General features: G+C 39.1%; 1 protein-coding gene across 3 annotated transcripts; it reads right to left on the reverse strand.

Annotated features, from left to right (window-relative positions):
- Positions 1 to 11,634: 11,634 nt before the first annotated feature.
- LOC136864311 (mucolipin-3) lies at positions 11,635 to 238,357 on the reverse strand. 3 transcript variants are annotated; one of them, XR_010859294.2, is made up of 14 exons: positions 238,112 to 238,357; positions 225,981 to 226,192; positions 204,159 to 204,350; positions 170,408 to 170,558; positions 152,414 to 152,601; positions 120,230 to 120,326; positions 95,109 to 95,227; positions 94,318 to 94,467; positions 67,554 to 67,661; positions 65,499 to 65,621; positions 65,162 to 65,368; positions 60,583 to 60,734; positions 17,864 to 17,940; positions 11,635 to 12,049 (listed from the first exon to the last, which is right to left on the reverse strand). XR_010859294.2 is itself a non-coding variant. In XM_067141128.2 (13 exons), exons 1-13 carry the CDS (start codon positions 238,206 to 238,208, stop codon positions 11,962 to 11,964), a joined length of 1,884 nt encoding a protein of 627 aa, XP_066997229.2. In that variant the 5' UTR covers positions 238,209 to 238,357; the 3' UTR covers positions 11,635 to 11,961. The 3 variants fall into 3 exon arrangements, 1 of the variants encoding a protein (XP_066997229.2); XR_010859293.2 differs by lacking the exon at positions 17,864 to 17,940 and adding an exon at positions 42,679 to 42,737; XM_067141128.2 differs by lacking the exon at positions 17,864 to 17,940.
- Between the last annotated feature and the right edge of the window lie 50,001 nt (positions 238,358 to 288,358).

The following is a 288,358-nucleotide window of genomic DNA, read 5'->3' on the forward strand; positions in this document are numbered from 1 at the left end:
TCTTTGAATTTTTCATACAGTGTTGATTGCCATTTTATTGTTTTGTCTTTGCTACCTATAAATGGGAATGAGCTCGCAAGCTTGCAGAAGGGGAGTGAGCTTCTGTGCTTGTCTAATTGAAATATGGAATCGCGTCCATATCTAGAAGCTCTGAATTTTGGGGATATTTATAGCAATCCTGGACAAGTGTTATTGTGTTTTAAATATTAGGGAATGTAACTGCAAACCTAGTTAGTCTTTTCTCATGCTAAATAGACGTTTATCTGAGCGTAAATCTCCATCTGTTCAGAGTAAAAAGATAATATTTAAATGAACAAGAAGCTATCTCATGCATCCACAAAATAAAGATGTAATTAATATGGGCCGTGGCTCCATCACTCAAATAATTACGTATTATTATGTATTTTTGTACATCTTTTCGTGGGAGTTTATTCCCGATTTTATGTTTGTATCATTAAATTTGCCCAACCTTCTTTCGTTGAGTTCTCATTCACAATTACATTATGTACTTTGATCCTTGTCCTGCTAATTATAATTTAGAAACTCATTTTTATTATCGAACAGACTGCGGACTCACCGTTGAGTAGCCGGAGCCTACAGCAGGCAGGATAAGGTACAGTAAGAAGGATACATGAGATAATTAGAGTGGTTTGGGAAACAAAAATGTAGAAGAGCAGAAAGAGGGCTAGGGGAGTTGGTTTCAGGTCTGAAAGATACACTGTTGATCATATCTTCATGGTACATACGATATTAGAGAAGACCTATGGACATAATGTACAAATGAGCTGAGGCATTTCTTCATAGACTTCAAACAGGCCTATGACAGAATATGTAAGTCAGCACTCTGGGAAACAATGCAGAGTTTCGATGTCGCACAGAAGCTAATAAAATTAAGTAAAATGACCCTGGAGAACAGCAGAAGTCAGGTTAAAACGCAAGGGTGTCTCTCAAGGTCATTTTCAATGGAAGAAGGTCTAAGGCAGGGGGACAGTCTCTCCAGTTTTCTTTAACCTAGCACTGGAGCGCGCGGTAAGAGCAATAACCACAAACCCATGAGGCAATATATACTGCACAGTAGAATTGTACATATCCTCGCCTAAGCACATGGCGTTATGATCAGTGCTAGAAGTGCAGGAGCATTAAAATCAGCATTCAGAGAGTTTAAAACAGCTGCCAAAGTCCTTGGCTTAGAAATCAATGAACCTAAGTCTAAGTACATGTTAACCGAAAGGACAAGAAGAAACAGAGTCAGTCTCCATGTTGGAGAGTACACCTTTGAAGCAGCAGACAGCTTCATATATCATAACTTGGTTGTAGCATCAGAAAACAAAGTGGAGGCAGATATAACGAATCACATTAGCGCTGCCAATAGAGCATACAGATCATTGTAGTCTCTCCTGGGCAGTAAAAGTCTACGCTGAAAATTAAAATAGACTGTCTATAAAACAGTAATCAAACTAGTCCTAATGTACGGCAATGAGGCATGGGTACTGAGGCTATGGACAACAAACTGAATATCTGGAGAAGGAAAGTGTTGAGGAAGGTATCTGGCTCAGTGAAAGATGGAGAGATATCAGTGGCGGTTTCTGGTATAGCGCAATGGAGCAATGCACCTCCAGTTTATATCAAATTGTACTCAGCTACTTAATTTTCACGATTCCCTTGTCATTCTCAAAGCTCGTGCTAAGCCCATCTGTCCGTAATATACTCGTACTGGCTCTTAATTCATGTGAGCTGCGCATAGTCTGTGGCTGGAGACTCGTCTGGAATGAACCCCCATACAAGGCTGCATCTCCGTCCGTACTTAGGCGAAGGGACCAGTGAGGTGCGGGGGGAAGTCTGTCAGCATTAAAGCAAGACCTGGATATCGCAGAAAAGAATATCCGTGGTGTAGGCATGCGCAGTATGCTACTCTCTCTCAAGTCTGTCGCAAGTCGTGTTGTTGGGGTAAGAAAACTGTAATAGTATGTGCCTGCCATCTGTTGCCCTTACAGGAATTTAACCAGGCAGCAGAGAATAGTGCACATAATTAGCGCTAGTGTTGAACAGCATCATTACTACCAAAAGTCATATTAAATTGCCAAATTCCAATTGATACCTTGTCCCAAATATATCAATACTTACTAAACATCTATTCATTTGCCTTCTTTGGAATAATTACTTTTTTGGAGAGAAACATAGCTTAAAAATCATTGAGGCAAAGAGTAGCGGGAAGGTAATACCAATGAAAACGCTAATTGACCAGCTCACACTAGTTCTTAAAATTAAGTTACCAACATTGTGAAAAGTGCGAACATTCATTCCTATAGTTTCCTCGTGTTTTTCAAGTGTGAAACTAGTGTTTGTAAACGTTTGTACTTAGCAATTATCATAATTCGTAACATTATTGTACGCTGTGCAAGCGTGTGAGTGTTTTTTTGCACCGTTGTGCCGTTCTGAAACTTAATTTTTAGGATATAAAGAAGTTACAATCTTTTGTCCGTGTGCGTGTGTGTGTTTTTGTGCGTTGTAGTTACGTCCACAATCTTTGTGCCCCGGAAAGGTAAGGAGCTACATAATGAGTTTGAACAGTGTCCAGATACTTAAGAAGACAAACTTTTCTTGTCTCTCTCTTGAGCGAAAACTTGAGATTAAGAATGCCGGGCGCCCAATGCCTGATCTTGTTATAACGAAGCAGACTAAAAGTAAAAGTAAAGAAATCGTGCGTAAATTCAGAATGGATATATACAAAAGAACCGAGTGGATCTGTGGGTGCGAAGTTACTAACAGGTTGTTTTGTTTTCCGTGTTTATGCTTCGTGAGTGATGAAAGCGAAGGGACTTGGACCAAAGTCGGAGTAGTAGATTTAGGACATTTGTCCCAAAAAATAAAGAAACACGAAAGTTCTAAATCTCATATGCTTGCCCAGTTAGAATTCGATCTTCTGGGAAAACACGATATCCGGCAGCAACTTGATTGTGCTTACAGGCAGTCTGTCGAAAGACACAACGATCAAGTACGGAAAAATCGTTATGTGCTGTCAAAAATTATCGACTGTGTAAAGTTCTGTGGCGCGTTTGAGTTGGCATTGCGCGGGCATGACGAAACAAGTGAATCCTCGAATCCTGGCATATTCCGAGGCCTCGTTAATTTTAGTTCTGAAATTGACGTTGCATTAAAGGACCATCTGTCCAAAGCTACTGTTTTCAAAGGCACCTCGAAAGACATTCAGAATGAACTGCTTTCGTGCATGTTTGAAATCTGTCGCGAGAAAATAAAGAAAGAAATCACAACTGCGCCCTTCATTTCGGTAATCGCAGACGAGACCACCGATATATCAACTACAGCACAATTAGTTATTGTACTGCGCTACGTTCTTCCCAACGGTAAGCCAGTTGAAAGATTTTGGGGTTTCCTCTCACCCGCTAGTCATGATGCTAAGACAATAGCAGAGTGTTTAAAATCTTCTTTGAGCGATGTTGTTGATAGCCCAGATAAGTTAGTTTCACAAAGTTACGATGGGGCGAATGTAATGAGTGGTCGCCATTCAGGAGTGCAAGCTCTCATCAGGGAAGATTTTAAGCATGCACATTATGTTCACTGTTACGCCCATTCTTTGAACTTAGTCATGGCACAAGCGACAAGCCAGAATACGGATGTCCGTATATTTTTTGCAGATTTAAGTGAAATCCCCAGCTTCTTTAATAACTCCCCGCAGCGATCAGGTGTATTGACCGAAATAGTTGGTAGAAGAGTACCTCATGCTTCAAACACAAGGTGGAATTTTAAATCAAGGACCGTTGAAGTAGTTTACGAGAACAGAGATGCCCTCATCGAATGCCTTGATCAACTGGAAACTACCTCTCGACAGCCTAACACCATATCGCAAGCAAGAGGTTTGCGTTTAAAATTGGAGCACCCGTTATTTCAGTTCTGGTTGGCTGTTTTCCATCAGATAATGCCTCATGTGGACATTTTATACAGTCAGCTACAAAAGCGAAATTCAGATCCGTTGGAAGTCAAAGGCGCACTTTCAGGTTTCGAGGCTGCTATAAAAATGGTTCGGGAAAATAAAATTGACCACATCGCTGACGAACATGATATACTGCCCCCGCCAGTGAAGGTATCACGAGGGCCGCTGCGTACCTCGAAACGAGTTGCGGCAAAAGAAGTTTGTGACACAGTCATTCTTCAAGCAAAGGAACGGTTTCAATTCACAAACCACCTTCTTGCAGCAAACTTGTTTCAAGCTGAAAATTTCGGCAGCTTTGAGAAGCAGTTTCCCCACTCACTTCTGTACAAAGCGTGTGAGGCCTACCCATTTCTCGACAAACCGAAACTGAGAACCGAACTTGAAATATTATACATGAGAAATGATTTTCGAACTGTTTCTGGGGCTACGACTTTGTTGCAGTTTCTTTTAGAAAATAAGTTGCAGAGTGTCTTTGGTGAAAGCATAAAACTTTTAAATATAGTTATTACTATTCCCATGACGACATCTGAAGCAGAAAGGTGCTTCTCAACCCTGAAAAGAATAAAGACTTTCTTGCGCAGCACAATGACCGAGGATAGACTTAATGCTCTTGCTATGCTGTCAATTGAAAAGGACTTGGTTCGAGACTCTGTGGACTTCAACGAAGCAGTTATAGATAAATTTGCATCCCTCAAGGAGCGCAGGATGGATTTTTTGTATAAGCTGTCTACATAGGGTAAGTCGATTGTGAAACATTTCTAATTTTGCATGTGGTAAATATCGGCATGTATTGTCTGCTTCTCTCGTATTCGATCACATTTTCAAAACTTCTATCATCTTATTTTGGGAGGTTACGGCCCACGACGGGAGAGGTGGAGGGGGGGGGGTGCAATTTTTTTTTCTTCTGTTGAACCCCCAGTGACGAAAGTCACGCGCCGCCACTGAGAGATATGGAAGATTATAACTACCGGTAAGGTTCAGAAGTTAAGGAAAAGTTATGTTTCTTTCCTGAGCTCATTTTACCTGTAATCTATATATATAAAATAACTTGTCCTGACTGACTGACTGACTGACTGACCGATTCATCATCGCCGAGCCAAAACTACTGGACATAAAGAAATGAAATTTTGCGCATAGATTCATATTAAGATGTAGGTGCTCGCTAAAAGAGGATTTTTGGATATTCCTTTGCTAAGGGGGTGAAAAGGGGGTTGGAATTTTAAAATGAGTGTATCTATATCTCAAAACTTTGAAAGTTTACAGATGTAAAAATTGGTATTTAGAATCTCCTTTAAAATAAGGAAAAACGTATTTTTTTGTTTTCAGAAAATCCCAATAGGAGGGGTGAAAAACGGTAAGAAAAGGGGTTGAATGCCTTTAATCAGAATACCGGTACTTATATCTCAGAAACTGAAGATATTACAGACCTGAAAATTGGTACTTTTGATCTCTTTTTAAAAATAAAGAAGCACGTATTTTTTTGTTTCTGGAAAATCCAATTAATGGGGGGGGGGGGTGAAAAGAGGGTGAATTTTGAAAATGAGTATATCTATATCTCAAAACTTTTAAAGTTTATAGATGTAAAAATTGGTATTTAGAATCTCCTTTAAAAATAAAGAAACGCGTATTTTTTGGTTTTCGGAAAATCCCAATGGGAAGGGTGGAAAAGGGGGGGAAAAGGGTTTGAATGCCTTTAATGAGGCTACTTATATTTCAGAACCTGAAGGTATTACAGACTTGAAAATTGGTATTTGGGATCTACTTTAAAAATAAAGAAGCAGGTATTTTTTCGTTTATGGAAAATCCAAATAATGGGGGTGGAAAAGGGGTATTTTGTTTTTGGAAAATCCAATTAATGGCGGTTAAACTGGAGTGACAAATTGGGGTGAATTTTTTGAAAGACTATATCTACAGAATATCCGAGAAACTTAAAATGTTACAGACGTAAAAAGTGGGTATTTGTAATTTTCTGTAAATGTAAAGAAACACAGGTGATTTGTTTTTTGAAACTCCCCTTAAGGGGAAATAAAAAGGGGTGAAATTTTAAAATGAGAATTTCTACAGTAAATATCAAAAAACTTACCATGTTACAGAAGTGAAAATGGTATTTTTATCTCTATTAAAAACAAAGAAACGTGTATTTTTAGTTTTCGGAAATACCGCTTGGGTGGAAGGGTGTGTGTGTGTGTAAAAATGTTGTCGATTCCTTTTGATTAGGCTACCGATATCTCAAAAATGATGTTACAGACGTGAAATTTGGTATCTGGAATCTGCTTTAAAAGCAAAGAAACACGTATTTTCGGAAAATCCAATGAAGGGGGGGGGGGGGTGAAAGAATTGAAAAATTGACTTAATTGTATGAGAATACATACATCTAATAAAAACTAAAGTTGTTACAGACGTGAAAATTGGCATTTGGCTCTCCTTTAAAAATAAAGAAAAACGCGTTTTGAAGGGGAAACCATCTTGGGCGGCGGGAGTGAAAAGGAGTTTAATTCCTTTCATGAGGACACACAAATCAAAAACTGAAGGAGTTAAGAGTTGTGATAACTGGTATTTAGAAGATCATTTACTATTAAAGAAACAAGTATTTATTGCCGGAAAATTCACCTGCGGGGGGGGGGGGGGGGGTGACAGGAAGTGAAAAAAGGTGGATCATTTTTATGGGGATACAGATATCTCAAAACTGAAGGTAATAGACGTGAACATTGGTGATCAGAATCTCCTTTAAACATAAAGAAACACGCCTTCTTTTAATTTTTCTTTGGGGGGGGGGGTAAATAAACTTAACGGCGGTGGTGTGTAAAAGGAGGTGAGACCAGTTGATTTTACTGTTCATAATGTACTTATAAGGAGCCTCCGTTGCTCACTCGGCAGCGCGCCGGCCTCTCACAGCTGAGTTCCGTGGTTCAAATCCCGATCACTCCATGTGATATTCGTGCTGGACAAATCGGAGATGGGACAGGTTTTTCTGCGTATACTCCGGTTTTCCCTGTCATCATTCATTCCAGCAACATTGTCGAATATTTAATTTAATTTGTCATTCATCGCTCATTGCCCCAGAGGAGTGCTTCGGCAGCCGGCACAATTCCTATTGTTGCCGCTAGATGGGGCTTTATTCATTCCATTCCTGACCCTGTCGAATGACTGGAATCAGGCTCTAGATTTTCGATGTACGTATTCTGATCATAAACCGATCATTTTTAATCTTTCCTGGGTTCGATTTCAACAGCCATCTTTTCCTTCGAGAACATTCTTAGATTACAGTAGACTTTCCTGGCATATAAATAAATTTTTTAACACATTTGAAATAAACGACAGGAATGAGATTGACAGTCAAATTATTCACCTCTATAATAAGATCAATAATGCACGGAAGTATGTCATTCGTATCGCCAGAAATCCCGCACACTTGCCTACGCGCGACAATGGTGCTGGTCACATTGTCAACAATGACAATGGTAGCAGATGTAATTTACTGCCAAGTAGCGGTCTTGCATCTTGCTGTGGGGTCCAGAACATCTAATAATAATAATAATAATAATAATAATAATAATAACTATGTTCTGCACCGTCGTCAAATTGTGCGGACCACGCTGGAAACGGGTCCTGGCCTGGTAATGACCACGAATACAGTCAAGCCGCGGGTTCAGTACCGCCAAGGCACCCAAGACGACACCACGCCGGACCTCCTTCAGGATTTGATCCATACTAAAATTGCTTATAGGAAAAGATGGCAAAGATTTAGGGACCGAACTGACCGCGTGGAATACCTGGAACTACCTCGGGAAGTACGAAATCGATTGCTGGAAAGAAAGATTGAAAAATGTGAGGAACTTTGCCGTAATCTCTCAGAAAACGAGTCAGATCGCGAATTTTGGCGGATTCTCTCAGAAAACGAGTCAGATCGCGAATTTCGGAGGATTATATATAAAACGTTAAGCATTTGATTATAATTTTCAGTATAATACCGTAGCGAAGCACGGGTATCTTGCTAGTATGAAATATAAATGTGAATGACCGGTCCCTGGCCCCATTTAAAGCGATTTGATGTTACATAGAAATGCAAATTTTGGCCATTTTTATTGTTTTGGTCATATTTTACTCATTTTAGTGATATAAGGTCATCCCTCTCTTCCCTAGTGTTTATCCGAATATGGGGTCCGCTGTTTTGCTACATCTCTTCCATTTCGTCCTATTGCTGACATCTTCAGGTTTTAAACCAACGTCACACATGTCTGCCGTGATACTGTCAGTCCACCACTTTAAAGGCCTTCTGCATGGTAGTATTCCTCCTGGATCAACTTGGAGAGCTGTTTTAGCAACTGAACCGTCCTGCCTTCTCATAACGTGATATAAGGTCATATTTGGTTATAATTTCAGCATTTATGTTTAAATTGAAGAGTCGTTAACAAGGTACGTGTTATCTACGTCGCATTTCAAACACAGGATTTTCAAATAATGTAGTAGATATATATTTTCATTCTTTTCAACAAACATATAGGCAGCAGATTTAGAAGACCTGATTCCAAGGAGCTGCTGCTATACAAACATCTTGTAGCACATCTTTCTGTACAGGGTGAGCTCACGGAACGTGATGAGAGTATGTTTCCACCTTTGAATAGGCTGTCACTCCAGAAGCTATATTTAGCTCAGAAGCAATTAGCAAACAAGTAAATTCCATGTTATCTCTCGCCCAGTTCTTCCCTGAAGGGTCCCGTTACAGCTCCCTTCCCCTTTCAGTACCAACGAATTTCAACAGATTGACCTCAAACTTCCTGTTAGGCAGTGTCTTCTAACTTATGATGATAGGTACCACAAAGCATGGTAATACTTAATTTTTTGGATTTAGTTAGGAAAACCTTGCAAGAACGACACCTCAAGATTATGATACCGAATAAATGTTGAAAGTATTAACATACTGTGGCTCTCTGTCAGTTTGTATGATTAAATGTGTCTGGTGTATTATCGCTGATCATGTTTTGTTACTTAAGACGTTTAATGTTGATAATACTCTCATACTTGCTACATATCCCTAAAATTCATGTCATATTTTATCGTTTTAAGGTCATATTTAGCTAGTTTTTAGGGCATATGTGCTTGTATATTTTGTACTTCCTTAGCTTCCAAACCCTAATTGTATCCAATGAAGAAGAACGTGACATAGTGCCTCAGTCAAAATGAAGAATAAGATGGTTAGGGCATGTACAATGGACGGAGGTAGACAGATACACAAAGAATGCCTGGTGGTAGACCCCGTGTGAGATGGCTGGATTAGGTGGACGATGACTTGAGAGTTACTGGGGTGAGGAGATGGCATAGATGTGTAGAGGATCGAGTCTATTGGAAGTCTGTAATCAAGGAGGCCTAGGTTCTCAGAGAACCATAGTGCACTTAAGTACCATAGTAGGCTAGTTTATGAAATCGAGTAGCATATTTTTTTTAATTGTAGAAATCACTAACAATAGTGCCAATTCGATATTTGGGGGTGAACTGTAATTGTTGGGAACAGTGCCTGGCATTAAATGCATTGCCAACCTTCTATAAACTTAACCAATGGAGATCAAACAAAATTACCTTATATCCAAGTGTAATAAAATAAACACAGTTGCTGAAGGTGTGGGACAAGAAAAAAACATTCTACACCGAATTATTTAAAATGTTCCTAAATCTACTGCAACTACCAATATGCTCTCATAGTTTGCTAAATTGCACGCTCCTAGCATCAGCAGACTCGCAAGTCTGATCATAAGCACGCTGCTGTGAGCTTGACAAACTCTGCCCTTTTCAGGAGTTCATGATAACTTGTACCTCTGCAGGATCACATACAATCTGATTCGAATTCCCATACAAGCAGCATTTGCCCCTACACATTCCAGTTATGCAAGCTGCCAAACTTCATAATCTTCACTCGCTTGTGATCGTTTAGCAGGAGCGCTACGTTTGAATACTTGCACAGAGTAACTAGGCTATGAAGATTTGATCGACGAATTTGCGACAAAGAAAGCACGCCGCAAACCACTCGTGTGATTTGAGCTTGGCTAGTTCTACTACATACATTTATTATTATTATTATTATTATTATTATTATTATTCAGCTACAAACAGATAATTACTTGGTACTCCATTAATGTTGAAGTAAGGGGCAGAATTAATTTTGGCTGTAGCTAAATTTGTGCCCGACTATACTGCTGTCCCCCAAAAATGTTGACATGTAAGAATTTTGAACCATGTTGAAATTCACAATCATTCTGAAGCCTATCCCCGCTAATTTTTCAATTTATTTTTTGAAAGCTCTCTGTCAAACCACGGAGAATTCAATGTGCTCCACGCATAGCAGAATTTTAATACCAATTGTGGATCTTCTGAAACCTCAAATATATATCTGTCAGTGGCGGCTCATGCTGCATTATGATGGTGATTCTGCACTGTAACGTGCAGGCCATTGCAGTAAATGTAGTGGCCCTAATTTGCATTGCATAAGGGAAGTGTCAACAGAGCTCGTGTGCACCTGTCCTCCAACCTCGTGGAAATGCCTTACTCCATGTCCTATTGGCTTTTGAAGTTCCCAAAAATTCACAGAAAAAAAAAAAACACAGGTACACATACATCTCATTTCGTAAGACCTCGATTTCGAGGGCTTCGATATAAATGACCAACTTGTACAAAAAGAAACAGTTAGACTTACAAAAAAAGCCTTTCTTCCGCTTATCGAAAAAATGTTGATCGAGTATCGACACACTCATTTACAAAAGTTCCGAGACCAGCATGCAAATTTGGGAGCCAGCTTTCTTAATGGAGTGGGAACATCATCTCATAATACTAACATTGCTGTTTTCGTTTTCGTGACTACCTAACTTAGAAAAAAATACTCCCATTACGGAGAAACATTTTCATGATTAATTGTAGAATGTTCATTCAGGTATTGACATAATTAATTATACAGCTTGTCTCATCTTGCCAGCTGTATTACCAATTAAAACTTTTGTCAAACAGTCAGTTTAAACCCTTGAAATAATTCTCTGCCATAGTATTGTTTAGTAGCAAGGTGCAAGAGCAGGGACATTTCAATATCAAGGCGTACAAACTGTGGCCTCTAACCAACAGGCTCGCTGAAGGATTATTATTAGAAAGTACTGTATACCATTTGAAACAGTCCATGGAAAACAGCTGACTAAAGTACATATTTCTGTTTCACTACAACAATGCATGCCACATGTAAACCTACAAACATACGGATATCAAAAATCTGTTTGTTCGTACAGAGTATGATTGTGTCTTAAGATATACATAATCAAAATGGAAAGGAAAGGAGATCAAGAGGGTATGAAACAGAAATTTGCACAATATATGTGAAGCATATACACAGTGATGAAAGCAAAGGCAAACTACCTCACTTATCTTGACTAATATGCCTCATTTTAGCAATGCTATCAGTTTTTGCCGTTTCCTGTAACCATATAGCCTCCAGCAGTACTACTTGAAGATTCAACCAGCCTCTGGGCTGTTAGACATTAAGAAAGGCTGACATATTTATGCTTTTGGAGGAAAAGAAATGCTGTAAGATTGAAGGAAAACAACAAAGTTTTATACTGTGTATAAGAATTATCTTAATATATAGGCACATTACTTACAGGAAAAAGCTGGCAGGAAATTAAAAGGAAAGGAAAATAAAAACAAACTGATACTTAATGTTCATTTTACTGTGATTCATATCATTGGCATGCAAATATAATCTCAAATACAATATTTAATTCTTTGAAAAATAAAGGAAACTAACAATGTCAATATGACTAGCTTATTTTGCACAATAACCTGGCAATTTGTTTTATCACATTATTTCATAATGTAGAAGAGTATGAACTGGTAGCTTCAACAGGAAATATAATATCTATAAAAATTATCACTAAATACATTTTGTACGCAATCATTCATATACAAAAAATAACAAAGGTATTAATTTTATGAAGTATAAGGTACACAGTGTAAAGGGCAATCAAATATATGCTCTAAACACAAATGGCACTCATAGTATTTGAAGACTGAGATTTATATTTTGGCTGTCCATTGTATTCAAATGAGGCATATTTCTTCTTCCTGAAAACAAAGTTTTACTTTTAACTAATAACATTAAAACAGAGATAGATTTGGAAAGGCACAGACTAGATCATAAAAATGTCATACAATCATGAAACAATGTTCAGTAAACTCTACTTCTTCAGAACAAGATCAATATTTTCTAGTTTACACATTCAACTTTATGTTGCAGTTCTTACAAGATACAGGCCAACCTTATTAGTTACACACTTATGTTCGTTACAACTGCACAGTGAATTATGAACTCTGATGCTATCTGAGGTTATGTTTAAATGTTTGCAACAAAAGGGATTGGAACATAACACAAAAATTTACAGACTATCACCTAATTGTATTAGCCTTCAGCACAAAAAGAAACAGAGTGCATTATATTAGCCAAGGTTGGTTTAAACTGGCAGCAATGACCTATATCTAAGCTTGAAAGAGATACTTTGCTAACCATTTGTGCATACAGAAAACACACTAATACACCCCGTTATCAGAAGTACTGTAGGTCTACTCATACAATAAGCAATATTGTAAAATAACAATACTAGAAGATGCTAAACAATAACAGACATATTAGGTAGGAAAATAAGTTCATTTTGTCCAACCATGGAAAGCTGCACACACCTGCTATACAGCGGAAGCAGAGAAGTTGCCGAGATAACCACAATCCAGGGTAAAGCAATGCAGTTGTTCATTTGGTTAAGTGTGATATTGCAAGCATCTATTACACTCCAGCTATTTCACCATTCACCAACACAAAGTTAAAAGCAGCATTTTTGCCACCATATACTCTATCACAAAGGAAAAACCATTGGACAACCCCAGAGGAAGATTTCTGCTATTTATAGCAAAGGTACTGTAATTAGTCGGATAAACCAGAAGCAGTTCAAGATTTTGGTCTGAAATATTTTCTTAAAAAAAAAAAAAATCTTGTACTGGCAGATCTAGGAATACTGATGGAGAAAGACTGAAGGAGTTACTTCAATACTATACACAATTCTAATGATTTTATCTGTGGCATCTGTCAAACTACTCAGTACACATATTCTTGGTCACGTTTTTGTTTTTCCCCCTGTTCCACTAATCTAACTCCAGTTGTCACAAACTCATCTCCACTCAGTCTAGCCGTTTTAAAGTCTTTATGTTCCCACCCATCCTCTTCTTCCTAACTGGACTGTCACACTCACATGTAAACATTATCTAGGCATTTACCACACTATACTACAATCTTAACCGACAAAATGGTAACATGACAACAAACAACGTCTTCTGTGGAATGAAACTACTACGATTATAGCAGTGTTCGGCAGAGATAACGGTGTGACAGATCTAAGAGGAAAACTTTCCTGGGATGTTTTTCTTCTTCACCTCTATGAAATTTTGCACTGGTTACTTCTTTGTACTTACAGGAGGAAAGTTTCCCTTCTCTGCACCAATGGACAAGGCTTAATCTAAGCTACAAATTGGCTCCGAGATTAAAATGACCAAAATATGGAATTTTTTTTAACTTCTTAATCTCGCCGATTCAATTAACTTTTGTCAATGATGGAGGCATTGGAAAGACTGAGCAAGACATAGTAACAATGAAGTTTCTTACAGCAGACTGCAACTGTAATTGAACACTGTACTGCGACGGAGATAGAGAAGAATTTATACTGCTGATTGGTATACGGTTTCTAATTTTCTTCAGACCTAACTTGCTGAGCTGGACTTTTAGTGCAAAGATTTACCTGCCTACCACTGTCAAGAAGTGGCTGGCAGACACCTTGACAAAAGAAGTGGACAACTGAACCCCTAGAGGATCTCTTGTATTGCTGTGTGTGTGTGTGTGTGTGTGTGCGCGCGCGCGCGCGCGCGCGCGACTAGTTGGATGCGCTATACCTTCCTCTCTACCCGATGGATTATAGAATGAGGTGCAATGCTTCCTACTACATAATTTACTACAGCCACGCGATTTTCACTGTTTAGTAGAATGCTCTGTACGCAAACAGTTAAAGCACAAGTCCATTTCCTTAACTTTCCTAGTTTCTCTTCCACAATGAAAGCCACAAACCCTTTACATTTAAATATAGGGTGGTTACCATGACAGCAGGGGCACCTGATATGACTAGTGGTGGTAAAAGTGTAGCATGTTCTAGTACCTCCTTGGGATTTAGATTTATTCCTATCAGCTTGTCGTCTGTGTAATGGTGTAGTGTGTTGCGAGATAGGGAATTTCTCCAGTGCTTGCTGTTTGTCCTCAGCAAATGACAGAGTCATCAAGTGATGGAACCTAAGTACCAGCCTGTGATAATTCCTAGTCTTGCCTAGTGCAAACATCCAAGTCCCCGAACATACAGTTGAGTTAATGTAACTTCATGCAGTGAGATGTTAAGTTCTAAGGCCCCAAGTGTATTCAAATGATTAATGAATGTGTGAAGAGTACCATAATTCTGTAGCTGTTTCATTGGAGACCGATTTTAGAGTTAAGAGCTCTTTAATGTGTGCTATTAGCTTTTTTTGTTTTCAAATCCGTCCTTAAACATTTTCCATGCTACCTTGTAATTAGCCTCTGTGATGGGAGGATTTTAAATTAACTGGTTGGCTGGGCCCTTGAGAACAGATGCTCAGTAGTGAAATTTCTGGATACCTGGTAGATTATTGTTGTTGTGGATCATAACCTGAAAACTGTCCGTGAATGAGAACCAGTTTTCGTATTTCCTGTCAAAATGAGGAAAGTTAATAGCTGGCTACTTCAAACTTGCAATGCTGCTAACCTGGGTTCTACCCGAACCTACCTACTGGCATTATGCCTCTTCAAAGCCGACTATTATTCTACTCATTTCATCCTTTATTTTGCAGTATTTAGTTTCAAACTCTGCACATGTCTGATCATGCACTAGTTCGTCTTATCATCTAGTTTTAATTCTGAATGCACGCTATCAAACCTCGACATTAGCGTACCCTTATCTTCATACCATAATTTAATTTCAAACAAATTATAATGTTGTTGAGTAATGAAATTCTCTACAAAGGTTTCTGAGCGAGTACACTGTGCTTAAAACCGTGATCTTTGAGCTTTTGCCTCTGAGGTTTCCACACTGGAGGGGATAACACAAAGACAAGAGGATAAGGACAGCCTTAGAATATAAGGTACTGACCTGCCTTCTCAGCTTTTGTTTACCTCTGGTGACGGAACATCAATCGTGGCACTGACAGACGATGTCAACAAAGTGGACTTCCAAGTATTTCCATGTGAGTGTTGAAACTAGGCATCCTTGATTACATTCCACACTATTTTCACAAGGTCCTCGCGGTGAAAATCCAGCTTGGTAATTGGACCATATTATTAGCCATAATCCATTAACTCAAATATTACAATTATACACTTAAATTACTACATAATTAACACAAAAACATTAACCACAGTGGGCCGATGCACAAGATAAGAATAAAATTGTCACATAGCATCCCACATTATCACCTTGCTCGGAGGCATTCAAGCTTACAGTCTCTCGCCTCCCCCCAGCTACCTGAACTTCCAGGTGGGTGGCCTTCAATTCACTGTACTGAAGGGTACTGCCATCTGAGCACTTCATATTAGTAGCAAGCAACTAGGGGAGGACTACAGTCCGAATATTAAAGAAGCAGTCTGACAGCTAGCGGCAGGGAGGGTCTGTTTACTATCTACCGGGCTGGACAGAAGGGAGTAGGGGTATGGTCGCCATGCAAACGAGGGCAGACCCACTGCAGTCGCCATGGAGATGAGCCTGCTGTCCACTTGGAGTTACCAAACCTTTCATTTCTCAGCAACGGCACTCCAGTAGCCCCTCCCTCCTGCGCCAGCTGTCAGAACGCTTTGTTTAATGTTACGACTATAGTAAACGCTAGGCTGGAACAGTAATATTCTCTCTGTGATATTTGTTGAGATGGAATCAACATGATCCTTTTCTGAAATGACTGGTGACGGGAAATGGATTATGCAATAATAACTAAACTTATGTCATAATGGTTCACCTTTTCAATACTATGTTATACAATATTTACATTACATTTTAAATCTCTGAACTAGTTTCAGCCTTGACTGGCCATCAGCCATATCCTATGAGAACTGGATTATGTACAATAGTAAACTTCTGTCCTCGTCCCAAGATGATGCAGCTCTTTTTAGGCACATCACCAATGGAGGCGAGCTGGGTGCACCATTTTAACAACATACCAGCCCTCTCGCCAACCTTAAATGCCTTGCAGCACCGGTACCGGAAATTAACCGGGCCTCCGAGGACGGCAGCTAATAGCGTTAACCATTATGCTACAGACACACTGTGAAAAAGAAATCATGGTGGAAAACAAAGGTGAACCTCCAGGAACAGTTCCTAAACAAGGTCTGCAACTCAGGAGAGTACTGCTCTGCATTTGGGAGAGACTGGAAAGGCATTCCATACTGCGAATTGTTTCCTAATGGTGAGACCATCAATTCAGAGAAATACTGCAGACGATTGCGATATATCAAACGAGTTCGTACCCTCGGTTCTGGTGATCTCAACAACTCCCCTACCTCAGCTGTATAACAGGTGTGCATTTATTATAAGCTATAAATTTCATTTTTGGTCCGTATTGAAGTGCAATTATAAGAAATAAATTGACAAGAGGGTCCACATTTTCAATACAATATATCAAGTAAGTGATATTACATCAGTGTTGGGACTAGTTTCAGCCACTTAGTGGCCATCTTCAGCCAAATAAAAATTAAACACATAATGTGATAACTAAAACATATGTATAACAGTCAAAGACAATGTTGCAGGAATAATTACAACATTAAATTACATATAATAACAAAGTTTATGGTTATGATCATCTTGTCATGATATTGGCTAAGAAGTAAATCTGCAATGTCTGATGTAGAACAAGCAATGACTTGCTGGAAGAAGCAGGCAGGCCATGTAACAAAGGAGTGAGTAGGGAACAAGCACTGACTTCTTGTACAAAGCAGGCAATGCCAATGTTTGATGTTAGTAGATGGAATAATAATAATAATAATAATAATAATAATAATAATAATAATAATAACCGACAATAATCGACAATCACCACTTTGAAGACAAACCCAACACCAGAGCTACTATAACTTGGACAGAAGAACGAAGGAAGAAGCTCAGCGAGAAGATGAAGAGATTTTGGGAGGAAAAGAAGGCCAACACATCAGCTAAGCAAGTTCAACCGTGCTCCTGAGTAGGGCATAACGATGTAAAAAAAAAAAAAAAAAAAAAAAAAATTGGCTTTACATCCCACTAAGTACTTTTATGGTTTTCGGAGACACTGGGGTGCTGGAATTTAGTCCCACAGGAGTTCTTTAACGTGCCAGTAAATCTATTGACACAAAGCTGATGTATTTGAGCACCTTCAAATAATACTGTACCACTGTGCCTGCTTCCTACAACAAATCAGTGCTTGTTCCCTACCCACTCCATTGTTACATGGCCTGCCTGCTTCTTCCAGCAAGTCGGTGCTTGTTCTACATCGACATTGCAGATTTACTTCTTTGCCAATATGACAAGAAGATCATAACCATAAATTTTGTTATTATATGTAATTTAATGTTATAATTATTTCTGCAATATTGTCTTTGTCTGTTATACGTATGTTTTAGTTATCTCATAATCTGTTTAATTTTTATTTGGCTGAAGATGGCCACTAAGTGGTTGAAACTAGTCCCAACACTGATGTAATATCACCTGATATATTGCGCTGAAAAGGTGGACCCTCTTGTCAATTTATTTCCTGTAACAGGTGTGCAGGCAGCTTCAACATGCAAATATTCATGGTTACATGGAATGAACTTACTTCACCACCTAATAGACGCACGTTTCCAGTAACTACCAACATGAGGCTCGGGACAGCAGATAGTCAAGACTTCTCATCTGTGAGAATAACAACAGTAGAAATGTTATTACCCGCCAAAAACTGTAAATGAATGCACAACAGATCAGCAATAACCTTGAAGGTTATGTAGGGTAGAGTGGGCTAATTTGGTGGTACATGTTTGTAATCGTAAGTTGCTCACATTGTTAAGGGGTCAAGATATAACTAATTGGAAGTACTTGTTGTCAAGTACACACACTAGAAGCACAATATTTTTAATGCCAATTTTGGATGTTAATAGATGGAATAATGTTATTGGCTTTACGTCTCACTAAGTACTTTTACGGTGACAGCGAGGTGCCAGAATTTAGTCCCACAGGAGTTCTTTAATGTGCCAGTAAATCTACTGACATGAGGCTGACGTATTTGAGCACCTTCGAATACCACCGTACTGTGCCAGGATCAAACCTGCCAAGTTGGGTGCTGGTAGATGGAATGTTCAGATGCAGTGGGAAATATCCTAATTACCCTACCACGGGATAATCTGGTGATGTATGATTATTTGCTTGCAGTTCCAATTTTTACTGCCTTTGGGGTAAATGTTTAGTAGGGGAGACGCTGTATCTAGAACTGTATTAAAAAAGAAAAAAAAAAGCTGCAAGTTCTTTATTTTTCAATAAAATTAATTTGTTTTCCAATAATACACTCATTTACCTACAATAAAGCAGAGAACTTGCTTGACATTTTAAATCAAATTATATCACTGTAGCATACAATACAAAAAAGTATCACGTGTCAAGTACGAACATTCTTTTGTACCTTTTGCCACCAGATATAAAGTGTGTTTAGTTTATAAATAATTTCTGCTTAATTGCGATCATACCGAAACATGTAATAAATAAATAATAATAATTTTGTTTTTACGTCCCACTAACTACTTTGATGGTTTTCGGAGACGCCGAGGTGCAGGAATTTAATCCCGTAGGAGTTCTTTTATGTGCCATTAAATCTACCGACACGACTCTGACGTATGTGAGCACCTTCAAATACCACCCGACTGAGCCAGGATCGAACCTGCCAATATAAGGTGAGAAGGCCAGCGCCTCAACCGTCTGAGCCACTCAGCCCAGCACATGTAATTAAGAACAAAGCACCGTCATGAAATACTTTTCACAATAAAATTGTAAAGTAATTAAAATTTACATTCAAAGATGGTACATCTGACACCACCACCAAGTTATCTCACATCCAGATTACCCCACTCTACCCAACTACCACAAGCTAAATAAATCATTTTATGAACTTCTGGTGAAGACAACAGCTACAAAAAGGTAATAACATTTTTTATATGTAATGAAAGGGATAAAGAACAAGGGTTTATATCATGGAAACAAATGAAATTTACAGCGTGGTTATAATTAAACTTTCACTACCTGCAAGAGCCCCCATGAAAAAAAGAGTGATTGGAGGACAACAAAACTCGGTGGAAAAAATTGTAAGGATATGCGGAAGAGAAATAACAAGCAAACAATTGAAGGAAGCATATTTTAATTTTCATATGACAGGGTAACATTTGTTAATTGCGTACCATGTTAACATTCCAGGGTACAAACGTTGCTCAATGTGACGACCATGTACATCCACGACAGCCTGGAACCGCACTAGAGATTACTCTACTGCTGCCCAAAACATTTTGGGTGGGATGATGGCTACCTCCCTCGCTATGCTCATTTTCAACCTCCAACGTGTGTTAGTGCCCTTGTTAATAAACCCTGTCCTTCAGATAACCCCCACAGACAGAAATCACATGGGTTCAAATCTGGTGATCTTAATGGCCATGCACTTTGGAATGATCGGCCAATGATTCAGTCTTCTCCAAATGTGTTAGAGTAACTGAGCAACCTCAAGAGCAATGTGAGGTGGAGCTCAGTGCATCAAAACAGTCTAGTCCAAAGCACCTCTCTCCCATAGAGCAGGGATCGCATGTTGGCGAAGCAGATCACAGTAACACATTCCGTTCACATTGCTCAATGCGACGACCATCTGCATCCACAACAGCCAGCCAGCCAGCCAGGAACTGCACCAGAGATTGCTCTACTGCAGCCCAAAACATCTCAGGTGGGATGTTGGCTACCTCCCTCGCTATGCTCATCTTCGACCTCCAACGTGTGTTAGTGTCCTGTTGATAAAACCTGTCCTTCAGGTAACCTAATAGTCAGAAATCACACTGATTCAAATCTGGTGATCTTGGGTCCTTGGTGTCCAAGTTCCTGAAAGAAAAATGGACCAATTATGAACTGTGCCATAAAGCTACACCACACAGTGATGCGTTCACTATGCAGGGTCACTTCATGAAAGTTCGTTGGCCGTGATGATCCCCAAATGCGACAGTTGTGTGTATTCACTGCCTCAGAGAGTGTAAAGTATGCTTCATTACTCTACAAAATGTTCCATGACCACATGTCAATTTGAACCCTTGCAAGAAACATAAGAACAAAGTCCACTCGAATGTCTGCATCACGTGGCAACAGTTGGCGAGTACGGTGAAGTTTGAACGGACAAAATTTCATAACTGTTTGCAGCATTTTTCGAATGGTGGACCACGGACTGTTCAGCAGTTGTGACAGCTCGTGCACTGTTTGAAGATCGCACAATGCGTCAAGCATTTCCAGCCATGGCAACAATAGCTTCAATAATCTGTTGCGCAATTGACCATCGGCCTCTCCCGGTTAATTCGAACTTCCGAATTATGTTCAACCCTGGTGCGGAAAGAGGACCTCTCCATATTCCCTTATTGCGTCTATACCTGCGAAGAGCAGCAGCACTATTGCTGTTATTTTGATAAAACAGCTTTACGAGTAAAGCCCTGCTCACCTTGTCCAGAGCCGTGTTGACTGTCTGCAACTATAATGCTTGTGTTTCAACCCTACGTCACCCTACCAGTACCAGCGCGTAACAGCAAGTCATGACACTAAAATACTGACAACGCAAATCCTGCAGCACACAGTCTGAACATCATTCCTACAAAGTTGGGTACCAATATGGTACATAGTTTTCTGTCTACACTAGTTCAAGTAACGAAAGTTTAATTATAACCAACCTGTATTCAAGTTATTTTGATTACAGAAATTATAAGAGTTGAACTATCTTCCTATTGTTCACTGTCGTATTACTGTCTATTTTCACCTAAAATACATTCATAGCCATATACAGTTAAGGCTTGGGTTTCAGTTTCAGCTAAGGGTCTTTACAGTCATCCCCATAATCTTGTTAACAGGAAACATCGAAAGAAACAGTGAATAGAGTTTTCTCCCCATTTATTTCAACTGCCCTATAATAATTATTACACTTATCTCCACTGCAGGATTATGATGGTATAATAAATTATAAACTCGTTTGCTCAAATAAAATTCAGTTTTTTTTTTTTTTACAGCAAAAGTTGACTTGCATATCTGTACCCTTATAAAGGATGTCACTAGCTATAGAATTCATGTTCAAAGAGTTTGACTTCTCACAATGAATGTTCAGGATTGCAAGATGGTTTAGACAATTGGAAGTTATTTTTGACCTTGAATAGTTTTTAAGTCGTCTTAGATTCAAAAATGACCTATCTGCAGTGGAAATTGATAAAGGAATTGTTCCTAGGAGTCAAACTTCAACAACTCTGGGAGCATGGACCTGGCCCTCCTAAATATTTTTTGGGTTGGGACCCCCTTGAAGTTGGTTAATACAAAGATGTATTTTGATCAATATTAAATAATCAGGTCTACAGACTACTTTGGTTACTCTTGCATCCATATTAATAAAATACTGAATGTATGTAAAACAGCACACAATTAAACCTGCACTTATTAGCTGCCATTGGTTGCTTGGATAGATTTTAAAAAACAAACAGAATATTTGGTCACCATACTTCCAACACATGGATGTCAGTGAGAATGATGCAACGAGTCTTGTGATTTTTTAATGTAAATGCATGTGGTTTGTTCTTGAAGTTAATCCTAGACAAAGGATACATTTTTGAAGAGAGAAAGTGTTATAGGGACAAACTAAGGAAAGAGAAACTTGCACCTTTTTCAGGAAATTCTGACATCTTCAAAAAATCTGGCCTTAGCTGTTTTAAAGATGTCTACTTAATTAACTAGCTGAGTAGGAAAGTAGATTAGGAACTACCTTTCCATGTTCATGATAGCAAACTCAAATCCTAGAACAGTTGATTGGCATTTAAGGTTGATTAAATGGAGATATGAATGAATAACAATTTACTGCACATTAAAGAACCCCTTCCCAGAGCTCAATTCTGGTATTTTGGCATCTTCAATATGACACTTCATGAAGGAATGTGAAACCACCACCACCACCATCCCCCCTGTGCAGACTATTTGGATACTTATAGCCAACTTGTTCCATTCACTCTAAAATATGGCCAACAAAAGCAAGAAGCTTGGCTTTACTCCAAGTATGACTGGCATGATTCAACCCACAAACCAGAAGCTGAAGCATTTTTATAAAAAGAAAAAGCCAGAAATCTTCTGGTATCTGAAAGAGTTTGACAGTGTGGAGTTTCTTTGCGAACCATTACCAACTGCTTTAAATTGCTATCTGCAATAAGATAAACAACTAACTCTATTCAAGTGGATCTCATGTCCCCCACTCTCATACTTCCTATATCTATTTGTTTCAGTTTGTAAGGGTTCAGCCAGCAATTTTCAGCCAACAATTGGGTTGCTGTGTGTGTAAAGTTGAAGAACTCCATTCGAAGAATTCTATGTCAGTCGACATCTAGATAACGACTTTGGAAATTCTTCATGGACATGGCAGCATCATGTTCAACATTGTGGTTATATAAAAAATAAAAAAAAAATAAAGAATGAAGAACAGGCAGATAAATCAGAATCCACATTAAATTAGCCTTCTTAGCCATTAGCTGACAGAATGTCAGTTAATGTGAATTCATGTTTAATGGTTTGTAGAAAATATGTCTAATTTGCCAAAGCTCATGATTTGGTCATCCTGAATACATGCTACAAGCAACAACCTCAACATCTGGTGACTTACAATAGTGGTGGAAATAACAGTCAGATTGATTACTACCTGTATTCACAAGAGATCAAGGGCACTATAAAGGTCTGTAAAGTTTTTTTTCTTTTTTCGTGTGGCTATTTCTAGCAGAGTGCAGCCCTTGTAAGGTAGACCCTCCGATGAGGGCGGGCGGCATCTGCCATGTGTAGGTAACTGCGTGTTATTGTGGTGCAGGATAGTGTTATGTGTGATGTGTGAAGTGCAGGGATATTGGGGATAGCACAAGCACTCAGCCTCCGGGCCATTGGAATTAACCAATGAAGGTTAAAATCCCCAACCCGGCCGGGAATTGAACCCGGGACCCTCTGAACCGAAGGCCAGTACGCTGACCATTCAGCCAACGAGTCGGACCAAAGAAAGAAAAATAGAAAGAAGGAAAGAAAGAACGAACGTTGTAGGAAATGTATGAAATAATACTTTGTATTAAAAAAAAAAAAAAAAAAGCCAAACATGGCATCAAATTTTTAAGGAAAACATAGGATTGCACAGTGTTAGAACATCCTAGCAGTTGGGAGATATTTTCAACTGCAGGAATCGGCTGCAACTCAACATAGACTCCTGCAGACTGAAATCCGCATTAAACATTGCAAAAAGCAGACAGACAGGTCAGTAACAGTGTCATCTTCTGCTATGCTCTACACACATCTCCACACTTTCTGTGCTTTCGAGCAAATATGTGACTGTTACTGTATTTCCCGCAGGAGCGCTAGTATGATGTCATCTCACTGCGTACGCAAGATATAGGGAATCTGTTGCTAAACGCTGAGACCGTGGTTTTAAGTTGTAATTAGCTGGTATTTTATACTGTAATAGTATGTATTGCGTGTGGTTTGGTGTGAAATACTACAGTTGTCTTCAGAAGTGTGTATGAGAATTTAACACAATTCCAGAAATAGTGAAAGGTGTCTGTACATATAGTAGTCTATACATATGTAAATTTAAAATATTATATTTTTGCTAGTGGCTTTACGTCACGCCGACACAGATAGATCTTATGGCGACAATGGGATAGGAAAGGCCTAGGAGTTGGAAGGAAGCGGCTGTGGCCTTAATTAATTACCTGGTGTGAAAATGGGAAACCATGGAAAACCATCTTCAGGGCTGCCGACAGTGGGATTCGAACCCGGTATCTCCCGGATCCAAGCTCACAGCAGTCCGCCCCTAACCGCACGGCCAACTCGCCCAGTAAAATGTTATAATATTCATGTGCATCTTCAACTGCACGCCCACCTTAGGTCATAATTAATTCACACCACTATTACTTTAACTGAATTAAGACCAGGCCACCTAGTAGAATATTTTGTATTCAGTTAATATAATGAGTGGCCTACTTATAAAATGAAAGCTGCCAATCATCTAATTAAAGTATATGCTTTTCATTTGTAGGTACCAGTATCGGCATATTATTTACACAATGGTTTATTGCTGTGTGCGGTATTGCAAAAGCCAGAGCAGGAAAAGTAAAGGCATTTAGTTTCACGAATTCCCACGTGATGCAGACCTAAGACAGAAATGGCCAGAAAACCAGTCACGGAACAATTTTTTTCCAATTTTTGAATCCAGAACATCTGTATAGTCTGCATTTTTCTGAAGCAGATTATCATCCTGGACTAAAAATAAGGAAATTGAAAGAAAATGTTGTTCCTTCCGTATTTAAAGATTATCCCGAGAATACGATGCCAAAATCAACACTAGAAAGGAGACTGGTAAGGAAATATGAACTAAGGCAAAACACTGGAAAGAAGAGGAAGAGAGACGGGAATGTTGATGATGAATCAAGTTTACGATAACAATGCTTAAAGTGGGTCAGCTGGCAGATAGTGCCAGTAAGTCTATTGGAGTACAGACAAGCAATACAGGTTTTGATGCCAACAACGAAGGAAACCGTTTGAGGGTGAAATTGTGGCATGCCAATCAGAAAATAAAGAAGCTGGAACCTGATTTGGAAATAGAGAAAGCCAAGATGGACAAGTTCAGAAATCAGTCGTACTAATTTAAAAGGAACAATGGACTCCAATAAGCGCAATCCTGAAGACTGTAAGACCTCATTCATACTGGATCAGATTTTGAATTATAACAAGTTGTCACACCATTGGACAGAAAATTACATACATCAATGCATTGTCTGGCAATTTATTTCTCCGAAGGGTTATGCTTACGCACAAAGTTATTTATTCAAGTTGCCTTCTAGGAGCACACCGAGTCATTACACAGGACACTCATCGTGCCAAACAGGAGTCACAGATCTCGTCAAAGAGACTTCTTGTACAAACTGAAAGAATGAATGAGGCCGAAAAAGTGTGCTCCCTGATTACTGATGAAATTGCAATAAAGCAGCAATTGTTATATGACAAGAAGTTGGACACATTTTTTGGTCATAAGGATATATCAACTCGTGCCGAAGCTAGGAAATGTATAGAGTCTGGCAGTACGTCCATTTCAATAGAGAGCAGTGGAAAACAGCCAGCTCTTGCCAGCAGTTTATTATGCTTTCTTATATGTGGTATATCGATCTCCTACGAACTCCCCATTGCCTATTTCTCTTCGACGAGGCTGTCTGGCGTTGAACTGTACAATCTCACATTGTCAGTCATCAAACAGGTTGAAACTATTGTTTTGCAATTTTAAGATAGGTCACAGATAACCAGAAGACAATGTGAATGTGATGAAAAGACTATCAAATGGAAAAATATTGAAGTCTCAGATTTCTCACCCTACCAATCAAGTCTGACCTCTATTCCCAGCCTTTGACTAGTGTCAACATTCTTAAAAACATCAGGACATCACTTTTAGGGAAGACCATGTACAATGAGGAAGAAGAAATTAGTGGCAACTATATAAAAAATTAATGCCACATGCAGTCCAAAGAAGTAATTAAATCAGTTCCTTTCTTAACTGGAAAACACATGGCACCAACAAATTTTGAAAAAATGAATGTAAAACAGGATATATTTTCATCGGAGACCATTACTGGTTTTCAATATCTGAAAGACAACAGTATCCACTTTCAACGATGGGCTTTTCAGAGTAATGGTGCAACAAATGCATTCCTAAAAATGGTAAAGAAATGGTTTGAAATCAATGATGTAAGTAGCACTAATTTGCAGCACTTATAGCCAGAGAACATGCACCGTTTCAATATAAGTGACAAGAGATTGGAATAGTTAAAAGGATTTCCTGGCAAACCTTGAAAGGGTAAAAGAGTCGAGTAATATGCACGGAATGACATTCTTGAGCAAAGAAACATTTGAAGCTATTCTTCTGACATCATCTCCCACTTCCATTTTGTCCTTAATAGGTCATTTAACAGTGACCCAGCAGAGCATTTCTTCAGCAAGCTGGGAAGCATATCTGGAAGCAATGACATGTTGGATTGCAGAGCAGGGATATTCAGTATGCATAGGATTTAGAAAACTGGGTTATTTTCAGGTGCATTCAAGAAAATACAGATCGTGAATTACTCCCTACGAAAAGACGCACGGTCTCAGGAGGTCGAATCAGTTGCGGACAATGTCAGGTTTACACTAAACAAACTTCATCAGTCTCCCAGTAAGTGGAGTAATTGTGTTTTCTCACAAAATTGTATTTCACTTTAATAGTTGAGGTAACCATTTGTTAATGTTTCTGTTCATGTATTTCCGGGTCATGGATATGTAACAATGGAACTGGCAACATTGGCATATATTGGAGCACAATAATGCTGCAGGTACAGAAGGAAATCAACTGCAAGTTCTGCTGTCAGTTGATTGGAAAACAAAAATGTACCTCCCTTTTGATGGACTTAAATTACAATGGGATATTTCTGATAAGCTGCATTATCCCACTGAACTATTACAGTAGTGTGGATACCTTTAAAGTTTGTTGTTGAAGCTACAAAGTTCAAATTTGCTACAATGTGTGAAACTGTAACACAATGCATTCTTCCTGAACTCGAATTATGTCCTCCCTTTAATTGTCTCGTCTCTTCGGACAACAGCCATGTGAAAAAGTTGAACCTAAGTTATTTGTAAATATGCTATACTCATTTTTATAGAACACATTGCTTCAGAAGTAACCGAATGGTTTCAGCGTGTTTAAGTTCTCAACGCAAAGCCTACGAGTAGGAAAATTCTGCATGTGTAAACTGCCTGCCAGTGAGTTAACATCCTAGTAGCGCTGGTAGAGAAATTGTACACTACTTCAATGTATGCACTCTCAGCAGAGTGGAAAGGCATGCAGTGCATAGCAGAAGGCGATGGTTACAGTGGACAAGATCAAGTGGTTCAAGGTGAGAAAGCCAGAAGGAGTGTACTTCATGGACACTGTGGTGACATATTTGAACTGCTGTATTGAGGTCGCCGACGAATTGACTGCGGGTTATCCATGGGACACTTTCAAGGCTCGCTGAATGCCAGAGAACAGCTTGGTATTTCCAAGGGAATCTAAACATCAGAAAAGAGGCATGATTCTGGAACGACACTGTTTAGGAAGGGGGGGAAAAAAAAAAAAAAAAAAGAAAAAGAAAGGGAGTTTCAGGCATGGACAATGTGTGACCCAAGCCTGGAGGAGGAAAAGAACAGGCTTAAAAAAGAGGCAGCAGCAAAAGCAGTGGCGCAAGCGAATGCAGAGGCGTGAGAGTCTGTATGACAATTTGGAAAGTCCAGAGGGTCAGAAAAGGCTCTACAAGATTGCAGCTCGAAAACACAACAACATGAAGGACATCTTGGCACCAGAGTTCATGAATGATGATAAAGGAGGACTCCTCATGAAGGATGATGCCAAGGAAGGCTGAGGAAACTATTTGAGAAACTACTAAATGAAGGTTAATTTTTATGGTACCTCTTTATCAGAAAAATACACACACTAATTCAAGAACTTTGATGAACATGGGAAAAATAGTCATAAGTTTGCCTCTAAAGCAGAGTTAGATCTGGTAAAGTGAAGTTGTAAAGTTTGTTACATACGTGTGATTTTATCAACTAACAGTCCACTAAATTCAATTATTTTATAGACAGCAAGGCTTAGTTTTTTATGTAGCTAACACTCTTGTGTTCATGAACTACCGAATTCTTTTACAATTTGGTTTACATCACACTAAGACACATGTTTTATGGTGATGATGGGATAGGAAAGGGCCAGGAGTGGGAAGGAAGTGACAGTGGCCTTAATTAAGGTGTGAAAATGGGAAACCACGGAAAACAATTTTCAGAGTAGCCAATAGTGGGGTTCGAACCCACTATCTCACAAATGCAACCATGCACCACTTGCTCAGTGATCTTCAGTTTTATAAGGACACCAACATCCTTATTCTGGAATGAACAACAGTCTCTTGGTAACCCAAGGCCCACTTAGGGCTGTAGCACCATGGGGTTTAGTTAGTTTATGATTACCACAGTCCACCCCTGAGCACTTAAAGACAATGGTTTTATAACTACCATCTCACTGTGCTATTTTCAAGATCATTGATGCCTATTGCCAGCAAGTTGAATACAGATTAACACAAGGAATAACCATGTTACATGCGATTGAATTTCTCGTAACATGTTTCTAGTTTCTATATTTACTTTGGAATATTTGATACTATGCATTTCATATTAATTACATTTAAATGATAATCATCCTGCCATTATGATGCTTGGAAAGATACCAAGGACCTCTTTCTTGAAGGTGTGTCTGCCACATCAACAGCAGTGGATCTCCCTACACATTGTTGTATCAGTCATTATCAGGGCCCAGATATTGATGACTTGTCATCTTTTAACTGGTGCATCATACACATTACTAACTTATACATATAAATTCAGATCATGGTTCCCCCCGATGATTACAGAACTGCACTGTAAATCACTTAATATTTTGTCTTTTTTTTTTTTTTTTTTTTTGCATTTTTAACTTGTCTTTTTTTTTTTCTTTTCAATTTCACCGTATTATTTTGTCAGTTTCAGTAATTTGTTACATTTTTCATTGTTTTGCATTATTATTTAGTCACTTTCATGCATTTACATTGGGTAATCAACGTAACTGAATATCGTCCAAGTTTTCAATAAACATTAACATCTAAAGGTTCAGTATTCAGGTAAAAAACTGCAATAAAATAACCTCCTACAACCCTTATCCATACTCATCGGAAATCTGCATCCCTATAGAGCAACAAGACATTGCTACTTATTTGGATGGGCTTGCAGTAACAGTGGGAGGTATTATCCCTGTAGTAGATACAAATTCACATTTCAGTCATTTGTTGAACTGCCTGAGTAGTAGTGCTTGTTAGTTTCGTTTTACACAGTGCGAGTTTTATTCATTCGTGTGTGATTCACTTCAAGTGCCAGAATGCAAAGACAAAGCTTTAGCTGTCAATTGATGGAAAATTATTTTATAACTCTTGAGTTTTACATATGGTCAATTACCTTTCTGAGAAATATATGAACTGAAAGGAGCATCAGATAAGATTTACCATTCAGTAACTTGTGGGTCACAACGAACAAGTGGTATCCCGAAAATCAGTGGATTGCAGGGATTGTATAATATCCTAACAAAGGTGACATATAGATGATCATTTATTTTGACTGATTTAAAAGACAAATATTCTCTCAAATGTTTCTGCATCTTTTATTATATCTGACGACACTTAAGTTAATTGTATTCACTCCATTAGGAGTCAAGGATAATGTATACTGCACATATTTACTATTTTAGGTAAATATAGATATTCCTTCACGTTTTAGGGTCATTTTTGCCCATTTTAAGCACTTTCTTTCAAGATTTTTAAGGTCATTTTTGGCATTTATTAGGTGATCATAATCTGGGCCCTGGTCATTATGATAATTTTACTGCAGTCAGCATTATAAGAAGCTTCTTTTTCTGGATCAACAGATGTCATCATTCTATATCTACCCTCAAAGGCTCAACCTTAACCCATTCACATACCATTTAACTGAACTTATTTATGCCTTGGTGTACCATTTATTTTCATTACTTTACATGATATTATCACCGACACTGAAAAAGCATGCTTTACAACAACTTGATGAGAGTAAATATCCAAACTACTGTCAGATGTACTTTGTGAAGTCTTAATGTGTATGGTAGATCATAAAACAGTCAAATACGTGCAGCACCACCTTGCACCGGTGGCATTCAAATGAAGATTCCTTCCTCAGACACCGTGTCACACGGACTTTGCATCTGCGTGATGGGATAACCTCCTTCGTTGTTGGGGGTATTTTGGTTGGAAAATGTCCCCAGTGCTTCCCTGAAGTCTCAGTGGTGTATCCCTAAGGCTTGGGTGTCTTCATTTTGGATAGTCAGGTAAGGTCACACTTGCCAACAGCTCATCGGCCAAATTGATCCAGAAGCTGGTAAAGCCTACTCGCTTCTTGTCAGGGTTGAGGAGGCGATGAATGATGTTGGAATTCGGAAGTGTCATGTCTAGCATGTAGAAGTATATTTTTTGTGTCCTTTTACGTACTTCATCAAGGGGAATGATGGGAGTCTCTGGTCATGGGAATGAACACCACCCATTCCACAGCTGTAGTCAACAACAAGATTGGGTCTGAACTACTTTTTTTCCATCATACTTTACACTTCAAGGTAATCTTCATTTCATCCACAGATACAGGAAACCAGTGTTCCTTTTCATATGACATTACCCTATTTATATCCTCAGCAGCTCATACAAGACATTTACTTGCATAAGCATTTGTCTCATTGGTTAGATGTTCTGAAAAGTCTGCTGTTAGAAATTCGTTCACAACTTGCAGTTCGTTCGGGCATTGTCCTAGGTGCCTTTGACAACACTATTTCACCAGTTGCAATGCGTGAATGATATTCTGGAGTATTACTTACGTGCTCCCAGTTCCATTCCCTATCGTGTAAAATATGATTAGAAGCTGCTGGTGAGGCATCAGTTGTAGAAAATTCAGTGACATATTTGAAGGCAAAACAGCACTTTGTTCACCCCTACCAGCGCTCATGTCACTATCACACCAACTACTTTCACTACTTTAATTTTAACTACATTCTTCGTCACTTATTTCTACATCAATGTCACTCACTTCTAAAAATTCCCTTATAATCGCTTCCTCACTGAACTTGGAGGCAGCCATGATTTTGCTTACTATGAGGTTGCTAAGATACAGGTTATTCTTTCCACAGAATAACTGCACAGAAGTGTTTATCGAATACATAAACGGAATGCTTCCATCTGTCAAGAGGTTACCTTGCTAATATCAAATCCTTTCACAAAGGAATGCAGCTTGGAGCAGGTCCAGAAATAAACACTACGCGCGGACGGAGAGATCTGTCTCTGTACCGGAGTGCAGTCGAGTCAGGATGGAGAGATCCGTCAAAGCACGTCAAGTGGTTAAGAACTGGTATTTGAAACAATTTTGTAGTGTAATCTCAGTATAGGAAATATGTAGTTGTTCTGGTTACAGCATAATGCAATTAAAACCCACTTGAAGAAGAATTCTGATTAGCTTTACATGTACTTCAATTGATGCCAGGGCTCATCCACTAAAATCTGACCCATCTGTATAACGTCTATGAAATAAAAGTTTCTAGTAGTGCAGTAACCATAGGAAACTTCTTCAACCTGACTGTCAGATGGCGTTATGAGCCGAGCAAGCACATAGTTGTGAAACACTTAACCATACTGGTACCTCAAAGAAAATTAAGTCAATTAGCCAATCAGTGATATTTATTTGTTGGAGGTCCATATGTTGGCTTTCCAGGTGGCTCTAGTCAACTTGACTATCAGTAAAAATAAGGGCTGAAGGGACGAGATCCACTGACAGACTTCCTTCAGGGGAGTTGGTTGGTTGAGCTGTATGCTTGTCTCATGAAACAGATAGACTAGAAACTGTACAGCTTTACTCACTAAGTCAGAAGGGACATTTTACCAATTACCTTGGAAAGAGAAAGGAATATGAAGTGAATTAAAAGAATGCTTGCATTTGTGTTAGTGTTCCTGAGAGATTGTTTTTCCATGTGCAGAGCAATGAACCAAAAATAAATTTTCAATTTGGGTACATAATGCATCCATTCCCACAGATCAGAATAGGGCTTCTTGAGGAGCAGAATTTCTAAGATTAGGTCTTAATTGCAACTTTCATATTCTGTTTTGAATGCTTTATACATGCAACTTCTTTCAGATAATTTATATGGTTAATAATAATTTAAACTTACAATAGAACCAAAGGTACATCTGAGAGCGTAATAAGCATACAACAGCAGAAAGACATTCAAGATACAGGGGGGTGCATGAAATGAATCTCCACTTGATTCTTACATAACTTATCAGTCGCACTATATATCCCATTGAGCATCTCAACAACCGGGCGAGATGGCCATGTGGTTAGGGGCGCGCAGCTGAGAGCTTGCATCTGGGAGGTAGTGGGTTCGAGCCCCACTGCAGGCAGCCAAGAAGATGGTTTTCTGTGGTTTCTTATTTTCACACCAGGCAAATGGTGTACCTCAACTCTTTGAGCACCAAGTGATATTTTTTTATTCCTCTGTGAACTCGCCGAAAGTGCCAGGAATGACATTTCATTCCTCGTGCAGACTTTTAGAAACCTTCCTATCAAGGAAGGTGCATAGTCTCCGAATTTACCACTAAGAGCTGCATAAAATTATTTGTTTCTGTGTGACGAGTATTTCAAAACGTGAACGTCGTGTCCGCATATGTCAACAATGATGGCGGACTTATGCAACAACGTATTTGCAAACGATGATCTAGCTGATTACATACAGTTTAGGGAATGTTGAGTCAGAAAGTGAACCAGACTTCATAATAGTGTTGAAAACTATTCTAATGAGTTTATAGTCAGTGAGAATGATTCTGAAAACAATTTTGTAAGTGGAACAAAGCCAAGTGCCGTGGTTAGAGATAATTCGGAAAGTAACAAAGATTTCCAAGGTAATATCAATACTGGTATTAATAATATCACACATTGTCATTATTCACTGAAGTTACCCCTGACTGTTATTTACTATCACAAAATTAAATTCTTTTCAAGGTCCACCTATTCAATACAATGACGTTTTATTGTGATTTAATCACATGTCAAATAGTCAAATGGTACCAGTTTCGGCATCTATGTGCCATCATCAGCCTTTGGTACAAATTAAAACAAGATATACATTCCTAAAACATCTAAAACACATTTTAACACATTATAAAATAACATACAATTAATGTGGTGATACATGAAATACGATAAAATTATGATACAATTGGTATGATATAAAATTCTTAAAATTCCGGCTGTTCGTTACATAATTCAGTCTGTGTGCATCCGGGTGAATTTTTACAGTTGTATGCTGTCTATGTGAATGACATTTGTTCCTTTAGATATTAGGTGGTTCCAGGGAAGTTTACTTTGATCATGTAAGATCATGATGTATTTAGAGATGACTTCCCACTTCAATTTGAACCTGAAGAAGAAATTAGCTAAGTTAGATGTTGGAAGCAATGTATGGAAGTTACTGGAAACATTAGAATCGTTAAATGATGATTGACTCACCTTGAGCAGCATGTGAACGTGTTGTTACACAGACAGAGCCGGACGAAGTGTGTGAGCAACGGTAAAGGAGGCTAGGGGAAGGCGAGGGGAAGGAAGGAGGCGGAGCGCTTGCGGGGGAATGGAACTAAGGCGGGGCGGAAGGATGGGGTAGTGGGGGTAATTGACGGGAGTGTGTATTCCGGATTACTTGGAAAATCGAACTGTTTTTCGATAGTTTGGTATTTTTAAGCCAATCGATTAAAAGATCAAAAAGAATATTGGGTTTCTCGTAAATCTCATTTAAATTATAATTGGGGTTAAAATATTGGTCGCAGTTGATGTAACAACTTTCAATGATATTCATTGTGGGTCCCTTGTTTACTGTTTGAAGAACTTCCATATCTTGTTCAATGTCGGTAAATTTGTGATTAGTGTCGTGCATATGTACACCCATGGCGGAGAACTTATTGTGTCTCATCGCGTTGACGTGTTCCGAATATCTAATCATAAAATTGCGTCCTGTTTGACCTATGTAGGAGCTGCTGCATTTATTGCATTTTAGTCTATATATTCCAGATTTGGAGTAGATACTGGGGGTATTGATTGATGCAGAGTTGTGTAAAATTTCGGAAGTTCTATTGTTAGTTTTGAATAAAATTCTTACGTTATGTTTTCTGAAAAGGTTGGTGATTTTGTGGACGTCATTATTATAAGTGAAGGTGGTCGAAATATGAGTTTTTTCTTTTTCTTTTATGAGTTTATGTAAAAATTCACCCGGATGCACACAGACTGAATTATGTAACGAACAGCCGGAATTTTAAGAATTTTATATCATACCAATTGTATCATAATTTTATCGTATTTCATGTATCACCACATTAATTGTATGTTATTTTATAATGTGTTAAAATGTGTTTTAGATGTTTTAGGAATGTATATCTTGTTTTAATTTGTACCCAAGGCTGATGATGGCACATAGATGCCGAAACTGGTACCATTTGACTATTTGACATGTGATTAAATCACAATAAAACGTCATTGTATTGAATAGGTGGACCTTGAAAAGAATTTAATTTTGTTGTAATCCCACTTCAATACGGAACCAATGAAATTCATAACTATAAGTTATTTACTATACCAACCATCTCACCCTTACCTCGAGTTACTTTCACTGAAACATGCCCGTCCTCATGATGCTGAATCTTTAGCTTTTATTTCAGTTTTTATTACCTATTATCACTCCAAATAATTTTATCCAAAACACAATCAAGAGGGTGTACTGCAAGAAGTACCAACAGTTAGTGTGTCATACTGACATTTTGAACTACATATTTGCCTTAAAATGTAGATTTTCATTAACTGAATTTAAAATTTTTAAATTCATGATTTATTTTAATTTCAACTACAAATGATTTTTGACATAAAGCATCATTTATTGAAAGGGACATTTCTTTTATATAAATGAAAAAAATTCACTGAAATGGGTATAAATTGAGACAGTAATGATTTTTGTTCCTAGAGGATTGCAAATCGGACAAAAAGTGGGTGGCACTCTTGGTTAGTACCTAACAAATACGTGCAGCACAGAGGGTTAAGACTACCACTGCTTCCTTCCTACTCCTAGGCCTTTCCCATCCCATCATCACCATAAGACCTACCTGTATTGGTGTGATGTAAAACAAATTGGGGAAAAAAGGAAACATCTCAACAGCAGTAGCAGTAAAGCATGGAGAAACAAATGAGTTATGAAATGATGCATAATTTACAATACCCTCCCTAGGATACTAGTGTTTACAACAACGGCCGATAAGGGAAGACTGATAATACCAATACAGCAGCAGCGATCAGCAGTGGTGTTACTCTTTCATGAAACGAAAAGCCTTGTTGTGACTAAGAAGCATATATGACAAGTTAAACATGCGATGGGCCCCTCAAACATAACCATTCACGGGATGTAAGAGAAATTTGTACAGGAGAGAACAATATTGGAACCACAGTGACCTTCGACCGAAGCTTGTTTGTTTGCCGAAGAATATTGAAGCAGTACGAGTTGCTATAAAAAGAAGCCCAGGAGAATCGTGTAGAAAGGCAGCAGTACAACTGGGAATATCCAGACGCTCTGTTCAACGGATACTTAAAAGTGACCTTCATATGCTCCTGTACAAGGTGATCTCTGTGCAGCAGTTCAGTGGGTGGAAAATTGGCAACAAACTCTTAACAATATTTAGTTTTCTGACAAGGCACATTTTCATCTGGACGTTGAGATTAATAAACAAAACATACACTTTTGTACTATTGAAAATGCACAAGTGCTTCCTAAACGACTACATCAAGCTCCGAGAATTACAGCGTGGGATGCAATTTCCAGTCATGGCTTATTGGACCCTTTTTGTTTAAAGAAACTGAACAGTGTGCGTGATTTGAGCATGCTCTGCAGTAACTTCGTTTTACAGCTTCTTGGTACTGCATTGCCCTTCAACACGCAGTGGTTCAAGCAAGATGGAGAAAGACTGCAAACATTGTGTGATTCACTACATGAGCATTTTGACAAGTGGGTCATTTCACTCAGGTTTCCAAGTCATTTCAATGATGGACAATTTTGGCCTCACAATACTCCAGACCTCAAAACAATGTGACTTCCTTGTTTGGGGGTACCTAAATGAAAATACTTTTCCAGAACATCCACATGATTTATTGGAGCTAAGATGACTTATTCTTCAAGCATGCAGTGAAATCATGGAAGGCATGTTCTGTTGATAATTGTTAACATCAGTGTTCATTTGAAGGAAGTTAGAAATCAAAATGGTGGCCATATGGAGCATGTGCCGAGTTAGAAAAATTCTCTGTACTGTTATATATTGTAGTATATGTTTCTTTGAGTTTATATACCCGAAGTTTTTAGTGAACAACAAAATGATAACTCATTCATGCGCCACTCTGTATGATGTTGGTTAGAGAACTAATGATCCAACAACCCCACGTCCACAAGCAAAAGAACTTAGTACCTTATTGCAACCATTGGGACAATGACCTTAAAAATTATGCCCCTTTAAACACCAAGCATCATTCTAAACATTTATTGAAATGTTCCTCTTCAAAAAAAGAGCTCAAATCTCTACACAGTTTGTTTTAAAAACAAAGTATTCTTCCAAACAATCCACAAAATGTCAAATTATTTTATATAGATTAAATAATTCATTTGTCTGAAGTGTTAATGACTTTAATGGAAAGAACTTTATTGATGTACATTTACTTTCAAGGAGCCACACTACCCCAGAAGTTAAACCAATGCTGTCCTTTCTAAAAAAAAAAAAAAAGTACTAAAGTTCTGCATTTACAGAAGTATCTTAAAATATTTTGATGCTATGATTTACAAACAAAATAAATAATGCATGCATGCTACACAGAATTCACAACTGAACTAAGACATACTACAGAGTTCAATATTGTTTATCTGCAATACATTTGAACTGTGCAAGAAATGTATGTACCATAATCATTTACATGACGGATTCATGTGCAATCATTATATCCTTACATCAATACTAACGGTAGTCAGGTTTTCCGTAAACAGTCAGTACTCTACCAAGACAAAATGAGGGACACAGTAAAGCTGTAAGAAGCAGTAATTCCAACATTGAAAACAGGACATAACCCAGAAGAAGGCTCTTGCCTCATCAGAAAAATAATGTTAACGATAGAGTTCACTACAGAAGAGAAACTTGAGAATATCTAGATCTGGTTAATCAACAAACAGCCACACCTTTCCAAAAGAAACCTTTTGCTGTATTCAAATGTATAAAAGGTGATCAGCTGTACTCATGCTACAATATTATGTTAATAAAACGAGACAATACTAACAATGCTTGAGGCAAAATACTTCTGGGCTGGGCTGCACATTACAAAGAACAGATTGTTTTCTGGCAATTATCTCCTCTCACATTTCATGGGCTTTATATTACAATATTCCATTTTATTACAATCACTTTGAAGCAACACAACATTTGCAGGGAAAATAAAATATATTATGCCTTAACTTCAAGCAATTATATTCAGTTATCCATTCCACTACAACATTTTAGTGACAGTTACTACACTATTCAACTACAGTTTCAATCTGCCAATACATGAACATGGGAAGTTAAAACATCTGAATTTTGTAATAAAATTTTCAATTCTTGAACCCAACACCAATATTTAGCAAATTAGTGTCACTATATTTCATAACAAGAGGTATGATTTTTTGGCCGTTGTTTCTTACTTCAGTCCACAATTTTTATATACATCATGAATATTTATTTAGAACACAAACCTTAAATTATCTCCTCTCAGAATAAGAAAATAAAACAAAAAGAACAGAATTTTAGAACTTTGCTATTTCAAAATCATTCTGTACAGAATAGACATCTCTATCCAAGGACTCATGATGGGAGCTCCAGGTGCAGTCCCTATATTTCTTGTACAGCTATGGGATTCTCTCGGTCTCAATCGGACACTAATTTCTGACATCGCTATCATCGCAATGTGAGGTTCAATAACCATACTCTGCAATCATCTATATAGCATTTGATGAACCATACATCATGCCGTATTCCAAATTTATTTCTGAGCCTTTCTATCTGGCAAATCACCGTGCTAATTGGCTGTGTGGTTAGGAGTCATCGGCTGCGAGCTTGCACCCGGGAGATGGTGGGTTCGAATCCCACTGTCGGCAGCTCTGAAGATGGTTTTCCGTGGTTTGCCATTTTCACACCAGGCAAATGCTGCGGCTGTACCTTAATTAAGGCCATGGCCGCTTCCTTCCAACTCCAAGGCCTTTCCTATCCCATCGTCGCCATAAGACCTATCTGTGTCGGTGCAACATAAAGCCACTAGAAAAAAAAAAAAATCTGGCAAATCCACCAATGGCTTGGAAGACATAATACTGTGTAGTCTATATACTTTGTCCTTGTGACAGCCTCCTCATGGAGGAAGTTTTATATTAATTATTATTTATTATTTCTTTTTATAGCTCTGCATCAGTCGTGTATAGTACTCCGAGAGGAAATTTATCCCTGGGAAAAAAAAAGCAATGTTTCACAGCCGAGACTGATACGATGCAAGTGCTGCAACATCACAGCTCAAGGTTGTCCCTACTACTGCAGTTGTCAGGAAGTATGCAGTGCTTCATTTCAAAGCCACAAGCACAAATAATGTCAAAATAAGAGTCTAATTTGTATAACAACCCTGCATGGGAGAATGACTACCTGGTCCCAGAGATGAGAAATGCAGCAGTCTCACAGGTGATACAATCATATTCTATTTTGAATGACATAATTATTACCAGTTCTCCCAATCAGTTTTCTGTTGAAGCAAAGTTACTCACCACTGAATTATTTCAATAGTACCTTAATTATAACCAGGCGAGTTGGTCATGTGGTTAGGGCCGTGCAGCTCTGAGCTTGCATCTCAGAGAGAGTGGGTTCGAACCCCACTGCCGGCAGCCCTGAAGGTGGTTTCCTGTGGTTTCCCATTTTCACACTAGGCAAATTCCGGGGCTGTACCTTAATTAAGACCACGGCCGCTTCCTTCCCACTCCTAGGCCTTTCTTATCCCTTCGTCGCCATAAGACCTATCTGTGTCGGTGCGACGTAAAGCAACTAGCAAAAAAGCCAGGTCTGCGTTTTTATGTAGTGCTTGAAAATAAATCTTGAGTGGGTTTTATGAAGGACGATTCTGTAGAATCAAAAGACTTCACGATCTTCTCCACGACATCTAAGTTGTTGCAATAGTAGTGCCAGCCAGATATTAGTTTTAAAAAATTGTTTTCTCAAAAGAGATCTGAAGGCCTGTCTTTGCTGCTTGTGTTTTAAGCTGAAAAACCTGTTCCATGGCTCCATTAAAGGTATCGGACAAAAGTGCAAGATCATCTGCAAAGGATAGGCAATCAACAACAACATTTTGGCTTTTGCACCATAGTCCGACTCCGACTTCAACTCCTTGATTACACAGTTCTTTGCGCCACTCCTGGATGACCTTTTCAAGGACACAGTTGAAGAGTAGAGGTGAAAGTCCATCTCCTTGCCTAATTCCTGTCTTGATTTCAAACGCATCTGAAATCTCTTCCCTAAACTTCACCTTCGAAGTGGTGTTGGTCAATATTTGTAGGATGATTGTTCTGATTTTGTTGCCTAGGCCAAATTCATTCAAAATTCTGATCAGAGTGGTACGATCTATTGAGTCATATGCCTTCTTGAAATCTATGAAAGTCACCACAAATTCTTTATTTCTGAGCTTCAAATATGAAAGGATGGATTTGAGGTTCACAATTTGTTTGCTGCAAGCACGCCCTTTTCTGAAACCTCCCTGATATTCACTGATTTGTGGGTCTAATTATTGTTCTGCCCTCGTTTGATGGGCTTTTGACAGAATCTTCTATGTTATCAGCAGGAGAGAGATGCCATGGTAGTTATTCATGTCTGTTTTATCACTCTTCTTATGAAGGGGGTGAATCAAAGCTGAAATCCAGGCATTTTTGGAAGAATGTGTTTCCCAAATCTCGCAGATCTAGGGGCCGATGACCTTCAATGTTAGGCCCCTTTAAACAACAAGCATTATCATCAATCTCGCAGATAATTTGTTAGTTTATCCAGACTTTTGTCTCTGCATATTTCCAAAGTTCAGCAATTATAGCGTCCTTGCCTGGTGCCTCGTTATCTTTATTTTTTTGCTAGTTGTTTTTACGTCGCACCGACACAGATAGGTCTTGATATAGATGTTCATTCCCATAGGGAATCTGAAATATTTGTCCTGAATGAGCAAATTTATAATACCAATATAAATGGTCCGTTATTGGACATTATAAATTTTCCAGCTAGCTCATTCTTGGTTGCCAGCGTTTCGCCCTCGTGTGCTAGGGTGGGCTCATCAGTTGGTACCTAGCACACCTACCAATACGCTGGCTAGTGCATACTGTGGAGGCCACTGCGTAGGCTAACTGGAGCCACCGGCAGTGCCAATGCACTAAGAGACTTTGTCTCATCACTAAAAATTTGCTCATTCAGGACAAATATTTCAGATTCCCTATGGGAATCAACATCTATATCATCTGATGGCCAAGCAGGCATCAATTTTTAGTGATGAGACAAAGTCTCTTAGTGCATTGGCACTGCCGGTGGCTCCAGTTAGCCTACGCAGTGGCCTCCACGGTATGCACTAGCCAGCGTATTGGTAGGTGTGCTAGGTACCAACTGATGAGCCCACCCTAGCACACGAGGGCGAAACGCTGGCAACCAAGAATGAGCTAGCTGGAAAATTTATAATGTCCAATAACGGACCATTTATATTGGTATTATAAATTTGCTCATTCAGGACAAATATTTCAGATTCCCTATGGGAATCAACATCTATATCATCTGATGGCCAAGCAGGCATCAATTTTTAGTGATGAGACAAAGTCTCTTAGTGCATTGGCACTGCCAGTGGCTCCAGTTAGCCTACGCAGTGGCCTCCACGGTATGCACTAGCCAGCGTATTGGTAGGTGTGCTAGGTACCAACTGATGAGCCACCCTAGCACACGAGGGCGAAATGCTGGCAACCAAGAATGAGCTAGCTGGAAAATTTATAATGTCCAATAACGGACCATTTATATTGGTATTACAGATAGGTCTTACGGCGACGATGGGACAGGAAAGGGCTAGGAGTGGGAAGGAAGCGACCATGGCCTTAATTAAGGTACAGCCCCAGCATTTGCCTGGTGTGAAAATGGGAAACCATGGAAAACCATTTTCAGGGCTGCTGACAGTGGGGTTCGAACCTACTATCTCCCGAACACTGGATACTGGCCACACTTAAGCGACTGCAGCTATCGAGCTCGGTCGTTATCTTTAAGTGACTGAATAATTTGAGTTGTTCTTTCATTTGTGGGAATGAACTGGGATGAATACGCACAGCATTTTCAAAAGGGAATGAGGAATTTGGAGCTTCACAGTTCAAAAGGGGTGCAATATAATTTGCCAGAATCTGGCAATTGTTCTTATCATTGTGAGCCATTTTACTCTTGGGGCTTCTGAACTGTAGGCTTGGAGGATTGAATTTGCAGAGATTGGTCTTAAAGGTTCTATAGAAGTTTCATGTATTGGTCTTCTGGAAGTTTTGTTCAATTTTTTTAAAATAATAATAATAATAATAATAATAATAATAATAATAATAATAATTATTATTATTATTATTATTATAATGTAGTGCAGGTTCCTCTTTATAATATGGGGCAAATGTGTAGTGAGTCTGGTTGCACATCTACCATAATAAATTATTGTTCAAATAAGGAAGGGGCCATCTCAACATTTGCATTTCCTAGCGATAAGGAGAAGCAAAATAAATGAACTCGTGCTATACACTGATGATGATGATGATGATGCTTGTTTAAAGGGGCCTAACATCGAAGGTCATCGGCCCCATGTGCTATACACTGAGCTGATTTTCAACCCAGTAAATATACATGTATCTGTATTAGAAATTTTTCTGAGAATCATATCACTGCAAAAAGACCAGACAGTTTTATTTTAATTGTGCCCAGGTGATACCCAAAATTAACTGACGATGCTATGCCAACATTCCTGGGCAGCCCTCATGTGTGTCACAACCAACCCTTCAAAACAAAAACTGTCAAAAGAAAGGAGAGAGGATATATCGCAGAATGATGAACTAAACTTCAAGACATGGTGTGAAGGGGACAAGACATCACATGACGACAAATTTACTTGAATTTTCAAGTAAAATTGATGTTGATAAGGTTTTATTATACAAACTTCAAAGCAACATTCCAACTATCAAAGTATCTATAATATTTTTTGAAGGTTTAAGTGTGCAAGTAGGCCTATGCTTAAATTGTTGCAAGATACCTTCTAAAATATATAGCTGGAATTTAGGACATATTATACCATATATTGAGCATTCGAGTGTTTACAATGTCATTTGAAAGCTTTCAGTAACACTTTTACACCACTGGATATAGTTAACAAGATAAATAATACGTGCTTAGCTCAAGGCAACTGTGTTAATGACTCACTAAACCTAGACTGTGAGGACCCATTGCCACTCATTCAAAACTCACATTTTTAAATGAACAACTTGAGGTCAGCATGTCTCAAGAAATATTTCTGTGGGCATCTGCAATATTTATTTCATTCCAGGTGCAAACATCCCACTGAAACATTTAAGTGTTTTGACATCACCTCACACTTTTTACTTACGATGATTAAGTGCCGACATGAAGAGTGAAGTAGGTTTGAAGAATTCTCAAGCAAATTATCTAAAATAAAAACGTTTAAAACCACATTAAAAAATTATCAAGGTTCTTTCCGATGAAATTCACATAAGGAAAAGAGTGACAGAGGGGGTTGTTTAGAAGGCTTTTCAGAAAAACAATGGCATTGCCATTAAAATTCAAGCATTCATTTAGACTTTCTTATTTTCTGCAATTGAGGATATTATAGCCTTACATCCTGTAAAGATTTTACATACAGAAGAATGAAGGAAATAACACTCCAGGTACTAAAAGCATTACATGAATGTGGGTTTGCCGTTTTGTCACCGATATGCGGTAACAGAATGAATCGTAACACATTTGTGATGAAGCCATTACACTATATATTGCCAATCCTTTTAGTCCAAGACATTTTTAAAATTGGCTTTACGTCGCACCGACACAGATAGGTCTTATGGTGACAATGGGAAAGGAATGAGCTAGGAGTGGGAAGGAAGCAACTGTGGCCTTAATTATGGTAAAGCCCCAGCATTTGCCTGGTATTAAAATGGGAAGCCATGGAAAAATATCTTAAGGGGTGCCGACAGTGAGGTTCGAACCCACTTCTCCGAAATGTAAGTTCACAGCTGCGCGCCCCTAACCGCATGGCCAACTAACTCAGTACAATATTTCTATTATTTTGATACGGTGCACCTATTCAAAGATGTTAGGGAAATAATTATCTGAAGCAAAGCAATGAATTCACAAATAGGAAAAGTCCTCTCAGTTTTAATTACTGCGTTGATGGGGTGAAAGACCTTTTGGGGATCATTGTAAGTATCTAGGTGTTAATATAAGGAAAAATCTTCATTGGGGTAATCACATAAATGGGATTGTAAATAAAGGGTACAGATCTCTGCACATGGTTATGAGGGAGATTAAGGGTTGCAGTAAGGATGTAAAGTAGAGGGCATATAAGTCTCTGGTAAGACCCCAACTAGAGTATGGCTCCAGTGTATGGGACCCTCACCAGGATTACCTGATTCAAGAACTGGAAAAAATCCCAAGAAAAGCAGCTTGATTTGTTCTGGGCGATTTCTGATGAAAGAGTAGTGTTACAAAAATGTTGCAAAGTTTGGGCTGGGAAGAATTGGGAGCAAGAAGACGAACTGCTCGACTAAGTGGTATGAAATACCAGTATAAATGGTCCGTTATTGGACATTATAAATTTTCAAGCTAATTCATTCCAGGTTGCCAGCGTTTCGCCCCCATGTGCTAGGTTGGGCTGATCAGTTGGTACCTAGCACACCCACCAAGACACACCCACCTAGCACACGGGAGCGAAACGCTGGCAACCAGGAACGAATTATCTGGAAAATTTATTATGTCCAATAACGGACCATTTACATTGGTATTATAAATGTACTCATTCAGGACAAATATTTCAGATTCCCTAGGGGAATCGCCATCTATATCATAAGTGGTATGTTCCGAGCTGTCAGAGGAGGGAACGCATGGAATGACATTAGTAGACGAATAAGTTTGAGTGGCGTCTTTAACATTAGGAAAGATCACAATTTACATATATAAGAGTTTTGCCTGTACATTGCTCAGAATTTGGAAAGAATGGTATTTCTGTATCGGTCATGTCCATAGTAACAAGGAAATGCGCTTTTTACTTTTCCGTAATTTCTGTCTTTATGTGTGTACACGCATCACGAGAAAACGGATGAAGAGAATTTAATGAAAATTGGTATGTGAAGTCAGGGAATGAGCCACTACAATCTAGGCTATAAATCATTTTACTCATGCTGAGTGAAATGGTAGTTTAGGGGAAGGCCTAAAATTGAATTATCAAATATTTACATTACTAGTGGTCCTATAGGTAAACTCTACGTAACTAAAGTTATATAGAATTAAATTTATGATCATTTATGTCACTGTTACCGTACCAGCTTTGATAACTCAGATATTCATGATTTTTTTTGCCAAGTCCATATCAACGTGGAGCCACGAGAAAATGGATTAACAGAATTTAATGAAAGTTGGTATTTAGAGTAGGGGAATAAGAAACTACAGTCTAAGTTATAAACAATTTTATTTGCCCTGTATGAAATTGTAGTTTAGGGGAAGACGCCTAAAATTTAATTTTTAAATACCTATGTTATTGGTCCTATTGGAAAGTACTACATATCAAAAGTTATAGAGAACACAATTTCTGACCATTTATGTTGTATTCAATTTTATCGTACCGACTATGATAAGAGTGGTATTTCAGAGTCGGAAGAAAACCAAACGTGAAGACCTATAATACTGAAAGCGCATAACATTGATTAACAATAACATTACACTGACCATTGTTTGTGGTGATGTTCTTTGTCTCTTATGCTGCCGCTCAACTCCGATAGATGGGATTACTGCTGCGTACCAAGTATAACAGCCTGACTGAATACTGGTGGGAAATAGCTGGGGAGTTAGAAAACTTTCTTCTTTAGGATGTCATTCATCTGGTTCAAACATTTTCTGATACCGTACTGCTGGTACGAAAGTCAATGATTCATTATAGTATTCCAGCTATTCCATCCCTACTCTGATGCACTGTTTTGAATGAGTAGTGTGCACTCTTAAGGCAGAGGCTCATGTAGTATGACCTGGTCTAGAATTACAATTTAGGCATATTCCAAATTATAGCACCACAATTCACTAAATAACTCAAAATTCAACCCTGAAAAGAGCCATTTCTTAAAAAGAGCTTCTTCCTCTTCACTTTTATTAAATTCTATATTCATTTTATTCAAAATTAGCAGCGCAGAGCGGGGTTTCTCCTCTGGCTTGGAGGAAAATTTGCCTACAAATCAGATAGATTTTTCCACTGTCAGTGTAGTGAATTGAGATTTTCCGACTCATCGGGTACTCCTAGGAAACATTAGTAAAATGGCATAGTTTTTGCCCTGGAACTCTCCACTATTTGACCCCGCCCCCCAAAAAAAGGCAGTGTTCACGGATCACGGCTGTCTGCGGCCTGGTCATTGCAGCTCTGGAACTTCGGACTGTTAGATAGGCAGCGTAGTACTGTTCGTTAAAATTGAGGAAATGTGTGGTTTTTAATTTGATCGAGTATTTCATGTGAAATCATTGCTTTTACTTGCGCCATTCCTACTGACGTCATTGTACTGACCTATGTTCACTTCAGTTCGGAAAACCACTAAGACAGTCTTTCTGAGGATGTAAAAAGGCAGGTGGAGAGTGAGTGTGTGCCATTATAATGCAATTCACCAACCTGACTGTGACTGATGGTAGGCAGGCAGGCCTACCATTACAATGAAAATTCCCATAACGCAGTCTTCATATTGAAAAGACGTTTGGTGATTTCTCCATTGCGTTTCCAGGATAACGTTAAGAGCTATGCAATTTAATACAGTCTTGCTCACAACGTGTACTCTACCTAACCTACAATTCTGTATACAATGTAGAATTCCGTAGTGAAGCACGGATACATCAGCTAGTATGAAGTTGGAATTCAAGAGGACAAATTGGGGCAAATATTTATAGGAAGGGGAGTTAGGGATTGGAATAACTTACCAAGGGAGATGTTCAATAAATTTCCAATTTCTTTTAAATCATTGAAGAAATGGCTAGGAAAACAACAGATAGGGAATCTGCCACCTGGCCAACTGCCCTAAATGCAGATCAGTATTGACTGATTGATTGATTTATATGGAAAAATGAAGACACAAAAATAAGTTTAATGTGGTTATCTAAGGATTTTAAAGGTCTTCAATACTGAAGAAAGTATGTTAGTGAATTTAGCACTATATTTGTCAAAGGTCTCGCATCCCTCAACTATCTAAAATCAGAATGTCTCATTGACAGTCCTTTTGATGAGAAAAATATTGTGACTTAGCAGACATTTAAGGATCAGTGCATACTGCAGAATACAAAAAGGCTATCCTTTCATGGTGGAAAGTTGTCAATATAAAAATCCTAAACACTGCACATCAACTTAAGGTTCCATTACAAAGGCCAATTCAAAGTGCTGAAGATGAAAGAGTATTATTTTAAGAAGTTTTTAGAATTTCTGCAGTCATGACAAAGCTTTAATATACAGACACCTAAGCATACTGAGAAAGTAACCCAGGACACATTTTTCTCACAATAGAATCTCCCTATTATGAATATGTATTTGCAACATTTAAAGATTGCAAATATTTGCTGTTAAGAGAATTTCAGACTGACCCACTTGACAGCCAGATTGGTTGATACAGACAAATGTGTGGCCCCTGTTACGTGTGTTTCTCAAGTGTTTTATTGGAAAAAAAGAAAAACATTAGAAGAGTCAATGTTCAAGTCATCATATGGAGAATTCTCACTGAAAGACTTTTCCTTGGATAGAGGCCTAAATGAATCTGTGAAGGAATTTTCAAACAATAATGATATAAATCTGGACAATCACTGAATCAAGGGACTTGTGTGGTATACAGATTATGAGTTGTATCAAAGGTTTGTCATATTTTCGGAAATATTTTGGGCAATAGTTCTGAAAACATGATTACCACCACCATGTCCTCAACTAAGTGTAAAATAATGACATTTGAGTGACAACAGTTCACCTAGTGGCCAACATAATATTTTTTAATTGTTGTGTAGGACTGTGTGTTAAATCAGACCTAATCTAATTCAAAGACATAATTTTTAAAAATAAGTGAGAGAGAGAGAGAGAGAGAGAGAGAGAGAGAGAGAGAGAGGCATGAGGAGAAGACCTGACCTAGGAGCTGGACAAGATGAAAAAGGGAAGCCTGACATACAAGTGGCTGAGGAATCAATAAATAAGGTTGGATTATCTATTAAAATATGCATATGCAAATGTATTTACTCTTTTGGGTTGAGAAACAACAAACATGACAATGTTTGGTAGCCTTTAAAACATTTTCAGTCATCAGAACAATTCATTGGAATCAATCATAAGAATTAAGCAATGAATCTATCTTAACCAATATGCATTGTATTTGACAACTCATAAGAATTACTTAATGCACAGAAATTCATGCCTCAGAACTAGGTTGGAAGGGAGATACTTAAAAGAAATGGAGATTACATTTGCAAAGTTAAAGAGTAAACTCTGGTCACAAATTCTTAAAGATCCTCAACCAACCTTTTGTAAGCCCTTCCTGAGGCCAAATCTACTGTATCCACAAAGATCACAGCAACAGTGACTCGATTTTTTTTTTTTTTTTTTGCCATTTGCTTTATGTCGCACCGACACAGATAGGTCTTATGATGATGATGGGACAGGAAAGGCCTAGGAATAGAAAGGAAGCAGCCATGGCCTTAATTAAGGTACAGCCCCAGCATTTGCCTGGTGTGAAAATGGGAAACCACGGAAAACCATCTTCAGGGCTGCCGACAGTGGGATTCGAACCCACTATCTCCCAGATGTGAGCTCACAGCTGTGCGCTCCTGAACAGTGACTTGAGATCCCATAGGAATTCCCTAGTATAAATTCAAGTACAGGAATGACAAGCCACTTTGTATAGAGAATACTATAATATTTACACAAATATACAAGACCTGTGAAAAAGACAAAGATGCTAACAGACCAGACCTTTGTTCTAGTTCAGATCTTGTTCAGATCTTATACAGATCTTGAACTACACTGCATGTGATGAATAGGGCTCGGATGTTTAAGACCTAAAAATGGCCAAAATAAGCAATATGACCTCAAAAGTGATGAAATATGACGTAAAAATAACAAAATATGACCCCAAAATGATTAATCTAAATATGGTCATTTTAAAATAAGTTATAAATCGAAACGGCAAATCCTTTGATACGTGTTTGTTAACTAAATTCTTTATTCTTACTTTCATATTAATTTTCTTAATATACATGTTTAGCAGTTATTCACAGTCTATTCTCCTCGATTCACTTATCAAACATTTGTGAATACATACCTATAAAGTAGGCCCTACAAATTTTGCTAAGATTATCAGGCCATACAACATTTTAAATGTCAAAACATGTTTGCACACTTCACTGGCGGTTTGAAATATGAGTAAACTAGAAATCAATCTATTTTTAAAAATATTTTGGAACGTTTGAGCTCAGATTACATTAATATTATTCAAGTGCCTTAAAGTTTAAACTGAGCACCACGAAACAAATTAAGTAGATGTCTTTCGATATACTATGGTAGGGCGGCAGGGCAAACAGTGCAAACTCACAACTTTTTTCATTCTTCTCCATGGGTGGTATTGAAGTGTATGACAAGATTCATCTTCCAAGCATCAGGCGCGAAAGACCTCTGATTATCACTTAACACATTCTTGTAAGAAGAGAAGCTCCTTTCTACGTCACAAGACGTTATTGGTGCATATTTAAATAATATGCAATCACTGCTATCGAGTATGCACTCATCTTGAAATGCACTGGTACCTTATCCTCTAAGAACATCATTTCTCTTGCACACACAGCGAAAACCATCACTTCGATCGAGCACATTTTGAAGTTTTATTTTTACACTGACGCCAAGTATTTTATGCGATTGTTGTGCTGAATGTTCAAAACTTCTCATAATTTCAATACTTGCATGAATTTCTAAGCTAGCAGCTTCTAAACGAGTAAATGCACCCGATATAATTCCAAAGTTCGACGTAATATATGCCAGACATTCTGACAAACTGTTGGAAAACAATCTTGATTGAAGAGGCAGAGTATTCCACCTGTATTAACTACAGATGTGATATGGAAAAGCAGTTTTATGAATACTAGTTCTCATTCAGAAAGTTGAGGATGATTTTGCACAGCTACAGCTGTCGCCAAACCGCCGAAATATGAAGTTTCTACGAAAATAGCTCAAAATATGACCTTATAACAAAAAATAGCCAAAATATGCATTTATATGACAAGTAAAAATCACTTAATTGAGACAATAACCACCTGATTTCCACCAAAATCCAATCAGGCAAGAAAACAGAGACAAAGAAAAAATACAACTTTTCCTAAACATCCGAGCCCTAGTGATGAATATCATATTGGATCCATATTGACATTCAATTATCACTCTTTCAGTGATTTATAATTCCATCTTTTTAATACAAATCACTAAAAATACAAGATCATTAACTTTTTTTTTTTTTTTTTTTTTTTTTTTTTTTTTTTTTTTTTTGTAGGACAGGTTTCGTCCCTATTTGAGACAACTTCAGCTACACTGAATTTGCTATGTAAATTTCAATGTTGAAAATGTGCACATAAAAAAGTACAGTATGTTGCATTAAAATTAGATTTTTAAAATTGTCATAATCCACTATTGTCTAAATGAAATTGTGTATCTGTGTGTGTGTGAACATAATATAGAAATTGAACTGGCTATGTCATCTGACAATACACATTAAAAAGGAAGAGAAACACTCCGTATTCTTTCTATATGCCTTAGACTACCTTTCTACCTTAGGATCTAATGACACCTGTCAATGAATGAATACTACCAGTATGAGGGTGAGTCAATAAATAAGTTGCAAACATGTGGGTGCCTTATACCATTTGAAATTATGCGCGTAAGTTTTGCCAGCAGATGGCAGCATATGTATGCTTGTTGTACGACATCTCGCAGGCAGTCAGTCAGAGACTGTTAGTGCACGATGGCACATGTGTTGCATGACTGTAAACGAGAAGAACAGTCTGCAGTTGTGCGTTTTTTTGCGGGCCAAAGGACTGTCCACAGAAGAAGTGCATCGTGAAATGCATCCCGTCTATGGTGAAAGCTGTGTTCAATTGGATCCAGAAGTTTAACCATGGAAGGAAAAGCATCAGAGACGGGGAGCGTCCTGGTCGTCCTGCGGAGGTGGTGGTTGTTTGAGTCATCAGTCCATAGACTGGTTTGATGCAGTTTTCCATGCCACCCTATCCTGTGCTAACCTTTTCATTTCTACGTAACTATTGTATCCTACATCTGCTCTAATCTGCTTGTCATATTTATACCTTAGTCTACCCCTACCGTTCTTACCACCTACACTTCCTTCAAAAACCAACTGAACAAGTCCTGGGTGCCTTAAGATGTGTCCTACCATTCTATCCCTTCTTCTCATCAAATTTAGCCAAATCGATCTCCTCTCACCAATTCGACTCAGTATCTCTTCATTCGTGATTCGATCTATCCATCTCACCCACAGCATTCTTCTGTAACACCACATTTCAAAAGCTTCTATTCTCTTTCTTTCTGAGCTAGTTATCGTCCATGTTTCACTTCCATACAATGCCACGCTCCACACGAAAGTCTGCGGAGGTGTCAACTGGAATGCTTGGAACATCCACCGTACAGTCCTCACTTAGCCCCCCAGTGATTTTCATCTGTTTGAGCCCCTAAAAAAAAAAAATCATTTGGGTGGCTGTCATTTTGATACAGATGATGCCGTAATCTATGAGGACTTCTTTGCTGCTGGCTTTCAAGGACTTGTAAAGAGATGGGATAAGTGCCTGAATGTACAGGGGGAATATGTGGAAAAGTGAAATAAATGTCAGAAAGTTACTTTGATTATTTTTGCCTCAATTCAGTTCTGCAGATTATTTATTGATTCGCCCTCATATGTGCAGAATGAATTTTTTTTTTAATGCCCTTGGAATGATCTTAACGGACTTCAGACTGCCACAATTTTAATGATAACTTTATCTATATAATGTCTGATCCAACTCCTAACAAATGCCAGGATGTCAGAATTTTGTCCGGCAAGAATGATTTACTATCTATGAAGCCTATTACACAGAGCTGCCACATTTAAGCAATCTAAAATGCCACGACCTCAGTTCAGATTGAACCTGTTGGGAACACAAGACCGACGATTAACTACCTGCCCACTGGAAATGGCAGTCAAATTTGTGTCATGAAAGTGATCCCTTAATAGTCAGTGAATTTACCAGCAGATAGTTCAGATTTAAGCTATCTCTAATACTCATTAGTAAAATGTCCGACTCGTTGGCTGAATGGTCAGCGTACTGGCCTTCGGTTCAGAGGGTCCCGGGTTCGATTCCCAGCCGGGCCGGGGATTTTAACCTTAATTGGTTAATTCCAATGGCTTGGGGGCTGGGTGTGTGTGGCGTATTCAACATTAGAAATCATCCTAGGTAGGGCCCTCATCTTCATCGATATGCAGGTCGCCTAATAGGACGTCTACTAGAAAAAGACCTGCACCAGGCCTCTCCGTAGGCCATACACCATTATTATCATCATTAAAATGCTGGAATTCACTTGTGCAACCTCAAGCTTAGAAGGAAAGCAACTAAACTAACCAGCTGCTCCATTTAAAATGTCAAGAAACATTTACCCACACCCACCCACACTCTCTCTCTCTCTCTCTCTCTCTCTCTCTCTCTCTCTCTCCTTGCAGTCAATATGTAATCTGCAAAACTTTTGTAGTACTTGTCAGATGAACTACTGAGAGGAGAGAGCTATTCCAGTAGTTACCTTACATTTACTATGAATTTATTGACAGTATTACAAATTCATTATGAAGTGAAATTTCATAATTATACATGATTATAATAATAAGAACCCTGCAGTATATGACAAGAGTACCTGTAAGTAAAATCACTGTCAGAACTGCTCAAAAGAGACTGATAAAAGTAGTTTAACATTAGTACTAGTTGTCCTCACAATTCATAGGCATGCCAATATATTACATTAATATTACATTCATTTCAATATCTTCCATATTTTCAATATTATACTTCTACTGAACAACAATATTTTTATGATCAAATATCTATGCTGCAAATAAACATTGTTTGGAGAACAGTCTACACCCACACCTTCATCCTAAATTATTAAAGTTGCAGTATTTACTTCCAACAATGGAGGATCCATAAATAAAATGTTAAGTTACCTTCCCTAATAAATGTATCCTGAGACAGCACTTATTTGCAGTAATATGCGATACCCAGTGCTGCTACATATTCAACAAACAGTACTACAATGATATATATCGCAAAAATAGTATTACAATCAAGAAATTACGAAGGAAAACGAGGAGAGACAGACAGGCTTCAATGTGCAGCAATAGTAAGTTACTAAATCAACAATAAAAACTTGTATCCTTCACCAGCAACAAATGAGAAGACTAATAATATTGCATTACACTAACTATTGTAAAACTTCAAAATACAAGTACACCTAACTAATGACTATAAGGAAATGCATCTCTCAAAAATACTAAAGATGAACAAAAAACCCTTCCGCTCCCGGTCTACTGGAGAGTACAGCGAACTTGTACATACAGTCAATCTCGGCGCAGATGAGTCCCATTCACACAACCAACCCACACGCAACTTTATTGCGGGACATGGAGCATGACAGTCTCACTCGCACAGTGATTATATCCACGTAAAACAGGAATGACTAGACAGTGAAGAATAGAAAATCTTACGAGCATAGTCCGAGAGGAATATGCTGTATATTGGCTTATGTTGAAAACAAATAGTGGCAAATGTTTCTTTCATGAAGGAGTAAACAGTGTTTCATACAGGAAACAAGGGTATGGCAATATACAGAGTGAGCTTTAATAAAACCGACAAACTGCAGGGACTTATTCCTGACTGGAAATGGAGGGAAAAATGTCCCATGAACATGTGTCTGGAAATGCATCGTTGCAATGGTAGATGGCACTGACGAATGAAATTTTCCCTGACTACTTGAAGTGTGTTTCTTCTGTTGCAGATAGTGATTGAAGCAGAGTATTGTCGGAAGCAGAATGGTCCGGTATTCATGTCGGGAACAAGCCGAGATGGTGTTTGTGTACGGCCAAGCCAATGGAAACTGTCGAGAGGCAGCACGACTATACCAAAACGAGTACCCTCACAGACACCAACCACATCACACAACGCTTCAAGCCATTTTTGGGCATTTGTATGATCATGGGTCCTTTCAGACAGACGAACGTGTAGGGAGGCGGCGGACTGTGCGTACACCAGATCTGGAGGAACAGGTTCTACACGACATTGAGACGAACCCTATTACATGCTCCACGCAAGTGGCCCGCCAACATGGTGTAAGCCAGACTACGATTACAGTATGTGTATCCTGCATGACAACCACTATTATCCCCATCACCTGCAAGGAGTGCAAGGATTATCAGCAGCGGATTTCCCTCTACAGGAAGGATTTTTTCGATGGTTTTTGCACCAGGCCATCACAGTTACGGGATTTCTGTCGTCAGTCCTCTTTACCGATGAAGCAACCTTCACCAGAAATGGCATCGTCAATCTGCATAATCTTCATCTGTGGGCTACAGAAAAACCCTGGGGAATGGTTGAAGTGTCTCAACAGCATTTGTTCAGCATTAATGTTTGGGCAGGGATTCTTGGTGACCACATTCTTGGACCAGTTATTATTCCACAATGCCTCAACGGAGGAACGTACCTGGACTTCCTGCAAAATACTCTTGCTTGAGAATGTGCCTGTGGCAATAAGACATGTTATGTGGTTTCTGCATGATGGAGCACCACCCCACTTCCGCATTCCAGTTCGCCAACACCTCAACATCATCTTCCCCAGGCGCTGGATAGGACGCGGAGGCCCTGTTGCATGGCCTCCTAGATCACCGGACTTAAACCCCCTGGATTTTTACCTCTGGGGACATCTGAAAAGCATTGTGTATGCTGAACCAGTTCCTGATGTGCAGACCCTTCAACAGCATGTTCACGACGCCTGTGACGCTATTCGGTGAGAGGCCGGAATGTGCGAAGGAGTGAGGCAATCCATGATACGACATCTGAACGCGTGCACTGCAGCCCATGGAGGCCACTTTGAACATCTGCTGCGACATGGATGCGATTCAGGTATGTACTGTGTTCCGGGACTATTTGTTGTCGTTGCACGCACACCGTCCATTTTCGGACACATGTTCGTAGGACATTTTTCCTCCATTTCCAGTCAGGAATGAGTCCCTGCACTTTGTCAGTTTTATTAAAGTTCACCCTGTATTCTTAGATGACATCACTTAAGTTAACAAATACACCCAAGTAGTCTCCGTAATATAATCCAAGATTACAGCCAATAAGCTCAGAGAAAGGGCAGATGCAACTATAGGATGAACTCCATATTACAGGTCTAAGAACTGGACAATTTCTTCCAAAGAGGACCATTTAAATAAATGTAGTGCCTTTTATTTGAAATTTACAATAGAGACTTGGCCTGACTTGTGGCCATGGTCATTATGGCATCAAATCTATATGGTCTGACCCTGTGGTTAACCGGTTTGTGTCCTGTTGGTGGAAAAAAATTTCACCATCAAAATTTTGGTCGGTAGGGTAGGAGATATGATAGTATAAAATTTCTAATCACTACACCGAATGCCAAAAGCCTGCATTCAATTCCAAAGCACTCCAGAGTGTTCATATGCAGTGAGGGCATACGACGCTGTTGATGGCGATTCATCTGTCGGATGACTACATTAAGCCAGAACAGACCTCTTGGTGTCATTAATTCAACAAAAGTAGGCTATGTGCTGACACCGGGTTTCTCTTCACCCCTATCATCTCAGAACCAAACACGCACGTCGCCCATGGGCTTCAACTAGAAAGCATGCACCAGGAGAGAAAGCAATAAACAAACAGATAGATCAGATAGAATTGTTTGGATTTTTGCCATTTACCTTGTAAAGCACTACTGCAACCACTTCCAGATTCTCTTCGACTGATAGCAAATTTATCCTGAAGTGTAGAGGTAGCGTGCCTGCATCTTACCCGGAGGCCCCAGGTTCGATTCCCAGCCATGACAGGGATTTTTACCTGGATTGAGGGCATGTTCGAGGTCCACTCAGCCTACAACTGAGGAGCTATCTGATGGTGAGATGGTGGCCTTGGTCTAGAAAGCCAAGAATAAAGGCGGAGAGGATTCGTCATGCTGACCACACAACACCTCATCTGCAGGCCTTCGGGCTGAGCAACAGTCGCTTGGTAGGCCATGGCCCCTTGGGGCTGTTGCGCCATAGGGTTGGGTTTGATAGCAAATTTATAATAGTTGAATTGAAGCAAATTATCTTGGAGAAGGGAATGTCTCAAATTGATGGACAATTCCAGTGGAAAAGGATAGGTAGTTCACCTAGGAGGAAAATGGACTCTGATGTGGAGGGTAAGGGAAGTAGAGGGAGACCAAGATGATGATGGTTAGCCTCAGCTTCTAACAATTTAAAGATAAGAGGTACAGAACTAAACAAGGCCACAGAACTAGTTACTAGGATTGTGGCAGCATTTTGTAAATTGACAGAGGCTTGCAGACTAAACGCTGAAAGACATAATGGTCTATAATGAAGACTCATGTATGTATAAAATTTAATGGCACTGTTAGAAACACTGAAGTATGCAGTCTTAATGCTTCAAGTTTGAAATGTCTATATTTAAAACTGTCAAAATAATTTTACTTTTACATTTTTTTGGCAAATGCCATCGGACACTTGTGATTAGGAAAACAGTCTAGATGGAGACCCTTTTAACAATTTCTGTAGGCAGACCTACATCTTTTCCTCTTAGCATCCTTTGTAGAACATACACAACACACACTTTCCTTTGTTCCAGGAAATTTAATTACATTTCATCTAACTGGTTCCTCTTGCACGCCAGTTCTTTTCTCATTCACCAAAGTTCTTATTATTGAAGCTGTGAACTGTAATCTGGTCACTGGTTTTTTTTAGGTCTGATATTTTCTTTATATAAAATCTATAAATGTACAATCATTCGCCCAAAAAAGTTAAATGCAACTTTCTTCCAGTATCTGACAGTTTTGCGCTCATCCAGTCAGCAATACATCATATTAAATGTGTCAATCCCACCCATGCAGTTATTATATGCTGAAACTATATATATATATTTTTTTTTGCAAGTTGCTTTACGTCGCACCGACACACATAAGTCTTATGGTGACGATGGGACGGGACGGGGCTAGGACTGGGAAGGAAGCAGCCGTGGCCTTACTTAAGGTACAGCGCCAGCATTTGCGTGGTGTGAAAATGGGAAACCACGGAAAATCATCTTCAGGGCTGCCGACAGTGGGGTTCGAACCCACTATCTCCTGAATACTGGACACTGGCCGCACTTAAGCGACTGCAGCTATCGAGCTCGGTAAAAAAAAAAAAAAAAAAAAAAAAACAAAAAAAAAAAAAAAAAAAAAAAACAAAAAAAAAAACCTATTTCAGGTTTTACCACATCGTTTCTTTAATTTTTTATAATTTTATCTTCTTTTTTTGTCATCCCTGGTGCTGGAGTTTGTTGACAGTAGTATTTTTGAGTTTGCTTTTCTCTATAGCCTGCAACCAAGATAGGATCCCTTCTAAAATATTTCTTCTCACCCACTTTGAATTTTGACAGAAGATCTTTAGATATGAATTTTTGATTTTCCTAATTGTACCAATTAAAAATGTGCCATTTTGGTAGAGATATCTGGCTAGAAGCATGGAGAAATAAATAATAAACAATAAAGGCCAGACAAAAGTTCATAACAGAGTTGCAGAACATCCACAACTTTATCCCCCACTGATGTTGGTGCTTGTTAGAAAGGTACTGTTTCAGCTGGGTATGGCCCTTAATTCCAACAACTCTTATCTAGGCCTACACATACGGTAATTCTTGATGCGGCGATAAAGTGCATCTGGAAAATTTTTAGCAGGAGATGAAATCTGTTTCTTGGCAACATACACTGAAGGAAATGGAAATTGCAACACCCAGAAGGAGTGGTGCTACATTGCTGCAATTGAACATGCAGGGCAAGTGTTCGGTTGTGATTTGATGATTACACTCTCAGGTCCCTCTGACCGCAAGTTTGGAGAACAATGAATACAGGATGTGCCCACCATGAGCTGCAATACATTCATGAATTCGTCGAGGCATGGAGTCAATAAGCCCCTGGATCGCTTCCTGAGGAATTGTGGCCCATGCTTGCTGCACTGCACGGGTCAGTTGTTCCAAAGTTGTGGGTGGCTGAGGACGGTTGGCCAGTTGTCGATCCATCATGTCCCACACATGCTCAACAGGACTGAGGTCCGGGGATCTGGCGGGCCATTCTAAGGTTGTGATGTCATGGAGAGCTTCTCTGGAGATGGGTGCAGTGTGAACCCGGGCATTGCCCTGCTGAAACATCCCATTAGCAATGCTCACCATCATAGGGACAACCACTGGATTGAGTACCCTATTAACGTACTGTCGAGCAGTCATAGTGCCCTCAACAAGCACTAATTGTGATTTCACATTAAAGCCAATAGCTCCCCAGACCATAATGCTTGGTGTTGGCCCTGTGTGCCTCTCTACAATAAGATCTGGGCGGCTCCTCTCTCCAGTACGTCGGCGCACACGATTCCGGCGATCACTGCGGGCAAGACAGAAGCACGATTCATCACTAAAGACGACCCTATGCCATTCGTCGACCCAAGTCGATCTTTCTCGACACCAGGCCAGCCTTACACGTCACTGTTGTGGGGTCAATGGAACACCTTCTGCAGGGACATGGGCTCGTAAGCCAGCTGCACGCACGCGATTACCAACAGTTTGTTGTGTAATGTGGGGTGCCACAGCTGCTCGAATTTGCGCTGCTGTTGCATGGAGTTCCATCCAGGCCATCCGAATGATGCGGCGATCCTCTCTCACAGTTGTCTGTTGCGGTAGGCCTGTGACAGGTCTACGAGTGTGGGTACCTTAATTTGACTACTGCTGCCATACATATTGTACCATAGATGCCTGTCGGCCAACACGTGCAGCAATAGTCCTTAGCGATAATCCAGCCTCACACAGCCCAATTATCCGATCCCTCTCAAACGGCGACAGTTGTTGATAGCGTGCTCTTCTCTGTCATCGAGGCATGTTTGACGGGGAACACTTCACTGCACAGACTGTAAGTCAACTACGCTACACCAGAGTCCGTATACTGGAGTTGATTCCTCCGCGACCAATCACGTGGGGAGACCTGTAGCAACAATCCAATGGGTCTGAAACTTTGATCGTTTACATTTCTACACGGCATCATTCCATATCTTGAAAATCAACACAAACGACCAATGCCTTCATAGTGTCGCAATTTCCATTTTCGTAAGTGTATCATGGAACCAGGGCAAGTACTGGGATGGAGAAGAAGACCAGTAGGACTCCATTGTTGGTTTTCTAATTATTCCGATATTTAGAATGCATGCTATGAACCCTTTCATCTCTGCAGCAGTAACCTTTTTTCATTCAGCTTTTCACTCTGGATGATGGAGAGAGATTAGTGTTCTTTTCAAAAAATTGTTTGGCATATCAATTTGTTTCAGTAACACGAAGGGTTAGAAGTGAAGCTGTGAAAAATACGAAGGCATATTGTATTGGTAGGACACTGTGGTTAGGTTCACCGTAATGCTGACCTGCATCAAACCAATTCAAAGTAAGATTATCATTTTCACTTTCATCATCATCATCATCATCATCATCATCATCATCAGGAGGAGGAGGAGGGGAGGCTGAAAAAGGTTACACCATTAGGCCTAATATCTGTGCCGCATGAACTGTCACTGTCTGCCTCACTGTTTTCATACTCACTAAAAGAAATATCACACCCGATGTCAATTCCTAACAACGTAGCCTGAATGTCTTCGTCACACATCACGTAAGTATTTTGCCATCTTATCCCGCAGAAATTTGCAGTAGAATAACAAAAAATAATAAAAACAATACCTCCAGCCAAACATACACAGACCATGTGATACAAGATTTGATGCGCAACGTTCATGATGCACAACATGGCCAGTGCATGCCAACCTCGGAAAGAAACAAAATAAGAATGTCTTTTTCAGAGAGAAAATTGTGTGTACTTGTAGCTAGAGATACCATGGATCAGCCAACAAGCATACGGAAGACATCTGTTGTGTTAAATCTGAACACACTGCATTTGAAAACAGCCTTGATGGCATCAAATCTCATCGGATCATGGCAGTTTTACGATTCACAGAGCATCAGCTCACATCGGATCTTGTCAGCCGATCAGAGAATGAAAGCACCCATTTTGATTTATGAAGGTACGTGATCGATAGACTGAAAATCTTAGTGTATTTATAACTCTCGTCGTGCCATTAATGTTTAAGCACTGGGCTATATCATTTCTTTGCAGGACCAAGGGTTTGCAGTTATGGTTTTATTTTACCGGAAGACTTATTCACTAGGATGCCAACTTCAAGACGAAAGATTACACTCCCTTCACTACAAAATACAGTATCTAATGGAGAGAGCTATGAATTGCCTCACGACAAAACTAGCTGCTGTCTCATATGAAGGAGAGTGAATAAGAATTTTTTTTTTTTTTACAAGTTGCTTTACGTCGCACCAGCACAGATAGGTCTTATGGCGACGATGGGACAGGAAAGGGCTAGGAGTGAGAAGGGAGCGGCCGTGGCTTTAATTAAGGTACAACCCCAGTATTTGCCTGGTATGACAATGGGAAACCACGGAAAAACATCTTCAGGGCTGCCGACAATGGGGTTCGAACCAACTATCTCCCGAATACTGGATACTGGCCGCACTTAAGCGTCTGCAGCTATCGAGCTCGCTAAGAACATATTTGACTCCCTCTACAAACATAGTAGGATACAGTACCCAATCTGTATACTTGATTACAGTATTACACTGACCTTCAAGGCTGTAATCCACCAACTGCTCAGAAGCTTGCCAAGCAATTTAGTTTCAGAATGACCTTATGATGGCTGTAACCATGAAAGAAACTTTCACCACAAGTAACTGTTTCAGGAACAACAATGACATCTAATTGAGTGACTGGTTTTGAAACATACATGTATCCCCATTGTTACGAAGTTGTCTGCACACACACATACTCTCACTCTCTCTCTCTCTCTCTCTCTCTCTCTCTCTCTCTCTCTCTCTCTCTCTCTAGCATAATTTGGGCCACCTCTACCTTTTACAGCAGTAGCAAAACCTGTCCACCAGGTCCATGAACGACTCTGAAGCAGAAGAACTTCTACGGTAAGTTGCACAGAATGGTTGTTCAGGAACTGATGTGACAAACTGCAGCACATCACTCTTGGGGAAGCCATTTTTGTAGTACAACTGTAAGAGAAATTAATATGCAAGTTATAAATGCAATGGTAAATTATTCCATATATTTAAAAGAGTAATGTCACACTCATAAAGACAGAAACACTGAAAGGAACACACAATAGCAACATCACAGTGAAGGTCAGTGTGGGAAGAGAGAAATAAAGAAAACAAAAAGATAAGAAAAATCTCCACATATTGATGTCTTAAAATAAACTGGCTTTCCTCAATCCTAGTAGTTCTACATTCATTTCTTTTAAGTCCCAAATAAGATTATTCTTTTTATTTCCCTCTCTTCCTGTACTGACCTGTCACTGTGTATTTTATAGCATCACTCTTACGTTTTGGTGTCCCTATCTTTCTGTATATGACTTGATTTACAGTTTGCTATCATTATTTTTCCCTTTCCATTAATTATACTAATGTCACACTGGTTATCATGGATTTCTTCTTTTTGGGTAGTTATATTCCATATTTCTGGTCATTTCATGTTACCATTTTTTAAATGACGGCTTTTATGGAGCATAATGTTAAGGTCACACAGAAAAATGGAACTGTTTCTGAATTTAATTAGAAGAACTGTAAACTGCGTAGAAAAGTTTTAAACATATGCACGAGTAATTCATGAATTACAGCTCCTGTTCTCTCACTCTGAAGAATTACCAGAAGTTTATTGCTGTAAGAATCAACAGCAAGACAGAAAGACTATCATACATTTGTTTCAAACAATCTACCAGTGACAAAGAGAAACAATCTCAAAAGACCCAGGTGCATGGGTTTCTCAACTTCCTAACACTGGATAGTCAAATAATATTTTACACATGCAGTGACCTCTTGATCAGCCCAAGTCAATTAAGAACTGTAGCAAACTCTCAAATTATTTAAAAGAAGGTAATATGATCAGGTTTATGATTTCCTCAGTACACAGTGTATTAACAGAATTCACTGACCAAGGTTTGAGTCCATTTGCAGAAAGTTCACTGGGCACATTGACCATTTTATGTAAGAAAGAGTTTCATGTGGTATGCTGGTACATTTTGCTCCTGTGCAATTCCCATGATTAATGTACTATGTAGAGTTATAGAAAATGAGTTCTGTTTCCAGACATCCTCATATATGTTGTTCTTTTACATGTGGGGAATGTGTCCTGAAAGCTTCACTGTACTGTACTTTTTTGTTACACCCCATATATTTCTTGTATTTTCCTTTCTTTTTAATATTTTTTGTTCATCAGAATTACAAGAATAACTTAGGCAGCCTAACTTACCGTCTATATTTTTCATTAAAAAATGTGTATTATCTAATGTGAGTAAATATGGTAGCATGCATCATAAGGATTCACACACAAAGGTGCAGGTTTCATGACTGGGTTGTAAATAAGTTATGCGACAGTAATGTCTTTGGGTGAAGGGGGTCCCAGTGAAGAAAAGGTGCAAGTCTTATTGTAAAGTAAGGTCAGGCCAGAGAAATGTACTTTATTCCTGACTCTCTTAGAGATTAGTCCAGTTAATGTTATAAAGTACCTCACTATGACACCACTTTCCTTCTGCTGTATTTCATCTTTGATGTTCCTTCATCTACTCCCATTTTGGAGTCTGCTTACCATTCTTCCAACTTTCTGAACTGTGAAACTATTTCTTCTCACAAACTTAAAGATAAAAAGAAAATTGGAAGAGTTTCTCTTCACAGATGCTGATTTAAAATGTTCATTCCATTTAACAAGCACTTTCTTCTGAACTACTATAAACATAATTTATGCTCGACGATGCCAAAATATAAGTATTATATGCCAGAAAACAATCTTAATGAGGCCCATTATAGTTCAAGTTTGATTATGATACAGGTTCTCCACCAATCAGAGTTCAGATTTTCATTATGATACAAATGTTTGACCAATTAGGTAAGGATAGCAAAATCAAACATGTCGGACACACATATTAATATCAATGCACCTTCTACTTCCAATATTCCACTACTACACGACACATTCTGGCAAATTCTTTTTTTTTTTTGCTATGGGCTTTACGTCGCACCGACACAGATAGGTCTTATGGCGACGATCTGGCAAATTCACTTCAACAACTGTACAATAAGCAATTTGTATTTCAAATAAAGCTAGGTTATGAGAACTGTCTATCGAAGTTTTGCAAACATATGAGATTGTGAAGGTCTCTGATCCAGTCACGGAAAATCAATAACCCAGCGCCTGAGCAGTAAACTCAACTGTCAAGCGACATCTCGACAGAAATTTATGAATATTTAAAAAATAGTGTTACAATTGTGGTTGAGCATAAACAGTCATATGCAACTCACCTATAATGGTAATTAAGACACTCGTATGGAAATTATAAAACTCACTTTGCTTGTTTTATAAACATACGTCTTAATATTGCCATTACAGGCTTGTTGCATAATGTATTATTCTTTTCCAGAACACTTCAATTTCCCTTTTACCACTGATTTTGACACACATCACACTTCAAAAGGTTCCTTTTCTCTTTCACTCTGTAACATAACATTGAGTATTATCATGCTTGAAGAATCAGCTCACCCCACACTATAAAGGATATCTCAGAAGAGTTCTCTGTCTTCCACGAAGGTTGGATATTACTCTATTGTCTATCTTGTTCTGTTTAATTACATGAAGTTGCATATACTCCTTAGTTTGTTTATAATTTATTTTCTAGAATCTACTTTACACTGCATCGACACAGATAGGTCTTCTCACGACGATGGGATAGGAAAGGGCCAGGAATGGTAAGGAAGTGACCGTGGCCTTAATTAAGTTACAGCCCCAGCATTTACCTGGTGCGAAAATGGGACACTATAGAAACCATCTTTAGGGCGGCCGACACTGGGGGTTTAAACCACGATCTCCCGAATGAATGTTCACAGCTGCGCGCCCCTAACCGCACAGCCAACTCGCTCAGTCGTTTATAATTTAAACAACCCAAACATTTATTGTAGTGAGATGGGCAACTTATCACTCGAGAAATGAGTCGGTAACTTCAACATTAGCTAAAGTAATTTCAGACAAGACAGCCTCCTGGGTTTATGTAGTGTCAATGTTTACTTTCTGAAGAAGTGAAGCAAGATCTTCGTGAAATGTGAAGTTTTTCATAAGTTTAAGAAATGGAAAGGAAAAAACAAGTGTCAAAACACATTATAGAAAGAAGAGATAAGGACAAACACGAAAGGATAAGGACAATCTCTGCATCTTAAAATACACAGGTTCTATCCTGACCAACCCAGTTTTCTACATCCATACCTGTCAACCTTCAAACACAAAAAACTGGGAGATTGTGGATATATCGCTTTTCTCACCATGCGATGCCAAAAAAATCACATCAGGAGACAGTACAAAATACAACAATGTGAACCTTTCCTCAGTTAAGTAACACATAGCAACTGTTTTGAGAATTGTTTCAGAAAAAGAGAATTAACCAATATGATAAATTAAGCAAACTCTTACACGGAGAGTAGCATTATCTCTTGCTCTTTTACATGAACAAACACTTAATATAACCTTTTTTGGGAAAAAAACTACAATAACAACTGATCACAATAACTGACTATGACAAATTAAAACATGATGCTATGCAAGAGAGAACAAGAACACCAGATTTGAGCATCGCAATGTTCACTTTTCATTTTAAAGCTGCCAAACAGAATTGGATTTTTAGCCAAATAACAGCTAATAAGAGGCACCTTTATTTGCCTATAGCAACTGAAGACTTAGGGCATGCACAATAACCAATAAGAAAAGGACCTTAAGTCACCAAAGCTACATCCTGAAACAGCGGGAGTTTCAAAACATACTTTAAGTTCTACAGTTATTGCCTTAAAATTGGGAGGAACAATTAACTGGTCAGGAATTCGGGAAGCAACGCAAGGAACGCAAGAGTCTCCTCCTTAAATTGGGAGAGTTGGCACATATGTACATCCATTTCATCCCAGTCCCGAACAAGCTAGTTTCTGCTCCCCAGCTTCATCAGCAGGGTGGGTATCAACATTCATTGATGGGCTATCTTGACAAATTTCCAGTCTTGGTGCAGGAAGTGTAGGTTACTACACAAGCAAGCTAATGCAGAAAAAGTGAAGACACATAAGTTAAAAATGAACACAGATGGAAAGTGTGGAGAATGTAGTCGTTCTTTCATATTTTCGTGTTTGTCCTTGTCTCTTTCCTATTGTTCCCTTTCCCATACTGACCTGTCCTTGTGTTTGTCCTATTTTGTGTTCCTTTTCATGTTCCTACTCTCTCTCTCATAAGGATGGTTGCCTAGTTGTACTTTCTCTTAAAACAATAATCACCACCACCATCTCTCTCTCTCTCAGTATATTTTAACTTTTCTATGGCTACGTACAAGTTATGTATTCTTAAATTAGGTTTCATCTCAAAGAATATAGCTAACAACTCAAAATTTCAATTTCATTACCTTTATGGTGTCGTATGCATCGATGATGACAGATATAAAAAGGCTGAGTACTACGTATATATACAGGCTAATGAAGCAGTAGAGATATATTCGACTGTACCACCAGAGCATTGGAGATTTGTAGGACATAATGGAAAATGTTGCATACATGTCATCTCCATTGATGAGGGCAAACAGACATTCGGACGTACTGGCAAGAGAACGGAACTGTGAACATATATTTAATAGAAAATAGTTTAAAGCAAGTAATGGAAAAAAACAAAAGAGCACTAAAAACAAACCCACTAAGACTAGAGAATCATTTTTGCTTACTACCACTATTTTCATAATTTCTTACCTTCATATGATATGGACCTAAAATAAGCCAACCACAGAATGTAAATCCTGCATATATCAAGAGAGCACAGAGAAGGAACCTGGATACCTTTGGTGCAGCTTTCTTCAATGTTAGTATAACAACCTTGAAAGAAATAACAATAAAATTATATGTATACATGTCATTCTACATGATGATTTTAAATCAAAAACATATAGTATCAAGAAGCTTACTCTAGAGCAACCTTTTATATTCTTTAGAGATAACATAAAATCAGATATTGTCAACAGTATTCCAAATGATATGCACAAGGACTTTTTTAATTTAAGCAGTTAAACTGAGGTCAATTGTACAAAAATAGCTAAATGTGAAACAAAGTTGGTCACAGAAGCATCTGAAGTATCTGGAAGATATAAATAGCAGGTAAGCACAGAATTCTGAAATGAAATATTTGATATACAAGGCTGTATAGTGTGAATAAACTAAGACTAAGCATAGCTTCAGAGTGTCATATAAAATAATTCACAAAGAAGTTATCCGCACCTGCACACTAACAATCCCTGGGAGATGAGAGACTTTACCTTGAGATCAGAATTTGATAAAGAGTTGATGGATCAAAGAGCAAAGCCCTATCAGTTTACTAGGAGTTACTGGCTACTACAAAATAACCAGCAATTGAATTTCATAGGCAAGATGTTAAACTGGCAAAAAGTAATCAACTTTAAGAATATAACATAATCCCAGGCACCAAATGTGGAAACCACCACACCTTAAGCTCACTAACAAGTGTAAAATATTAATTATAATAGTTATTCAATACAAGGGAACCTTTGTGGCTCAGGTGGCAGCACACCGGCCTCTCACCACTAAGTTTCATGGTTCAAATCCTGGTCACTTCACATGAGATTTGTGCTGGCCAAAGCGGAGAGGGTACAGACTTTTCTCCGGGTGCTCCAGTTTTCCCTTGTCATCTTTCATTCCAGCAACACACTCCAATATTTCATTTCACCTGTCTGTCAATCATTGCCCCAGAGGAGTGTGAAAGGCTTCGGCAGCCGGCACAGTTCCTATCCTCGCCACTAGATGGGGGACTTCATTCATTCCCGCCCTGACCCGGTTAAAACTGGAAACATGCTGTGGATTTTAATTTTCATTTGCCACAGAGAAAAACGGAAAGAAAAACTAAAGCCGATTGGAGAAGGATCAGCTTTATTTCGAACGAAATTTACAACAATGTGAGGCAGTAGACTAACCCTGTGTCTGATCATATAAAACAATTAGGTTTACCAAGTCCATTGAGATCTGAAGACTAAACAAGAAGAGAGATAATGAAGACATTAAGGCTCCAACATATTTAATCATATTGCCATTTTATCCATGAAAAGAGGATTAGGAGCAGATGCCAGAAAATTGTAAAACTAAGGTCACTGAATCTGATCAGAAATCCTAGGACATCATACTAACACGGATATGGCTAAATAAAGCATTCCTACTGTAGTTGTACCAAATCTCAATCAGGTACGAAATTTACAATAATAATAATAATAATAATAATAATAATAATAATAATAATAATAATGTTATTTGTTTTTACGTCCCACTAACTACTCTTTTACGGTTTTTGGAGACGCCGAGGAGCCAGAATTTAGTCCCGCAGGAGTTCTTTTACGTGCCAGTAAATCTACAGACATGAGGCTGACGTATTTAAACACCTTCAAATACCACCGGACTGAGCCAGGATCGAACCTGCCAAGTTGGGGTCAGAAGGCCAGCGCCTTAACCGCCTGAGCCACTCAGCCCAGCTACGAAACTTACAGCTGAAAGGGTTTCCTTGTTAGGAAATAAAATTTTCAACAAAGTACTGTACATGAAATTAAAGACTATTTTGATAGTATTATTCAGAAGCAAGGAAAACCTGAAATTTTAAGTTCTGTATGTGAAATTGTAGGCACTTCAAATGGACACAGAAAAATTATATTAACTACACAAAAATCTTTTTAACTAAAGAGTCTTTAACAACTGTTACATCTGAATAATAATAATAATAATAATAATAATAATAATAATAATACTCACATTGTATGTTTTAAAAAATCCAAGGTATCTCAGAACTCCAAACCACACTAGAAGATTTCCTGTTCCCAGTAAAACACCACAGATGTTCCACTGATCACCACCAAAATGCTGAAACAGTTTTAAATAGTCAGCACTCATTTCAGGAACAATCACAATCGCTAATAATGTGCTTATTATAACGCTATGAGAGTAGCGACGTTGATGGATCGGGAGCTCTGCAAGACCGACCGGGTCTTTGGATGGTTTTCATTGTGCACAGTTCAGTAGTTATCAGAATACAGAAGATTTAAGTTGTGTATATCACTATCAAATTAACTCTATTCCTTTCATCAAGTTATTGACATCAGGTTACAGGAAGTTGACGAGGATGAATCTTGATACATATATCAGTCGGACAAAACAAGAAATCTAAAGTTACAGAGATTTCGACAAATCGACCCAACCTCAAAAGTCGAGACACTGTAATTGCAAGCACTCACGGATATAATCGACAGTTCATCTACATTTCCAACATGAATAACCATAACCTCAAGACCGCCACATCAATTACTGGGTAACTTCGTATTTTTTTTTCTTCTCTACATAAAGTCAACATAGGTTAGTTATAATCAATATTGATAGTTTGCAGTTCACACAGTTCATGCAAGTTCAGCAAGGTTTTTTTGAACAGTTATTAAAACTACAGTTCAAGGATAAACTGATCCAGCATAAAACGTACCAGTGGTCAGCAAGCTCTTCTACCAAATTTTTAAACCTTCGACCTGGCAAGAGAGTCATTTCATAACTATAAATCTCTGTTTGAAAATGATATTGAAATGAAAAATATCAATGAAAACAAAGAATATTGTGCAAAGTTGCTTCTCAATTCAATTGGTGCTAAATATGTTCACATGATTTCAGCTTTGTCAGCATCAAAATTACATAAAGAGAACACATACAATGAACTCATGTAACTTCTGGAAAAGCATTTGGCCCCGAAAAAATACATACTTTTAGCCCGGCATGAATTTTTATCAAAATATCAAACTGATCAACAATCGATAGCCAAATTTCTTGCTGTGCTCAGAACAGACATCGCAGATTGTGAATTCATTTCACCTTATGAATGTAAAGAATCTATTGCAGATATTTTCCTTTGAGTTCAACTGATTTGTGGAATTAGAGACAATTCAATTAGAAAACAATTGCTGCAATCCAAAGATAAAGATTTTAATAGTTTTGTATCCAAAGCTGTTGTTCTCAAAACTTCGAAAATCAACTCCAAAGAGCTCGCTCACAAACCAACACATTCGAACAGATCTTCAACTCCCAATGTATACAAGATGACATGAAATCTGGAAGAGAACTTCAAACAACAGATATATCAAAATCGAGTTACAATCATCTCAAGACAAACAAAATCGAGAATCGATTATTATAACGAATGAAGTATCAAAGGACTGTCTACAGTGTGGAAGAAACAACCATTTGGTAAATGACTGTCGAATAGACAAATCAAACCTTAAATTCTCTGGATGTAATAAGGATGGACATGTTGTCAAAGTATACATTCATAAGTTGTTAAACCGCAATTAAACATCCAAACAACAGACTAGTTTTGCTGAATAATAATAATAATAATAATAATAATAATAATACCAATGCATATGATTACGGAACTAATCAAATAACTGACATTTGTCAGAATCAAGCCAGAACTGATTTTCAACATTTTCACACTCAAGTCAATATTCAAGACAAAGCTGTTATGTTTGAAACTGATTCAGGTTCAGGATACATGTTTTTGTCTCAGAATCTGTTTGCTGAACTCAAACTCAATGGTCCTTTAGAACCAATAGACTAAGTTGCAGGTCCTACACAAAAGATGTTTTCACTCCAGATGGGAAAGTTCGAGTTAACGTAGAATATAATGCACATACAATTCAAGACAACATCTACATTGTACCAAGAGATCATGTAGCTCTGTTGGGAAGAAGTCTGATATGGCAACTGAAAATAGATTTGGGAAAAGTGGATCAAAGATACTTAACAACAGCTCCAGCAATTCACAGCATTGAAAAAGTAGGTAGGATTATTATGCAATTCCAGGATTATTTTTCAAGAGAAGAATGGTTATGTTCCCATCTTCAAGGTATCTCTTAAACTTAGAGAAAAGTCAAAACCAATTTTCCACAGAGAAAGGGAAATTCCATTTGCAGTTTACGATCGAGTAGAAAAAGAACTGGAAACAGTGAAAAAAGCTGATATTACAAAAATCAAAACCAGCGATTGGGGATCTTCTCGTGATATTACCAAAAATTGACGGAGGAGTCAACGGTGTATGGACTACAAAGTTGGGGTAAATGAGCAACTTAGGGATGCTTATTATCCAATCCGGAAAATTAGTGAAATTGTCAACAGTCTACACGATTCACGCATCTGCCGTTTGGACTTTTTTAAAAGCTTATTTACATGTACCAGTTGACCAACAATCCACAAAAATGAAAATTATCTCAATTCACCAAGGAACATTTCAAATGAATCTTCTATCTTTTGGCATAAAGACAGCACCTGCCAAGTTCAGCAGGATCGTTGATCAAATCCTACGAGATGTACCGACGACTGAGAAGTACACTGATGACATCATAATACACGAAGAGACAATCGAAGAATGCAAAGCGAACCTCATTGCCTGCCTTGAACAAATGCGGAAGTATGACCTACATCTCAATCATCGGAAACGTGCATTTTTCGAACAACACATCAAATTTTTAGGATACATTGTCGAATTCATTAAAATTTTGAAGTCACCACAGAAGATTATAGCTATTAATAAAATGAGAAGACCAATGACAGTTGGAGAAATAAAGACAATTTTGGGACCAAAGCCACTACACCATTTGTTGAAAGAGAACGTTCTTTCAAATGGAAAAGTGACTGCAAAGCTGCTTTTGAGTGAAAAAAGAAATTGTGATAGAATACCGACACCATTCAATTCTAAATTGCGGGCACAGTTTGCATGTGATACAAGTCCTACTGGCATTGGTGCTACTCTGTCACATCGATGGCCAGGAACATCTAATCGCGTTTGCTTCTTGAGCATTGATGCAACCTGAACAGAATTATTCACAGCTCGACTGCGAAGCCTTAGCAATTGTGTTTGGAGTTTATCAGTATCTATTTGGCAGACAATTTATACTTGTAACTGACAATCAACCATTATCAAGAATTTTTCATCACAATGAGAAACTGTCACAGATAACTTTAGCCAGATTACAGCACTATGCAGCTTTTTTTTTTTTTTATCAGGACTAGACTACACGGTTATCTACAAAATGCACTCTGAAAATTCAATTGTGGACTGTTTATGAAGTGCACCATTAGACAATGAAACAACTCAACACATCGATGGGTTTCTTAACGAAGAAGTTCATCTTCTATGTGAGGAAACAGTTCTTAGAATCTGTAATCAAGTTATCACATTCGAGTCGATCCAGAACGAGACATGCAAGGTTGCTAGCCTCTCAACAATTTTGAAAGATCTTCAAGAAAACAGGAACGTGGAAACAATTTTATACTGACAATGGAATTTTGTTCAGAGGAAAGGAGATAGGATTGTAGTTCCATCAATTCTGTAATCATGAAGAAAAAACACACACACACTGAAAATGAAAAAACTTGCTCACCAATATGTCTATTGGAAATACATTGATAAGGACATTGAGGCATTGGTTTATTCCTGTCCAGCATGTGCTAAAATAAGGAATAATCCACCAAAAGATCCATTGCACCCATAGGATGAAGCAGAGAAAAACTGGCAGCAAATTCACAGATTATGCAGGACCCTCCCCAGGTCATTTTTATCTGGTCATACTGGATGCAAAATCAAAATGGGCAGAGATAGAACTGACCCAATCAGCTCCATCTTCAACATCAACAACTGAATTGCTTAATTGTGTTTTCTCTTGGCATGGGTTTCCCGAGGTAATGGTTTCAGATAATGCTACCATTTTCACAGGCGGAGAATTTCAACAGTTTTGTAAGGAGGACAAAATATTTCAGCAATGAATGAGTTAGCCGAAAGGAATATTCAAATACTCAAAAAGAGATTGACAGCAATCTATGCCAATGCAGAAGAAAGTTCAAGAAATTCTCTTTCGATATAGAGCAATGCTGTTAAATTGTGGGAAATCTCCAGCAGCACTATACCTTCACAGACAAATTCGTATTCAATTTGATGCCAATGAAATTCAAACCAACCACTGCTCCCAACCAATCAGCACGACAATTAAGTGTGGTAAAATGTGTACAAGCCTGTTATTATGCAAACAGTGCGTACTAGTTATCTCTGTACCCTAATCATAAGTTTTGAGTAATTTAGTTATAGAAATCGTAATAGTTGTGTACAAATACATTAGGTATCCTCCTTAAGCATTTGTCTCCTTTAGTGTAATGGGTTTAGTATGATAAGTTAGGTAATCAGTAAATTAAAGAAAGAAAGAAATATTTTTTTTTTGCTAGGGGCTTTACGTCGCACCGACACAGATAGGTCTTATGGCGACGATGGGATGGGAAAGGCCTAGGAGTTGGAAGGAAGCGGCCGTGGCCTTAATTAAGGTACAGCCCCAGCATTTGCCTGGTGTGAAAATGGGAAACCACGGAAAACCATCTTCAGGGCTGCCGATAGTGGGATTCAAATCTACTATCTCCCGGATGCAAGCTCATTGCCGTGCGCCTCTACGCGCACGGCCAACTCGCCCAGTAAGAAAGAAAGAAAGAAAGAAAGAAAGAAAGAAAGAAAGAAAGAAAGAAAGAAAACCACCCTTGGAAACTGTCTTGTCACAAAGATCTTCTAGTCTGGTAGGGTAGCCTTGCCTCAAGTATTCCCCTGTCTGCTCCGTGTTGGTTTATGTTGCAGTGGCGGCGATGACCGACTTCATTTGACGACAAACTAACGTGTCTAGCTGAGAGGCACCCTGTATGACTTGGGCGATAACATCCGGCACCGCAGTCCAGTGGCCAAATGTCCAGATGGCAGCAGTCTTGCTAGACTGCACCTCACCTCTCTGGCTGTTACCCATTGGTTCGAGATATGGATGGGCTGTGCTGCAATTTGCCTGGTGACCAGGTTTGGACTGAAATTGTATGGAGGCTGTTGGCAAACGGCCGTGTCGGCAGCCACATCAGCAATAACCAGCGGTCAAGTTGGGTGACTTCGATCCTATGACTAATGTGAAAACTGATGCAATATCAACTTATTGCTAAGAAGGGGGCAGTGGACGCTTTCTTACAAGAAAATGAATGGGCTCTGAATTACTGATATGTTGTGGAAGCAATGAGTAATACATGCTTTTCAGTGGGCACAGTTAAAAGGTTGAAGCAATTTTGGAAGATTGTAAACATATTTTCAGACCGTTATATTTTGCTGATGAAGATTCCAATTCTTTTATGCTTAACACCTTTTGATATTTATATTGTGTTTATATGTAACCCTTAAAATACCTCAAGTTACCGAATGGACTTTTGATAAAGTGACATTTTATTTTTTTATGGGAAGTTCAACTTGTAGTAGTCATGCTTGTCAGTACAGTGACTGTCAAACTTTCTGAGAGCTATCAGTGCACTGGATACTTTAAATTCTTTTCTGAATGCCAGTATTTTGTGTGTTACAAGATATCAGTGTTATGGTGTATAATTTTTGGTGTGATCAAAACCCCTAGTCTCGAGTATATTTATATGGTAATTTGTCGAGAATGAGACCTGTGGAATATGTCTCCTTCAGAGGAACATTTATGTGGTGTAAAATACTATTGTAGAATATTTTATTTGTATTCCTTTTATCTATCTAAATTTGGAAATGGAACTACTAAATTGTAAATTATTATTATTGTTGTAGAGTGATTTTTGTAATGTTCTGGAAATTTTCGTGACGCACACTTTCGGAACAGGGTGTGTCTGCCCTTGTCAATTCTAGAAGCATGTTTTTACTAATTTTGGAAGATGGAAAGTTCGCGATTAGGGTTAGGTGATGTTCTAGAATATTGTGAAAACATCGCGACTTGGTAAGGTGTTTTGACTGGTGGATCTGGGTGGCGAGAGGGAAGCCTCTGTGGTCTGATTGGTTACTCAGTGATCGCACCGGAGCTAGCCTTGCCTTCTGAAGAGAGCGAGGCAAGTTTTCGTGGTCTTTTCGTTTCTCATCAGTCCAGTGATCAGAAGCATGTCGGGGATCCTCCCTCCCAGGATGGGCTGCCTTGGGGTAAACGCTGTTGGTTTCATTTCCACCTGAATTTATATTTAATGTTTACCCCTACTCGCCCAGACTCGCCACTCAATTATTCAGATGCCTTAGCTTTTCAGCTGGGCTTGCTTGTTTGATTTTGGAGGCATTCCCCTTTCTTTTAGTTTTGTAAACTGTGTAATTAGTAGATTTATTGTATTTCCATAGAGGTTTGCCTCCAGTAACTTTGTATCACTTGATGCACCCTAGTTTTTCCTCTGCCCTGCATCGGAAGTGTTATTGGTGTGGGAGTAAGTTGAACTGGCCACTGCATCAAGTTTAAGTATTTCTGATTACCCCTTTGTTTCCATTATGTGGCACGATTGTCTGAAAGTGTGTTAACTTTCTCTTAATTTTGTATTTGTATCATGTGATTTCTATTAGCCTTAAACATTGTATTCTGGAAGTTGCATTATGTTAAGGTATCTTTGGTTAGCCTCTTGACCTAAAAGAAAAGCCCTTGGCTAATTACATCTAATTTGTGGTTTGGAGATATCGTACTAGATTCTTGAATTGATGGATTTTGTTCCGAGTTTTCTTTGTAATGTTTATTTTGGAAAATAATATCACGGATCAAGGGATCACCATTGATTTTTTTCTACAAACCCGCAACCTACGTATCCCAATGCCGCTGGTAGGGTTTCCATGTCCGCTCCACATCCTTTTATTATAGCCGTCATGTTGCCCAACCTAGTTCTTTTGTTTAGACTTGATGCAGTGTATCTGACGTTTGGTTTGGTGCTAAGGATATTAAAGTGCCGTGTAATTTCATTTTTCTTTTTTCTTTGTTATGTATTGTGTAACCACTGAAAGCCCGTTACGCAGCTAACATTCACATCAACGTTCTCAACAACTTATAATTGAACTACCGTTCCGCTCAAAAAGGTCAAGGTGTGTCCATTTTCTCACCACTTACCAGAACAGCTTCTTACCAAAAAGACTTCTTTATTCGTTCTGCTTGGCTATGAAATCAACTCTCACCACAGACAAAAGAACTACCTACTGAAATTTTCTGTAAAGATAAAAATAATGTATATATAATGAAACTAATGTACAAAATTTCCTACTGTGCGAATGTTCACTATGCGTGGGAGGACATATGAAACTTCATGTGATCCCCAACGAGTGAGACTATATGTGGATATGAATGTGTGTGTGTGTGTGTGTGTGTGTGTGTGTGTGTGTGTGTGTGTGTGTGTGTAGAATCACTTGAATGTTGAACAGGTCCTATGAATATTATGTAAATAACACATCTATGTAAATATGGTAATTGTATATAAGCACATTCTGCAGCCTATAATTTTAAATATTTAATACCGGTATTGTAATTTTGAGTGTGGATGGAGGCATCTTTGTGTATGTGGGGCTCTGTCCCTTCTCCATTCACCATCTCTGAATGGTACATTAAATTTGTGGAAAAGAAATAATTCAGGCTGAAAAGCCTGTAAATTTACTAAACAACACCACAATCCTCTATTTGTAACACACTGTGGCCCCATTTAGTTCTGTACCTCTTATCATTAAATCATTAGAAACTGAGTCTAATCATTGCCATCCTGGTCCACCTATGCTTCTCTTACCCTCCACGACGGAATCCATCATTATCCCAGGCAACCTCTCCTCCTCCATTTACCTCACATGACCCCACCACCGAATACGGTTTATGCGTACAGCTTCTGAGTTCATACTTGGCCCTTATCTCCTCATTCAGAGTACCCTCCTGCCATCGTTCCCACCTGTTTGTTCCAGTGATAATTCTCGTTACTTTTATGTCTCTTACTTCTAACTTATGAATAAAATATCATGAGTCCATCCAGCTTTTACTTCCATAAAGCAAAGTTGGTCGGAAAAGAGACCAGTGTAAAGACAGTTTCGTCTGGGAGCTGACCTCCTTACAGAATACTGTTGATCGCAACTGTGAACTTGCTGCATTAGCTTTCTCACACCTTGATTCAATCTCGCTTACAAAACTAACATCCTGGAAGAACACACATACTAAATACTTGAAATTACATGTTCCAACTTTGTATTCCTAACTTAACATTCAACAATCTTACGTTTCTTACCTACTGCCTACTGACATCACTTTAGACTTGGAAAGGCTTACTATCATATCATACTTATTGAACCTATTTTGAAGTTCCAAGATATTACACGGCAGGCTTTCAGAGCAATCTGCCATAAAGACCAGAGTACACCAAACTACTTACTGTATTTCCACCTAACTGAATCAATCCCTGCCACTTTATAACTTTCAGTAGATGATCCATGTAAACTATAAACAACAAAGGTGAATGTTTACAGCCTTGTCTAACCCCTCTAAGTACTTTGAACCAAAAGCACATTCAACCATCAATTCTCACCACAGCCCATTGTAGACATAAATACCTTTAATTGCATTTAATAATTACCCCTAATCACACAGTCCCTCAGTACAGCAAACATCTTTTCTCCTCTGTATTCTGTCATATGCCTTCCCTGTATCTACAAAACGTAACTGCCTATACTTCTCGTAGCATTTTTTAACTGCCTGCTGCAGAATCAAAATTATGATCCTGACAGCTCCTCTGTAGTCTGAAACCACACTGATTTTCATCCAACTTACTCTCAACCATTGATCACACCCTCCCATCCAAAATGTCAGTTAACACCTTGCCTGGTATACTAAACAATGAAGTACTTTGATAGTTGTTGCAATCCTTCCTGTTCCCTTGCTTAGAGATAGGTGCAATTACTGCTTTCACCCAATCAGAAGGTACCTTACTAACATTTCATGCTAATTATATTACTCTATGGAGCCATTTCATCCCTGCCTTCCCACTATATTTCAGCATTTCAGGCCTAATATATAAGAGTTTTGTCTGCAAATTGCTCAGAATTTAAAGAGAATGATATTTTTGTATCAGTCATATCCACAGTAACAAGGAAATGCACTTTTTAATTTTCCATCATCTATCTGTGTGTCTGTACGGGCATCACAAGAAAATGGTCGAACAGAATTTAATGAAAATCTGTATGTACAGTCGGGGAATGAGCCACTACAATCTAGGTTATAAATAATTTTATTCACGCTGAGTAAAATGGTAATTTAGGGGAAGGCAAACAATTTAATTCTGAAATATCTTATTAGGAGTCCTATCGATGAATACTACATAATAAAAGTTATATAGAATTAAATTTCCTATCATTTATGCCTTATACATTTTTAATGCACTGGCTATGAAAACAGATATCCATGAATTTCAATTTTGGTTGCTAAGTCCATATCGATACTGAGCCACGAGAAAATGGGTGAACAGAATTGAATGAAAACTGGTATGTTAAGTCAAGGAATAAGGCGCTACAGTCTGGGCTATAAATCATTTTATGCAAGCTGCATGAAATGATGGTTTAAGGGAAGAGGCCTAAAATTTAATTTTTATTACCTATGTCATTGGTCCTGCTGAAAAGTATTACATGGGAAAGATTAGAGAATACAGTTTCCGATCATATGTCGTACAAGGTTTTACCGTACTGACTATGATAATAGAAATCATGAATTTAGACTTTTGTTGCTTAGTCTATATCAACGCTGGGTATTGCTAACATGGAAAGATTGTTCAATCACGTTAATTGGCGATAGTTCTTGTCATGATTGTCTTAAGGTGTAAAATCACGTGGTTATTGGTCCATACCGACAAGAAAAATTGTGAAGATGATTATAAAAATTAGAAAAGTCTTGAAGGAATGATCCCTTTAAGAATAATGATCGCTTTGAGAATAAGGCAAGGGGGAATCATGAAAGAAGGAAGTAATCTCTGTACATTAGATACCCTAACATCACTAAGTTGGAAGAAAACTAAATGTGAAGGCCTACAATATGGAAAACTCAAAGTTGGTCAACAATAACATTACAATGACCATTGTTTGTTGCTATGTGCTTTGTCTCTTTTGCTGCTACTTATCTCCAATAGATGGGATTGCTGCTGCATGCTGAGTACAACAGCCTGCCTAAATATTGGCAGGAAGTAGCTGGCGAGTTAGATTTTTTTTTTTTTTTTAGCATGCCATTCCTCTGGTTCATAAATTTTCTGATAACTATTGGTAAGTAACATACTGGTTCATCATAGTATTCCAGCTATCCGATTCCTACTCTGAGGCGCTGATTGGAATGAGCAGTGTGCTAAATTAACAGAATAAGGCAGAGGAGTGTTCATGGCTGTCTGCGGCCTGCTCATTTCGTCGTGATGCACGGGCACGTCAGCTAGTTTCATGTATACTTGCTGATCTACGGAAATTAAGTTTATTTACCATCCTTTCCAATTCCTGAAGCATCATTTCACGGACATCATTGTCCTCCTCCCCATGGGCTGGACTGTTGAAGTTATCACCAGAAAAATGTCCTTTTATGTGGAGAAGATTTTCAAAATATTCCTTCTGCCTGTCCAGTGATTCCCTGGGATCTACGAGTTCACCTGATTTACCAAAAACACTAATTTTCTTTTCCCCCTTCCTTTGTACGGTTCTTTAATACTATCCAGTATTGGGCGAGTTTGCCATGCGGTTAGCGTCGCGCAGCTGTAAGCTTGCATCCAGGAGATAGTGGGTTCGAACTCCACTGTCGGCAGCCCTGAAGATGGTTTTCCTTAGTTTCCCATTTTCACACCATCCAAATACTGGGGCTGTACCTTAATTAAGGCCACGGCCGCTTCCTTCCCACTCCTAGGCCATTCCTCTCCCATCGTCCCCATAAGACCTATCTATGTCGGTGAGACGTAAAGCAAATCGAAAAAAATTAAGTACCCAGAAAAGTTTCACCGACACTTGACCTAGCCTTTTCAGGTTATTACCAAAACCTTCTCACGACTTCTCCTTTGATTCAGCAATTATTATTTTTTACACTGTTTCTTTAGTTTACATAAAATTCATCTACATACAATTTCCAGTCTGCAACTGTTTGGAGCCATACGCCTCCTTTTTACATTTACAAGCTGCCCTCATTTCTTCATTCCACGAAGACATACATTTTTCCCCACCTTTGCACACAGTTATTCCGAAGTATTCCACTGCTGTTTCTACTACAGCATCAATATATGCAAACCCATTCTCTTTCCATATTCTGAACCTGCTTACTTGGAACTTTTACTAATCATATCCGTGTACTTCTGTCTAATTTCCTTTGATGTATCTCCAAAGACGCACACAAAATGCTATCACTTGTGTACAGTGTTTTATTTACAGGTTATATACACAAATTCACACCCATAAACTAATAAGCTGCCATCATAAAACAAAACACTACTATGAAAGAATAGGAAGAGACAGAAACAGTTGCATGTCAACTATCAATCCAACAAAACCAATTCACATACTTCAAACATTCGCTAACACGACTTCCACACAAGTCTCATCAAAACAACTCCCTCTACCATCAAGACTGCCTCTTTATATACGTCGCCTGGCCAGGCTTCTAGAAGAATATGACAACATATTTTCTCGTAAATTCGAGAGTCTCCAATAGCCTAGTTATAATGTAAAGAATTTTCTATAATTATCTAGTACCAAAGATACGTTATTCTGGATATTACAGTGTGTTGCACAATATTGTAGTGGATTATACATCATATATACAGGTAATAATAAATTATATACTATTAATTATGTGTTCTTACATATCTAAACTCATATTAGTATATATACAGCACGTTTCACGACATAACTTTACAAATAATCTGTACATAACTACGTAAATAATAATATACGTGGATGTGAACACTTCATAGCCATACCTCACAAGTCATAATAATGATCATTTAAAAAAATATCAATATTTGCATTATTTACCCATGGGTTAAAGAATATTGTGTCCAAGTTATATTAGTCTATCACACTTGCATCACCTTGCACTGGAGATTTTCTACCCTCATTAGTCTGCAGAAAGATTTCACTTTATTCATCCTAGGCCTAGATATACTTTGCTCCCTGCAGATCAGATAGTGGCCTGTAATTGCAAAAAAAATTACCAGTATACCTGAACATTCCTACATTCGTAACAGATTTCCTGACTTCGAAGTCTGTTGTTATATAGTGTATTATGGATCTGGTGCCCTTACCCTCTGAAGTGTAGTGGATAATAGCCTTATGCTTTAAGAATGTTTTTGTAACTGCTAATCCCATACTAGCACAGGAGTCCAGTAAACTTTCCCCATTCCTATTATCTTCCATATCTTCCCCACAGTTATTAATCACCATTTCGTATCCTTTAGTTCTATTTCCAACTCTTGCACTGATATCACACATTAGCACTATCCTATCCTTAATGTTGACCTTGACTACAATGTCACTTCCTTCTTCACAGAACTCTTCAACTTCATCCTCATCTGCACCCTCACATGGTGAACAGACAGACAATTCTCGTCCTAATTCCTCCAACAGCTAAATCTGCCAAATCATTCACTCATTTAGACGCAATAACATTCCTGATGAACAGTTCTATCCAAAACTCTGCCCTTCATTTTTAACACCCATCAAGAACACTTTATAGTTATCTCATCATACCTGAATGTCTTTAGCACCTAACACCTGTCTGCTGACTCAGCCAGTTCTGCTTTCTTTCATCCATAAGCCCTATTAATATTGATAGCTCCCGTCAAATTTCATTTAGTTTGCCGAGCTGTTTCCAAGGAGTACCCTGCTTGTCAAAGGGAAGCGAGACTCCGTTACTCCCATAGCTCTGAGGCTTGCTTGGAACGTTCTGAGCGTGCTCTGTAAAAATTCTGTGAAGCAGGATGCAACCCTAATTATACATAGTGCCATTGGGGATCTCTCTTGTAATGGGTTAGGGACCACCGGTGGATTGAATAGCCTAGCTGCCTGAGCACAAGGAGGGCCATGACTCAGAATATGCCCAAAATGCCCACTTCCATTCCTCAGCAACTGATATCCTGACACTCTTAGGACCACTAATTAGGACACTCAGCTGTTGCCCATGGTTCATGAACTAGGACATAACTACAGTAACCCACAACACAAACCATACACAATACCAACTCCATACAAATGATCTTTGATATGATTAAATTATGGTACTACTCAATCCCCCCCCCCTTTTTTTTTTGCTACAGGCTTTACGTCGCACCGACACAGATAGGTCTTATGGCGACGATGGGATAGGAAAGGCCTAGGAGTTGGAAGGAAGCGGCCGTGGCCTTAAGGTACAGCCCCAGCATTTGCCTGGTGTGAAAATGGGAAACCACGGAAAACCATTTTCAGGGCTGCCGATAGTGGGATTCGAACCTACTATCTCCCGGATGCAAGCTCACAGCCGCGCGCCTCTACGCGCACGGGCAACTCGCCCGGTCCCCTTTTTTTTTCTTTTTTTTTTTTTTTCCAGAAAATGAAACATATTTTCTCTACCTGTGCTACGTGACTCCAAGAAATCTCATGATGATTTATACAAGTCATAGATAATTTAACCCTGAAACTGAATCGTGGGGTCAATATATGATATTGCTGAACGACCTTGCTCTTTTAACAGAAAGCAGTTTCATATTAAATTGTTGGTATTCCCAGTCCCTTCCTGCCTTTGTGTTCTTAAATTCTGTTAGTAATACATTGTAGTATAACAGCCTAATAACAGTACAATAAAAATGAAACAAGAGTAATTTGTCTGAATATACCCGGAACCATTAATGGCCCCACAACATTGTTTATGCATGGGTGAATAAGTTTGAGAGTTAAGATCTATTGAGATTTTGTCAAGAACCTTTTTACCTCAAGAAACACTGTAATAATATTACTGATTTTACGTCCCACTAACAAATTAAATGGTTTTTTTGGAGACTCCAAGGTGCCAGAATTTTGTTCCACAGGAATTCTATCATGTGTCGGTAAATCTACTGACAAGATTGGCATATTTGAGCACCTTCAAATACCACCACTTGGAGTCAGAAGACCAGAGCTCTACCATCTGAGCTACTCAGTCCAGTCAACCAACTAAACTACTGCAAAGAATGCCATGAAGTTGAATTGCTTTGCCTGATTATTTCAAACTGAACTAACACTGTACGTCTAGTGCACCTTTTACACGCCACTGCAAGCCTCTTTGGTAGGACAATGCAGTCACTGTGCACTGGGAGAAGTATGTACATCTTGGAAAGGTGCGGCAATCCAACTGACGAGCCCACTGCCACACAGGCGAAAGTCTGAATTCCGTGACAGAAAAGGCCTAAAGAGCTTGATTGTTTTAAGATTTGCGATCCATACAATTAAATTATGGTTTCCTTCTGGAAATTTAACTTTTGATATAAAAGCCTAAGGCAGGCATTTATAGAAGTGGAGTTACATACTTCCCCAAGTGCAATGTCACTGCATTGTCCTACAAAGGATGCTTGCAAGGCTTGCTTGCTTTTACAAGCTGCTTTACGTCTAATGGCGACAATGGGAAAGGAAACGGCTACTAGTGGGAAGGAACCGGCTATGGCCTTAAGATACACCCCCAGCATTTGCCTGGTGTGAAAATGGGAAACCATGATGTAAGTGTAATAGACTGATATAACTTGAAAACAACATTCTTTAACCCATGGGTAAATAATGCAAGCACCTGAATTATTATTATTATCATCATCATCATCATCATCATCATCATCATCATCATCATCATCATCATCATCATCATCATCATCATCATCATCATCATCATCATCATCATCATCATCATCATCATCATCATTATTATTATTATTATTATTATTATTATTATTTGCGAGGTATGGCTGTGGAGTGTTTACCTATACTTATTAGTATTATAATTTATGTAGTCGGACAATGGTATTATTTGTGAGGTTATGTCATGAAACGTGCTGTATATTTAGGCCTATATATTTATATTAGTTTAGTTAATGTAAGAACCTGTATTAATGGTGATATAATTTATTATTACCTGTATATATGATATATAATCCACAGTAACATTGTGCAACACACTGTAACATCCATAATAACATACCTTTGACACTAAGATGGTTTTAGAGTGTTCTATACATTATAACTAGGCTTTAGGCACTCTAGAATTTACGAGAAGGTATGTTGTGATATCCTTCTAGAAGCCTGGCCAGGCAACATATACAGGGTTATTCACCAAACATGTTACACGGAAATAACTTCTAAACCATTTAAGGTATCGGCATTCTGTTTTCATATACGTAAATGGTACCCAGGGTGTTGTAGAATAACGTGCTACTTAGTCTCATGGGGTGATTAATGACCGAGATATTGATATTACTCCATATTTTTAAATGGAACGGCACAAATTCATACAGCTGGCCTAAAAGCTCAACTGCATACAAGTTCAAATATGTAAGTATTTTCAAAATCGGACAATTACTTTTTGAGATATAAATAAGAACAGCATGCGCGGTTTTGCATGCCGCATCAGATGGCGTGAAGTCGGGCAAGGCCATATTGACGCGCAAATAGTTTCCTGGGAGTGAGGATGGATACCAGACATGTAAGCACCTCGTACACATGTGACAGGTTTGCAAAGTGTGTATGACAGACGAACTCATGACAGGACAGGTGGGATTGATGTGTTTAAAAGGAATAAAGTAAGTACTTTGCCTTGAAAGGAACATAACGAAAGCTATCCCACTGTCGGCAGCCCAGAAGATGGTTTTCCGTGGTTTCCCATTTTCACACCTGGCAAACGCTGGGGCTGTACCTTAATTAAGACCATGGCCGCTTCCTTCCAACTCCTAGGCCTTTCCTATCCCATCGTCGCCATAAGACCTATCTGTGTCGGTGCGACGTAAAGCAACTAGCAAAAAAAGTAGTAGCGATTGCATGACAACATGCACAATTTCAAACACCAAGTTTACTCCAGAACAGTAATGCTTATACGGTCGCACTTCCAGCAATGCATCTTATTGTTCGGGTTCCTTTCCAAACGTACATGATTAAGACACTCGAAGGGGTACAGAGAATAGTTGTTTTTATTTCATTTCCGGGGCTTGGACACCGTGGTCGTGTAGCCCCATGTGCTTGGGTGTGTGCATGTCTGTTAGAATGTGTCTGATAACCTGTGTTGTTGTGGTGTCTGTAGTACTGTACTGTATTTGTAATTCCGGTGAGGAATTGGGACGGAGGTGGCCGTTGTCGTAAGTAAGCAACCATCCCAACATTTGCCTGAAGTAGCAGTGGGAAACCATGGAAACACTTCCAGGATAGCTAAGATGGGTATCGAACCCACCTCTCGCCCGTTTTGCCTTACGAGGCTGAGTGCACCCTGTTCCAGCCATCCAACCAGAACTGAATTGCTTATTAGAGCCGGGAATTGAACCCGGACCACCGCGGCGACAGCTACGAATGCTAGCCGCTACACGTGATTAAGAAACTCGACAGGCTGCGGAGAATAATGGCTGTGTGCTGTTATTTCATTTCCGGGTTTTGACAGCGTGGTCATGTAGCCCCGTTTGCTTGGGTGTATGTGTGTAGTACAAAGCGCACCTCGTTTTGTGCTGGGTTATTTCAGGCGAAGGAGCAGTGTTACCAATGCTGGATTATTCGGGCTGGGATAGGTTAGACATTAGGAGACAAACAGCTCGACTTGTTATGTGGGATGTTCAGAGCTGATCGTGGTGAGATGGCAGTAACACATTTATTTATTTATTTATTTATTTATTTATTTATTTATTTTACACGCATTAATCTCCGCGGAGCTCAAGCGCGACAGTGCTAGCATGCATTCAGGAGAGCGCAGGTTCGAGTCCTGCCTCGCCCAACCTGAAAGCGATTTTCATGGTGTCCCATGTTCAACACCAGGCAAATGCCGGATAGGTACGTTTAGGATAGGCAACGGCCAACGTCCTTTCCAAATCCTTCCCATTCCCATCCATGGGAAAAGACGTTAAACTGAGCGCAACCTATAACACATGGATGTCAAAACAAAACAAAGCAGAACAACTTTAATCCCCTCCCCATTGTGTGTTTGCCAGTCATACAATAACTTTGCACACCCAGGGTATGTTACAGAACATCAAATTATGTTTACAGTACATGCCTTGTATCTGTTCTGTGGCTGAACTCACTCCCAGGAAACTACTTGCGCGTCAATATGTCCTTGCCCGACTTCACGCCGTCAGATGTGGCATGCAAAACCGCACATACTGTTCTTATTTGTATCTCGAAAAGTAATTGTCCGATTTTAAAAATGCTTGCATATTTGAACTTGTACGCAGTTGAACTTTTAGGCCAGGTGTATGAATTTGTGCCATTCCATTTAAAAATATGGAGTTAATATCAATATCTCGGGTATTAATCACCCCATGAGACTAAGTAGCACGTTATTTTACGAGATCCTGGATGCCATTTACGAATATGAAAACAGAATGCCGATATCTTTAATGGTTTAGAAGCTATTTCCGTGTAACATGTTAGGTGAATAACCCTGTATATAAGAGGCAGTCTTGATGGTAGAGTTGAGTTATTGTTTAACAGTTGTTTTGATGAGACGTGTGTAGAAGTCTTGTTTGAAGTGCGTGAATTGGTTTTGTAGAGCTGGTAGTTGACATGCAGGGGTTGCAGTCTTCTTGTGCTTCATGATAGGCAGTTGTTAAAAATGGTGGTTTGTTGATGTGTGTGTTTAATGTGAAGTTAAATTAAATAAATTAATGTACATAACTGAGCATTGTGTGTGCATCTTTGTGAATACATCATTGATGACTGACGAGGACGTAAGAATTTACGAGTGAATACGAGTGCAAGAGTGAAATAGATCAAAACGCAAGTGATGCTAGAAAATAAGTCCGTACAACAGCTCAAAGATGAACTCGCTAAGAGAAATCTTCCGAAGAACGGCAAGAAGAAATCACTGCAGACGCGGTTAAGAGAAGATCTCTTAGAAAAAGGCAAAGATCCTGAGTCGTCAGAAGATGTAAATATAACAAAAATGTGTTCTAACTTAATGACCAGGAAGCAGGCACTCAATGACAAAATTTCAGATGAAATTTCTCAAGCTAACACAGTTTTAAGCGGACAAAATAGCACATGTGTACACACAGGTTTACAAAGTAGAACAGGGTCTAGAATAAATTTCAACCACAGATGACAAAATTTCATCCCAAATTAGCGACGTCACCAATCGATTAACGTAGCAGATATCGGGCATAAGGTCAAAACTGGGACAGGTTGAACAGATCGATAGTAGGGTAAGCCAGCTGGAAGGGGACATCTCGAAACTCAAGGAGTAGGTGGAAAACCAGGTTTCCGGCATAAAGCAACAGGCTGAGGGGAGAATTTCTACCGTCGAGGGAAATTTTGAAAGCTGTATTTCTGCCACTGAGGGAAACTTTGGGAGCCGTATTTCCGCTGTTGAAGGAAGGTTAGAAAACCGGTTTTTGACCATCAAGGGAGATGTGCAGAATATAAGATAATGCATCCTTCACGAAGTAGAAGATAGACTGACTTGAACAGGACGTATTGCCACACCCCTAACCCGCTCAAACCTAACGGGCAATACAGTACACCTAGACCCAAAGGTGATTATAGAGAGCCTCCCGGAATTCCACGGGCGACTGGAAGAGAATCCGACTAGTTTATCGAGGGATCGGTCAGTCTATTAGGAAGAACTAATTTACCAGAGGAGATCTTCATGCAACTCATCTCACCGCGATTAAAGGGGCAAGCCGCTACTTGGTGGAATAACAAAGGGCTTAAATTTAAACTGGACGGACATCAAAGGGGAATTCCCAGCCAGGTTTAATTCCAAATGGGTGAAGAGCTCCGTGAGAAGGAAGCTACTGACTGAGGCACAACCCATCAGCATGAAAGCTACTGCGTTCGTTCTACAGGAGTACCAGCTCCTCAAGTGTCTGCACCCGGAAGGAAGCGAGAACGAGATCTTGCCAGACATCCGAGAGCTACTCCAGGATAAGATTCGACCCCTAGTGAAAGTATCACAATCATGATACTTTGATGATCTATGCAGTATCATCGCCCAGTTTAAGGAGGAACACAAGAGCAGGGCTACAGAAGAGACCAGCTTGGTTAGGAAGTGCTACCAGTGTGGAAGAATGGGACACCTGAAAAACAAGTGCCCAACCTTGATGTCTGAAAACTAGGTCCGGCCCATTCTGGATTGAGGGGGAATGGGATCGGGAACAGGAATGCACCTCAAGACATGACAGACAAGCAACCCTGGTCAAGTAGGAGAGGTATTGGTCAGATTGTGAGCAGAACCGGCCAACCTCGCCCAGCTATCATCTTAAGGATAGGCAATGATAATTTTTCAACCATACTCTGCAGCCAAGCAAGCCATTCATTTGTCAACGAGACTGTTGCCAGATTACTACCACCTATGAAGCCTCACGATCTCGGAAGTGTAGTGGGAGCAGTGGCTTGGGTAACCTATTCCATCCAAGGACAGAATGACCTAACCGCTAAATGCACGAACATGCCTATTGTAATTGACATTGCAATGATTCAGAACCTGATACCTGATATCATATTAGGTCACGACTTTCTGGTGGAATAAAAGGTGATCCTAGACTATGCAGCTCATAAAGTCTTTTTGGGAAAAGACGTCTGAAGGTCGCCTGGTACGATGGAAATCGCCGGACTCGCAAGGATGCGGAAGTCGGCATAGACCTGGGAAATATCCAGTTAACGCATTTGAAGAAAGTGACGAAGAGGAGCTAAGACGTGACTTAAAGGACTTTCCGGAAGTCATCACCAATAAAATATGAAGGAATACCACTATAACGCACACCACTGAATGCAGCACTTTCACACCCATCAAGAAATGTCCATATCCAATCAACCCGGATAAGAGCAACTTTGTCATTCAGAAGGTTCAAGAAATGGAAGGGCAAGGTCTCATCGAACCCTCTACATCCTGTTTGGCTTCACCTATCGTCCTACCGAAAAAGAATGGGGAGTATCGACCGTGTGTGGACTTCCGCAGGTTGAACGAGAAGACTGATGTGGACTTCCGCAGGTTGAACGAGAAGACTGATGCCTACTCCATGCCTGAACTGAAAGACTCACTGAAACAAATAAGTGGGTCTAGGATTTTCAGCACGCTGGATCTCAATTCCAGATACTGGCAAGTGGAGGTCGAGGAAAGTTCTAGACCACTGATCACCTTCAAAACACCGGGAGGATTGTACCAGTTTACAGTAATGCCTTTTGGATTGAAGAATGTTCCTGCCAACTTCATGCGAGTGATGGATTGTCAGGATATGTAGGAGATTTTTGCCAAGTGTATCTCGACGACATTTTAATTCAAAGCAAGAATTTTCAAGAACACCTGATACATCTGGAGAAAGTGCTGGAACGACTGAAGATTCATGGACTGACTTGCCAACTAGAGAAGTGCCACTTTGCCCAGTCCTTGGCCATGTCCTAACATCTGAAGGCTTAAAAAGGCAATCAGAGAAGAATCGAGCTATTGAAGAAGCTGAACGCCCATGGACCAACCGACATGTACGTCACTTCCTTGGCTTGTGTGGATGGTATAGTAGATTCGTACTACACTTTGAAGTGAAGGCAATACCACTCACCGATCTACTCCATAACAACCGCCTGTTCCGATAGACCAGCAAGGAAGAGGCAGCATTTAAAAGGCATTAATGCTGCGATATGCAACGCTCCTGCTCTAGCCCATACCGACCCTCAACGGAAGATGTGCCTGCAGACGGATGCCTGCGACTCTGGCCTAGGAGCAGTGTTATTCCAGGAGAGGAGTGATGATGGAACGGACGAGTATGCCAGCAGAAAGCTACCTCCCACTGAACAACACTACTGCACTGCCAAGAAGGAAGCCTTAGCCGTGGTGAGGGCCATGGAAAAATTCAGAGGCTACTTGGAGGAAAGAAAGTTCCAGCTCTACACAGATAATGCCGCTCTCAAATCATTGAACTCTGTCTCTGGCTCAAAATCTAAATTGATGTGATGGGCTCTGTTAATCGCAGAATTTGATTTAAATGTGTGTCACGTCCCAGGATTGACGAACATAGGAGCAAAGAGTTTATGTAGGCACCTGGTGATGGAACCTGAATCTAGGAGCACCAGTGTCGAGAGGGAGTTCCCACGAAAACACTACTAGAGTGAACCCAAGGAACCTGTCTTTATGACCATCAAGAAGGAACTTGATCTAGAATTAATTAACCCTACAAGTGCCAATGCTATATTCTGCAGTGCCAGACGTTAATGCTGAAAATATAGGGGGTTTAGAAAATATTTTATAAAATTGGTAAATACTGTCAGAAATCAACAATACATGCACCATTTTGATCAGAAAGTGTTGTTTCACAACAAAAAATGAAATATACAAAATGTTACTTATACAGTGCTGAAAAAATCCTGTAAGTTTCAAGAAAATGTGTACACAATTAGCACTCTTAGAACACTGTCACAATAGGACAATTAAATCCCACAACTTGTAAGGGAAAAAAAGATTGAAATACGCCATCACATTAACATTATGAGGGACTTGAGCCTGTAGGCCTAATGCTCTAGCAACAAAATTTACCGAATTCCTTGGTATTTCAGTATAAGTCACCTTTTGAAACCTATCTGGTAAATGTTACACGTGCATGATCAAGTCTGGTCTGCAATGGTGTTTCGTCATCTGATAAAGTATCCACACTTCCTCCTGCCTCACCAGTATATTCAATGTCCTCAGAATCATTTTCACTATCAATTTCACCATCTTCAAAATCACTAGTCTCTACCCTCATCACAAGCTCAAAATATATATCTCGCTTAGCAATGTTTTTGATCTCAACGTTGCCATGTTTGTTTACTACAGTCACATGATAACTAGATACAAGATTTCTATAGACATGCAACTCTATCAAATACCAACAAAAGTGCCAATAGTGGTGATAAGTGTGAACTAGAAACATTTAAGTTTGATGTAGTACGAATGTTTCACCAACAGATGGCATAACATATCATAGGTTATAAACTTCATGGTTCTGATCCGTATTGAACTGCAAGTACAATATAATTATTAAATTAATGTAGTAATGGTCCACCTTTCAAATACTATAATATGCAATATTCTAAATTACATTAATTAATTAGGGACTAGTATCGGCCGGAGCTGGCCATCTTCAGCCTTAATGTAAAACATCTAATAACTAAACAAATGTACACGCATACAATTGACATAAAAGAAATATATAAAAATTGACATTAGAAAACTGGGATGAAATTATGATTACATTTGAAAATAAACTAGGTTCTAACTTCTTGAGTATGCTCATCATTGAGAGTATTTCAAGTATTAATTTATATACACATAACATTTATTCATTATAATTCAATAGTAAATGGGAACTGGTGAAAGTTGATCCCGTAGTTCATCACCAAATCTATTTCAGTGGTGTTAGTCATATGCAAGCCATTGGACACCGCTGTAAATAACCATTAGCTGACGGAGAACTGTTAGATGTTGTTTCATCATCAATCAAGGTAATAAAATGAGATGCTCTAGTGGTGCTTGTTGAATCATGCTGAAATGTTGTTGGACATTGTCAGGATGGCACATGAAGATGTGGTTAACACAGATACATTGTGTCTGGTATAAAATTTGCAATTCATTGCGGTGCCCATGAAGTTAACCTGAATAAATTAGATAAAATTAAATTAATGAATTGAATGAGAGAATGTGTTAGTTAGATGGCATCGGTTATACGAGACTTACCTCTCAATACAGCTTGAGGTGTGTGGCCTATTGTGTGTGCTTCAGACTAACTGTTGTGAGATTCAAATGAAAAGGGAGGAGAGGGGAGGGGAAGGGGGTGGGGTGGGGGAATTAAGGCAGGGCTGAAGGATGTGGGAAAAAGGATGGCTGTTAAGGAAAGGCACTGTGAATATTATGAAAAACTGAATTATGACTTGTTGGTTTGACGTTACTGAAAATGGGAATTAGGTCAAAAAGGATATTTGGCTTTTCTGAAATTTCATGAAGATTATGATTTGGGTTGAAATATTGATCTAAATGTATGCAGCAGCTTTCGGTAATATTAAGGAGGGGTCCTTTGTTGATGATTTTGAGAATTTCCATATCTTGTTTTATGTCTGAATTACTGATTATAGTCATGCATATGCTGTCCTACAGCTGAAAATTTATTGTATTTTAGGGCATTGATGTGTTCCGAGTAGAGATGGGAGTTACATATCGTATTATGATACTGTATTCTGTTCCATCGCAGTAAGCTGTTCCATAAATATTATGTTCCATCCGAGACCCTAATACAAAAGTAACTGTCTCAGCGAAACCAAGGGAGCTCCTGATTGGTTAACGGATGTTAGACTGCAAGCAAGCATGGCAGCTAGACTTAAGCGCGCACTCCTGCGCATGCGTGAGCGATACATTTGTAACCGCTTAGAGGCAGTACTGACATTCCTACACTGTTACTTGTCAGCCGGTTACAGAATTACAGATATTCATTAGTTGTCTCAAGAGCGTTGTATTAGGTTTACAAGAGGGAATACATACAGTTGTGTAGTTTCTCGAAACAGTTCCGCGTGGCCTTTCCAGTTAATATTTCGTGTTTTACATTGTGCTGTACGAGATGAGTAAACGACAGAAGACGAGTCCTCTGTGGTCTTATTTCACTGTCACAGACGATGTAAATAAATCTGCCCGATGTGATTTATGTGGGCAAAAATTTAGTTACAGGGGAACGGTTTCTAACTTGAAGAAACATATTGAAAGAAGGCACCCAACAATAAATATTTCCGTGTTAAACTCTCAAAACTCTACCAGTGCATGTGGGTCTGATAATGTTCATAGTACTCAAATATCAGGTCCTGGACAGCCATCGCAAGTGCCACCTCGTGTACCTATCCCTCCTCCTGAATCTTCATCATCACCTGCAGCCCGTGGGGCAGTGAAGCAACAGTCGCTGTCATCATTTTTGCCAGTGCAAAGGAAAATGAGTGATGTGCAGAAAAAGAAGCTGGACAAGCTACTATTACGGTTGTTTACCGTGGATTTTCAGCCTTTTTCTATAGTGGAAGATGAAGGTTTTGCAGCTTTTTGTACTGGATTAAACCCTGCCTACGTTTTGCCTGATAGGAAGACTATTTCATCATCACTTGTTCCAGCAGCATATGAACAGTGTATGACAGTTGTTCGTGAACATTTAATGTCGGCTTCCAGCGTCTGTTTAGCTACAGACTCCTGGACGTCTAGGAATTCAGAGAGCTACCTAGCTGTCACTGCACACTTCATAAATGAAGATTTCGAACTGGAGTCAGTTTTGCTGGAATGTTCAATTTTGCCTCATAGCCACACAAGTGTTAATTTAGCTGCTGAAATTAGGTGTATTTCAGACAAATTTCATTTGTCCGAAAAAATTGTAGCCGTTGTAACGGACAACGCATCTAATATGAAAAATGCTGTTGTAAATGAACTTCAATGGAAGCACTTTCCCTGTTATGCGCACACTTTAAATTTAATCGTCCAGGATGCATTGAAACAGATACAGTTATTACTGGAGAAAGTAAAACATGTAGTGGCGTATTTTAAAAGAAGCACGACGGGCATGGAGAAGCTACTGACAGCGCAAAAGAACATGGGTTCTTTTCATCCCAAGAAACTCATTCAGGAAGTCCCTACGAGGTGGAATTCCACCTACCATATGTTACAAAGGTTTTGTGAACTAGAGGACGCAATAAAAACTTCAATAGCTCTCATAAATAGAGGTATCCTGGTCCTTTCGCAAGAGGAATGGACATTTTGTAAGGAACTTTGTACTGTTCTCAAGCCATTTGAAGAGGTTACACTCATAATGAGTGGCCATAAGTATGTAACAGGCAGCCAAGTACTTATTTTGACAAATGGCCTCACAAATGTTTGCCGAAAACTGTTAATTGAGCCCTTCAGTGAAACAGTAATCGGCGTTGTAAACAAATTATATGAGGGACTCACTACAAGATTCAAAAATCTAGAGTACAACGAAGCGATTGCCTTATGTACGTTTCTGGATCCAAGATTCAAGTTACTGGCATTCACAGACAAGACTGCAGGAGAACTAGCAAAGAAGCGTGCAATCGATCTGCTATCAAAATTAAACAAACAAGAGCAGGTTATAGCTAACGCAGATGATGGTAAACAAGTTCTGGAAAGAGATGACAACAGGAGTGAATTCTCTATTTGGACTGATTTTGATAAGGTGACATCTTCGAGAAAACCCACAGGTAGGTTGATATGATGGTGATAAATAATAATAATAATAATAATAATAATAATAACAATGAACACCTATGAGACATATTATTATAATCGTTCTTTTCTTTATTAGGTACATCATTGTCAGCTGCTGCCATTGAAATTAACCGTTACTTGGATGACGAATTGCTGCACCGAAGTCGGGACGCACTACAATGGTGGAAGGAGAACTGTTACATCTATCCAACTTTATCGAACTTGGTCAGGCTGAACTTCAACATTCTTGCTACCTCTGTGCCCTGCGAAAGATTATTCTCTAAAGCAGGGCAAGTGATAAACGATCGCCGAACACGCTTAAGCTCAAAGAACTTGGGCAGGATTTTGTTTTTAAACATGAATTCCTACCTATTGCGTAGAGTATAGACTAATCTTCTCCTAAAGTATTGCAGCTCATGTTGGGTTTTATTTTGTATAGTTTTATAAATGAAATAATAATCATGAATTAATATCAATTGCTTGGGTATTCTTTGCTTGTCTATCACTATGCTGTATAAATGTAATAATGTGTATGATGTTAAAAAGTCATTTAACTGGTTCCTGTTTTGACTACGTAGTAGTATTTCTAGGAATGTAAATGGGTCACTGCAAACATTTCTTGGAATAGTAAGTGACGACCAAGTGAAAGGGATGGAGGTAGTGGAGAAAGCGAGAGGGAGATAGAGCACCGCTATTTACGTACTGGTTAGGAGCTGCAAGAGGCAGCAGGGGGTTAACGACTATTCATCCCAAAAGCTGCCCTGTACCTTGTATTAGGTTACATTTATATCCTAATACTGCAACCTAATACTACACTGTAACGGATACAGTGGAACATGATACAGGAAAGTAACCGTTTGTCCCATCCCTAGTTCCGAGTAGCTCATATTAAAATTTCTCCCGGTCTGTCCGATGTAAGAAGAATTACAACTGTTGCAAATGATCCTGTATACTCAAAATCAGGATTGCTTTTTGTTTTTTATAAGTGTACAGCAGGTGGAACTGCCAGCAAATGGCAGACAGTGTCGAGAGCAAAGTCTGACATAACAAAGTCTATTCTCTAAACCATCTCAACAAAAATAGAGTGATTTAATTAAATCATGGGCATGAGACATTTAAAAGCAAGGGGGAAAAAAAACCACACACACACACACACACACACACACACACACACACACACACACACACACACACACACACACACACACACACACACACACACACACACACACACACACACACACACACACACACACACACACACACACACACAGTGAATATTAAAACTATCTAAAAATTTGTAAAATTACCTGTCTTTCAATTTGCTCCTTTATAGCTGAGCCCATTATGATGAGAATATCATTGATTATGATCATAATATACCACATATTCAAGAATTCCAATCGCCCTTCAACGCTCAACTCCTTTCCATACACAGTTTTGAAGAACGCAGTAGTTTCCTGTAAGTGAAGAGAATAAAAAATTGAGTCAAATCTAGATTTGAAGATTTTCAAAAGAATTCTTACCAGTATTCCGAAGGATGTAATTACTGAATGGCATCATCACTCGTTTCTCACCAACGAGGCTAGATTTTGAATTCTGGCCAATGCATGCAAGAATTTTGGAATGAAAAATCACATCCCTATGGTTCAGATTCCAAACAGAACTACGTGCCCCACGGCTAAGATCACAATATCAACAGTCATGTAAAACAAGTTCTGTTTTATGTAGTTCCTTGTTATTACTATGCAAGTATTGGAAAGGAAGAAACAAATGTCCAATCGCATCATATATAGAGACAGGAACTTGAAAAGCAACACAAAATAGGATGAACACAATAACAGGCGAGTGTGGGAAGAGGGAGAAATAAAAAACCAATACGAGGACGAATGTGAAAATTCAAACAGACAAGGACTATCACCTACAAGCTACTTCCACAGCAACCAATTTAGATGCACACATAAGTTGCTGCAAAATCTAGCAGCATGGATCAGGACTAGTTAACAGAAAGGGTTGTCATATGAAGAAATTTGCATGAGGTTGGCTTGAAATGTGTTAACAAATCCATCATACCAGTACTGTATAGACAAATAATACTTACCCATTTCAGCTGCTGAGCTCTGTAGATGGCACGACTACACAACACCAGAGAAATGCTGCATATCAAAATGACTAAGGAATTCAGTATACTACGCAGCAATGTGTCCAGTCTGTTATCCGCTAGACAAAGAAAAGTAACAATGAGGAATGCAATATCTTTACGGCGGACATATGAAGCAAAGAAAAAGAAATAAACCCAGGCTACCTTACAACACACATTAAGCTCATAACCATACCTTTCAAAATGAAGTAATTAATATCCTTTTACATACAGTATTACTTTACAAGAGCTAGTCTCCCATTTCTATTACATACCTCAGAACATACCCACACCTTTCGAACATCCTTTTGTTATATTTCCTATTCTATCATTGACATCATAATCCAATGATCACACAGTGAATATACTGGATTGAAGCTGTAGTTAAAATGACAACATGTTAATGTGCTTTCTTTTTCCAGAAAAAGGTTTTTTAAATTTCTTTATAATCTACAAAGATTACTCTGAAATTTTGGGAAAAGTTAAGTTTTATTACTGTGTTATGGCAGCACTTTAAAGAAGGGAGTGTAATATTGCAATTCCATTCCTGTACACAGTTGAGTAGACACTTTCTGTCCAAGTAAAACAGTAAAAGAAAGATAAATCTAAGTTAGCAAGGCAGCCGGGAATGGTTCCAGGAACATGCAGCGGAGGTTCAACGACTGCCACGGCCACCCAGCAGCCCCGATATGAACCCTATCGAGCATATCTGGGATGTCCTGGAATGCAGACTCCGTGCCATGAATCCTGCATCCACGAACAGACCAGCATTGGCAGCCGCTCTGCAAACGATTTGGTGTCAGCTGCATCCAGAGGACTACCAGGGACTTGTCGACTCACTTCCACGGCGTCTCACTGCAGTTGGCAGGGCCAGAGCAGGCCCCACACGCTATTAGGTAACTATCCCATGACATTTGCCAAGTCAGTGTATATCCATATAGAGATTACGGGTTTTGTGCTGTGGAACTGTTGGCAATGCAGAGTATTTTAATCAAGCTGTCTTATTGAGATACGTTCTGTCATTAGTGACGTCCTCCAGGGTCCTTCCCCAATCTGCAATGTCCATCTTTACGATGTCCATCTAGTGGATTCTTTGGTCTTCCCACCATCCGTTTTCCTGTCACATGCCTCTCTCCAAGTTAACATAAGCTGTCGTCGTTGGCCCCATCTTCATTACATGCCCAAACCACCTCAATCTGGACATGCTGACCCAATCTAACAATGATGTCTCAATCCCAGCTTCCTTTCTAACCATGTCATTCCTTAACTTGTCCAGTTTTATTTTTGGAATTGTAGACCTAAGGAACCTCATCTCAGAAGCCTGCAAGTCCTTCTTAGTGCAGGTTTCAATACCACAGGTTAGGATTGGTATGAAGTACTGACTGAACATCACTGGCTTTGATTTTGTCAGTACTTTGGGATCCCAGAGGAGTGTTCGTACTTGCTGGTAGAAGTAAGAGTTTTTCTGCACTCTATTTGCCACCTCCTTTGTGGCTAGTGTAACCTGAGACATTAATCTGCCGAGGTATGTGAAGTTTTCCACACTTTCCAGTGGATGGTTTCCTAGCATTATGTTTGCTGGTTGTCCCTCTCTGTTTAATGCCATCACCACTGTTTTGGGTTTACTTATCTTGAGAATGAATTCCTGGAACTTAACCTTCCATTCACTGAGTCTCAACTGTACTTGTTCCTCACTTTCTCCCCAGATCATATCATCAGCAAAAGCCATTGCATTTAGTTCACAAGAGGTTTTCTTGATGTTGTCCATTATGTCATGCATGATGGTAATAAACAGTAATGGGGATAGTGCAGTGCCTTGCTGGGCTCCACTTTTGGTCTGGAACCAGGATGAATATCCGCCATCCAATCACACACAGCTTGTACGGTGCTCATACAGAATCTGAACTTTCCTCACCATCTCTCCAGCCCAGCACATTCCCTTTTCTCAGACATCTGTGTCAATGCTGTCATATGCCTTCTCAATATCAAGGAAAACCATAAAGAAATTTTTGCTTTTTTCCTATTATTTCTACATTAACCTATGCCCTAAGCTGGTTCCTCTTCCAACTGTGACTCTAGGATGACTCGCAATCCGCTCTCCAAGATTTTCTCAAGAACGTTAAGTCCACGAGAAAAGAGTATTATACCCGGGTTGATTTTGATTGATGATTATGATTGCTGTTTAAAGGGGCCTAACAGCCAGGTCATCGGCCCCTAATGGTACAAGGTGCAGCAAAATGAAACGATAATTAAAATTTCATGTATCCACTGACTAAAATATAAAACAAATGATGAAAAAATGACCATGAATCCAAAACAATCAGTGGATCTGATTCAAAATGCCTTCTTTGATGAGATGATGCTCGTCATAAAATGGGGTGCAAAATCCAGGTCACCAGCCTTTCATAACAGTACTAATCACTGGTAAAGCAGAACCATGGTGTTCCTCCTATAGTGGTACTAATCACAGGTAACAGACTCATGGTGCTCCTCGCATGGTGGTACTTATCACAGGTAATGCACATCCACGGTATGTCACACAAAATAGCATCACCTGCAGGCAACACAGACTCATGATGTTCCTCATATAAGGGCACCACTCGCAAGCACCGCAGACCCATGGTGTTCCTCACACAGTGAAGACTAATCACGGATGCCGGAATTCCTGTGATGTTCCTCACATGGAACTAACCGCAGGCCACGTATACCCTTGGTGCCGCTCACCTGGTGGTACTAATCATTAGCAATGCAAACCCACGGCGTATCACACATTACGATACCAACCACAGGCAATGCAGAGCCATGGTGTTCCTCACGTAGTGGTAATAATAATGGGCAAATGCCAAACCCGTGGTGTTCCCCACGTAGTCGTACTAATTAGAGGCAACGCAGACCCGTGGTGGTGTTCATATAGAGATACTACTCATAGGTAATGCAGGGGAATGGAGACATTCCAGCGCAACATACGGCGCCTTTTCTTGCATGGACATTAGGCTCCACAACCAACACTCCCCCCGCCTCAGTGGGACACAAACAATGGTACCAACCACAGGCAACGCCCAGACCTGTGGTGTTCCTCACATAAGGGTACTACTCCTAGGTAATGTAGATCCGCGGTGTTCCTCACATGGTGGTACTAATCACAAGTAGCCTCATGGTTCTAATTTCACGATACCTTGGTTGCCTATTTTAGTCGCCTCTTACGACAGGCAGGGGATACAGTGGGTGTATTCTTCATCTGCGTTCCCACCCACTGGGGGGTAAGCATTTTTGGCAATTTTCTTTCTTGCTTGAGGTCTCTGATCTTCCCCTCGTCCCTTATATGTTCTGTCTTGGATTTCTCTCTGTCTCATACTTTTTGTGCTATGTTCCTTTCCTTTATTAAGGATCTTACTCTTCCATTCCAAGAGGGTGTGTCTTTCTCCCTTACTCACGCACTTGTCTTCCTGCAAACCTCTATTGCTTCCTTTATCAAGGTGTTTTTAAATCTTGTCCACTTTATATCACCACCCTTCACTTCTTCTGTAGGCAGTTGTCCTCTTATACGGTTCTGATAGTCGGTCCTCTTTCCAATCTGTTGCAGTTCCCACCTTTAATCTTACGTAATTTCAAGGTTGTTATCTTTGGTACATTAATGTCTTTCAGATCTGCTACTAATAACTGGTGGTCTCTATTGAGGTTCTCACTTGGAATCACCGTACCATCGTGCGGCTAAATGGTTAGCGGGCTGGCCTTGGGCCCAGGGGGTTCCAGGTTCTATTCCCAGCCAGGTCCAGGATTTTCACCTTCATTAGTTAATTCTGATGGCTCGAGGGCTGGGTATGTGTGTGCTGTCTTCTTCATTAGAATTCATCATACGTAGGGCCCCATCCTCAGACACGTAGGTCGCCTATACAGCGTCAACTTGAAAGACCTGCACAAGGCATCTTCGGAGGTCACACGCCATTAATATTTTTTCTTGACAACATTCCCATATCTTCTCTCTTGCAATGCTGTCGTATGATCAGTTTCTTGCCGCGGTAAACTTGCTCGAGGTCTCTGATCTTCCCCTCGTCCCTTACCTGTGTAACTACTTGTAGTTTGGAACCACTGACATCATGAACACACCACTTAGTCGAGCCGCTTTGTCTCCTTATTCCGAAGTCTTCCCAGCCCAAAGTTTGCTACATTTTCGTAACTCTACTCTTTCGTGGGAAATCAGCAAAATTACGCTACTTTCCTTATAGCTGTCTTACTCAGTCCATCCCAGCTGTATCGGGTAATCTTCTGGGCTCTTTTGGTGAACGAAATCATTTTTATTACTGAACAGCCACCTCTGTGGATCAGTAGTAGAGTGTCGGCCTCTGGATCCCAAGATGGCAGGTTCAAACCCGGCAGAGGCAGTTGGATTTTTGAATGGCGGCAAGTAAAAGATCTCTGGTGACACATTTGGTGTTTACCTGACAAAATTAATTAAAATCTCAACCATAGACACCCAAGAGAGTTTCGGTTTACTTGGTCTGCCATCTAGTAAGCCTAGAGTAAAACAGAATGTCAAAATTCATGAGCAGACAGCTAAATGGCATCAAATCGAAATATCTGAACGCGGTAGCTGAGGCCATACGATTATCTTACTTCTTATGCATAAGTCTAAGAGAAGTTCTTCTGAAATCCTTCTCCTATGGCCATGTGGTCCTATCACCTTCTCATAGCCATTCCTGTCTGTCCCATGCTCTGCGTTGAGGTCTCCGATGATGATTGCCTTCTCTTCATTGATGGTCTCTTCTAGGTCTTCCAGAAACTACTACTTTTCATCTTGACTGCAACCCGTGTGAGGGGTATACACCTGCACTACTGTCAGCTTCTCTTTCCTTAGACGAAGTGTTACCTTTATAATCCTCTCAATGTTGTACTGGATCTCTGTAATACCATCTAATACTTTTGCCAATATCAATCCTACTCCATTCTCATCTCTATGTTGTTACCATTCCAGGAGAGGGTATAGTTCTTCCTCAACTCTTTCTTTCCTTTACCTTTCCATTTCGTTTAGCTGAGTCCTAGGATTGATATTTTCCTTCTCTCCATGACGTCCACTCTTTAGATTTCCCAGTCAAATTCAGTCCATTGATTTATGTCACTGTGCAAAGGTGTTTGAGAAGATTCTGGAGAATAGAATCAGAAAGAGGGTGGAAGAGTATTTAAGGGAACAGTATGGCTTCAGATCAGGAAGGTCCACAGTAGACCTTATATTCGCTGTAAGACAGTTACAAGAGCATCATTATGAGTGGGGTAAAGATCTACTGATGGCCTTTTTGGATTTTGAAAAAAACATATGATCATGTGTGCAGAAACAATGTATGCAAAGCTTTACAGATATAAGGTGTTGAGAAGCGGACAATAGAAAGAGTGAGGGAAATGTACCATGGGATTGTCAGTTGTGTGAAAGTAGGAAGAGAGAACAGACTGGTTCGTGCAAAAAAAGTGGATTAAGACAAGGAAGTGCTCTGTCACCTTTGCTCTTCATTGTAGTAATGGACGAGCTATTGAAAAAAGTGGCAAGGAAAATTGGGGAAGGAAAAATGGATGTGATGCTTGCAGTTAACTTGTTAAACTGGGGAGAAAAGGAAGAGGATATCCAGGAACAGTTAGATGCATGGGAAGAGGGGGTGAAACAATATGGAATGAAATTTAATGCCAAAAAGTGAAAGAGTGATCACAACTAGAAAGGAGAGACCTACGAGAGGGATAATGCTTGGAAGGGAACAGCTTAGGAAGTTAGAGGGTTTCAAGTACCGGGGAAGTACCCATACAGGAAAGTGGAAGAAATGATAAGAAAATAATAGAGCGTGGTAGACAAGCAGGAGCATTCCTAGAAAGTGTCAAAAGTCTGGTTTGGAGCAAGAATGTCCCTCAGAGAAGCAAGCAATATACAGGACGTACTATGTACCTATTCTGATGTACGCAGCAGAAAATTGGGTAATGAGGCAGAGCCATAACTAGAATATAGGCAAATGAAAAGAAATTTCTGAGAAGCAGAATAGGAGTGACAAGAATGGATGAGATGAGAAACGAGCAAGTTAGAGATATAGTACAAGAAGAGCCACTAGAGAACATGAGAGAGACACCTAGACTTATATGGTACGGACATATGAAGAGAATAACAGAGGAAAAGATACCAAAGAGGATGCATGAAATGGAGTTAACAGGAAAATGACCGAGAGGAAGATCAAGAAACAGGTAGATAAAAGGAGTGTAACAGTGTGTACAGAGAAGAGGAGAGGACTGGGTAAGAGTGACGGGGGAGAAGTGGCGGGAAGACGAGGAGATGGAGAGGCTTGTGGTCCAAGCAGACCTAGTCAACAGAAGGAAACTGCATATGATGACGACGATGATTGTTCCTATCTGAGTGTGTTGTCTTTTCCGGGAATGTTGCACAATCGTAAGACCTGGTCTATCATCAGGCTGTAAGCCATCATACCTGGCATGGGTCTGCAGGTGCTGTTATCTGCACCGAGTTCTTTGTTTGCATCCGAGGCTTGTATGTTGAAAACTATTGCAGTTACTCTCCAAATGACTTGGTAGGCCTAACATTAAATAAGATTTTCTGTCAGTCTTGCACCGTAAATGGAATAACCTCACCATGCTGGTTTCTCCTAAGGCAGTCAGTAATACTGAGTGAATGTCCATCAATTCCAGGTGCCTTGTTCCTATTTAGGTCTCTCAAAGATCTGTCAAATTCTGACCTCAAAATTGGGTGTCCCATTCCATCAGCATCAAGAGCCTCCTCTTGTTCCAGAAACATATCTTCTGTACCTTGATATGACCTTTGTGTATGTTCCAGCCATCTTGCTGCCTTGTCTTCCTTCCCTAGAAGTGGTTTTCTATCTGAGCTCTTAATATTCATATGGATAGTTTTACTTTCTCCAAAGGTTTCCTTCATTTTCTGTACGCAGCATGTACCTTTTCTAGGACCATACAACCTTTAATATCCTTGCACTTCTCTTTCAGCCATTCTTCCTTAGATGTTCTGCACTTTGTACCTACTTCATTCTTTATTCACCTGTATTCCTTCTTGCCCTCATATTCTGTATTCTTGTATTTTGTTGCTCCTCAATCAGGTCTAGTATCTCCTGAGCTATCCATTGATTCTTAACTGATCTTTCTTCCTACTGTTTCTTCAGCAGCCTTACTGATATTGTTAACAACTGCCAATCCTTCCTTTACTGTGTTTTCTTCAGCCTTTTCATTTAGTCCTTAGTATGTTCCTTCAAACACTCCTCAATCTTTTGTTTCAACTTGTCTAGATCCCATCTCCTTGCATTACTTCCTTTCTTCAATTTCTTGATCTTCAGATGGCATTTCATGACCAACAAGTTGTGGTCAGAGTCCATATCTGCTCCTGGGAGAGTCTTGCAATCCAACACCTGGTTTCTGAATCTCTGCCTAATCATACTGAGGTCTATACCTTGTAGTGTCTCTAGGTCTCGTCCATGTATAGGCCTACAGCCATTGTTTGTGGCATTTGAACCAAGTATTAAATTATGATCGGTGCAGAACTCAAACTAGCAGACTTCCTCTTTCATTCTTTTGTCCCAATCTGAATTCTCTTAATGTATTATCTACTCTTCTTTGGCCTACCACAGCATTCCAGTCTCTCATCACAGATTCTTGTCACCATTTACATATTGTATGAAATCATCCCTCTCTCTCAAAGATGATGATAATAATAATAATAATAATAATAATAATAATAATAATAATAATAATAAAAATAATAATACTGTTACTGACTTTACATTCCACTTACTACATTTACGGTTTATGGAGATGCTAAGGTGTGTTGCAATTTAGTCCTGTAGTAGGAATTTTTACATGCCAGTAAATCTAGCGACATGAGGCTGACATATTTGAGCGCCTTCAAATACCACTGGACTGAGCCAGGATCGAACCAGCCAAGTTGGTGTCAGAAGGCCAACACCTCAACCGCCTGAGCCACTCAGCCTAGCTCTCTTTTCTCTTCATATATTCTTTCAATGACTTCATTATCTGCTGAACTAGTAGCCATATAAATCTGCACTATTGTGGCGGTCATTGGCTTCGTGTCTATCTTGACGACAATAATCCTTTCACTATGCTGGTCATAATAGCTTACCTGCTGCCCTATTTTCTTATTCATTATTAAACCAATTCCTGCATTTCCCCTGTTTGATTTTGTGTTGATAATTCAGTAGATGCCTGACCAAAAATACTGCTCTTCCTGCCAACGTACTTCACTTATACAAACTAAATCTAAATTTAGTCTATCTATCTCCCCTTTCATGTTCTCTAACCTACCAAAACAATTCAAACTTCTAACATTCCACACTCTGACTCACAGAATGTCAGTAACCATCTTCCTGACAATTGCCCCCTCTCGCGTAGTCCTCACTCGGAGATCCGAATGGGGGACTATTTTACCTCGAATATTTTACCCAGGAGGAAGCCATCATCAGTACATCATTCATACTGAGAGAGCTGCATGTCCTCGGGAGTTGGTTATGGCTGTAGTTTCCTGTTGCTTTCTACCGCGTAGCAATATCAACACAGCTAAGCTACGTTAAGTATCGTTACAAGGCCATATCCCTCAATCATCTAGACTGCTGCCCTTGCAACTTCTGAAAGGCTGCTACCCCACTTTTGATGAATCATTCGTTAGCCTGGTCTCTCGACTGATACCCATCCGATATGGTTGCAGCTGCACCTTGGCTATCTGCATCACTGGGATGCAAAAGCCTCTCCACTGGGCTAAGGTCACATGATTCAAAGGGTAGGAATTTAAGGTTAAGTATTCAAAGTCTGAAGTTTCTCAACCTCCTGCACACAAACTAATGCATAGAAGCTCAAACTGTGCAATAAAGACCATACCCAGGATATGATGAACCAAAGATTGCCTGAAGATCAGCATCTAGCATGTGATTCATATTGTTGTGCCTTATCTGATTCGCTTACTAAAATTAATTGGTGCTTTAAATGATGGCAAAATAATGTCTTCAGTCGGTTCTTAAGTATATGTTGATGTAACGTATGTTCAAAATACCACTTCTCCCCTTGTCACTGTGGAAATATCTATTGAGAAAGGTATAGATTCTAATGTCTGTACTAATCCTGATCCAATTCCTTGTGTGCCTGTTAAGTAAATACAACTCCTGTTCTATCTCAAGAAGTGAATGCTATGTCTAATCAAATGTTTACTACTCCTAGTTTATTGCAAGATTATGTCAATCCCTATGTTCCTCAAGAATTTTCTACTCCTGTTGAATTGTTTTCTGTGCCTGTTCTTTGACAAACTCACAATTTTCGTGTTCAAGCCATTTCTGCTCCTGTGGTTTCACAAGTTTGTGCTCACCTGGCACATAAGTGTGACTACTATTATTCCTTCGCAAGCATCTATAGGTCTTGATCGGATGTTCAGTGCTCTTAGTTTGTCACAAGCGTATCTGACCTCTGTTCAAGGGAATACTGCTCATGTTCTTTTGCAAAATAGTACTAATCCTTCTGAAATATATTTTGCTCCTGTCTTCTCACAAGCTTGGGTTTCTTCTGACCAAGAGCTTGCTAATCCTGTCATTTCACAAGCTTGTGCTCCTGCTCAAGTTTTCACAAACCTGGCTTCATTGCAAGGTTTGCAATACTGCATAAGTGTCTCCTACTTCTTTGCTTTTGCAACCTAGTAATCCCCTTGCACAAGGCTATGTTACTCCAGTGTTTTCAGAAGTGTTCAGCTACCTACCACATCCACAGTCTTTTATGCAGAGGTCAGTATCTAAGTTTTCTGTAAACTCTATTAACAAGATGATTCCTCATTGGATTCAAAGATCATAGTACTGTGTACAATCGCAGTAATGATCAGGTTTTTCAAATCAATTCCCCCCACGTGCGTTCTGAAAGGTATTTTAAAAAAGTCGACGATCAATACATTTCACGCTCACATTCTGGAAGTCTTTATCTTCATTCATAGAACGATACAAAACCCCATCTGAGTACATTCAACTTGCTTGCCAGGGCATTCTTGGTTCAGTCAGAAGCTTGATGGTGTCGAGTATAATCTAAGGCGTAGTGTCTAATCACCGTTCCTACTTTTCCCTGTCAATACCACCATAACCTTCACACAGGTGAAGCTATGACCACCAACCGAAGACTGGTGCTATGCAGATAATACCATCATCTTCATCATCATCATCATCATCATCATCGTCATTATCATGAGGAACCAAATCCACACTTGACAAAAGAGTTTGTAAATGTCGAAGGAATAGCATCGCAGGCAACCGTCAAACTCCGCATAGCATCAACTGATGCTGTGAGCCACAATTTCTCACCAACTGTCGGTATCGCCAGTGTTCAGATTCTGCTTCTCCGCACATGGGATATTGTGGCATTCCTTCGAACACTGTAGCCACTCATTAGAACACAAACTCCAATCCCATCTTTAGCGCCAGTTCATTCATATTTCCCTTAATCCTGCCATCAATGGGGACATTGGTTCGCTCGAACATGCCGAAACCACTTGATTAATTCCAGTTCAATATCGGAGTGTTCAGCTCCTCAAATGCGCATTTGCTTTGCAGTATTTGTACCCTGCATTTCTTCAGCTTCTATGTTCTCAGGAATTTTGAAAAGTGTTGAATGGTTGGACACAGGAATTCCAAATTCTTTAGCTATTTCAGTTCTTGTTTTTTATCCTTTGTTGACCTCCCTTATAATTTGTACCTTGTCACTCAGTGTCTTGGAAAAATACCAACAGTTAACCATCTCACAACACAAAAATGAACACTTTTATCCTAAACTAAAGTAATGTAACTAAATATGAACTAAAAGTAGTAATGAAATATAGTAACTACGAAATATGTAAATGTACTAAAACTTACGTAAAATGAGTAACTGGAGGAATACAAAAGAACTACGATTTCACTCGAATTTAGCAACTCTGAAGCACACTGTAGAGACACAGATGTGTAAGTGCGAATAGCTACTTAGCCCTGTATGTTCCAGAAGACGCACTCTATCGTGACAAAGAGTATTTCATTTTGTTGTAAAATATTTTTTTAAAAATTAAAGACAATTTCGAATTAAAAGTCAATGTCGGTAACGGGACTGACAGTGTTCTTCAGTTTACGAATAATCTGTACTTCAAATTAAACAATTTCAATAATATGCAAAACCATACCAATCTCGAAATGTTTTACAAGGGGAAAGGAAATACTGGAGACCCCGATGCTTATCGGGGTATCGCTTTAGAATGCATTCCGTTCAAGACACTGACAAAGCTTATCATAAATAGATTGACTGACCTCATGGACTGTAAAATACCTGAGGAACAATTTGGGTTTCGCAAGGGAAGATCTACTCTACAAGCCGTTAAGTGTCTACAAGATGACATACAGGTAACGACGAGAAACCCAAAAGGAAAATTACATGTAGCTTTCATAGACTTTTCAAAGGCCTTTGACTTAATAGAATGTTACTGTTGGAAAGACTGGAGCATGTCTTCGAAAGTGATACATCTCTCTTAGTTCTGATACGAAATATACTCGCAGAAAACTACTTACAGATTGATGACGATCTGACAAAATCTATCCCAATAGAGCAAACGAATGGAGTGCTTCAGGGGGACCCATTCAGTCCGATCCTGTTTAACATAGCGACCATGGACGCAATAACAGTAAATTCCAGCAATGTAAAAATATATGTTTATGCGGATGACATGGAGATTGCGTCATCATCTCATGCAGATCTGCAAGCAGCCTTCAATAGATTAGTGGTATGGGCCAGCAGAAACGACCTGAATGCAAATAAGACAGTAGTTATGACATTCAGACGAGGAGAAAGAATTGCATCACATGACACAATTTATTATGAGAACGAAAGATTAATGACATTATCATCCTTTTAATACCTCGGACTGACGCTACAGACTACAGGAACCACATTCACACTTCACAGCAAGGACAAGGTCGCAACTGCGATAATAGCAATGCACGACATTTTACACATAAGGAAGCTCTCAGTGGATACAGCGATAAAGCTATTCAGAGTGATGATCTTGCCTATTGTGAGTTACGGATTACATCTAATATGGGATCATCTTTCTAAGACCAATCTTCTGGAATTGGAAAAGATCAAGACAATTTATCTAAAATGAGTACTCAGCGTATCTAAATTTACCCCGTCACGGTTGGTATATGAGCTGGTGAGAGAAAGGTTCTTTATAGAGGATCTTTGAGAATGGATGCTATTACATTCTACACGTGTATCACACTGAGTTAAAAGAACTACACAACAAGAAGAAAGAAATGTGGGGCACGTTTTACACCATGGATGCTATGACGACTCAAGACTGGCAACGTCCAAATTACGACCTGCGACATATCATGACACGATTCGCTGTGCATGGATTCCATCACCAAATATGTGACAAGACATCACGACCCTACTAATGACTATACTTGCAAATTGTGCAAGAAACAATGCGATCGGTACCATCTTCAAGAGTGTACGGAAAGAACAACGTCGTTGACCTCATTTTGTAGTGAATGAGCAATATATGATATTGTATTTATTTCTTGGCCACTGGCTGCATTAAATTCTATTATTATTACTGTATCTCCTCTAGTAGAGTCATTTTAATGAACTCCAGTTGGGGTATAATTTTATTGAAACTTTCATCGCTACTAGAACCTTCTCTAGGCAGGACACTAATTTCCTAATGCCATTTTCAAATTCAATATTTTGTATAACTTCTTCTGTGTGCCATGTATTGGAGGAATATTGCTGCTGCTCGTCTTACTGTGTTACAGCACCTGGGAGCGCTACTACCCTAATGTACAAGAAAACAGTGGTATGTGAGCAATGCTGGTGTTGAAGCATGGTGGCAGTGGTCAAGCCATCATTTTTTCTTGTCCAAACCAGCAATACTGGAGTCCACATCAACAAGGACTCCAGTAAGAACAAGTCATTAAGGGATATATGTGTCTTTTTTCCCCTTCCCCAAGTTATTTTTAAACATGCTTGTGTACAAAATTTATGCTGAGCCATGGCTCTGATTTGGGGAAGAAGAATGTGCCAAGTGCAAACAATTCACCAAATGAAAGTGTAACATTTTTGTAAGTGCGACATTTTGAGAAGACTAACTTTGGAACACAAGCTGAAGCCAAACGCTTCCTTTCCATCGGACTCTCCAGCGACAGGAAGAAGCTATTTTTAGAATTTTAAAATGTAATTGTCAGGTCCGGAATATTCCATTTTAATTTTATTGGATGCAGTCATCTGTCCAGTTTGAATTAAGAATGCTGATTGGTCACCATTGATTTTTGCTAACCTGCAAGTTTGCCTTGTGCAAACTGGGATTTCTCTTTGGATCCTCATGTAAGTGTGGTTCATTCTCTACTTGGGGTCAGGTGTGGGGCAATTGAGTTCCCATGGTGTAGTGCTTGCTCCATAGGGAGCACTGGTTCGTTCAATGTGATATGTAAGTTTCCAGGTTTTTATGTTTTAACGCTGTATAACCGTAAGTTTAATCTGAAGTATTTTGTTTGCTTGTTCTTTAGAATGGGATTAGCCTACTGCACCAGGGAATCATATATTCCAACTTAGGTTTTGCTTACAGGTGCTGCGTTATCTTCAGTTTACTGTGAAATATCTTTGCAATTTAATTTGTAAAACATGTCATAGCCACTTCATGGTAGCACCTTTAAAATCCCCTTCATGTTCAACCTTGGTTGCTAATGTTCTCTAAATTATTAACTTATTAACTTATTAAATTTAAAATTCTGTTTTGATATGTTTTTAAGCTGGATGGAGTTTTCTGTTGAGAAATAACATCACATGGGTTTTCAAAGCAAAATCACGAACTTAAGGGCCTGTGTGTACACCCACAGTTAAATCCTTCTAAATTAATGATTTTAATTTGGTAGTATGCAACTAAATTTATATTTTACCATAAACCTAAGTTTTTAATTGTAAAGCGTAGACTTGCACTTCGTAATGCTTTTTTAAAAATTAAGAAACCTTTTATTTTTCCTTCCTTTCAGTATGTTTTTGTAGTGATTAGTTTTCTTATTTAAATCAATTTCTATTTATAAACTAGCATTTGTACCCATTCTTCACACAGTCTTTTGATAGACATGTAAATTTCCGTCAGGAATTTATGCGAAGTAACATGGCTTTATTGACACATTTAATGCAACATGTTAAAATGATATTTTCCTATGAAAGCGCATGGCAGTAACGTAAAATACGATTAAGCTGAACAAAATCAAAAGGAAATGAGGAAGATTTCCAAATTTATTGTACAGTCCCTGATCTGAAGTTGTGAGAAATTCTCTGTGGTTCTCAACTTGCATATTACCATATAAACTCGAATACCACCTGCCACCGAATAAAGAAAGAACAAAATTTTAAAAAAGTTAAGTCAAAATTATTTACAATCTTTACTAACACACATCAAATGATTAGAAAATACAAATAAAAGTAAACAAACATTTCCAGAACGATATCCAACGAGTTCATCATTATCACCAACTTCGGAACTTTCATCACCATCACCTTCCCACAAAATTTCATCACTGCCATCCATAGCATTAGAAATGCTATATTTCCTGAAACTCTTCCGTATGAGGTCCCCAGGGATACGATTTCATGCCATCAAAATCCACGAACACAGCAGCTGAACTTCCGGGCACTGAATGTGACCAGTTGGCATCAGCGTGTGATTATCAGCCACCATCCATTCTGTATAGAGCTGTTTCAAGGCTGCTTTAAATGGACGGTTCATACAGACATCCAGCGGCTGTAGTATAGACATCATCCCGCCCGGAATGACTGCTAGGTCGGTTTTCCCATCCTTGATATGTTTCTTCACAGCGTCTGTTGTGTGGCCACAGTAACTGTCGAGAACAAGCAAGCTCTTTTGTCCCAATAATGCACCAGGGCGATGTTGCCAGATACACTTTACCCAGTCTTCCACGTGAACTGTCCATCCAGCTGGAGTTCTGAGATCTGGCGATAACACCAGTGGGTAGATTATTAGGAGGCGTCTTTTGCTTGAGAACAATGTAAGGCGGCAATTTGGTTCCATCAGCGAGAATACACAACATTACCGTACACTGTTGTTTTTCATTACCACCTGTTCTAATGGTAACACTTTTCGCACCCTTTACATTCACAGTCCTGTCCACTGGCATTTCAAAGTAGACTGGCGTCTTATCTCCATTGCCAATTTGGGAAAGCAAATATGCATTTTCCTTCCACAACCGAATTATGTGACGCTGAAACGACAATAACTTCTCATCGTAGGCACTAGGAAGACACTGTGAAATTGAGGTACGCCTTTGTACGCTCAACCCATTTCTTTAATAAAAATTACAAACCCATCCTCGGCTTGCCTTAAACCCTTCTGATGAAAGTTCCTTTTTGATCTCTAATGCCTTTAGCTCACACATTTCAGTTGACACACCCTATCCCAATTCCCGCCTTTGTGTCACATATTTATAATTTTTTTTTTCTTTTTTTTTTTTTTTAATTTCTGGAAACTGTACACTCAGTCCACGAAAAGCTCTACGATCACCACTACATGTTAATAGCACATTTTTCTTCTTTCTCCAATCGCAAACACACGACTCATCAATATCGTATTTCCTACCAGCGGCACGATTTCCAATAATTTTGGCTTCCCGAACTACTTTCAGTTTCTCACTCGCAGTAAAAGATCGCAAACACTTTGCAGAATTCATGTTGATACTCCAAGAACGTGCGTGAGACTGATGCCAAGTGCGGAAGTAGCGTATACTGAGAGCGGAGAGAGCATTGTTGCCAAGCCGCGCCAGCGGTGATGCTCGATTTACACACATTCGGAAAGAGAAATTTCCCAAAATTTTAAATAACACCCGCACCCAGTTTTGGAAGCAATATTTTCAAAAAAACAGTGCGGGTGGTATTCGAGATTATACGGTATACCTGACCACTGGCATGGCTATGATACATCCCTTAATATCTGCCCAATGGAAATTAGAAAAATGGTTCCTTAGTTTTTCCTATTATGCACTTTGAAGTGACAGACACGACATATCCCACTGGACTTGGACTAAAAATCCAATTTATCGTAATCATCTGTGTTATCCATCGTACAATAAATACACGGCATGCAGGAATACATATTCTTATACGATTGTTATATACAGTCTTTTGATAGACCTAATGACAAAAATATTTGAGAATAATCTTCTATAAGAGCCTCCGTGGCTCAGACGGCAGCACGTCGGCCTCTCACCGCTGGATACCATGGTTCAAATCCCAGTCACTTCATGTGAGATTTGTGATGGACAAAGTGAAGGCGGAACAGGTTTTTCTCCGGGTACTCCGGTTTTCCCTGACATCTTTCATTCCAGCAACACACTCCATTATTTTCATTTCATAGCATCTATCAGTCATTAATATATAAATCACTTGGGAGTGGTGACCCCATTGTACTAATAGCCTATAGATATGGTTCATTCATTATATTCCTGACCCGGTCAAAGACTGGAAAACAGGTTGTAGGTTTTCAATCTTCCTATAAATAACAAATCCATGTGATTACCATGATATCATATGCACCTGATAACACAATCCTGAATGAGTAGATTCCAAATACATAGTCTGGTTGAGAAGTCCAGGAGTTTTCCAATTTTAGGAACATACAGATAACCAGACACCTACAGGAAAAGTTCTGCCTCATGTTTCCTAGGTGTTCAGTTACAATAGGTGGAGTTAATTTTCAAGCCGAGTGAAATATTATGCATTCTCTGATTTTCTCCTTTTAAGGATCCTTCAAGTAACTAAAGGTCTGCAGGGGTGTCCGTAACTGACTAATGGCCGGTATTATAATAAAGGTTTAAACTGTTGGTTCAGTTTAAACTTCGGTTTATCTGTTAAGCGTGTATTATAAAACTTAATCTTAAGTTTAACTAGAGATTAATTTTACTGCCACTCATCTACCGTTTAAACTGAAGTTTAAGAATTCATAACCTTACAACATGGCAGAACGAATGGATCTCGAAGATATTTTTGAGGTGTTTGAAGAAATACTAAGCGATGAAGAAGAAGTGGATCAAATTATTGAACGACCACGGGCACTACAAGTTTTCCAAGAAAGGTGGCGTCACTTTCATATATGGAATGAAAAATAGTTTTTAAATAGGTTTAAGCTACAAAACAGACTGTCATAACTCTATTTCAGCAAATTGGTGCTAGAATAAAACATGCAACGAAAAGGTAAGAATGTAAAAAATGACTTTTCGAACTGTTTGAATGTCAGAAGTGTAAATTGTAGATTCTATTTTAGAAATCATGCTGTAGAACCCCTTAGTCAGCTACTAATAGCATTGCGGTTTTACGCCTCCCGTAGTATGTTTATTAAAATGGGAGATTTCGGAGGAATTCATAAGGCCACTGTTTCACGGACTATATAAATATTTCTGTACTAATTGCACAAGCAATTCTATTTCCTTACAAGTAAAATTAGGACAACGTTTATTGCTTTTATCCGCCATTTTACGTACAAGAAGTAAACAAAACATTATTGACAGTCATCTTTTCTCGCAAGTCACAGCTACCAAGATCATATTTCCTTCTTCACCTCAGTTTAACTTAGGCCGGCCATTATAAGACTCAACGTCGGTTTAAACTCAAGTTACAGTTTAACTCAATCTTCAGTTTAAACCACCATTATAATACCGGCCCTAAAGAGCATGAAGCCCATAGATAATAGTAATTTTCTCTGCCATTTGAAGAGTACAAGTAACAAATCTCATGTCTGTTCCGCATTGAAGATAACAATAAGTAAAATTCTTTCACGAATAAAATTTACTGTATCCACCTATTCAATACAATTTACAGTTTATAGTGATTAAATTTTACATGAATTACCTACACTTTTTAGGTACATGTTTTGCCCTTTTTGGGCATCTTCAGCCTATTGACAATCTTAAGGTCAAGTCCAAGGCCTTGTTTGAGTTATACATTTGAACTTAATGCTGTACAAAATGATCTTATTCTAACCAATTTTTTGTAAATTTTTCTTCTTTAGATGCTGTGTACATGGGTTGAAAATTAATATGTACGTTGAATAAAACCAAAATTTGTAACATGAATAACAATAAAAATGATCTGCTCCTCTAACAAAATGCTTCCTGGATTTTTTTATGCCATTCTTATTAGACTACTGTTCTCGTTGATTTGTTGTTCTACCTTGGAATGGTTTATGAATATTGTTCATCCAGTCTGACGTTAGTTGGCTCCACCTGTTCCGGTTGCGTCTGATCTTTCCACATGGGATATTCAAGCTTTGCACGATTGACAACATACCACAGTTCCGGTTTTGTTGCTGCTAAACGTACAACACAGGTGATTAAAAAGCACCTTTGGATGAACATACTTCTTACAAACAGTATTAACCTAATGATACATCCAATAATTGATGAAGATTCAATTTTTGCTTTGGACAATTTTAGATAAATGTAGATAATATTTATTGTTATTCATGTCACAAATTTTGGTTTTATTCAACGTACACATTTTAAACCTATGTACACAGCATCTAAAGAAACATTTTTTATAAAAATTTTTTTAGAATAAGATCATTTTGTATAGTAGTAAGTTCAAATGTTTAACTCAAACAAGGCCTTGGACTTGACCTTAAGATTGTCAATAGTATCAAGATGCACAAAAAGGGTGAAACATGTACCTAAAAAGTATGTAATTCATGTAGAATTTAATCACTATAAACTGTGAATTGTATTGAATAGGTGGATATAGTAAATTTTATTCTTGAAAGAATTTCTTATTTGAAGAGTAAGCGAAGTTATGTACGTAACAAAATTATTTAAAATGAAGGGGTGTTTCACATGTAGCCTACAGATTTTACATACACACAATAACCTCATTTATCCAGCCCTCATTTATCCGGATCTCCAGTTTATCCAGATCGAAAATAATTTATTTTTACTTCTACAGTATTTCTTTTAGGGGGTCAACTCTTCTTGAATGTCTTTTCTGCCAAGGATAGTTAGGGACAGGAACTGGAAGTAATTCAGCCACGGTCTATGAAAGGTACCGTCCCGGCTTTCGCTTGTAATTGAGGATGGGAAACCGTGGGGAAAAAAATTCCCAGGACGGCCAAGGTGGGATTCGAACCCATGCTCTTCTAAATGCAATGCACTACTAACGTGCCTCAGCACGCAGAGTTATGCTGCTCTGTAAACACTGTTTAGTCACTTCATGAATCACTTTTTTAATGACGAACCTACTGACATGGAGTGTATGACACTCATCCACTACTGCAGACGTTATCTCAGGTTCACATCGTTGCTCAATAATGACCCGCTGAGTGAACGCTTAAAAAGATGAAAGACGAAGGGAATGAGTAATCATATCCAGTAGTCTGTGAGAGACCACATCAGTAGCTGAAGGTTACACCACGTTGTACAGTTGCAGTATTTTTCTGTGCAGCATTGTATTGTTTGAGTGAGCGTGAAATGGCTTCAAAATGGAAGAAAGTGGTTGTTTCCATGGACAAAAAAATAGAAGCATTAAACAGGCTGGCCAAAAGAGAACTTTTGAAGAATATTGCTGCAGACTATGGCGTAGGGACTTCAACTGTGTCTGATTGGGAGAAAAACCGAAAAGAAATTGAAGACTTCTACTTTAAAATGATGAAAGATAGTTTACAGAATCGTGCCATAGTAAAGAAAGCTAGAAATGAATCTCTAGATGACGCATTATTCATGTGGTTTAGTGACAAGAGAGCATGATGATCCAATTTCAGGGCCAATTTAAAAAAAAAAATGCTTAGTTTAAATAGCAAGCTAGCAAATAGAGATCCGAACTTCACAGCTAGTCAGGGTTGGTTGGAAAGGTTGGAAGCTCGTCATGGCATATGCCAGCTTTCAGTGACAAGTGAAAATTTTTCAGGGGATAAAGTCGCTGCTGACAGTTTCATAAAGGAATTTCAGGACATTACTTGCTCTGATAACTTCATGCCAGATCAGATATATGACGACGATGAAACTGGGCTGTTTTATCGCATGCTACCAAATAAGACACTAGCGTCTAAATTAGATGAATCTGTAAGGGGTTATAAAAAGTTAAAGATCGCATTACAATTATGGCAAGCGCCAATGCATCTGGAGGATATAAATTTCCTCTCCTGTTAATAGGGAAATCAAAAAATTCCCATGCTCTTAAAAATGTGAATTGATCTGCCATGCCGGTTTCTTACACAGTGGACAATGGAACTTTCAAAAAGCGATTCCATGAAGACTTCATGTTGAATATAAGAAGGATTTTAACGAAACAAGGTTCACCACTGAAGGCCATTTTGTTCATTGACAATGCGCTGTCACATCCAGGAATAAAAGAGTTGGTCAGTGGTGATATCCAAGTAAATTTTTGCCGCCTAATGTAACAGTTGCCACAAATGGACCAGGGTGTATTGGAAAACATTAAGTGGTTATACAGGAGGCAGCTGCTCAGCAAACTGATTGAAGAAGAGGGGGAATACAGTGTAATTTTGGTATTGAAATCAATAAATATGAAGTACATTTTTTATATGATCGCATCTGCATGGGATTAAGTTAGTGAAATGACAATTAAAAAGTCTTGGAAACATCTATGGCCTTCTACCTGTGCATCTACCACTGAGGTCTGTGAAGTTGTGGACTCTTCTGAGTTCCTTGGCACATTTTCATGCATTCCCAGATGCTCGGACGTACATGAGAACGATGTAAATGGCGGGTTGAAAAATGACTTATTCAGGCTATGCCACAATGATGGATGAAGAAATTATTGAGTCCTCTTCATCAGCAGGTAATGACAAGAGTGATGGTGAATTCGAAAATGAAACCGGCGCTCCATCAGAAGAAACAATGACTCGTGGAGAGGCAACAATACAGCTGGACAAACTGATGGCCTATTCCGAATCTCACACTGAAACCATACCAGCAGAACTGATCTTAGTAAAACGTCTTCGTTCGTGCTGCACGCAAACACTATACAAATGTAAAACAGAAATAACTTACATTACTTTAGTGCAAAAAACAGTCGTAAATGTAAAAAAATGTTCTTATATCTCTTTTGTACAATTGAAAAAAGGTATTACTGCACAACTTATGTTAATAGATTATACAACATGCACTGTGTTTTTTAGTTTTTTCCGGATATTTTGGATTTTTGATAATCTGGATCAGTTCCGGTCCCACTTAATCCAGATAAACGAGGTTCTTATGTAATCAACAGTGTAAGAAAAAACTGAAGAAAGAAAAAAAAAAAGGACCGGACGAACTGGCCGTGGGGTTAGAGGCGCGGCTGTGAGCTTGCATCCGGGAGATAGTGGGTTCGAATCCCACTGTCAGCAGCCCTGAAGATGGTTTTCTGTGGTTTCCCATTTTCAGACCAGGCAAATGCTGGGGCTGTACCTTAATTAAGGACACGGCCGCTTCCTTCCAACTCCTAGGCCTTTCCTATCCCATCGTCGCCATAAGACCTATCTGTGTAGCGGTGTGACGTAAAGACAAAAAAAAAAAAAAAAAAAAAAAAAAGGAACTCCTCTGGTCTTCCCATAGACCCCCAGTCTATTCAGTGATTTTTAAATGATATGCATATCGAAACCTGCTCCTGGATGAGTAGAATCTATTCAGCCGTTTACCTGCAATGGTGGAACGAACAGACACGAAAGCTAAAAACTACTGAAAAGATCTTGAGTTGACCTAAAACTGTTAAATATATACAAATTTGGTGAAATAAATGACATTACAGACAGCAAACCTGCTACAACTTTATTTATAAGATTGTGTTTCTTACGAACTTCACTGTTTCTTGGAAGATTTCGATAACACCAATTACGATTCCCAGTAGGGTTGTCCTTGCCTTCCACGTCTACTTTTCCTGGTTTCTTCCTTTGTCATTAGTTTTCTCTGAATTTATTTCTCATTTCTTTGTTCTGATTTGTATAATGTTACCCCACGGTTACACAGATCAATGATGCCTGCATGACTGACTGACGTTAGTATACCTGGGAAACAGTATTTAGTCCACTCAGACCCACAGCATATATAACCTGAGGACCTTCTGTTACAAGATGACTAATGCCCAGTCAGATACTGGAGTGCCACAGGGTCAGTGCGACAACATCTCCAACCACACTGCTTGGCTTTCGCAATTAGGTATGCTGTCTCATATCCGACAGCTCCTAAGGATAAGTGAGCCCCATTCTAGCCCCAAGTGAATAATTAAAATCCTTGGACTGGCCAGGAATCAAACCCAGAGCCTCCACGTAAGAGACAGCCAGCCTACTCTTCCACAACAGGGCTGGCCAGCCTTACTTACAACCTCAAGAATTTGACCTGTTCAGCAACTATTACATTACAGTTCTAGCCATTGGAACAAAGAGGTCAAAATCCAGGAGTACATACAACAATATGAACTATTCCTTCGTCATCTGAACATCACAACCAACTAATAGGCCACTTGGCCACTGCCCACTGTTAAAAATCAAGACAATTCACAAATGCCAATATGAGCAAAAATGTGTATTTTGTTTTTGTAAAAGAATAAGCTTACACAATACCACACACAACAGATGAACAGTCTTCTCCTAAGTTCTATTTTTCATATTTTGATGTAAATAATAATACACCCTCAGATAAAATTTATCTCTCACCGATACTCAACAGTGAGCAAAGCTTCAATACAAACCATGTTACTGTCTTACTTCCTTAATCTTGTCATTCAGAATGGACATTTCTAAACAGCCCTTACTTCAGCCTCCCACTGGTACCATTTCCATGCAAGAAGTCAGAATTAATCTTCAAAATAACTGGTAATGAATCGGTTAAAACATTTACGAAAATGTAACTTAAAAGCTTTCCAGTCTCTCAAACACACAAGTTAAATAAAAATATTACACTATAACATACCTGTAAAAAAAAAAAGCACATTAAATAATGAATAAAAACACACTATTAAACAAAATATTCACCATAAATATAACCTCACATTTTACACAAATTAGAGCAAGTTTTGCATCACCTTGAACCGAAAACTTAAAAATCAAAGAGAGGCATACAGAGGTACCATATCGTTGTTGTTCTCCGTTTTGTCACGGGGCCTCTAAGTATTAGTTCCTAATTAGCGTTCACCTCTAAGATATTTTGCTACCATGTTTTTCCTTCATTCCCACCTAGATATACCTGCTCCCTTCACAAAGCTGCAGGTTGTTCTTACTGGGTCTTCTTGGATTTTTTCTCTCTCTTCACCTGGTAGTCCTAGAGTGGAGAGTCTGATTCTACCCAGCGCCTCACTTTCGTAAAGTATGTGTTCAGCCAATTCCTCTGCTTCATTGCATTTCCTACATATGTTGTTTCTTATTACTCCAATTCTATGTAGGTGCTTTTCAGATGGCAGTGTCCTGTCAACAGTCCTACTACCTATCATTTTCTCTGCCGAGTTTCAACAGTTCTTTAGTATGCTTCTTGTTTGGTCCTTTTATCAGTTCCTTTGCAAGCCTGTATCCTGGAGTATTTTTCCAGTTCTCCATTTGTTCCTTTTGTATCCATTTTCCTATGTAGTGTCGGGCTTGTACATAGGAAATCCCGCATACAGGTTCTGGGCCTACAAAATATGTTTCTCACCCCTTCCTGGCCAGTTTATCTGCCTTTTCATTTCCTTCTATACCTGCATGCCCTGGTACCCATATTATTTTGACAATGTTGTACATTGAGAGCTTCAGGAGAAGTGAATGGCAATACCAGACAATTCTGGATATTATCCAGACTGCTTCTAGTGCCTTAATGGCCACTTGGCTGTCAGTAAAAATGAAAATGTTCTTATTCCTATAGTTAATTTTCAGATTTTCTTCAGGACATGTTGTGATAGCTATCACTTCAGCTTGAAAGACTGTAGTGTGTTTGCCCACGCTCGTTTGGATTGATCTCTCAGGTCTTCCCCCATTGATCCCTCCTCCCGTGCCATCCCCCGTCTTGAAGCCATCAGTCCACCACACTCTATCTTCTTTTTCAGTACTCCATTTCTTGATACCCCAGTCTTCTTTTTTTAATCTCGGTCTCAAATGGTTTTTTAAAGTTGTACTTTGGTATCATATGATCAGAAGGCATGTGTAGAACTTCCTCTGTCATTACTCTGTTAATTTTACAGTGTCCTTGATAGTGTCTTTGCGCATTCCATCACTCTGATTGTGCCAATCTATATGAACTCATTCTAGCCTGTCCTTTTATGATAATGCATAGTGATGGGAGGTCTAGTGAAGTATTCAAGGCTTCTGTCGGCGTAGTTCTCATAGCCCCAGTTATGGCTATGCATGCCATTCTCTGTAAGCTATCCAATCTACTACTGACTTTTCCTTGGCTTACTTTCTGCCACCAGATGATTGCAGCATAGGCCATCAACGGTCTAATGATCATTGTATATATCCACATTACCATTGATGGTCTTAGGCCCCATGTCTTCCCGACAGCTCTGTTACATGCATACAGCAAGTTCTTGGCCCCGGTTATGTTCCTTTCTATATGTGGATTCCAGTATCAGTGTTACTTATTGCTCAACAAAACAACAAATGAGAGCCTCTACAACAATACAGCTTGCTTACTCAATCTGAGTTACTGAATACAGCACACACCAGTAACTTGAATACTGGGTAACACATTCTCCTGAATTGTTAACAGCCTTTGAGACTAACAGCAGCAAGCCCTACACTAGTCCAACAAGATTAAATGTTGACGAAGCTGAAACATGAAGCGTGTGCTTCAGCACTTCTTGCTTCCACTCTACACATTTCTTAAAGTTTTAGGTTGTACTGACATTGGTCTTAACCCACTGGGATTTGTAGTCGACTAGAAATTTTACAGACCAACTTTATTCAAAAGTGGCTTACATGAAAATGACACATTGTTACCCTGCACCACACTCATACAAATGATGATCATTTGTGGTATATTCGGCATTAATAGTTATTTACTGAAGGAGATTTAGCACAAGACTTCTGATCCTACAGTATACTATGGCAGATTACTTACTCGTGTATTCAATGTCTCCTTTACAGTACAGTCTTATGGCATCAGCATCCAATGACAGTAGCATCTGGCCATCATGATCTCGATTATCAAAAATTATCTGGAAGTAACAATGACAGTTTTTCAATGGTCATATTACATGATAATTACTCACAAAATATGGAATACTATTTTTGAGTTATTTCCTAATTTAAAACCAAAGGCACAAGACAAAGAACATTATGTTTCTCTTTGAAAGAGATAAGTACATTGTTTATCATTTAACTGAACACACGTCATTAGCACTAAAACAGTACAATTACTTTCATAATAGAAAGGCAAAGAAGAATAGTTTTACAAAAGACTTCTCTGGTAAAAAGTGTCAATCATAGAGGATATACTTAAAAGTAGTTTCTGACTCAGTATATTGAATAGTTTCCTTGCAGTTGAACAAGATTTTTGTTAATATTTAATTATTATTCTAAAGTCAAACTTTCAACAATATGACAAAATACGTGGTTTAGAATGAAGAATAGCAAATCCAGTACACGATATAGCTGGGGTAACAGAAGGATGAAGACAGTAATTGATTAGTTCACAGCGGAAAGTGCAAATCACAATATATGGATGGCTCTACTGGGAGAAGCATTTGGCGGAGATCATCCAGTAGTTGGTAGCAATAATGAGAGAGGAAAATTGAAAGGATAAAGGAAATAAGAGAGAAGAAAATAAAAGTATGGAAATTTAAAAAATGTAATTTTTTTGCGGTAGCCTAGTTAAAAATAAAAGTGAAAGAAAGGAAGGTATTCATATTACGACTATTACGCAGTACCACATGGCTGATAAAACAGGCATGAGGGAGTTCCTAAAAAGTAACTATGATTGGTAAAAAACGGTAAATAAAAATGTAAACAGACTCTGGGATGGGTTTAAAGCAATTGTTGAGGAATGTGAAAATAGTTTTTTTACCTTTAAAGGAGGCAGGAATGGTAAAGATCCACTATAACAGAAGTAAAGAGACTAAGGAGGAGGTGCAGGTTGGAAAGAAATAGTTAGAAATGGCTATGGAAGTAAGGAGAAATTGAAGGAATTTACTAGGAAATTGAATCTACCAAAGAAGCCAGCTAAGGATAACATGATGGCAAGCATAATTGGCGATCATACAAATTTTAGTGAAAAATGTAAGACTATATATAGGTACTTTAATGCAGAAACAGGTTCCAAAAAGGATATTACAGGAATCATTAATGAACAAGGCAGAAGTATTCAGTCAGCAGTATGTAAAGATTGTTGGTTACAGGGATAATGTCCAGATAGAGGAGGTGACCAATACTAAAGAAGTATTAAAATTTACCTATGACAGTAAGATACAAAAGTTGAAAACCAGAAAAGCAGCTGGAATCGATAAGGTTTCGGGGGATATCCTAAAGACAATGGGTTGGGGGTATAGTACCATATCTGAATTACTTATTTGATTATTGTTTGCATGAAGGAGCTAACCAAATGAATGGAGAGTTGCTTTAGTAGCCCCTGTGTATAAAGGAAAGGGTGATGAACATAAGGCTGAAAATTACAGGCCAGTCAGTTTGACATGCATTGCATGTAAGCTTTGGGAAAGCATTCTTTCTGATTATATTAGACACGCCTGCACTGGTGTGATAGAAGGCAGTTTGAGTTTAGAAAAGGTTATTTTTTTTTTTTGCAATTTGCTTTATGTCGCACAGATACAGATAGGTCTTATGGCGACGATGGGACAGGAAAGGCCTAGGAATGGAAAGGAAGTGGCTGTGGCCTTAAGGTACAGCCCCAGCATTTGCCTGATGTGAAAATGGGAAACCACAGAAACCATTTTCCGGGCTGCCGACAGTGAGATTCGAACCCACTATCTCCCGAATGCGAGCTCACAGCTGCGCGCTCCTAACCGCATGGCCAACTCGCCCGGTGAAAGGTTATTCAACTGAAGCTCAACTTATAGGATTTCAGCAAGATATAGCAGATATCCTGGATTCAGGAGGTCAAATGGACTGTATTGCGAATGACCTATCTAAGGCATTTGATTATTGGATTATATTAGACATGTTTGCGAAATTAATGACTGGTTTGATAGAAGGCAGTTTGGGCTTAGAAAATGTTATTCTTTCTTTTCTTCTTCTTCTTCTTATGGTGATGATGGGGCAGGAAAGGCCTAAGAATGGAAAGGAAGTGGCCGTGGTCGTGGGATATAGTACCATATCTGAAGTACTAATTTGATTATATCATAAGTGGTATCTTCCGAGCTGTCAGTGGAGAGATGGCGTGGAATAACATCAGTAGACAAATAAGTTTGAGTGGTGTCTTTAAAAGTAGGAAAGATCACAATATGAAGATAAAGTTGAAATTCAGGAGGACAAATTGGGCCAAATATTTGTTTATAGGAAGAGGAGTTGGGGACTGGAATAACTTACCAACGGAGATTTTCAATGAATTTCCAATTTCTTTGCAATCATTTAAGAAAAGGCTAGGAAAACAACAGATAGGGAATCTGTCACCTGGGTGACTGCCCTAAATGCAGATCAGTAGTGACTGATTGAAAAATGTGTAGGAGATACTCCAACAAATTCCAGCAATGGAAGTTGGAAGTGTAGAAGGGTCCAAGTATAAAGAGACATTTGAAAATTGTGCAGAGGAAAGAAGGAAGTTGTGAAGAAAAAAAGAAAAAAGGAAGGCAAGAATGGAACAGAGATAAAAAAAGAAGAATATAAAAGTATCAAAATATTAAAAAGAGATTTAAAAAATTTAGTGACTGAAGAAAAGAGGAGAGCTGGGAGAAATTCACAAGAGAGATAAAAGAGCGCGTAGAGGAAAAAAAAAAAAGGTATATGGGTTTGTAAGATGTGAAAGAAGAGTATGCACAAAGCTGAGGAAAGAAAAGTTGAAAGTTGCCAACATACCAAAAGAGAAAGAAAACATGCGAATACTATTTTGACAAATTCCTGAATGTGAGAAATAGTGTACAAGAGAGGCAACAGCGGTACAATATGAAGGCACAGAAAATTATATAATTTTAATGGTGGAATCAATAGTTTAAAGGATAAAAATGAGGAAAGTAGTAGACACTGATGAAATCCACATGGAGCTGATACCTAATGGAACAAAATTAAAGAAAAAAAAATAGTGGAAGGAGAGAGGACCTTGGAGAAGTACCATGAATGCCCCAACACAACGGATGAAGAGAAATGATAAGAATAAATGTGTTTATGAAAAGCAGCATGGCACAGTTAGTTTATCAACTGTAGACTAGTAAACTTCATGTATGTTAAGTTCTTTGTTTGCTATTTTCATGACCTGAAAGCAAAATTCAGATCTTTTTCATGACTTTCATGACCTGTAGAAACCCTGTAACCGTCCTTTTGTCTTGTGACTGTTCATGTTCTAGAACCTTCGGTTATTTGAATTCTATTGGTATTTCATTATGAGTTCTGTGACATCACCGATAGCATGTGTTATGGTTCTTTTTTTCTTTTAGGAAATTCACCTTTACAATACCGATGAATTTCTTCCTTTCAGAATATCAATGAATCATGGTACAGGTTTAGTCTTCAACCATCAAAATACAAAAATTGAAAACAAGGATAGGCCTATACTTAAATTTTAAAATCATTAGATCTTAGTGTTTAATCCTGTCTGAACTCTAGTTAGAAACTCGCTACTGAAAGCATATGATCACAGTAACATACGTGCATATCGAGTTCTGATCTATGGACTCCAGTCAAAATCACCACTATTATAAAACATACAATTCCATTAATACATATGTACACATATAAGAATACACCTGCTTGATGTTTCTAAATTAAAAATTATTATATTGACTAGTTTTTGCAGAACTGTGAAGATGATCTTATTGTCATGTGAAGTAACATATGTAAATTATATGCCTGTTTTTCTGAAAATCTTGAAATTTTTTTTTTTTTTTTTTTTTTTTTTTGTGCAGCTGCTGAAATTCTACCTTTACAATACCAATTAATTTATTCTTTTCAGAATAACATCAATGAATTATGGTATATGTCTTGTCTTTGTTAAAAGGCATCTTCAGCCATCACAATACAAAAACTGAAAATAAGGATATATTAAATTTCAAATATATTTTAAGTATAAAATATAAGTCCAACACTTTATTGAAGGGCTGTAAGCAAAGTCATCTCCATACAGGCCATGAAGGCCCTTGGAGAGGTGGAAGGTAAAGGCTTCCACTATCCGTAACATCGGCACTTGATGGGGTAGAGTGGTTAACTCTGTAATCTTAATAGTAAAAGCTGACTGGACTATTCCTGATGGGAATTTTTCTCAATATGTTTACAAGCTGAAATGCAGGGCCTGGTTTCATTAAAGATGTTAAAATGGAAGAAGACTGTAAAGGAAGAAATAGAAAAATTTATTTAAAAAGATTCAAAAAAGTATACGTGATTCTAGGTGAAATTACATGTATTGGAGTACTCACTTCCTTGCCGGTCTTACATTAGCCTGGTCAGCCTGTGTTGAACAATTGACAGCTGATAGCCTGCTTGGAGTAGCAAGCATGCAGGGGAGTGTAAAAGTGATTATGCAGATTATGCGTACTTGTTGCAGTGTTAACATAAAATATATTAAGGATCTCTTCAAAACGGATGTTTATATTTCCAGATATTTTGCTCAGATTACAATTTGGGTTATTCCTTTGATCTATACTAATAAAAATATTTTCAAAGATGTTTAAAAGAATATATTTACTAGCAATTTGAAGAATGGATAGATCTTGTTTGAGTGATGAAAATGAAGGACTGAAATCAGATATGTGGATATTCATTGCTGAGAAACAATTATTTTTGGCATTAGTATGTTACTGATACTGGGTTAAAAAACTACGATCAGTTTAAGTTATATAGCTGGCTTGACAATGAGTACACTTCAACTTGTATACCCCACATTTTGTAAATTTAGTAATACTACTATTGACACTATGAGGATTGTAGAATACAGAGGAATTAGTATTGACTGTTTTAAATGCTATATTGATCCTGTCATCTTTCATTCCAGCAACACTCTCCATTCTCGTTTCATAACATCTATCAGTCATTAATAAATCACCTTGGGAGTGGCGACCCCAATGTATTAATAGCCTATATATGGTTCATTCATTACATCCCTGACCCGGTCAAAGACTGGAAAACAGATTTTAGATTTTCACTCACTCACTCACTCATTCATTCATTATTCATAATCTGGTAAATGTTTCCATTATTATAAGTGAAAGCGACATAGTTTTCTTTTTCCAGAGTAGATGGTGGTTTATTTCTGATCTTATTAATAAACTAGCTGATGTACCCGTGCTTCGCTACGGAATTCTACATTGTATGCAGAATTGTAGGTTAGGCAGAGTACACGTTGTGGGCAAGACTGCATTAAATTGCATAGTTCTTAACATTACCCTGGAAACGCAACGGAGAAATGACCAAATGTCTTTTCTCATATGAAGACTGTTAGGGAATTTTCATTGTAATGGTAGGCCCGCTTGCCTACCATCAGTCACACTCAGGTTGGGGAATTGCATTATAATGGCACTCACTCTTCACCTGCCTTTTCACATCCTCAGAAAGACTGTCTTAGTGGTTTTCCCAACTGAAATGAACACAGGTCATTACAATGACGTCAGTAAGAATGGCGCGAGTAAAAGCAATGATTTCACATGAAATCTATCAAATGAAAAACCACCCATTTTTCTCACTTAACGAACAGTACTACGCTGGTAATACTAAATTCCCATGAAGGGAATTAGATATTTTTCCACCAATAGAGCATATCAAAAATCAGATCAAAAATTGGATGTATGGCTTTTCAGGCGTTTGCTCTATTAACCAGCATTTCGTCTTAGGTCTGACACTAGACTCGTCAGAGTGGGATGTGTCACACCCTACCCACTGATGCTGGGGTGTACGCAGGTGAACTTATCAGAAGCCTCTTATGTGGCACAGTCTGATAACTGCATACGGGAGATAAAACTCCACAATGGAATTAATGCCCGCCTAGCAATTCCAAATGGTAATACTAAATTCCCATGAAGGGAATTAGATATTTTTCCACCAATAGAGCATATAAAAAATCAGATCAAAAATTGGATTTCGTCGAAATGCTGGTTAATAGAGCAAACGCCTGAAAAGCCATACATCCAATTTTTGATCTGATATTTCAGTACTACGCTGCCAATCTAAGAGCTGGAATGACTGCTACACACAGAAAAATCTATCTGATTTGGCGGCAATTTTTTCCTCCTAGCCAATGGAGAAATCCCCCCTCTTCACTGCTAATTTTGAAAAAAAAAATGAATGTAGAATTTACTAAAAGTAAGGAGGAAGAAGCTTTTCTTAAGAAACGGCTCTTTTCAGGGTTGAATTTAGAGTTATATAATGAATTCTGGTGCTATAATTTGGAATATGACAAAATTGTAATTCTAGACCTGGTCATACTACTACTACTACTAGGTGAGCCTCTGTCTGAAGAGTGCACACTGCTCATTCAAAACAACCGGGCGAGTTGGCCGTGCGGTTAGGAGCGTGCAGCTGTGAGCTCGCATCCGGGAGATAGTGGGTTCGAACCCCACTGTCGACAGCCCTGATGATGGTTTTCTGTGGTTTCCCATTATCACACAAGGCAAATGCTGGGGCTGTACCTTAAGGCAACGGCCGCTTCCTTCCCATTCCTAGGTCTTTCCTGTCCAATCGTCGCCATAAGACCTATCTCTGTCGGTGCGACGTAAAGCAAATAGCATTCAAAACAGCACGTCAGAGTAGGGATCGAATAGCTGGAATACTATGATGAACCAGTGAGTTACATACCAGCTGTATGGTATCAGAAAATGTATGAACCAGAGGAATGACATGCTAAAGAAGAAAGTTTTCTAACTCCCCAGCTATTTCGCGCCAATAGTCAGGCTGTTATACTCGGTACACAGCAGTAAACCCATCTATCGGAGTTGAGCGGCAGCATAAGAGACAAAGAGCATCACCACAAACAATGGTCAAAGTAATGTTATTGTTGATCAATGTTATGCGCTTTCAATATTGTAGGCCTTCACATTTAGTTTTCTTCCGACTCTGAAATACCACTCTTATCATAGTCGATACGGTAAAATTGAATAAAACATAAATGGTCGAAAATTATATTCTCTATAACTTTTGTTATGTAGTATTTTTCTATAGGACCAATAACATAGGTATTTAAAAATTAAATTTTAGGCACATTCCCCTGAACTACAATTTCATACAGGGCGAATAAAATTGTTTATAACTTAGACTGTAGTTTCTTATTCCCGGACTCTATATAGCAACTTTCATTAAATTCTGTTAACCCATTTTCTCGTGGCTCAGCGTTGATATGGACTTGGCAACAAAAATACAAATTCATGAATATCTGTGTTATCAAAGCCGGCACGGTAACAATGTATGACATAAATGATCGGAAATTTAATTCTACATAACTTTAGTTACGTAGTATTTACTGATAGGACCACTAATGAAACAAATATTTGAGAATTCAATTTTAGGCCTTCCCATAAACTACCATTTACTCAGCGTGAGTAAAATGATTTATAGCCTACATTGTAATGGCTCATCCCCCCCGACTTCACATACGAAGTTTCATTAAATTCTCTTCAGCCGTTTTCTCGTGATGCGTGTACAGACAGACAGACAGACAGACAGACAGAAATTATGGAAAATTAAAAAGTGCATTTCCTTGTTACTATGGACATGACCGATACAGAAATACCATTCTTTTCAAATTCTGAGCAATGTACAGACAAAACTCTTATTTTATATATTGATGAAACTCCTTTTGAATCTGTTCTTAATAACTATTAAGTAAATCGTATTCAGTTCTTTTTGAAGGTTTTTATCAGATTAAGGAATATTAAATGCTCTATGGTATTGTAAAAGTGGAATTTCCTCAAAAAGAACCCTATTTAATTTCTTGAAGACATCATTCATAGCACGATAGCTTTATTAATTCTCTCCCTAATTATTTTAACATTTTATGACCACTGTGTCTTTATTATAATTTTCATAGTGGATAATGTACGTACATACATACATTCATTATCATTATAGACTGTTATGCCTTTCAGCGTACAGTCTGCAAGCCTCTGAGAATTTACTAAACGTCGCCACAATCCTCGATTTGCAACTCGTGTTGTGGCCTCATTTAGTTCTATACCTCTTATCTTTAAATCGTTAAAAACCGAGTCTAACCATCGTCGTCTTGGTCTCCCTCTACTTCTTTTACCCTCCATAGCAGAGTCCATTATTCTCCTAGGTACCCTATCCTCCTCCATTTGCCTCACATGACCCCACCACCAAATACGGTTTATGCGTACAGCTTCATCCATCGAGTTCATTCCTAACTTAGCCTCTATCTCCTCATTCCGAGTACCCTCCTGCCATTGTTCCCACCGGTTAGTACTAGCAATCATTCTTGCTACTTTCATGTCTGTTACTTATGAATAAGATATCCTGAGTCCACCCAGCCTTCACTCCCGTAAAGCAAAGTTGGTCTGGAAACACACCGATGTAAAGATAGCTTTCTCTGGGAGCTGACTTCCTTCTTACAGAATACTGCTGATCGCAACTGCGAGCTCACTGCATTAGTTTTATTACACCTTGATTCAATCTCACTTACTATATTACCATCCTGGGAGAACACACAACCTAAATACTTGAAATTATCGACCTGTTCTAGCTTTGTATCACCAATCTGACATTCAATTCTGTTGAATTTCTTACCTACTGACATCAATTTAGTCTTCGAGACACTAATTTTCATACCATATTCATTGCACCTATTTTCAAGTTCCAAGATATTAGACTGCAGGCTTTCAGCATAGTCTGCCATTAAGACCAAGTTGTCAGCATAGGCCATGCCTCCCGGCCATTTTATACCATTCAGCAGATGATCCATGTAAACTACGAACTGCAAAGGTGAAAGATTACAGCCTTGTCTAACCCCTGTAAGTACCCTGAACCAAGAACTCATTCTACCATCAATTTTCATTGAAGCCCAATTGTCAACATAAATGCCTTTGATTGATTTTAATAATCTACCTTTAATTCCATAGTCTAGTCTTCCACTACGGCAAACAATTTATCCCTCGGTACCCTGTCATATGCTTTCTCTAGATCTACGAAACGAATACAACTGTCTATTCCTCTCGTAGCATTTTTCAATTACCTGGCGCATACTGAAAATCTGATCCTGACAGCCTCTCTGTGGTTTGAAACCACACTGATTTTCATCCAACTTCCTCTGAATGACTGATCGCACCCTCCCTTCCAAGATGCCAGTGAATACTTTGCCTGGTATACTAATCAATGAGATACCTCGATAGTTGTTGCAATCCTTCCTGTTCCCTTGTTTATAGATAGGTGCAATTACTGCTTTTGTATAATCTGAAGGTACCTTACCAACACTCCACGCTAATTTTACTACTCTATGAAGCCATTTCATCCCTGCCTTCCCACTATACTTCACCATTTCAGGTCTAATTTCATCTATTCCTGCTGCCTTATGACAATGGAGTTTATTTACCATCCTTTCCACTTCAAGCATAATTTCACCAACATCATTTTCCTCCTCCCCATGAGCTTGGCTGTTTGCACCACCACCAGGGTGATTTCCTTTTACACTGAGAAGATGTTCAAAATATTCCCTCCACCTCTCCACTGATTCCCTGGGATCTATTATGAGTTCACCTGAATTACTCAAAACACTGCTCATTTCCTTTTTCCCTCCCTTCCTTAGATTCTTTATTAGTGTCCAGAAAGGTTTCCCTGCTGCTTGACCTAGCCTTTCCAGGTTATTACCAAAATCTTCCCATGACTTCTTTTTGGATTCAACAAGTATTTGTTTTGCTCTGTTTCTTTCATCTACGTTCAAATCCCTGTCTGCCTCGGCCCTTTTTTGGAGACACTTCTGATAAGCCTTCTTTTTACATTTACAGGCTGCTCTCACTTCGTCATTCCACCAAGATGTTCGCCTTTTCCCATCTTTACACACAGTTGTTCCTAGGCATTCCCTTGCTGTTTCAACTACAGCATCCCTGTATGCCACCCATTCACTTTCTATATCCTGAATGTGCTTACTGTCTACTGTTCGAAACTTCTCACTGATCATATCCATGTACTTCTGTCTAATTTCCTTGTCCTGGAGATTTTCTACCCTTATTCGTTTGCAGACAGATTTCACTTTCTCTACCCTAGGCCTAGAGATACTTAGTTCACTACAGATCAGATAGTGGTCTGTATCATCGAAAAATCTGCAAAAAACTCGTACATTCCTAACAGATTTCCTGAATTCAAAGTCTGTTAAGATATAGTCTATTATGGATCTGGTACCCCTAGCCTCCCATGTGTAGCAGTGAATAGCCTTATGCTTGAAGAATGTATTCGTAACAGCTAAATCCATACAAGCACAAAAGTCCGGCAAACGCTTCCCATTCCCATTAGCTTCTATATCTTCCCCACATTTACCAATCACTCTTCCGTATCCTTCAGTTCCATTCCCAACTCTCGCACTGAAATCGCCCATTAGCACTATTCTATCCTTGCTGTTGACCCTGACCACGATGTCACTCAATGCTTCATGAAACTTGTCAACTTCATCCTCATCTGCACCCTCACACGGTGAATACACGCACACAATTCTTGTCCTAATTCCTCCAACTGACAAGTCTACCCACATCATTCGCTCATTTACGTACCTAACAGAAACTATGTTGCGTGCAATGGTATTCCTGATAAAGAGCCCTACCCCAGACTCTGCCCTTCCCTTTCTAACACCCGTCAGGTACACTTTATAATCTCCTATCTCTTCCACATTATCTCCCCTTACCCGAATATCACTTACTCCTAGCACATCCAGATGCATCCTCTTTGCTTACTCAGCCAGTTCTACCTTCTTTCTTCCATAAGCCCCATTAATATTGATAGCTCCCCACTGAATTCCATTTCGTTTGCCAAGTTGTTTCCAAGGAGTCCCTCGCCTGTCAAATGGGAGTGGGACTCCATTACTCCCATAGGACCGAGGCTTGCTTAAAATGTTCTGAGCTCGGTAAATTCATGAAGCAGGATGCTACCCTACTTGCACATAGTCCAAGTGAGGACCTCTCCTCTAACGGGTTATGGACCACCGGTGAATTGTATAGTCCTAGTTGCCTGAGCACAAGGAGGGCCAGGACTCAATATGTCTGAGATGCCCACTCCCATTCCATAGCAACTGGTATCCCGACTCTCAGGACCACTTACTAGGCCACTCAGCCGTTGCCCATGGTTCACGAACTAGGATGTGACTACAGTAACCCACAAACATGAACATGATAACATAATAACATGAACATGATAATGTATCTTTGATTAATCATTATCCTGTAACTTTGTTCAAATCTTCAAAATCTTAGCCACACCCACAGGATTACCATTTAAGTACAAGCACTGAGGTTCCCTGCGTCACTTCCTCGCCGTATCACTATACATTGCAGTTGCCTGCAAGTTGGCTGCACGCTACATCACTTGGTCTTGAGGCCATGCCACAGCAGGTGGAACTTTATCCTACAAACCTGTTTGTGGAAATGTCAAACCACGATGCTTCAACTACTTTGAGGATGGCTGCATGATCTTGCTATTCAGTTGTTAGTCTACCTGGAGTGACTACAGTATTTTATTTAACCTTTAAACCAACTGCCAGATGACGATATGATCATCTCTGTTGGAATGTAGATTTTCTCATCAGGATCTTGGACCTTTATCTCTCATCCTATTTCAAGAATTATTTATTAGTTATGAAGATATGCAACTACAGATAGTCAAGTACTGTTACTTCAATAAGTTTTAATCAATCCTTTGACTTCATGTGAACTAACTTGTGGTCAATCGTTTTTACTATTATCTTCAAGATACTCCTGTAAGCCATCATGGCTAGACTCACAGCATCAAATTTTGTTTACTTAATTTGTGATTTATGCATTAACCACATTCAGACTTACCTCAAGTAAAAATCAAAATTTAACGAGTTTGTTGCATTTCTTTTTTAGTTTCAATTCTTTGCATTTGATCAAATTTTTGTGATATAAATTTCTAATTAATTTGTTTAAAATGTGTTTTCTTTCAATTAATTTGTCTTTTGGGTTAAGCAACTTTTATACACCTCCCCGCTCAACATTTTCCCTTTTTTCTTTAACTTATATTAAATATTTATATATATTGTTGAGCAAAGAAACAATTATTCAACTCCTACTCCTGATGAACTTAGGATAGTTGAGGAACTGAAGAATAACAAAGCCACCAGGGAAGAGTCAATCACAGCAGAATTGTTGAAAAGTGGAGGAGAAATGACCATTAAAGCCCTAAGTCAAGAGATGAAAAAGATCTGGGAAACTGGAATAATACCCAGTGAATGGACCACAGCACTGATTCATCGTCTATAAAAAATTGGTGCTAGAACTGACGTCAACAATTATCGTGGCATTTCTATCATATCTTATATTTACAAAGTACTCTCCAAAGCACAGCAGGCTAGGCTAGTAGAGCAAGTAGATCAACTTGGCAAATATCAAGGTGGATTCAGGAAAGGGAGGTCGTGCATTGAACAGATTTGGTGCTTGAAAAGGGTGTTAGAAAATTAGTCTCTAAGGACCTGGTAGTGGTCTTCGTTGACTATCTTATTGGGCCTGAGTCACGGAACCGTTCCGTACTCTGTCTCGGTGGACCAAATGCCGGACCACGGAACTGTTCTGTTGTCGCATTTTACTACGTAATTCAACTTTTCCTCAAGAGATGGCAGAATGAGTTGCATTTGTGATTTGTGTAGGGACTCTTTCTTTGCAATGATATATGCTCTTTGCTAATATATATCGATGGTGTGCTTTGTAAAATTAGTTTGAAGTGGACTATCTCTAGACTTTGAGATTTGCTTGTAAACAAGATGGCTGCCAGTATAGGACTGATATTAGCAATATACAACCCCTTTTAGGAAGTAATGATGATTAGGAATGTAATTTTTTCAGTGAAATTAGTAGTAATATTAGTACTAGTGAGCAATGCTCCTGAAGAACAAATAGATGTGGAAATCAAAGAGGAAGTGCAAAGAAAAGACTGTTACAGCTCAGCAGGCAGACTGAGTATGGACCCGTAATGCTAATAAAATAAAATGTTTTACTGTATTCCTTGTTCCGCAGTTTGTGGTATGAAAGACTTTTGTTTTCATGTATATTTAAATCGTCAAAAGTCTTTTACGCAAGAAATTTCTCACGATATGAAGCAACACTATATTTCCTCCAAAATAATCCCAGCGCCAATGCAGTTTCAATCCAACAAATATGCAGGGCTCAATGGGTTAAGAAAGCCTATGACTCGATCGACCAGGAAGTGATGTTTGACATCATGATATAATTTGGAGTGGACTGTAAAACAGTGGAAATTATGATGCAAACTCTAACCCAGACACGTTCAAAAGTAAAATATATGGGAGAACTATCCAAAGAATTTTTAATTAAAACTGGCATCAGAAAAGTGATGGACTGTCCCCAGTTCTCTTCAACTGCATGTTAGAAAAGGTCATTCGAGAATGGGAAAAGGAACTAGCCAGAAAAGGATTACTGAACTAAGTTCACATTGGAGGCTATAAAATGGCGTGAGAGTCAACAGCCTTGCCTTTACTGATGACCTGGCAATCTTGTCAGGAATCAGAGACAGCTGTGGAACCAATAAACATGCTGAAAGAGCAGGCAGAGAAAGCATGCCTCCAAATTTCTGTCGAGAAAAAGTACACAAGCAATATCCAAAACAGCACCTCAACACCTAACAACAGAGTACGGTAAAATAGAAAAAGTGGACAGTTTCAGATATCTTGGTGAGATAGTGTAGATGAGAACTAGTGAGAAAGAAGCTAACAACAGCAGGCAAGAGAAGATGACCGCAGCTTTTCGTAGGACGCATGTCCTGTACAAGAAAAAGGCAATCTCAAGGAAAGCTAAACTCGGGCACTGTAACACAGTGATCAAACCCGAGTGTCTGAATGCAAGTGAATGCCTCAGTATGACAGAAAGGTTGGAGTGAGAGAAGCAGAAGTAAGAGCGCAAGATCTTTTGCAAAATAATGGGTCCCAAGATAGTGGATGGACAGTATAGACTCCGAGGAAGAAAAGACTATACAGGAATAATGAACAGCTGATGGAGTCAATAAGGAAATGACGACTGAAGTTCTACGGACATCTGCTCAGGATGGATGCAACCCGACTAACGAAGCAGTGTTGGACAACAGACCTAATGTCTTGGATAAGTGGTTCAAGGAAGTAAGGAAGGACCTCAAGAGCATGGGACTGAATCACGAGGCCATCTCTTACCAATCGAAATACAGATCAGTGATCAACAACTTTAAGGGCTTCAACGATGAGCAAAAGCAGAACAATGGCTGGACAGAAGTTGCTTATGATGCAAATTTTGAGCAATATAATGAAGTTCAAACTGAATTAGAAATTCAAGCAAGCAAAGGATTGGGGCGAAGGGACACACACAGGCTATGCATAGTTTGCGTTAACTTCAAGGTACTAAAAAACAGGAGCCATTGTCCATCTCTCAAAACTCTGGACTCCGTAAAGGTAAGTCTTTTTTTTTTTTTTACCTTGCACCGACACAGATAGGTCTTATAGCGACGATGGTATAGGAAAGGGCTAGGAGTGGTAAGGATGCGGCCGTGGCCTTAATTAAGGTACAGCCCAGCATTTGCCTGGGTTAAAATGGGAAACCATGGAAAATCATCTTCAGGGCTGCCGCAGTGGGGCTCGAACCCACTATATTCCGGACGCAAACTCTCAGCTGTGTGCCCCTAACCGCATGGCCAACTCGCCCGGTGAAGTCCCTTTTAGGGCACTGCTCCCCAAAATTGAATTGCCTAATTTTAATGGCAAAGAAGAAAACCGGGAAGCCTTCTTTGAACTCTTTCAATCTCTTGTTCATCCTTACCAGATATTTAGGAATTTCATTATTTGAAAGCATATTTGCAAGGTCCTGCATTAAAACTTGTTCAACCACTGCCTCTTGCAGGTGATACAAGGCAGCTATTGAATTGTTGGTAGAATGATATGGTAATATCCAATTAAAAATTGAGTGCCATGGGTAGGCCTTATTCAATCTTCCTGTAATCCAATCCGATGAACTTCAAACTCTTAAGGGCACTTCTTGATGAAGATGAATTTCGTGTTAAGGCTTTAGCCAATTTTCAACAGGGTGTCTAATAATGGGGCACTATTCTAATCTGCCTTATTTCATCTAAATTTGATTCAGGCACATTAAAAGCACGGGAATTTGAAGTATCTAATCAAACTACTTTAACCTATAAATCAATAACATCTTTCGAATGATTGTCCTATAACTCATGCCTGTTTACACAGTGCTGCTAATTGTCATTCATTACTGCATTGTCTGAATCGAAAAAAATTCCCACCTGAAGTTAATGAGCCATCTACTAGTGCTCAAAGTTTCAACCAAACTACACCTACCTTTCAAGGTAATAGAGTTCTGCTTTCAACTGCAGTAGTACAAGTTCGAAACTCCCAAGGCTGTTGGTGCAGTGCACGCTGCTTGCTAGAGAATGCAGCTAAGTGAAAACTTAACTAGGTCTTCCTAAGAATCATACCTAGGTAGAAATTACAGATATCAACCAGAGTCATACCCAATTTTCCAGCTTTGTCAGAGTTTGCATCAGAGATTCATTTAATAAAAGCCATTTTAATTTCAATTGTGTTGTAATAGGTACTATTAATAACACCCCATATACTTCCTTTTGATATTGAGAATTGGAAAATTCCAAGCAACATTCACCTAGCTGAACCCTACTTTTTCGGGAGTTCTCCCGTGGATCTTCATTTCATTTCTTCATTGTGGAAATTTTCTGGAAGGTATTACTTTCTAAGAAAGTCAAGATTCATCCTGGTCTCTATGCCCACCAAAGTAAGTTGGGTTGGATTTTATCAGGACAAATTCCTAGATTCTCTATACAACTAAAATCCCCTTGTCACCTGGTCATGACAGTTCATTTAGACCTTGAAATATTTTGGACCATAGAAACCTTTATTTCCCCAGATTCTAAGTTTACCCATGAGCAAGAAATTTGTGAACTCCTCCTCTTACAAACTACACATGCACAGAAGATGGTCTTTTTGTACTTAAAATTGCTCAAATTTCTGAACCTCCCCCCTTACATGATTCAAGGCCCAGAGATTTAAGGGCACATTTTTTTATAGAAGTAAATATAAGGGAGATAACTCCCTCCAGGAGCAATACTGTAACTTTACTGAGGAGTATTAAGCTTTATACCATATGAAGGTAGTTACTTCTGAAGAAAATTGTGCTCAAAATCCAGTTTACTTTATTCATCACCCGGTTTGGAAGGATGAAGTTACAAGGGATAAAATGAGTGTTGTATTTAACGGGTCCGCTCCTGATTCTCAAGGTTTATCTCTGAATGATACTCTTCTTATAGCACCTACAATCCACAATGACCTTTTTACAGTTTTGTTGAATTTTCAGTTGTTCCCCATTGCTGTCATGCCTGATATTCGACAACAAATATACAGGCAAATTCTGACTGATCCAACCCAACAAGATTTACGGGGGATTTTATGGAGTCATCATCCTAAAAACCCATCAAGGAATACAGTCTTAAAACTGGCACTCATGGAACGAAATCATCATGAAATAAATTTCACTTTGGATCTGTACTGAAAATTATGTTGTACGTTGAAACTCTAGTATAATGGTTCCACCCCGTCAATACCTATAAGTTTATTTACAATTCAAAGTTGCAAAAACAGTTATTTTAATATGATTGAATTTTAATATGATGTACTTATAACTTTGAATTGTAAATAAACTCGTAGGTATTGACTAGGTGGAACCAATATACTAGTTTTCGAACTTGCATAGTGAAACCATCAGCCTTTCTTGTTATTAGGACTCTTCATCATTTAGCAGGGGCTACCTGGCCGAGGCGGTAAAGGCGTGCTCGGTTCGCCTGGAAGGACGTGGGTTTGAATCCCGATGAGGAAGTCGTAAAATTTAAGAAACGAGATTTCCACTTCCAGAGGTGCATATGGCCCTGAGGTTCACTCAGCCTACACCAAAAATGAGTACCAGGTTAATTCCTGGGGGCAAAGGCAGCCGGGCGTAGAGCTAACCGCTCTACCCCATCACGAACCGAGGTTAACAATGGTGGAAGCCTTTACCTTCCACTTCTCCAAGGGCCTTCATGGCCTGTACGGAGGTGACTGCTTTTTGCATCATTTAGCACAACCTGTTGGCCATTTACACCATCCAGAAGCTCAAAAGTCATTAACTTCATCATTCCTGTTGATTTTTTGTCCCTTTCACCGTTGGTGACCAGTAATTGCTGTAAAAGATAATATGTTATTGAAGGTTTGTGGTTTCTCTTTACATAAACGGGGTTCTAACTATTGAATTTCTAGCTAACTTTCCAACTCAAAATCAAATTGTTGACCCAGTAGAACTTTTAAGTACCAAGCTTCTGAGAAGGCATTGGAGTCAAAATCTGAATCCTTTATTTATATGCTACGATTAGGCACAAACTGTTCTACCTAAAGATAAATTCTGTCAGAAAGAGTTCATGCAGGAACTTTGGGCCCTGAAAATGGACTGGGCGAACCAGTTCCCTTAATTTCTTAAAAAGGTGAAGACATAGTGTCTCTCTCTCTGCAATTTCATCTATTTCTATGTAATGACAATTTAAAGTCCAAAATCATTCACTGACCGAATTCAAAACATGATGACAAAGAATGAATGGGTGAATATGAATTTAAATCAATCAGTGGATCTGACCCGCAATGCCCCACATTCCCAGAAACGATCGTAAAACAATAGTATTACTGACCAAGGGACTGCTTTGAAAACACAATCCTGAATCAATCATGCTTGTTGTCTAAAGGGGCCCAAAATCCACGTCATTGGCCCCTCATAATGGTACTTATCGCTAGTAGAGCCACGGTATTTGTCATGTTGTGGTGCTAATCATAAGTAATGTACTCACTGTGTTCCACACATTATGGTACGTACTACTCGCAGGTAATGTAATACGTGCATGCAACACAGACCTAGGGTGTTTCTCACATTGCGGCACCATTTACAGGCAACGCAAACCTATGGTGTTCCTCATATAGGTGTACTAATCGCAGGGGCACGTACTATCCCGTGGTGTTGCTCGCATAGGCAAAGCAGACCCACGGTGTCCCTCATACAGTGGTACTAATCACAGGCAGCGCCCACACCCATGGTGTTTCTCATATAACTGTACTAATTACAGGCAACTTAAACCTGTGGTGTTCCGCATGTAGTAGCGCTAATCGCGGGTACTGTAAATCCCACCCTGATGCTACTAATCACAAACCTATTATGTACCTAACATACAGTCCAGCCACTGGCTGTCCGGCCCTGACAGATTGTGATGAAAAGAAAAAATAAGAGTAGAGAAGAGTATTGCCAACCTGCGGCAATTTGAAACTATACATATAACCTTCAAAACACTATTATGAATTTACAATGTGCCGTATGATTTGAATATTAAATCATTGAAACCTACACCTCTCATCGATTTGATATTACTGTTTTAATTAAAGTTATTTTACCACAAAGAATACTAAGAGTTCTGCTAGTGGTAGAATAATCGTCACGGTTTGCAATGCCTGACGTCACTGGCGCGCCAGATTCAAGATTTAACAGCAAGCACCATGAATCTCTTGTACTGCTAGTGCGGTGATGCCACTTCTTTGAAGAGAAACACGTGGCCTCAGTTGCTCGCTAGCCTGCATGAAGTGCATGCATTCACTGTTTGTGTAAGCCATTGGTTTTTGTTATTTTGATATGGCCAGTGGATCATCGGAAAATACTAAGAAAAAATCAGTTGTTATCAGAGCCAAAGCCGTGAATTTATATACCGGCTACGTGAATATTTTGAGAAAGAGCACAATAACGGTGGGCCTCTTCTTCCTGTTACAAAAGTGGTGGATTGAGTTTGTGACGCTTTAAAAGTTGGTAGGACAACTGTGAAAAGTGTTACAAAAGAAAAGTGTCCAGTGGATCTTCATACAACCTCTGAAGTTCTGCGTACTCCTGAAAAACGAAGACCAAGACATTGTCCCAAGACATCACTAGATGCATTTCAAAAGGATGCGATAAGGCAACATATTTATAAATTACTTGACCCTTTGAAAGAATCTCCCTTATTTAGTGGAGGAAAGACCAGTTTAAGTAAAATACTGAGAGAACTTGGCTTTCGTTGGAAGAAATTTTCAGGGAGAAAAGCTGCGATGGAGAGAAGTGAAACTGTAGCATGGCGAGGTAGATTTTTAAGGGAAATTCTGAAGATTAGTCCTAATAAGAGTGGTGTGGTTAGATGAAACGTGGGTAAATGCCGGACATTCTAAAACTGTGGCCTGGACAGATGAAACTGTAGCAGGGACTTTCAAAGCACCTATTTTGCTTCATGCAGGTGGCGTTAATGGATTTGTTCCGGGAGCTATGCTTCTTTTCAGATCAAAGAGCACTCGTGATCATCACGAAGAAATGAATGGGATAACTTTCACAACGTGGTTTAAAAATTCTTTGCTACCAAACATAAGTCCCAATTCTGTAATTGTTATGGACAATGCCTCCTATCACTCAGTGCAACTAAACAAAGCACCGACAATGAAAGACAGAAAAGATATCCTTCTTCAGTGGTTGGTGGGAAATAATGTACCGGGGATATCTGCAGAAATGACAAAGGCAGAGCTGCTGCAAAGTGTAAAACTCCATAAGCCTAGATTTTGCACCTACAAAGTGGACTCCATCGCTACGGCTCAGGGTCATAGGGTAATTAGGATTCCTCCTTACCACTGCCACTTTAACCCCTTCAGTGGCACGCCCGAGAAATTCTCGGGTGGCGCACGCCTGCCCATAACGTCACCGCCCGAGAAATTCTCGTTTAGCTGCAGTGTTCATTTCGCGATCGCCCAATAATTTCTCGGGTGCTCTAATCGCTTTGGAAAATGTTTTCAAGCATTCTCAACAAATGGCGGGAGGATTTCCAGCTGTATTCACGAAGCGTCTGGCCTAAAATATGCCTTATCTTTTCTACTTTACATATACAACCTCTGGCCAGCTGACGAGGTAAACAGAAATGGCGAGCGCGAAACGGAAGAGAAGTTTGTCTGAAGACAAAATAAGGAACTACATCAACGATGAATCTCTAAGTGACATTAGTATTTCTGATAGTAGCTATAATGGTACTATTGATTCTTCAGATGATGACCTCAGTAATTGTAGTGAAAGTGAAGAAGGTATTACGTCAGAAGCTAAGGTGATGGTAGATGTTGAATATACATTCGTTTGGAAAATGTGTAAGCCTGGGGATAGTGCGCGACCTAATATTTCATTTACGGCAAATCCTGGTGTGAGGATTATCAGAGGTGAGTGCGATTGACTGTTCTGAACTGATTGTAACAGATGAAATTGTAAATTTGACAGTGCCCGAAAAAATTCGTTGGCCCTATTCTAAAATTGCATTGAAAAACTTGTAAATAAATCTCCGCATGGAAGGGCACAGTTTTGGAAAACATAAACTCTTACAAAATTTGGCAATTGATTGCGTTAGTGTTGCTGATGGGAATAATACAAAAGCATGAAATAAGAATGTATTGCTCACAGGACAGTATAGGTCCTACTCAAAACACCAGTGTTTTATGATTTTTATGAAACTATATCACAGGCCTACTGTAAAAAAGTGTTAATAGAGTGTAAAGTAAGATTTTATTAACCTTGAATAATATATGAATGTGTTCCCTTAATAATTGTTACTCATTCCTTGCTTCCTAAAAATAAATAATTTCCTCCAAAAAACCTCACTTTTCTGGCACAGGAGGTCTCCCAAAACCCGCCACCGAAGGGGTTAATCCAATCGAGTTAATTTGGGCACAAGTTAAAGGATATGTTGCCGAAAATAAATCCTTCCGTCTGACGTTGAACGCTTAGTGCACGAGGCAGTCAAGCTTGTTACAACGGATAAGTGGAAAAGTGTTGTGAGTCACACCTGGGAAGATCTACACAAGGCAAAGGAAGCTGATGGAATTGTTGAATGTCGAGTGGAAAAACTTATTATTTCCCTGGATGAGGATGATAGCAGTGACATTAGTGACAAGGAAGAAGACACAGATATTTTCGGAGAGTGTGGCATATTCCCTTTGGATTAGTCCCTGTGAGTACATAATTTGTTTCATTTCATTACAATATTTTATTATTTCGGCACTACTATTCTATGAGCATGTTGAAGTTTTATTGTAACAGTGACGTTTTTATTGCCACGTTGATATTATTTTCAGGTTTTCTTATCCTGACTTATTAAAATTACGGTGATACTATTCACACAGTTCGGTTTTCATGTTATTTTATATTACGTCTATAGCCTACTGTTTTTGAGTTACAGTTATTCTATTCTCTGAGTGTGCTTAATTTTGACTGTAATGTTTTGTTATTATCCTTACGCAGTTCTTGAAATATGCGTAACTTCAACTGGAATGTTTTATTATATTTATGCTGTTCTTGGAGTGCAGTTAATTTTAATTTGAACGTTTTATTATTATGATTACACTAGTGTTGGTTTTCAATATATTAGGGGTAATTTTCGCACATTTCCGTCGCATACGTGATATACGTATACGTGAAATATTTTAGGTGTGTGTGTTTGTTTATATCGTGTGGTTGAAAATCGGCAACACTGTCTGAGAAACGTCAGGGCCGGACAGCCAGCGGCTCGACTGTAGTGGTACTACTCACAAGTAAAGGCAACCCATGGTGTTCCCCACGTGATGGTACTAATTACAAGTAGTCTCATGGTACTAATTCGATCATCCCTTGGTTGCCCCTTTTAGTTGCTTCTTACGGCAGGCAGGGGAAACTGTGGGTGTATTCTACGTCTGCGTCCCCCCACCCATAGGAGGTTGTGTGTTAGGTCCGCAAGAGCTATTTTATTTCCGTCAAGTCCGTCGGCAAGCCAGTTAGGACCCCCCTATCCGCCATCTGGGACACGCCACATGGGAGTATCACCTCTCCCCCCTGCTACGCCAGTATAGCACATTCGTGGACTCCATCTTTCAGGTGATTGTTGTTCAGGTATCGTCGTTTACGAAAGTCTTTTATATATAAACTATAGTGCATTGCCCGATGTGCTGAGGTTTGGGCTTTGTGGAGACCACGGCAACGGTGCTGGAAGGTCTTGTGATCCACGTCCAATCCAGTGGTTTGGAAAAAAGTTCATTTAGCCAGTTGTGGACACCCACAGTGAAATGTGGTGGAGCACCGTCTTGTTGAAGTGTCACGATGTCAGTTATACTTTCAGCCCTTAATTCTGATGGCAACCACGTGTTAATCATGTGAAGGTAGCTGTGCTTGTTCACAGGACCATCAAAGAAATATGGTCGAAGCATATGGTCCGCCGTTAACCCTGCCCAAAGCAAAACATGCAGTGGATAGTACTCTATTTCCTCATAAAGGTGCGGTTTGCTTTTTGCCCAAATAAAGACGCTACGATTTCGTGAGCTACAGTAAATTACACACTCATCAGAGAACATAACGGGATTTTTTTAATCATCTGCAAGCGGGAAGCATGCGAGCAGCATTTCTCATGTTTACACACGTTGCTCCAAGACACGATCACTCAACTCGTTCACTAAGGATGACCAAAAACATGAAAGATTCAAGTTTTTCTGCATATGGTCTTGCTAGTTGATCACGGGATGCCTAATTCCGCAGAACACTTACAGGTTGACTTGACCGGCAATCGTTCAATCCATTCTGCCACAGCAGCGCAAGTTTCGATGCGAGTCATAGGCCTTCTGCTACGTGGTGCATCGAGAACACTTCTCATCGCAGAAGTTTTCTTCTCCCACGCGAAAAATGTTGGTCATGATGTCGGTGGTTTTCCAAACCTCATAGCAAAGTCCTTCAAAATGTCTGTCATAGTCTTCTTCGTATTCTGACATTCGCAAACAGAAACAGAAGCCATCAAACGCTCCTCAACAGTGATAGTACTTGCATCTGCCATGGTTTAACTCTTTCGACTAAAGGCAGCAAACCACGAGACACGACTTTCCCACACTAACCGAAGTGAATGTGTCGTGTGCAGGTCTCTGCTTATGGTGGGAAATTATTATGTCAAAAATATGTATCAATAATGTTAATAATAAATACTTATGAAACATGTCTATACATGATGTCTTAAAGGTGGACAATGAAGATTGGGCAAGGACACTGGAGGACGTCATTAACAACAGAATGTATCTCAATAAGACAGAACAGAAGAGGCTCGCTAAAAGTACCTGAGAAACTGGAACTGTAAAACGATTAAGATGATGAATACATATCTGTCCGATGCTATAATAAGTAAAGGGACTTCTCGGCTGCCCTGTAGTTAGTGATGTGCCTCGTACAGATTTGGAGCAAAGTACCTGTTCTAGTTCATCAAAGAGATGTTCGACAGAATTTAGGTTGGGAGTCCAGGCTTACAGAATAGTGCTGAGCAAGATGGGGTGTCATAATTGGGAGTAAATATTTTTTTTTTTAAATCACCACCACCACCACCCTGACTTATGACATGTCGCTTCAGTTCTTGCCTGTTTTCTTCTACCTAAGAAAAGTAATAAGGACTGAATAGTGCAATTTCTATCGTTCATTTAGATGCATATGTAGACCATATTTTAGTTAAAGGTCAACTATGACCAAAATAGAGCAACTTTTATAATAATTAGGCTGTTTGATATTTCCCCTGAAATGATCAATATTTTGGCTGTGGCAGATCCAGTTAACAATTCCAAATCTGGCCAGGAATCTAGCCAGGAGCCTCCCAGTATGAAGCAGGCTTGCTACCCCTAGAATGCTGGGCTGGCACGGAACTACCTGTAGTACAAAACATTAAAAACTGAGGAGTCCAGGATTGTTTACCTGCTCAAGAGTTTTCTCCACATGAGGAAGAAGTTTTAACAGATTTCCTCAGTGCAAAGGAGGAATTTCTTGTTTGCTACATCAACTTTACAATTTTACAAGTGAGCATTTATTTCTACCTTGCAGGCAAACTCTCTACGGATTGCTAGCGTATTAAAAAAATGAACAATCTTATTTTATAATTTTTCTTGTATATCAGCTGGAGTGAAGTGTCGACAATAAACAGTTGAGGTAAAACAAATACGGTAAAATGTTTGCCTCAGAGAATTCGTGTGTAAGGACATTCCTAAGATTGAAATGTGGCAGTAGCTACAGTAATCTTACAGCTTTGCATATACCAGTAGTACATAAAACATTCAAAACTCTTAACATCTTGACTGGTCCAAATAAACTAAAAATTATTAATTTTGACAAATAACTTTTTAAATAATAATGTATTACTTTTGGAATTAAACACAATCATATTTAAAAGGAAAAAATGGCGCAATTTAAGGGTTAATGGGAGATGAGATTTTTGCCAAATAAGTTTCCAAGATTGAGGGATGTTTCTGTCTCACTAAAAACTGTATGTTAAAAGAAGAGAGCATGATAATGATACCAGACATAGTTGATCTCAGAAGGGTACAGAATATAAATGAGACCATGTCATTTTTGTAAAGTCACATCGTTGTCACTGCGTCTTCTGCCTTCGGGTCATTGACCAAGATGGGTCAGTATTACGTGGCCATCTTACTGTTGTCTCACACTCCGAGCAGTATCATAATTGGATTGTTACCAATGGATTCATCTTGCCTATATTGATGCAAAATGTTGAACTAAGAATCCCACCAGAAGCAGTATTAAACAAATGTTGTAAATCTCACTCAAATTCCCCAGAAGAGACTTGTTTAATAGTGAAAATAATATTTCTCAATGGAGTGGAAATATACTCCACAGTGGAGACAAAAGACTGAGTGATATAACAAACACAGAGGAAGAACAATATGGCTTCAGACCGAACAGATCAACAATAGACTTGATATTTACAGTGCGAACGATAATGGAAAAACATCCGGAAAGGAACAAGGAAATCATATTCGTATTTTTGGATTTGGAAAAAGTTTATGATACAGTTAAGAGAAAACATGTATGGGAATGCCTACTGAAAAGGAATGTACCAAAATCATTAATTAACAAGATAAAAATGTTGTACCATGACAGTAAAAGCAGTGTACAAGTGGGGAGTGGTGACTCTGGAAAAATTTTATACAAAAAAAAAAAAAGGTCTCAAGCAAGGAAGTGCACTGTCGCCATTATTGTTTATTATGTTGATGGATGAAATCATAAAACATGTAAAACAGAGTATCAGTACTGATGAAGTGAATGCTTTGGTATTTAGAGATGATGGTGATTTGGGGAAAGGGAGGAAAGGAAGTACAAAGGAGACTGGACGTTTGGAATGGTAATTAGTAAAAATAAAACTGTAGCCATGCACTGTCGAAAAGAGAAAAAGAGAAGCCAAGTGAACATAGACTGAGAACGGTTAGAGAATGTAGAACAGTTTACATATCTGGGTAGCATTATTAATAGAAGTAATGAAATCAATCCTGAAATTAATAACAGACTAAGTAAAGGTACAACATTTTATCATTAAGTCTGAGAGCTTTTATGGGATGACGAAGTACCCAAGAGTTAAATTAACATTATATAAACAGTATTTCATACCAATTGTAACATACCGACTAGAAACGCTGGTAACTAATAAGAGACAAGATAGTAAGATCCAAGCAGTAGAAATGAAATTTTTAAGAACATCGGTTAAAAAGACAAGAAAAGACAGAATTCAAAATATTAAAATCAGAGAAATAAATATAGAACTGTTAGTGCAGAACATACAGAAAGCAAGACTAAGATGGTTTGGACATGTAAAAAGAATGGGAAAGGAACGGGTAGCAAGAAGGGAATTGGAAAGAGAAGTTAAGGGAAAAGAGACCAGTTGGAAGATTGAGAAGAAGGTGGATGGATCAGATCTGGAAGGACATTAGAGAAGCTGGATTGGATGAGGCAGAAGTAATGGAGCAGGAAAAGTGGAAGGACAGAAAGGAGTGAAGGCAGCTTGTTAACCACACCCGGGCGACTGGAGTGGGACACATGATGATGATCAGAGAAGTGATTGCAAGTGAAAGTTCTCATCTGCATAGTTTATGCACCTTCTTATCCTGCCCATAATTATTTCGAGTTCAGTTTTTTTAAATATTTTATTTTTGCAATTTGCTTTACATTGCACTGAGAAAGATAGGTGTTATGGTGATGATGGGATAGGAAAGGGCTAGGAATGGGAAGAAACCAGGCGTGGCTTTAAGGTACAGTCCCAGTATTTGCCTACTGTGAAAATGGGAAACCAAGGAAAACAATCTTCAGGGCTGCTGAAGGTGTTTAAACCCACTATTTGCCGAATGTAAGTTCACAGCTGTGCGACCCTTACCGGATAGTCTACTAACTCGGTAGGGATTCTATTACAAATGCACCATCCCTGAGGAGCCACCTACGCATGTGATTCGGTGGTACATATATATAAAAGAATCCATAACCTTTGGTGCAGACTGAACCAAATCCCAAAATCTCTGAGATTTTTCTGAGGCAGAGTGGGCTAAATATTTAATGCAGATGATTTTATTTTTTGACTGCGAGATTGCTATGAACAGGTAGCACCTCAACTCTCTTCCCATGAGAAGTATGACTTCATTGACACGTGTCGACTGTGGAGGCATACAAGAAAATTTGGTGTGGAGCTATTTCCACTGCAGTTAAGCCATTGTGACTACTAGAGGTAGAAATTTCAGACATGTCATGTTACTGCTACAAGCTCACCAGTAAATATTTATATACAAATTTTCAGAAGAAAGATTTTTGGAGATACGCACCAATCCCAACACGCTACTATGACATCGTCATGGCAGAGTAGAAATGAGTGCCATTAAAACCATGCATTTCAGGCATTAAAATTGTTTCCGAACCAGATCCGTGGTGCTCAAATTTTTTCAGGCCAGTTTGATATCCTTTGTGTGTAAAAATTTTTGAGCAAGAAAACTTATTATTACAAGTTGCCTTACATCGCACCGACACAGGTAGGTCTTATGGCGACGATGGGACAGGAAAGGGTTAGGATTGGGAAGGAAGTGACTGTGGCCTTAATTAAGGTACAGCCCCAGCATTTGACTGGTGTGAAAATGGGAAACTGAAAACCATCTTCAGGGCTGCCGACAGTGGGGTTCGAACCCACTATCTCCTGATTACTGGATACTGGCCGCACTTACGCGACTGCAGCTATCGAGCTCGGTGAGCAAGAAAACTGTTCATTGCCAACTGTTATGTACACTGGCAGAAAAAAATATCCAAACACAAAGAAGGGATTGTGCTAGATTAACGAACGTTGGTAGGCGTGTTTAAACATCTGAAAGATGACGATGATTCAAATTTCCCACAAATCACATTAGCATGGTGCTAGTAGCTGCCCCATGACGTTGCACATCAGTTTTGCTTTAAATATGGACTGTAATGTGCGAGAGTGTTACTCACCTGTGAGATTGGATGGAGTGACTGAGTAGGTCAAGAATGCCTTTATGAGAACGTAGAGGTCAGTATCAACAGTTCACTGCGGTTGAACGCTGCCGAATAATAGGGCCACGTGAAGGTGGGTTTTCCTTCCGCGCTATTGCAGAACAACTTGGCAGGAATGTCTCCACTGTGCATGTGTGCTGGCAGCAGTGGTCACGAGAAGGTACATGCATAAGAAGACCGGGCTCCGGACGTCCCCGTGGCACCACCGAGAGGGAAGGCCGCCGTATTTGGCGTATGGTTGTGGCGCAGCGGACGGTGTCTGCAGCAACAATTCAAGCGGCAGTTGGCACCACAGTGACACAACGAACTGTTCGAAATCTTTTACGTGAAGGACAGCTCCAAGCTAGACACACGGCGACGTGCATTCCAATTACCACAAACCACCGTCGTCTGCAACTTCACTGGTGTCAAGTGAGAGGTCATTGGAGGATGGAGGGGAGGTCTGTTGTTTTCCGATGAAAGCCAGTTCTGCCTTGGTGCCAGTGATTGCCCTGTGTTGGTTAGGAGGAGGCCATAAGAGCACCTGCATTCCACCTGTCTGCGGCGTCGACACACTGGACCTACACCGGGAGTTCTGGTCTGGAAGCAATTTCCTACGACAGCAGGAGCACTCTAGTGGTTATCCCATGCACCCTGACTGCAGATGTGTACGTCCGTCTGGTGATTCGATCTGTTGTGCTGCCATTCATTAACAGCATTCCTGGGATTGTTTTCTAACAGGATAATGCATGGTCCTATGCCACTGTTGTAACCCAACGTGCTCTGTTGCCTTGGCCTGCTCAATCCCCCGATCTGTGCCCAATCGAGCACATATGGGACATTATTCGACGACAACTCCAGTGTCATCTACAACCAGCATTAACCGTTCCTGTTTTGACCAACCAAGTGCAACAGGCATGGAACTGCATCCCACATGTTGACATCCAGCACCTGCACGACATAATGCATGCCTGCATTCAACAGTCAGGCGATTACACAGGTTATTAATAGACCAGCTTGGCACATATGCGATGGCTTTTCTTGCATGGATATTAACCTGCAGTCTTGTACCTTTAATCACTTAAATATGTTAACCTCGACAAATATATTGCGAAAATGTCCACATTCTACATTCCTTATTTCATGGTGCTTGGATATTTTTTCTTTCAGTGTAGACAACAGGACCCAGAGGGGGCAGCCAAGGTAATAAAACCAGGGTAGCCATGTTGGATTTTGATCAGTGTGTTGAAATATTTCAGAGTAACTTTACGTATACAAATGGAAAGCTAGAAAGCTAAATGTGGTTCCACCTATTCAATACTTGATTAGTAATATAAAAGCTAAATTATTTTGGGATTAATTTCTACCTCATGTGGTCATCTTCAGCCAAAAATTTTATAAAAACTGGTAAGACATGACATGAAAACATGCAATGGATTAGTGTTAAAATGAAGTTCTGTTCTACAGAAAAAAGATTAAATGCACACTCTTGCTTGGTAAACATCGAAATAAAATTCAGCTATATTACACTGCTTAGGTGAAATTACAAAATAAATTATCTTCTTAAAATCATCCTAACCCATTGAGCCCTGCATATTTGTTGGATTGAAACTGCATTGGCGCTGGGATTATTTTGGAGGAAATATAGTATCGATTCATGTCGTGAGAAATTTCTTTCTTACAAGACCATTAAAGATTTAAATATACATGAAAACAAAAGGCTTTCATACTACAAACTGCGGAACAAGGAATACAGTAAAACATTTTATTTTATTAGCATCACGGGTCCGTGCTCAGTCCGCCTGCTGAGCTGTAACACGGCCTTCTTTTTGCATTTCCTCTTCGATTTCCACATCTATTTGTTCTTCAGGAGCATTGCTAACACTAATACTAATATTACTACTAATTTCACTGAAAAAATTACATTCCTAATCATCATTACTTCCTAAAAGGGGTTATATATCGGTAAATATCAGTTCTATACTGGCAGCCATCTTGTTTACAAGCGAATCTCAAAGTCGAAAGATAGCCCACTTCAAACTAATATTACCAAGCACACTCTCGATATTTATATCAGCAAAGAGCATATAACATTGCAAAGAAAGAATCCCTACACAAATAACAAATGCAACCCACTCTGCCATCTCTTGAGGAAAAGTTGAATTACGTAGTAAAATGAGACAACGGAACAGTTCCGTGGTCCGGCATTTGGTCCACCGAGACGAAGCACGGAACGGTTCCGTGGCTCGGGCCCAATGAGTTAATGAGTACCTTGTTTTGCTTAAAATCTATGTGAATTTTAAAACACCTTTGTAATTTTACCTAAGCAATGTAATATAGCTGAGGATGTTCCAAATGGAACAAAACATGTACTGTAAATGATTGATTTGCATCTTCAGACAGAAATTTTGTAAAAACCGATAAGTCATGACATGAAAACATACGATGGATGAGTGTTAAAATGAAGTTCTGTTATACAACAAAAAGATTAATTCACAGTCTTGCTTCCTAAACATCATCGAATTAAAATTACATCACAGTTCTGCTAAAATGTTGGATAAAATTTCACCATATTAGGCTTATGGTTTACAACATTTGATACAGAATCAAACGAATGAAGGTTTGCATTGTTTTACATAGCTTGTGGTATTTGGCAGTTATTCAATTAGAGTGAAGTGAAACCATGTAAAATTCCATTAGAGATGTTGTGGCTGTTGGTGAGCAGAAATCAGTGAAGCAACAGAAGTCCTTATTATGTAATGTTATGTAAATTTTATCTTGTCATCATTTTGGATAAACAAAAACATTTAAAGAACTGAAGTGTTTATGTAAAGTAAATTATTGTATGAAGCTTTCTTATTTAAAAATTATTACATATTTAGGCATATGAAGAAATGGACTATGAAGAAGATTTATGTTCTGTTACATTTCCTGATTTAAATTGTATTATTTTGTTAACTATAGAAAGGGGTGTGGAAATTTTATACTTGACTTGTGAGGCAGGGTGTGCCACGTATAAGTGGTCCTTTCCTGTCGTTTTGTAATATCCGCTAATATGCAATATGCGATTCCGGAAGAATATTGTCATTGGTCAAAAGAACAAGTGTTTTTATTGGCCAGTATATTATAATTTTTAATTGGTGAATGTGGCAAACTTGAGTGTTGGTATTGGTCATTTGTAATAACTCATTTTCCTGTTTGTGGCTCCTCGCGAGTTCAAGTCACTTTGTCCGCATCTTTGAATTTGGATCACTACAGCGGGCGGGCGTGTTTAGCGCCCGTCCCGCAATGGGTCGTCAGCTGCCAAAGGTAAGCGCTTTGTTTTGGCCTTATGTTATTTAAATGCATTCTTATGTTTCGGAAAATTCCCACTTAATGTAAATTCAGTAATTATGTAGAAGTTCATCTCGTGTGCCGGAGTTTCGAGTTTTCCACATTTTCCAAAATGAGCATTTATATGACTTAGCATTTATGCTAGTAGGCAACGTTGTTTTTATGAGGCAGACCTTCTTTCCTAACTCTAGTTGTAATTGTAGTAACTGTAACACTTTCTCGAATTGTGTAATTAATTTTGTTTCGTTTGAGGTTGCCTCCTTTCATTCTGTAAATTCTGAAACTCTTATGTCAAAGTTTGTTCGTGACTGAAGAGCTTAATTGTTTCCTTTACACTTCTTTTGTTTTGTATCTCAAGTATCAGTTTATCCGCAGTTCATTTTTTTGTTCATTTATAATTATATGTTCATTTCCTTAATAATTTGTCTGTTGGGTGTATTTTTGTAAGTCTTTACTTCCCCATAACGTCATACATTCCATGGACCTCGTAGGGCTTCCCGCACGTTCCACTCTCCTGTCTTAGTTGTTATTTTTAGGCCTGTAAGTGTTCACTGTATTTGATTTAATATTGCGTATCGGAAGATACTCGTCACGCTTCTATGTTCTGATATGAATTCACCGCCAATGCATCATTTTTCTATCTCCTTGTTCATATTATTAAGTATTATATTATTTACTACTGTTATTATTATGTTTATTATTATGTGTAACCGTAATTGTCCCGAATTCGGTTACAGATATCTTGGTATGTTTGTCAGAAGTAAAAAAGAAGAGTAATTGTTTTCCAATTCAGATCAAATTCACAAATTGTCTGAAAAGGCCAAGGGCTTCCCAATAAAGGGGTGAGTCTCATATCAACATGACCATATTTCCCATTTCTTCAACCACATGGCTAATTTTATTATTATTATTATTATTATTATTATTATTATTATTATTATTATTATTATTATTATTATTATTATTATTATTATTATTTGATAGTCTTTTTCAGACAATTTTGTTGTTTTAAAATTCACATAGATTTTAAGCAAAACAAGGTACTCATTAAGATGATTTTAAGAAGATAATATACTTTGTAATTTCACCTAAGCAATGTAACATAGCTGAGGTTGTTCCAAATAGAACAAAACATGTACTGAAGCTCAGAAGTCCAGCGATCTACAATCTGAGATGCTCAGCCTGGCAACAGTTTGTAATTTATCAACCAATTATTCTTTTTAAAAAGTTACATTACAAGATTACATGGTTACCTCTATATTGAACTTGTAGCAGTCAGGTGGAGTAATTGGACCAGCAGCTTTGAAATTCACAGTTTTGATAGAAAAGCTCAGTGTTGCTTTAACGAGAGCAGAGAATTCTATGTTTAACTGATGATATTCCAGGAGAGATTTACTGCTGAATGAAGTTCTCCGTGGTGATGGCGTCATATTCATACATTCTGTAAACAAATTAAAATATTGTTTCAATGGACTTCATTCATAAAGAAATGGAAAAAATTGAATGATACCACAAAACTAGAGAGTTGTTTCTATTCAGTAAAGATATCATTCTTTTCTGAATGGCTTCTCTTTACTGTTCTGAGTAACTATCATAAAGTATTGCCCCAGAAGTAAGCATATTAACTGCACACAATAGAACCCATAGTTTTACTTCAATTCTCTCCAACCTATCTTCACAGTTGATTAAATCCAGTACAAAATGTTCAAATTCCATTAGTTTTGTTTCTTACTGGGACATTATGGTTTACCTTGTTTCTTCATGGGTTTCACGTTCTGCTTCTCAAAGTTCACTTCAAGTTGTCTTTTAACTGAAGCACACAATTTTAACAATGCTCTATACACATAAGCCTGTAATCTCAAAGGTAAACCTGTCCAAACATTCCACAATAAGGTAGTACAGACCTGAAACTTGTATGTGTTGACTTAATGTTCACTTTGTTTACCATGCTCAGGAAATTATACTTATCTTCTACACTTTCATGAAGAGACATCCTATCTATTGATCAGCCCATTAAATAGCAAAAACCAAAAAGAAGGAATTTGTTTCAAGAGTAGAATGATGTTTTCTTTACAGTAATATTTCCTCAAGTTTAGCCCGTCTGGTGGCTATGTTCTCTAACGCATCATGTCTATGGTGCAACACTGTGGTTAGCTAGTTTGAGCCCCACTGGTTGAAAAAAACTTCGCCATCACAATTTTGTCCAGCAAAGTATGAGAGGTGGTGATATATTATTTTTAATCACTAGATTGGGTGCCAAAAGCCTGGATTCAATTCCAAACCTCTTTGCAATATTCATATAGAGTGAGGCCATATGCTGCTGTTAATGGTGATTTATCTGTCAGATAAGGACTAAGCCTTGAGTAGACCCCATGTTATTTGACAGGAGTAGGCCATGTACTGACACCAGGTTTCACCCTCTCCCTCACCACCACCACCACATGCACCCAGATGTGCAGGTCACCTAGGGCCATCAAATGGAAGACCTGGACCAGGTGAGCTGAAGATATCCTGTGAAACTCCCTGCACTTTTTTTTTTTTTTTTTTTTTTTCCTGCTGCTGGTGTGACATTGCACTAACACACTGAAAATTTTCAGCGACGCAAGATTGGGAAAGCGCTAGGCCATAGAAGAAAGTGGCCATGGCCAGCACATGCCTGGCGTGAAGATGGTAAATCACAAAAAAATCATCTTCAGGGCTGCCACCCCCAGCATTGAAAGACATATGCAAAATAAATAATCCTTGAGTTCACTTAAAAAAGTTTATGATCAATTTCCATAACTCCGCTTTTCTTTGTCTATACACCAAGCTTAGGAACAGTGCCTGGATCTTGTCTTCAGTTACTGGAAATAGAAATTGACTACTGGCAGTAATAGTGAAAGCAGCAGGTAATTGAAAGACATTCTTAATTTATAATGGTTAATGGTCATAAAACTCGTTCAGTTCCTAGGCTGACTGGTCAGCACACTAGCCTACGGTTCAGAGAGCTCCAAGTTTGATTCTTGACCAGATCAAGGATTTCAACCTTTTGTTAATTCCTCCAGCTTGGGGGCTGGGTGGGTGTGCTCATCTTAATACACATCTACATACAACAAATCATATTTAAACCCCCCAAAGAAATATGTAATACATCCCTCCACATAAGGGTGACATAAGGAAGGATATCCAGCTGTAAACTTTCCCTTAATCCAGACAAAATGCCAAGCAGCTGGGAACAGATCAAGAGTATGAAGAATGGACAAACAACTAATATTTTCCAGATTAGTAGGGAAATAATTTTAATGGAAAAGATTTCTGAACACTGGAGACTTACATTCCATGGACTCTGCTATTAGAGAACAATAACTACTTCCTAAGAAGCAGATAGACAAGAAAACCAGAATGAGTGTCACACCTGATAGTTAAAACCTGCAGTCACGTACAGATATGGATGCAATGTTATGAGTGAATGCACAGTGAAAAACCGAACTATAATCTGAAATTTCATCAGTAAAAGCAAACCTTGTCAAGAGCACAGTAACAATTTTTTTTAAATCGGATATCTTGAAATTGTTTTCAATTTCCAGGATCACTGCTGAACTGTAATTTGGAGGTGATATCGTTAAATTATTGCCAAAAATCTCAATCGTAACTTTCTTCCAGCAGCCAGATGAATGCTGAAATATTAGAAAATCAAGCACTATAGATAGTGAAAATAAGAAGTTAGTCAAATGTCTTCTTCATGCCTTCCTGATGCCAACCCTATGAGGAGGAATGTAATCACTACTGTGTGTTCCTGTGGTGGTTGGTAGTGTGGTGTGTTGTGTAAATATGAAGAGTATGTTGGGATGAACCCAGTCCCTGAAACCGAAGGATTAATCAACCACGATAAAAATCACTGAACTGGCCGGAATTGAACCCGGGACCCTCTGAACCGAAGGCCTCAATGCTCACCATTAAGCGAAGGAGTCTCTTAGTCAAATAGTGTATTGTCAGCAAGGAGAACATCACTAAAGAGGGAATGCATCAGCAGGAGTGATGTTAATCATCACTCTATATCTTATATACTATTCAATACCTTTATTATAGGTTTCATATATATTCAGAACAACTTTCCAAGCATGATGTCTATGTCAGCCTTGGTGGTGAAGAATTCCAAGAAGTCTACTACTGGTCTCATTTCCAGGAAATTTAAACCTTCTAGAACAATTTAGAGGACTAAGTGGAACACAAACTTCAAGAAAGTCAACGAATCTAAACACAAGATGTTGCATAGACATCCCAACAAAAAATATCTACATGGCTTGGAAGTTATAGGCTAAAGGAGTCAACATGTAAAGTACTAGAAATAAGTAACCGAACACTAAATACACAAACTGTTGAAGTCCCAAACATTGGAAATTTTGCAAGAACGCATAGCACTGTTTATACATTGGTGCAGGCCAAGGGACTGATATTCACTGCAAGTTAACTGTTATTGCACCCATTATCACATCTACAAATGTCACTCTGCAAGAAAGACGATGACAATACATTCTGGCTTCACGCCAAGTATCAAGTTAGTTCCAGGGTAGCATCCTTGCTCCTGAACCCTCAGGTCAGAGGTTCAAACCTTGCTGTAACTGTACGTAATGTTTACTTTTTTTACATAACATGTCACAATCATTTACTATTACTAACATCTCTTTTCATTCCTGTTTTCACGTGTGTTTTGAAATGAGTTATGATAATTTGGTGATGATGCTTGCTGTTGAAAGAGGCCTAACAACTACACCATCAGCCCCTAATGGTACAAAATGAAAAGACAATTTGAAAGTCCAAAACTCATCCACTGACCAGAATTTAGAACGTGATGAAGAATGAATGGATGAATAATAATTTAAAATAATCAGCGGATCCAACTCACAATATTGAATGTTAAAAATAATTCCAAAATTAATCCACTGACTAGAATTCAAAAAAGAGACAATGAACAATGATTATGAACTTAAATCAGTGGATTCCACCTGCAATGCTCCACCTTCGCAGAAACTATCTTGAAACAAAAGTATATACTGACAAAGGGGCTGCTTCCAAAACACAATCATGAATCAATGATGCTTGTTGTTTAAAGGGGTCCAAAATCCACGTCAACAGCCCCTCATAATGGTACTTATCGCTAGGAAAGTAAGAACCATAGTATTTGTCATGTACCGGTACTAATCATGAGTAACATACTCGTGGTGTTCCACACATTGTGGTACTACTCACGGGTAATGTAATACGCACAGGTAACTCAGACCTATGGTGTTTGTTGCATTACGGCACTACTCATAGGCAACGCGCAAACCCACGGTGTTCCTCACATAGGTGTGTTAGTCACAGTGACTTGTACTATACCTTGGTGTTCCTCACATAGTGGGTATTAATCACGGGCAACGCAGACACATGGTGTTTCTCACAATAGTTCTAATCACAGGCAACGTATGCATGTGGTGTTCTGCATATAGTGGTACTAGTCACAGGTACTGTAAAACCCATACTGATTCACTCTCTGTTGCTACTAATCACAAACCTATTATGTACCTAGCATAGTGGTACTACTCGCAAGTAAAAACGACCCACAGAGTTCCTCACGTGATCGTACTAATTACAAGTAGTCCCATGGTTCTAATTCAATCATCCCTTGGTTCCCCCTCTTAGTAGCTTGTTACAACAAGCTGGGAATCCTGTGGGTGTATTCTTCCGTCTGCGTCTCCCACTTACAGGGGAGGATAAATAATTTTTAGCCTCAGCTAAAGTGCGAAGGCATTTAGATTTGAGGCAATCTACATGCCTGTGCATCAGTTTCAATGTTCCGTTCTACTTTACCAGACAGCAGAGTAAACTAGATCTCTCTTGGGTGATCTATGGCTGAGTTGTTGGTTAAACACCAAATGTGTCACCAGAGTTCTTTCACATGCTGATATCATACAACAGCAGCATTGAAAGGATATTTTTCCACCATTCAAAATCTACCTCTGCTGGGTTTGAACCATAATCTTGGGATCTGAAGGCCGATACTTTTATCACCAATACATAGAGGAATCAGTCATGTTAGGAATCAATCTCCGTAGTCACAAGGCTGTTGGGAAAGAGGCCATGTCAGACGAGCGTGCTGTGGAACCTCCATCAGTTGGGAAAATGTACATTGAGTAAGAGTGATCGCATCAGTCTCCGATAAGACACGTATCTCAACTGACTGGCGGGGCCCTGTCCAAGTATATTGTGAGCCTAGCATTAGATATGACCCATACACTGGCATCAAAGGTCAGGACGCATTCTATATGTGGATCTCTCACAACAGTCCTGGTGTGCTGGAGCGCATCCACATCCAGTTAACTGCTCATGAATATATTGATATTTCTAGCTTCCTTTTGTCTCAGAACATTATCTGCAAGGATCAGTTTTCCAGCAGGATAAACATCCAGAACACCAAGCTGAAGTCTTTCAAGTGTAGTTTCGGGTAAGGACCGAGATCATAGTTTTAGATTGACCTGTGAAGTCACTGGACCTGATCATGGAGAATGTATGGGATTTGTTAAAACAAAGGAGACTATATAGATAATCCATTGAGAAATGCAGAATAGTTGTGGGATCAAGTTCTCAGGATCTATTTCCACAACTTGGTGGACTCCATGCCGCAAAAAATCCACAGAACTTGGTAAGCCCAGGACATGCGGACAATGTATTAGGCCCACATGCATGTTAATGTTTCTTTTCTCTTTATTTTGTAGAGGGAAGACAGATTCAATCTTAAAAGTATTGATGTTATTCCTAGTTACTTTCCTCTGTGCTATGGACCAGGTAAGGTCTACAATAGGGGTTTCGAACTTGTAAGGGCTCAAGGGCCACATGATAGCAGGCTGAACTTTAAAAACAGCCCAATTTTCGTAAAACTCTATAAATAGAACATAGGTACCAGTATGAAATAATGCGCTAGTTCAACTGAAAGAAAGTGAAAGCGGCTATCTTGCGAATTAAAACTAAATCCACAGGGGTGGACAATATATGTAGAAGGTGTTTCAAAAAGAATATACGTATTTCGAATGCATATATTTATTAAACTGTAAGGCATACGAATATGAAACTTTACACACATACTTATGAACCTCTCAAGTTCAGATTACAGATGTTCAATATGTCCTCCATCAGCGACATGAACTATATCACATCGATACTCAAATTCCTCCCATACTCTGGCAAGCATGTCCTTCGTCACTGATGTTACGGCAGTATGGATCTGTTTCTTCAACTCTTCCAGGTTCTGTGGGAGTGGTGGTACATAAACATTGTCTTTAACAAAACCCCACAGGATTAAGTCACAGGGTGTCAAATCCAATGACCGTGGAGCCCAGCTGAGACATGCTAAGTTGCCAGCTCCTTGACGATCCATCCAACGGTTTGGTATAGTTTCAATCAGATATTCATGCACTTGGCGACTCCAGTGAGGGGGTCTTGTTGAAAAATGAAGTTGTCTGATGAACCAGTTTCTTCGTGCAGCCTCAGAAAGAACCAGTTTTGTAACATAGTGGGTTCTGTAGGCCCCAAATTCGAACATTGTGTTTGTTCACCTGACCACTAACATGGAAAGTCGCTTCATCACAGAACATAATGCATTGTGTGAAAGTGTTATCATTGTCAATAGCATCAAGAATCTCATTACAAAATGCCACACGTTTGCGTTTATCATCAGGACGCAGAGCTTGTAACAGATGTAATTTGTACGGCTTCATAACCAACTGACGTCTCAAAACATGCCAAATTGTTGTTGTAGGCAGTTGTAACTCCTGACTGGCACGACAAGTTTATTTTGAAGGACTACATTGGAAAGCAGTTTCAATCAGCGCAACATTTTCTTCAGGAACACGAGGGTGGCCAGGACTCTTTCCTTTGCATACACATCCTGTGTCTACAAACTGTCGATACCATCTGCGAACGTTCCACCCATTTGCAGGATCAATTTGGTACCTCAACCAGAAATGTCTTTGCACTGTAATCACGAAATTGCACTTCGCAAACTCGAGAACACAAAATGATTTCTGCTGCAGAGTAGCCATTTTAAACATATGATGGTTACGAAGCAAAACAGAGTACAACTGACATCTTGCGGCTATTAATACAAACTATACTATGTATATGTTTCTCCAATAGCTGAGCCAAGGTGCAGCGGTCGATAGTTTGGACAAAATAATACTTTGTAATAGTATATTCTTTTTGAAACACCCTGTATTATAATGCTAAAGAAAATTATTGACTACTATTCCAGTATTGACATCCATACACAACTTCTCCCTTCAAAACAGTGTATTTCCAACTGTCTGGAAAATGGCCCTGGTACAACCTTTACCAAAAATAAAATCTCCTAGAATAAACATTGACTACAGACCTATTGATATCCTGTCTACAGTATAATAGCCAAGGAACTCTAACACACTGTGCATAATCAAATCACGAACTATCTCAACGACCATGATATACTAGACCCACACCGGTCAGGTTTCCGACGCAATCACAGTACATGTACTACGTTAGTAAGTGTGACTGACGATATAAGACAGGCTATTGATGAGCAAAAACTGAATTCTAGTATTACTGAACTTCCGCAAAGCATTCGACTCTGTAGACCATGAGTTGTTCCTATCCAAACTATCGCCTAGGGTTCTCCTACAGTACTCTGAGATGGATGGGAGCCTATTTACACGAACGTCAACGTGTCGTCAATCAAGTTACCTTTTCGTGGCAATATGCGATAACAGGTGTCCCATAAGGGTCAACTCTAGCTCCCTTGCTATTTTCTGTCTATATCAACGACTTAGCTATACAGCTGACACATTGTAAATGTCACATTTATGCTGACAATGTACAATTGTACATCCATGCAAAACACACACGTTTCAAAAGTAATCGAGCAAATTAACATGGATCTAGAGGCCATAAGCAAAGGGTCTTCCAAACATGGACTTATTTTAAACCCGAAAAAATCCCAAACCATAGCAGTTGCCCACCCAAGACTTATTTCCAGTAATTACCGCATGTCCATCCCTGATGTACAACTACAAAACCAAGCTTCACCCTTTGGCAAGAGTATAAAAAAAATCGCTGAGTAATCATTGACCAACACTTCTCGTGGACGGATCAGACAATATCTGTGGGTAGACGAGTTTTCGCGATGCTGCACCTATTAAACAAATTCAAATTTACTTTCCCGTTCAGTTTAAGGAAGAAACTACTTGAAACCCTCGTTCTTCCAATATTCTATTATTGTGACGTAGTTTACAAAGACGCGAAAACCGAGCTTAGAGATAAACTACAATGTACACAGAATACCAGTGTAAGATTTATACGTAATCTGACATTTTCAGAACGTTACCCAATCTCCTCCTCTGCGAACCGTGTGACCTTGCCGCGGTGGGGAGGCTTGCGTGTCCCAATGATGCAGATAGCCGAGTCGCAGCTGCAACCATATCGGATGGGTATCTGTTGAGAGACCATACTAACGAATGGTTCATCGAAAGGGGGGTAGCAGCCTTTCGGTAGTTGCAAGGGCGGCAGTCTAGATGATTGACTGATACGGCCTTGTAATAATACTCAACATATCTTAGCTGTGTTGATACTACTACACGGCTGAAAGCAACGGGAAACTACAGCCATAACTACCTCCCGAGGACATGCAGCTCTCTCTGTATGAATGGTGTACTGATGATGGCTTCCTCCCGGGTAAAATATTCCGGAGGTAAACTAGTCCCCCATTCGGATCTCCGGGTGGGGACTACACGAGAGGGAGCAATCATCAGGAAGATGGATACTGACATTCTGCAAGTTGGAGCGTGGAATGTTAGATGTTTGAATCGTTGTGGTAGGTTAGAGAATCTGAAAAGGGAGATAGATAGGCTAAAGTTAGATGTAGTTGGTATATGTGAAGTACGTTGGCAGGAAGAACAAGATTTTTGGTCAGGCGACTACCGAATTATCAACACAAAATCAAACAGGAGAAATGCAGGAGTTGGTTTAATAAGAAAATAGGGCAGCGGGTAAGCTACTACGACCAGCATAGTGAAAGAATTATTGTCAAGATAGACACGAAACCAATGCCCACCACAATAGTGCCTACTAGTTCAGCGGATGATGAAGAAATCGAAAGAATATACAAGGAGATAGAAGATTTAATATAATATGTAAAAGGTGATGAGAATCTAATTGTGATGGGAGACTGGAATGCAGTGGTAGGCCAGGGAAGAGAAGGTAGAACAGTAGGAAAATTTGGATTGGGACAAAGGAACGAAAGAGGAAGTCTGCTGGTTGAATTCTGCACTGATCATAATTTAGTCCTTGCCAATACTTGGTTCAAACACCACGAACGATGGCCGTATACGTGGGCGAGACCTGGAGACACTGGAAGGTATCAAATAGACTTCATTATGATTAGGCAGAGATTCAGAAACCAGGTGTTGGATTGCAAAACCTTCCCAGGAGCAGACGTGGACTCTGACCACAACTTGTTGGTCATGAAGTTGAAGAAATTGAAGAAAGGAAAGAATGCAAAAAGATGGGATCTAGACAAGTTGAAAGAAAAGAGTGTGAGGGATTGTTTCAAGGAACATGTTGCACAAGGACTAAATGAAAAGGCTGAAGGGAACACTATAGAGGAAGAGTGGAGAGTCATGAAAAATGAAGTCAGTAGGGCTGCTGAAGAAATGTTAGGAAGGAAGAAAAGATCAACTAAGAATCAGTGGATAACTCAGGAGATACTAGACCTGATTGATGAATGACGAAAATACAAGAATGATAGAAATGAAGAGGGCAGAAAAGAATACAGGCGATTAAAGAATCAAGTGGATAGAAAGTGCAAGGTAGCTAAGGAAGAATGGCTGAAGGAGAAATGCAAGGATGTCGAAGGCTGTATGGTCCTGGGAAAGGTAAATGCTGCATACAGGAAAATCAAGGAAACCTTTGGAGAAAGGAAATCTAGGTGTATGAATATTAAGAGCTCAGATGGAAAGCCACTTCTAGGGAAAGAAGACAAAGCAGAAAGATGGCAGGAGCATATCCAACAGTTGTATCAAGGTAAAGATGTAGATAATTTGGTTCTGGAACATGAAGAGGCTGTTGATGCTGATGAAATGGAAGACCCAATTTTGAGGTCAGAGTTTGACAGGGCTGTGAGTGACCTAAATAGGAACAAGGCACCTGGAATTGATGACATTCCCTCTGAATTACTGACTGCCTTACGAGAAACCAGCATGGCAAGGTTATTTCATTTAGTGTGCAAGATGTATCAGACGGGAGAAGTCCCATCCAATTTTCGGCAGAATGTTGTTATACCTATTCCCAAGAAAGCCGGTGCTGACAGGTGTGAAAACTACCGCACCATTAGTTTAGTATCTCATGCCTGCAAAATTTTAACACATATTATTTACAGAAGAATGGAAAAACAAGTTGAAGCTGAGTTGGGAGAAGATCAATTTGGCTTCAGAAGAAATGTAGGAACATGTGAAGCAATCGTGACTTTACGTCAATGATCTTAGAGGATCGAATCAAGAAGGACAAGCCCACGTACATGGCATTCGTAGACCTAGAAAAGGCATTCGATAAAGTTGATTGGATCAAGCTATTTCCGATTCTGAAGATGATAGGGATCACATACCGAGAACAAAGAATTATTTACAATCTGTATAAAAATCAGTCTGCAGTGATAAGAATCGAGGGCTTTGAAAAAGAAGCAGCAATCCAGAAAGGAGTGAGGCAAGGCTGCAGTTTGTCCCCTCTCCTTTTCAATATTTACACAGAACAGGCAGTAAAGGAAATCAAAGAGAAATTTGGAAAGGGAATCACAGTCCAAGGAGAGGAAATCAAAACCTTGAGATTTGCCGATGATGTTTTATCTCAGACTGCAGAAGATCTCGAGAAGTTGCTGAATGGTATGAACGAAGTCTTGGGTATAGAGTACCAGATGAAAATAAATAAGTCCAAAACAAAAGTAATGGAGTGCAGTCGAACAAAGGCAGGTGATGTAGGAAACATTAGATTAGGAAATGAAGTCTTACAGGAAGTACATGAATATTGTCACTTGGGTAGTAAAATAACTAATGATGGCAGAAGTAAGGAGGAGATAAAATAAAGACTAGCACAAGCAAGGAAGAGCTTTCTTAAGAAAAGAAATTTGCTCACTTCAAACATTGATATTGGAATCGGGAAGATGTTTTTGAAGACTTTCGTGTGGAGCGTGGCATTGTATGGAAGTGAAACATGGACGATAACTAGCTCAGAAAGAAAGAGAATAGAAGCTTTTGAAATGTGGTGTTACAGAAGAATGTTGAAGGTGAGATGGATAGATCGAATCACGAATGAAGAGATACTGAATCGAATTGGTGAGAGGAGATCGATTTGGCTAAATTTGACGAGAAGAAGAGATAGAATGATAGGACACATCTTAAGACACCCAGGACTTGTTCAGTTGGTTTTTGAAGGAAGTGTAGGTGGTAAGAACGGTAGGGGTAGACCAAGGTATGAATATGACAAGCAGATTAGAGCAGATGTAGGATGCAATAGTTACATAGAAATGAAAAGGTTAGCACAGGATAGGGTGGCATGGAAGGCTGCATCAAACCTGTCTATGGACTGATGACTCAAACGCACACCCAATCTTACGTCGACCTCGGATGACTATGCCTTGAAGATAAGCGCAAGCTGCATACCATGATTTCATTGCACCGAATCCTTACCTTACAATCCCCATCTCACCTGTATGAACGATTTCATAGCCTTTCTGAACACCATGATAAAAACACCAGAGCGCTCAGCTCGACATTGCTCGCTATCCCTAGGCATAAATCCTCAACCTACAACAATTCCTTCACTGTTATAGCCCGCCGTGAATGGAACTTCCTTCTGCAGGAGGTCAGAGGGATATCATACCACGGAAGATTTAAAAGTTTGTGCTCAAAATATCTCTATGAAACGAGCTTGTAGTGCAACAGATCCAGATGATTATCATCATCATTATCATTATATCATTCATCAATAGTGTTAGAGAGTACTCAGCTGTGGTTCCCTGCAAAGTTAACCTTATTCCAATCCCCATTTTGTAATATTTTTCACCGACAAAAACACTAAAACTGTAACATTCCTTAGTGTGATATATTTCTGTAATTGAACAAATTAATTGTAAATATTAGTAGATTTGTCTATAATATTATTATTATTATTATTATTATTATTATGAGTCGTGGCCCTCCTTGTGCTCAGGCGGCTAGGACTACACAATTCACCGGTGGTCCATAACCCGTTAGAGGAGAGATCCTCACTTGGACTATGTGCAAGTAGGGCAGCATCCTGCTTCATGAATTTACCGAGCTCAGAACACTTTAAGCAAGCCTCGGACCTATGGGAGTAATGGAGTCCCACTCCCATTTGACAGGCGAGGGGCTCCTTGGAAACAACTTGGCGAACGAAATGGAATTCGATGGGGAGCTATCAATATTAATGGGGCTTATGGAACAAAGAAGGTAGAACTAGCTGAGTCAGCAAAGAGGATGCATCTGGATGTGCTAGGAGTAAGTGATATTCGGGTAAGAGGAGATAAGGAGGAAGAGATGGGAGATTATAAAGTGTACTTCACGGGTGTTAGAAAGGGAAGGGCAGAGTCTGAGGTAGGGCTCTTTATCAGGAATACCATTGCACGCAACATAGTTTCTGTTAGGCACGTAAGTGAGCGAATGATGTGGGTAGATTTGTCAGTGGGAGGAATTAGGACAAGAGTTGTGTCCGTGTATTCACCATGTGAGGGTGCAGATGAGGATGAAGTTGACAAGTTTTATGAAGCATTGAGTGACATCATGGTCAGGATCAACAGCAAGGATAGAATAGTGCTAATGGGCGATTTCAATGCGAGAGTTGGGAATAGAACTGAAGGATACGAAAGGGTCATTGGTAAATGCGGGGAAGAAATGGAAGCTAATGGGAATGGAAAGCGTTTGCTGGACTTCTGTGCTAGTATGGGTTAGCTGTTACGAATACATTCTTCAAGCATAAGGCTATTCACCGATACACATGGGAGGCTAGGGGTACCAGATCCATAATGGACTATATCTTAACAGACTTTGAATTCAGGAAATCTTTTAGGAATGTAAGAGTTTTTCGGGGATTTTTCGACGATACAGACCATTATCTGATCTGTAGTGAACTAAGTATCTCTAGGCCTAGGGTAGAGAAAGTGAAATCTGTCTGCAAACGAATAAGGGTAGAAAATCTCCAGGACGAGGAAATTAGAAGTACATGGATATGATTAGTGTGAAGTTTCGAACAGTAGACAGTAAGCAGGTTCAGGATATAGAAAGTGAATGGGTGGCATACAGGGATGCTGTAGTAGAAACAGCAAGGGAATGCCAACTGTGTGTAAAGATGGGAAAAGGCGAACATCTTGGTGGAATGATGAAGTGAGAGCAGCCTGTAAACGTAAAAAGAAGGCTTATCAGAAATGGCTCCAAACAAGGGCCGAGGCAGACAGGGATTTGTACGTAGATGAAAGAAACAGAGCAAAACAAATACTTGTTGAATCCAAAAAGAAGTCATGGGAAGATTTTGGTAATAACCTGGAAAGGCTAGGTCAAGCAGCAGGGAAACCTTTCTGGACAGTAATAAAGAATCTTAGGAAGGGAGGGAAAAAGGAAATGAACAGTGTCTTGAGTAATTCAGGTGAACTCATAACAGACCCCAGGGAATTACTGGAGAGGTGGAGGGAATATTTTGCACATCTTCTCAATGTAAAAGGAAATCATCATGGTGGTGTTGCAAACAGTCAAGCTGAAGGGGAGGAGGGAAATGATGTTGGTGAAATTATGCTTGAGGAAGTGGAAAAGATAGTAAATAAACTCCATTGTCATAAGGCAGCAGGAATAGATGAAATTAGACCTGAAATGGTGAAGTATAGTGGGAAGGAAGGGATGAAATGGCTTCATAGAGTAGTCAAATTAGCGTGGAGTGTTGGTAAGGTACCTTCAGATTGGACAAAAGCAGTAATTGCACCTATCTATAAGCAAGGGAACAGGAAGGATTGCAACAACTATCGAGGTATCTCATTGATTAGTATACCAGGCAAAGTATTCACAGGCATCTTGGAAGGGAGGGTGCAATCAGTCGTTGAGAGGAAGTTGGATGAAAACCAGTGTGGTTTCAGACCACAGAGAGGCTGTCAGGATCAGATTTTCAGTATGCGCCAGGTAATTGAAAAATGCTATGAGAGGAATAGGCAGTTGTGTTTATGTTTCGTAGATCTAGAGAAAGCATATGACAGGGTACCGAGGGAAAAGATGTTCGCTATACTGGGGGACTATGGAATTAAAGGTAGATTATTAAAATCAATCAAAGGCATTTATGTTGACAATTGGGCTTCAGTGAGAATTGATGGTCGAACGAGTTCTTGGTTCAGGGTACTTACAGGAGTTAGACAAGGCTGTAATCTTTCACCTTTGCTGTTTGTAGTTTACATGGATCATATGCTGAAAGGTATAAAATGGCAGGGAGGGATTCAGTTAGGTGGAAATGTAGTAAGCAGCCTGGCCTATGCTGACGACTTGGTCTTAATGGCAGACTGTGCCGAAAGCCTGCAGTCTAACATCTTGGAACTTGAAATAGGTGCAATGAGTATGGTATGAAAATTAGCCTCTCGAAGACTAAATTGATGTCAGTAGGTAAGAAATCCAACAGAATTGAATGTCAGATTGGTGATACAAAGCTAGAACAGGTCGATAATTTCAAGTATTTAGGTTGTGTGTTTTCCCAGGATGGTAATATAGTAAGTGAGATTGAATCAAGGTGTAGTAAAGCTAATGCAGTGAGCTCGCAGTTGTGATCAGCAGTATTCTGTAAGAAGGAAGTCAGCTCCCAGACGAAACTATCTTTACATCGGTCTGTTTTCAGACCAACTTTGCTTTATGGGAGCGAAAGCTGGGTGGACTCAGGATATCTTATTTATAAGTTAGAAGTAACAGACATGAAAGTAGCAAGAATGATTGCTGGTACAAACAGGTGGGAACAATGGCAGGAGGGAACACGGAATGAGGAGATAACGGCTAATTTAGGAATGAACTCGATGGATGAAGCTGTACGCATAAGCCGGCTTCGGTGGTGGGGTCATGTGAGGCGAATGGAGGAGGATAGGTTACCTAGGAGAATAATGGACTCTGTTATGGAGGGTAAGAGAAGTAGAGGGAGACCAAGACGACGATGGTTAGACTCTGTTTCTAACGATTTAAAGATAAGAGGTATAGAACTAAATGAGGCCACAACACTAGTTGCAAATCGAGGATTGTGGCGACGTTTAGTAAATTCTCAGAGGCTTGCAGACTGAACGCTGAAAGGCATAACAGTCTATAATGATAATGTATGTATGTATGTTATTATTATTATTATTATTATTATTGCAATTTGCTATATGTTAATTTTTGCGCAGATATTATATTATTATACTTAGGAAGTGTTAATTTATATTGTGTTTTACAATAGATATTTTATGTACAGTGAGACAGCATGTAGAATAGTAATTTGTCTTTTTTTTTTTAAATTCAGTATTCGAATATTTTTATTTTATATTATTTATGTATTTCACTGGTTAAGTGTAAGACAGGGACACGTGTCCCTAACTTTGCCAGTTAAAATAAACCATATCTATCTATCAAATTGCTTCTCTTTACAGATATGAATAGCCAACTGACATTAAATTATCAGTGATTTCATCAAGGGACAGCAAGAAATGTGCTCGTTCTTTAACCAATCTAATCAATTTTTTTTACTTATCCCATATCAATGACCCTTTTCTGTAGAGTTTGGCTGGAAAGTAGCACTGATTCAAATTCCTCAGCCATTTTAGCATCTCCAAAAGCCTTTGCCATTTCTATAGTACAGTTTTTTAACCAGACTACCTTCAGTGAAGGGTGCTGGGTTATATACATATATATATATTTTTTGTTGTTGCAAGTAACACTGTACTTGTTTCATACAGACACAATTTGCATGCATATGAAACACAAACTTCCCACCATTGTCATTAATTCAGTAGTCATTCTCCCAGCATTCTTTGTAAATTCAATTTTCATGTTCAATTTTGTGCTGCTTTGAGTTTATGCTCATTTTTTATTCACATAAAAGATGCAAGCAAAGGTACACTATACACACAACACAAAACAAAGCCTCGAAAACCGACAGTAGCTTGTGAAACTTCACTACACGTCAAGCAAGCGTGACTGAGTGCAAGCACAGACAGGGGTAGCCAGCAAGTCTCGCCAGGCAAGTCAATTGCTACATGCATGAAGAGGAGGGAGGTCAGTGGAGGTGCTCACAATTACTCCTGCCATGTCCTGTACTGTGGGATACAGTGTGCTGCTTGTAGAACAGCTGACTTAAACCTCCATCAACTTGGTTTGCTCATTTTTTTCTTATCACTTGCATACCAGGCACTTGCATTTGTAAGTCTTTTGTACCTGACTGCTTCACGTAAAGCATATCAGGTAATTGTCATTTTAATTTTCCTACAGTTCGAATAATACTGCCTTAACTCAGATCTGCTGTTTATTTTATTAAAAACGCACAAAAAAATACTGTAACTTTTCTGTGTCAGGAATAGCATTGTGATAGGTTAGGTTAGGATAGACATTTACCTTTTCTCTTTTGTTAAATCACACCCCCATTTCAAATGATATTTTTCACGTTTTCATCCTTTTGCTTTTGGAGAAAAACTTATTCCTTCGGCAATATCCATTACAGTAATAAAATAAAATGAAGCACAATTAAATTACAGTAGAACCCTGCTTAACCGAATTTCGCTTAACCGAAACCCGGCTTAACCGAAATACTCTGGCAAAACTGTTTTAATATTTTGTTTTTACCCCTCTCGTTCTTAGCCATCAATATTAATAATTCTCTTCCTATACATGCTTAGAGCTAATAGGCAAACCCTATTTTTATATTATGACATGCCAGAATGCATGTGCAGCATAAAACAAAACATTTTCTTACCCTCTAGTTCATTCCATGACATTTTTTCTTGAAGAAGCAGGATTTATTATTATTACTGTATTATTATTATTATTATTATTATTATTATTACTGTATTATTCGTCATTAATATTATGCAGACGACTCTGACTGACAACAGCAGTTCTGAGAATAGAGTTGCAGCAGATGATGAATGCATTGGAGATAAGATTTATTTGGAATTTTTATTAAAATACAGTACCACACGCTTTAATAACACTACTGTAATAAAATTACTGTATACAATATTCAGTTCAAAAGTAACAAAAAAAAAAAATGTTTCGTTATTTCAGATTGCTTTGCGTTCTGTTGAACAAAGCAATGAATCTACACCAGCTGATGTATCGTTGGCGTGATGTAGCTGCACGACAGCGCTGCACCAAGAAAATTCAGAAGAAAGTCACTGATTTTATACAATGAGTGATATTATGTGAACATTTTTATGTTAATATACAGTATGCACCTTTGCTTAACAGAGTTTATGCATTTTTATTTCCACATTTAACTTCCGAAAATATTTGACGTGTCGTCTGAAAAAACGCGTCAACCAAAGTGGCTCCGCCCCCTTTATTTAGGTTAAATGGGGTTCTACTGTATTACCAAACTGACTAGCAGGTTTCGTGTATACAACAACAACAACAACAAAAGGTTCAGTCACATGGCACAGCAGACAACAGCTGGTGGTCACATGACCCCGATTCTGATGCCTTGATTGGCATTAGCAAAGATCAGTAATAATGTTATTGGCTTTACGTCCCACTAACTACTTTTACGTTTTTTGGAGACGCCGAAGTGCTGGAATTTTGTCCCGCAGGATTTCTTTTACGTGCCAATAAATCTATCGACAGGAGGCTGACGTATTTGAGCACCTTCAAAATACCACCAGACTGAGCCAGGATCGAACCTGCCAAGTTGGGGTCAGAAGGCCAATACCTCAACCATCTGAGCCACTCAGCCCGACAGCAAATATCAGTTTTTGAATCTCACCATCATACAACTTAATCAGTTTTTGTTTCTACAACTGTTTTTTAAACTGGAATAGCATTTTACAGGTCTGTCTTTGCTTCTTAGCAACACAACAGAGGTGTCCTACTGGAGTAGCTAAAAAAATGCATTAAATTCCATGTGTGAAAAGGTGCAAAATATCTGCTTTTCTTTCTAAACCCCTCATTCTTCTTCAGATTAAAAACTAACAAATATTTAACAAATATACTTACTTTCATCTATCTCACTGTTGAAGATGTAACTTTCATTAAAACCATAAATAGTACCCTCTTTGTACTGATATAAGCAAAGCACAGGAGGAGGCATTGTGTTGTTTTCCTCTGTGTATGAATATGGACCAATAGCATTTTCAAGTTTTGAATACTGAAACAAAAATGAAGTAATCAATATTAATATACGAAAAATATTATCCAAAACAGAAGACAGCCAAAAGTTCCTAGCAAGAAGTCAGCATTTAAAAGGAAAGTAATTTGCGACAGTAAAGCAATGGTAGATATTCTATATTGCAAAAATATATATATATATTTTAACACTGAATCATCTTCAAGGTCTTCAGATATAAAATAACATAGTATTACAATGTGATATACAACACAGACAGAAGGAGTGAAGTAGGAAGAGGGATAGAACAAATGAACCAGCACATCCACCAAAATCAACTATACTCCCGTATCTGCAAAATTACCAATCGACTTCTGTGCAGCTCTTCCAAAATTTAATCTCGTTATGAGGAAAATGTGCCAGGAAACACTTATTTCTTCTGCTGGTGGATTTTAGTCAACGAGATCAGCTTTATATAGTCTCCATCTTCTCCATTTCACGGACCATCTGAACTTCTCAGTCATCATATTCACGGTATTATCTAAAGTGAACCGATGTCCAATTTTTCAACCTGTTGTCCAGGTGTCCTGATAGATTTTGTTGGGATGCCTCTATGTCAAGTTTTGTTAGAAAATGAAATTTAATTTTAGTCTATTTTTGAAAACATAATATTTTAAATTATTGTAGATACTGAAGACTAAGAGTAAAGAGGGAATATAGGGGACTGTGACATTCGTTATGAGCAACAACCAATATGGCAACGCCCCTACCCTGCCTGCATTTGTTTTTTCTTGCTTGAAGAGAGTCACTGGTTCATTCTCTCAGCAACAGTAGTTGGAGTATGATGCAAGATTAAAGATGCCGAAACAAAAATGTATGTTCACTACTGCGCCGTTTCCCGAGTCCAAGTCTCTTGGCGTCAAAGAAAAATTTGGCACCCAACATTGAGACAAAAAAAAAGGACATGAAGAGGCAGAAAAATTTGGCTACCAACATGGAAGCAAAAGAGACGGAGACACGTACGCACAGATCAAGAAAAATATATCACCAACATGTAACTGTAAAGAGAAAAAAGAATTGTGACCAAAACCAAGAAAAATTTAATACGCAGAGTAGAAGGCAAGAAAAAGAGAGCGAATAGAAGGACAAGAGAAAATTTGTCATTCCAATGCAAAATACAAAAAGGAAGAGAGAGAGAGATAGGTAACAAGAAAATGTTGGAGACCAAGGAGAAGGCAAGAAAAATAGAATAGGAAGAACAAGGATAATTTCACACCACAAAATGAAGTGAAGAGAAGAGAATGTTGACCCAAGAAACAAGAAAAATTATAATACTGCATGCAGGAGCAGAAAGAAGAGAGAGATAATAAAATTGCCATAATAATTATGATTACTTAACAGAGTAAGATAGTTGTAAAAAATATCATAGAATTTGGATTATATTAGCTGCTGTACCCGTGCTTCGCTACAGGATTCTCAGAAAGACTGAGCTTGTGGTTTTCTTAACTGAAGTCAGCATAGGTCATTACAAAAACATCAGTACGACAGTAGCGATTAATACTATGGTGCCGGTCTAACCGTCCATAAGTCCAGAGCTGGAATGACCAGGCCGCGGACAGCCGCGAGCACTTCTCTGCCATTATTCTGTTAAATATGCACACTGCGCATTCCAATCAGTGCCTCAGAGTAGGGATTGAAGAGCTGGAATGCTATGATGGACCAGTGTGTTACGTACCAGTAGTATCAGAACATTTATAAACCAGAGGAATGGCATGCTAAAGAAGAAAGTTATATAACTCCGCAGTTACTTCCCGCCAATATTCAGGCAGGCTGTTACACTCGGTACAGCCGGGCGAGTTGGCCGTGTGGTTAGGGGCGCGCAGCTGTGAGCTTGCATCCAGGAGATAGTGGATTCGAACCCCACTGTCGGCAGCCCTGAAGATGGCATTCCGTGGTTTCCAATTTTCACACCAAGAAAATGATGGGGCTGTACCTTAATTAAGGCCAAGGCCTCTTTCTTCACATTCCTAGCCCTTTCGTATCCCATCGTCACCATAAGACCTATCTGTGTCGCTGCGACGTAAGGAAAATTTAAAAAATACTTGGTACGCAGCCGTAATCCTATCTATCGGAGGTGAGTGGCAACAGAAGGCGCAAAGCACATAAGAACAAACGATGGTCAACGTAATGTTATTGTTGATCAATTTTATGAGCTTTATACATTGTAGGCCTTCCCATTTAATTTTCTTTGGACTAAGTGAGATTAGGGCATCTTATAAAATTATTTGTAGCGTGGACTGTAGTTCCTTATTCTCTGAATTTACATACCGATTTTCATTAAATTCTGTTTACTCATTTTCTCGCGGCTCAGCGCTGATATGGACTTAGTAACAAAAATCCAAATTCATGAATAGCCGGTACGGTAAAATGTATAAGACAAATGATTGGGAATTTAATACTATATAACTTTAGTTGTGTGGTATTTATCGATACGACCACTAATAACAAATATTTGAGAAATAAATTTTAGGCTTTCTCCTAAACTACCATTTCACTCAGCATGAATAAAATTATTTACAGCCTAGATCATAGCTACTTATTCCCTGACTTTGTGTACCGATTTTCATTATGACAGGGCCACTAATAACATAAGTATTTGAGAAATTAAATTTTAGGGCCTCCCCTAAACTACCATTTTTCTCAGCATGAATACAATTATTTGTAGCCTAGATTGTAGGTACTTATTCTCCGACTTCGCCTACCGATTTCTGTTAATATATGACCACTAATAACAAATATTTGAGAATTAAATTTTAGGCCTACCGCTAAAGTATCATTTCACTCAGCGTGAATACAATTATTTATGGCCTAGATTGTAGCGACTTTGCATACCGATTTTCGTTAAATTCTCTTCAGCCGTTTTCTCGTGATGCGTGTACATACATACACAGACAGAAATTACGGAAAATTTAAAAATACATTTCCTTGTTACTGTGGACACGACTGATACAGAAATGCCATCCTTTTTAAATTCTGAGCAATGTACAGTCAAAACTCTTATTTTATATATATGGATTATATAATGTAAGGTGCATAAGAAAAATAATAACATTGAAAAGGTAGAAGCTTGATTGATATTAAGAACGATTGTTTTTCATAAATAACCAGGATAATATGTTAGTCAGTATGGGGGAATCCGGACCGTCGAATCCAAATGAATTGAAATATTGAAGAGTATACTGATACTATAATTAATATGGAGGAAAATAGGAACTTCGATATATTTTGATTAAGAAAAAAAAAACAGAAATGTCAAATATAAATCAGTTAAGATTGCAATTTGAAGAATATAAAAAAGAACAGGAAGAGAGGTAACAGGAGAAGGATGAGGAGATAAAGAAAATATCCCAAAGAAAAGAAAAAGAACAGAGAGGAATAATAGAGATCTTAGAAATTATTAGAAAGCAAGAAGAAAAACAGCAAGAAATGATTAGAAAGCAAGACGAGAAAACGAAAGCAGGAGGAAGAATTATTTGCAAAGTTACAAGAAGAATGTCAACAGAAGCAAGAAGAATTGCAACGAAACCAGACGGAAGAAATAAGAAACATGGAGGAAAGGCAAAAAGAAATTATGAAAACAGAGATTGGCAAGATTGGAAGAGAAGTTATGAAAATAACGAAGGGTCTAACGAATCTCCGAAGTGAAATGATAGAGACCATGTGAAACAAGAACAAAGAAATATATGAAGAGGTCAACAAGATCAGGGGAGAATTGACTGACAGTAAAAATTATATTCCAAGTCTGACAGAAGACGAAATAAAGAAATTGACAGATAATATGGAGTCAATGAAAATAGATTCACAGGAGAAACGGAATCAGTATGAAGAGAAAATAAAAAGAGAAATGAGAGCATAGAGATAAACAGAATGATGGAAGTAAATTTTATTATAGCACGTGACCAAATTAGAGACAAGATGGACGTTACGAAAGAAGAAATGGAGAGAAATAAAAATGAGGCAGATGATTTTTTTTTTTTTTTTTTTTGCTATTGGCTTTACGTCGCACCGACACAGATAGGTCTTATGGCGATGATGGGACAGGAAAGGGCTAGAAGTGGAAAGGAAGTGGTTGTGGCCTTAGTTAAGGTACAACCCCAGCATTTACCTGGTGAGAAAGTGGGAAACCATGGAAAACCATCTTCAGGGCTGCCGACAGTGGGGTAGAAACCTGAGGCAGAAGAGAGGATGAACAAAACGGAAGGAGGATTGGAACAAATACGAAAGGAAACTCAAAACATTAGAAATGAGGTACAAGTGACAAAATCAGTCATATAAAGTCATAAATGGACAGAGAGTAATGGAGTCGCAAATTAATGAAAGAGAAGGAACACCCACAATATCAGGCAAAGCGGAACAAAGTAACAAAAATATAATAGTGGGAACCAATAATAATGGAAGCCTAGCCATAATAAGCATTATTAAAACTTATGATGATCGACCTTAGCACTTTAATAACACAGCGAGCATGTCACCAAGGAGATTTCTGCGCGAGATGGAGGAATTCTTTCGAGAAAACAAGATACCGGATGAGAAAAAGCTTAGAGTAATTGAAAAACACTTGGATTCCAACCCAAATTTATGGTACCAAGCATTTAAATATACATTCCATGATTATGAGGAATTTAAGATAGCATTCTTAAAACGTTTTTGGAATCCAGAGATTCAGCAGAATCTCAGACTAGAGCTGTATTAAAAACAAATATACGTCAGTGGGACAGATGCGTTATAGCGATTCCTACCAATTTCATGATCGCAAGATTTAGATTCAGCACCAAGCAAATTAGAGGCAATAAAAATAATTCAGTAACAGATTCCTCCAGCAATACAAAGATTGCTTGCAGCCGCAAATGTTGAATCTGCAGTTGATATGGAAAGCATTCTTAGGCAGCTTGACATGACTTCAATGCACGCGACGAGCAGAATAAATAGAAATACGAATAGCGAAGAAGTAATAAACACGTTAACCAGGGGAAGATGTCATCAGAAATTCATTTGCAGAAAAGAGAAAACAATAGAAATTCCAGAAAGAAAGAATGGAATGAGAATGGAGAAAGACTGAGGGAAGATACTAGATGTAAGTGTAGGGAAAATTGTCAAACAGTTGGAAGACAGAATGGCAATAGTAGATTCGTGCCATATTATCGACCAGGTAATCAATTAAAAAATAACAAATAGAGGAAATTATCGAAGAAGACCCGCACACAGGCGAAGAAAAATCAATTATGAAGAGAGAGAATATAGAAACAGGCAATATATCCAAGACCTAAGGGAAGAAAACCAGGAAAAGGAAAAATGGAAAAACGCTATTAAAGATCAAAATATATATGGAGACACTGCAGGAGCAGAAAGCTTAAAATTGCAATCGTACACGTGAAAGGAAAGGGAAGAACAAAGATTAAACCCAGATGCCCAATCTTACGATATAGGTCCACCGAATAAATAAGAAAAACTCCAATTTTAGATTAGAAGAAATGTATAATATGATGGATAAATCAAATAACAAAACTGAATGTTGGTTAATTTCACAAATTGAATCATGAGAGATGAATCCAGATGAGTTAGGTGAAGTACCAAAGAATAGTAAAGAAAGGCAAGTGCATTTACCTATCATCATCATCATCATCATCATCATACGAGTAAATGGATTAAGAACACATTGCTTAATCAATTCAGGGGCAATCATAAGTGTTATATCCCAAGCATTATTTGATGAAGTCAATTAATAAAAATATATTACTGATAATACCAGTGGAAAAAACAAAATTTTGTGGAATAATACCGGACAAAATGATAGAATGTACAGTACAAACCTACGTTAAAATAAAAATTGGGAAGATGTCATTTGAACATCCTTTTATGGTCATGAACAGAATCAAATATAATATCTTACGAATCTATTTCATGGTAGCTACAGAAATGACCATCGACCTAAAAAAACAAGAAATAAGATTTCCTATTACCGAGAATGACAGCATAGAAATAAAGGAAAAAATCAAATTGAATGAAGACACATGGGATGTTGAGCACATGAAAATCGAAGGACAAGAAGTACAGAGTCAAACAAAAGATTGCACAATCCAAAGAAGAATGGCATTCAAAAATTAGAAGAAGAAATAATACAAAGTATTGAAAAGGTTCTGAATGATTAAGAGAAAGAGGAGTCGAATATTTGGAAAAATGAACTGAAACCCAGCAGCGGAGAAATCTATCAAATGGTGAAAGAAAAGTTGAAAAGAGAGTCTATTAGAAGATTAAAGAGAGTTCAAAAATAAGAAGTTCCATCCACCTTTTAAAAATAATGACCTTATATTATTAAGAAAATCACCTAGCTCCAATACATTTGACCAAATCTTTTCAAAATTTGTTTTGTCTATTTGTTGGCCCATATCATTAAGGGTACTAGGGAACAATGCATACATAGTTGAGAATATGACAGGCATATACAGGAACGTATATAATGCAAAAAACCTGAAGCTATACTATGCAGAAGATTACGAGTGAAGTCAAAATAATATTATAGAAATTCAAATCGAGGCAATGATGCAAATGCAGGACAATGAAAAGTCCCGTTTAAATGAAAAGAAATAATATAAATTGCAAGCAATATATTTATCCAAGCCAGGGGAAGATAATGTGCCATTCCATTGTCCTGATTGCTAATACACTGAGTCAAGATTTTTACTATTTACCGCGAATGAAATTAAATAGTACGCATTTAATCGTCAGAAAAATACAAGTTATATGATACAGGTGCAATTCGAATCACAGTGACCATGACTGAGACAAAATGTATCTTTTAAAATTGTTAGCACCAACACTGAGAACAAGAGAGAATTGATTTTTGAGAAGACAGGCAAAAGGAAACTGCAGATACAATTTCAAGAAGAGTTATTTGGAAGTCAAATGACAAATTAATCTGAAGAAAGTCGAAGTAACAGCAATTATATACATCCGCACGTATCATACAAGTATAATTTAATTTTTTTTTTTTTTTTTTTTTTTTTGCTAGAGGCTTTACGTCGCACCGACACAGATAGGTCTTATGGCGACGATGGGATAGGAAAGGCCTAGGAGTTGGAAGGAAGCGGCTGTGGCCTTAATTAAGGTACAGCCCCAGCATTTGCCTGGTGTGAAAATGGGAAACCACGGAAAAACCATCTTCAGGGCTGCCGATAGTGGGATTCGAACCTACTATCTCCCGGATGCAAGCTCACAGCCGTGCGCCTCTACACGCACAGCCAACTCGCCCGGTAATGTAATATTTAAGACCAAAAACAAGTTAAATAGAATAATAGAATTCATCTAGAACAGTAGAAGGGAAAAGAAGAAGCTACTGAATGGACCTGACTTGTATAAAAAAAAGGTTTCGTTAGGAAGCATATTAAGAAGACCCAATCATATTGAAAATACCATTGAATTAAACGAGATAAAGTTATGTCCGACATTTTGGTAGTCTGTATAACAACTTACACATAGACGTTATATAAGCCAACATAAAACAAGACAGTAAAACAAGAAGGCTTTGCATCTGACAAAATGTTTTCATTAATATTGTATTTGAATCTGTGTTTGCTCAATGCACAAGAAACTGAAGTAATGGACCTGTAAATCGAGAATGGGGTTGACGACCGGAGGAGACCAGCCAACATCATGGGCAGATGAGAGCTCTTTTCACGCAGAAAAGATGCCAGATAATCAAGCCCATAACATCAAAGGAGGACCAGTGCAGCTGATGGTGTTGCTGAACCAACATCAAACCCGGCAGACTAATAAAGAATAAGATAAGTTGTCAGAATATTACAAAGTGAGTTTTATATTTTCTTTGTAGAATGTAGATTATGTTTATTTGAAAGGGAACAGATCGTTATATTTTCATAATATAATTCAATATCGTGAGCCTCCGTGGCTCAGGCGGCAGCGCGTCGGCCTCTCACCGCTGGATACCGTTGTTCAAATCACGGTCACTCCATGTGAGATTTGTGCTGGACAAAGCGGAGGCGGGACAGGTTTTTCTCCGGATGCTCCGGTTTTCCCTGTCATCTTTCATTCCAGCAACACTCTCCATTCTCATTTCATAGCATCTATCAGTCATCAATAAATCACTTTGGGAGTGGCGACCCCATCGTACCAATAGCCTATATCTGCTTCATTCATTCCATCCCTGACCCGGTCAATGACCGAAAACAGGTTGTAGGTTTTCATTTTCAATTCAATATCGTGTATTTCTTCGCGAGTGACCCAGTAAGTGACATACTTAGGAAGGTGATAGGTAGTCTTCAGCATGAATACAGTTTATCTTAAGATAGGGAAGTGACCATATAACAGTATAATGTTATGTAAGCGATATTCAATCATAATAAACCTTCCCATTAATAGGAATATGTGATGAGAATAGAATGTATTAGATAATATTGAGTTGTAGGTTATCAAGTTCGTAATGATTGATGATTTATCACCAGTAATAAATCAGAAGAGGTTAAATATGGATGCGTATGTACAAATAAGATACATATTGGTAGAAATGAGAGATAGATGTTGATCCGTGAAATGATATTGTGGTTTTGTGAAAAGTGAATTACGTGTTACTGTGAATTAAATAAGAATTACTGACATGTGGTGCGGTAAAAATATGTATAAAAGAAATATGAGGAAGGACGTGCGAAATGGTAGAATATTGTTTTATGAAGGAAAGAATTGATAAATTATGTTAAATGTGAAGAAATATGAGGAAGGATTTATAAATATTAATAAATAAAGGGTAGTTTAGTAGTGCAGACGCAGATCAATGGTAGATTTTGTGGTGATGATGTTTACATAATAAATAATCCATTTCGCTTGGGAAATGGCAACAGGATATGGTACTTACGAGCTATTGATACATATTGGTCATTAAAAAAATTCTAATAACCCATGATCTTCAATCACGGGGCAATTTCAATGATAAATTCAGATTAAGTGGCTTAAGGTGATTGTAGGTAATATAACAAGTTATTAGTGAAATATATACAGTCTGTAATGTCTTCTTAATAACTTATGACTAATAAGGACTCAGAATTTTCATCCATGGTATTCCCTACAAACATATATGAGATTGATTGAATTTTATGAGATAATAGACTAGTGTTGCAATTTAATTATGAAGCTACCATAACTATTTAGGACAATCTCACTCATTTCCATAGTAGATATTGAATATGTTGACGATTATATTATAAGTTAGAAGATATTAAATGATATCTAGCCAATGAATGCTACACAGGAATGAAAATGGTCTTATTCTGTATGCGTCTAATTTATGAAGACAGATCAAAGCAATCCTTCTTAATATCAGGAAGCTAGTCCATGAATAAGTGCGAGACATTTTTGTTAAGAAGAAATAATCTACTTTAACAAGTCCAATCCACGCACACTTGTAAAATGTGATCCATGAAATTTTAAAATGAAATGTTAGAGCTAAGCCGAATATTGTGACAATTTCTATGATAAAAAAATATTACTGAACAAATAATTTAAAAGATAATATTTCAATTTTGTCAATTTCAAGTTTCAAGCAAATCTTATACTTAATTTATCCATCATAAGAAAAATATGAACATCAGAAAAAAAAATATATATTTGGAATGCTGAAAGCATTGTTGCTTACCAAAGTCAATCTAAAATACAGTTGCTTTGAGTTTTTCAATTACTTGAAGCAAAATTAGAAACTTCTGAAGAAAATCCATCCTTTAGAAAAATATGTCCTGTAGGTTCATTACACTGACTGACAGAGCAAATGCAACACCAAGAAGGAGTGGTCAGAACTTTATGCCAATTGCAGGGTAGACTGACGTCACTGAGGTATGCTCATGATGTGAAATGCGCCGCTGTGCTGCGCACGTAGCGAACGATAAATGGGATACGGCGTTGGCGAATGGCCCACTTCGTACCGTGATTTCTCAGCCAACAGTCATTGTAGAACGTGTTGTCGTGTGCCACAGGACACGTGCATAGCTAAGAATGCCAGGCCGCCGTCAACGGAGGCATTTCCAGCAGACAGACGACTTTACGAGGGGTATGGTGATCGGGCTGAGAAGGGCAGGTTGGTCGCTTCGTCAAATCGCAGCCGATACCCATAGGGATGTGTCCACGGTGCAGCGCCTGTGGCGAAGATAGTTGGCGCAGGGACATGTGGCACGGGCGAGGGGTCCAGGCGCAGCCCGAGTGACGTCAGCACGCGAGGATCAGCGCATCCGCCGCCAAGCGGTGGCAGCCCCGCACGCCACGTCAACCGCCATTCTTCAGCATGTGCAAGACAGCCTGGCTGTTCCAATATCGACCAGAACAATTTCCCGTCGATTGCTTGAAGGAGGCCTGCACTCCCGGCGTCCGCTCGGGAGACTGCCATTGACTCCACAGCATAGACGTGCACGCCTGGCATGGTGCCGGGCTAGAGCGACTTGGATGAGGGAATGGCGGAACGTCGTGTTCTCCGATGAGTCACGCTTCTGTTCTGTCAGTGATAGTCACCGCAGACGAGTGTGGCGTCGGCGTGGAGAAAGGTCAAATCCGGCAGTAACTGTGGAGCGCCCTACCGCTAGACAACGCGGCATCATGGTTTGGGGCGCTATTGCGTATGATTCCACGTCACCTCTAGTGCGTATTCAAGGCACGTTAAATGCCCACCGCTACGTGCAGCATGTGCTGCGGCCGGTGGCACTCCCGTACCTTCAGGGGCTGCCCAATGCTCTGTTTCAGCAGGATAATGAACGCCCACACACTGCTCGCATCTCCCAACAGGCTCTACGAGGTGTACAGATGCTTCCGTGGCCAGCGTACTCTCCGGATCTCTCACCAATCGAACACGTGTGGGATCTCATTGGACGCCGTTTGCAAACTCTGCCCCAGCCTCGTACGGATGACCAACTGTGGCAAATGGTTGACAGAGAATGGAGAACCATCCCTCAGGACACCATCTGCACTCTTATTGACTCTGTACCTCGACGTGTTTCTGCGTGCATCGCCGCTCGCGGTGGTCCTACATCCTACTGAGTCGATGCCGTGCGCATTGTGTAACCTGCATATCGGTTTGAAATAAACATCAATTATTCGTCCGTGCCGTCTCTGTTTTTTCCCCAACTTTCATCCCTTTCGAACCACTCCTTCTTGGCGTTACATTTGCTCTGTCAGTCAGTCTATATAACATGATGTAAAACGTATGCAATTTTTATAGTAAATATCAATGCTATAAATGTGTATTCAGTAGGCCTATTGCAATAATTTTGCTTTATGTTTATAATGAATAGATAAACAGGCTTATAGTTTTTCTATTTGCTTTAACTTAAAGGCCAAATAATATTTCTTTTCAAGTCAGTTGATAAGTGTCCCATTTTCAGCTTGAGAAAATATGGCCACATATAATCTCCAACACTAACCTAACCTTCCTGAAATAGCCTTGCTCTCATCTTATGCTGTCACTCTGTTTAGACTGTAGTTCATATTAAAATCATGAACCACAAAGAATATCTTATTTTCACTAACAACAATAACCACCACCACCATTTTCCAACTCCAGTTCCCTGCATGTGGTGTACAAACGCTCGCCATCTCTTCCTGCCTGAATACATCTTCTTTTCCAGGATATCCTCCCATCTGAGATCTCTCTCCTCCACACCTGATTTCACCGTCTATCCAGCACTTCCTTGGCCAGTAAGGTAGAAGTATTTTCTGGCGTGTGGTACAGGTTTGTTTTTGCTTTATGTGGTATTATGCAGTCCCAGAGTAGGTTTCTGACTTGATTGTAAAAGTTTGATGCTTTGTGTGTCCTACTGAGTATTTCCAGCTTGACAGTATTGACTTTCAAGTCTGTGCATCCAAAGGTACTTTAAGTTAGAAACTGAACCTAATTTGATTAGTTCCAAAAAGAGGTTTGAGTTTGTTCCGTTCCTGTTGATGGTTATTCCTACAATCTTTGTTTTACACGTCCTCAGCTCGAAGTTATTATTTTTTTCCAGTTTGCTTTATGTTGCTCCAACACAAACAGGTCTTATGGTGACGATGGGAGAGGAAACGGCTAGGAGTGGAAAGGAATCAACCATTGCTTTGATTAATGTACAGACCCAGCATGTGCCTGGTACGAAAACTGGGAGACCATGGAAAACCATCCTCAGCGCTGCCAAAAATGGCCGAAGTTATTGAACATATTGTTCCAATCAGTCAGTTTTTCCTGTACCTGTACTTCAACTTCTGTTTCTCCCCATAACAGCATATCAGCAAATGCCAGGCATTGGTCTGCTGTCCATTTTCTTGACAGACTTTATGATCTTGTCCATTATTATTATGAAAAAGAGTGGTGATAAGACACTTCCTTGTTGGATACCTCTCTCTGTCTCAAACAATTTTGATCATCTGCTTATTTGAACACAGCTGTAGCAACGACAGAATGTAAAGTACAAATCTACCTTAAAATAAAAAATTGGGAAGATGTCATTTGAACATCCTTTTGTGGTCATGAATAGAATCAAATAGAATATCATCTTACAAATCGATTTCATGGTAGCTACAGAAATTACCATCGACCTAAAGAAGCAGTAGTTTCCAAATGGGGAAACACTTCAGGTCAGAGCTAACGACAGCCACTGACGTGATTAGTGTGGCAAGGCAGCCGGTTAGCTTCACTCATCCACCAACTTACCCACTTCCACATGAGAACATTTCACATGTTTCTTCCATTCTCCTATCAAAGATAAGGAGAAGAATGTCATAATCACCAACAAAATAAGGACGGTGACTTGATTAGTTTTAGGATGCTTAGAATGTGTAATGGACAGAACACAACAGAACTAGAATTTTACACCAGATGTTGCAAAGTATTATACACATACATTTATCAAGTTGAAAAACACAAATATTAAGGCCAATGAAACTCAGGTTCCCCCTCTGTACGACTAAGAAGAAAATGTCCCCCCACCCCATTCCCAACTGCAAAAGCACAGACAAGTATTTTACGGTTACATTAATATATAGACATTTACAAAGCTGTAAAAAGAATAGGGATAGAGTGGTTAGCTCTTTTGTCTTTGGAATTAATCTGGCACTCATTTTTGGAGTAGGCCCAGTGAACCTCAGGGCCAAGTGGCTCTCAAGAAGTGGAAATCCAGTTTTTAAATTTTTTAACTTACTGGCGGTAAACTAAAACCACAATCATTGGTGGACAACATACAAGTACTCCATATAAATGATTTGTATTAATGACATGAAATAATAAAATACAAGCCTAGATATTACAGTAGAGTCTCACTCATCCGACCTTCGCTTATCCGACATTCCGTGTTATCCGACACTGGTAGACTTAATTTGAACTTTTGGTGGAGAATAAATTCAGGCACACCTGCTGTGGAGGGTGCGACCATGGGACAAGCACTGGCCTGACCGCTGGCGGTAGGACAGTTTTTTTTTTCTCAAGGACAGGTGCAGTGAGTCTTCAGTCATTGCTCATTGCAGTATTGGTTGGGTGCGGATGTTGTAGTTTTCATATCCTCTGTGAGTATAGCGAGTAAATGGAAGAAAGTGATTGTTTCTATGGAAGACAAGTTGAGTGCATTAAAGAGACTGGACAAAGGGGAAATGTGGCTTCAGATTATGGATGTTGGATGTGTTACAGTGGGAGACTGGAACAAAACAGAGGGAAGAAATTTAAAAGGGGTGCTCTACCAGAGCAGAGAAAAATGAAAAATGTGAGTACGAAAAAGTAAGTGAAGCACTGTTTCTTTGGTTATCTCAACACCGGGAGAAGGACCTGCCAATATCTGGCCCCATTCTGCAGGAAAAGGCTGTGTATTTCCAGAAGGAGTTTAATGAATGGGATCCTAATTTTCCTGCCAGTGCTGGGTGGCTTGATCGGTGGAAGAAACGATACGGCATTAGGCAGCTTAATACCTGTGGAGAAAAGTTTCTTTTCGTAAGACATCTGGAATATTTTCGTTCAATACTGCATGTACTGTACAATTGAATAAACAGAGTACCATAAAACACGTCATTGTTTTAGTACTAGAGTATAGCCTTCCTGTTTGTCTCAGTTCTCAGTTATTCTGTATTATCCGACATTTTCGGTGATCCGACGTACTCCAGGTCCCGTTTAGGTCGGATAATCGAGACTCTACTGTATATACAATACATATCGATGATTAGGGAATTATTCCCATTACCATTTGAAACACGAAGTACAATAAAAGAGTTTCCAAATGTGAAGTTGTTTATTCTTAACATTTCTATCAAGTGCTACTGAATTCTGAGATCTTAACAGCTTGCAAACTGGCCACACATGCTGTTCTTAATGTATTACGCTCTGTGGAGGTATCAGAGATATGTCACGTCCAAACTGGATAATTCTGGCTTTAATATCTATTAATATTTCTCAAACCACTGAACAGACGAAGACTTGAAAATAAATAAATAACTAAATAAATAAATAAATAAATAAATTAAATAAATAAATAAATAAATCAATAAATAAATCAATAAATAAATAAGAAGTACGTCAAGATTAAGGTCAGCGATTGAAAACAATATCCAGTTTACATTTCTGCTTCTGCTGTTTCCTACCTAAGAGACATTCGAAGCCTACCAAAAGAAATCAACAGCCACTGTCTTTATTATGTAGGTGACACTGCATTCTCCTAGTCATCTTTGAAAGCTGCCAGGTCAGTCGTGCACAAAATTGTGAGGTATCCAAGCACAAGGAACATTCATATTTTTCTGACAGTATCAGGGTACTTTGCACAGCACATCCAGAACACTGTCTATGAGAATCCTAGAACATGAATGAGATCCATTGCTAGAAATCTCAAGGTGTTCAAGAGCATAATCCACACTTTATTGGACGAGGACATTCAATAAATTGTATGATATGAGGATCAGTTCACGACAGCACACACACAAGAACAATGGCTGCTCCAAGCAAAGTGTTTATTAAGGAACTTGAAACATCCAGAAAAACCAAGCCTGCTCTGCTTTTCCTTCAAGAAAATAAAATTTTACCAGGATCAATAAACGAATAGCAGAAATGAGAATGGTTATATGCAGATCCTTCTGATATCCCCATGAAATGCACAGTTTGCTGCAACTACAGACATAAATTAATCGGAACAAGAATAAACACCACTTACATTTAAAAAAATTTTTTTTGCACTTTTCCGTCTATTACATACCTTTAATCTTTCTTAATAGCTAACATATCCTCTGTTTTGTTTCATAAGTGGTATTATATGATTTGGCAGAGACTATCATGCATATTGTTGAGGAAGTCACACTCAGTGACAAGAGGTTAATCATTGACACCTTCATAATGTTCTCTAGAATTATAGATATACTCTACAATAACGTTACAAACACACTTCACCTCATGGGAGTTGTACCCACTGAAGACTAATATTATGAACCACAAAATGTAACCTCAAAATTCTTCACGTGTACAACACCTACAAATGTTTTTACCTCAATCATGGTACAGAGCAATAACTATTCCATAAATCAAACACTGCACAAAAAGCATGGGGGTCTAAGAATTAACAACATGTAGCACACTGTTGCCAACCACTGGGCAAAATACTTAAAAAGAGACCTTATATTGATTAATTTACATGGGATGGTATGATAGTTTTATGGGAGGTGAGTGATGAAGTATACATCATCCCACCCCTTTACTTTACACAGCTAGCTAAACTTAGGTGCTGGAGATAGTTGTGAAGCCCTGGAGGGATAGCATACGCAACAGACGTCCGTGTTTCAGAAGGATTCTGCACCTTTGCCCAAAGCTCTGATGAAATAAGATAGGAAAATAATGTATGAATATCATTGTAGAATTCCGTATTGGCGTTAACTGAAATTTGGTTTAAGAAGATTCTGCCTTTCAATACTTAATTTATTAGCTAATCTATGAATTCTATGCAAGTTTAGCTTACGGTCTTATCGTCTAATTATAATAGGACATTTTTCGTTCCAATTTTGCAAAACACCTTCAGCTAAGAAAAGCGTGCATTACAAAAATTGACATAAGCAATTAAAATCACTAAAATATGTAAAATTTGATTTAAAAGGTTTATATTCTACAACTGATAAAGAGTTGAGAAAGAAGATAACATTCGATAAAAACTTATCAGTGGACATAATTCTTCACAGACTTAAACATCACTATGCTGTTTTTATGTGCTTTCTCAGCTCCAACAGTGCAGAACTCTTAATCAACTATTACATCTTATGTTTTAATTGTTTATGTCAATTTTTGTAAGGTACACTTCTTAGCTGAAGATGTTCTGCAAAATTGGAACGAAACACGTTCTATTATTATTAGACAATGAAGCCATTAAGCTAAACTTATGTAAAAGTCATAGATTAGCCAATAAATGAAGTACTGGAAGGTGGAATCTTCTTTTAAACCAAAATTGTTATTGAAAAACTGCCAATCTGCACAGACACATCAGATCAAACACGGGCATCTGACACACAAGACATAAATCCCTAGATCACTGTATTTACCCAGGTATATAAAATTTATTACAGAACTGAGAGAGAAAAAATAGTCCGACTCCTTGGCTGAATGGTCAGCATTGAGGCCTTTAGTTCAGACGGTCCCAGGTTTGATTTGCAGACAGGTTGGGGATTTTAATCACATCTGATTAATTCTTCTGGCTCGGGGACTGCTTGTACTTGTTTGTCCCAACACTATCCTTTTCATATTCACACAACAGTGATTACAGGCCTCCACACAGGGCTGTTTCATGAAGGGCACTTGGCCATAAAACAGGGCCACATTCACACATGCAACAAAGTTTGCACCCATGACCTAACATGTGTGGAAAAACCTGTAGAAGAAGAATTATACAATATATCAAAGAACATCAACTGGAAGTCTTAACGGCATCAATGCAACTTGTTTTAACATTAACCATATTATGTGCACAACTTAATCCAAAATGTCATTGCTACCACAAGTCATTTGACTATTAGAACTTTGTAATGGAATGCAACACATTTTTAAGAATCTTCAGCATCAAGATCAAATAAACCAGAAACATTCCTTAGCAGCATTCAATGTCTTATGCACAATTTAATTGTTTAATATCACTGTGACCATCTTTATTTTCAGTTTTAACTTTGTATCGGTACACTACAATGTTCAAAAATTTGTCTTATCTCTCACATGTTAATTTTAATGTCATTGTAATGTACGTTGTTTTTGGACTATTTGATATATTGTATAATTTGTGTTATGGCTGATGATGATTAAATTAACTTGTAATGTAAACACATTGCAAAATTTTGTATTGAAAAGATGGAACTGATAAAATTCATTGAACTATTAATGTAATCACAGTTCAATACGGACCAATGAACATGAAGTTTATATCCCTTAATATAGTCAGGTAGTTGCTATTGTTAACGACTTAACCTTTATCTCTGCGACTATCAACGAGCGCAAGATCAGCATGGCCTCGACCATCACTTGTCTACGGGCGTCGGCACTTGGCCACCAGAAATTTTCCCCTTTTTCCATCCTGAAGTCGTCAACCTTGGAATGTGAGCAGACAATTGCAAACTGTTCCCGTAAATCAGGTTTCAAAAAATAAAAGCAGGAAGTTTAAGAAGATTTGCTGAATCTCAATCAATGTTTATGGTGATGCATTTCACGCTTTCTTAAATGAAATTGAAGATTTTGTCTATCATTTAAAACTAAAAAAAACCCAAACAAACAAAAATTACTTAACATTTTTAAGTGAAAAATGGAATTTGTGTATTGTTACATGTGCTAAATTGTGTGTAAATACTGTTTATACTGTTCTTTTGCTAGTGTTTATACAATATATATTGAATGTGAAACCTTTATCTACAGTACAGGACAGCATGGCAGCTGTTAAGGTATGGTAAAATGCATAGTACTGTAGTAATATTATTCATTATAATAAATGTATTACATTTTATATATTTATACATTAATGTAGGGCCTACTATATTTTCACTAAAATAGTCATTCCTGGTTAATTTGAATTTTGGATAATTCAATTTTTTCTGATTCCCCATTGAGTTCGAATTTTTTTGCTAGTTGCTTTACGTCGCACCGACACAGATAAGTCTTATGGCGACGATGGGACAGGAAAGGGCTAGGACTGGGAAGGAAGCGGCCGTGGTCTTAAGGTACAGCCCCAGCATTTGCCTGGTGTGAAAATGGGAAACCACAGAAAACCATTTTCAGGGCTGCCGACAGTGGGGAGTTCGAATTAGAAAGACGCCACTGTCCACTAATTTTTCAAATAATAATAATAATAATAATAATAATAATAATAATAATAATAATAATAATAATAATAATAATAATAATAATAATACTAACAGTAATAATAATAATAATAATAATAATAATAATAATAATAATAATGTTACTGATTTTACACCCCACAAAATACTTTTACAGTTTTTGGAGACCCGAGGTTGAATATTATTCCACGGGAGTTGTTCTGTGTGCCAGTAAATCTACAGGCATGAAGCAGACACCTCCAAATATCACTAGGACAGAGTCGGGATCGAACAAGTCAAACTGAGTTCATAAAGCCAGCATCATTGTTATTCTTACTCTTTGCAGTGAAATGGTAGACTTAAGGGTAAGTGACTCTTTGGCTGAGAATGGAACCCTACATATTATATATTTTTAAATGTCAAAATGTTACATAATGCAATAAAATGTTACCATTGATGATTTCACGGCATGTACATATAAACATGATATAGGCTTTTTGGGCTTACGCCGTGTCAAGAAAACAAGGTGAAATTCTTTACATTTCACAGAGAACTTTGCTCTGCTTCTTGTCCTCACATACCTTACACACTTGTAATATTCATTAACAGCCATTGTGACTTCACTTAACAGAAGAATGGAAAGACAAGTTGAAGCTGAGTTGGGACAAGATCAGTTTGGCCTCGGAAGAAGTGTAGGAACATGAAGCAATCACGACTTTACGTCTAATCTTAAGAGGATCGAATTAAGGGCAAGCCCACGTACATAGCATTCGTAGATCTAGAATGGCTTTTGATAATGTTGACTGGATCAAGCTATTTGAGATTCTGAAGGTGAACATTAGGATCAGACACCGAGAAAGGAGAGTCATCTATAATCTGTAAACAAAAAAAGAATCAAGGGCTATGAAAAAACAGCAGCAATCGAGAAAGAAGTGAGACAAGGCTGCATTCTGCTCCCCCTCCTTTTCAATGATTATATAAAACAGGCAGTAAAGGAAATGAAAGAACAATTTGGAAAGGAAATCACAATCCAAGGAGTGGAAATCAAAACCCTGAGATTGGCTAATGATATTTCACTTGAGTCTGCAGAAAATCTAGAGAAATTGCTGAATGCTCTGAACACAGTCTTGGAGGAGTAGTACAAGATGAAAGTACTTAAATCCTAAACAAAAGTGATGGTGCAGTCAAACGAAGTCAGGTAATGTAGGAAATATTAGTTTATGAAACCAAGTTTGAAAGGAAGTGGACAAATATCGTTACTTGGGATGCAGAGTAACTAAGAATGGCAGGAGGAAGAAATAAAATGCAGACTCACAAGCAACAAAGGCCTTTCTTAGAAAAAAAGTTTGCTCACTTCAAACACCGATATATGAATTAGAAATATGTTTTTAAAGACCAGGAGTGTGGCATTATATGAAAGTGAAACATGGACAATAACTAGCTCAGAAAGAAAGAGAATGGAATTTTTGAAATGTGGTGTTACAGAAGTAAGTTGAAGGTGAGATGTGTGGATTGAATCACGAATGAGGAAATGCTGAATCTCCCCAGTGAAACTGGAATGGGGCTTTTGGTTCCAATCTGTGGCTAGCTTCAGGAAGTTCAAGTCATCCTCTTTAGATCACGTTGGAGGTCATTCACAGCATGTAGATGGTTGTAGGTGGGTTCTATACATGTCAGAAGTAGGTATGAAAGAGATTTTAATGAGAGGCTGCTCGACTTGAGGTTAGGTATTTCAAAGTCTAACCTCAATCAGTGGGCCCTTCTGACAATGAATTAGTCATAACGTCAAGTATTGTGGATATAATGTTGCTGGATTGCATTAAATCCGACTTTACCTAATCGATAAACCTTGTTTGAGCTCATATCCATTTTAAGCAATAGTTCCCATGATGGTATTTGAGCTGCTTGAATTCCATGTGCCCATGAACCTGTGCTAATCAAAATTCTAAAACACATCCTCTTCGTTGTAAATGCTGTAAACCTTGTTTTTAAGAAATATCATGTATTCAGTATGGATAGACTAAAGATCTGCATGGTGTCCAGGCGTGGGAATATCTCGCGTAATTCTGACGTGAGGTTTCATCGTCTCCCGAAGACCAAAGAAACATATGAGGATATATTTTAAACCAATATGGAATCATTGTACTTTATGGCATAATATCATGTAGAAATTGTCTATTTTGTATTCATTTTCGGAGTATGAATTTCAAATTATCCTGTACATAACTATTCTGTATGTAATCACTAACATTTACTGTTGCTAGTTTACACTTTAGGTTATATGACATTGTTTCAGCATTTCTAATTGTACTTCTATCATTTGTTGCAGATTTAAGGAGTGGGTGGCATTTTGCCAAAATGAACGGTTATAGGGGCTGGCACCGAAGGACTGTTCTAGCTTGTATGTTTGCAGTACTCACTTCACTAACGCATCCTACCAGAACGAGTTACTGATGAGGCTTAATAGGAATGTTGAACCTTCACTTTGAGCACCTTCTGATTCCCTCATCATGTTCTTGACGCCGTCTCTCTCTATCTCTCCCCCCCCCCCATTCCCCTAGAACCTCATAACCTAACGCCATTTCTGTCCTTGAACAATCTTGAGATGCATCCCCCTTTGTCCGGCATGTCAACTTCCACACACCGCTATGTATCACGCCTTTCCTTTGGTCCTTCAATTCGAGATGTGTCTGATAAGAGTCTAGAATGCCTACTACTCGAGAAATCTTCTGACCATTCCTTTGTGGCCTCTTCTGTTATTGATTCCTTTGTTAATGGTACTGAAGCAGGAGGTATCACATTATAAACTGCCTCAGTGAAGAGAAATTGGAAGAAGTTGACCTTGTCTCAACTGAAGATGTATGCTAGAGCACAGTTAACTCCTTGAATGAAGAAACTTTTAAACTACGATCAGATGAGAGACATGGCCTTTCGGTTGCGAAAGAAGTATTAGGCTAAGAAAAAGGAGCTGAGAGAGGTTTCCTTTTGTAAAAGTATTCAATTTTTACAAAGGAAAATGTCTGTTTCTGCAGCTACTATTTGGATGTCGCAATCACGTTGCTCAAAGATGAAACCATAGGGAAGGCAATAGACTGCTGAAGATATTATCTTACCACTGTCCATTTACAAGAGGAGCCCAAGATGTTACCCAGTCTTGAGTAAACTTTTTGTGTTCCTTGTAAAAGGACACTGCAATCCTTGGTTAATTCTATGCCCTTCACTGCTGGGATCAATGATGCCATCTTCACCACACTCGAGCATTCGATCAAGGAAATGGCAGATCAGGACAAGCTATGCTCTCTCATCTTTGATGAGATGTCATTGAAAAAGGGCCTGCGTTACAATTTGAAACTTGATTGCGTTGATTGTTTGGAGGACACGTAGGTAGGACTAACCTTGCAGCAAAACACGCTCCGGTGTTCATGCTTCATGGACTGGTGCGTAAATGGAAGCAGCCATTGCTTTTTACTTCAGTAAGAGTGGGATGTCATCACAGTACCTAAGCAAGCTCATCCTGGAGGTACTCTGCTTGTTTTGATGCTGTAGCATATGTCATGGCCACGGTGTGCGATCTTGGTTCCAGCAACAGAGCAGTACTAAATGAGCTTACCGGAAAGAAGTTTTTATTTACCGATTATCTGGTATTCTCCTTCCAAGGCAGTAGCATTTTCACTATTTTTTATACTCCTCATTTCCGTAAGTGTGCTTGGAACAGTCTCCAGATATGGTGTGAAATGTGTTGTCACAACTACCAGTTTGCAGTTCGAAGGTGTGGCAAGTTGGAGGCACATAGATGCAGTATATGAAGAAGATAGGAAATCACCAATTCACATACTCATGAAACTGACTGATACACACACAGCACCTGATTCTCATGCCAAGATGAATGTCAGCATTGCTGCCCAACACCTCAGTTAACACTGTTGCCGGAGTCCTGCACAGTGGAATTCAAACAGGTTAGCTTCAATTTCTCATGGAAATTGAAATGTACTACTTAAAGAAAATTACTCCTGATGATCAATATTTAGCATTCAGTTTCATTCATTCGGTTATTTATTCCAGGCCTCTTGCCATCAGATGGCCTTTTGACTGCAGAACACTACAAGCTTTTCTGTGACTTAACGGACTCATTCAATGGCTCCATGGCTAAAGGGTTAGCATGCTGGCCTTTGGTCACAAGGGTCCCAGGTTTGATTCCCGGCAGGGTCGGGAATTTTAATCATAATTGGTTAATATTGCTGGCAAGGGGGCTGGGTGTATGTGTCTTCATCATAATTTCATCATCATGATGTGCAGGTCCCCTACGGGTGTCAAATCAAAAGACCTGCATCTGGCAAGCCGAACTTGTCCTCAGACACACCAGGTACTAAAAGACATACGCCATTTCAATTTCCATTTCAATGGATGTTTGCCCTAAGAGTGAATGCAATTGTAGCATATTTCACATAACAAATGAGCGAGTATACCTAGGAAACAAAGTTACTAATAATTGTCACATAATACTGATTTGGTATATTTTTTACATTCTTACAGAGTGCGGTTGGAAGGTAGCAGCCCACACTGTAAAATGTGGGAAGAAGCCATAAGAAGTTTAGAATCTTTGCATTTCTTAGTTCCTCCAAGGGTTGTAGATCAGTCCCCGAAAGAAAAGAAAATGCCCTTCCAGCATGCTTGAGTTATGTCCATTAACGCTATGAAGTTTTTAAGAAAAAAAATTTCAAGTCTTTCAACCGCATCCGTGAGAACCTGGCTGGTGAGGTTCGTTATTTGCAGCCGAGGTATCTTAATACGTTGAGCGCCAAACGACCCCATTTGGGTACATGAGAGCACTCAATTACTTGAACTTCACATCCCCATATGGGGTAGAAAATTTGTTCAAAAACGAGAACTGTGCAAACCCATTTGGGTGCACAGTAAGTGTGTGTTTCAGAACTGTAAAAAACTGTAAAAACCTCTTCCTGCCATCTGTTGGCCGTCTATTTAAGAAAGTACACAGTGTACCTTTCTTTCATCAACTCCTGTTTAGGGTACGTCAGGAGTGCTTTGTATGCTGACAAAGTCATTGCCTATCTTGCGGGTTGTTTGTGTACGTGTTCAGTGCTGTTCGTTTTCTTTTGTGTGAGTTTGTCCATTACTATCTTTAATTTTTAATGAGTAAATCAAGCAGTAAAAGACTTAAGATCAGATAGTCTGGATGATTCACTGAACAAGTCAGGAAACGATCATATCGAAGAATGCAGTTAGCGATTCTGAACTAAGTACAGGTGAGATTGTAGAAAGTAATGACAATTCAGAAAGTGTTGAAAGTGAGTCTCAAAGTCAAAATGAGGATGGGGTTTCGATACATGAAACAGTCTGAAATAATAACAACAGGGAAACTTACATTTGCGCTCACCGTGTCATTCCTTTCCAAGGGGCATAGGCACAGAGATGGCTAAGGATTCCAAAGCCCCACCTTATGGCATATATTGTTCATTTGTTACAAATGAAGTAATAAATTTAATGGTAGAGGAAACAAACCACAATGATCAGAAAATTTTGATGACAAAGCATCAAGTAGATCAAGCCATCTTAAATAGGTAGACACAACATCAGACTAAATTAGGAAGTTCCTCTGTTTATGCTTGTGGATGGGTCTTGTCAAACTGCCATCCTTTGCATGTTACTGGAGTGCTAAGACTGTTTTCTATATGAGCATCGGGACATTAACTACTGTATAAGTGTGACAACACATGGGGGTGCATGTACATGATGATGCAGAGCATCTGTCCAAATTTACGACAGTTCCTTTGTAGTGGCTATGAACCTGATATGCCTGAAAATAACAATATACCTATAGTACTTCCAAGTCTGTGGATGACAATGCCTGTCACTGTAGATTCTGATGAGGCTGATTTCCAGATGACAGAATTATACACTTTACACCCTTTTTTTTTTTTCGATTCGTTTTACGTCACACCGACATAGCTCTTATGGCGACGATGGGGTAGGAAAGGCCTAGGAGTGGGAAGGAAGCGGCCGTGGTCTTAAAGTACAGCCCCAGCATTTGCCTGGTGTGAAAATGGGAAACCACGGAAAACCATCTTCAGGACTGCCAACAGTGGGGCTCGAACCCACTATCTCCGGATGCAAGCTCACAGCTGCACGCCCCTACCCGCACGGCCAACTCTCCCAGTACACCCTATGTTAGTGGCTATAATACACAGAGGCTCTGGGACCTTCGTCCGTGCAAGAGTTCCTAGTCTGTTTTGTGTTGTGCAGAGACAGATCTTTTTCTGCACAAATTCATTGACTCTCGAGAGAAGGACCCCAATCAATGATGCTTACATGTCCCTCAGAAAGTCTCATTTCTGCTGTTGCTCGAGGCATGACTCAAAAGATGGCAGATTTTGTTAAAACTCTAGCAGGGAATTAGGAAAGAGATAGAATTTTCTTGGCTACACAATGTTTGCTGTGGCCATGGCAACATTTTACATCAGAAGTTTCTCAGAGTTCTTTGACTTCTCTGTTGTATTGGTACACCAACCACCAAATTACACAGATGAGCCAAAGAATATACTAAACTTCAGTGTAAACTTTAAAAAAAAACCTATATATTATGAATTTTAACCCTTTGAAAGTTGGGTTTTTAAAGCAGTGACATTGATGCAAGTGTGAAACTGATATAACCTGAAAACAATATCCTCTCACCCATTGGTAAATAATGCAAGTATCGAGCTTGAATCATTATTATTATTATTATTATTATTATTATTATTATTATATATGTACATACAATACGATCGCACGGTTTGCGAGGTTATGTCATGAAATGTGCTGTACATAAATATTTATATGAGTTCAGTTAATGTAAATACCTGTAAATTAATATATTATATAATTTATTATTACCCGCATTATAACCATGTTAGGCACTTGAGAATTTTTTTTTTTTTTTTGCTAGGGGCTTTACGTCGCACCGACACAGATAGGTCTTATGGCGACGATGGAATAGGAAAGGCCTAGGAGTTGGAAGGAAGCGGCCGTGGCCTTAATTAAGGTACAGCCCCAGCATTTGCCTGGTGTGAAAATGGGAAACCACGGAAAACCATCTTCAGGGCTGCCGATAGTGGGATTCGAACCTACTATCTCCCGGATGCAAGCTCACAGCCGCGCGCCTCTACGCGCACTTGAGAATTTACTAGAAGGTATTTTTGTAACATATCTTTCTAGAAGCCTGGCCAGGCACCTATATAAAGAGGTGGTCATGATGGTAGAGATGAGTTATTGTTTAGTAGGAGTTTCAATGGTGAACACGTGTTGTGGATGTTGTGGTTAGGCTGACATGCTGATGTAGGCAGTCTGTAGTCAACTGGTTCAACTGTGTTTTTAGGTTACAACCTCCAGGTGCTGTGATAGGCAATTGTTAAAATGGTGGCTTGTTGATGTTCTCGGGGTGAAGTGTTTTGTTGGTGATACAGTGATTAAGGTTATGTGCATTAAATTTGTAAATAATTGTAAATAAATCTGTACAGAAGATGACAGCATTTTGTGTGCATCATTGTGGACACAACAACATACCCCACAATTTAAGTTCTTGCATGCCCATAAATAAATCCTATTATAAGTAACTGTAGACGCACACAGCACGTTAATGGCCAAGTCATAAATGAAAAATCACAAAATCACACTATCTTCATGATTACTTATGTTCTTTGTGTGGTGTTTCACAGAAAATGGTGGTGGAAGCAGCATATTGTTGCAGTGTTTGCACTAATATATGGTCCTCTGGTTCTCTTTTCGGGCTGATTTTGTCATTTTGAGGTAGAAAGCTGTTATCATTAAAACGAAAGAACTCTAGAATTGCTTTATAATGATTACAGAGCATGAGCCAAAAAATACAGGAGAGTGGATGAATGGATTAGTATATTAGCATTCTTATACTTCCATGGTATGTTTGTGTACATGACCCTCAGCATAATTCCTAAAAATCAACACAGCCTTTTCGCAATTAAATCAGTCCATTTTTGTACTCAAGCGGAGAGAGGAGTTCCTGGATAATTATTTTCAATGAACTGTGCACAATGCAAGTTTTTCACCCCCTTACAGATGATGGTTGTAATTCTTTGTAGTCACTACTATCACTTATTTCTTCATACCCTATTAAGATATAGCCAGGAAAGAAGCAGTCAACTTCACCCGTACGGAAAAAATCAGAACTCTCATTCCTCGAAATTTTGAACACTTTCTCACTATCCAGTACTACTTCAACATGGCTGTGAGCAGCCATGTTTGTCAGCTAGTTGCTGATTTCCAAAAACCATAGACATTCACATACAATAACTAAGTTTACAGTAGTTTCTGTGGGGATATGAAGAAGCGCAAGCTTCAGTAATGTAGCCAATAGGTGGCAGATAGTATATGTTTTTGAATCATTGCTCAAAGACAAAGAAGCAAAGATATGACACTCAGAATTTCGACATGCAATATATACATCATAACTCCTGCGGCACTTTCCATGAGACAATATATTGTGCCGTGATCCGCATTGGGTTAATGGTTCCCTATCTTCTCAGCATGCTATATGTCTCAGTCTGGTACAATAAGTTTTACATTGTATATAATATAGTGTTATGTGCCAGCCTCGTGGTAGCCCCTTTCAGTACTTCCAAGAAGGGGCTAGTGACTCAGATGACCTGGGATATCCATGCCAACTTGTGGGGTGTGGCCCAGCGAAGCCGCTATTGTGAGTGCGAGGATAAATGGACCTATGTTTATGTACGCTGTTGTATCACCCTGCTGTTGAATACTGTTGAGCAGCTTAGTTGTTCACTGCATGTGACTGTGTGAATTACTGGACTGTCTGTGGAGTCGAACCAACGAACAGTCATCGTGTGTCGAGTGGCCCGTAGCCCTGTGTTCAGATCCAGCGGTCTACACATAGCTGCTGCACGAGGTGACTGGACTTGGGGAAGTGAAAACAAGGATTAACCTTTCGCAGGTATAGCAACAGGCTGGACCGCCTGCTGTACCGTAAGGAAGAAGGACTTGTAAATAGACAGTAATTAGCCAGTGTGGCCAATCATAGCTGATCAGAATTTTGTGTGTGCGCGCGCACACACACGAAGTTCCCTGCCGAGTAATCAGCGTGGGGTTTGAAAAAAAGAGTAATTCATAACAAATAGGTGTCAGAAGTTGGGATAGCGCAATGTGTCATACATCGCAATCAGCACGAATTAACGGACCAGATACTACAGGTTTTGACTGAAGTCAGGAGCATTCCAGACCATTTGTGTATAGTAGGTACATACACATACATTTTTACGTTTTCATCTTGTGTTAATTGCCACATGCCAGATGAGACCAGAGGCCACACGAAAATGGAGTCTCAGTTAAATGCGCTCTTCAATAGGATGAAGAAGGTGGAGAAGATGGAAGAAAATTGAAAGGAGATGAAAGACAGGCAAAAGAAGACAGAAGTCAGAAAATTATGTAGGAGAAGTGGGATGTAGGGTATAGGAAGATGGAAGAAAGCCAGAACAAGATAGTAGAAAGCTGGGAGAGGTGGATAAAGGAGATGAAAAATGGCCAGAAGAAGATGGAAGACTGGCAGGAGGAGACTAAAGAGGACCAGAATATGATGTAAGACACCCAGGAGAAGTCTGAGATGGCCAGAAGAAGATGGAGGATGACCAGAAGAAAATGGAGGGCAACCAGAAGAAGATGGGTGACGGACAGAGAAATGTCGACAAGAGTCTACACGAGACAAAGTGTTGTTCTTCCGCAGGTTGGCGCTCTGTCCCGTGGACCTTGCCCAGAAGACTGGGCGTTTTGTTCCAGGATGGAGGCCGAGCACAAAGTTCCCTGCTGAGTAATCAGCGTGGGGTTCGAAAGAAACTGGAGCAGTGATGTCTGGATGGAAACGCAGAGGGACGGGGATCATCACCTTTCCCTCGTCCCCCTGGCTTACCTGTCCGTAGTACAACAGGTAACGGGATCTACTCCAGCGAGGACGCTGCCTGAATGAGAGCTATGCCCTCCGGTGGATTTAGGGTTCGGCCAGTCTGAGAACCATCCTACCCCGACAGATGGGTACTGCATGGATCTGACAGTGAGACTGGAGGATGTGGGTGCCGTGATCAAGAAGAATTCAAGCGTAGAGAGAGACCGGGTGAAGTTGCGGCTCGACCAACGAGCGAACACCTCGGGAAATGATGGGGACGATCTAGGAAGGCTATATTAATCCTGTAAGGAAGAAATGCTAGTCTTTCAAGCTGCAGAGGACCTAAAAAAGCCCTTACCACGTTCTGAGAGGAATAAATGTCATCAGCTACCAAGTACGATGGAAGCCAATGTGCAAGATGAAGTGGTACATCCAGACCGGCAAGCGCCATACTGAAGTACAGTTGAGAAGATAACTGATCGGGTCGATCAGCTCTCGAAGTGGGGCAATGTTATGTGTCAGCCCCTTTTCGTACTTCCAGGAAGGGGCCAGTGACTCGGACGACCTGGGATCTTCCAGCCAGCTTGTGGGGTGGGGCCGGCCTTTCCGTGTATTGTCCTTGCCGGCCAGCTTACCTGTTAGTTTCTTGGAGATTCAACAGGAATGTTTTGCCTCTAGCCACCTCGCGAAAATTCTGGCTCAAAAAACCGAGCTATAAAAAGGGAGGCTAGCCGCGGACAGTCGGTCACAGTTGGGCTCCACGATGGAGCTAGAGTCAGTGTTGGGCTCCGTGGTGGAACCAGTATTGGTGCTGGACACAGGGTCAGAGTTGGGTTCCGTGATGGAGCTATAGTCAGTGTGAGTGGGGTTCTGTGACTGGGCTCAGGGCGACAGAGGTATTGGCTGTCCCTAGTGTCCCACAGAGGTCTGAACGAAGAGCTGCTGTTGTTTTGGAGAGACCAGTTGAGCGCGTGGGCTGGAGATAACGGCATGGAAGACTGTACTCTGTGTTTGTGTATTTCTGTGGACTGAGTCTCCGCGTAAGTTAGCGAGGGAAACCACTCTTGTGAGTGATAGGATAAATGGACCTGTGTTAATGTACGCAGTTGTGAGTTTGTTCTGCTGTTGAATACTGTTGAGCTTCTTAGTTGTTCACTGCATGTGACTGAATTACTGGACTGTCTGTGGAGTAGAACCAAAGAACAGTCATTGTGCGTCCAGTGGCCCGTAGCCCTGTGTTCAGATCCAGTGGTCTACACACAGCTGCCGCATGAGGTAACTGGACTTGGGGAAGTGACAGCAAGGATTAACCGTTCGTAGGTACAGCAACGGGATGGAAAGCCCGTTATGCCGTAAGGAAGAAGGACTTGTACATAGACAGTAATTAGTAAGCGTAGCCATTCATAGCTGATTAGAACTCTCTCTCTCTCTCTCTCTGCGTGTGTGTGTGTGTGCGTGTGTGTGCATGCATGCATTAACCTACCAACACACACAAGATGAGTCCGCCCAACACTAGTGTCTGTTGTATCGTTTAGTGATCATGTTGACATTTTTGCAGCACGCATTGCTTTTCTTATTTAATCGAAAGAAAAAGCCAGTGGAAAGTCATCGTTTGCTGGTAGAAACATATGGTGAACACGCCCCATCGTTCAGAATATGCGAGACATGGTTTCAACAATTTAAACGTTATTTCAACATGAAAGACAGTGCGCGCTCTGGTAGACCACTAAAGTGCGAAGAGGAGCAATTGCAGGTGAAACTGTTAATGCACAACGCTATTGGCATAAATGAATAATTTAAATCACGCATTGATCAAAAGATCGGAATGGGCCAGAAGACACGGCAAAGTGGTTGTTTCACAACAATGCGCTGTCTCGCACAGCAAAACCAGTGAAAGACACCTTGAAATCGCCTGGATGGGACATCCATCCGCACTCGCCGTACTATCACAAACTGGTGCCATCTGTCACCTATTCGCATCAATGGGGCACACGTTCACAGAGCAGCACCTCAGCAATTTCGAGGAAGTTGGAAAATGGCTCGACGAATGGTTTGCTGCAAAAGACAAGCAGTTTTTCTGGTATGGTATTCATAACTTACCTGACAGATGGGCGAAGTGTGTAGAAGCCAATGGCCAATATTTTGAATAAACAAAAAAATAATTTCCCTTGAAAATTACGTGTTTTCTTTACCACAGAAATTATCAGAAACTTATGCATACACCTGGTATTTCACCATAAGGTGTTAGAGTCATTTACAGCATACTAGGAGTGAGGTTAGGAATTGATAATTTGGAAGGTTCAATTCCAGAAAACGGCACTTCCCCTGCAGTTCCACACTGTTCTAGTGGTTAGATGAGTGGTGGTGGTGGTGATTATTATTATTATTATTATTATTTTCAGGGGAAGTACAAATAAGCAATCACCCAAATTTTGGGGAGTATATTACCAGCTTTATCAAGCTAACACTCATTCAGCAGTATTAACATGTTTTGGCTTCCCTTGTGGTATTTTAATTAACAGGAAACATTAATGTGCAGTAATGCATTGAAGTAATATTGTCTTCTCTTTGCTACTGTTCTTACAGTTCCTTCAAGGCTACAGATCTCTTCATGAAACAAACAAAAAAGCCAGCAACTTTGTACTTTTATATGACTGGTGATATGATCACACCCATGAGGCCTCTAGTTGTTCTTGGAATCCAAACCTGAGGAACATGACTTTCCCAGCAAATAAATCACATGAACACAACAGTTACAGTTGTCACCTTCGTGACAAATTCATGTCATATGGCTATCACAAACCTTTCTGAAATTATTTCTAGTGCTCTACAGCATTCTTATTTATATGTTTACAGTGGTATTTGAAAGTTTCAACATTCCAAGCAAAGAAGGATTGTGAAGTGTGTTTTTAAAACATAAATGACCTAGAGAAGTGGCACATTGGATAGTATATCCAATCTGTGAAGTATGTGCAGAAATATTGTGGTATGATCTATACTAATCAAAATTGCCATGTGAAATGTCAGTTCAAAATGGGAGACTTTTTACATGCTCAGCATATTTACTCTGAGGAATGCAAACCGACTTTTATTGTGAGCACACAGGAGGTGAAGGAGGGGGGGGGGGGTGCATGCAGAGTAGGACGGGGAGGAAGGAGCTGTGGTAAGCATAATCGGATGCGAGTCACTAAGCCGGAAGTTACTTCTCTGTCCTGTCTGTTAATAATAATAGTAATGTATTGCACATAACACTCATTGTTGCGCTATCTCTGATTGCAGATTAGAACTGTAAGTGCCATCTGGCTTACCACCGAAATTTATTGAGTTTCATCTATATCTGAATATATCATCTTTGTACTGAATCAAACTGGTGAGAGGAGAATATGGCAAAATTTGACTAGAAGAAGAAATAGAAGGTTAGGGCACATCTTAAGACATTAAGAACTTGCTCAGTTGGTTTTTGAGGGAAGTGTAGGTAGGAAGAATGGTCAGGGTAGACCAGGACATGAATATGAAAAACACAGTACATTACCAGCCAAAAGTTTTCTATCACCTATGAAAAAATTATACATTTTATTTCAATGTACAAACACATTGTAAAAACTAAATAGACCAACAAAATAAATATTTTCTTTCTCTATATCATTAGGAACAATACAATATGGTTTAGATTTTAGCCCCTTCAAAGTATCCACCTTTGCCCTCAGAACAGCTGCACAAACTCTCTGCATTGTGGAGATAAGATTTTGTAGTGTTTTTGCAGATACTGCAGTCCAACAGGTCTGTAAATTATTCCATAGATCTTCAACAATAGACGACCTCAGCTTTCTGACCTCCCTATGAAGTTCATTCCATAAGAGTTCAATGGGATTTAAGTCAGGTGACTGACTTGGCCAAACCATATTTTTCAGTTCCCCACATTTCTCAATCTACTGCACAATTTAGAAGCATGTTTGGGACCATTGTCCTGCTGCAGAACAAACCCACAACCAAGAAGTCTCTTGCCAGATGGAACTGCATTGTTGATCGGTATACTGCGACATTCTTCCTTCTTTAATCTTCCATTATTTCTCACTAGATCAACTTATCACCTACAAAACATCCCCACACCATGACCTTCCATCACGCTTCATCGTTGGCATCACACACTGACTATTTATACATTCTCCACGAAATTAATGAACAAACATTCGACAATGCTTTCCAAATACTCCCAAACTTAATTTCATCTGTGAATAATATCTTGGACCATTGCTGCACGCTCCAGTTTTTATGTTGCTGTGGCCACTGCAATTTTTTCACCTTATTCTGTTTTTGTAATAAATATTTTTTAGATGCTATACTCCCCTTTAAACTTTATCCACGAAGACGGCGTTGCACTGTTGAGACAGAGATTGGAGCTGTTCGCATACTATTTACTCCTCATGAATTTCAAGTGCAGTACAAGTCCTGTGACATTTCCTCTGTACTCATATGAACTGATCTTCCCCGTATGATTTCGCTTGGGGTCTTCCAGATTGTGAAACACTTGCATTGGCACCAGTTTGCTTGAACAGCTGCAATGCATACACCACTGTAGATGGGGCTACACCAACTTTTGTTGCTATTGCCCTTCTAGAATAGCCTTCCTGATGCAGAGCTACAATTACAGCATGTTTCTTCAAATCCAATCTCCTGCTTCCATCCCATTAGGAGGTAATATGGTGTGAACCGGATCTGGTATACAAAGACACTGATAGATGCAAAAAGTGTACTGTAAACTAAAGCGAACTGATTGCTACACAGACAGCTGAAGAAATGAGGCGTACTCAAATGGAAACTTCTTACGTAAAGACACACCAGTATTGCTGTGGATACTCATCAGCACCCCTCTAAGTGAACAACCAGTCAAATACACAACATTTTAATACTTGTTTTATTATCAGAACAGGGATATGATGGAATATTCAAAACTAAATCCCCGTTTAACCATAAATCCACAGTTATGATCTGTGATCGAAAACTTTTGACCAGTAGTGTAGATGCAGGATATAGTAAAGTAGAAATGAAAAGGTTAGCACAGAATAGGGTGGCATGGAGAGTTGTATCAAACCAGTATATGGACTGATGACACTAAAAACACACATTCATTTTGTAGTCTAAAACGTAAGACCAACAAAACCTATGAAATGTTATAGTTCACTCAGTGTACATACAGAATGTGTAACAATTTCACTTACCAAAATGCTATTCTAAAAATATACCTAGAACATGGGTAATGAATGATGAAGAAAAGAGTACAGTCTATTCATTTTTGTAACTTGCACATAATCATAATGACTAATAATATAATTTGAAAGACTCCTGAATGATACAGGGTCATTCTTTAATTGCTTTGTTCTGTAATAACTTACCCTTTCAACAGCATAGTCAATTGTAGCATAAAATTCTGGAATTTGGTAAAGAGCCAGAGGTCCCACACCAGGTGGGTAGGCATTCACTTCTCTAGTAGGATCCCATCCTTTCAAAAACAAATGCGAAAATGCAATATGATTGTCCCACGTGTAATTCACATGATTGTAGCGGTTGTGGGCAAATAAGCAAAGCTGAAAGAGAAGAAAGTTAGTACTTTTTATTAAATCAGAAGCCCAGATCCAAGTGGTCCTAATAGATCATGTTTGACATTAAAAGAAAATATGTGGTCATATTTTTATATTACAGCATTTTGTTAAAGTAATGTACATTTCTCAATGGTAACAGTATCAAACATAAATCACTCTGATGTCTAGAAAGCAGAGCTGTTAATATTTCCATTAGGCTCTTAATTTGCCCAGAGAAAACAAATTCACAGCTCGACTATTTTGCATGTTAAATAGTATGTGATTGAGAGTCATAGTGTGACTCACAGTACTGCAATCATTTACAGCAGTAAGGGTAAGATCATGTAATGGTTTCAGCATTAAGGAGCATAATGAAGTCGTTTTGACGTCCCTCTATATATATGACTTGATTTACACTTGTTTGTTCCTTTCCATCTCTTACATTGGCCCCCTGGGTTCCTTCTATCCTTTTGTGTTTGTCCTGTGTTAGTTCTTACCACCCATATTCATTTTAATCTTTGCATCTTTCATTCTCCTGCAAATGTCTGGCTTTCTTCTTGTCCTACACTTTCCACTCAAGACTAAGGATATGTCAAGATGGCCTTTCTATAAATACTGAAGCCCACTCTGCTGATGAACTGGGGCAAATATTCACTTTGTCATGTCTCCGACATAGCACGTTCCACCGTCCATGTACAGAATGGCGAACGGTTCGAGCGAGGGTCGAACCGCGGCCTCTCAGTACTATAGAGATATAAGAAAAGGGGTAACAGATTTAAGAAAAGTAAGCTCAATCACAAGACTTACAAGAGTGTCATAATGAGACTGTGATCAGTAAAGTGAAAGTATCTAGTGATCCATGTGATAAAGAAAAGTATATGAGAATAATTTAATACATATATGAAAAACCTTAATAGACAATGCAGTTCATGAAGGCTTTGAACAAGCCAGAGCATGGTGAAATATTATGACATCATAGGATGTTTGTACCAGCTTTATCACTGGTATGTAAATATTCTAAGATCAGTAGCTGGAAACTTCAAAGACGCACATAGGCAATGGAAATATCCATGTTCTCTATGTGTCTAGAAAACGCCCATGGTAACATCCTTCGTTGGTGAGGGAAACATCAATGAGGAAGGGCCAACTCAGAATCATGAGTAGGGCAAAGTCGATCACCAAACAGTAGGTTCCGGAAAATAAGAGGTTATTTAAGGAGGTGCAGAGGGCAAAATTGAGGCAGTCAATCGGCTGTCAGGAGTCAGTCAAAGAGGTTGGTCTAGAGAATTAATGGGAGACAGTTCGAAGGAGGACCAAGAGAGGTCAATCTCAGAACTTTACGGGAATAGGCTCGAAAGAAGGGAATAGCACAGGAAGTTGGTTATGGGGAACAATGGGTAGAGACAATTCAGGTAACAAAGAAGTGGAAAAGTAAGAGTCCAAGTTGTCCACCCCCGCAGTGTAGGGGGCAACGCGTCCGCCTGTCACCCAGCGGCCCCGGGTTCCATTCCCGGCCAAGTCAGGGGTTTTTAATTGTAAATGGCCTGGGGACTGGGTGTTTGTGTCGTCCTTAACGTTCCTTTCCTCACATTCAACACTCTACACTTCCGCAATTCCAATTACACGCAGGTTCCTATCAAATGGTGCAAGCAGGGGCAAAAGATCTCTATAGGTCAATGCCCCGAACAAATAGCATTTTCTTAAAAGTCCAAGTTTATTGGGAATTTGGATTATTCATAAGACAAATGAATTGTGGCTCTAGAAAAGTACCTTTCAGAGTCTCGTCAAGGAAGTTATTGCAGTTGTTCATAGGGAAGAACTAGAGAGGATTACCAAGTCTTGGTAACAATGAGATAAGTATTTAATGAAACAGACATTTTCAGGAACAGTGGGAACCAAAGTGAAGTGTTGTATGGTTAGAAAGTTGCTCTTAGAGAAGAGTCCATTTGAATGTAATTGTACCTATTTCCTATATTGTCATAAGACCTATCTGCCGGTGCGACGTAAAGCCCTTAGCAAAAAAAAAAAAAAAACAAAAAAAAAACCTATATATATATATATATATATATATATATATATTGTGTAAATCTTCTTGGGAAATTTAATATAACTTAGCTCGGCAGAAGGGCATCCAACTGGTATCATTATTGTATCATATAGTTGCGTTCTGAACCCCTTCCAGTCCCCAGCCTCTCTCATCCTTAGGATACGACAATTTATAGGAAGGGAAGTTAGGGACTGGAATAACTTACCAAGGGAGATGTTCAATAAATTTCAAATTTCTTTGAAATCATAAGAAAAGGCTATGAAAACAACAGATAGGGAATTGTCACCTGTGTGCCTGCCCTAAATGCAAATCAGTAGTGATTGATTGGGCTGGGAAACAAGAACGAGTTCACTGGGGCTGAGAAGAAACGGGAGCAGAATAACTGGATTGATGAGGAGAGAGCTAATTTGTTTGAAGATGACAGTGTATGACTATCTGGAGACTGTCCTCATTCATTTGAGTTTTCACTCTATTTCTCCTGCTTCTCACACTGTTTATCAAGCGTGTTCCTTTCAATGTTCCTACCAGTGGCGAAGCTATTAGTTACCTTAACGTTTCTTGTAGAGTAGTCCCAAACGCCAAGTTTTCTTGGTTGCAAAATGGTCATTCACACGGTCCTTCAATAGTTGACTTATCAATTCCTGCACAAGCTTTTTCTCTATAAGAATGGTACTAAGACTGCTGAGTCTTTGATTGTTCATTGCATTATGCAAGTGTGTCTTTATCCTCTTCAGAGTGCTTATATTACTTTCAGAGGAAGCCGAGGTCTCGGGAAATGTTAATATTAAACGAATGAATTTGGTACTTCCAAACACCGGTATACTAGTTCGATGTCATTGAGAACAATATAATGTGAAAGTTTTTGAGGGGGGCAATGTTCTATATCGGAATAAATGGTAAGTCATTTTCCAATCTTTCTCTATTAAAAACGGGGTAGGGCCGATGACCTAGTTGTTGGGCCCCTTTAAACAACAAACATCATAAAAAATGGAGTAAATGTTCATAAGACTGTTTGGTTTAATAGCAGGGAAGCTTTCTTTGTAAAGTATGAAGTGTGTTGGATCCAACAACTCAGGAAATGGATGCTTTCAAAATCGCCCAACTGTATTTTCATTTGCATAATTAAGATGTCAAGAACTTCGTATGTTAAAATGTTAAGCGTTTGGAATGTCCTGTCATCTACATTTAACTCACTATTTATTTTGCAACATTTTTCAATGCGAGAGGATAACATTTTCTGATCACATGTCCTTGAGGATATCAGTGGTTTTTCTAATTTCAGTATTACACAGAATTACAGTACATCAGATGGGGTTTTATGCTGCATTAATAAAAGAATTTGATTTGTATAAATAAAAATTTCTCTATAGAGGCACAGCAAATAAATGAATTGGACCGTCTAGAGTATGTTAAGCAACCCAACATCAGAATTTTACGACCCACTGTCCCAACCCTCATCATTATCTACAGTCTTCAATAACCTGTCTTAGATCATTATAGTGTGAAAATATTGTGAGGACTGCTCTGGAATGAAAGCTCCAACGGATAGTGCATGCTTGTGAAAGTCTGAAACCTTTGGATTTTAGAAGATGAGCTCTTTCTGAGGATCTACTAAAAATGAATGAAACGCTGTCAGATTATGAAGAGCTTGACTGTTTTTTTGTTTAGGATCAATGGAGAACAACAAGGTTTAACTTGTGGGCATAACAGTGTAAAAATATTGCCCTTGGGCGAACTTGTTTAACATAATACCGAACAACCCCATGCTTTCCTGCCATTGAGGAGCACCCGGCATATGTTTGACATATGACTATCAATTACTCCCCACTTTCGCAGAATATATACAATTAATTCTGATAAGCCTGATGAGTTCAAAAGACTAAGTTTCCGAAGGTGCCTACTTCACTCATTATTTCAACGAGAGTTTAAACCAGATTAAGTCAGTCTTGTTTTACACAACTAAAACTGAGAATCTTAATTGATTATTTCCATGTCTGAATTATCACAAGTAATGCCAATAATGCACCGATTGCCTACTAATTCAAAATAATAGCACACAATTAACAATAAGGTATTTAATTGGTTGCCTTAGTGGTGGGAGTTTCTAAACACTCAAATAGCAGAGAAGACAGTCGAAACATCATAGAAGCCTATGAATTTCTCCGTGGGACCACGTTTTGAGCAGAACGGGAATATTACACTGATATAAGATATGTTTATTACATCTAAGGTCTCATCTGCCTGAATACCAATGAAATAAGAATCTAACCCTATCTTGAGCGTCCCTTGAATTATGGCAGTTACAGACATTGCAAATTGCTTCACATTGCACCGACACAGATAGGTCTCATGGTGAAGATGGGATGAGAAACCACAGAAAACCATCTTCAAGGCTGTCAACAGTGAGGTTCGAACCCACTATCTCCCGGATGTAAGCTCACAGCTGCACGCCCTTAACCGCACCGCCAACTCGCCCGGTACTGAGAATTTTAATTGATTATTTCCATGCCTGAATTGTCACAAATAATGCCAATAATGCAGATTGTCTACTAATTCAAAAGAATAGCACACAAACAATACAGTATTTGTCGCCTTTTCAGTGGGAGTTTGTACACACTCAATAGCAGAGGAGGCATGCCTCACTGGGGCCTAGACCTTGTGGGGAGAGGAACTTCCCTCCACCATCCCACTCTCACACACAAGCTCACGGAATGCAAACAAAACAAAAAGTCCTGGGTGAGTCAAGTCCTGCCTCCCTATCAGGACATGTAGTCTGCTGCGGCCATCTAGCGGGCAATCAGTGAAGCACATCATCCGCTGTCATCATGCCGCACATATCAAGTAGAGATTATTGTACTTTTAGCACAATAACAACAGCAGATAAATTTGTTACGATATGTAATCATATTTCTTAGGGTAGGCATTGCTTCAAATGACTCCAAGTAGTTTTGCCACTGGTTCCTACATGGTTAGCCATGGTTAGCTATACTGGCTGGCAAGAAAAACTTAACGTGGTAAATATTGAAGGAATTATGCTTAATGGTGCAATATATGCAACTTCCGTAATTCATCTTATGTTTGGCAGGCTGAGTGGCTCAGATGGTTGAGGTGCTGGCCTTCTGTCCCCAACTTGGCAGGTTCGATCCAGGCTCGATACGGTAGTATTTAAAGGTGCTCAAATACATCAGCCTTGTGTCAGTAGATTTACTGGCATGTTAAAGAACTCCTGCAGGACTGAATTCCAGCACCTCGGTATCTCCAAAACCATAAAAGTAGATAGTGAGATGCAAAGCCTGTAACATTATTATTATTATTATTATTCATATACTGCATTTCTTGACGGAGAAAGTCATCTTATATTTTTATACCAAAATAATGTATTAAAGATTGTTTACACTTTCTCCACCCATTCTACACTCTTCATCCATTTAGGAGTGTTCCTCTTTCAATGAAATAGGTTTTTCAGCATATCTACCTATTTTAAAACCATTCCTCAAGAGAAAACGTCGTTAAGTCCTGAGGATGCTGCATGAGCTGTTGCCCAGATGGAAGATGGATGTAACAGGCATTATGTTGCACAAATACTGAGAACTACGGCTTCAACAATTTCCACAATACTACAAGAATATATGGAAAATGGAACGTTATTCTAAGAGACCAGGATCGGGCCCAAAAAGAGCCACATCTGCTAGGGATGATAAGTTCCCCCGGCTTGAAGTTATCGGTGAGTCATACAACTGCCACTGAAATCCAAAACAGACTCCAGAAAGTTTGAAAGGTGATCATCAGTGAAATAACTAGCCAACATCACACTGCTCAAATGCATTATGTGACAGAATAATATGACTGATTATACGAGGGATTAAAAAAAAAAAAAAAAAAAAAAAAAAAACTAAGGTTACAAAGTCGATATTCCTGGAATTTCGTCTGTTATAGAGAAATTAGTAGTGTGCGGTAATTCTAATACATGCCGTTGGCAACTGTGCAGAGTTTCAGCCACCCGCCACCTACAGCACTTGTAGGTAAACACAAATAGACACTCGTTTGGAAAACTAGTCTCGTGAAGAACTCCGCTCAGTTATTTGATTTCTGTGGGCAAAACATATAACCTCGGTTGAAATTCACCGGCAACTGGCAGAGGTATATGGAGAGACTAACGTCTCGTCCGCAAGACGCAGAATGGTGTCGAGAGTTTACGGCCGGTAGAGAAAAGGTCACCAAGGAGGATCACAGTGACCGACCCAACACGGCACCAACAGATTTGAACACAGTTCGCGTGGAGGAGCTGATTCAGGACAACAGGAGGATCACGTTACAGCATATGACGAGGAGGTGAAACATTTCACATCAACGTGGTAAGGACAAGATTTTTACCAGGAGGAATATTCAAACTCATCCCAGGAAGCAAAAAGTGCCTAACCAAGCTTGATAGCTGCAGTCGCTTAAGTGCGGCCAGTATCCAGTAATAGGGAGATAGTGGGTTCGAACAATTACATCATCATGTGGAACAAAAAACAACTCACTGCGACAAAATTAAGTGAAACAGGGGTTAATACAAAACATAATTGAAAGTAAAAACTGTGTTAACCTAAGAAAAGAAATGAAAACAATGATACATATGAAAATGAACAATAAGTACACATAGCGAGGTTGTATATTGTGCTAATTTTGTTTCCATCTAGGCTCTCATCTGTTTTTTCATTTGTTCCTTCATTATTTTTTGGCATTTTTTAGCTTGTATTATGTAAATTATTTCAACCCCCCCCCCCCCCCTTTCACTGAAGATGGCTCAAATAAGCCGAAACATGTTTGAACTTGATTACTCCGTCTAATGATGGAATATACAGTATGATGTATTGAATTAGGAGGATACACTCATTTTTTCACCTTTGTAAAGTAAAAACCTAAGCGTGTGCAAGTTATTTTGACAACATCCAATAACATGAGAATAAACTTAAGAAATATTCAATATGTATTAACGCAACCAATGAACAGATTGACAGGATAAATTTTAAGTGCACATGTTGAAAGATTTCATGCAGCCTATAGGCTAATTAGTTTTTAACATGTTATGGTTACATAGCTTAAGATGGCTCAAGATTGTAGGGCCAAAACTAGTACCAGATATATGTAAAATAGATGTGTGCCAACTTGACTTGTATTGATTAGGACGAACCCCCACTTGTGCTATCTTCTTACACACACACATATATAAAATAAAGTGTCCTTACAGACCGACTGATTCATCATTGCTAAGCCAAAACTACTGGACATAAATAATTGAAACTTTGGTGATACATTTATATTAGTGTAGGTGTTCACTAAGGGAGGATTTTTCAATATTCCATCACTAAGGGGGTGAAAAGGAGGATGAATTGTTTAAATGAGTATCTATATCCCAAAAACTTGTAAGTTTACAGACATAAAAATTGGTATTTGGAATCTCCCTTAAAAATAAAAAACACATTTGTTTTTGGAAAATCCCATTAAGGGGGTGAAAAAGGGGTTGAATACCTTTTATGAGGATACTTATATCTCAAAAACTGAAGATGTTATAGACATGAAAATTGATATTTGGAATCTCCTTTAAATATAAAGAAACACATTTTTGTTTTTGGAAAATCAATTAATGGGGGGTGAACAGGAGAAAGAAAGGAGGAGAATTTTTAAAAGACTTCTACAGTATATCACAGAAACTTAACATGTTACAGACATGAAACTTGATATTTTTAATCTTTTAAAAATGAACATGTATTTTTGTTTTCAGAGAGAGAGAGAGAGAGAGAGAGAGAGGAGGGGGGGGGGGGAGTAAAGGACTGAAATGGAGGCTGAATTCCTTTTACTAGGATACTGATATCCCAAAAACTGAAGATGTTACAGATGTGAAAATTGGTATTTGGAGTCTCCTTTAAAAATATAGCAATGCACATTTTTTTTTTGTTTCCTGAAAATCCACTCGGGGGGGGGGGGGGGGGTGAGAGCAGGCTGAAAGAATTGAAAAATTAGGTGAATTACTATTTGTATGAGGATACTTATATCTAAAATAGAAAAAAAATTGTTACAGATGCAAAAACTGGTATCTGGAATCTCCTTTAAAAGTAAAAAAACAAGTATTTGTTTGTTTTTGGAAAATTGACTTCGGGGAGGGAGGTGAAAATAAGTAAAGGAGATAATTCTGTTTATGTATATCTCCAACTGAAGATGTTACAGACGTGAAGATTCGTATTTGGATTTTCCTTTAAAGATAAAGAAACTTTTTTTTTTGTTTTTGAAAAATCCACTTAGGTGGGGGTGGCAGGACTGATAAAAGGGTTGAATTCTTTTTATGGGGATACTTATATCTCAAAAACTGAGGATGTTGCAGACATGAAAATTCCTATTTGTAATCTCCTTTAAAAATAAGGAAACGTATACTTTTGTTTTTGACTTGTGAGAAGACTGTTTCTCACATGTACCATCCTATGTCACATGGTTATCTTAGCCCTGAAAGGCAATACCGTACCACAAACGTGGTTACGAAGACTTTCTGGGGTAAATGAAGCTCAATTTTTTGGTGAGTTTTTTTACTATGGATTTTCAAATAATGTACAGTACCGAAGAACGATTACTTTCTCAAATCACGAAATCCACGCGAGCGAAGCCGCGGGTAACTGCTGATCATCAATATGGAACATGAAGCTCAAATAATGGAGTAACCACATTCAAAATGGTAGTTCAAACTAATGGATTACCCCAACAAGACCCCTTAGGCCTGCTGGTATTTAATGTAGCAAAAGCAGATATCACACGAGTGATGCTTGACTCTCCAATGACCACTCTATTAATGTATGTCGATGATATGGCGCTGGGATCATGTTCCAAGATGGAACTTCAGACGATGACAATGAAGAAGACAGAAGCATGGGCAACAGTGAACAAATGTGAAATTAATCAGGAAAAAAAAAAAAAAAACAACCAGTTCATATGGGCCATGAACACTACTATAGTAGACTGCAAGGCAGCAAGATGGCCATTAACAACTATAATGATAAAGAATGAATTACTAGAAATATTCAAGAAACACTAATAGTTGGAAATCATCTTTTAAATGACCATGACATCCTACAATAACCACGTACTAGAGAGAACAGCAACAATCAGGACCATTCACAACGTGAAGGCCATGCCTATGCTGTAACACAATACAGCCATAACATGATTCAAGAACACAATAGCTCCTAATGTTACATATGGGATCAAAAACAAAATATGGGAGAACCTAACAATGAGTGACCTGGAGATGATAAAGTCAAAGCAAGATTCCTCAAGAAGGCCCAAGGAGTAGGTGAATCAGCATCCTCCAGGGTCATTTATGTACTGGACTGGGAAACTCATTTCACTGAAGATCTATAACTCAGTTGCCATCTACCAGCTACTAAGGAAACAAGCTGAGCTAGATCTTGAATCTATGGCAGTAACGCCATGACTGAACGAAACTAGACCAAAGAACTTCAAGAACAAAAATGTTTTATAACGGGATGTGTGACTCCATAGATTTCACCACAAAACATATGCAAAGACAAAAGTTCACAAACCAAACGACGAATATACTTTTATCCCGTGAATGACTGGTGTGATCGTTATCACGTCCTAAAATGTAAAACCAGGCAAAAAAAAAAAAAAACACTGCATAGAGCAAAGGGTGAATTTTACTAAAATTTTATACTAATTCGGGTGTTCCTCATTGTTATAAAAGACTTTTGGTTCATAAACTACAGTGATGTTGAACAATGTTCTCAACCACCGACCAGACATTTCTCCAGCAATAGTCACATTCAGTACAAACTATCTTAAAACATAGGGGCCAAAACCCACAGCTACCCCTCCTCCCCACTAGCTTTGCTAAATAAAAGTACATTAGTTAACTGTGGGGAAATTACTAAAAATGAAAATATTCAAGTCTCATTCAAAACCCAATATTTTAAAAACTTTGTGATACAGTAAATTAGAAATGACTAATGCCTCATAAAAAAAACAGCATTACTTTATTCACTAACATAGATTAAACTTTGGAAACTTTTCTCAAGGCACGCTCAATGTACGGTAGCTTTAAACAAATGAATGCATGGTACTGTATACTTTCCTCCCAGGTAAGCCCTACACTTTTCTCTAGAACAATAGAACCTGTAGATATGTTTGTTGTGGGTATCCACAGGGTCGGCATGTGCATGGGAGGTGAATTATATTTTTATAATAACCAAAAAGAGAGTTAAAAGTACCCAAGGATTGGGAAAAAGGGGGTTATAAATAGTGATGGGATAATCTATATATAAAGTAACTTGTCCTGACTGATTCATCATAGAGCGAAAACTACTGGACATAAAGAAATGAAATTTTGGGGATACATTCATATTAACATGTAGGTGCTCGCTAAGAGGATTTTTGGATATTCTGTCGCTAAGGGGGTGAAAAGGGGGGGGGGGGTGAAATTTTAAAATGAGTGTATCTACATCTCAAAATTTTGAAAGTTTACAGATGTAAAAATTGGTATTTAGTATCTTCATTAAAAATAAACACGTATTTTTTTGTTTTCGGAAAATCCCAATAGGAGGGATGAAAAGGGGTGAAGAACGGGTTGAATGCCTTTAAAGAGGATACATATATCTCAGAAACTGAAGATATTACAGACCTGAAAATTGGTGTTTGGGATCTCCTTTAAAAAAGAAATACGTACTTTTTTGTTTTTGGAAAATCCAATTAATGGGGGTGAATTTTTAAAATGTCTGTATCTATATCTCAAAACTTTGAAAGTCTGCACATGTAAAAATTGATATTTAGAATCTCCTTTAAAAATAAAGGAACACGTATTTTTTTGTGTTCTGTAAATCCCAACAGGAGGGGTGTAAAAGGGTGAATAATGGGTTGAATGCCTTTAATATATTTATATAATACATACATTTATGTATATATACACATTTATTTCAGAAACTGAAGATATTACAGAACTGAAAATTTGTATATGGGATCTTCTTCAAAAATAAAGAAACACTTGTTTTTTTGTTTTTGGAAAATCCAATTAATGGCGGTTAAACAGGAGTGACAAATTGGGGTGAATTTTTTGAAAGATTATATCTACAGAATACCTGAGAAACGTAAAATGTTACAGAAGTAAAAAGTGGTATTTCGAATCTCCTGTAAATGTAAAGAAACATAGGTGATTTGTTTTTGGAAACTCCACTTAAGGGGAACTAAAAAAGGGGTGGAATTTTAAAATGAGAATTTGTACAGTACAACTCAAAAAACTTAACATGTTACAGAAGTGAAAAATGGTATTTTGTACTTCTATTAAAAATCAAGAAACGTGTATTTTTAGTTTTCCAAAATACCACTTGGGTGGAAAGGGGGGGGTGTAAAAAGTGTCTGAAGATGGTGTTGAATTATTTTAATTAGGCTACTGATATCTCAAGAATGAAGACGTTACAGGCATGAAATTTAGTATTTGGAATCTGCTTTAAAAGTAAAGAAACATGTATTCTCGGAAAATCCAATGAAGTGGGGAGGGGAGATGAAAGAATTGAAAAATTAATTAACTTAATTGTATGAGAATACTTTCATCTAATAATAACTAAAGTTGTTACAGATGTGAAAATTGGTATTTGTATCTCCTTTAAAAACAAAGAAAAATGTGTTTTGGGGGGAAATCATCTTGGGGGGCGGGAGTAAAATGGAGTTGAATTCCTTTCATGAGGACACAGAAATCAAAAACTGAAGAAGTTAGAGTCGTGATAATTGGTATTTAGAAGATCACTTACTATTAAAGAAACAAGTTTTTTGCCGGAAAATTCACTTGGGGTGGGGGCAGGGTGGAGTGTGAAAAGGAGTGAAATAAAGTGAATTATTTTTATGGGGATACTTATATCCCAAAGCTGAAGGTAATAGACGTGAACATTGGTGTTTGGAATCTCCTTTAAACATAAAGAAACATGCCTTCTTTTAATTTTTTGTGGGGGGGGGGGGGTGGTAAATAAACTCGACGGCGGTGGGGTGTAAAAGGAGGTGAGTCCAGTTGATTTCACTGTTCATAATGTACTTATAAGGAGCCTCCGTTGTTCAGGTGGCAGCGCGCCGGCCTCTCACAGCTCGGTTCCGTGGTTCACTCCACGTGACATTCGTGCTGGATAAAACGGGGGCAAGACAGATTTTCTCCGGATACTCCGGTTTTTCCTGTCATCGTTCATTCCAGCACACTGTAAAATATCATTTCATTTGTCATTCATTATCCATTGCCCCAGAGGAGTGCAACAGGCTTTGGCAGCTGGCACAATTCCAATTGTCGCCGCTAGATGGGGGCTTTATTCATTCCATTCCTGACCCTGTCGAATGACTGGAAACAGGCTGTAGATTTTCGATGTACTTATTCTGATCATAAACCGATCATTTTTAATCTTTCCTGGGTTCGTTTTCAAGAGGCATCTTTTTCTTCGAAGAACGTTCTTAGATTACAGTAGATTCTCCTGACATATAAATAAAAATTTAAACAGCTTTGAAATAAACGATAGGAATGAGATTGACCGTCCAATTGTTCACCTCTATAATAAGGTCAATAATACACGGAAGTATGTCATTCGTATCGCCAGAAATCCAGCACACTTGCCTACGCGCGACAATGGTGCTGGTCACAATGTCAACAATGACAATGGCAGCAGATGTAATTTACCGCCAAGTAGCGGTCTTACATCTTGCTATGGGGTCCAGAACATCTACAATAATAATAATAATAATAATAATAATAATAATAATAATAATAATAATAATAATAATAATAATAATAATGTTCTGGACCGTCGCCAAATGTGCGGACCGCGCTGAAAACGGGTCCTGGATGGGTAATGACTAAGAATGCAGTCCGGCCGCGGGTTCAGTACCGCCAAGGCACCCAAGACAAAACCACGCCGGATCTCCTCAAGGATTTGATCCATATTAAAAATGCTTATAGGAAAAGATGGCAAAGATTTAGGGACCCAACTGACCGGGTGGAATACCTGGACCTAGCCCGGGAAGTACGAAATTGATTCCTGGAAAGAAAGATTGAAAAATGGGAGGAAACTTGCCGTAATCTATTAGAAAACGAGTCAGATCGCGAAATTTGGCGGATTCTCTCAGAAAACCAGTCAGATCGCAAATTTCAGCTGATTATATATAAAACAATAAGCATTCAATTATAAATTTCAGTATAATACCATAGCAAAACACGGGTATCTTGCTAGTCTAATACAAAATTGCTTATTTGATTATTAAGTTTTATTCAATTATTTTTTATTATTCTGAAATCCCATTCTAATGACTGGGGCAAATGAGTAGTTAATGCTTTCAAAATCGTATGAAAAGTAATCGTAATGTCATAAACTCATCAATCTCAGCACAGGGAAATGATAATTACGTATTTCCATTCTCTTACAGAAAGTGAGTGGGTAGGACAAACTGTCTCTGATAGGCCTTTTAAAAATTATATGAATTCATGCTCCACACATATGAATGACTTGTGCAATCAGATGTCATTACTGAAAATACTGTGGTTATGTGAAGTGCAATGCTATAGCACTGACTAACTGGCTCACCAAATTTATCCAGTCAAATTAAAATTCACTATTTTCTCTACAATATGGCAAGGTCACTAGTTGCTATCTTTGAAATTCTGTCTCTAAATGACTTTTTTTTTTTTTAAGACTCCAGATCACTAATAATGATACTTTGTGATAGTGAACCTTTTCCCAGATAAAAAATGTGTAAATATTCAATACAAATCAGAAAAGGTTGAAAACAATGAAGGAAAATGTGGTGGTGATGGTGGTGATTACTGTTTTAAGGGGGAGTACAATTGGGCAACCACCCTCTTAATACTAAGCAGAGGGAAAAAATTCAAAAAATTAAGGTATTGGACGAAGACAAAGCCCATGAAGGGAATGAAAAAAAAAAAAAACTCTGTAGGCCTTAGAAACCTAATACTGTCAGAGCTTGAAAAGAACAAGAGTTGACTAAGGAAGGTCTCTTAGGATAGATTAAAGCAAGGAGCCTGGCACAAGTGAGTTTAATCAACACCTGGACTCAGCCAAGGGAGCTGCGGTCGCCAACCCACACTTGCTCAATCATTCAATCACCACTTACAGTATATGTATTTAGAGCAGCCAACCGAATGGCAGACTGCCTATCAGTTGTTTACCTAGTCTTTCTTAAACAATTTAAGACCTATTGGGGCCCCTTTTAGTAAAAATACAAGATGTAATATATATACAAGATATAATATATTGTAATAATACAAGGAGTGCAAACAGAACAACAAGTAGTTCTCAAGAGGCTAGGAGTAACACTAGACAATTATGCAGCAGAAAGAAAAATATACCAACAAGCCCATTTTGGAACATACGAGAACATTTTAAATTATATATCACATTAGAAAGTGTTTCATCTACAAGTTTGTTCATGAACAATATTCTCGTATTGACAATATAAAATGAATGCCAATACATTTGTATAAATGTTACTTCAGCAACGAGAACAAATTAAATGTCCATAACATAGACAATTATCAACTGCAGAAAATTGTCAAATAGTAAACGAAGTTTTAACGACAATCATACAAGTTAAGCAACATTGAATCAATACAATTAGCCAGATCTCAAAAGTTTTTTTATTTTTTAAATAATTTTAAAGGAAGTTCACCAGATGAGTTTTGTCAATAAAATCTTAGGCTTAGATAGATTTTAGACAAATATGTTGTAACTTAAAGACATCATTTTATTGTTATACGACTTGTAAAATATTATACGATTTGTCAGTCAAGTTTATAGGCATAATCTTAATCCAAAAGAATTGTTTCATGATCTTATATAACCTTAAGTAAATAATAACTGGCTGATGATGCTCACGCAAAAGGAGCGAAACATGTACCATATAAACATCTTAATAAATATGTAAGTTTATATTACGTTTTTATTGTATTGAACAGGTGGTAATTAACAAAATTATAAGAATTTGTATCACAAGAGTTCATCTATTCGCTTATTTCAATTGATTATCCATCCGACACACTTAAACCAGAATATTTATTCAAGACACATCCCATTATTCCATGTGATACAAATGAATGATATTGGAAATTCATTTTATTACATTATTTATTCAATTATTTAAATAATCTGATGAAGATTATTCAACTATTAAAAGTATTTGATTATGCCATCATGAGAACAATGATATTTGAAACTCATTCCATTATTTTATTTGATTATTTACATAATCAGAGGTTATTCGTTTATTAAAAGTATTTGGTTATCCCATCACTACTTACAATACCAATATTCAAAAAAGGAGAAAAGAAAATGTGCAGTAACTATCGAGGAACCATCATCTTCTCTCACGCTGCTAAGGTAATGGAAAGGATAATGAAAAGAATTAGAGAAAAGGTGGAAAGTCAGTTACAAGCGGAACCATTTGGATTCAGAAGTGGAATGTCAACAGTGGAACCAGTTTTCATTCTGAGAGAGATCTTGGAAATAGGGGGTTATAAATAATGGGATAATCTAATACAAAATTGCTTATTCGATTATTACATTTTATTCAATCATTTTTTCCATTTTATTATTTTCTGATTATTTTGAAATCCCATTCTAATGAGTGGGGGCAGGATACAGTAAGGATGTAGTAATGAGAAAACTAATAAGACAGCATCCCCAAATGAAAAGTTTGAAAAAGCCTGACACATAGGGGCATTGGCAAGGAATTAATAACAATGATAAAAGCAATATACGATAACTTACAGCTGTGTGAAGACAACAATTAGTAGGACAATGGTTTAGTATTTACAATGGGCTAAAACAAGGGTGTGTGTTGTCACTTTTACTGTTCAAAATGGTGACGGACAACATCGTTCAGCAGCAAGGGAACATTATGGATGGGAAATGTAATGATTTCTGCAGATAATGATATCTTGGGAGATGTGATCTGGGGAGATGATTTACAACAGCTGAATGTACTGAATAGAAGGATGGAACAATAGGGATTGAGGATCAATATGGAGAACAGAAAGACAATGGTGATGAGCAGAGGAAGTAGAGAAGAAAAAGGAGCTATCGAAATTAGAGACAAGGAACTGGAAATGGTAAAACACTTCAAATATTTGAGAAGTGAACTGATAGAAAAGGGAAGAATGTATTTGGAAATTAGAAGGATATAACTGGGGAGTGCCTTTTACCACCAGGTATGGAGATTAATATGGAATAAAGATGTACCGATGAAGGCTACAGAAGTAATGTACAAAGGATATAATGAATATTACTTATGACATATGCACCAGAAACCTGGATGACTCAGACTACAGTACAGGCAGCTGAAATGAATTTCCTGGAGAGTATGGTACAGAAGACTAGGGAATGTGAGAAATGAAGATATATGAAAAGAGCTAAATGTGCAAAAACTAAATGACAAACTGGAACAGAACACATTGAGGTGTTTTGGACATGTCAAATGGATGAAAGAAGAAAAGACTGCCAAGACAAGCACTGGAAAGATAGGTGACAGAAGAGAGGACAATGCAGACCAAGATTAAGATGGACAGACTTTGACGAACAGTATAAGACAAAGGAACCTGGAATGGAACAAAGTGTTGGATGAGGAATGGTGGAGAGACAGGACGAAGTGGAGAGAAACCATATTTCCCTCCACCCAGTGCCAGCAGGAAAAAGTGAATTGATGATGATCAATCAAAATGAAATCAGATAAAATATTAAATGCAAGGAACATATAATTCTATGCACTCATTTGTTGATTGAAAATACATTTGGATAATGTTAAACACACTTGACAATAGGTAAAGATTCTTTGCATTGCACTTTACGAATGTCACCATAAAAACTAACTTCATTGCTCTAATTTTTGGCAGGAAATATTTGCAGCCATAAATTGTAGCGAGCTGTTTGTGCTTACCTTACGTATAAAAAAATTGTCCCCTTCAAATTGGTGCTCTTTTCTCCGTCTGCTGTTACGAACTGTCGGCTTCCCGGCTGCTTGTACTACTGCTGTCACTGCTCGCCTGCATGGCGCATCCACTCTGACGTCACGCCTATAGTATGTTCTCGATCTACCCCGCTGGCATATATATATGGCCTTGTGTCATTCATTCGGCAGGTCAGTTGTGGTATAACCTTGTTAAAGACAGTGGGAGCTGGAACTCTGTACATGGCTGGACCGTGTCCATTTTTCTTGTAAACTTCGTGCTGGACTTCTGTCAAGGGTGAGCAGACACTGTTTCTTTCTATCATTTAATGTGCCCTACCTTGCTGTACTTGGGCTTCGCCGTAGTAACGAAAATTGAACTTTGGTCCCATCAGGACACATCTGAGTATTCGTGCAGCGCAAATGTTCTGCCTTTTGGACATTTATATTCCTAAAATGTGGTGTAAATGGTGTACTGGACAGCTGATCTAAAATTCTAGCCCATATACACATTCCTACCTTCTGAGATGAACTTTTGCATCGAGTCTGTTAGTGCTGGGGACTTGGCGGCTTGATCCTTATCCTATCCCATTCCTCCATTTCTTATTTCCTTGTTTTCTTTTCTTATCCCATCTATCTGTTAACTTTGCGTAAAAATGGTGCTTGCTCAAATGATGTGGTCTGCTAATTTAATTTGTATGTTCATCGGTTAGCTTCAATTTTATTATCGCCTCTGCGCATGCATGTGTGTTTTAATCCCTTCTGGGATCGCTTGTTAGAATTCCTTTTTTTTCCCCCTTCTAATCTACCAAAAGGATCACTCCCTGGATTGGAGTTTGGTTTATTTCTATTCTGAATCTCTAGAATTGTTTGGCATGAGGTTACATTTTTTTATGTCCTATTGTAAACATTGTATCAATTTGTGAGCTTATCTAGCAAGTGTATGACACTACCAACTTTGTATTCTACTGGCACGAGCCTGAAACTTTATTTGATGTACCTCCCTTCTAGCGTATTGTGTAATATAATGCAAAGAAACTGATTTCAGAATCTATGGGTTCCCTCCCCCTTTTTCTCTTTCACCTAATTGAAGTGTCGGAACATGTGTCCAAAGATTGTAGTGATTGGGGCTTAGGAATTAGATTATGACGATGTAATCAAATTTTGTATCACCTACGTGTTTTAAAATCAAACTTAATGCTTTTATTACACCATATGCTGGTTCATACTATTTGTTCTGATGTAAAGATAATTTGTTACCCCTTTGAGATTGGTATAATATATTTGTTATTTTCAAACTTGTTTTCCAAAATTCTCTTTCACGAGTTCCTTTCCCCTATTACTTCTGTTTTCACGTGTACCTACCACGGCAATTCTCTTGGGTAGCGGCCCTTTAACTTCTTTATGCACATGTATGAAGCTCTGAATTGCACTGTTTACGGTAATGTTGACACGATGTATTGAACTGTTATATTCTCATGTTGCACGCTTCTCGGCACTCTGCGCGCTTGTGTACTGTCAGTTCTGAGTACTTTGATATCTTGTCTAGTATCCCGATCAAGGGCACTCTCCTAAAAACAAATCTCAATTACGCTATTTCTAGCAAGTTGATAGTAAGCAAGGACACTATCAAGTACAAAGAGCGTTACAAAATGCAGGGCAATATTCACAACATCCTAAACAAACAATTGCAGTCTGAAGTTATATTTACTACAGAAGGGTATACTTGGGCGACTTGAACTGCTAACTGTTCCTTATTTTCACGCATGATGAGGGCATTTCGATATAAACTTGAAGGCAATACTGAAAGCTGGTAATTGCCATGCTCTAGTTTTACACAATATTGCCTTACTTTGTCCTAAACTGGGAAGTTCACAGTTTGCTCTAGAGCATAAGGCCAACAGAACAAATGGTGAGCCAGCGGAGGGAAGATGTAGCAAAAGCAGTCAAGGCCAGTTGAGCACACATTCAAATTTCTCTACAAACTCCTCTGCCTTGGCTCAGATTTGGAGAACATTTACAAAAATGCCGGGTGTCATTAAAACATTGCAGCGACACTGAATGACAGGTGAATGAGGATGACACTCCAAACAACCGTATGATAAACCTAAACAACTCCTTTCCTGTAAAAGGTACTTAAAACTGAATAATTGATGTTTGAGAAGGGTAAATTACTGGCAGGACTAAATAGATTGTCCTTGATTTCAACAATGCAAAGATTCTCTCTTCAGACATTTGTCACATCCAGCTGGAGTAATATAGCTCCTACAGGCAAAAATTCTCCCACCTCACAATCCTAATTGCTTCCTAGTTATTTAATTCGAATTCACTCTCCTTACAGCAGTGGCATATCTGGAGGGATGCTACTGTGTGGAGATGAGAAGAATGCAAACATGAGGAATGTGGCCTGCAAGCACGAACTTCCTGTTCTGCCCAGACAGATCGGCTCTTATCTGCTACAGAAAAACATTGACTCTCACTTTGCAGTTTGCTGGATTACAACTGACAAGAGCAAAGAGCTGCCAGTAAAAGTCACCTGGGTAGTAGTGAAGTTGCTATGGTAACCATTGCGTCACTGGCTCTGCTGGTGAAAATCCCTTCGCCCCGTGTCTCACCGGGCATGTGCATTCTTCTCATCTCCCAACAATACCCCCACCTTTCCCTGTTTACAATAAGCCTATATTTTTACTTGACATTTTCAGTATATGGGTGGATTTCTTAAATGCCATTCAATAGGCTATGAAAGAAGCACAAGCTAAAAATATTCATGACACACGAACTTCAAATTATTCAAATATTTATCTAGACTTTGATTTAAACCAAATTTTTTTTTTTTTTTTTTTTACTGTTAAGTTCTTCAGTCTGTTGAAACTAATTTATGAATAAATATATTTAGACACTACCCGCAAAACAAAACAGTTGATAACAGAACTAATCCTATAAAATAATTAACTAAAAATAGAGATGTTTCGTTCTTGAAAGAACATCAGATTCCATCAAATCAAACTAAAAAATATTTAGAAATGTACAGTATAAACATTTATGTTTGAATTCTGTTCAAATCCTTAAATACTTGAAATTTGGATCTTAATGAAGTCCTTCAAAGGTGCTTCCTCACTCCTGTTTCTTACAATTTGCTTGACAGTTGGGGAAGATAGGATAAGAATGGGCTAGGAGCTGGAAGGAAGTGACCGTGGCCTTGAGGTACAACCCCAGCATATGCCTGGTGTGAAAATGGGAAACCACAGAAAATCATTTGCAGGGCTGCCGACAGTGGGGTTCATACCCACTATGTCCCAAATGCGAGTTGACAGCTACGTGACCCAAACCACATAGCCACTTACTAGTCTAGCATAGAATGCACCTTTTCTGCATGTACAATAACAACAACATGGGTGCTATGCCATTCAAGACATCTGCTATCTAGCATATTGTTGAGCATTCTATGCTAGACTAGTATGGAGTGAGGAAGCACTGTTGGAGGACTTCATTACCATATGTTTCAAATTTAAAGTATTTAAAGTTTTAAATAAAATTTAAACAAATGCTTATATACTTCTAAATATTTTCTGCGTGTGATTTGATGAAACCTGATGATCTTTCAAGAACAAAAGAATTCATTCTATTTTTAATTAAGTTGTTTCTTATACTAGTAGTTTCTGAATTTATTCATAAATTAGGTTTGACAGACTGAAGAACCTAACAGTTATAAAGTGACTTAGTTAAAACTGAAATGAAATGGCTTCAAATATCACAAAAAAAATTTACCAATGGTATAAAAAGTAATTTCAAGGAGAACTGTTCAGAGTTCAAATTACGCATAAGTCTATTTCCTATCAGCCAGATCCCAACATTGAACTGCCTCTGCAATTATGCTGATTGCAAGGACCGGAGTTTAATGACAGTGATATTGACCACCAATTTGACCACAGGATGATGACTCATTCTAAAACAAATAGCAACTAGCTTTTCTACCTCCAGCTACACAGTGATCAGTAAACATTAATGTGACAAGCAAAGCTTTCTTGCATGTACAATGCATGTACCTTATAATACTATGTTGTACAAGACATATGATGTCCCGCATCAAACATAAGCGGTTTGAAGTAGTACTTTATAGTTCATGGCTTTCCCTTACAAGTTTAGTTCATTCACTCCAAGAGTAATTTTAGGCTACTTAAAATGAAAACTTGTCCTTAAACTTCAAACTCAGATGCTGCGAACACTTTTGTCTATTTGCCATTATATCATTTGTTACTATGAATAGTCACTCTAAAAAGGAAGAAAAAAGAAATGAGCACATGGTTAGCATGTTCCTTGCATTTAATATTTTATCACTATTATCAAACTACAGTATAATTCACCTCCCATGTAGACACCCTGAACATATCCTTAGGTTCAATTGATTCTGAGAAAACTCTACCTGCGAGGAACTTATAGAACACCGCATGCTCCTTTTTTTCTACCAGCTGTACAAGTAGGCCTTCGTTGATATTGTCATGCATCCCTCCTTTTTCCCACTCCATGCCACCAACAAATATATGTAACCATACCCAACTAACAGAACATGGTCATGAACTTGCAGCAATATCTACCATCATCCATGAATTTTACCTTACCTGCACAGTAACAAGTATTATCTTGATAACTTGAACAATGAATTTATATGGGAATCTTCTTTTCGCTTGCCATTTTTCAATTGGATTCATGAAGAAAAATCTAAGCTTTTTCCTCATCTTCTCCTCTGATCGAGCAACATACGACTGGGATGAGTAATTGGATGGAATATGGGAAGAACCACGCCGTTCTTCACGAGCTGCACTCCGGATACCTTGAAAAAAACAAGACTTCATTGTCACTACATAAAATAAAAAAACAGGAAATAATTCAACTTCTAAAAGTAAATTTGCATTCTCAAATCCGGACACGGTGCAGCTTTTCACGCACACCCCAGTGGTGCAGTGGTGGTGAGATGCATGTACCAGTTTTAACCACATATTAGGCCTCCTGCCAATCTTAAATTTCTGGCAGTACCAGAAATCAAAACTGGGCCTCAACAACTAATGGCACTAACCATTACACTATGGAGGTGGACATGTAACTTGTAATTTAATCTGATAGTTTTATCTGGTAGACATATCTGTTATATGCATAAGGAGCGACATCATACTTCATACAAAAACGAAATAAAGGATACTTCCTATAGGATTCATATACCACGTAGCAGTAAAGGCAACAATATTTAGATAATAAACTCATTCAGTATGCATTATGGACCAAGCTTTGAGTTATCATTCAAAAAACATTTTCTGAAGACCACTGCAATGCCCTCTACAAGCTCATTCTCAGTTGGAGAATGTATAAATGAAGCTCAAAGAAAATTAACATATTCCAGAAACATTGCTACAATGTTGTGCAACAAGGCTTACACTGCCAGACAATGCTCCAATCCACAGCATTTGACTTTAAACAATCCCTTAAATCCATAAAAAATTTAAACGGCTCTAAAATTAAATGTGAAACATGGGGACTTTTTAAATGTTTAGCTACTTAATGGCATCTTTCAAATTTAAACACTAGTTTGGGATCTGCTGAATTACACTCATTGCCAAAATAACCCTACACCAAAGAGGAGCTGTCCAAATGCATGAAACTTGATAAATTTGATTATAATGTTGACATAGTAAGTGATTACAATATCAAAGCAAAAAGATAACTCACTGCGGAAAATTGAACACTTGAAGGGGGACTTCCAGTACCCAGGGTCTGCCTCTAAGTTCCGATGTTATATAAGTGGGCATGAAGGCATATGGGCAGCTAAAGCTAGCACCCCAGGATGTCCCAGACATGCTCAAAGGGCGATGAATCTGACAATCCGGCAGGCCTTGGGAAAGTGACAATGTTGCAGAGGCGTTCCTGTGATACTCTAGCTGTCTGCAGCCAAGCATTATCCTACTGAAAAATGCCTCACATTTACACCGCCCTTGTTCATTAATGATCCCAGTAATTTCCTTTCTGGAACCTGTTTCTGCCTGCAAGTACTAATGCATGAACTTCCTATTTTCACTAAAATTACGTTTGCCATCATGTTAATCTTAGCTGAGATTTTTGCTAAATTCAATTCTCCAGCTAGTTCCTTCAGTCTCTCCTTACTTCCACAACCATTCCTAACAATTTCTTTCAAACTAACACCTCCTCCTTAATGTCTATTTCCCTGTTATAGTTGGTCTTCACCAGTTCACACATTCTACAGCAACTGATTTAAAAACCCATCCCATAGACAGTTAGAATTTTTACTTACCAATTCCCACTTATCATAATTACTTTTTAAAAGCTCCCCATGCCTCTTAACTACATTGCATTGCCCAGCAGTCCTACTTTTACAATCTTCCTTTCCATCACATTTATTTTTAACTACCAAAAAAACAAGCTTTGTGATTAATCATGCCATCTGTTCGGTGCATTTCATATCTCGGCCCCTGATGATCTGCGACCTGCCTTACATTGTGTTATGCCAGATAGTAGCATGCAGCAATATACACCTTGTGACGAGCCGCAGCGGGCACTGCGCATTATTGGCTAATAGACAACCATGCAACCTCTGTTGGAAATGCCTGTAATTTTGATTCAGTGTTCTATTACTATAAATTTGGTTATGTTGTATGTAACTAGTTATTGTCTATTCTACCAGAGAAAATGTTGCACAGCGCCAACATTTCATGGTCCTCTGGTCACTTTGGCCAGGTTGAAATTAGGCCAGTTGTGTTTTGGGCCTTTTAAGAGAATTTGTTTTTCTTTCTCATTCAAGTTATTTCTTGGAAAGGTTGATTACTGGAGAATGAAAATGTCTGATTAAATCATTATCAGGAATCTCATTGGTTTTTAGGAGGGATTTGCTTGATGCTGATTCCTTCTTCAGTATTTCAAGTTTTTTCTCCAATGTTGCCTGTTTGGTAGAAAGCAAGCTATTTAGTTTATATTTTGAACCGAGTCCTGAAAAATATTCCATTGGGCTTTCGTTAGCAAAGCAGCAGCCTTGAGGCGAGTCTCATAACTGTTGATTCAAAAAAGTTTTTTTCTTATGAAGAAATTTTAATTCATTTTTTAACCAAAATCTTTTCGATTTTTGTTGAGTGCTACGCTGATGGGGAAGACCTCAAAACTTGTTACAGAATACGAAGTCGCGATCAGTAAACTGCCATGAGGTGCAAGATTAAGTTAGATTAGATCTCAAAAGAAAGTCAAGCAAACCCTTTCTTACAAATAACAGCGCGATGCCTGCCTGTAGTTCCAAGGACTTCCTTACCGAACGAAAGCATATTCTAGGACTTAAAAAGAAGGTTAAAGATGAGGAACTCATTATTACAAAGACCGATACGAGTAATGCGACGGTCATTATGCATAGGGACGATTACATCCAAAAGAGAAAAAAACCACTTAATGAGAACTTTTTTTAGTGACCAAGAAAGACCCGACAAGAACTTCAACGTCAATTCAAACAAACATTAAAGAATGCAACTTTTATCTTTACCGAACAGGAGAAACATTAATAAATATGAATCCGGGCCTACCAACAGTAAAAGCACTTCCCAAAATCCACAAGGCCGGAATCTCCATTCAACCCATAATAAATTACAGACCCAGTCCCCTATACAAATTGGTTCAGTTCATCCAGACATTTCTTAGACAACACCATAGGTTCACTGCAAACAAGTCTATAAAGAATTCCATAGAACTGGTTAATAAATTAAACAACTTCAAACTACAGGCCTATCATACCATACATTCATTTGACACAGTTAATATATTTCCAAGTATTAAAACCAATAAGCAGTTTCCTATCATTAATAAGAATTTAAAGACTTATAGTCATCTGAGTGAACTTCAAATACAAGATTTCATGAGCATAATCAAGTTACTAATAAATAATAACTACTTAGTCTTTGACAAGGTCATTTATAAACAAGATGGGCTAGCAATGGGGTCTCCGGTCTCGGAGATTTTGGCCGAGATTTATTTGGATTTTTCAGAAGACAATGTAATAGAGAACGGCAATAAATTTGATAACATACTGTTTCGGTCTAGGCAAGCTGATGACACGTTTGTAATTCTGGACGAACGGGTCAAGGACGCAACTGCCACTCTCGATAGTCTCAACAGTATAGACCCACATATAAAGTTTACTTTGGAATCAGAAAAGAATAAGTCAATTAAGTTTTTGGACTTAAAAATTAACAGACTCAATTCCTCTTTTACATGCAGTATTTTTAGAAAGCCTACACAAACAGCTGTTACCATAAGGCAGGATTCGGAGCACCCACAGAATTTTTTTAAAACGTTCTTAGGATCCCCATGACAAAGGCTAATTTGAACAAGGAGTTGAACATCATCCATTTAATATCTAAGACTAATGGCTTTAAGGAAGACTTTATCGAATGCATAATCAACAAGGTTAGGTATCGCTCACAAACCATGCTACTTAAAGATAAACCTAGTCAAAAGGCTTTTGCAACATTTACTTTTAACAAGGATATATATAGGTTTACTAACATTTTCAAAAAACAATGTCAAGGTTTCATTTCGTACTGATAACAGTAACACTGAAGTATTGCATAATTCAACCTCAATCACAGCTCCAATCCTTATTCCAAATCGGGTGTATATAGGTTTCGATGTAATGATTGTGGCTGTACGTAACTGGGTCAAACAGGACCCAACTTCAAAATTAGATATACAGAACATGTTAATGCCGTACAGTATAACAAGTTTTCCGCTGTAGACCAGCGCATACATGAACTAACAAATTCACAACCATAGAGCAAGACATTGAAATCCTTGAGATTTTAGGTAAGGGAAGTTTGCTTGATGTTACAGAATGTTGCTATATACACTTGGATCAATATTTCAATCCAAACCTTAACTTAAACGAGATTTCTGAAAAATCAGAAGTTCTATTTGATTTTCTTATTGCATTTTTTAAAAACGTACAAGTTCCAGTCAATAGTTCGGTTTTTCATGCTATGCGTAATAGTTTTGCTCATTATTCCTTTCTTCCACTACGCCCCCCAGATCCCCCTCACACTGATGTGCCTCAGTCTCTCCTCCCACTTACCCCTATTCATCCTCTCCTGTTCCAACCCACCATGGGCACTTGAACTCAATCATATCACTGCTCATAGTGCTTCATTACGCTTCGCTCAAACAACGACCTTCTGAGGTGAGTCAAACATTTAAGTTATTGGACACGATCTTATATCTTGCCTTCCCTCCGAGACATAACTATTACATTTCTTGTTATTCATAGGTACCGTATTTGAACTGGGAAACGTAGTTCTTGTTAATAGCTTAAGGACTTTATTTGTACATTCCCAACTCATCAGGCTTGTTTCACTGAACAATACTGCAAAAAAGGACACTACATAACTTCCTGGAATCTGTTTTATGATTGCACTATACGCAGAATTACGGAGTGTATTTAATTAAGCATAAAGAGTTTTATGAACAGAACTATTTTAATAACTCTGTGTGAATTTTAATTTGAATTCACCTTAAAATTACAATAATTACAGTGAACCTGATCGCATATGGTTTTAATAATTTGGTACAATAGACCCGCAAGTCTTCGACTTGTTGAGAAAGGAAGGACAAACATCATATCTTTTTAAATATATATTCATTTTAATTGTAATATTATATGATTTTAATTTGTGATAATGTTAATGTTGATAATATTTATATGACTGCCAGTTTTCCAATGCCTCTGTTCAGCTGATGACGTAGTAAAGCGTCAAAACTAGTTCTGAATAAACATAATATGTTGTAATTACATCTACACAACAAATTGTATAGTATTGAATAAGGTAGACCCTAAAACTTTTAAAACCTTTGTAATGTCCATGTATGTCAAAGGAAGACAATGAGGGCATTGTAGCCTTTTCCTAAAAGATACCGTAGCTGCACATCTGCCATGTAAGTGCGAGTGACCTTCCAAAAACATTGATGGCGGCAGACCAGCCATACGAGACGAGAGATGCAGAACCTTTCCCGATGAAAACCAATAGATCGTGGAGAGATAAACATTGTCAAAGCCGTTCCACAACAATGCTGGATACATGATATGTACAATTTGGTTCTTCCTATCCTTATTCCTTGATGTCTGGGCCAATAGGATAGCATGATGAAAAACAAGCAGTCATCAAATCACGCATGACTCGTTTAAGCTCATTTGTGTATGCTTTTAAAGATGGTGAAGATCTTAATGATGTTACAGTTATGAGAAAGTTATTGTCGAGGATGATGAACTATTATAATTACATTCAAACAACTGGAAACTGACAATCCTGAGGATGCGTCACATGATGCGGATAGAGCAACTTCTGAGGACTTATGCTTGGAGATCGAAACAAAAATAGAAACACTGTTGGACAATAAAGCTACATCTCCCCCTCCATCCCTAAACAATGAGTGTCAACACTAGGAGCATAGTAAAACTGCCAACAATCTCACTACATAAGTTCAGTGGCAACTTGCAGGATTTATATGCATTTTTATGACACATTGGAAGCATTGATCATAAACAATAACTCTCTTACCAATACTCAAAGACACTATTATTTCTGTCATGCTTGTAAGGCGAACCACACCATCTCGTTGAAAATTTACCTATGTTGGAAGATAATTTCAGGTCGCATGGGAATCAATTCAGAAACAATATCACAAACCTAAGACTCATTTCTGATCTGCACATAGAGGTATTGTTATCCCTACCCAGTGCAGAACATGATTCACCAAAAGAGCTACAATTCTTAATAAATCAGGTCTGTAAACAAATCCCATTGAAGTTTTAAAAATCAAAACACTTTGCATGAAACAGCATTTATTATTGAATTGCATTAGTCTTAACCTCAGGAAACAATGGGAGAATGGTACTCAGGTGAATTGCACCCCAACTTGAAGGACTTAGTTCATTTCTAGGGGAGTGATTATCAAATACTGGAGATTGTTTCAACAACCAATATGGGTACTGTGATTCAGGATGATGTGAAGCATAGTACTAGCTCATGGGGATCTCTGAAATCCTTTGACGCTACACCCCACCCTGTGTGTTGTGTAATTCAATTCACGCTCGAGCTAACCTTGTGAGAGAAAATAAACTGTGTTATAACTGCCTCAGGAAAGACCATAGAGCTAGTGACTGCAAATCAGGGAACTGTAGAAACTGCAATAGAGGCCATCACTCCAACATACCACGAATCGCAGTAGTCCCTCATCAGATAATACCTCCAACATCAGCCATATTGGATGACAACAGGCACTTTACCTTCACAATAATGTTTTACTGTCTACTGCTGGAGTCAATATCAAGGGTAGTGACTATCGAATTCACAAATGTTGAGCCCTGTTAGATAACGCTTCGCAAATTAATTCTGTCACAAGATCTGGTTGACCGTTTGGGTGTCAAATTTAGTCGTCATTCCATGCTCATTAATGGCATTAGTAACGTACCACCTACAGAATCCTCTTACCTTTGTCGTATGCAAACTGCATCTACAGTTGGTACTTACAATAGACACACTGTATGTTCTGTGTTGAGTCGTATTACTGGTCCACTTCCTTCATCAAGAATACATCATGAAGATTGGCAACTACCCTCTAACATTCATTTTGCTGATCCAAATTTCCACCACCTTAGGGAGATAGACTTATTGTTAGGTGCTACAGTATTTTTTGAAATTCTGATGCCTAACCAACGTACCAAGGAAGGCTATCCAGTACTGCAGGAGATGTACCGTGGCTGGGTACTGTCAGGATGTATCCCAACGGAAGAAGGCAGCGGCCTCCCTCTTGTCAACAACTGAACACTTGCAAGCCCAGGTGGAATACTTTTGGTCACCAAAGGAGCTAATGACACATCAACATTCCAAGGAAGAGAGCCTGTGCAAAGAACAATTCTTAAAAACCTTCACCCGTGACAAGACTGGAAGATTTATTGTAAGACTGCCTTTATGCAAGGAAGTTAGAGAACTAGGAGATTTCCTTGCCAATGCTAAGCGGTATTTTGGGTTTAAGGAACGAAGATTGCAGCGACAACCTGACGTCGCATTCATGGATGAGTATTTGCAGCTAGAACACATGAAACTCATCAATCCTATCAACCATTCACAGCCAAGCTACCACATGACTCACCAAGCAGTAGTTAAGGACAAGAGCAGCACTACGAAGGTCAGAGTGATCTAGAGTGTTCTACACTACTTCCGCTAAAAACACTTCCTCATTCTCGCTGAAAGAATGATTGGACAAACAGTTCAGCAGAATTTATTTTCATCAGTGTTTCACTTCCGTACACACAAGTATACACTGACTGAGCAAATGTCATGGGATAGCGGAGCACTGATGCGCAGGTGTGTTGTCTGCGCACCACACGCCCCTTGTCCCAGCGGAGACCTTGTGAGCAGTGGCTGTGCATGTGACAGGTGTAACATGGAACGTCATCGTGAGCTGACACCGTTCGAACGGAGTATGGTGGTCGGTGCCCGACGGATGAGAAGTGAGATTTCGGAAGTGGTGCAGGAATTCGGCTTCATAAGATCAACCGTGTTCAGGGTGTACCATGAATGGTTGAATGCGGGTGTCACCGTCCACAACAGACGAACAACCGGCCATCCAGCAACCCTCGATTACCGTGACCAACAACATCTGAGACGGATTGTCAATAGTGATAGACGGCAACCGTGCAACAAATCACGGCTCAATTCAACACAGGCCATGCTACACACGTCTCCCAGTGGACAATCCATAGGAACATGGGTTCTATGGGGTATGGGAGTCGGCGCCGCACACGGGTGCCACTGTTAACCCAACGTCATCGGACACGACGCGCATTTATCGCCAGTCACCGGGGATGGACACTGGAACAATGGCGTAACGTGATATGGTTGGACAAATCACGATTTCAACTGCACCATGCCAATGGGAGGCACCGTGTATGGCGCAGACCACATGAAGCGATGGATCCCGCCTGCCTCAAAGGTGTGGTCCAGGGTGCTGGTGTCTGTTATGGTCTGGGGTGCATTTTCCTGGTATAAAATGGGCCCTCTAGTTGTTCTGGAAGAGACTTTGAATGGTACGTGGTATGTTGAGCTGCTCGGAGACCATCTTCACCCATTTTTGTCCTTCCAGCGCACAGACGGTTCTGCGGTGTTTCAAGATGATAACGCGCTGCCATATCGCCCGGGAATGGCTCCAGGAATATGCAGCGGAGGTCCAACAACTGCCATGGCCACCCAGGAGCCCCGATATGAACCCTACTGAGCATATCTGGGATGTCCTGGAATGCAGGCTCCGTGCCATGGATCCTGCACCCACGAACAGACCAGCATTGGCGGTCGCTCTGCAAACGATTTGGTGTCAGCTGCGTCCAGAGGACTACCAGGGACTTGTCGACTCACTTCCACGGCGTCTCACTGCAATTGGCAGCGCCAGAGGTGGCCCCACACACTATTAGGTGACTATCCCATAACATTTGCTAAGTCAGTGTACACTGACTGCTGACATCGAAAAAATGTCTAGACAGATCCAGGTAAACAAGTCTGACAGATCTCGAAAGAATACAGAAGGTTGTTTTGGATCTCTGCTGATGAGTTTGAAGGCCGCTGGAGGCATCATTCCCTGATAGGAAACTCTCCAGTCTTAAGTAATGAGGAGATCTCATAGAGTTGATTAGCTCTGTCAACACTTTGTGTGCTACCTGTCAATAGGTTGACCATGCAGAAATCTTGCTTAAGAACTTCAGATGCTGAAGGATATTTGTGTTGACTATCAAGTTTAAAGTAATAAACTTCATGGTTGGGTTCCATATTGAGTTAAGACTTAACTTAAAATGAATACAAGATGTATTGCTCCACCTTCTCAATACTTGTATTGACTATCAAGTGCCACCTTTCTTTCCTTTCTTGCCCTAGTCCTTTTGGCGATGCCCGTCATTACTTCAAACCATGACAGTTATCTGATGTTTTGCCTCCACTTTAGATCGGAGAATCATATGTTCCTGGCCTGATCCATGCAATATTTTAATTTCATCTTCATTCCTCTGCCTTTCTTCTAGAAAGTCTTGGACTGTTTAAAGCAACGTTTTGGACTATGTACCTGTCATGCCCAAAGTAGTAAGTGATCAGTGCTTCAAAGAATATGTAGGCCTAAACTTTCAATTTCTCTTTATTGTGTAAACTATGGAGTTCATTAATTAAATTTTTATCAAGATGGCTCTACTGGACTAATTTAGTGCCATGGCTCCTGATGTAAAACAGTGGCTTTTAGTAGTGGTGTATTTCTTTTCAATTGTTTTTGTAATTATCCTTTACATTAACATATTTTACTTCTTCAAGATGGGCGTCTTATTCGGCGAGTTATTCCTTATACCCTCTTCTTGATCAAGGAAGGAAATCTATGGCCTCATTATAGGTGCAGTGTTACCAACTGAGTGGATTTTCCGCTAAATTTGGCGGAATTTTAAATGGAACAGAGGATAAAATTTCCTTTTAGCCGACAGCAGAATTTTTGACGGATTTTCAAACTTCTGTTTACAGTTTTAAAAAACAGTGTTTGTTTATAACATGGATATCCGCTCTAAGCTACTTAGCACATTTTAATTATAGGGTCATATGATTATGTCAGCTATATATGTCGTTGCAAATTCCCTACTTCGCTGATTATGGCATTCATTATGCCGAAACCAGTCTCGTGTAATAAATAATAACGTGGTGATTTAAAAACCCTCACATAATTTGTATGGAACATGTGGATCCTTATTCAATTTATTGCTTTGTGTATTTAACGAATGACATTGTATCTCATCAGACATTCATATGCATTGGAAACAAAATCCCAACTCGTTACTAGCCTTCCCAACCACTCAAGATACTTCAGGTGAATCTTTGCTTGATGGATTGAAAACATAGGTTACAGACTGAACCTGGCAGCAGCTACAACAATCCACACTGCACTCAACAGTGGTTTGCCAACGTCTGCACACATTGAAGACATCTACTGAATAATGAAAGATATTGAATGTCAGACACGAAAGATAGGTTAGAGCGTTGAAATGTCCTTTTCATCTCCTTGGTCTGGATTGATTAGTACCAACTAGTGACAAGACAGTAGGGCTAGGGGCAAGCAAAAGGGGTCTGGGGATGTAAGCCCACCCAGACTGGAGCCACGAAACGGCCAACAGGCCTCTAGAAACCCGTGTGACACCACCATTGATCTGGACTGGTTGGGTGCAGCTAGTGACAAGACCATCAGCCTGGACAAAAATTACAAAATGACAAAAAAGGGTTATGTGGCACAAACTCTCTTAACCTGCACGGGAAATGTTAGGTGCTGTGATAACCCTGTGAACACAACCCATGCAAACTCTATCGGAGACAATATGAACAATGACCGTCACAGTTCAGAGCTCATCACAGATGGCCAACAGGAACAAAGAAAACTGTGGCAAACTCAAGTGTTAGGCCATCTCGTTTAAATTCTACTACATAACTGAAAGTACCTTTGCTGGCAAGACTTAGAAATTATAGCGCACTATGTTTCCTGGTATGGGCTAGAGAATTTTGTTACTTTCATTGATCTGTCTCAGTCGTATCCTTGGCTTTACAATATGAAAGCGACTGAGGTATGAGCGATGCTAGTAATGCCATTTCCTATGCAGTCAATCCCTGCTATGAATGGTGTGAAAATGTTGCTCATAGAGTCAGTTAGGCTTGGCAAACTGATACGTAATAGCAACTACTGGCTCAGTGAAGAAAGCAATGGGGAAACTACCTCACTATATATTAAAAGTCTCACGTTGGTTCTGTACTGACAACACTAAATATATACTAATACAAATATAAAAGTGGACGAAACTTGAACTAGTATTTGTTGTCAGGTAATAACTTTTATCTTAATAGTGTACTGAACTGGTGGCTCTTGTACATTTGTGTTTGTATATAAACTACCTCACTCATTTCCCTAGTACGCCTCTTCAGTGATGCCTAGACCATCTATGACAGCTAATGGTAGAGCTGTTGGGGATCCAACCAGCCTTTGGGCTGAAGACTGAACACACACTATTTGGGTCAGCGCCAATCAAACATCGAGAAACTCTCTCACACCTGTGTTACTTCAGATAGTCTATAGAGAAGTGTTTTTCTATGCTTAAAAACTCGCGCCCCACCTTATGAAGTGTCACCCTCATCAAAAATACTTTGAGCCTCAGAGTTAATAGAGAACACCCTTCACGTATCAGTGGTTATGTTAGGGTTGTGAATATAACCATATGCCAAGATGCCGTCATTATCAAATCAATAACATGGCCAAGAAGGCCACACCACACGTTTAAAGAAATAATCTCAAAAAACGAAAGTGTATAATAGTGACAAGATCACAATTTACAGAATGGCCTGACAAATCCATCACTGCTAGCCAATTACTTATAAAGGCTACTGACATACTACAAACTTCCCTTGCCGTTCCAGAAAAATACTGAAGAGGAAAAAAGTATGTAATTATCAAAAATGAAATAAAGAAGGTTTTTTACCAAAATATAATAATCCAAAGCATAGCCGATATAGAAAAGACAGACACAAAAACCTTTTCACAAAATCCGAACAGGGTCTATTACACATTTCCAACTTCATGTACAGTCTCTCAAACGAAGAATTTCAAAACAAATAGCAACATTCAGAGGCGGAACACGCCAACCATAACCTACCTTCGTCATACTTTCCATCAGAACATGAGCATTTATCACAATCAACTGATTCAGGATCCGTTAAAATATGATCGCCCTGACCAATCTCTTCCGCCATGATCGCGCCGAGTTCACATTCAATTCCACCTTGAGAAAGTTTCTCTCAAATGATGCCTAGTACACTTACACACAACATTAAACGACTAACAAAATATAATTCGCTAAATCAGATGATCAAACCCACAAACGTCAAGAGCATCAGGACTGCCAACGTTTAAATATGGAACTCAACCAGTATCAAGAACGACATCTACCATGGAATGTTAATTTCAAGATTGTGGCAATCCCAATCAACATACGTAATAAAAGAACGTGAAGTGCAGTGTGTGCTCAGAGTACAGCTAGGAATGCGTGAATATAACATGGGATAGCTCTGGTTGAGCTCTGGTTTCCCTTCGAGCTCTGGGAGCTGAACACGGCTGCTCTCCTCTGCTTCAACGCAACGCATAATTTTTTCTTCGGCCGGGTGACTGCTCACCTTTACTTATCACCCCGCCGAGACAACAAAGCATATTGGCTACACCTGCCTTGCCCGCAACGTTCCTCTCGTCTTCTCAGACCAAGATGTCCTCACTGCTCTTCGTCCGGCAGGTGCCTATGGTGCCTGCCGGCTAGTCGACGACGGGGCTCAACCACTATCCGATGTACTTCTCTATTTATCCACTCCAGCTGACGTCTCTACCATCATCAAGAACGGCGCACGCATCTACAACCATCTCTATGCAGTTGAACCTACTCCAGAGGATCTTTTAGCTGAGCTCCCGGACACCGACGACCCTCCGCCTGGAACCATCGATCTGCCCGCTACGACCACACCACCTCCCTACTGCTCACACCCGCCCCCTTTGTCCTTCACTCCTGTTACCTCTGTTACTGCTCTAACCACTGCTACCACCACCATTACCACCTCAGTTCACACCTCCTCTTCCCTTCCCATCACTACTACTGTTACCACTCATCCTTCCCCTCTCATGACATTTCCTTTCCCCTTACCTCCCTCCACTGACCCCACACACCCCCAGCGCTCATCACTTCAGTCATCTGAAGAGGGATATTCCCATCAAGATACTCCTGGCAACTTGGCACAGCCACCATTGGTCCCACCGCCTTCCACCAGCACTACCACCTTTAGCTGTGTCGCCTGCGATGTGGAGCCCAGTCTTCCATCAGCATATATCATCCAGAAACTCCGCCAGACAGGGATACCAGTGCGCCGAGCCTTTCAGATCTATAACTCCGCTGGATCCACCTATCTCGTCCGACTTCATCTCCCGACTGCTGAAGACGTTGAACGCCTCATCGCCACGGGGATCCAACTCAACGGCCGTCATCATCGCATAGAACCATCTCACTCACCTCCACAACCTTCATCTCATCCCTCCACACCTCCAAGTAGTCCCCGGCCGGCCCCATCTCCCCAACCACCTCATCCATTATTTCATCCTTATCTCTTCCCGCCCCCACCTCCTTACTTTTCCCACCTCCCTCTTTTGATATCCTTCGCCTTCTTCTAACTTCCCTTGTTAGCTTCTCCTCCTTTTATAACACCCTTGCCCTTCATTCATTCAAATATTCATTTATAGGAAGAGGAGTTAGAGATTGGAATAACTTACCAAGGGAGGCGTTCAATAAATTTCCAATTTCTTTGAAATCATTTAGGAAAAGGCTAGGAAAGCAACAGATAGGGAATCTGCCACCTGGGCGACTGCCCTAAATGCAGATCAGTATTGATTGATTGATTTATTTCCCTCTCACCTTGTATCACCCCTTTCCCCTTTGCATCATTGTTCATAGCTCATTTTGACATAATCACAACTGTATTCTAATTTCAATAAAGAACAAGTACTTAGGCATAAGCACAACTCCCCTCCCAACTGCTATATATTCACATCTTTTATCCACCTCCTTCTTCCGTCACATCTTCCCAACCTGCCCGCATCTCTTGGCCAGAGAGAGGGCGACACCCTCTAGGTGGCCCGCCCCACCCCTTCAGGGTGGGGAGTGAAAGCATTTGATAGATAGATATAACATGGGAATTAAAATTGAGCAATATCAATATCCATGCGCTATAGGAAGAAGCTAGTGCTAAAAACTCTGGACCTAAGCAGAGCTTTATCTAGGGGTTGTATTATGGGGATTAGAAAAGAACAGTGTCAGCCTGAACCAAATAATATATAGATTCAGTAAGGCTGTTATGAGATTACCGCAATGTACAGCCAATGTGGGGGCATTAGTCCTATGCGGAGAGTTTATCGAGATAGATTGCGTTAAAGGGGTATTCAATTATTGGTGTAAATTAAGACAGGTTGGAGGCGTTATTTTGCTGCAGGAATCATATAAATATGAACTAGAAGGTATGTATAATGAGGGTTGGCCAACAAAAATTAAAAGTTATGTTGAGAATTTGGGTATGGAATATATTTGGCGGGAGGGATGGAAGGGGAATAATAGCAGAATCACTGCCTGCTCGATCTGCATCCAACGACTGCTTATACTGCCTGCTCATTCCATATCCAAACGTGTAACACGACCACTGATCTCTATACATGGATCGCTGATGGCAGCTCTACGCTGCAGGAGAAAGTACCGTACGCCAAGTTGAGCGCGCGGTTCGCCATGTTGGCGTACCCATCCTAGAGCTCTCGTTACGGGGAAGCAATGATAATATAGTCAATTTTAAATCGCAAATAATGGCGCGTTGGAATAATTAAAAATATAGGGACATGTTCGCTCAAAGGATAAGGACATTGGGATCACTGACACGTCGTTCCGAGGTCAGTAAATCACCGGGATAGCAATAAAAATGAGTGTATAATAACGGCCAACTAATATTAACTTAGGTGCTGAATACATGCAATTAGCGATCGGTAACACAATACGAGTGAAAATCAGTTTCTGGAAACATTGTTGTAAATTGTGTACATGTAGACCTATGTCACGAAATTATGCATTCTTAAAATGATGTACCTATAAACGTAGCTCACTATACAGGCCTAGATTCGACATACCATAATCAGTGCTTGATAAGGAATTCCTGTTTCCTGTTTCTATGAAGTAACGCGCAGTTTATCAAATTAAAAAATATCATTGAAGCAAATGTACAAATTCATAAAACAAGCAGATATTCAAAACTTATCTATATATCACATTACCTGCAGCTTAATTTACTATTACAGACCTCTTTAATTAAATTCAGCTACCAAAGCAATATTGATGGTCATCATCAGAAATATATAACACCCGTTAAATGAGCCCCAAATACCACAACTAGTATAATGGGATAGGCTAAAACACCCACCACACTTTGCCTTCTCCCACCACTCCAGTGTCTGAAACCCATAATTATTACTGATATAAATAAGGTCTAGAATTCCTCCAGACTTCATTTTCTAATATTGTTATAAGGTCACGCCATTATTTCATCAAAACTGTCAGTTTAATTATGACAAATAAATAAAAATATAAGTAAATCTTTACTTGCAGTTAATGCTCAGTAAAATTGAATACAGTTGGCTATACAACACTTCTAAGGCGTGCAGTTTGTCCATTTTTATCTAAATAGTCTTCCTCAACGTGATGGGAGCAGAGAACAGCTGTTTTAGAAGGCTCCCAAGTCTCCCACCTGATACTCCTAATCCATGATCTTAGATGTTCGGGTTTCGAGAAAGGAAACCTAGAAAAATTGCCATTTTGCTCCCAGAATATGCGAAATAAGATACAATAAACCTAAAACTCAAAACACTACCCTAGGAAGATTATTATGTACAGTATAAAACTCACCGATGAAATGATTTCTCCTTCTGCTGATCGTTTCTGTTTGTACATCCATAAGCTGAACACTGCGGTATGTTAATTCCCGGTAGGATGCTTCTTCATTCGGATTTCACATAAATACATGCACATTTAAATTTAATTTTGTAATTTACAAGCAGTGTCCGTTTCTGTGGTGTAGTGGTTAGTGTGATTAGCTGCCACCCCCAGAGGCCCGGGTTCGATTCCCGGCTCTGCCACGAAATTTGAAAAGTGGTATGAGGGCTGGAACGGAGTCCACTCAGCCTCGGGAGGTCAACTGAGTAGAGGGGGGATCGATTCCCTCCTCAGCCATCCTGGAAGTGGTTTTAAGTGGTTTCTCACTTCTCCTCCAGGCAAATGACGGGTTGGTACCTAACTTAAGGCCAAGGCCGCTTCCTTCCCTCTTCCTTGTCTCTATCCCTTCCAAACTTCCCATCCCCCAACGTACTGGACATACTCCCCAGTTGTATCCCCGACCGAAAGTCTGAATCTCCGGGACACTGCCCTTGAGGCGGTGGAGGTGGGATCCCTCGCTGAGTTCGAGGGAAAAACCAACCCTGGAGGATAAACAGATTAGGAACGAACGAATTTACAAGCATACTACAAGGCAACAAACCTAAATTCATAAAATACACTACTATTTCTTTTGAAATAACACAGCACAGAACACCTGTGGAACTACAATCAAGGGGGTTGGCGTCACTGAACTAAGCATAAACAAAGCAAGCGTGCTCCTCGTGGTCTATTCAATGGGTCTACTGCACGGTGCGCTCGCTGCCATCTTACTACGCCAGTCATCTTCTATTCGGCTTACTGCTACCCAAGCCACCAGCCATCCATGTATAGAGATCAGTGAACACGACTTACAAACAATCTGCCGCTAGATGGCAGCACCAGACGTACCCAGTTATCGCATGAATACAACTAGATAAGCATACCAGCAAAATTTAAAATCTGAAAGTAAGAGAAAAGTGGTGCTGTAGAGAGTTCAGCACTTTTCGAGAAAGGGGTTTCCACGAGCAAGAAAACCTGGAAACTTTGTCTGTACGGTACTTCCCTACATTACTAAGTAGAGGTTTCACGAACGTGGCCACCACAGTTTCTGACACAAGTTCCTGGTGCTTATTGTTACTAAAACACTTTATAATCTTATATTGTCACAAAGAAGGTAGAACATAGTTTTTTATAGTCTGGAGCAGACTTGCAGAGTTCTTGCAGTACGGTAGAGCAGCCTCAACAAATTTCTGTAGCCTCATAATTAGGCCAATAAATCGTTGCTGGGGATAGCGCAGGCCTCCTCTATCCAACTGTCTGATTAAGTTCACCAATGGGGATGCATTAAATGAGGTGGAAACGTTAATCAAACACGTGCTGCATTATGTTTTTTCTTCGATTACACGCACTAAATAACCACACACTAATGCCTGGTAAGCAATTTCCAAAGTGACACACACTGAATCAGGGGGCTCACGAAAATCTTCCAGTAAATCAAGTACATACTCAGGGAGTAATAATAATAGACGGCCTATTAGGCGACCTGCATGTCTGATGATGTCTCGGATGATTTCTAATGCTGAAGACGCCACACACACCCAGCTCCCGAGCCACTGGAATTAACCAATTAACGTTAAAATCCCCGACCCGGCCGGGAATCGAATCCGGGACCCTCTGAACCGAATCAAGTCCGGGAAAGAATACTGAGGCAGAAAATTTTGAATTTTGCTCGTGGATAACGTTACCATCATCGGTCGAGAGAACCTGACATTAGTTTAGCTATAACTGTAAAACCGAAACAACTAAATAGGCCCTACTTGCGTAAATTATAATAGTAATAAAAAAGCGGTATTTTGACACGATTTTATACTGCTAGCAAACGACTCGTAATGGAATCTTAATCTGCTTACCCTCCAGGGTTGGTTTTTCCCTCGGACTCAGCGAGGGATCCCACCTCTACCGCCTCAAGGGCAGTGTCCTGGAGCTTCAGACTCTGGGTCGAAGGGATACAACTGGCCTTAAGTTAGGTACCATCCCGGCATTTCCCTGGAGGAGAAGTGGGAAACCACGGAAAACCACTTCCAGGATGGCTTAGGTGGGAATCGAACCCACCTCTACTCAGTTGACCTCCCGAGGCTGAGTGGACCCCGTTCCAGGCCTCGTACCACTTTTCAAATTTCGTGGCACAGCCGGGAATCGAACCCGGGCCTCCGGGGTGGCAGCTAATCACACTAACCACTACACCACAGAGGCGGATAACGGAATCTATGACAGCATATTATTGTTTTGTACCTTCATATTAACAGTACAATTGTCCCCAGAAATTATATTACTTAGTATGTAATACTTCAAACGTTATATAACGCTTATCATTTTCTGCAATGATGTTTGAAGAGCTCTTGTTAGACGTCTTTGAGCTTGAATCCCTTCTCTTAATCATCGCTGAAATTAGCGGTTGTTTATAAGCTGGATAATCAGGGAAAGGGCTGGGTACATATCCTGTTTTTAATTTTCGCGTTTTGCTGGTCACTTTGAAATCGTCATTTATGCAATGTAGACTGCAAACCACGGAATAATCGGAAGGAATCATTTTACTTCCCAGGATATAATACTTAACGACTTTCGACGCAATTGTGTACTTGAAGGTATTTCATGGAATGAAATATCACGGCATTCTGGTTTCCCTTTCTTTGATTTGCAGAAATGCACGTAGCAGTATACCATTTTCACTGAAAACAAGTATGCTATTTCCCGCTATTTCATTCCGACAGGTCTGGAGCCGGTTGGTGCTGCCACCAGCTGTGGGTATTTATAAACGGAGTGTTTCATTCAGTGCCATGTTAAAATGTTGTAAGGAGCAGGCAGTATAAGCAGCCATCGGATGCAGATCGAGCAGGCAGTAAGCAGAATGCAGAGAGCCCTGACAATGAGAATTAAGGACATCCAGATGCAGAATTGTTTGGAAGAAGGTAGAGAAAGGCCTTCGCCCAGCCTATACTATAAGATCAACCAGACCTCAAACTGAAGTATAAGATTCGGAGATGAAAGATGAAAGGGTGGTATATTATGGTGGCTGATGGAGTTGCATAGAAACAGGGGATAGGCCAGGAGCAAAGGCAGCTCTCAGTGCATTCTATGTGAGGTTAAGTATGATGACCTACATTTACTTTGTGATTGTATAGGGAGAGAAAAACTAAGGGCAAAGTTTCTAAATGTGAAGCATGGGCCGATGACCTTCGATGTTAGGCCCCTTAAAACAACAAGTATAAAATGTGAAGCAGCAAAAAATGTGTACGGGAAAAGATGAGCAAAAAATTACTGTATGGATAGCGAACCAGTGGAGAAACGACAGTGGCCTGAATAAGTTCTTATGCGCAGTGAAAAACAATGTCTAAGGAAAGTGCGAGGTAGTAAATAATGTAATAACCAGGAATGTAAGTAGTGGAGTAGCCAGCATAAGTAGGTCAGTAGGAGATTGCCACTCAGCACTCTAAATGTTATGATAACGTAAGCGTGTAGTGGTAATTTTATTCTATTAGACATGCTGACAGGGTAGAATGCAGAAGTATGTCTTACATGGTTGCGCCATCTTTCTCTTTTACTATCTTTTGTTCTAACTACTCTGACATTTATACTGGTTTGTTACGTAGCCTCAGCAGATTACGGGTATTATAACTTTATTATTATTCGTAGTAAGTTAGCATCAGGGTACTTAGTTGTATATATTTGGGCATGTGCTGTTTTCTCACTATTTACGCATAGTAGGAGATGGTAAGCAGTGATGGGAAAGGGAGAGCAGGACATACCCGTAAGAGGACGGGGTAGGACGCGCCTACCCCAAACATGTAAAAGAATGGAGATATGAGAGACGTGGGGTACGGGAGGAGAGCGGTTTCAGCGTCACGTGGCCAGCCGCAATGGAATGGTGAGAAAACAGCACTGTCATCTGGTAGGGTTGTTGGGGTCTTGTTTTGGGCCCCACGGATAGGGCCGGTCGTGTCATCACTGGGAGGGCGGACTTCTTCTCACCAGGGGTGATGACACGGCCGGACAGTAGTAGTAGGTTGTTAGCTTATCCTTCTTTGATTGTTATTAATATCATTTCTTGCTTTTATGTTCAAAAATACTAATACTAATACTATTTACAGGGGTGGCGCTTACATGTGGTCCGGCTTTCCACCCATGTGAGTGACCACATAGTAGATAGGTGTGGCTTCTCACATGTGGTCTGGTTTCCCCCTGTGTTAGGGGTTACAAAATTAAGTTATGATTTTAAATTTAAGGTAGTTATAGAGGTGGCGCTTACATGTGGCCCGGTTTTCCGCCCATGTGAGTGACCACATAGCAGACTTAGTTTAATTTTTTCTTTTTGTAATGGGAACATGAATTTGGGCGAAACGCCTGTATTGTTCATATTCTTCAACAAATACAAAATAGTAGGTTGTTAGCTTATCCTTCTTTGATTGTTATTAATATAATTTCTTGCTTTTGTGTTCAAAAATACTAATACTATTTATAGGGGTGGCGCTTACATGTGGTCCGGCTTTCCACCCATGTGAGTGACCACATAGTAGATAGGTGTGGCTTCTCACATGTGGTCTGGTTTCCCCCTGTGTCAGGGGTTACAAAATTAAGTTATGATTTTAAATTTAAGGTAGTTATAGAGGTGGCGCTTACATGTGAGTGACCACATAGTAGATAGGTGTGGCTTCTCACATGTGGTCTGGTTTCCCCCTACGTTAGGGGTTACAAAATTAAGTTATGATTTTCAATTTTAGGTAGTAATAGAGGTGGCGCTTACATGTGGTCCGGTTTTCCGCCCATGTGAGTGACCACATAGCAGACTTAGTTTAATTTTTTTGTTTTTGTAATGGGAACATGAATTTGGGCGAAATGCCTGTATTGTTCAAATTCTTCAATAAATACAAAATAAATACAATACAAAATACTTACTGTTTTCAAGTATGCATGTAGTTTTCTTTTAGGGTTCTCCCCATATAGTGTTAGCTGTTCATCACTAGAGATATCCAATTCACTGTCGCTGGGTAATTCATCACAAATACTGGTATATGTTAGCAACTGCATGAGTCATACCGTGTTGACAGCCGCACTGAAGTTCCAAGGAATAGTTCTATATTTCTGATAATATTTTGTTAACTACACGAAGGATTAAAAAGAAAGAAAGGAAAAAGATGGAGCAATACCTTACACCATAAATTCCACGACTATGTAATTTGAATCCACAGTTGTAATCGTGCAAGCGAAGAGGAAGGTTGTTAAGTGAGTGAATGCTGACATGGGGATTTCGACAGAATTGTACCGGGCGACGATTGGTAGTTGGCACGGTAGAGACAGGCCCGAGAGGCGTAACATGAAATACAGTGCCGGACAACGGGTGGTACTGAGTGTTGGTCATTCGAGGGGTCTAGATAAATCCTGGACCAAGTCCTGCTGGTACGGTTATATGGGAAGAGATGGAGAAGATAAGGGAAATTGGTGAGGGTCAAACAGAACATACAAGAGAGCTCCTACGAGAGCAAGCCAATGAAATAAGAGAAATAATGAAAGAGGAGCTAGTAAAGATAACAGACCTGGTGGTCCAAAATAATAAGGAAATAGCAAATTTGAGGGATAAGGTGAAAAGAATGGAAGAAGAGGTCAAAGAACTGAGGTGGCAAGAGAAAAAGCTCCAGCAGGAACCTTGGAAGAAAAATATTTTTATATACCGGTTATCTGAGGACGCTATAGAAGATCATATAAAGTGCTTGTGCTTATAAAGGAGAGGTTGAAGATCAACCGCAGGGAAACCGACATAGACGAGATTAAGCGAATGGAGAAAGCAAAAGGCAAAAGCCCAGTGAAAGTGACGTTCGTATCAACCCTACTGGTGAAGAAGATTTTAAATAATACACGCCGATTGAAAGGTGAAATTTTGTGGATTAAACAGGGGCTGGAGAAAGAAGACTTTAGAAACCAGAAAATGCTCGATTTCCATCTGGGAAAGGCTAGGCATGCCTACATAAGCGGCAACAAATTAGTGGTGGGTGACGAAAAGTGGACTAGAGCATGGGCAGTGGAGCAGTTACAGAATATGTACAACACAGAGAGTACACCGGCTGATGAGGAAGGTGAAGGTACGTGGCAGCTGAGATCAGCATAATGCGGAGCAGTGCACGGCGACCAAAAAGCGAATGGAAGATGACAGAGAGAAGAAGAAGCTGAAGCAGAGATAACCTGTAGGGAGTGCAGTCATGGTGACCTACAGCAGCAGCTGAGTGCTGACTCTGCGAGAGACACAACACCCAAACTCAGGCATGTGAGTATGAAGGACTTCTGGCAGGAAACAACAATTCAAATGAGGGTATCTTTAGTAGGGAATGTGTTAATACACTAGATTGTAACTCTGATGATCTGGGCGTAACTAAGATTACGAAGTCCAAGACGGGAAGCCAGAGTGAGGTGCAGGAGAGGAAGAAATAACTAGAGATGACAGTAGAGTGCATCAATATTGAAGTAAGCTACAAAATGAATCTTTTAGAGAGTTGTTGCAAAGCTTGCATATCCTCGCATGTGTGGAAACCTGGATTCCACCGGGAAGTAAGGTAGAAGTAAAAGAGTTTACAGTTTATTATAAGACAAAAAGACGATTCGGCAGGGGTAGATGCCCGGGTGGAATAATGGTGATGGTTAGGGAGGAATTGCAAGCAAGAATAGACCATATTGAAAAAGAAATGAAGGATATGATTTGGTCAAAAATAAAATTTCACGAGGAGAGTGAGAGATATGTATGTATCGGTTTCGTCTACAACCATCCTGAGGCCTCTCCATTTGCGAAAAAGGATTTCTTTGATGAGTTGCCATTAGAAATTAATAGTGCCATACTCAAAATATTCTTGAGGACATAGGCATTCTACTAATGAGGAACTTCAACGCGGATCAGAAGCCGTTGTACGACAAAGAGGTAGAAGAAGTTTACGTATGAAAGAGACTAAGTCAGGAGAAGGTCTGTAATAAAAATGGAGAAAAGTTGTTAGAGCTGTGTGGTGCGGTACAGCTATATATTTTGAATGGATTGTGGTAAGGCGACGAAAAAGGGAACTAACATGCATAATAGAGACAGGGGTTAGTATCATAGATTTGGCGCTATGTTCTAGAAATGCGTAGCCTATGATTAAGAGCATGAAGGTTGAGGAATGGGGAGTGTCACATCACTTACCAATATTATTGTCAGAGTAAATGATAGAGAGGCAGGGCATTAACAAGCAACACGATAAAATTCAACGAAATAACAGTTACTAAATACAGGTGGAGAGAGGAGCTAAAGAAAGAGTTTATGAGTTATTATGAGAGAGAAACAGGTCAGATAGTGAAAGTTGGAATAGACTCAATGATTGAAAATAACCTAACAGATGGGGCAGTAAAACTAATAGGAAGTACTGTAAAAATGGCAGGGGAGAACATTAGGGTAAAGGAGAGGAAGAGGATAATAGGAAAGGTTTGGTACAGTGATGAATGTAGGCATAAAAGTACGAAGTATTGAAAGCATTGAAGATGTATAGAAAGCACGGGAGAGAAAATCATATGATTGAATTTTGTAACAGGAGGAAAGAATATAGAGAAAAAAGGTATATAACATAAGTCTGAATTCCAGAAGCAAAAAGGTGCTGTATTGAATAGGAATTCAAAATATAATGAAAGAAGGAAAGTGTGGAGTATATTTAAGAGGATCTGCGGAATGCAGAAACTTCCTCGGCGGGCTGAAATAAGTCTGGCTAACTGGGTGGAGCTCTCAGTGCATACTATGTGAGGCTATGTATTATGATTTATATTTACTTTGTGATTGTATAGGGACAGAGAAACTGAGGACAAAGTTTCTAAATGTAAAGCAGCAAAAAATGTGTAGACAAAAAGATGAGCAAGAAATTACTGTATGGATAGGGAAACAGTGGATAAACGACAGCGGCCTGAATAAGTTCTTATGTGCAGTGAAAAAACATTGCCTGAGAAAAGTGCGAATGTAAATAGTGGAGTAGCCAGCATAAATAGGTCAGTAGGATATTGGCACTCAGCACTTTAAATGTTAGGATAATGTAAGCGTGTAGTGGTAATTTTATTCTATTAGACATGCTGACAGGGTAGGATGCAGAAGTAGGTCTTACATGGTTGCGCCATCTTTCTCTTTTACTATCTTTTGGTATAACTTTTCTCTAACATTTATACTGGTTTGTTACGTAGCTTCAGCAGATTACGAGCATTATAACTTTATTATTATTTGTAGTAAGCTAGCAGCATGGTACTCAGTTGTATATATTTGGGCATGTGCTGTTCTCTCACTATTTAAGAATAGTAGGAGATGGTAAGGAGTGATGGGAAAGGGAGAGCAGGACATACCCGTAAAAGGACGGAGTAGGACGGGCCGACCCCAAATATGTAAAAGAAGGGAGACATGAGAGCGGCGGGATACGGGAGGAGTGCGGTTTCAGCCTCATATGGCCGGCCACAATGGAATGGTGTTAGAACCGCACTGTCATCTGGTAAGGTGTTCGTGGTCTTGTTTTGGGCCCCACGGATAGGGCCGGTCGTGTCATCATCGGGAGGGTGGCTTTCTTCTCACCAGGGGTGATGACAAGGCCGGACAGTGGTAGTAGATTGTTAACTTATCCTTCATTGATTGTTATTAATATTATTTCTTGCTTTATGTTATCATTATGTTTTTAATATTAAGTGGTGACGATGGACGTGGCATGTAGGGACTAAGGATGACTGCTGTGGTGACCCTCACTTGGGAGTGTCTCGTTTCCGGGGTATATGATGGACCTCACGGCATGCCCAAGGAATCTCGATTTTTTCTTCTCTTCTTTGGTCGTTGGTTGTTCATGCATGGACGGGGCTTTGTGAAAATGTATCGGGGCTAATCGCCTGTTATGTTCAATGAATAAAAAATATGTAACTAACTTACTTGACTTAATTCCTGTTACTCCTGGGTGGAGCATAGGGCACAAACAAGAGCTCTCCATCTGACTCGATTTGCTGCCGCTGTCTCGATGTCGTACCAGGACATTTCAACTGTCGCCGCCTCTGCCTCCACTGTTCACCACCATGTTATACTAGGTCTCCCTCTTCTTCTAGCTCCCCTGGGGATTCCATTCAAGAGCCTGGTTTGGTATGTTGTCAGGCCTCGTTGCAGAATGTGTCCTATTCATTTTCTTTCCTTTATCTGGACTTCAGTCATTCGTTGCTGGGTGCGCTCCCACAGTTCTTGATTTGATATAATATCCGGCCATCGCACTCCTAGTATGGCTCTCAAACAATTGTTGATGAAAGTCTGGACTTTACGTGTTATATCTCCAGTCACCTTCCAACTCTCATAACCATTAGACTCCGCTGTTTCGTCTTTGTCCTCAGTCCTTGTGATTTTCACACTGGGCGGAGCTGGACGAATCCTCTTTGGCCTTATTGACACTATTTTGGACATCATTATTTGCCCCTCCATTTCTAGAAATAATGCTTTCTAGGTAACAGGTATGTTCAACTCTCTCTCTCTCTCTCTTTCTAGTTTCAGCGGGATCATGTTTCTGGCATTTATCTTTAGCTCGTTTGTTATGGCAATGTTAATTTTGAGTTCCACACTGTGTGCTTCCATTTCAAGGTCTTTCATCTTCTCAGACATATGTCTGAATGTGATAATAGACATACATCATCCGCGAAGAACAAATCTTCTAAACGCTCCGTCATCCCTCACCGTATTCCTCTCGGTTTCCTTTCAACGACCTTTCTCATGACCTGGTCCAGTGACAGCAGGAATAGCATATGTAAAAGCAGGCACCGTTGTCTCACTCTTGACTCTACTTGAAAGGGCTCTGAAAGGTCTCCATCTTTTTCTACTCACCATGTTAATGATCTTCATTGGAACCTCATAACTCCTCATCACTCTCCAGATTGCATGATGTTGTACACTATCAGCGGCCCTTTCGAAGTCAACGAATGTGAAGTACAGTGGGGAATGTTATTCCATAGATTTCTCTTCTATGATTCTTAGGCTATTAATTTGGTCTGTACAGGATCCGTGTCCTATGAAACTTGCTTGCTTTTTCCGGATGTTGGTATCCAGAGGTTCTCACAGCCTATTCAGTATGATTCTGGAAAAAACTGGGTTCATTACAACCCCATCTCGAATCACAGAAACTTGAATAGATGGGTAAGCAATGGCCCCTATCGACAGTGCGAGCTCCGAAATGCACGTTCTTCTGCTGCAGTTCTTGCAGATTCCGGCGAATCAGGTCGCCGTTATATTCGCGACTAAATTAAACTTATAATCTACATTAAAGGTCTATAATGAGAGGAAAAGATAGGAATGCTATATTACGGCAAATCAAATAGGCATTAATTTTAATGAGCTTTAATTGACCTCGTTACGGCAGAATTATCAAGAATAAACATACACTAATCATGAACACAGTGGACAAAACCCTGTACAGAAATAAGTCATAATGGCTTAGCGGTGATAGCCCGCTTCAAGGAAAATGTACGTTTTTAATAAATTTTCACAAGATAAAACGTTCATTCCCTCTATTAGGTTTCCCTACATAAATCCTCTACCATCACCGGCCACATTACTTCAAAACTGTTTTGTAATCATTAGCGAATTATAGTTTATTAGCAATCAGTACCCAGTTGAAAGAAGAGTATAATTCATTTTATTCATTTCGCCAAGGTTTTCACCTTTTAAACACGCAAATTAACAAATTAACTTTTAGATATAATTTTAGACTTTCCTAATTCCAATTTGACGCAAGTTTTGTTACAAACTTTATAATTTAAACTTAGAAATAAGTCATGTTCAAACTTAGAAAGAAGTAGTGTTTTAACATTATTGTATGTTATTTGGCCAAATTATGGTTCTTCAGCAGCTTAAGATGTCCTATAATAGCCTATAATAGAGGCCGAAAACGGTACTGCAAAATGTACTAAATACATTAGAATGAATAAAAAGGTGAAAAGGGATTAGGTGGAAAATCCAACTTTATAAATTATAATTGTGAACATTAGCAAATGCATGCACAAAGAAGCTAGTACTTAATGACTCCAATTTCAAACAATGTGGTAAAACATAACACAAAAATCACAAGTACTATTAGACGCACCAGAAGTGGCTGCCTATTCTACGCCGAAAATTCACCAGAACAAATTAAAGAAAACACTTCAAACACAAAAAATTTACAAAGAAAAAACTAGAGATACGTGACTGTACAGCTGGAAGCCATATTGTGTGGCGATGCCATTGGTCTGCCTGGGAATTGGACTGCATTCTCCTGGCAGTCATGGAGGGCACCTGAAAAACCTGTTTATAAGACGCTATCTAAGGATTGTAACCCTTCCTATCATTATTAACAGGATTTAATTATTTACTTGACATATTGGTTACAACTGACATAGAATAAAATAAATGGGTTGTTTTCTGTTCTTGGGACACGAAACAATTCTTGAAACTGGCGAACGGTTAGCAAAAAGAGCCCCCCACCTCCATTGCCATTGGCACTGGCCTATGGCAAACACACGACCCTAGCCCTCACAATTTATCGGAGCGATCTCCAGCGACACGCCCCCTCCGACTCTGCTGTCTAAAAATGAGCACTCTGGCTTCTAAACAAATCACAGATATACCGTTCTTTTATTGAAATCAGGGAACATACCTTATGAAATTCAACACGAGGCCTCATGCCATCTACTAGCATGGTTCCATGTCAGGCTAATTCACTCATTTAAACTAGCCATTTGCATCCACGTATTCCTTGGTTCATGTCCTGCAGAAAGAAACTCAACAATATCCTAGAGGAATTCCTTACAACTTTATTCTCTTAATTTTCTGCCATCAATTAACTCACAATTACTCAAACTGAACTACATAACTTCAAAACTATGCATTTAATTCACACAAGATAATCAACACAAGAAAATCCTATGTACACATGAGGGGTATGTGCTTCGATTCCAGGCTGGATACACTTCACAAGATGAGGCAGAGTCACGTTCTTATTTAATAACATGCAAAAGTACATCTATAAAACCGAGTGTTTGCTTCAACTATACATTACTACAAATTACATGCATCAATGAAAAGACATGCTGTTCCCGCACTATCAAATAATCCATAAGAAACTTCACTAGCTGGGAAGCATACACAAATAAACCTACTTTCTCCGTCTTGCAAGAACTCTCCTACATCTAAACCTCTCCAACTTACGTATCCCGTCCATTATTAATATCCAGCTAATCTCTGTCTCAATTATGAAAATTGATAAAATGTCATTAATTTATTCCTAAGAAATTATAATGACAGGCAAATATACTTAATCGTAGCTCACTCCGCCGATCTTGCTAATGAAAAATTCTGGACTTTGATATAGCCCATTGTACACCTAAGCTAAGCTTACGCACATAATTATTTACAAACTAACCCATTCTTTGTGCATTTACTAATACTATAAAATTTATATTTTATCGTATTCACAAAGACGCACACACGAGATGCTGTCAATTGTGTACACTGTTTTATTAACAAATTATAAACACATTATCCACACACATTAAAGAACCACAATCTTGAACTGAATCGAAGAAGAAGCGAAAGAAGAAGAAGGAGACTTCTATTTCAGCATGTCAGCCAACTTCTTCTTCCTCTCCTTCTTTTCAATGTAATGGGTTTCGCTTCGATTAATAGCGGTTTACCCAGTCACTGGCCCTATAATGAACACCAAATTATGGAGGAGACGAAAACACATGGGGTAACGTTAAGAATAGAGTATAATAAAAATACGAAGAATATGCAACACACAGGAATTGCACAAGGACATAAGGTACAAGGCTTCATGCCAGAGCGATCCTTCTCGGCAAATTTCTACCACACGAACATGACCGGATCAACATACAAGGGGAAATGAAAATGTTGGTTTCGGAAAGGAAATCAGATAGAGCTTCCACAGTACTGGGCGTGGTATTTATTAGCCAACAGGATAGTTGAGTGGATAAGACGATTTGTTGCCTAAAAAGCGGCTGCAACCATTTTATTCTGTTAACATCGAGCAGCAGACATTGAAACAAAATGTGGCGAATTGTACCGACCGAGGTATGACATTTACAGCGGTTAGACTCGACCAATTTCATACGATATAACTGATCAGGAGTGCAAATGTGATTAAGACGCATACGAATAATATTAGTGATATGACGTCCAGAATAATAATGTTGTTTAAACCACGGAGATTTAGGTATAATCAAAAGAAGCGTAAACAAGCTTCGACCCGTTCCACTCGAGGGGTGACTCCAATCGTCTTGCCATAATTTTCTGATCGTATCCCTACAACTGCTACAAGAATCAGAAAAGGATAATGCCAAATAGGATGCTACGCCCTGTCCTTTAGCCGCTACATTAGCCAAGGCATCAGCCTGTTAATTCCCTTTAATATTAGAATGATCAGAAATCGAAAGTAATGCTACCATTATACATAATTGATGTATATCGATACAAATTTTTCGAAGATTTTGAAAGTACCAATATTTCCGGAAACGAGGATTGTTTAAAGCTTGGAGGACACTCAGGGAATCAGGTGCAATTTAGGCACTGTTGAGTTGAGAATACTTTATCCAAAGAAAAGCTTAACGGATCACAAAAGCCTCCGCCGTAAAAATAGATGTCTCCGTCGGGAGTGTATATTGTTATGAAACGTGTAAATCTTGTGAAAAAACAGCAGGCCATACACCTGAAGGATTATTATGTTTGGATCCATCGGTATATAAGATTGGGTAAAAGTAATGAACATCCTGTGACCTTGCTATTCGTACATATCTTTTAGAATGGGTTCCAAATAATTGACCTACGGATTGAGAACAACCGATTGAGGGAAGAATAATGTGAGGAACGTAGTAATTTGCTTGAAAGGTAAGAAGATAATTAGATGTAGACGGGGTACAAATGATAGAAATCCGCAGGAAGAAAAGGGAATTATATGCTCAGGCAAGAGCTGGGTAGTGGCATAGGGGAGTACCTCTTTTCAGATAGTATCGTACTAGCAAGAATAATTTTGGAAGGAGGGGGTGGGAAGTAATCGAGAGCGTCCTGAGAATAAATTTGGAGGCAAGCAGTTTTTCTCCTCAAATATAATGGCAATTCCACAGCCTCAACCAAAGTCGCCTTTTTAGGGGAAGATTGGAGAGCCCCGATACCGAGTTTAATATACTGTGCCTGAATCGAGTTCAATTTATCGAGATTCTTATTAGCCGCCGTATCAATGAAACGCGTGCCATAATAAAAAGTCGAACGAATGATGTTTTGATACAACAGGAGCATTGTACACAAATCGGATCCCCAGACCGCTTCATTAAGGCAGACAATGTTTTTAGGCAGAGATCTCCCTGCAAGATATTGGATGTGAGAGTGCCATAATTACTTCCTGTCGAGGTAAATACCTAAGTATTTAGTCGTCGGTACAATCGGGATCGAAAACCCTTGAAAGAAAATCGGAGGGTGATAAGTACGATGCGACCAAGAGAAAATGACCGGTTTACATTTTTCGTAGGCCACTTCTAATCTATGATCTTGAAGCCAAGTAGCCAAATCCGGGGTAGTCGTGTGTAAGGAAGTTCAGATTGCTTCGAGAGACGGGAGGATAAGATATATAACAAGGTCATCGGCAAAGTGCAACATACGAGCCCTGTGTCTTATAATTTTCTCTAGTGACATCGAATACAGGGTAAATAAACTAGGATTGAGGATATCACCCTGAGGCAAATTCTGCGACGTCATTCGTGCCTTGATATGCGGAAAATGTTTTAATTGATGTGTTCTGTTCGAAAACATGTGCAGAACAAATGGGGGCGGGAAGTTATAGAGGAGCAATTTTTGAAGTAATACGTGGAGGTCAAAGTTGTTATAATCCCATGCAAGTAAAAACAAATTAGCCATCAAGGTTCTTCCCGACAGCGTGCGAAAGTAATATAGGTTAACAACAAGTTAATAGCGTAGGTGGCAGGACGACCCGGGAGGATAGGGAATTGGTATTTGGGAAGGAAATTATAATATTCTAAGGACTATCTTAGGCGCTCAAAAAGAATTTTCGGAAAATTTTCCGTATGCATTGTACAAGGCAAATGCCCTTGTAACTCTCTGGAAATAGAGGTTTTTTTTTTACCACGTTTCAATGTCAACCAACTACAGAACACTATCAACACAATACACGGCCGACTTGATACGTCGCACTAACTGGCTCCTTAGCGGCCTTTGAAAATCGGGTCCACGCACTGTAATAGGAGTAGTTACACAGCTCGACTCGTGGCGCTGGTGGCCTAACTATTTGCGGTAGAAATGTACACGTCTTTACGGAAAAAAATATTTATTTTGATTGAAAATGTATCGTAATTTAGAGGTTTTGAGAATGTTAAGTAGGTTAATACTGTTAAAATGATTAATCCTACAGGTTACTTTCGTTGATACTTGCCAAAATAATGCCGTGAAATGAAACTGCGGAGAGATGGAGTAGTCCAACTGACGTTCGGATATTGACTCTGATTGCCGATTTATCTTAATTTAGGGAATAAAGGAGCATGTTACATTGACTAATACTGTTAAAATTATTAATCCTAAAGGCTACTTTCATTTATATGTGCCAAAATAACGTCGTGAAATGAAATTGCGGAGAGATGGAGTAGTCCAAAGGACGTTCCTTAACTGTTAGGAATTAGAGTAATCGCTTTTATTATCATGGCATTCATATACATAGCAGAACTTACCACAATACTTTTGTCTTCTGATGTTAATCTTGAGATTAAGGGACATTGTTCAATTAGAATTTTAAAATTCTTCAAGTGCTGCTATCAGAAATGGGCTGGACAAAACATAAAAGGCTTACTTTTTTATATATTCGTTGCATGGATAACATAAATATTTTGACTGAAACATGTTTTAATTTTAATTTCAATATACATAGTTTCAGATTACATGTCATTTATACCTTGTACTAGAATTTTAAATACCGGGCGAGTTCGCCGTGCAGTTAAGGGTGCGCAGCTGTGAGCCTGCATACGGGTGATAGTGGGTTCGAACCCCACTGTCGGCAGCCGTGAAGATGGTTTTCCGTGGTTAACCCGTTTTCACATCAGGCTGTACCTTAATTAAGGCCACGGCCGATTCCTTCCTACTCCTAGCCTTCTCCTATCCCATCGTCGCCATATGACCTATCTGTGTCGGTGCAACGTAAAACAAATAGCAAAATAGGAGAAGAAAAGTAAAAACTTCAGTGAGAGAGAAGTATGTTGAGTAAATACATTGTTAACTGTCCATTGCTCAGGTAACAACACTTCATACGTTGGCCTTACCGTCACAACAGTAATGGATCTTACTTGTCAGAGATTAAATGTTAAATTTCGGATTGTCTTGGATAAAAATGTTTTGTGTTGCTGTCATATGGCGAATACGACTCCGCCTAAAGGATTATTCAATGAAAGAAGATTTAGGGGTATAAAATACCCGATTCGCGTGATTATCTGCCAACCCCGGAGGTCCGGGTTTGATTCTTGGCCCTGTCACGAAATTTCAATAGTGGTACGAGGGCTTGAACGGGATCCACTCAGCCTAGGGAGGTCAACTGAGTAGAGGGGGATCGATTCCCACCTCAGCCATCCTCGAAATGGTTTCCATAGTTTCCCACTTCTCCTCCAGGCAAATGCGGGTATGGTACCTAACTTAAGACCACGGCCGCTTCCTTCACTCTTCCTTGTCTTTCTCTTCCAATCTTCCCGTCCCCAACACAAGGCCCCTGTTCAGCATAGCAGTTGCGGCCATCTGAGGGAGGTAATGGTCATCCTTCCCAGTTGTATCCCACGACCCGAATTCTCACTCTCCAGGACACTACCCTTGAAATGGTAGGTAGAGGTGGGATCCCTCGCTGAATCCGAAGGAAAAGTCAACCCTGGAGGGGTAAACAGATTAAGAAAGAAAGAAAGAAAGAAAGAAGATAAATACCCGAAATAGCAATGGAAAACTAAAATGAAAGTGCTAACTGCTTTAAGCCACTCCATGGTTTTATCCTGGTCTACAGAGAATTCGTGAAATGATAGTGTCCCTTTGCATTTTTCCTGTTCGAAATACAAAACTGCACACAGTAATGCATATTCGAATATTTCCAAACACAGTTAAAGAAAAGCAAACCTCTACACCATAAAAAAGCGAATTAGCGCATTAATTAAAATTCTTGTTTAGGACGAAGTTACAGCGAGAAATCACCTTGAACCATTCATTACATTTGTTCTTATTTGCAAAAAATGTATGCTCGAAGTACAGAAAGGCGCATAATGATGTTACAAATTCCAAAATAAACATAGTTTTAAAAATATAATCACCATACTACACAATAAAACATCAACTCACTGGCGCATAACTATCCGCTCTCAATATCAAGCCAAGAAGCACCTCGATGCGAGCACATTGCCAACATTTACGACAGCAAGACAATGTAAATAAAACTGTAAATGCGGCAATTTGCGGTATACTGCTTCCTGTCAGTGACTAGGAGGCAGGAGCTCCTGCGGCATTATGGTGAAACTTTCCAATGAAAACTTTCTGCTGGGCTTCAAAGCGATTGTCAAGGCCGGCATAAGGAGCGCAACCGTCGGCCGTCAGCCGCGCACAGCATAACATAACCACTTCAACAGAATTACCACATGAGTGCACATGCACAACCAACGACTTTCACTAGCATCTCAACTCTACGCAACTCCAAAGTCTGTCCCTTTATATACTCTGCCTGGCCAGGCTCCTAGAAAAGTACGACACAAAATACTTTCTCGTATCTTCTCGAGTCTCCAGTAACCTATGTACAAATGGATAGAAGATTCTGTAACACTCGAGTGACAAAGGTGCGTTGCTCGAGATTATTACCCTCTTTTGCACAAATTTAGATTGGATTTATACAGATAATAATAAATTATATACTATTAATTATGTGTTCTTATATTAAATAAAGCCATATTTATAGATATACAACACAAGTATCGTGACATAACCTCAAAAATTTTGTTACAAAAACATATCATAAAACACACAAATAAATTATACCATCATGATTTATGCCAAATAAAGTCCGCACATATCTTCGTGGATAATAATAATAATAATAATAATAATAATAATAATAATAATAATAATAATAATAATAATAATAATAATAATAATAATAATAATAATAATAATTGTTACGGACTTTTCCGTGGTAGGTAGAGGTGAAAGAAGGTGCGGGTGTGAATGGGTTTCAAGCTACGAAATTATAGTGCAATGTAAAATTAATTTAAAATTTAACAAGGTTATATTTTCTTTTCGAAAACAAAGAAATAACAAGCATGGCAGTTACAAAGTAGCAATTCAAAAAGGGGTTAGTTACAATATTTACAGAATTTGGGCTTCGCGCCCTGACTTCACAATGCTTGGGCAATCAGCTCAGTTTTACCCCAAATACAAGTTTTAACAGAGGGGGAGAAAACCCCATTCATACCTAGGAGCCCTTGCTCCAAATTACACTGAAAAACCTCCATGAGGCATACAACCCAGAATTTTCAAAAGAGCCACTCGCTCTCAAAATTTAAGCCTCTCCCAGGCCACACCAAACTCCACCTTCAAGTTGTCCTCAACGGACATAAACACAGGGGTAAAATACCCAATCTACTGAGGTCTATTAAAAGAAAAGCAGGTTAATTAAATGACCTCTAAAATAACAATTTGAGAGGAGGCGAACTTGCACTCCTAATACACTTTGATTAAGACCTACTTGGCACTAGGCCGTTAATACAAAGGGCTAATCCCATGCTAAAGAGGTGACTTAAGAAAAGAACAATTTGTTTTACATTAACGAAAAATAGGTTGAGAAAATAAGTTCACCTCAAGACAATGTGAGTGGGAGCTCGAGAGGGTTAGCACTCTCTATCCCAATATGTCGTTTTACAAGAGAATAGATGAAAAGAGAAGTTACATTTTAGGAAAAGGTTACATGGTTGAACGCTTAGAACCCGCCCCGAAAGTTAAACTGCTGAGCTAGCAAAGAAAGAAGTTATTAATCGGCCATTACCTTGTGTTGAACGGCTGGAGAAGAAAGAGGCGCTTCCCGCCCCCTGCTATGTACTTAACACACTGAAAGATGGAACAGAAATGGCCTAGAGACCCAAAAATCAGCAGTTTAAATACTCTCGCGGAAGTTTCTAGGCGTTAGGGGAAAGAAAACACCCTCCCACAAACTCTTTATTGGATAGGAGCCCGCAACAGATTAAAGTTGGGGGAAGATACATCTGATTGGATAGAAATTAATTGAAGAAATTCGGGATTGGATACATTCATAACAAGGGGAAGAAAGGGGTAAATATTGCCAACTTAAACAATGATAGAAAGAAATTTAACAAAGAACAAACTCTTGAAATTAAATTTTCTCCAAAAAATAGTTCTTTGACTCCGCACTAGGTTGCACTATTGTAGATCTTCAGTAGTGTCCTCTAGAAGAGAAAGTTCACACTTCTTACTTCAAGCGAAACAAAAACACATCAAAAATGACACAGTTCAAAAACTCAAAATTTTCCACGTGGTGACATCTTCTGAGACGGTAGAAAATTAATACTGTCAATAAAGTTCAGACTTCCTCCAGCAGAGGAGTTTCAACAGGCGCACATTTTAAATTAGCGGAGTGGAGGTGTACCGCCCGGTACAGACCTCCCCCCCCCCCAAAAGTTCCTCCAGGGATGACACATGAAATCAGTTTGAAACAAGGTCCAAGTTATGCTGTGGGTATGAAGAGTGATTGCCAAAAATTTTATAAGATTTTCTTAATTTGGGGTTGATTTGGTTTCAAAATTTGTTGTTGCAGATGAAGTAAAGTCTTTATATTTGTAGAAGTTGAATTTCTGAAGATAACTTTTTATACTTGAAAGTGAAGGAAAAAGATTTCAAGGTCCACCAAATATTGCAGTTGAATTCCCAAGTGTAGTCATTACTTATAGTATCTGTTCATGTAGTAGATGGGGATGAAGTGGGATGGCCAGATCGGCCGTTGCTGCTTGCGTCCAAAGAAGGTCGCTCGGACCCCTCAAGTACCCTGAGATACCGCTCGCCCGCACTATGAGGGGAGCAGAGGTGTTGAAGCACGCCGCGCCCGCGGTGAACATATACAGGCTGCGGGCAAGTAGCAGGTCGTGCGCCGCACATCAGCCTTGGCCGGGAGGAGAGCTCCGGCTCGCCGGGCACACGTCGTCCTCGCTGGGGCCGAGGGGGCCCGTCCTCTGCTCCAGTAGCTGCACGGCGCCGTGCGGCTGCGGGGGCACTGAAACATTAAAGCTTGGCGGCAGAATTGTGTTGGACCATCATCTTTTTTGAGGGTACAGGCTTGTGGAGAGGTTGAGGGGCCAGCGGCGTGCAAATATCCATGGCCTGAGTTAAGCCACTGTGTGTGTTGGAGCAGGAGACGGGAGCGTGGTAATGGCCGTGGCAAGGACAGGATGGCAGTTTAACAATCAGGGAGGTTTACAAGAAATGCTTACATATAAAATAAAATAGAAGGAGCAGAATGCCTTAAGAGTTGAACTCAAAAAAAATATAACCTTCATATTCCTTTCAAATTATATGAAGCAAGTTGACACAAAATTTACACTGGTTTCACCTGTGACAGGTGAACACTAAATATCCTCTCGGTGGCTAGATTGCTTAATAACAACGTAACCGGGGTGAGGAAATCGAGAATTATACAAGGCCCATGAAATCTGGGGGCAAGCTTGCCCGCGGGAACAAAATTTTTGACCATAACCTGGTCACCTACCTTCAAAGGGGTGGGTCTCCGTCCACGATCATACCTTTCCCTAACCTTTTCATGAGACACTTTAAGATTGGCTTTAGCCTTCTTCCAAAGATCTTTAATGTTATCCGGATCTATTGTCTCGGGTAGAATGTCATTCAGAGACCAGAGGTTAGAGAGCGGCGAGTTGGGAACAAACTTGAACATCAAAGAAGCTGGAGTAAACTTGTGAGATTCATGAACCGCCGAATTCAAAGCAAAAGCTATCCAATGCAGGGACGTGTCCCACCTGGAATGATCTTCATGATGATAGGCAATAAGTGCTGACCTGAGATTACGGTTAACCCTTTCAGCCAGAGATGGTTGAGGGTAATAAGCAGAAGTAGTTACATGAGAGATTGATAAGTCAAAACAGAATTTACGAAATAAATTAGATGTAAAAGCCTTAGCATTATCAGATACAATATATTGACACGGACCAAAAGAAGCAAAAATAGAATTTAAGCAGGTAATGGTAGACTGAGCGGTAGCCAGCTTAGTCGGAAATAACCAAGAAAATCTGGTAAAACCATCTACGCACACAAAGATGAACTTGTTAGCATTACCCTTTGACTGGGGGAAGGGTCCTACATAATCGATATACAGACGTTCCATGGGGCGCGACGCTTGATGCGAAGACAAAAGGCCTACCTTGGTGGACATGGTGGGTTTACTGAGCAAACAAGATTTACAAGCTTTTACAAGTTCACGGATTTCACCGTCCATACCTTTCCAGATGAACATTTCACGAATCTTTTCACGAGTTTTAAAGATACCCAGATGCCCTCCTAGTGGGGTCTCATGATAATACTTGAAGATCATAGGTACCAGAACAGCTGGAACGACAACTTTCATCATCTTATCATGCCTCGATGGGCAACATAGAACACCATTCCTCAGAACATAAGGGACAACATGTTCCCCAGAAGAAAGGGTTTCCATTATCGGAGCCAGCGTCGGATCTTCACGTTGGTATTTCTCAATATCCCTAAAAAGCATGGGGGCATCTGTTAAGATGGCATTAACACCAGATAGTATGGACTCGGGAGGTGATGAACTGTCGACCGGTTCGTGGGTCTCGACGTCGTTATGAAACATACGGCTGAGTCCATCAGCAACAACATTTTCGGTACCTCTGATATGTCTAACATCAAACTGGAAGGCGGAAATACGAATAGCCCAGCGGGCTATACGACCAGTACGACGCGGCCTACCTAAGACCCAGCTTAATGCTTGATTATCTGTCTCCAGGTCGAATTTGACATGTTCCAGATAGAGACGGAACTTTTCTAAGGCAAATAAGACTGCCAACCCTTCGAGCTCATAGATGGAATACTTGGCTTCTTGAGCCGATAGAGTCCTAGATGCATAGGCGATGGGTCGCCTCCCTAGTTCAGTCTCTTGAAGAAGGACTGCAGCTACTGCTGACGACGATGCGTCGGTTTGGACAATGAATTTCTTCGAGAAATCAGGCATAGCAAGGACAGGGGCATTACAAAGCGCTAATTTAAGATCTTCAAAAGCGGCTTGTTGAGAAGGTCCCCACTCGAATTTGATGCCTTTCCTACGAAGAAGGTTTAAGGGCGCCGCTCTATTAGCAAAGTTAGGAATGAACTTCCTGAAGAAATTCACCATACCAATGAACCTGGCGATACCTTTGATGTCCTTGGGAGGTTTAAAATCACGGATGGCCTGTGTTCTAGAATGATCGACTGCTACACCATCGGGTGACACAATATGCCCTAGGAATGACATAGAGGGCTTAGCAAAGGCAACCTTGGACAACTTAACAGTTAACCCAGCCTTACGAAGGCGATCGAGAACTTCTCGCAAATGATCTAGATGTTCTTCAAAAGTCTCTGAAAATACGACGACATCATCTAAGTAGTGATATAAGTACTCGAATTTGATGTCGGAGAAGACCCTATCTAGTAGCCTAGTGAGCACAGCTGCCAACGTGGGGAGCCCGAAAGGCACGCGGTTGTATTCATATAAATTCCAGTCCGTGGCAAACGCTGTAAGGTGTTTAGACTCTTCGGCAAGGGGAATTTGATTATAGGCCTGATTCAAGTCCAAGATAGTGAAGAACTTGGCCTTACGAAACCATGAAAAGCAAGAATGAAGGTCAGGAAGGGGCACAGATTGCAACACCACCTTCCGATTGAGAGCCCTGTAATCAATGACAGGCCTGAAGCCTCCTTGGGGTTTCGGGACTAGAAAAATAGGCGATGAATACGCCGACTTAGAGGGCCTAATAATACCATCCTTCAACATCTGATCGATAATTTCTTTCAGAGCCTTCATTTTAGGTGGAGATAGCCTATAAGGTGGAAAACGGACAGGAATCGAATCCGTGACCTCAATTTTGTATTCAATAAGGTCAGTAACACCAAGAGTATCAGAGAACACCTCTGGAAATGACTGACATAATTTACGAATACTATCAGCCTGCTCCTCAGGTAGATGGCTAAGGTCTAACAACATCTCATCCTGGGTAGGCGAAATAGATGAACATGACACAGAATTACACTTTAATAGTGGTATTTTACAACTAGAAGCAAATTTGAATGTGCACGACCTAGACTGGAGATCGAGCACAAGACCAGTGTGAGAAATAAAGTCAGCTCCCAATATGATGGGGCAAGACAGGTGCTTAGCCACAAACAATTTAATTTTCCAAGTAAACTTAACAATACGAATTTTGACCAGTACGGAACCTAGAATTTCTAATGGAGATGAATTAGCCGAAACATATTGAATAGAAGATGAGACGTAGTCAGGTAGTTTACAAACAGCTTTCAATTTAGAATACCATTCAGCCGAAATAATCGAACAAACACTGCCTGAATCTAAGAGAGCTGTTATAGGCTCGTTATTTAACTCAATCTTAAGAAAAGGAACAGGTGCGGGGGTATCCGCCGCGATCCTAAGGCACTCTTTGGGGCATTCAAAAGATGTATTCGAAGACTTATCGTTCCCTGAATTCTCGACCTTTTTGCCAGGGGCTGAGCCTTGGGAAGCAGAATTAGTTGACTCAGCCGCAGCCACTAGTCACTTTTGATTGTTGTTGGAAGTTACACCAGAAGTTGAGCAGGAGGGGGTGCTATTCGAATTGGGACAATTCTTTGCGATATGTGAGAAAGCCCCACATTTAAAACAGCCTTGTGATGAACCCGCTCCATTATTTGCCCTACTAGACTTGATCAGAGGACACTTATTGCGCAGATGGTCAGGCGACCCGCAAGCATAACATTTACGGGGGGTGACTGATCGGCGAGGTGGAGGCCGAGTATTACTAATGGAAGGCGGGGGTTCTTTCGCGACACGCAAAGAATCGGCGTATCTAACTCCTTCCGCTGAGACGGCCAATGCTTCAAGTTCCGAGAAAGTTTGCGGGCACGCCGCGAAACACAAATATGACCTATAGGGAGGTGAAATTCCCTCTACAATAGCCTGTACAATCTGATCTTCAGGAAAATGAAGGGCAAACACCCTAGTATAAAACTTAATGTCCTGTATGAAATCAGCCAAGTTTTCATCCAAGCGCTGTACACGATAATAGTACTTCTGAATAAGGGAGGACCTGGCCCTAGCAGGGATAAAGTTAGCTAGCAAATGGGCATGGAAATCCTCAATAGATGATTGCTCGGCAATGGCTCTTACGATTTTATCAGAGAGAATACCAATAGCATACGGATAGATAATTTGCAAGATTTGACATGGAGAAAGAGAAAAAACAAGGGCATGATCCTGGAATTCCACTAGAAATCTTAAAAATGAAATTACATCACTGGTGGTATTAACGGAAAACTTAGATATACCTCTGAGCAACATTGCCAATGGATGAGGCAAGCTACTAAACCCGGGTGACATAGTAGGTAAAGGTTTCAATGGCAAGGAAGTTAATTCAGAACGGATGTTACTCAGCGATGCACGGCGTTCAGACTCGTTGTCCAGTGGGGCAGGGATAGTTTGAGCAGCAACGGTTATTCTATTAACTTCTCCCTTGGGAGGCGCTTCCTCACTACCTGCATTTACTATGGTGGGTTGATCAGATTTGGGAGGAACTTCCCCAGTTAACAATTGAGTGACCTTACTAGATAATTCGGAAATATTTTCCAGGAGCGTACTAGCTTCCTTCCTCTGAACATCATTCAGTTTTAGAGACAACAGATCGTTAACCCTATTCGAAAAATGATATAGCCTGCCTTGCACACGCTTAATTTGATTAGGAGACGGATCATTTTCATCAAAAAAACTAACTACAGAAGCTAGCCCAGTAATATTCTCCGTGATCGTGGAAAGAGAGTCGTCAATTTCTTTCTCTCCCAAATTGGGGATAGAAATGGGCAAATCAAGGGACTCTCTAAGTTTGTTAGTGTCTATTGCAACCGTGCCTCCAGATTGCACATTTCTGATAGTTAATTCATAGATCAACTCCTCCTTACGCAAATAGTTAAGAAGGAGAACATCGCGAGGGCCGGGCATGATGACAGACCAATTTGGAAAAACTCAAAAAATTCCAGCAACTGGGAAAATAGTTAGAGTTCGGAACAAACAATATTTAGCCGTCAAAAGGGGCTAAATTGAGACCCATTCAACCACGCTCTGCTACCACTTGTTACGGACTTTTCCGTGGTAGGTAGAGGTGAAAGAAGGTGCGGGTGTGAATGGGTTTCAAGCTACGAAATTATAGTGCAATGTAAAATTAATTTAAAATTTAACAAGGTTATATTTTCTTTTCGAAAACAAAGAAATAACAAGCATGGCAGGTACAAAGTAGCAATTCAAAAAGGGGTTAGTTACAATATTTACAGAATTTGGGCTTCGCGCCCTGACTTCACAATGCTTGGGCAATCAGCTCAGTTTTACCCCAAATACAAGTTTTAACAGAGGGGGAGAAAACCCCATTCATACCTAGGAGCCCTGCTCCAAATTACACTGAAAAACCTCCATGAGGCATACAACCCAGAATTTTCAAAAGAGCCACTCGCTCTCAAAATTTAAGCCTCTCCCAGGCCACACCAAACTCCACCTTCAAGTTGTCCTCAACGGACATAAACACAGGGGTAAAATACCCAATCTACTGAGGTCTATTAAAAGAAAAGCAGGTTAATTAAATGACCTCTAAAATAACAATTTGAGAGGAGGCGAACTTGCACTCCTAATACACTTTGATTAAGACCTACTTGGCACTAGGCCGTTAATACAAAGGGCTAATCCCATGCTAAAGAGGTGACTTAAGAAAAGAACAATTTGTTTTACATTAACGAAAAATAGGTTGAGAAAATAAGTTCACCTCAAGACAATGTGAGTGGGAGCTCGAGAGGGTTAGCACTCTCTATCCCAATATGTCGTTTTACAAGAGAATAGATGAAAAGAGAAGTTACATTTTAGGAAAAGGTTACATGGTTGAACGCTTAGAACCCGCCCCGAAAGTTAAACTGCTGAGCTAGCAAAGAAAGAAGTTATTAATCGGCCATTACCTTGTGTTGAACGGCTGGAGAAGAAAGAGGCGCTTCCCGCCCCCTGCTATGTACTTAACACACTGAAAGATGGAACAGAAGTGGCCTAGAGACCCAAAAATCAGCAGTTTAAATACTCTCGCGGAAGTTTCTAGGCGTTAGGGGAAAGAAAACACCCTCCCACAAACTCTTTATTGGATAGGAGCCCGCAACAGATTAAAGTTGGGGGAAGATACATCTGATTGGATAGAAATTAATTGAAGAAATTCGGGATTGGATACATTCATAACAAGGGGAAGAAAGGGGTAAATATTGCCAACTTAAACAATGATAGAAAGAAATTTAACAAAGAACAAACTCTTGAAATTAAATTTTCTCCAAAAAATAGTTCTTTGACTCCGCACTAGGTTGCACTATTGTAGATCTTCAGTAGTGTCCTCTAGAAGAGAAAGTTCACACTTCTTACTTCAAGCGAAACAAAAACACATCAAAAATGACACAGTTCAAAAACTCAAAATTTTCCACGTGGTGACATCTTCTGAGACGGTAGAAAATTAATACTGTCAATAAAGTTCAGACTTCCTCCAGCAGAGGAGTTTCAACAGGCGCACATTTTAAATTAGCGGAGTGGAGGTGTACCGCCCGGTACAATAATAATAATAATAATAATAATAATAATAATAATAATAATAATAATAATAATAAAGTCCGTACTGACAACCTGTCGTACATAACTACGTAGATAATAATAATTATAACGCCTACTAATAGAGCTCAATATTTCCACTATTTACCCATGGGTTTAGAGAGTTGTTCCCATATTATACAAGTCCATTCCACACTTTAATCAGTAGGACGTACTGAATCATATTTTAGCGACTCTCTGAATTACGTGGATAAGTTGTCAACCATAACCATTCAACCCAGCACTTCTTCTGAGTTTCAATGTGGAGTCCTTGTTCACTAAAGTGCTGATTGACTCGGTCATGTCTCTCATTGAGCATCTGTTCCCTGAGGACATTACTAAGCTATTTCACAACTGCATGACTTCGAGCTATTTCTTGTGGGGTGGGAAATTGTATCCACGGGCGGATGCGGTGGCTATGCGAAGTCCACTCTCGCCGTGTTATCGCTATTTTCTTTATGGAGAATTATGTGGAGAAGGCTATTTCTTCAGCACGCGTCAAACCTATGGACGACACATTTGTGGTATGGACAAAAAGTCCTGAGAAACTTAATGAATTGTTAAACTACTTAAATTAGCAACATCCTTCAATTAAATTCACTATGGAGATGGGGTCGTACGGATGCCTTCCTTTCGATGTTCTAGTAAGAAACCGGACGGCTCCTTACAACATACCGTCCATCGTATGCCTACCCCCGCAAATCGCTACCTCTGTGCAGATTCTCACCACCATCCAGCACAAAAGCAGGGCATTCTCACAACACTCACCACGAGAGCGACAGGATTTTGTGAGCCATCAAATATCCAGGACGAGATAGGCACACTCAAAGCCACGTTCAAGGGTAATGGTTACAACGATGTACATCTTCATAGAGCCCTGTATCCCAGAGAGACAACTAAGAAAAGCTCAAAGAAAGAAGAAGTGAAGGGAACAGCCTACCTGCTTTAGATCCTCCATACCATAGAACGAATTGCTAAGGTCCTCCGCAAGCATAATATAAAAACTTTGTTCGGTACCGTCAATAAAACTGCTCACAGATTCTTTAAAGGCAGGAACAAATTGTCCCCACTATTACACCCTGGGGTTTCCTGTACTTGCGGCAATCTATACATTGGCCAAACATGCCGGTCCATTGGGACTCCTATCAAGGAACATGAACGAAATATTCGTCTCAACCAGCCAGACAAGTCAGCAAAAGCTGAGCACGCCCTACCGTCGGGTCACCATGTCGTGTCCCAAGATGTTGGAGCTCTTACCCACACTAAACACTACAGCTCTAGGATTATATGGAAAGCTGAGGAAATAGTTAAAATTCCTAACAATTTCAATAGGGACACTAGTTATTAATTAAGTAATACGTGGTTGCAAGCCATTAAGGATTTACATAGGTAGTTCTCTTCCTTGTCCTTCTTATATTGTTAATTTGTTTCGGTGTTTTCCAAATTCGTGCATTCTTCATCACCATTTGGTTCATTTCAAGCTATGTGTTATGTGTAATGTCATACTTTCGTAATGTGTGTACACTGGTTATTCTCCTCATCGTCTCACATCATTATCATCCTCTGGTTTTCTCCAAACCCTTTTTTTCATTATCAGTTCTATTCTCTCCTGGCGTCTTTCGTTGGATTTTATTTTATTAGTTTCTATTTATTTCTTCTTCCACATACGTCCCTGATTCATCTGATATCATCTCTGATACTTCCCACGCACGCACGGTGTGATAGAATATCTTAATTGGAGCTTAATGGAGTCGTCAGCTCCCACTGGAAAGCTGTGCCAGCATACAACGAACCACCTGGTGACCAGTAAAGTAGCGGCTTTTCAAGTGCATCAGGTACAGCCTGGCTGCACTAACATTTCTCAAAACAGTTGTCTATCATTTTCTGCATCCCCACATTTTCTTTAAAACCTATTCGTTTAGAAAACACAAGGGCGTGCCTTATATTTTGTGGTAACTCAACCGGCGTGGCTCTCATAGTTAAGCACCCCAGTTCGTCTCCTATACGATGGTGCCTTGCAGTCTGAGTGGCGCCCTCTGAATGCTCACAGCAGTGCGGGCTGACTTGTGACGTGTAACACAATGGCTGCCATGACAATGCGCAAGACTGCCATTAGTACGGATACGGCTGTAGTTTGCTTGGTGCACCCCATTGAAGCACTGGAATTTTGGCTGTCTCACACGAGATGGGACGATATCATCCGAAAACGCCTAAATATGTAACCCGGGCTATCTGCTTAGGTTGAACACCTGTAGGCCCTTATAGCATTGCTGCCAATGTTCGTAACTCGTTCTCACGCTAAAAGGCAATCAAACAAGGACAAACTTACTAGTATATTTTGACACAAGCATTGTGGCTACTGTTCCAATAGTTGTAACTAGAAGCTTGTTATAACTTTGAACGTGTGGTGTACGGAGTATTATTTTATTGTGAAAATAAAATTCCGTTGTTATAATGTGACTCTTGGCCGTGTGGCTGGTTAACTGTGAGTAAACTGTACAAATGAGTGTTTTGAAGAACATGTAGCAGCACAGCTTAAATGATGAGCTCTTGGTGTTTATATAGTTAATGTATGAGCGTAGCATAATTATTGGTGTATGATTGGAGAGGAAGTGCGTTAGATATTCATTAAGGATGTAAACGTACAGCGTGCGAGGTCATACTTATATATAGTAGTTAAAACATTTGTTATACTGTGAAAGAATAGTGTTCCCTCCAAGGTGTGCTTTAACATGATACCCTCCATGGACTTAGTTTGTATTTTAAGAGAAACTCTGTTTTCCAAATGGAAGGAGGAAGAAAAAAGAAAAATTATCAAGCAATCACCCCCAGCCAGTTTAAATTTAGCAGAAAATAACTGGTTCTGCCTCCGGAAAGACGCCAAGGTGAAATTACCAGGTATCTTTTTATGTGGAGGTCACTACTTGCAGAAACACTTTTGTTAGCCTTGTCTTGTCTTGGAGAGAAACAGGGAGTCTGGAATCACACAGGATTTGAAAATATGTTCTGTACTATCAGGGCCTTCCAAAAGCACGTAGATTCCCCGGAGCATATAAAAATTGCCGTGGGATTTAAAGAAGAAAGAATCAGAATCAAACTGCTAACGCTTTAAGAGAAAATGCTCGTCTTTACAACACAAACTTAATGCGTATTTGAGGCTTAACGGACTTTTCATGCGATTACCAATCGATGCAATTTGATTTCCTTCTAAGCAGGAAGTGGTATTTAGAGGCCATGATCAGAGCGATTCCTCCTTAAATAGAGGGAATTTCAAAGAAATGTTGAAACTTCTAGTTTTCTGCAGCTCATTACTAATGCAACAGTATTATATTTTGATAAAGTAAGTTTTTGGCAGAGAATCGAAAACTATGCAATGTGAGTTATTAGACCACATCTATACCTCCATTAGGGATGCTGTGAAAGGAGATATTTTAGAAACCTCTTTCTTTTTAGTTCAGGTCAACGGTACAACTGATATCACAAAGAAATCGCAGTGTTCGGTGATACTTTGGTATACTACCCACAAAGGTGCACTAGTTGAAAGTTTTCTTGGTTTGTATGACGTTAGTTCGGACCGTACGGCAATTACTTTGCTCAACATGCTGCAGAATGTTTTGAGTGAATTTTCTCACAAACCTATTTTGATTCCCAGTGTTATAATGGAGTTAGTATCATGGCAAGTCATCTAAATGTTCTTCAAACGAAGGTCAAGGATGATGCCCCTCAAGCGTTTTTCTACACCGATTAAATCTAGTGGTAAAGAAAAATATTAGCTACATATCAGAGTGCCGTATGTTTTCTGCGACTCTTCGTGGTATTCCTTCAAATATTCATTCATCAGCCAAAAGAAATTTCGTCGCTGATTCAGTAATTGCCAGGCGCACACTGGTTTGGACACACGTTGGTCGTCACATGGGAACATTTTTAAACGTGGATGTTGAGAAGTGGGAGGTATTGAAGGAAATTTTGGAGACTTATGTACGGTCCTCAGTCAGACGAGTCAGAGGGGTTGTTTAATAACTTCAATAGTTTCCAATTCACATTTTTATCAATACCATTCAATGCTATTATTGAGCTTGCTAATATATTATTTAACATGCTCCACAAGAAGTCTCTGGACGTTTACTTCTGCCTCTCAAAAATAATCAGCACATGCCAACTGAGACTAGTAAAAGGAACGAAGAAATATTTAGAAAATATTTTCATACGGCTGAGAAGAGAACCAAAATTGAACTAAAAAGACATCCTGTTTTTAAAAAATGAATATTTTCTTAAGTATCGAGTGCTATATTTTCAGATATTGGATTTAGTCTCCGTAGAAACTGATACAAAATTTTAAGATATGCAGAATCTCAAATTTCTTTGCTTAGAAGAGAGCTTCAAGTTTGAAGAATTTTCTAAACTCCTCCCGGTTGATGCTGTAGGGAACTTAAACATCTCCTATCCCATGGTATTTGACACACACAGGTTAAAAATCGAACTTCAGTATATCTATTCTGCCTACAAAAATACAATTTTTACCGGGCGAGTTGGCCGTGCGCGTAGAGGCGCGCGACTGTGAGCTTGCATCCGGGAGATAGTAGGTTCGAATCCCACTATCGGCAGCCCTGAAGATGGTTTTCCGTGGTTTCCCATTTTCACACCAGGCAAATGCTGGGGCTGTACCTTAAATAAGGCCACGGCTGCTTCCTTCCAACTCCTAGGCCTTTCCTATCCCATCGTCGCCATAAGACCTATCTGTGTCGGTGCGACGTAAGGCCCCTAGCAAAAAAAAAAATACAATTTTGGAGGAAATAATTCCGTCGCACAATAAGAATGAACACAAGGACGTGTTCAAAGAAGCGTATAAATTATTTTGTATAATACTTACTATATCGTCTACCAGCTCCTCACTAGAATGATGCTGTTCCTGCCTTAACCGGATAAAAAAATCCTGAAAGAATTCAACATCCCAGGAGAGGCTGACTGGGCTGACAAACATATCTACGAAGAAGTCACTGCTCAACGACTTGATGGATACAATGCCCTTTTAACATGACATTATCGACAAGTTCTCTGCTTCAAAGGACCGAAGAATTGATTTAACATACAAGCAATAGGCGTTACCGAATGGAGTAATATTTGGTTTCCTTACATTATTTTATAATTTATTGTGCTTTTTAAAGTAAGTGCATGAAAATTGCACATCGGTTGGTATGAAGGCCATTATCTTCCCAAAGCATCATCTTTATAACATATTTCCTCCTAGCTAGTTTACCCAACACACCTACTTAAAATGAACACTTTTATTACACAGGCGCGTGTTGCGCTGCAGCAAACTTACACTCCACGAGCCGCCTTTTTGTAGGCGACAGATTAATCGCCTTCAAGCTGTTGCTTTGAGCACATCAAAATAATTTACTCTGACCAGTCCACCTAGAAACCTTGACCCCACATGGTGAAGTTAAGTAAAAATATAATCGCTCTGAGACAAATTTCCTGGTATTCTTGAACTTCATTGATGAGCTAATTAATATGTACTGGAGTTACAAAAAATAATTCCCTGAAAATGAGGCAGCATGTTCCTTTCTTCTTTTTAAAAAATGGCCTGTACATTTGTGATGCGTATAACTGTTGTTTACAAACAATATTTACTTGGCTATAGGCAGAACCAATCCTGAGTATTTAATAATATATAAGTAGAAAGATAGATGATGCTTGTTGTTTTAAGGGGCCTAACATAGAAGGTCATCGGCCCCTAGAGAGATAGAAATATCAGCCCAAAAGGTACCTGAACCCTACACTTCTTGCTATTGATTCCCATCAAACCAAGATGGCGACTACTGTGTGTGAGTCTGTGATATCCGTAGTAGATAATGGTGTAAGATGCAGTGAAAAATGTGGCAAATGCAGAAGAGTAGTTAAAAATGGGATTCTGTGTTGTAAGTGTGATGAATTGTACCATTTTCGTTGTGCAAATATTGTAAATAGGACTGATATTGAAGAAAGTGAGTGGCTGTGTCCCGAGTGTAAACAAACTGATAGTGAGGCAGAACAACAAGAAAGAGAGACCTACGAAACTATAATTAAGATTTTAGGAGTGCTACAAGAAGACTTATGCGCTCTGAAACATGAAAATGAAAGCTTAAAGGACAGAATAAAGAAACTGGAAGATAAAGAAGACATTGGAGAAGAAAGATCGCCGTGGACGGAAGTGACGCGTAGCCATTTTAGGCCTAATGTTAAACATATGGGAGAAACTACGTACAATTTAAAACCGGGAAAAAACTCTTTGAAGTGCCAAAATAGATTTCAGTTACTGCAGCAAGTTCCAGAAGAAGTCACACCAAGTTTTCCAAATAATTTTAAATCCAGTGGAGGTAAGCTACAGAAGAAGAAAACCAACCGAAAGTCAAGATCGCCAAAGATTCATCTCTACGCAGACAGTCAAGGGCGGGGTATGGCAGAAGGCATCAAGGATGAGCTGCAGAATCCAGAGACTGAGGTTTTAGGACTAATAAAACCAGGTGCCAAAACTGAAGACGTCCTTTCAAGTTGTGATCCTGTGTTAGAGAAGGATAATTATGTGGTGATTGTGAGTGGTACAAATGACATTGCTGCAAATGAAGGTGAGGAACCAATTACGACTCTCAGAGGTAAGATTTCCAAACTACCTGACTCAAAAGTAATTGTAGTTAATGTGCCACCCAGGTATGACCTTTTAGAGGACTCATGTGTGAACAAAGCTGTACATGATGTAAATATAAAATCAAGAGATAATGTAAGAGTTTTAGAAATGTCTATGTAGTAGATACTTTAGGTCTTGGCAGGCAAATGTTCACTAGACATGGGTTACATCTAAATGGTAATGGAAAAGCAACTCTCTGTAGACAAATTGCTACAATTATCAACAGAGATTTGCAAACTAATCTGTACTTAAGAAAACCCACACCACTAAACTGGCACATACAGGGAAACTTGCCAGAAAACCCAGACCCTTAAATCAAGATCTATGTACAAGGATCTGGGTTCCAGGGAAGTTCTCAACTCATGAGTCAAACGTTACCCAATTGCAACAGTCAAGTTTTAGGGAGGAAGGAGGTCTGAGATTGCTCTTGGTAAACTGTCAGAGTGTAGTAAATAAACAATTAAAATTCGGTACATTGATGGAATCTTATGAGACGGATGTGGTGATCGGAGTGGAATCATGGTTGAGAGAAGGCGTGGGTTATACAGAAGTATTTCCAGAAGGGTATACAGTCTATCGTAGAGACCGAGGAGATAAAAAGGGAGGAGGGGTATTTACTCTGGTGAAGGAAACTTATTGTTCGCATGAATGGTTTACTGATGAAAGGGATGAAATATTAGGGATAAAATTAGTTTGTGATAATATGAAGGAGGTGGGAATTATAGGAACATGTAGGCCTGGAAGAGAGGAAAAAGTCATGGAAATATTTGAGAAAAAAATAGATTATACTCATAAAAAATAATGATACAGTAATAATTGGGGGAGATCTAAACTTGCCTGAAGTTGAATGGAACGGAGCTGCAAGTGAAGCCCATGAACAGAAACTGGCAAATAAGTTAATTTGGGAGGGAGGATTTACACAAGTAGTACAAGAACCAACTCGTCTCAATAACTTGCTAGATTTATTCTTGGTTAAACCATGGAAAATTGTTGATAAAACTGAGGAAATTGAAGGAATAGGTGACCATAAGGTTGTAATAATGGATGTAGGACTCATACCAAAAATGGTTAATAAGAGGGTCACAAAAGACAAGAAATTATACAGAAAAACTAAACTTGATGCATTTGGGACTTACCTTAAATCACAATTCAGTTGTTAGATAAGTGAAGGGAATAATGTGGGTACACTTTGGGCTAAATTTAAAGGACTCATTTGGGGAGGAGAGAAGAGATTTGTACCTGTTAAGAAGGGTAAAATGACCTCAGACCCTGTTTATTACACAAGGGAAATAAGAAAATTAAAAAGAAAATGCAGAATAGTAAACAGGAAAATCAAAGAGGGTAGGGAGAATAGAGAAACTAGTAAACAGCTAATGAGGGAACTGAATAGAGTGAAAAAGGAAGGAAAAGAGAATTATATGAATGGCATTCTTCAAGAGGGTAATGACCACAAAGGGAAATGGAAAAAGATGTATTCATATATTAGGAATCAAAGAGGAAAAGGAATCCAAATTCCTACAATGGTGGGAGAAGGGGGTGAACACTATTTAACAGAAACTGAGAAAGAAAACCTCTTTAGTAGGGAATTCAGAGATTCAGTAGAAGATTGTCAGGACTTGGAATCCGTAACAGAAGATAGAGAGGGAGAGACACACAGGGATAAAACAAGCTTCTCATTCACAAATGAAGATATTTTCAGAGACATCCAACTGCTTCAGCAAGGAAAAGCAGCAGGAAGTGATCAAATTTCTGGGGAGGTATTAAAGACAATGGGGTGGTATATAGTGCCTTATTTAAAATTTCTCTTTGACTATGTCATAAATAATAGTGTAATACCAAAGGAATGGAAGGCATCTGTAATAATACCAATTTATAAACGAAAGGGTGATAAAAGGAGACCAGAGAACTACAGACCAATCAGACTGACCAGTATAGTTTGTAAAATACTGGAGAGTTTAATAGCAAAGTACATCAGAGGGATATGTGATGATAAAAATTGGTTCATGAGGAGCCAGTATGGATATAGAAAGAAATTTTCTTGCGAGGCACAACTGGTGGGATTTCAGCAGGACATATCAGATCAGTTAGATTCAGGAGGCCAGTTAGATTGCATAGCCATAGATCTTTCCAAAGCCTTTGATAGAGTGGAACATGGAATATTATTAAAGAAATTGGAGGGAATAGAATTGGACGTAAGGGTTATACGTGGGATAATAACATTTCTAAATTCAAGGGTTCAGAAAGTCAAAGTAGGAAATAACATATCACAGGAAGAGAAAGTTTGGAAGGGAATTGCACAGGGTAGTATAATCGGTCCGTTACTTTTCTTAATATACGCAATTGATTTAGCGAACAATATAACATCAAAAATAAGATTGTATGCAGATGACACTATTGTTTATATGGAAATAAATAACATTGAGGATTGTTCAGAATTACAAAGGGACCATGAGAGTATCCAAGAATGGGTTGAAGAAAATAATATGAAGATTAATGGAGGCAAATCAACTGTTATAACATTTACAAACAGGAGTTTTAAAACTGAATTTGAATATACTTTGGATGGGGTAGTTATCCCAAAAGATGGCAAGTGCAAATACTTAGGTGTAAGATTTGAAAGTAACTTGCACTGGAAGGGTTATGTTGATGACATTGTTGGGAAAGCATACAGATCGTTACATGTCATAATGAGGCTACTTAAAGGATGCAAAAAAGAATTAAAAGAAAAAAGTTACTTGAGTATGGTTCGTCCATTATTGGAATATGCAAACAGTGTTTGGGATCCTCACCAAGAATACCTAATAAAATAACTAGATGGTGTGCAGGGGAAAGCAACAAGGTTTGTAACAGAGGATTTCAGGAGAAAGAGTAGTGTATCAGAAATGTTAAAGGAACTTGGGTGGGAAACTTTAAGTAAGAGAAGGGAGAAAACTAGACTTATAGGATTACATAGAGCCTATACAGGAGAAGAAGCATGGAGAGATATCCGTGAGAGGCTTCAGTTGGAAAATAATTATATTGGTAGAACTGACCACAAGTACAAAATTAGAAGGAATTTTAGCAGAAGCGATTGGGTAAATTTTCTTTCATTGGGAAGGGCGTGAAGGAGTGGAACAGTTTACCAGGGGTAGTGTTTGATCCTTTTCCAAAATCTGTACAGATATTCAAGAAGAGAATAAACAACAACAGAGATAATAAATTAAATGTTAGAGGGCATTCGACCAGTGCAGGATATTGTAAATGAAAATGTGTGTGATTAAATTAATTCCTTCCCCTGGTCTAAGAAGTTTGGACAGCCCAAGTAGGGGACTGCCTGTAGGGGTGAAGTACAGTGGGGTCTTCGAGTGCCCTGGGACCGCTACGGTAGCTGTGAAGGCCCTTCAGGAACTCTGAAACGTGGTGGCAAAAGGGGTTCTGGTTAAGACGCAGCAGGTCGTTATGCTACTTAGGTTCCAAAATGGGTAAAATATAAATATGTAAATAAATTCAATTTTAATCTTATACCAGTTGTATAGTATTATTAGAAGTAATTTCACATACCGTACTCTATATGAGTTGACTATGTTTTTAAGATATTATAAGTAGAATTTTGTAAACGATATAAATTTATTAAAGATGATGTGTGTGTTTAATAGAAAAAATTATTAGCGTTAATTGTATAATATTGTATTCTAGGAAAATTTTCTTCGTCTCCTGTTAATTTAAAATTTAGTGCTTGACAATAATGTATTTTAGTGTACCATTTGCTACCGAGGTAGACACCTCATTTGCAAATAAAGAGATTTTGATTTTGATACAGCCAAGGCACAATTATTTCCTCACCATGGAGCATTACAAAATTATTCTGCACACATACCATCTGCTTCACGTAGAGAACGGCCTTCGATTTTGCGATGGGAATACTCACCATCTTCTCTAATTCTATTCCTTATACTAGGTCCCTTGTGCTGGTCACCTACCATCTTCCCTGCGCGAATAGTTCAGGGAAGGAATCGGTTTGTTCTTCAAACTCTTACCGTGAATAATCTTCTTGAGACATGATTTCCTCCTGTTTCCTGGTACTCTTCAATTTCAGTGATGAGCTAATGAGTATGGACTGGAGTTACAGGAATAATTCCCTGAAAATGAGGCAGCTTGTTCTTTTCTTCTTTTTTAAAATTGGCCTGGACATTTGTGATGCGTTTTATTGTTGTTTACTAAGAAATATTTTGTAGCTCATTTTTTAAATCTTTGGTAAGCTAAACATTACATGTGATATTAAGTGGACTGAAATTCAACAATAAAAATGCTTCACACGAATCGTTGGTTAAATTCAGATTCCTACAATCTGATGGCTGGAAATGTTTTGCACAAATCTTACTGTTCTTTGATTTCTCAGGACCATATTTCTTGAATAAAGTATCTAAATCCATTCTTTCGCTTCAACGAACCCACTCAGCACAACATTAAGACTGGAACACAGGTCTTCAGCAACAATGGATAATCAAAGCTTATAAACTATATGAAAGTAAAGCTGAAATTTCTTCTAATAAGAAAGAAGACATCGTTACTTTTGATTCTCTATCTCGAAGAATCGTGAAAAATGACAATTACATGTATCTAGAAAGTCGTATATTTCATTTAATCGTCAAACAATTTGAAATGCAAAGGACCGCATTCGAGACATTGTAGCTAGATAGCCCAGGACAGTACATGGTAGAAAGATATTTCAAAGATGTGTGAGGAGGATGCTCTTTGAAACAGGAAGAATACCAAAGGGTTTATTTTTAGGAGAAAATGGATACCCCTTAAAGTCCTATTTGATGACAACTCTTCTTAATCCTGCTACTAAGGCAGAGCCAAATTATAACAGGGCACACGGAATATAGTGGAAAGGCAGCACGCGATATGGAAGAGGCGGATTACTATCCTAAAGTTAGCCTAAGAACCTCTGTTCACAATGCTACGAATATAATTTTGGCAACAGCTGTATTACGCAACAATGCAGTAGAGACGAGTGATGAAGGTGCACCAGATGACAACGGCCTTCAGAACTTCATTTACAACAGAAAAGCACAACAATATGAAGATATTCCTGTACCTGCAGTTTTACATGGACTTGGGGTATGTGCCTATGCTACCAGGGCTGCAATTATAAATAATCATTTATATGCAAGTTTTTAAAGCATTTCTACAATAAATTTTTATTTCAAAATACGTACTGTTAAATATAGTATATTTTATTTTTTAATGGAACCGAACTCCTTTTCAAAATACGGTACTGCTTGTTGTTTGATATGCTCTTTGATTTTTCTTCCGGTAAGTCACTCTAAACTTCAATGCTCTTAACATATCTATTGTTGTCCCATCCCATAATATTTTTGTTTCTTAATCTATTGCTGCTTTTCTCCTGTCTGCCAATGGTCCAACATTATTTCATGCAGATTAAGATCCTATTTCTCTTCTTTTCACTTGGGGACATTCCTGATTTCCAGCTCTGTCCTAGTGTTTAAATCTGTTGTGAAGCTGAAGTTGACCCTTGGCCCTGGAAATTGTTTCTACAGCTGTTTCTTGTTCACATCGAAATGTAATAGAACATTGTTCATTAATACTTAATGGTAATAATTGTACACGTTTTGGTCTCGTTTCCACTGTAGCAATGTATAGTAGAAAATAATATTGTAAGATTAATTCTTCCTTTTATAAATAACATATTTTTATTTTATTGAAATTCATAAATGATAATGAAAATCCACAGCCTGTTTCCAGTCGTTTGACCGGGTCAGGAATGGAATGAATGAAGCCCCAATTCAGCGCCGAGGATCGGAATTGTGCCGGCTGCCGAAGCCTGTCGCACTCCTCTGGGGAAATGATTAATGACTGACAAATGAAATGAAATGATATTGGAGAGTGTTGCTGGAATGAAAGATGACAGGGAAAACCGGAGTATCCGGAGAAAAACCTATTCCGCCTCCGCTTTGTCCAGCACAAATCTCACATGGAGTAACCAGGGTTTGAACCACGGGACCAAGAAGAGAGTGGCCGTCGCGCTACCGTCTGAGCCACGGTGGCTGAAATTCATAAATACTTAGCTTTAAAATATAACTGTAGGCCTACATATGATATTACCTTCTTGTATAATGTGATATAGTTTTTCAGGCTGTTATGGAACAGATAAACAAACTTTCATAATATAGTCTAGGCTACTTGTAATGCATACAACAAATTGCATTCTACCTCTTGGAATGTACTGTGCAAACTTATGCCGTTATTCCAGGGCCTACCAAGGCATACTATTGCGGCTTTTAGTTGTAGCCGGTTTAGTTTCTTCCTCATAAATATATATTAATATAAGTTAAATATAAACTTGTATAGAAATCTCCATGATAAAAAGACAAGCGGAAATTTCAGCTTTACTTTCATATAGTTTATAAGCTTTGATTATCCATTGTTGCTGAAAACCTGTGTTCCAGTCTTAATCTTGTCTGTCCCATTTTTTGATACTGCGGATGTATATAAATTTTATCATAATATTTTATCAGAGATTTCCATTGTAATTCGCTTGAAATAATGAAATAAATTACTGTTAAAATTTTATTAATTTTCCGTATTGCAGATATTTATTAATGTAGAGCAGAAATTTGGATTTCTGGATCTGAAAATAAATATGATCACAAGATCTGTTCCATTACTGGCATTTTGGATTTTTTCAAAATTGTTTTTTTAGTATATCCTTTATACTATGGGAGTCGTAAAATTTAATTCAGACTAAGGGATAGGTGATTTTGTTCTTTTATGCATCACACAGCCACTTCGTATGAAACTCGCCATGTTTTGTAGATTCCTGAATGAGATTAACGACCAAATAAGAGGCTAATAACTATAACACTATGACTCAGGCATTTATACTGGGTTATTCATGGACCTTTGTATTATACATTGTGCTATTGTTTATGAATTTGACATTTTTCAATTTACTTTACGTTGCATCGACACAGATAGGTCATATGGCAACTACGTATGAGTGGGAAGAAAGCTGATGATTATCGTGATGATGCTTGTTGTTTAAAGGGGCCCAACATCGAAGGTCATCGGTCCTGGGAAGGAAGCGGGCGTGGCCTTAATTAAGGTACAGCTCCAGCATTTGCCTTTTGTGAAAATGGGAAACCAGGGAAAACCATCTTCAGGGCTGTCGATAGTGGGCTTCGAAACCAGTATCTCCCGGATGCATGCTCACAGTTGTGCGCCCCTAACCACACGGCCGCACTAGCCCGAGTGCTATTGACCGTGAGTTTTTTCACGGGCAATCATTCAAGACCACACCATACTCTAGCTGGTGGAAAACAAAGATATTTGTCGGATGGAATGACCTGCCTGTTGTCCCAATTTAAATCCCACAGAATGTGTGGGATTTCTTGGGAAGATGCCTCGTGGCACCTGAACACCGGCAAGAACATTTACAACTGAAGAAGGCAGCGAAAGAGGAATGGTCTTTATTATCACAAGAACTCGTGAACCACCACATCCACAGAACGGAGAGACAATACAATGCATGCATAGCCGTTAGAGGTAATCATATTGCCTACTGCAACTACAGTTTCCCTACTTTACATTTCTCGTATAGGTGCATCTGTATTAGGTCAGTTAGTGCTCCGCAGTTTATGAAGTATATCTGGTAAGATTGTATCAAAAACACACGACTCCAATTAGGCACTATAGGATTAAACCTATTTCATCCTCAAGTTCTGCATATCAGTGTATTTTAATTATATACATATTTATAAAATATTTTATTAAGAAAAGGATTGGTGAAATGAAACAGCATGGAATCAAAACAAGATAGTTTAATTTAACATATAAAATTATCATAATATTTCTTTACTAAAAGGAATACTTGACTAGACACTGCATATGAACATTTCCACCATTTGGATAATTCACTTTAGAGCATTCAATATACAAATGTACAGAAATGCACTGAAAGTCTGCAATCTTTGGCAATACCCAACAAAACAAAAATATTTTTTGTAATTGTGCATTAAAGCACATGCTACTTTGGATTATACCAACTTAGGTTGCTTTTTAAGTTTGGCTATGTCCAAAATGTTTCCAGTATGTTTGGGTAAGTTTGGGTGATGTGATATTGGACGGCCAACTTTTCTTGGATGTGATGCTGGATGGCCAGTTTCTCGCCTTTCTTCTACTTTATCAGCTTCGTCAGCTGTTCGCCGGACAGGACCTGATGCTCCCTCCAATCCACCTATATTAATTATAATAAAAATACTTAAATGAACATGAGTCTGGCAAAATCAATCAAGATTAAATTTTAAGACATATTTTGTATGTAAGTAACATATAAAAGAAAATGTGTCTAAAGAACAGTAAAAACCCTGACAAAGAAGTAATACGAATTAATTGATTTCCTTCTCTAGCCAGAGACAATATCATATAGCTGAGGGAACTGATCATATGCACAGCACTGCCATGACATGGAATGGTAATGGTGAGAATGAGAAAGGGGTTAATTTTTGAGGAACGGAGAATTCAGTTGCAGTTCCGTGCTTCTAAGAGGATTTATCTCAAGGAAGGCAGAAGAAACAGATGAAATAAAATTTTGGCCCAGAGCTATAAAACAAAGCAGGAGAAAATGTAGCATATTTGTAGGTTGATTGCTTGTTACTGTCGGTATTCGACAGCAAACATTGTAATTATACTCCGCACGGCCTTACTTCTAAATTGAAGTTTCGCAAAATAAATGAGCATCGCCATCCCTCTGTTGCCAGCGCGCTACTGCCGTGGGAACAGCTGATGCAATACAACCGCGATAAACAGCCCTTTTAAATTGCAATACAGTACTCAGAAAAACGAATGAATATGGATTGAAAACAAATTCACAAGAACTACACTTTCTAACAATATCTGGCACTAAAAGAGAATATATTATTAACAATAAAAGAGAATGAGGAAATAACACATCACTAACGGCTAATGGCTGGCACAGAAAGGAGGTTATGGCCTACAAAGGGAGCACTCAACTGATCTCAGTCGCTAGAACCCTCCAACAATATGAAGAACACACTAATTACTGAAGGAAAATTGAAAAGATCGCGAACCGTACCGAATAGCATACACGTTGAGCGAGATAGGTTAACCACGTGGCGAATGTAAATATTAGAGTTGGCAACTAAGTTTCGATATCGTGCTCTGCCGATATAAATCGATATGAATGGCAGCTTGGGATTGGTTGGATGTCTATGCTTCAGCGCATAACCACCAGACAGAGCCAAAATCTGCTAAAACGTCAATTTAGAAGTAGAGCCGTACGGAGTATATACATAGTGTTAAGTGTAAAACAAAAAAGAGCATATCGAAGGTTAACATAGTGCGGTACGTCTCTGGGTTGGCAACAACGTGTTGCCGATGGTTTTTTCCGTTATTCCATTGTTATTTCTTTGTTTGGTGTAGGTGACTTCGAATATACAAACAGATAGAGAGGGCGCTGCCAGCAGAACGTGGCGCCAAGATACAAATCAGTCGATGTTGGGCACCTATCATAAATTGCGCGGGCCAACGGCGTAAGCGGGAGGATTTCAAGGATTCATTGTCCACAAACCAAGCTATTTCTATGCAATTTTCATGTGTTACAAACATAAAAAGCACGTATTTTCGTGGATGTAATAAGTGAAGTACACCAGTCTGAAAGAATATAGCAAAAATGGTCATATCTTGCTCTGCGTACAGTTGCAGTCAGGGATTTGAAATGGGGAATAAGATATATTTTCACGGGTAAGAATTAAAATCTGTAACTGAAAACACACTCTCTTGATTTCATACAGTACCTAGGCTGCCAGGGAAGACGAGTATAATTCAAAAAATGACTTGTACCCTTCTCCCTTAGATAGATATTAACAGTATACTTGTACCGTTGGGACGAAATGAAATATTAGGCCTAAGTACATATACTTTAGGTCTGACTTATAACTACATCGTAGACTTATCTTACTTTGAACTTTTTGACATACTCGTTTTTCCTGGTAGCTTAAATTTATTTCTGGACCTCACAGCATAGCCGTAAGTCGCGCACCATGACTACGCGACTGAGCCGGATGTCTGGAGATAGAAAGTTCGAATCCCGGTGCTGACTAGCTATCCTTAGTGTAGTGGTTTCCCCGGGTTTTTCAATACTCCTTATGGGAAAATACCGGGATGGTACCTTGTTTAAAGCCCACCTACTTTAATTCTAGACCTTAAAAGCTAGTTACACACACTAGGTATTCAGAAAAATTCAACAAACACCTGAGCATAATGGGATGATGGCCAATATGTCCCAAGCCACTCAAATGAGTAACATCATCATTTGTTTAATGGAAGTTATAAATGTTTGGGGAGGGGGAATCACAATGGGTTATTGTGGGATACACTGCTGGATATCACCCTCTAAGCATAACTGATAATGTTATTCACTTATTTCAGTTTCCCTTCAGACCCCAAATTGCTTAAGAAATGGGTAATGAATATAAAGAGAGAGGGTTTCCAGCCATCAATATTTAGTAAATTTGTTCAAAGCATATTGAACATAGCTGCTTCGAAAAAAAGAGAGTTTTGGCCAGCCATTTCCTCTGAAAGGATCAGTTGCGACTCTTTTTGAATTTCCAGAACACCTGAACAAAAATTCCAGGTATCGTAAGCCACCTAAAAGTCGAAACATCCCCTGGACTTCATCTTCACTTTTGGTAATTGAGAGTAATGATAATTCAACTGAGCAGAAGACTCCATCCAACGAAAACATTCCGAATACTAGCTCTAACATTCCAAGGAAGTCTAGAAAAAGAAAGCATTACATTGGTGATTTTGAAGAAAGTGGCATGAATTCCCCCAAAAAGGCAAAGAGATCTCTCTGCACGCAGCACAATTTGTTCTCAAAGGAAAAGACTGAAAAACATACTGATACTAAATCCAACAATAAGAAAAAATCAATTCTTTAAATTCATTGGTGGCTCTTTACGGAAGGAACTAATGATAAATGAAAATGCTGCAGAAATGTTAAAAGTCAGTAAAACTCTTTTATATACCGTACTCACTAAATTTGTTGGTTCAAGAGAAATTTTTGATCTTAAAAAACTTGTTCGATTATTGTCTTATAACCAACAACTAGGTTATTTTTATGTTAGGAAATTTGTATAGCCATGCATAAGTTATTTGTTCCTACTTACAATCCTTTTTAACTTCGCAGGCTTCCTTCAATGGGCCTGCTGAAGTACTGTTCCAGAAAATGTTGGGGTATAAACAGCAACAGTATTCTGAAGGCTTGAGATGCTTTTTCCTTACATTGCACTTCTACTCCAGTTAGGCTTACGGCTATGTAAGAAAGGTGTTCAATGTATGTTTGCCTCATCCTTTTTAACGTCGCAACACATGATGCCGTACAGGCATCGAAGACAGAAGACACAAACATTTACATGTATTGTACCAGTAAAATAGCCCGACTTTATGAATTAATTTCTTTAAGTTAGCACGAAGCAGGTCTCAGGGCAATACTGGGCGGTTTCTAGCTAGGGCTTGGTACAGGAGGCAGGGTTCTATCTACAAGAATTTTTTTAAATAGATTGAATAATAGTTTTTATACAGAAAATGCATTTTAAAGTGCACATCACCTTACTGTTGATAGTCGCTGTCTTCAACATCGCCTTTTGATGACCCGTGCTCCCAGTTCACCAGGTTGAACGGGACTGGAACACGTTCTGCAAGTTGCCAATATTACGTTGAGATAAGCCCGGAACACCCAGGACGGTTTGATATGGGTTTGAATCTCGAATATTCGACGTTCTGGACACCTGTATTCCGGTCTATTGGATCAAATATTGTGATCGAATCGTCTATTTACACCCCATTCTTTGCCAGGATGATTTTTACTAGTTGCAATATGAGATTCGTTTTTCCTACGAGATCCTCGATCTTCGAAATTACTTGTGTTCGACTAATTGTATCAAAGGCTCTCGAATAATCCACAAATATAACATGTAGCTGCCCTTCATTAATCTAAAGGCTTCGTGAATATCATTCTGAAGGCCTTCTGAAGCCTGTATTGTGGACCGGTTTTTCCCAAATCCAAATTGTTATTCTGGGAAATACTCATCCAGTAGAGTATTCAGCCTTTGCGTTAACAGTTTAGTCAATATATTCAATAATGTGCACTCTAGTGCTATATTCCTCTATATCAATTAGGGTCGTTTAAGTCTCCTTTTAATTTATGAAGGGTCTTTGAAGTTTGCAATCGATCTGGTATTCTTCCCTGTTTAACTCATTCGTTAAAGGGGTTAAGGTGTTCAATGAGGGCGGGAGCTAAACTCTTCAAATTTTCATTATAAATCATGTCTGTCCCACAAGCTTTGTTATTTTTCAAATTTAATAGTACTTCCTGTATCTCCTCCTCTTTATTGAATCAATCCACTCCCTAATTACCTCAAACTTAATCTCCATAATCTGTTTTGTTAGACTTTTCTCTTCCATCTTGTTTACATGTCCAAGCCATCTTAGTTTATTCCTATCAATTCTCACATTTAGGCTTTCTACTCCGACTTCTTTCTAACATCTTTGTTTCTCAATCTGTCTTTCCACATCTTTGTTTCTCAATCTGTCTTTCCTTGTCTTTACTGTCATACTTGTTATGTATTTCACATTGCTCGCTTGAATTCTGCTCTCCTATTTACTTGTCATTGTGCAGATCTCGGCTGCATAAGTCAGTATGTGTGCATAATACATTTTGGA

The sequence above is a fragment of the Anabrus simplex genome, chromosome 2 (assembly GCF_040414725.1).
Source record: "Anabrus simplex isolate iqAnaSimp1 chromosome 2, ASM4041472v1, whole genome shotgun sequence".
NCBI classification, from domain to species: Eukaryota; Metazoa; Arthropoda; class Insecta; order Orthoptera; family Tettigoniidae; genus Anabrus; species Anabrus simplex.

Bases quoted from the DNA above. Each gene is read 5' to 3' on its own strand.
- LOC136864311 (XM_067141128.2), bottom strand. From the start codon at position 238,208: ATGGCGGAAGAGATTGGTCAGGGCGATCATATTTTAACGGATCCTGAA. The intron at 67,662-94,317 runs GTAATTTTACAA...AAACTGTTTCAG, and splicing joins AGGAGCAAATTGAAAGACAG to CATTTTGGTGGTGATCAGTG. The intron at 12,050-60,582 runs GTAGAGGTGGCC...CTTTGTTTTCAG, and splicing joins TTTTGCTACTGCTGTAAAAG to GAAGAAGAAATATGCCTCAT.